Source organism: Argiope bruennichi, chromosome 11 (genome assembly GCF_947563725.1).
Source record: "Argiope bruennichi chromosome 11, qqArgBrue1.1, whole genome shotgun sequence".
NCBI classification, from domain to species: Eukaryota; Metazoa; Arthropoda; class Arachnida; order Araneae; family Araneidae; genus Argiope; species Argiope bruennichi.
The window spans coordinates 82,171,145-82,459,502 of NC_079161.1; the positions used below are offsets into that span (position 1 = coordinate 82,171,145).

Consider the following 288,358-nt stretch of genomic DNA (forward strand, 5'->3'; position numbering starts at 1 on the left):
CAATGATTTAAAAAAAATGAAATGAAGCAGATCAAAATATAAATGGTAACTTGCATTCAGTAGAACTATGTATATTCTACATTTTATACATATAAACATTCAACACCAAACAAAAAAAAATATAAATAAAAAGCAAATAAGTCTCTCTATACATAGTTTTAAATTAGTTACGACACATTCTACTTTAACGATTCCACACTTTGATATTAAGGACTGATCACAATAAGACTGATATTTCTGACTAGTTAATACTTACAAAAGAATAAAAATCATATGACTTAGCTTAAAAATATCCAAACCTATCTTATAAGATCAATATATAATGACTCGAAAGCATTTCAGATAACAACCATTTGAATTTGCTCCACAAATTAAAAATTGAATTCTAATCAATCTAGAAGACATATTTTCTCAATGTTATCAATCTAATAAATAACACTGAGAAAAATAAAGTGAAATAAACGAATAAATTTTAGATGAAAAAAAAAGTCTGATGTTAATTTTTGGAAGAGAAATTTCAGTTACAATTATCCTTAATGCTAAAAATTTTTTATCTGCATTTTTTAAATTCATGATCAATTTAAAAATGCGAGAAAGAAACATAGCTTAAATAAAATAATGATAAATAATCAAGTAAAAATAAAATAGATCAATCTTTCAAATAATATTCATAACCAACTTAATCATGATTTTCAACTGCCAAAAAAATCAATCATAGAATTAAACACGATAATCAAAAGGTTATAGAGCATATCAGTAAGGATTTAGAACTAGCCTTTACAGAACACTTCTAAATCTTTCTGGTTTTTAACAATCTCAATATTATCTAACATTTATTTTAATGTTAGATAATATTATACTTACATTAAAAAAACATATTTTACTAGAAACATATCCATGTTAATATAATTTGTTTTGCTCATAAACAAAGAAGAAAAGTCGTTACTGTTTAATAATTCTTGAATCAAAAGTTCTGTTTGTGACAATAAAAAAAAAGTAATAGAAAAACTTTTATATTGCCCCATATACATTAATATTTTAATGCTTAAAAAAAATCAATTACTATTTATTAAAAAATTGGATTACAAGTGAGAGTTCAGAAAATATATCTCCATATATAATAAACCTTTATTCGTAATACACATTTTCAAGTGATTAATTAAAATACAAAAAGATTCAGTGCCATAATTCTACACAACAATTTTTTAAATTTAAATAGAAAATGTTATTTATTTAGCTAATTTTACACAAAACTAAATAATTTCCACTTATTTTATAGTAGCACTTAAAAACTTATTTCTAAAATAATAGATCAAATAATAAATTAAATATGGAGATATTTGCATTTTAGATAATAAATGTAAAAAACACATACATGAAATATTTGAATTTTTTTTAAAAACCAACTATTGCAGAACTAATATTTTCAAAAATTATTCTACAGTTACAAGAGCATGATTCTTCCTTATAATAAAAATTACTATAAATACAAACTGAATATTGAGCAAGTAATACAAAAATGAAATTAGTGGTTAAAACAGAATATTATAAAAATAGCAGATATGGAAATGAAGGCAACAAAAACTAACCACATGTTTAAGAGCTTCAGTTAAGGTGCTATTAAATGCAATTATGTACAACACATAAGTTTCTATAAAACAATTATAGAAACATGACTACAAAAATGCAAAGACACATTAATATTTAGAAATTGATCACCGATTCAGGCTGTCACATAACAACAGATTTATGAGTATTTGATTGCACACCAACATTCTGCTGCAAGTGGTCCAACTTTGGATCTGCATAATTAGAGTCAGATTTCGAGTGACCATACAATTTAGTTGTTCTCTTCGGCATAGACCGAGTCTCTGTAGCCGTAAATGCTCCATATGGAACAACATCTGGCGGTTGTTCGCTCCCAGTAGTTGAAGACTGCCCATAGACACTGGAAGGTCGAAACACATTACCAGGAAGCCCTAGAGACTGCTGCTGTTGCAACAATAGATGCGGTTTCTTTGTTTCACCTGGACGGTTATGTTTCAGCCGCAGAGATGACACGGCCACGGGAGAGTCTGGATGCACGAAGGAGAACTCAGAGGTTGCAGAGGTAGCCGATGATTTTGTGCGTCTAGAAGAGTCCTGTGGTTGAGATATTTCCGGAGATGATAGAATATGCTGGGCATATAGAGACCGCTGTGTTAGTGCAGGAGATACCTGCAGTGAACGTGGTGATGGCTTGTAGAGATGCCCGTTTTCAGAGCGACGACCCAATGAAACTAAGGAACTATGAGACCCTGATGAACACTGTGGTGCCAATCGAGGGCCAAATGTGTGCCGGGTCACAGGATAGTAATCACAGGATGAAGAAGCATCACAGTCTGTATCGCCATTAGTGTCTCCTTCAGTTAAAACTGAAAGATATTTAATGAAAACCATTTTATTGCAAGAAAAGCAAAAAAAAAAAAAAAAAAAAAAAAAAAGCAAACACACTTTTAGAATGTTTTCAGTAATAATGTTTAAAACAATTTCTTATAAAACTTAGTACTATTCTAATTTAAAGTCAATAAATTCTAAGAAAAATCCCTTGCCTACAAATTTATTTTTTAATTAGAAGATACATTCTATTAGGAACATTTATTATTATTTTAATCCCTATAATAGCATGAGGGATACTGGAGATTTGAATCATTTTAAAATTAACAATTCAGTAACACATTGCATATGTCAGAAGTGTCACTGTATGTAAAGGGATTCATTATTAATACTTCCAATCTTTTAAGTTAGAATAAATCTAAATGATCCTGCACATTTTAATTCATAATATTTATTAGCTGAATTGAGATATTTAATAATAACAAGCATTTCTTATTGAAAAAAGGCTTTATTTGACAAAAGCTGCAAATAAAAAAATCCAGTAAGTAAAAACAATTCATTTTGCTGCAAAATAAAAATAATTTATACACAATCAAACTATGTATCAAACTTGCAGATTTCCAGGAAATTTCAAAATACAGAAATATATATAGTAAATTCTTCATTATTTTATTCAATAAAAACAATCATGCATAGTTAATTCTTTAGGATTAAGAAAGATTTAAAAATATTAAACTATCAAAAAGTTTATTTGAATATATATATAACAAAGAGTTTTTAAAAACTGGTGATATTGCATTTGTTTCACTTTTATACTTCTTTTGCTACATCTTTTTGCCTCCTGATTTCTATATCTTTTATTATGATAAACTAATTTTTAAAATTTAAAGTTTTTCGTTTAGAGTTTCTACATATTTAAAGTGAAACTCTTACTCCTAAAAAAGCAGATTCATAGACTAAAAACTGATAATTAAATATGACTTGATAATGTTAGTTGATTTTATATATACATCTTCTGATCTTCCTAAAATGTTTATTGCAGCAAGAATCAATGGAACATTTTTTTTTCTTAATATATATTTCCCCTTATAATCAATAATAATCCCCTTATAATCAATATTTCCCCTTGAAATCAATAATTGCTTTTTGGTGAAAAAGCTATACAAGTTTACGTAATAATTTAATATATAGAAATTTGATTCAATATAAAGATGTTTTTTTTTAAATAGAAAATCAAAGATTATAGAAAAAGAAGTCCAATACATAGAAATTTTTAATATTTGAAGTTAGATGCATGAAAGTTCCACTGTCTATTCAAGATCAAATATGGGACACACTGAAAAATCACATGTTTTAATAACAAGCATAATTATATGCTGACATTGCATATATTAAAATACATAAATAAGCATTCATTAGTATAACTGGTATGAACAAAATTCTTAAGATTACAATTTATTGATAATAAAAATATTACCATTATTAACACCTCAAAAAAGAATCATTTTATTATTTCCATTATTGCAAGATAAATTTTAGACACTATGATGTTTACATATTAAAATGAGTATAATCCTCTCTAATATTAATGATTATTAACTTTTAAGACTTTTGTTTTCCATCACAATACATGTAATTCTATAATTTGGCCATTCTTAAATTAATTTTTAAAATTAAAAATATATAAATAAATAAAACAAGTTCTTCATTTTAATTTTGCATGTTTTATACATAAATTCATATTGTTTGTTAAACAAAAGTGATATGGAGATGAAATGCAACAAAAAACAACTTACCTGACATTCTCCTAGAATATTCATTTATTGAAGGCATAAAATGCTTATCAACAAGTGATCGCATGAAAGGTCCAGCATTGCTGCACAATTCAAGATTGGAACCAGAATGAACTATTCCAGGAGGACCAGGACTAGCAGATAAAGAATGGTGGGAATTGACTCGATGCCTGAAAAGTTTATTAGTAAAAATATATTGGTTCATAGCTTGCCAAATAAACATGCTTAATTTTTAGGAAAATGTTTCATTATAAAATGATTTTGTGCTAAATGATACAGATTATTACCTTCATTTCTCTAAAGAATCTACAACTTTAACTACAGACATTAGCAAATGAAAAAAAAATTTCATACGCTTTCTAATACCTTTATAGAAAGCTAATAGTCCATTGTCAATAATTCTTTTCCAGTTTATTTCAAAATGCATCATCATTTTAAGATAATATATCTAGGCAAACAAACTAAATCTGTCGACTGAAAAAGAGAAATTCTATGGAAAAAAAAAATGATTCTGTACAATTTTTTACTCTCTAATGCTTTACATTCTCCAAATAAATTAATTTTGTATTGTTTTGAATGATTTTTTCAAAAGCATTTGCTAATAATATTTCTGATTGTGCTCTATAAAAAAAATGAATGTACCATCATAAAGAAGAAACAATTATCATTCCAAAGAAAGTTTTTTGTAAATGTTTAATGTAATTTACAGTATTTTGTGAATTTTTGAAATGTAATCCCTTTTTAACAAACCTTTTAAGAATTAAAAATAAAATGCTCACACCCGATTTTTGTCAAAATTTTTGAGAAAAATAACTTTATAACTTATGCCTTAATTTGAAACAAAAACAGTGAAAATATCTTTCTTTCCCAATGATTTCAATTAAAAAAAAATCAATCTACAAACTGGAATTTTACATTTTTGCAGTCTTAGCATAAGCCAAATGAGAACCAATGTTCCAAGAACTATAAAAAAATATTTTTACAAATTTATATTTTAATAATATTATTAATAGCAAAATTTCTACTTTCCTTGTCTGTCCCTCTCTCCCTTCTTAAAACATATCATTTTAGCTCATATTTCCATTTTTATTGTATGCAGTTCATCATGCAATATCGTTGGAAAACAAAAGAAAAGAAGAAACATAAAATACAAAGTCAATAATACTAAACATGCAAAATCAATATGCTGTGTATTGATATTTTTTATATGTAATTTCATCACAATTTATGCAATTGTGGCTTCTTTTTCTTTTGATTTTGCTGGCATTCATCAAGCCGTAAGCGTACTCTTATTACAATAAATGCAGCTTATAGTTAATCATTTTCAGAGTTAAAATAATAACCATCTAAGCATTTCTTATAGTTAGAATTGTAAATTTAAGTACACAAATAAATTATGCTTTCTCTGCATAAAAAATAAACACTGCTAACCGTCCTATGAGGCCTCCATCTGACAACTGTGGCATTAGAGTTTGAGACCTCCGAAGAGCCTCCCTGCGACCTTTACTGAGATTCACAGCATCCCTGAGAGCAAACATCCAATTATCCAACCCTTTAGATGACCACAATAATAGTTGATCTTCTTGACCAACTTTAACTGCAATTACACCATCCTGCTTTTTGTCTATCCATTGAAGGTCATCAACATCTGCCAAATTTACCTGAAAATAAAAATGTTTATTTAACTTTAACTAAATCTGCATTCATGTACTTTTAAAATAATGTATAAAACTGGTTTCTTTTCACCTTTTTCTTCATTCTCTTTTTATATTTCTTAGATACAAACAAATAATTTAATCTGTTAATGCCCAGGATGGTACCCATTTCATTTCCATTAAACTGAATGCATTTTATAATTTCATTTTTGCTTTGTTCAACAAGTTCAGAAGCTTTTCCACATAATTTTCATTTGGAATATACCATCCATTTACTATATTTGGTGGTCAAAATGTTGTCCTTTTGACCCCCCCCCCTCCTTTATTTTCATGAAAAGGAATTTTTAAGTAAACTTTATTTTTTATTTTTTACTGTTAAAAAAATATTTATTATATATATAAAAAAGTTTCTCATAAAATTATTTTTTAATATATCAATCGTTTAAAAAAAGTTTGATTTTAATTTTACTTGAATGATTTTAATATGAGTTGTAAGGAACACTTAAATTATGCTTTAAATTAAGGGCATAATTGAGTTAAAGCACACTATTGCTTCAAAGCTGGTTTGGTGTCATAAGTGGAGCTTATTAAAAAAAGGGAGCGGAAATGATTAAATAGAAAATTGATAAAAATGTTAAAGCAAATATGCACATTGACTGGAGTAACATGATTTAATCATTGCAACATATATATAAATCTATGTTAATTACAGATATAAATCTATACGTTACTTACAGAGATAATTACAAAAATCTTTTGTTATGTGTCAAAAACAAAGGTAATCAAATAAATAAGGATTTTAAATGTGCTACATATGAAATGCAAGATAAATTAGGGTAGTTAAATTTGCATGATTATCTTAATTAGAGAAACATTATCATCTATTATTAATTTGATCATGCTTATGATTATTATTATTTGTAATTGGAATTTCGAGAATTCTTTGATGCCGAACAATTTTCATACAAAGGTTTAACATATTACTATTACTTTTCCTAAAAATTTCATTCACTTTAATTTTGTCATAGTGAATCAACAAAGTTTTCTTTAGAACTGTTCTTACTATTATTAAGTTTAGGTTGATTTTAATTCTTCTCACTTGCATTTTTCTTTGTTCTATTTTTAAAATCAAAAACTTCTATCTCAGAAAATAATTCAATTCTTTAATATTGCCATAAAAATATTTTTTAAATTCTGATCAAACCAAAAACATGAAAAATTCCTAATATTTCATCTACTATGAGAAACTGCTCAGTTTTAAAATTAAAACATGAATAATTTTTCTTAGCAGATAAAATATTCATTTACATTAATTTAAACAAATATGTGAAGGTTTAAAAATTTCTGGAATGAAGTTAGCATCTGTGCTGTAGCTATAATATAAATATATATATTCATAAATAAGTAATATCTGTCCATAAAAAGCTTGTTTTTACAAACTGTAAGCATTTAATTACCATTTCACAATTTTGTGCTCAACTGCTTTTTAAACCTGGCATGTCTTTTTCTAGGGAAATCAATTTTATAGAAGATTTCTTTTAAAGATTGGAATACATATTCACTATCCCACTCAATCATATACACTCTTCCTTTTTTCTATTTAAAATTTAAATTTCAAATTTTTCTTAATTATGAAAAAATATACTATTTGATTAAAACAAATATGGACACTTGTGTATTAATTACATAATAACTGCATGTTGCTGACAAACATAATGAAGAGAATGATATGACATCTTGGTAATTTTTTTTCATGTTTATTGCTTGTTGCAATAAATATGATATCTTTAAAAATAAAATGTTCGCAAGCAGTTAAAAAACAAACAGTTTTTTTTAACAGAGTTTAAAGTAAAGTTACAAATACAGAAATTACATTTTGAGTATTTTTCAGAAAATTTCACTTTTTGAGACAAAGTTATTTTTTGTAACAAAAGCTTTTTGTCTCAAAAAAGCTCTTTTTAAAACTTTCTTTAGATGTTTTTGTAATAAAAAGTTACATATAAGATGAAAATGCTTGCATTTACATAATGAAATTCCAGCTTAAATTTTTAGATTGCTTTTGTCATTTACACTAGATACATTATAAAATTTCTGTACATTGAACCGTGTTCAATTAAATTGATATTTTTTTTTAGCAATTTTGCTTTCTGTGGTCTTGTTTTGTTTTTTCATCTGCTTTATTATCAGATAATTATTGAGATTGTTTGAAAATGTTTGGGTTTTATTTGAACAATTTGCTTTTCATGTTATGTTCCTTGATTATACATTTATACTTCTTCTTCCATTTGCAAACTAATCTGGATTCTTATGTTTATCACATTAAGTAATACTATTTTTTTTTTTATTCTTTTTAAATGGAGTTAAATTAAATATTAAGATAACAAGAATACCTCATAATAATGCACAAAAATAAACAAATAAGTACTTTTAAAACTTTATAGATTGATGGTTTTTATGAAATTAATTTAACCCTTTTCTTAATGTTTCAGGCACAATAAATTATAATTATGATATAAATATAAAGTTCATTTCCAACAATTCAACGATAAAATAGCATTCAGAAATAAAGGTTAAAATAATTTAATATCACAGAATAATAGATAAAATCAAATGTAAGAGAAGAAAATAAAATCTTGATTACCCATCAACTTTTGAAGTCTGAGTCTTGCTACCAAAAAGAATGGAAATTTTAATAATGTTTTTTTTTTCATTTAAATAAAATATTATTAATCTGAGAGAAATACTTTAAATTGCTGTAGATATTAAAAATACCTATAAAATAATCTCTAGAATATAATTTAATGAAATCAAGAGTAAATTTTTTGTAAGTACAAACATGGGAAAAATATTTTACTTTTTAAAATTTGTGAGAAATTTTTGGAATTCCATTTATGTAAAGGGAATAACTGGTAAAATTTCTGGTCAGCATCTGCATTATTCTTTGAAAAAACTCAATAGGGAAAAAAAACCCTCAATTAGGGGGAAAAAAAAAAAAACAGTCATTGAAATATGCCTATAAGTTCTTTTCTATCAATCAGAATTTGCAAATCAAACTCTCTTGAAAAGTGCTATTCTATAATTTCAAATCGTAACAAAATAGCCAATAAAAAGTGGTGCTCATAAGTGCAAAGACCAACTGAAAAATGAATTCAGGCTTACGAATTGAAACAAAATGTTAACTTAAAATTTAATTTTTTATTTTAACCTAAATCTAGTTACTAAAGGTTAAAATTATTGTTGAAAAATATGTTTACAAATATTTAAAAAAAATTATTAAAATTAGAGATAAAATTAACAAAATAAACTTGGTATCACTGAAAAGCATACCTTTTAAATTTTAAAGTGATACACAAATTATTTTTTTATAATAATATACTTATAAATTATACAGAAAAAAAACTAATTTTTAATTGAAATCTAATAAAAAAATATTGAAACTCATTTTATATTGAATACCTACTACCTAAGTGCAAAATTTCATAGCACAAGGACCACCAGCCTGCCCTGTAAAGTTTTTAAAATTATTTTTACATATCAAGCATATCTTAAATACAGTAGTTTTTGCTCAATATGATTATTTTGAGAGTTAAAAATTTTGATAATAATAACCAACTAACGAATATAACTAAAATGAATACAATTAATTATGTTTTTATCACAACAGAAGGGAGGACACATCAGGATTATTTATAATTTATTCTTGAAAGCTCTACTAATAATAAAGCAGGTGATTTGGAAGAAGAAAAAATGTTTTGCAAATCTCCTTACCAATCAACTGTCCTTTGATATAAAAAAGATATTCATATTCTCTATAGAAAACAGATAAAATTTGTCATAAGATGATAGATTGTTTATACTTTGATTATTCGACAAATCTGATAAAAAAAATTTTTTTACTAGATTTTAGCTATTCATTTATTAAGATTTTATAATTTGAAAAAGTATCAATTGCCCTTTTAATAACAATAAATAAGTAAATAACAGGTTTATTAAATTCTCCTTCAAAATTCTCATGAATTCAAATTGGTGGTTTGCTTTTAAAGGCATGAATTATTCTTAGATTGCAAAGCTGTGTTAAGGATGTATTGGCTGACAATAATACATCATTGATGTGTTTTAATGGCACATTAAAGTTATATCTATCTGCAATAGAATTTTATGATTTAATTGACTGATCAACTTCAGCAGCCAGTTACTGAATACAAATGATGCCATTAAAGCAGAGTTGATTGTGAAGTAATCCACCAGAAGCTTTTTTTTATGTCATTGAAACAAAATGAATTTTTTACTTTTACCAATAATTAAAAATTGCCTTTTTGTACAAGTCATGGTGATGCAACACAAAATAGTTACTGCTTTCTTTAAAACTTTAAGACATTTTGTACTTTAATCCTTGAAAAGTAAATATGATGTGGCAAGACTCTATAAGACAGCCCATTTCTGTCTGCACTGTACACAGCTTTTGGGAATAAGGTCTAGCCACTCTTCTCCAATCTACTGACTTTATTCTTTCGGAGTTTGCTTGAAACTTCTTCTTCTTCTAACGATGAAGTAATTATCCATAATAACCAATTCTCTTCGATCCTTTTTTTGCTGCCAAATCTTCAATTTTGGTACATCAGTAGATTAGAAGAAAATTTTCTTGTACATATGTCAAACAAAGTTTTAAGACTTTTTCTTCTTTCCTGCAATTGTTTTACTTAACAAGTGTTTTCATTTTCTTTTGCTTGTCTCAATAGGTCTTCATGATTTTTCAAAATTTTATAAAGAGACTGTTAAATTCTAAAATACATCATAGCATTGATTGATTCATTTTAGACAAACTTTTATACCTATTAAGAGTTAAAGTTTTGTCTTTAACACTCAAATCAGTTTTTTTTTTTTAATTATTGTTATCCATTTTGCATACATAATTCAAACATAATCAACAATGGTTAAAGCTATTGAACAGATTTCAAACTAGACCTGACAGTGTAGATGTTATTCACAGTCTAGAAAAAAGTATATAAAAATCCATTCTTGTCTGAATGAACAATCTTCAAAGCAAAGGTAGTGAAAAATTCTTACTTTGAAATTTTTAACTTGCAGTGTGGTGAAAAATATTTCAAAACAGATAACATAAAATAATATAATGACAGCACTAAATGAATATTTTGAAGGATAATTGAATATTCCAGTTTGAGATCAGAGATTTTTGATAATATAAAACAAATGCTTATAGCAGATGCTAATTCATAAACATTACATTAAAATGAATTACAATTAAAGAATCATTTTTAATAATCTTGTTAAAAATGTTACACATATGTGTGAATATAGAATGACTGTAAATTTTGCATAATGCTGTCCACAGTACAATGTGCTACTTTCATGGCAATTTTATCAAAATTATCCCAAAACCATTTATTTCATTAATTTTCAATTTGTATGCATTACTATAAAAGAAATGTTTTTCATTTATCTTACCTTGTATAGGAAACCTCCCATCTCTGATATTCCAATCTTGGAAGCTTTTTTGAAGCAGGCAAGATAGTCACTTGTAAGGATGAAAAACCTTTCTTTCCAACGGCTAAAAAATTTATCACGTTGTTGCCATAATGTCCCTTTCTTTAAAGTTACAGATTCAGGGCGAGATTCGGGTTTGGGGTTTTGATCTTGTTCTGAATTCGCTGAATTCATCATGAAGGTCCGTGCCACAGAAAAGCCTAAAAATATTAACAAAATACAGCTCTATTCTTAAAATATTGGCACTATTAAGCATGAAAAAGACAAGCTAATTTTTATAACCCTTGCTACACTGGAATACAGAATCCTCAATTCTTTCATCAAACTTAAATTTCTTAAAAAAAAAAAAAAAAATACTACAAGAAAGTAGATTTAATATTAAGTTAAAAGATAATAAGAAACTAAATTCAGAGAGAAACTGTCAAGAATATTTCAATGAGCCATAAAAATCAGTGATTTACATATCAGGAAATTTGGTTTAAAATTGTTAATTCTAAAAAAATTTAATACTTTCTGGACATTGGAAAAATAATCTGTTATGATAACTAAAATTAAACAAATTTAAAATTCAAACAGTAAATTTTTTTAATGATATACGTCAACCAACAAAATAGAAATTTTTAGTTATATATTACGAGAAATGCCAATAAAAAACACCTAAATACATGAACATTTTGAATTAAAACAATATTAATATAAACTATGATCAAACTTATATTAAATACTAAAATTAACTTTAATACATTCACACTTATTAGAAAATATTTATTTTTATGAATTTTTCTCAGTCCTTTGAAAACGTTTCAAATATAAATTAATATTTTTATAATTTTGCATTCTAACAAGAAGTTAAGCACCATAGCATAGAAGTTAAGTATCTTTGATAAATTAGAAACCATCAGCATCTATTCCATTTCTGTTATTTCTATACCACTTACTCTACTTTTCAAACTTTTTCTCATCTCAGCAACTGCATCAGCAGTCTATAGCTGAAAATCAGTCACCAACTCATCTGAGAAAGGGAGTGAACGAGTTGGAAAAATGAGTTTTAGATGAGATTTAGTATAAAGGTAGCATATCTTTAGGATGTTCATTTTCTAAAATATTAACATGCAATAGCCAGCCCATTTCGAGAAAATGACCCTCAAACTTTCAATAAAACTTATATACTAATTATGTACCCTCATTACCGAGCATCTGAGCAGTGCAGATGGTAAGACAAATTTAGTGTTCACGACATTCGAGTTAGGACCTGGATTAGTGTTTAAAAAGTTTTTATTTATTTATTTATTTTCTTTTAAAATAATTTCAAATTAATTTAACAATTTACAAATAGCTATATTTAAGAATTTCTCCATTGTTTAAAAAATAAATGTTTATTCTGAACTGAATTTATGTTAACTGAATTAAAATTTAATTTTTAGAAGAAAAATAATTATAAATTAACATGCATCAAAAAATATTTAAAATTACACAAATTAAATTAACAATTCAAAGACGATTTTAATTAATATATTACTCACTTTTGTATGCGAAATAAATATTTTGTTTCTTCAGACACGAGTTATAATTTAAAAATAATTATTATGTATATTTATACAGTATTTGTATTATAAATTAATTTTTAAGCATTAAAATAATTATAAATATAATTTTAATAATGAAAAATAATTAACATTATCTTTAAATTACTACATGTTTTACTTTTTGGATATTAAAAATTTGTTATAACTCAATGAAGATTTATTTATATTGTAAATCAGTGGTTCTTAACCTTTTTAAGACACGACCCAAATTTTGAGAAATATATATAAAAAAATCTTCAATCCTAAGATATGATTTTTTTTAACTTACAAATTTTTTATTTATTTTTTTAATAATAAAGATAAACAAAAGTACTTTTTGATCCAAGGAAAATTTAATTAATAATCAAGTGTTTTTAATAATTTTTATTGACCAAATTAAAATATATTTATAACTTTTTGAAAATAATTGACATTTTAACTTATTCCTAAAAAAAAAAAGAAATATCAATACATATGTTAAGTCTTTTAAATTTTAAATGCAAGTCATACAGTTTTAATGAGAACCTTGTGCTTGAATACATTTTGAAAGATCCGCGCTGGGAAAGAGTTCCCCATCCATTTTGACTTTAAAACAACTAAAATGCGCTGAAATTTATCAAATTATATCATAAATTACAGATATCGTTTTTTTATCAGCATGTATTTAAAATTATTCTCAAGTTAGAAGTGCTTAACTGTTAAATATTTGGTAAATAAAGCGAATGAATAAAATAAATTTAGTTCTCACCGTTATTATCATCACACATACATTTTTTTGCTCTCGCTTTTTAATCAGCTGATATTTTTTGATCTTGTTAATCACATTCATTTTCAATTGTTGATATTTATTCAAGTCGTCATTTCTAAAATGTCTGAAATTTGGTGCATTACTAACTTTTTTGGTTCGACTCAGCGCGACCCAAGAAATACGCTTCGCGACCCATAGGTTAAGAACCGATGTTGTAAATTAAAAAGAACAGCTGAAATTAATAAAAATATATCAACTGTTCTCAATATTGATAATCGAAAGAAGGCAGAAAATTTGTGTTAAATTATGAAATGAAGAGGTAGATGGTACAAATTTTTTAATAACTTGATAAAGTATGCTTTGTGTGCTGCTCGTTTTTCGGAAGAACGTCAATATTTTTTAAAGGAAAATATTTTTCAATTTTTTTTCTCTTGTGATAATCATTATTTATTAGTTGTGCCATATGTCAAAATATATCCATCTTGTTTCCAAGGTTTTGATCATAATTATAACTCTGGTTCTTGTATGTATATAACATTAAAGAAATATTTTAAGACATTAGTAATTGTAATTAATATTGATCCTAATTTAATTTAGATTTGTAAGTATTTTTCCTGCTTAAGAATTGAATTATAACTCAAATGTTAGATGAATGAAATTTATTTTTGCATTATAAAGAAGTTCCACATTCCAATTAAAACTTTCAGCAAATTGTAAATTATATTTACATAGTTTTTATAATTCTTTAAAGAAAAATACATTTATATCTTTAGTAATTTTTCTTCTAAATATTAAATTACAATTCAAGAATTAGGAGAATAAACATTTATTTTTGCATAAAAAAATATTAATCAAAACTATTTGTAAATTGTTAAATTAATTTGAAAGAAAACAAATTATACTAGCCCTGGACGAAACTCAGGTCTCGCAAGTGCTAAGCTGACACCTTACTAACTGTGCTATTTGTATGTTCAGTAATGGAGACATTATTAATCTATAAGTTGTACTTAAAGTTTGAGGGTCTCTCTCTCTCTTTCTTTTCTTTTAAGTTGGTACTTTATCAATTAACTTACTTTACTTTATCAATATTCGGTACTTTATCAATTAAAAAAATACACTTTGGGGATTCTCTTTTCTTTAGATTAACCTTCAACAGGTAACATTTTTAAGTAATGCCAGTAAACTAGATATAAATTCCAGCAATGAGTAAAATATTCATTGAAATACATCAGAGAATTAATAAATTTTTGAGATCCTCAAAGCAAAAAACTTAAAATCCAAATTTTTCAATAATATTTCAAATTCATCCATTCATAAATTATGCCAGTATTTATGAAAGAATTTTGAAATTTTTATAGCAAACTTTTTAATTTAAAATTTATGAAAATTTAAATAAATGATTACACATCAACTTTTGGTATTTTCAATGTTTATTTTCTCAAAATACTTATAAACACATAAATATACTTATAAATTTGTTAATACTTTAAATTTTTGTGTGTGTAACAGTTAATAACTTAAGTTGAATAATTGAAGAAAAAATTTATTTTCATAGCTTTAATAAATTATTTTATTTTGATGAATCAACACATTTAGATAACATTCATGTTTTCATTCAGTGCCGAACTATGATCTATAATGAAAAATAAAAATTTAAATCAATCAATCCATTTCAAAATCTTTTAAAAATAAATTCAGTTAATTGTATCAATCTAAAAGCCTTTTGCAAATCTAACAAAGTTATTTATATCAAGCCACAACTATTATGGTGAGTTTTAGAAAAAACTCCATTAATTAATTTCCCCTAATTCATCTTGGGTCTTAATTTTTAAACATTATTTATGAGTAGAATTTTTAAACATTATTTATGAGTAGAACCTGTAAACGGGAAATTATAGACGCCAATAAAAATTATTGTTCTACAAGTTTTTTTTAAAGAATTATTCATTTTATCTCTAAATTTGTAAATTAAAAAAATAATCAAAAATAGTTCCAATAAAGAAATAACCTAATTAACAAATGATACTAATTAATGCCTCACGAATAATTATAATATGAAATTATATTGGATGCATTTAAAAAACATAAGCATTACGATTCTTTTCAATTTAAATGATAATCAAATGAATATACTCATTAAAACAAAAAAGCAAACAAATTCGAAAAACACATACAAAGATCACTCTGCTGGAAAGATTTAATAAAAAGGGTCTACTGAAATGGAAAATTGTATCCAAATGCTAAGAAACAAGAGCTCAACTATAAATTAACAGTGAAAAGGAAAACATAAGTTTCTAATATTAGCTCGTTCTCCAGCAGAGAATTCCTAAATGATTAAGTAATTTCAGAAAATAAACATAAGAAAATAAAATACTTACAATTAGTATCTTATCACAGATTTTATTGAAAGTCATACTCTAAATGTAATCACACGAATCTTAAATCAGTTGAGAATATATTAAGCTCGGTAGCAATCATTTGAACAACAATTATTGACACTACGAAGAATACGGAAATACACCGGACGACCTCCACAGTAAACGATGCCATCGGTCGTGTCAAACATAGGCTAAGTTGACACAAGCAAATGTTTATTTAGTTTTAGTTTTGTTTTTTCATTCCTAAAGATTGGTGATCAGCGAATATTTAAAAAGGAACAATCCAATGTAATTTTATTCTAACTATTTCAGTGTACAACTTTTTTTTAAATGCTACCATCTCATGCTGAGCATGTTATTGATAGAAACAATATTCTTTTGAGTTTAAAATTGTATTTTATATGATTGTGGGCAATGGTAATTTCTGAATTCTTAACAAAGGTTTAAGATAAAAATTATATACCTCTTAATTTTATATCCAACATAACTATGCTAACAATGAGGTAGCATTACTCAATAATAAAAAAAAATTAAACTTTATTTATCAATTTCCTTTCTGGCATACGAATATATACATTTAACATTCAGAAGTAATAGAGAATATATAGACGTTAACTCAAAATGCTATATAATTATCTAATATTTTAATAATTTAATGTTTTGTATCTACGAAAGTTAAAAGCCATTAGGAAAAGCGATGAGAAAGCACTCTTTTTTAAAAACTAAGATAAAACAAAAGTAGAAAGTCTATTGTAGATTTACAATTGGTGTAAAAGATTATAAAAAATCATTTACTCATATTTTTTTTTTTCAAATATGGAAAACTGATTAATATTTTTCACATTATTTTGAAAATTCGTTTTAATGTAAACAATGTCTTCGAGTTAACTGCAACCAATTCATTACCTATAGCATAGAATTATTTGCTCTCTTTGTGACGATCCTAATTATTGTATTTAATATTTTGCATTAATTGGAAATAACTGAAGTTGGGGAAATTTGTAAAGGTAATTATTATTTTCTTATTCTTATATTAGACTTTCTGTTAAAATTTTTATCTTCAGCTTTTTGCTCTGTCTAACCAAGCTGGTTGATCATCATCGTATTCTTTTTTTTTTTTTTTTTACTTTTAACCATTGTTTTGTATTTTTTGTGTGACATTATAAAATGACTATCTTTAAGTGTTTATCAGATTTTTTGATTCGATTGGCACGTATATTATGAATGACCAGTTTTGTAAACAATGCCCCAATATTAGTTAAAAGTAGAAGTCATTTAGACAGCCTCAGGACGCCGAGAACTTCATTTCGTTTCAAAAGTTGAATTAAAATACTATGAAACTCATTATAATTATCTAGAGAACTATCTCTTTCTAGTTAGCTTGATTCATATGATAGTAAAGTTCATAAGCGTCATTTCATACCAATTTTTTAATTTATCTCACATTAATCAGGCCTTTCCTTATGATTCTTTTGATTAATCATTAGATAGGTGTATAAGAGTTCCTTATTAAATATTTATGTTTAAAACCAGGGCCGCCGCGTGGGTATTAGGCGCCCTTGTTCAAATTGAAATTTGGTGCCCCTTTATGAGGTTCTGTTGCACTCTTATAAAGTGCTGCAAATTATATGTAAAATACTCTTTTATAGTATTCAAAATTTGACTTTCGAAATGAAAAGCTTTAAAATTATAATATTAAAACACGTTTGTCTTACTGTTTTTTGTTATTTCATAAATTTTAAAAACAAAACAATGATAAAACATTTTTTAAGTATAAAATATAAAAATTGGAAAATATATTCAAATATTGTTTCTCCTAGCTTTAACAGCTACAAACGCTCGTATCAATGCTTTTATGTTTAATTTATCCAAAATTTCGCTCTCTATGGATATAATTGACAAGTCCGACAATCTCCCCTGCGTCATGGTAGATCGCATGTAGTTTTTTAAAATTTTAAGTTTTGAAAAACTTTGTTCTCCAGTAGCCACCGAAACTGGCAGGGTTAAAGAAATCTGTAAAGCTATTGCAATATTTGGAAATGTATCAGTAAGATTGTTTTCATAAATATAATTTAAAACATCAATAGGTGACATGTCCTCTTTGGTAAAACATCACAAAGATTTTATTTCTTCGAACAAATTTAATCCATCAATGTCCTTTTCATTAACATAACATTAACATTTAAACCTGTTTCGACTTTGTGGAAAATCAGTATCCACCCCCAAATCATCAGCAACGATACTTGCATTGGCAATTGCATGTTCATACACTTCATCTGATCAACAATTATTTAGTTCTGATATAAGATTTTGTAAATTGTCAGTCACGATTTGAAAATCACATTTAGAATTTTGTATTATTTTATTTACCACATTTACTAAATTTAAAATATTGTGCCAGATATTAATGGAACAAATGAATTTAAACAAGGAAACCTTCTGAATCAAACTTTTTGCTTGAGTTCTTGATTCCATGTTTCTTGTTTGATCTTCTTGAATATTTATTAACGCTCTCAAAATTCCCTTCAAATCGTTTTTCAATGGTCTTGAAGCTTGAATTCTACTTTCCCATCTGGTGTTGGAGAGTGGCTTCAAAGTTCGATTTTCAACATACTATTGCAAAATAGACCAACGTTTAACGGATGAAGAAAAGTAGCTGTAAAGCCCCTGCATTACTCCGAAGAAATTAAGTGTTTCAAAGGAAATTTTAGCTGCATCATTTACAACTAAATTTAGAGAATGAGCAGAGCAGGGGATATAGAGTGCCCTCAAAAATTTAGAAACATTTTTTTTTTTAGCAGAAAATTTATTTCTGAGAATTTAGTGTTAAATTTTTTCTTCTTTCTGCTGATTCAAAATATTTAAATAAATTAAACCAATATTGATACAAATTACTAAAAAGCATTTGTTATAAGCAAATCAAATATTGAAAACATCTCAGGTACATAATAATTATAAACTTTTAATGAAAAAGAGCTATAATCATTAGTAATTTTTTTTAGATTTTTTTCCGATTATTTGAAAATTGTAATTGTATATCAGAAATAGATAAATCAAATTCTGCCCAATTAAGGGTAAGATTTATCTGTGTTTTATACAGATAAATAAAAAGTTGCTTTTTGAATTATTTTGTTAATTTGAAAGATAAAAGTTTTTCTTAATGAATTGTTTTCTTTATGAATCTCTACTGCTATGAAAATAATACTAATAATATATTTAGATTGTTCACTTACATTTAAATAATAATCCTACTTTTTGGAGCAATTATAAACAAAAAAAGATGTGAAAACTATTAATCACAGTACTTTCCTTGCAAAGCAATTTACAGAAAGTACGCAATTTATGAGCAGCGACTACGTATATGATTAAAAATAAGGGTATTCCCTGTTAATTCAAGGGCATACACGCATGGTAGTGCTGCTACGATCATTCCAAAAAAAAAAAAAAAAAAAAAAAAAAAACTAAACTACGATGTTGAGCCGCAACAGCTTCATAGCACATAAAGAATAAATATATGCTGATACAAAACATTCCCAATTCCTGTAGTTACATATTACAAATTGTTGGATTTTTAACACGTTCAATATGGTAGCGCAAACTCCAAACGGAATGTGTTTTTATTGTTCGTATCGGCAAGCAAATTTTGTTTTACACAAACGAAAGCAACCCGCAGAATCGAAAATAAAAATTAAATTAAATTAAAATATAAAATTAAATCTCATTTTATTGCTTAGAAAATAAAAAACATGCAAAATTGTAAGCATATAATTAACAACTTTTATTTAAGTAACATCAAATTAAAAAACTATAAGTACTATAAATTTTGACGCCCCCTTGGACGATGCGCCCTTGTGCGGTGAACAATTTTGCCACCCCCACGCGGCGGCCCTGTTTAAAACGATTAATAAAACAGGTGAATCGACTGTCAGATTCTCAAAGGCAAATTTCAGCGATGAAGCACCACTTATGGTTTCCGTAATGTTTCGTTTTCATTGATATTACTATTGAGTTACCGGCCGAAAATCCCTTTGGCGTATTGGAAATATAAGGGGGGAAAAAAAGATGAACTTATTACAAAATTGTAATATTTCATATAAAATTAAAATTTAATATAATGGCTCTAATTTTCTTTTCATCTCCTTCATTTCACTAAGAAAAAAAAAATAGTAAATCCAGAGAATTTTGTGCCGGATTTATCGTGAATATATGAAAATTCCAGCCAAATCTACCTAAACATTAAAAATTTTAAAGATATTAACGCATTTGACAATGTATCATCTTCGAATAATTGCAACTTGGTGCCATTTACTACCATGTATCTGATTGAACTGGAATGAAAAGTAATGCTGATAGTAATAAGTCAGAAGATATCGGGCTGTGTAAACAAAGACAAAAAAAAAAAAAAAAAAAGTAATTTCTTTTTTTCCCCCCCATTAATCAATGAATTGACAGGCTCATTGCAGTATTTTTTTTTAATCTGGCGAATTGAAAAGTGTTAAAGGATTTTTTCAAGAAACTTTTGATATACAAAATATAAGAATTTTTATTCTATAATATTTTTCTGCTTTGTTTGTCTATATTACCAAATAATAACCTTACAATTTAAGCAATTTCCGATTTCATTTGGTTTCTATTTTGAGTTTTCAAGTGGTGTCAACTCTTTTGCCAAAATTGTTAAATACTGATCAGTTTAATACTTTACTTCAGATGTACACAATAACCATTGTCCTCCCTCCTCTTTTTTATATTGGCAAATTTCCTTGGAATAATGTATTGAGTCAAGTATAATTCTTAACAGTTGATTTCAAGCATCTTTAGCCAATAGAATTTTTATATTGTTCAGTTATGTCCTACTATGTCTACTTTCATTGGACTTGTATAACTGCTAAACTCTTGCTGCAATAAAAGGATATTTTTTTAAATTTTTTTTTCTTAGATAAAAAAAAATTTGTGTACCCATGTAGAAAATTCAAATATATATGTAAATATTTGAATTATTTCATAGAAAAATTAGTTAATGCCTATTGAATTTGGATAATTGATGCTCGTTTGTAATGCGGAATAACAAATAAATTTAAAATAAACTGAGCTTTTGATTACAGCTTCCAGTTATAAGTTTAAATTTTATTTTATTCAACATATGAAACTAAAGAACTCTCAAATTATGAATTATCATATATCATACAGTTTCTGTACTTCTGACAATGGATTAGGATAGTGTTTCTATAATTTTTCCATTCTCTATCTGACAGAAATATCTTGCTATAATATTATAGTTCAAAAACTAAGTGGGGAAAAAAATTATGAATTTTTAATCTTGATAATTAATTTTTTGTTCTTTTTTTTTGCTTTCTAATGGTACAAATTTGAAGGAAGACCCTGCACTTGTTGCCATGGGCCCAATATTTTCTGCAAATTCCAAGTTGGGTTTTTTATTGTTTTAGATAGTTGTAAAAAGTATATTGATCTTATATAAAGCTCAGTGTGTGTGTGTGTGTGTGTGTGTGTGTGTGTGTGTTGGCGCTCTACAGCCCAGACCGTTTGACCTACACCTACCAAATTTGGTACATGTATATCTTGGAGGTAGGGAATGTGCACTTGGGGTCCCTTTTTTTTGAATTTTTAATTAGAATTTTAATTATTAATTTAAAACTAACTTTCCCGCCAAAAAATCTTTTCATTTTTCCAACGCCAAATGAGTAAGGCTTCAGCTTTTTTCCCCAACAGTAATGAGGCTAGGGTTAATATTTTTCGGCCGATTATTTCAAACGATTCTGTTTATTTTCTTAATGTTTTATGCATTTAAAATTAAACATTGTTAATGAATCGATCTTTCAGATGCATTCTGAAGTACTTTTGAATTAAAATAACACAGAATAAAGGAAAATAAAAATTTCTAATCTGCATAGCGTTACCCCAACTGGCGTAGAAAAATTCACGCATTTGCGTTGCCGTAACTAGCGTAAAAATTAACGCATGCGCATTGTGTTCTGATTGTTGACAATATTATCAACGGATGATTCTTGATGTAAATTTGTGGCTTCTGGCAGATTTAAAAAAAATTTTGTGATATTCGAGTTTTGATTTTTGTGAACCCGGCACAAGTCTAAGAATCCGTTCAGGAGCATACGCCGGAAAACAAACCTCATTCCTTTCCTTTCCTTGATGTAAATTATTTTTAGGTTAGTTGCATGCTTTTGTAATTGAATTGTATTTATGTTATATATTTTTTTTATATTCTTATAGTTTTAAGTACTTAGTTTTTTAAGTAATTTTTTAAACCTGTTTTCGACCGATTATTTTAAATGATTTATTTTATTTTCTTAGTGTTTGATGCATTTAAAATTAAACATTGTTATTTAATCAATCTGTTCATGATGAATCTGAGAAAATTTTGTTGACAAATTCTTCAGACATTACATAAATTAAGAAAGATATTCTTTAGTGCCCATAAAGTTTAAATGCTCAGTGACTCTTATCAATAGTCATATTATAAAAAAAAATGCTTTGTTTCAGTGAAAAATATTATTATATTAATTGCAGATTATTTCTTTCCACTTTAATTTAAAGCATAAATTCTACGAGAGCTAACAGAAAATTAGAGAGGTACATATTACGTTATGACTGAAGGCCTTTATAATATTATGAGTGAATTATATGACTATCAAAATTTGAAGTTTTAAAATATTTTGATGAAGAATCTATTAAAGTAGGAATTGCGTAAAATATTTAATTATTAAAATTTAAACAAACATTAAGATTGGCAAACCGGCTGGTCGCCAAAGGCGGCTAGTCTATAATAAGGGCTCTCAAATGTTTTTTTGTTTTAATATTTAACAAAATAGTGTTTTTTTAATATTTAAAAAAAAGGTTCCTTTTTGCACTATGTGTATAAGAATTAAAAATTTGTTCACCGTGAAAGATATTTAATTTAAAATAAATGCTTCTAAATAAAGTGGTTATAGTAAAAGAATAAATCATTTTAAATTCATATTATTTGGTTATATTAGAATGAAATTTTTTAATGGTAATGAACGTTGCTATATAATAAAAATATTAGATTTTTTTTAATTAAATAATGGATAATAAAAAAAAATTAATGTGTTTATCTGGTCTGTTTCATTGCAACCGATTTCAGTATACCAAGCTTTAAATTTATTACATTCAAGTATAAGACAAATTCATGTTGCACCTATTTGAATTTTGGAAAAGAAGCAAAATATTATTTCCATAATATTTTAGAAAAATTATTCATTTTCTATTATTTAAGGGATTATACATGATATGAAAATGTCTGTGTAATTATTTGTGTTTTTACAGAATGCCCAAAAAAGGTTTTTCTATGTGGAAAGCTCATTTTCAAAGATGAATCTTGATTTGTGAAAGATGAAGCACAAACGTAACTTACAAAGTATTTTTTTGTATGAAATCCGTAGTAATAAACAAATATCGCTACTAAATCTTACTGAATAATTGGCAATAATGTAAGAGAAAGTCACAGTTACACATGTGTTATGGACTATTCATTTATTATGTGGTATGTAGTGGTAGCACTTCTTGATGTCATTTGATTTTACTTAAGATTGGTAGAAAGTTTCCCTTGGCAAGCAGGGTTGCTTTCTGAATTTGGGATGAATAGTGGGGAGGCATCTTACTCTTCAGTAACTGAAAACTTTCTTTCTAGGCACTGTCAATACAATGCTTGGCTGTCTTAATTTTGATGATATTTATTATACAAATATGATATTTATCCATTACAAAATTACATTTATTATACAAATATAATATTTATCCATTACAAAATTACATTTCTGCTCTTAAGAAACAACTTTTCATGGAAATGAAAATGGAAAGAAATTCCTTTATATTGAAGACTTGCTGTTAAATTTTAAACTAAGCTAAATATTTCTTACTTTACATTTGTTTCTATTAATAAAGAATGCTATCAAATTTAGATAATTAGTGCATATGTTGTGAAAGAGATGACATGTGTTCTCTGGAAGATTCCATGTTTTAAAATGTTGGATTGAGATTTATGAGTTTAGGAAAATGAAAAATGTCCTGTTTTCATACAGAATATGTAATTTATTCTAAAAGATTGTGATACCATGACTGTGGCGGGAAAAACTGAATATTTTTTCAAAATAACATATTCATTTATTTTTAATTTAAAATACAATAAAATTCAATGTTGTAAAGGTATGATTTCTTGAAAGATATTAGAAGTTTTGATACAGGTTCCCATTGTTGATATTTTATATTGTAAACTTATTTTGTTACCTAGCCAACTTCATATTATTTATACCATAAGGGCAAAGTTGCTGAAATGAATTCTAGATTGATTATAAGATGTGCATAATGAAAAAGTTGCCATTACATATTATGTCATATATGAGACCTTTATTAAACCTGTACCAAAAATCTGATTGCTTTTCTTAAAATATATATATTCTCATTTAAAAATTGGATGAATTAACTTTTTTGGACTCAATCTGGAGATTTCTGTCTCATAAAATATCTGAAAATGTTTTTTTTTTTTTTTTTTTTTTTAGCATGGCAACCCCAGTGTATATCATCATAGATAGCAATTTAAGAGGAAAGAGATATCAATGTTGAAATAATCATATTATTAAATAATAAGCACTGAAACAAAATGTTAAAAAAGATACAATATTTTTTTATTCATTTTGAACAATCATTTAAATTTTTTTTCTAAAAATCAGCAGGAGTAGTCTTTCCAAAACTTTCTCTCATATTCTCCAAGAAAGATGTTATTTCAGAAAATGCCTTGCAAGGAATTAGTTACGAAATATTAACCTTTGGAGTTAATTTAGCATTTTTATTGAATATCGTGCGATACTTGGGGATTAATTCCTGGCATGTGGTTAAAGGTATCTGAAAATTGAATTTCGGTTGTGAACCTGTTCTTTCCATCCAATTGAAACCAAGACTTGGCATAAAACTGCACTTGTAGACATAAAAATCCCATGCCAAAATTGATGTATTTATTTGTATTTTTGACATTGCATTTACATGTTTCATAAAGTAAAGATCATTAGATGGTTAAGCCCTTATTGGATGAGATCAAACATTCAAGAGGCATCTACATTAACAATGTTGAATTTGTGTACTAAATTTATGATTCTAGCTTTCTTCATTTTGTTATTATTGCGTTATATTAAAATAGTTGGATAGACAGACTTCTTTGGAACTGATTTTGCTTAAAATTTGATAGAAGTCAACAAATTTGGTATAAAAACCATTTACCAAATTTAATCCTGTAGCTCAAAGCATTTTTGAGTTATCTTTGTCACAGATGGATAGACAGACATTTTCCAGAAACGCTTTTCGAACTTAAGGAGGTCTAAAATATGGAGATTAGTCAAAATCTGAAGTTCAAATTTTATGATGATGACAATACTTTCTCTGTTCTTTGTATACAAGAAAGTAAAAGAATGTTCTTCTATAAATAATGGAATGAACTGTTTATGTCATATGTACCATAAATTGAGAACCCCTGTCATATATAAATATGGTTTGCTTGCTTTCTTTATGGAAGAAATCAGCCTGTCACAATCTATATATATTAAGAGATATGATTAATTATAATTTAAAATAGGTTTTCGAGCCTTCAATTAACAGGAATGCCATTTTTAAAAATGGAAAAATTGCTAAGTAAATCACATAAATTCCATGATAAGTTAAGATTACCATTTATTATTTATTAACATTTGGTTTGGGAGGTAATTTTACTATTTTGTACAAACTGTATTTGTTTAAAGAAAAGGTAGCATTATATAAAAAAAAATGTATAAATTAAAGTGTAATAATGAGTAATTATAATCAGTAATATCTCTAAGTTAGTAACATATGAAAGTAACTCAAGGAAATGTTTGTAAAAAGGGGAGTGTTTTTTTTTGTATTTATATATGAAGAAAAATTATTGTAATTGCCAAAAAAAATTAAATTTCGTGATTTTGATGAATCTCTATTTTTAGGCTTTGCCACAATGCAAAAAAAAAAAAAAAAAAAAAAAAAAAAAAAAAAAATTGGAATTATGTTTGATATGAAAATATGAGCTAAAATGGAATTTTAACAATTTTTTATAAAACTCATCATTAAAAAGTCTGCCAATATGCATATGAATATGATAACTAAAAAATGTAAAGGATTAGTTTAACTAATATTTTCAGGATCATGCAAAGGGGCAAAAAATTCCAATGCTGTTCTTTTATAATAGCTTATCATACCTAGTAATAAGATATTACTTTGTCTTTACCTATTCTATTTCTATTTAATAAGAATATAGAAGAAGAAAAAAAAAATAATCATTATTAGATGTTGTAAAAATTGTTTACTAAATACCTAAATAAGATTATTTATATTAAATTTCTTATTTATATAATTAATAATAAATTAAAAATTAAGATGTTTGAAGTTTGTATAGTTTGATCAATTCTGCAGCTGCTGATTTCCAGTTTCATTAGCATTAGTTGTTCAATGATTTGCAATCTGTTTCTTTTTTCAGTAGTAAATAAATTAATAAACAGAATAACTTTTAGAATAATATAATGAAGGAAAAGTAATTAAAGTACTACCAACCCTATGTAATGTTCCAGTGCATGGTATTGCCCCCCCCCTTTTGAAATTTGTGGGCTAAATAGATAAAATTTGGTATGAATTTTAGCATCACAATTGTTAATGTTTATCAAATTTTGGACCAGATCCATCATAATTTCAACTCATCATCAATCTTATGCGTGGGAATGCAGTAACTGAAAAATACAATAGGTAAATGAAATTTGTTATGTGATCTTATGGTAGACCTGTTCCTAATTTATTCCTAGTGGTTGAAAAAAAAGTTACCGAAAATGCATATTTTTCCCCCTTAATTATATTTAGCACTAGTGCATAATATTATGTCAGTGTAAGCTAAGGTTTAAAACTATCTTTGTTTATGTCCTGAATTTGAGGGCATTCAAAGTCTTGAATACTCATGGGTTGATCTTATCAAAAATCTGTAATTTTCTTGCAGAGTTGTAATTATTCTCAATTATTAGCTTGTGTATTAGTAAGAAACTATCAATTCAAATACAATCATTAAGAAATTCAATTAAAAAGAAATATTTCCTGAACCAAACTAATAAAAGATACATTGTATTTAGAGAGTGCTATTGCTGCTACAACTAAAATACAAATGAACTTGACCAAATTAGAAATAAATATAAAGTTTAATATAAAAAGGAAAAAAAAAAAAAAAAAAAAAAAAAAAGATGTGATGAATCTAGCCTGAAGACTTTCCAAGGGTCTAAAGGGATTTTTTCTGTGAGGAATCTGACTTTCATCCGAAAATATTGACGCCTCATGATCCAAAAATCCCAAGAAATTGAGGTCTTGTAGATAGAAGTTGTATTGTAAAATTAAAAACAATAAATTATGCAATAACAGGCAAAATTGTAAATTTGTTTTTGCCAGTTTGTTTGTTTGTTGCCAATTGTGCTTTTAATTGATTTAATTAGATATTTTAAAGGTGCATCAGCATTAAAAATCTGTAACATATTTTTAGAAATCGACCTTCACTGAATAAGTTCATATACGTTTTTTAACCTGAAAACGCCATTAATTTTGGACAAAAGAAATGTTGATGGTGCTTGATTTCCCCCCCCCCCCCTAGGAAAATGTCTTGTAGAAACTAATTTCATTTGATAAACTGATAAAAAATATCACATTATCACCTAATTTATTCCTAATGGTTGAAAAAAAAGTTACCGAAAATGCATATTTTTTCCCCTTAATTATATTTAGCACTAGTGCATAATATTATGTCAGTGTAAGCTAAGGTTTAAAACTATCTTTGTTTATGTCCTGAATTTGAGGGCATTCAAAGTCTTGAATACTCATGGGTTGATCTTATCAAAAATCTGTAATTTTCTTGCAGAGTTGTAATTATTCTCAATTATTAGCTTGTGTATTAGTAAGAAACTATCAATTCAAATACAATCATTAAGAAATTCAATTAAAAAGAAATATTTCCTGAACCAAACTAATAAAAGATACATTGTATTTAGAGAGTGCTATTGCTGCTACAACTAAAATACAAATGAACTTGACCAAATTAGAAATAAATATAAAGTTTAATATAAAAAGGAAAAAAAAAAAAAGATGTGATGAATCCAGCCTGAAAACTTTCTAAAGGGTCACCCACAGGCAGGGATTTTTTCTGTGAGGAATCTGACTTTCATCCGAAAATATTGACGCCTCATGATCCAAAAATCCCAAGAAATTGAGGTCTTGTAGATAGAAGTCGTATTGTAAAATTAAAAACAATAAATTATGCAATAACAGTCAAAATTGTAAATTTGTTTTTGCCAGTTTGTTTGTTTGTTGCCAATTGTGCTTTTAATTGATTTAATTAGATATTTTAAAGGTGCATCAGCATTAAAAATCTGTAACATATTTTTAGAAATCGACCTTCACTGAATAAGTTCATATACGTTTTTTAACCTGAAAACGCCATTAATTTTGGACAAAAGAAATGTTGATGGTGCTTGATTCCCCCCCCCCCCCCCCTAGGAAAATGTCTTGTAGAAACTAATTTCATTTGATAAACTGATAAAAAATATCACATTATAACCTAATTTATTCCTAGTGGTTGAAAAAAAAGTTACCGAAAATGCATATTTTTTCCCCTTAATTATATTTAGCACTAGTGCATAATATTATGTCAGTGTAAGCTAAGGTTTAAAACTATCTTTGTTTATGTCCTGAATTTGAGGGCATTCAAAGTCTTGAATACTCATGGGTTGATCTTATCAAAAATCTGTAATTTTCTTGCAGAGTTGTAATTATTCTCAATTATTAGCTTGTGTATTAGTATGATCCAAAAATCCCAAGAAATTGAGGTCTTGTAGATAGAAGTCGTATTGTAAAATTAAAAACAATAAATTATGCAATAACAGGCAAAATTGTAAATTTGTTTTTGCCAGTTTGTTTGTTTGTTGCCAATTGTGCTTTTAATTGATTTAATTAGATATTTTAAAGGTGCATCAGCATTAAAAATCTGTAACATATTTTTAGAAATCGACCTTCACTGAATAAGTTCATATACGTTTTTTAACCTGAAAACGCCATTAATTTTGGACAAAAGAAATGTTGATGGTGCTTGATTCCCCCTCGCTAGGAATATGTCTTGTAGAAACTAATTTCATTTGATAAACTGATAAAAAATATCACATTATCACCTAATTTATTCCTAGTGGTTGAAAAAAAAGTTACCGAAAATGCATATTTTTTCCCCTTAATTATATTTAGCACTAGTGCATAATATTATGTCAGTGTAAGCTAAGGTTTAAAACTATCTTTGTTTATGTCCTGAATTTGAGGGCATTCAAAGTCTTGAATACTCATGGGTTGATCTTATCAAAAATCTGTAATTTTCTTGCAGAGTTGTAATTATTCTCAATTATTAGCTTGTGTATTAGTAAGAAACTATCAATTCAAATACAATCATTAAGAAATTCAATTAAAAAGAAATATTTCCTGAACCAAACTAATAAAAGATACATTGTATTTAGAGAGTGCTATTGCTGCTACAACTAAAATACAAATGAACTTGACCAAATTAGAAATAAATATAAAGTTTAATATAAAAAGGGGAAAAAAAAAAAAAAAAAAGATGTGATGAATCTAGCCTGAAGACTTTCCAAGGGTCTAAAGGGATTTTTTCTGTGAGGAATCTGACTTTCATCCGAAAATATTGACGCCTCATGATCCAAAAATCCCAAGAAATTGAGGTCTTGTAGATAGAAGTCGTATTGTAAAATTAAAAACAATAAATTATGCAATAACAGTCAAAATTGTAAATTTGTTTTTGCCAGTTTGTTTGTTTGTTGCCAATTGTGCTTTTAATTGATTTAATTAGATATTTTAAAGGTGCATCAGCATTAAAAATCTGTAACATATTTTTAGAAATCGACCTTCACTGAATAAGTTCATATACGTTTTTTAACCTGAAAACGCCATTAATTTTGGACAAAAGAAATGTTGATGGTGCTTGATTCCCCCCCCTAGGAAAATGTCTTGTAGAAACTAATTTCATTTGATAAACTGATAAAAAATATCACATTATAACCTAATTTATTCCTAGTGGTTGAAAAAAAAGTTACCGAAAATGCATATTTTTTCCCCTTAATTATATTTAGCACTAGTGCAGAATATTATGTCAGTGTAAGCTAAGGTTTAAAACTATCTTTGTTTATGTCCTGAATTTGAGGGCATTCAAAGTCTTGAATACTCATGGGTTGATCTTATCAAAAATCTGTAATTTTCTTGCAGAGTTGTAATTATTCTCAATTATTAGCTTGTGTATTAGTAAGAAACTATCAATTCAAATACAATCATTAAGAAATTCAATTAAAAAGAAATATTTCCTGAACCAAACTAATAAAAGATACATTGTATTTAGAGAGTGCTATTGCTGCTACAACTAAAATACAAATGAACTTGACCAAATTAGAAATAAATATAAAGTTTAATATAAAAAGGGAAAAAAAAAAAGATGTGATGAATCTAGCCTGAAGACTTTCTAAAGGGTCACCCACAGGCAGGGATTTTTTCTGTGAGGAATCTGACTTTCATCCGAAAATATTGACGCCTCATGATCCAAAAATCCCAAGAAATTGAGGTCTTGTAGATAGAAGTCGTATTGTAAAATTAAAAACAATAAATTATGCAATAACAGTCAAAATTGTAAATTTGTTTTTGCCAGTTTGTTTGTTTGTTGCCAATTGTGCTTTTAATTGATTTAATTAGATATTTTAAAGGTGCATCAGCATTAAAAATCTGTAACATATTTTTAGAAATCGACCTTCACTGAATAAGTTCATATACGTTTTTTAACCTGAAAACGCCATTAATTTTGGACAAAAGAAATGTTGATGGTGCTTGATTCCCCCCCCCCCTAGGAAAATGTCTTGTAGAAACTAATTTCATTTGATAAACTGATAAAAAATATCACATTATAACCTAATTTATTCCTAGTGGTTGAAAAAAAAGTTACCGAAAATGCATATTTTTTCCCCTTAATTATATTTAGCACTAGTGCATAATATTATGTCAGTGTAAGCTAAGGTTTAAAACTATCTTTGTTTATGTCCTGAATTTGAGGGCATTCAAAGTCTTGAATACTCATGGGTTGATCTTATCAAAAATCTGTAATTTTCTTGCAGAGTTGTAATTATTCTCAATTATTAGCTTGTGTATTAGTAAGAAACTATCAATTCAAATACAATCATTAAGAAATTCAATTAAAAAGAAATATTTCCTGAACCAAACTAATAAAAGATACATTGTATTTAGAGAGTGCTATTGCTGCTACAACTAAAATACAAATGAACTTGACCAAATTAGAAATAAATATAAAGTTTAATATAAAAAGGAAAAAAAAAAAAAAAAAGATGTGATGAATCTAGCCTGAAGACTTTCCAAGGGTCTAAAGGGATTTTTTCTGTGAGGAATCTGACTTTCATCCGAAAATATTGACACCTCATGATCCAAAAATCCCAAGAAATTGAGGTCTTGTAGATAGAAGTCGTATTGTAAAATTAAAAACAATAAATTATGCAATAACAGTCAAAATTGTAAATTTGTTTTTGCCAGTTTGTTTGTTTGTTGCCAATTGTGCTTTTAATTGATTTAATTAGATATTTTAAAGGTGCATCAGCATTAAAAATCTGTAACATATTTTTAGAAATCGACCTTCACTGAATAAGTTCATATACGTTTTTTAACCTGAAAACGCCATTAATTTTGGACAAAAGAAATGTTGATGGTGCTTGATTCCCCCCCCTAGGAAAATGTCTTGTAGAAACTAATTTCATTTGATAAACTGATAAAAAATATCACATTATAACCTAATTTATTCCTAGTGGTTGAAAAAAAAGTTACCGAAAATGCATATTTTTTCCCCTTAATTATATTTAGCACTAGTGCAGAATATTATGTCAGTGTAAGCTAAGGTTTAAAACTATCTTTGTTTATGTCCTGAATTTGAGGGCATTCAAAGTCTTGAATACTCATGGGTTGATCTTATCAAAAATCTGTAATTTTCTTGCAGAGTTGTAATTATTCTCAATTATTAGCTTGTGTATTAGTAAGAAACTATCAATTCAAATACAATCATTAAGAAATTCAATTAAAAAGAAATATTTCCTGAACCAAACTAATAAAAGATACATTGTATTTAGAGAGTGCTATTGCTGCTACAACTAAAATACAAATGAACTTGACCAAATTAGAAATAAATATAAAGTTTAATATAAAAAGGGAAAAAAAAAAAGATGTGATGAATCTAGCCTGAAGACTTTCTAAAGGGTCACCCACAGGCAGGGATTTTTTCTGTGAGGAATCTGACTTTCATCCGAAAATATTGACGCCTCATGATCCAAAAATCCCAAGAAATTGAGGTCTTGTAGATAGAAGTCGTATTGTAAAATTAAAAACAATAAATTATGCAATAACAGTCAAAATTGTAAATTTGTTTTTGCCAGTTTTTTTGTTTGTTGCCAATTGTGCTTTTAATTGATTTAATTAGATATTTTAAAGGTGCATCAGCATTAAAAATCTGTAACATATTTTTAGAAATCGACCTTCACTGAATAAGTTCATATACGTTTTTTAACCTGAAAACGCCATTAATTTTGGACAAAAGAAATGTTGATGGTGCTTGATTCCCCCCCCCCCCCCCCTAGGAAAATGTCTTGTAGAAACTAATTTCATTTGATAAACTGATAAAAAATATCACATTATAACCTAATTTATTCCTAGTGGTTGAAAAAAAAGTTACCGAAAATGCATATTTTTTCCCCTTAATTATATTTAGCACTAGTGCATAATATTATGTCAGTGTAAGCTAAGGTTTAAAACTATCTTTGTTTATGTCCTGAATTTGAGGGCATTCAAAGTCTTGAATACTCATGGGTTGATCTTATCAAAAATCTGTAATTTTCTTGCAGAGTTGTAATTATTCTCAATTATTAGCTTGTGTATTAGTAAGAAACTATCAATTCAAATACAATCATTAAGAAATTCAATTAAAAAGAAATATTTCCTGAACCAAACTAATAAAAGATACATTGTATTTAGAGAGTGCTATTGCTGCTACAACTAAAATACAAATGAACTTGACCAAATTAGAAATAAATATAAAGTTTAATATAAAAAGGAAAAAAAAAAAAAAAAAAAGATGTGATGAATCTAGCCTGAAGACTTTCCAAGGGTCTAAAGGGATTTTTTCTGTGAGGAATCTGACTTTCATCCGAAAATATTGACGCCTCATGATCCAAAAATCCCAAGAAATTGAGGTCTTGTAGATAGAAGTCGTATTGTAAAATTAAAAACAATAAATTATGCAATAACAGTCAAAATTGTAAATTTGTTTTTGCCAGTTTGTTTGTTTGTTGCCAATTGTGCTTTTAATTGATTTAATTAGATATTTTAAAGGTGCATCAGCATTAAAAATCTGTAACATATTTTTAGAAATCGACCTTCACTGAATAAGTTCATATACGTTTTTTAACCTGAAAACGCCATTAATTTTGGACAAAAGAAATGTTGATGGTGCTTGATTCCCCCCCCCCCCTAGGAAAATGTCTTGTAGAAACTAATTTCATTTGATAAACTGATAAAAAATATCACATTATAACCTAATTTATTCCTAGTGGTTGAAAAAAAAGTTACCGAAAATGCATATTTTTTCCCCTTAATTATATTTAGCACTAGTGCAGAATATTATGTCAGTGTAAGCTAAGGTTTAAAACTATCTTTGTTTATGTCCTGAATTTGAGGGCATTCAAAGTCTTGAATACTCATGGGTTGATCTTATCAAAAATCTGTAATTTTCTTGCAGAGTTGTAATTATTCTCAATTATTAGCTTGTGTATTAGTAAGAAACTATCAATTCAAATACAATCATTAAGAAATTCAATTAAAAAGAAATATTTCCTGAACCAAACTAATAAAAGATACATTGTATTTAGAGAGTGCTATTGCTGCTACAACTAAAATACAAATGAACTTGACCAAATTAGAAATAAATATAAAGTTTAATATAAAAAGGAAAAAAAAAAAAAAAAAAAAAAGATGTGATGAATCTAGCCTGAAGACTTTCCAAGGGTCTAAAGGGATTTTTTCTGTGAGGAATCTGACTTTCATCCGAAAATATTGACGCCTCATGATCCAAAAATCCCAAGAAATTGAGGTCTTGTAGATAGAAGTCGTATTGTAAAATTAAAAACAATAAATTATGCAATAACAGTCAAAATTGTAAATTTATTTTTGCCAGTTTGTTTGTTTGTTGCCAATTGTGCTTTTAATTGATTTAATTAGATATTTTAAAGGTGCATCAGCATTAAAAATCTGTAACATATTTTTAGAAATCGACCTTCACTGAATAAGTTCATATACGTTTTTTAACCTGAAAACGCCATTAATTTTGGACAAAAGAAATGTTGATGGTGCTTGATTCCCCCCCCCCCCCTAGGAAAATGTCTTGTAGAAACTAATTTCATTTGATAAACTGATAAAAAATATCACATTATAACCTAATTTATTCCTAGTGGTTGAAAAAAAAGTTACCGAAAATGCATATTTTTTCCCCTTAATTATATTTAGCACTAGTGCAGAATATTATGTCAGTGTAAGCTAAGGTTTAAAACTATCTTTGTTTATGTCCTGAATTTGAGGGCATTCAAAGTCTTGAATACTCATGGGTTGATCTTATCAAAAATCTGTAATTTTCTTGCAGAGTTGTAATTATTCTCAATTATTAGCTTGTGTATTAGTAAGAAACTATCAATTCAAATACAATCATTAAGAAATTCAATTAAAAAGAAATATTTCCTGAACCAAACTAATAAAAGATACATTGTATTTAGAGAGTGCTATTGCTGCTACAACTAAAATACAAATGAACTTGACCAAATTAGAAATAAATATAAAGTTTAATATAAAAAGGGAAAAAAAAAAAGATGTGATGAATCTAGCCTGAAGACTTTCTAAAGGGTCACCCACAGGCAGGGATTTTTTCTGTGAGGAATCTGACTTTCATCCGAAAATATTGACGCCTCATGATCCAAAAATCCCAAGAAATTGAGGTCTTGTAGATAGAAGTCGTATTGTAAAATTAAAAACAATAAATTATGCAATAACAGTCAAAATTGTAAATTTGTTTTTGCCAGTTTGTTTGTTTGTTGCCAATTGTGCTTTTAATTGATTTAATTAGATATTTTAAAGGTGCATCAGCATTAAAAATCTGTAGCATATTTTTAGAAATCGACCTTCACTGAATAAGTTCATATACGTTTTTTAACCTGAAAACGCCATTAATTTTGGACAAAAGAAATGTTGATGGTGCTTGATTTCCCCCCCCTAGGAATATGTCTTGTAGAAACTAATTTCATTTGATAAACTGATAAAAAATATCACATTATAACACTTTTCAGAAATTGATTATACTAACCTTTTGCTTTCTTGTATGTGAAATAAACAAAGATAAAATATTGTATTTGACTTGGGTTTTTATATTTAGATATTCTGTACCCTCAAATATATATATAATTTTTTTTTTAAATCGTCTTTCTCTGAATACTATAATTCTAAAGTTTTGGTTATAGTTAAAGTTTGGGAATTTGGTACATGAACTTTACACCAAATTTACAGGTTTCCGTGACATTTTGAACAATATCCATCCAGATAATGACATCCATTTTTCTTTGTCTATTCAAATGTATGTGAAGGCTGCTGTTTTAACATGTAAAGGAATAGATAAATAAAATTTGGCTCACAGTTTTATGTTTAGAATAATATATCTGTACCAAAATTTAAGCAAGATCTGTCTACGAGTTGTTCATCTATCGTCTATATATTTTCATAATGTGAATATAGGATCTCAAAAATGTTTTAGAAAAATAAAATTTTTGTCATGATCTCGTGACTAAAATTGTCGAATTTTGGTGTTGATCTGTTGAATAAAATGTGTTATATTATGCATGGGTGAAAGATAAGGAGGAGAACTCTGCACTTATTCTACTTACTTTCCTTTTTCCAGGTCTGTGATTTTGAGATTAAAATTCTGTAATTTACCCACATCTAGATTAAAATTCTGTAAATTACCCACATTTACAGTTTTGTTTAATGTTTTTATTTTGAATTTATTGTAAAGTATGAATACGTTACTATAAGGGATGATTATTTGGAGGTCAAAAGTCTTAAGGAAATAATTTCTGATGATTAATCCAAGTACTAATCTATCAATATTCATATTGGCATGATTACATGAAATTTGACACATTCAATTTATTAGTATGAAAATTCTATCATATATTGTTAATTGAATTAACTACTGTACAAATCATAATTTTTTTATATTTTATAAAACTATTGATTTCTATATTTTTAAAAATAGCTCTTTAATTATTGATACACAAAGATTTTGTGATTTTGTTGCAACCTTCTATGTGCAAATTCTTATACTCGTAAAAAGCACTTCCAAATAACCTATTCTGAAATGTCAGTTAAAATTTTGATAGCTATACATTTTTGCAGCAGTAGCCAAAATTATTGTAGAAATTTAATATAGAATAGTGAACTTTATAAATGATATAAGTACATGACATAAAATTTGCCATGATATAATAATAATTTTTTTTTGTTTTAGCACTATCATGAGGAAAAAGCAAAATGATTTTCAAAAAGTAAAGCTTAAGGTTGGTAAACAGCTTCCCAAAGGTCGAAATGAAACCAAAACTTCCTTTCAAACAAGAAAAGTCAACTTGCATCAACAGATAAAAAAAACTGCTGATGAACCAACATTAAAGGTATGACTTTCCATGCATCCATGACTTATTTCTGGACTTCTCTGTCTCTCTATTTATATATTAACTTCTAATTAATTTACTATCTAAAAATAATTTCCTAATCGAATGGACTGTAGTGTAATTGTAACTTTATAACTTTGAAGCTGCACTGGCGATTCTTTTTCCATCTTAATCAAAGTGTTGCATGTTTAGATTCCTTTCTTTAAATATATGAGTTTCAAATATGTTCACTTGCCCTTTCTCTTTCCTGCTTTTTACCTTTCTACATCTTTTTTGTTCTCTGTGCTGTGTTTGCCAGGACTTGAACAAAAGAAAATTTTATCAAAAGTTAAAATATTTTAACTATTTCTTTAAAATTATGTAGATTAAAAATTGCTTTTTTGTTCATGTTCAAATTGAAAACACTACATGGTTTAAAAAAAATAGTCATGTTTTCAAAAGAAATTACTTTTGTAACTATTTCCCTAATTTACTGTGGGAGCAAATCATGGCTTAGAGTGAAAAATCTTATTTTAAGTTACATTAACAATAAAAGATATAACAAATTAATTTAACCAGAAAGGATTATTTAGAATTAGATTTAGTAACTGAATATAACTTCATATTTAATAGAACTCCTTATGAGATACTCCATTATCATATTCTATTGAACTTCTTGAAAATCTTGCTAGTTCATTCAGTTCGAAAGTCTCAGACTCAAAAACTGAGATAAGTTGCTGATGGTTTAAGTGAGATATCCTGCTACACCATCTGACCAAATTAATTTTTCTACATTGAAATTCAGTTTAAAAAATATATATTAATCCTTTTTAATTAATTAATCAAATAATTAATGGAATATTTGTATAAATTAATAAATTATTAAAATTATTATATATTATTAAATATATATTAAAATTATTATAAATAATTATTATATATATTATTATATTATAAATTATTATATATTATTAAATTATAAATTAATAAATAATTGAATGTTGAATATTTCTACAATAGCAGAAATATGTGTATCTTATAACTTTAAATTGTTAGCAGTTGTTATATGTATATAAATTTATTTATTTCATGTATCTCAGAAATGGCTCTAACGATTTGTAGTGTAATTTTACATTTTAAAAAAGGATTTTTTTTTATTACTATTAGAGTCTTTTTTTTTTTATCTGCTCTCATTTTGGCAATGTCATATAGTGCCATTTCAGGCCCGATTTCACCATGGTAAAACTAAGTGTAAGTTCAAAAACATGAGTAATGTTAGATAAATTGTAAAATGAAGACTAATATAACAGATTGTTTCGAATAGCATTTTAAACCAAGTGCATTCATGATTTTTTTATTTAAATAACCAGTTTATATATAGATAAGATTGAAAAATATTCTTATGTAATCATATGGGGGATTTGTATCTAAATATTTTCTTAAAAAACCTGTCGAGCGAAGTTTTATTTTCCAGATATTTACAAACTTATATGCTGCAAAGGATTGGTCTGAAATAGATTACTATTGTATGTATTGTAAATGATAAGTATTAGTCTATCTTACTGTAGGAACTTTATGACTGGTAGATATAATGATCTTATGGTATGACTACTTTGGTGTTTTATTTAAGAGTTTGTGAGAAATCAATTTACATTAACTACAGACCACTGAACAAACCTTTTTTCTTTTCTTTTCTCCCAAGCAATTGCAGATACATCATCTCAATGGAAAAAAGTTTTTCTACACTCAGTAATATCTTTGGAAAGTCATTTTTCTTCTCAGGTTTAAGAAAAATGACTTTCAGGAATTAAGAGTCATTCTTATGAAATTAACTTCTCCGTTACAACCTGGTTTTTCTTTGGACTAGTAGGCAAAGACTTAATGTTTCTTACTGCTTTTCTTAATGTTTGAGGTGATGAATGGAAGCAGGTGATTGTTGGTTTATAATCTAACCTTTTTTTCCCCCCTTTTGTTTTTCACATTTTCAATTTTTTTCTCTCTTGTCTTTCATATTTTCAATTTTGCTGTGTACTTTCTTCTCTCCCCCTCCATTTCTTATCCCTTTTTCTTTAGTCTTTTCTTTTTTCCCTGCTGTGCTTGGTCCTGCAATTTTGATTTCTGATGGGGAAAAAATGACTTTTAATTTTTAAAAATATATTAGCAATATTATTTAAAATTTTAAAAAGAAGTTATTTTAAAGACTCCGAAATAATGATTAATATAGAAATAATATTTGTTACATTAGTCATACTTGATAAATTATGTTAGCTACATCTCTAAATCAATAATATATAGACTTGGATTAAAAATTTTAAATGATTCATTTAAGTTAGCCAACAAGTTAAGAAGATTTACAAAGTAAAGAGTTTTGGTACATTTTCTATAATTTAAGAGAGAAAATGAAGTATTTAGTGACTAATGCAATAACGAACAATTGTGTAAAAATTTGCTGAGGAAAATATAATTACTTCTTAAGGTATTCAGATATTATCCTTTTGAACAGACTGTTAGTTATACAATCTTGCAAAAAATGTCTTCTTTGAAGAGGGAAAAATGAAAATAACTTTATAAAAAGGAAGAGTTGTGAGTTGAGGAGAAAAAATAATTCTTAAAAATGCACAAATACAAGTTTTTTTTTTTTTTTTTGAACGAAAGTCAATTCAACTGCCATCGGGAAAATTCTATTACCATATCTAGAAACTAGAAATTCTACTAAAGAAAGATGTATTAAAATTACAGTTACTCTGAAATTTTATTTAGAAATAAGAAATAATTATTTTCATAGAGTGACCATGGTATATATCTGAGAGAAATGTAAATTATTGAAAAGTACTTGCATTAATTACCACATAATATTGCAACTTAATCTTAGGGGATCAGTAATTGTAAACAACAGGGGAAAAAAAAAAAAAAACAGACTAGAAGAAATATAAAAGCGAAATAATGTATTTGTTTCTTTGTAAATTTATTTAAAGAAATTTGAATAATTTTATTTTTTATTTTATAGGAATTGCTCAGCTATATGAAGAGTAGAGATGCTAAAATCAAATTTGACAATATGCGGAGACTTTTCAAGCATATTTCAAATAATAAGGAGACTTTACCCATATTTTTTGCTGACATACTGAAGGAACTTGGAAGAACACTTCAAGAAAGTGATCCTAAAATTAGAGCTGAGGCTATTTTAATCATTGGTCTATGTGCTGAAATTTTGACTGACACCCAGTTGAGGCCTTTTGTTACTCCACTGACAACATATCTAAATTGTATGATGACCCACATAACTTTTCAAGTGAGACAAGACTCTCTTAAGTTTCTGGATGTATTGTTAAAAACTCATAAATGTGTCATTTGCCAGTCATGTGAAATTCTTTTCTCCTTATTGAACTTGATTTCATGCAAGGCAAATAAAGATAATGAGGATCGACGAAAACTGCTTGATTTTATAACTCCCAAAATATCTACTGATGAATGGAGAATGAATGTCTTGAAACGGATGCTCCCTTTTCTGCCTGGAGTATTAAAAAATGACCCAATTGCAATGGATACTGATGATACAAAGAAAGTTCATTGGAATGCTAAAGAACCTTTGAATCTTCCTTTATACCTTAACAGTGGTACTAAGCCTGCTAATTTTGATTATTCACTGTACTCTTTAAAGGAAGAAGATGCCTGCGATCCCGAAGAGTTAAAAAAATTTGTGAGCGAGATACTACCCATTCTTCATGCAATTCTAAAGGGTTTTGCTTTGCACAGTTCTTTCTCTGAATGTATGTCCTTTTCTTTTTAATAATATTACACTAATAGAATAAGTTTTACCTGCTAAGTGTCACAAATAGCTTTTTCTAATATTAATTTTATTTTGAAAATTGATTATCCAAATTTATGCATGTTATTAAAATTCCTGTGATTAAAAAAAAAAATCTTAAGATCTCCAAAGACTTAAATGAAAGCAAAATGAATTTTTTTTTCTCTTTTAAAAGTTAATTTATTAGAACTTGTAACTCTTAAATAAATATAATTGAGTGCTTAGAGATTGTATCAAAATGGGCTCTGTTCCACAGAGCATACAGAGAAGAGGTTATACATTGAGAGTAAACTAATTTTTATTTGTAACTCTAGAACTAGGCAATTTTACATTTTTTTGGGGGGTGGGTACTTTCAGATTAATCTGCAAGTGGCTAAAGAAGGCAGTAAATATCTAAAAGTACTCAATTTTATATCATTTAGACTGATGCCCTTCCACCATACTGTCAGAAAATTACTTAAGACCAATCATTACTTTTTAGAAGACCAGCATAATTTAAGGTATAGATTTCGGTACATTTAAAAAAAATTATGTTAAGAACATCCAGATACAGAATGCTTTGAAATAAAGTTTTTAAAGTGTATATATTAGGATGATCCATTAAAAAATAGTTTCATTTCTCAAATTACCTAGATAATCTGCGAATTACCTACTAGACACTTGTTAATTTGCAAATTACCTTATTAAAGTGAAAATAAGATCTTTGCTGGAACACCAGCAACACTTCTGTATACTTAAATTAAATATTGATTACTTATTTTTCAATATCTAAAGAATCATGTTAATGCAATCAAACAAACAATAAATTAGTTGATAGAATCAAACAGTTTAACATATTATTACAATTAAGAAAATGAATTTGCGAAACATATGATAAAAATATGCTTACTTATTAGTGCAATTTATTGATTGGTGATATTTTGAGTTGCATAGCAATTAGTTTTTGTGACAAGCATACCTATTTATGGTACATTTAGATTTGCAATCACACTTTTTTGAAATCCTGCTTGGTACTAAGGGATTGCTTTATTGTAATGTTCTTACACATTAAAAATAATTTTCATTGTCTGGTTGGGGGGGGGGAAGAAAATTTAATTTAATATTTTGGAGAAAAAAATATTTGTTCTGTTAACCAGAAATGATTTGCCGATTTTAATAAACACCTAAATTTGTTCAGTTTGCATTCATTTAAGAAAGGTATTAAATGATTCATCATCATCTCTCTGCACTTTTATCTCATTCCGATTAAATATATTTATGCAAGCTGCTTTGATATTAAAATATTCATTTGCTTGAAGGTAAACTTCAGAGATAGTTTACTATTTAAAGTTTCATTGATTTTCAGCAAAATCGGTGGATCCCCCCCCCCTCCATGATGTTGAAAGTGAACTTGTTAATTCTGAATACCTTATTTAAAGGACTGTAAATTTTACTTCTGTGACTATATATGGCATATTCCATAGTTTATTTTTGCTTTGCTAAAAAAAAAAATCTATATATATATATTGAAATTCCTAATCAATTTTTTGTTGAAATATATCATCCATTAAGCAGACAGTCAAAAATTAAAGTGTTGTCATTTTGACATCTAAAAAATTATATTTATGTATGATGTAAGGCAATTTATATGAATGTAATAGTTATTTTTGATATTTTTAAAAATTCTTAAAATATTTGGCACTTGCTGGTTTTGTTGGTGGCCAAAAAGCACCAAGAAAAATTTTTGCCAAACTATAAAAAGATATTCAAAACTGCATGAATATATATATACATAATGAATATGTGCATAAACATAGATCAATTCACATGCTGCCAATTGAAATTGCCAAATTGTCGATTTTTTTTCTTGCTGTTGTTTGGTCACTGTTATAACTGACAAGTACCAAATATAGATATCTCTAAAGTATTTGAATGACTTTTTGATAATTTTTCCAAAATATAATTTTTTTTTTTTTTTTTACATTTAGTTTTTTTTTCCTGTTATGATAAAATTGATATTTCCAGCTAAAATTTAAAAGAAATTTATTGAAATTTTATGTTGCAAATTTAATTTAACATCAACCCTTGACTACAAAGTTAAATTATCAGTGGACATACATGTTCCATTAATAGTTAAAGGATTAATGAACTATTAGCAATAATTATTTCAAAAACGGCTTTGTGTTTGTATAAATTATCAGACAGAGAATGTATAAATTTGATAATATTTATTTATTTTAATTTCTGATAAAAAGTGAAATCCTACATAGTTGAAAATCATATTTTTAGGGGTTCTAATTTCATTTCAAAGGGAAAAAAAAAAAAAAAAAAAAAAACATTGAGGGATGTAAACTGTATTGTAGAAATGCTTTCAAAAGGATTATGAAGAGGGAAAAAAAATCAGTGTCTCCTTGCTATTTTAGTATAATGTTTATATTAGTATAACAGCAATTAAACTAATAATTAATATTAATAATCATAATTTTTGCTTTTTTTAAATTAATATGTGTGAAGTGATTGTATATATTATTGTAGTAGCACATAATCTGCATTAATTTACATGAAAAAAATAGAATGCTGAATATGATTGAAATAACGAAAATATATTAATATTTACTATCCAAATATTATTTCCCTTGCAGTAAAATTTTACTGCAAGGGAAATATATTAGTTTATTTTGGAAAAATTCTGATTATGTTAAATGGAGATAAAATTAATGAATTTAATCATCAAATAAAATGAAGACAGAAAATTGATGCTTAAAGCATATTTTAAATATGCATACATTAAATGATTAAATTAAGCATATATGAAATTATAAATTTATTGTATAAATGCTGATATGTATTTGATAAACATTTAATTGGCAACCGTTTTTTATTGTTTGTGACAAGTTTTCAATTTTACTGACTATTGTGTTTTTAATATGCAATAGTAAACTTTTTGTTGATGTTTTGTAATGTTTGTTTATATTTTGCAGCCAATATCAAATATTTGAATATATTTACTCAAATTATGTGTTGCTTAGCAGAATGGACCGTGAATTCTGATTTGAAAAATACGGTAACTTTTCCATTTGTTTATTTTTTTATTTTTAAAATTATTTGATAGTACAAATACTAAATTAAATGGCTACAACATGAAGCTATAATAAAAGAATTTATTAAAACTAACAACAGTGCATTTAACAGTAATTATATTTCTTTGCCCATGACATGATGGATATCAGTGAAATCAAAAGCATAATAATATAAATAAAAATAAGGACATAAAAACAAAATTTTGACTATTTCCTCTAAAAAAAATCCTATACAAAATAGCTAATAATAAAAGCATAACAATTGAAAATTAAAGTATGTTTTTTACAAAAAAAGAGGGAGAGAAAGAAAAAATGAAAGTAGAAATTTTGTTGCAAACATTGTAATTGAAGTTGCGATTGCTGGAACTTTAATTCCCACTTTCTTTTCTTGCCAAGTTGAGATTAGGTAGACAGTAGTATTCTAATAAGGCAATAACATTCCAGCAAGAAAGGAAACTTCCTTCTGGGAATGTAAGAGGAAACTTTGAAATTATCATTAAAACACTGAATTAAAAATAATTAAAAAATAGTACTTTAACCATTCTTGTTAAAATTTTGAATAGATAGATTTAAATAGATATCATTACTTCAAAATATTTGAATGTCAGATACAGGAATTTTAATTTTAAAAAAATATGAAACAATTTTTTTTCCCTCAAAATGTAGCAAATTATATTAAATGCTGAAGATAAACTGCATTAGAACAACACTTGTTTATTATGTCCAATAGTAAGTTTTTTTCCCTTTAATCATCAAAAAACCATATTATAGGCAAATATGTGCAGAAAAATCAGCCAGAAAACAGTACAAAGCATTAAATAAAAACAAATTCTACATTAAATTTTAAAAGTTGAGCCTCCAGATGCATCAATTTGTTGTTATGACTACCTATCTTCCAAATTTCATGTGCATAAAAGTAATAGATGTGCTTTTATAATTATAGATATTGTAATACTTTTTTTGTCGCAGAATCTATCATAATGACATTTCATCATTTCCCCCCCTTTTAAAAAAGGCATAGAATAATACATTTGAATGCAGATTTGTACCTGAAATATAAAATGCGTAAATATGTTACTTATCTCTTCATAATAGTTGTAATGTTTTGTTAATTTTTAATTTTTTATAAATGTTATAGAGTTTTGTAAATTAGTTTCTTTTTATTTTTTTATAATATGATAGAACTGTCTCAATGAGTGATTAAATGTTGAAAAAAAATTTTCGTTCAATTATGCATAGATATCTGCATAACAAAACAATAATTGATCATGATATCATTTCTATTAAAAGGGAAAAAAAACTATATAGATTTGAATTAATTTCATTTTTCTTATTGTTTTTAATTATATAGTAATAATTGTAAAATTAGATTTTAAAATTTGCTGCCTAATAGTATTGAATGCAAAATCTTTATTTTTAAGATTTTCCTTTGAGATTGACCATTTCACCTATTTTTTGTAATAAAAATTATAATATTTTTTTACTCACATTTATTTGCTAGATTTTTTTTTTTCAATGATGTTTGTTAAAAAAAAAGTTTTCCTCTTCCAGGATATTTCAGAACAATGCAGAAGTATTAATCTGGAACTAATGGACAATTTTCCATATATTCAGCACACTGGTCATGTTTCAAAGGGAGAGGTAATATTCTTTATAATTTATTTTAGTTTGGAATGTTTAAAAAATTAAATTATTTTCATTATTTTTAATTTAAATAATTTTTTTCAGAAGATTATGACATTGGATTTGATTGCATCTATTAGATAATTAGTCTGATTAATAAATTTTCTTCTTATTATTATTAAAAAATTTCATCTTCCATTGCTTGGGAACAAATTAAAAAAAATTCTTACAAAATTTATAAAATATCTTTCACTTATGTTTTCAATTAGAATTTTGCTCTATTAACAGACATTTTAAAAATATTTCAGAATTGAGTATTATAAATTTCCCAGGAAAGACAATCTATGAATAAATTGTTGCAATATACAGAAGAAGAAAATATCTTATTAGGAATTTAGGCACTTCATCCAAAGAACACCTTTTGTATTTTTACCATGTGATGAATATAATACAATGAATATAAAATGTTTTCCAACTATGAAACATAAGATATTGCGAACATTTTAACCTTGAATGACGAAAACTTTTTTTGGAGAAATAATTGTCAATTTAACATAGATTTTGGGGAATATTCTTTATGCTAATTTATATACTTAAAATATGTGGCACAGAAATCTCTTATTACTTGTCATTAAATGACAACAGTAAAATACAAACAAATCATGACACAGGTATTTCAGATTACTTCATTGAATGTTTTGACTGCTACACTTAATTCAACTCTTCTCTTAGCTAACTTTTAGAACTAACAAAATATTATTAGAAATACTCAAAATGCAGATAATAGAAATAGTCATTAAAACAAAAAATTCAAGTGTTAAAATAAGGTTAACCATTGCCAGATGAGTAATTGCTATGACTTGCCATTGGAATTTGATGTTCTTATCTTAGTAATTGCTATCTCAAAAAGTTACATTTTTAATAATATCAGTTTCATTTTCATTATTTACTTTTTTATTTATGTTTGAAATATGTTTGAACATTTGATATATAATCTGTGGTAGTAACATTCAGGATTAATGTATGTTTTTTTGTGACACAAGTCAAAATTTTACTGATTGTCCAAAAATTTGCCAGGGTCTGCCATCTTGGATGGCTACCAGAAATGTTAACAAACAGTTTTTATAATTGCAATTAAAAATTACTGTGACTACATTTGGCAAGATATCACTCCAAATTAATTCAAATTTGATGGTCATACATTAATCTTAAATCTAACCATCTGTGTTACTATGTCTTTAATGCTTTCAAATTTACAATGTTTTAATGTTAATTTATAATGTTTTGATATTAATGTACAATGTTTTTGATGTTCATGAACTTCAGACTCAGCCATCAAAACATTCAGTTGCATGTTTCTGCAACTAATAAGATTTAAATTAAATGCTATTCTTTGGACTGTAACTCTGAATTAGGATTTTCTCTTTTATTTCACACTATACACTTTTTAACTTGTAAATCTTAATAGTATATGTAAATCTTAATAGCGAAATAAAAATGCAGTGTTTGTAAAACGTGGACACAATTTGAATTTTATTACAATAATGAAATTACAATACAAATTACAAATTTTATTACAATAATGTTAAAAATAATGCATAAAAAAATGTTAAAAAAAAAAGAAAATGTTTGCAATTTATTTGATACAGTTTTTTTCCCGAGATGTAAAATTATATTTGTGCTTTAATATTTCAAATGCTATTGTGGAGCCAAAAGCTTGTTTAATTTTTAATTAAAATTCCTATTAAAAATACTCTCAGATGCACATTTCTTTTTTTCAAAAAAAAAAAAATTGTGCCAAATTTGATTGTTTCTAGATTTAAGAATGTCAACAGATAGATACATACATGATCATTTTCTTCTTTATTATTAATTCATTTCTCAAGCATCCTAAACAGCCAGCATAGACTACATAATTGTTATGTTCAATTCATCCTAGCAAGGGATCTCATTGGTTTCAAAATGCATAAGGAAATAGTATTGAGAAAACATGCCTAGATGATGTGTGTTTGTATTTTGAGGTTTATTATTACAATATTGAAAATTTAACACAATGCCTGAGATGTGGTTTTTTTTTAAACATTTAAATTTTTTATTGCTTTTAAACAAAAACAGAGTGTAATATCAAAAATTGATAAACAATCCTATCCACTATTTTATAGGGTGTCTCAAAAATCGTAAATGCATATATATATATATATATATATATATATATATATATATATATATATATATATATATATATATATATATATATAATGATATCTTTAAATTTAATTAATTTCTTAATTTTTAGCTCAGTTTAGCCCATATTGACTTCATTCTAGAACATTCTCTTATTTCCTGATCCCATTCCACTTTTTCTATCTAATTAATTCAACAGAAGATTTGTAAAATTGCTGAATCCACATTCCGAGCCTAAAGCCTAAACGTTCCTACACTCCGAGTGAAGGGACAAAATACCGCTGACTGGACAAATTTTTCTAAAAGATCCCTGTGTTTCCCTTGCTTTTTGATTGACATGCGATGGAAATTCCTATTAAAATATCACGGTATATAAGACCAGGGATAAAAGGTTTATCTGCTTTTCCCTCATTTCTTTCTGTGCCGTTGTGTATGTGCTTGTCGCCCCTGCTTGTATATAATGTGTGCTAAATGTGTGTAAAAAGACGTCACTGTTTTCGAAACTGCCTTCTGATTAAAAAATTATATGCTTAAATATATATATATATATATATATATATAACAAAAGTATTAGAATCAAGTTAAAAGGAAAATCAAGAAACCAAAACAAATTATAAAAAAATAAAAAAGAATCCGGCCTGAAGACTTTTTCAAGGGTCATCCTCAGACAGGGATTCAAAGAAAGGGATTTTTTCTGTGAGGAAAAACAGACATTTGTCTAATAATGATTCCTCGTGACCCAAAAATCCCCTGAAATTATGCCCAAGAGATATACCATTTTAACAGAAAGGAAAATACAAAACAACAAATTAGAAGAAAATAACCATTACAAAGTAAAAATACAATAACAAAATAACAATATAAACAAGAAATAGCACTAAAGGGAAAAAAATTTTATAATTTTTTTTTAATAATTTTTTTTGGTTAAAATTTTTTTTTTTTTTTTTTGATTTTCTTTTTAACTTGATTCTAATACTTTTGTTTCAATTCATCTGTGTTTTAGAAATAGCTGCAGTTGCGCTCTCTAAATACTATGAAGTTCTTTCTGTTTGTCTACCTCAAGAATAGCTCCCGCCAATATGTCTACGATAGTCTGTTGCCGTGGAAACAAGACCTGCTCTATTTTTAATAGGGGATTTAAAAAGAAAGGCATCCATGTTGGCTTACTGATCGCCTTGATGATGTATTGGCGATTTTTTTAATTGATTTATAAAGAGTGAAAAAAAATTGCTTCATATATTAATTATATAATAATATTTAAACTTTTAGACATAAAAATGAATTATTAATCAATATGCAATAAAGATGAACATTATTACAATAAAAAAGTAACTATTTAATTTTTAAATAATTGTTTAATATTTTCATAACTATTAATAATTATCAAGGACTTCAGATTATTAATACAATGACAGAACTTTGTTGATTATTAAACTTTCAGCATGTATTTTCCAATAATTTCTAAGGCAAAACAGTTTTAAAAGTAAAATAAAATAAAATACCGTCTAAATTTCGAAAATAATGTTCATTCAAGCATTTCAAGATCCTCTAAATCACTCTCACAAGTTTCAGTTTCTTCTGAATCAGAATCATCATTGGTATCAATTTGAAATGACAGTTCGTCCACTAAATCTTCTAACAGTCCATCTTTCTCCCAATAATTATTTTCAAGCTTTTCTACGTGTTTGCAATGCGCTGCCCATTTTGCCGAAGTAACTTCAGTGATAGCTGTTTGAAGAAGAGATTTCATATTGTCCAAACTTAAATCGCCAGTAACATTTCATTCCTATATCATTCTTTTTACAGAGGACCACACAAATTCGATTGCGTTCAAATCGCAATGATAAGAGGGTAGTCGTATAACTTCATGTCCTTCTTTCTCTATTAAATTATCAATTTTATAGACAATTTTCTTTGGACGATTACTGTCTATAAGAGAGAATAGTTCCGCTTTTCGCATTTTTTGATCGCAAGGTATTTTGTTGTTTTTCAACCAGTCTATCATAACTTTTTTTGTAGAATACTTCGTTGGAGTGGGGTTTTCGACAGTCGTATGATACGGTGCATTATCCATGCATACGACACTGTTTGGCAAATTTGGGAGAAGTTTTTCCAACACCCATTTTTTAAAGTTTTCATAGTTCATTTGCCCATGATAGTCGCCGCTTTTTGTTGATGCTTTATATACTAGTAAAGCACCCGTAAGGAAACCCGTTGATGACCCAGCATGAACAACTATAAGTCTATTTTTCGAATTAACATTTGCTGTAGCTCCCAAAACTGTGTCATCTTGCCAACATTTCTTAAATGTCAAATTGCTGTCTACCCAAATTTCATCAATATAGACAATCGGTCGTCCAGCTTTCCTGTGACATCACATTTCTCTCAAATATCTGTGTCTCCAAAAAACAATATCTGGTCTTTTCATGAGTACTTTTCTATTATTCATGCACTTCTTCCATCGGAAATTCATTGAATGTAAGACTTTGCACAATGTGTCTTTTTGCCACGAAAATCCAATTTTTTCTTTCAACACGGGTAGTAATTTTCTGATGGATGGTACATTCCTTTCTTTTATGTAAAAGTCTTGAATTGTTTGCCGTATAACACACTTGTCAAAGTCATCTATTTCACAGTTTCGCTCACTAGGTCTTTTACGGTGTTTACTGTGTGATTTTAAAACTGACGATGAGCCCGATGATGAAACTTCCTTTCTTATTTTTTTTTATTGTAGCTTCAGAAATTCCAGTTGCTTGAGAAGCCCTTTTCAGAGCTTGTGGAAGTGGAATTAACGCAGATTTCGATGAAGCTTCACTGGAACAAAATTCCTGCAACATTATATACAATTTTACGTGCCCGTGATTTCAAAATTTCACCCTTCCTTAACTTAAAGGCCATCTTGTAAGTTTAGCAAATTAGCAAAATCAATTAAACCAGTAAGTAACCAATAATTATAAAAGCAAAAGCAAAATAAACACAAGGATAAGAACGCATGCAACTCTTTTAAATCCGAGAAGACGAATGACGTGATGTAACCTTTAATTCCGCCAATTCTCTACATGCTTAATCCCCATTAGAAATGAACTAGTCTTGTTACTACAGCGACCGCCACTAGACAGACTTCTTGGCGGGAGCTATTCTTGTGATCGACAGACAGTATATAGGTCATAGAGAATGCTGTTTAGATCATAGCTGAGAACAAGTCACAGCCATTAATTATTATTCCTGATATGTATTCAAAGACCATGTATTGCTATATAAATTTAGAGCTTGCAAATAGAAATAAAACAGCTTCTCAAAGAATGTATAATAAGCTAATTATGATGCTTGTTGGCCACATAGAATGGATGAAGTGGATTGGTTCCTTGGCCATTGCAATTACTGATTTGATATGCTGGGATTTCTTCTTCTGGGGGCATCTTGAGCGTGGTCTCTTGAGTATTCCATGAGAATAATTAAGAATCTATTAGCCACATTTTAGTTGTTGCTGATAATAAATCTGTATTATTAAATTTGAATAAATTTTAATTTTTGCCTATTCATTTATACAAAATAAAGTATAACATTTTTTGAGTTGTAATATTATAAATAAATGTTTTTTAACTGCAAAAACAAATAAATAAAAAAAAAAACTTTAAAGTTTTTAAGGATCTTATATAAGTTGCATCTAAAATATAACTTTTATTTTAGGTAATTGATAACATTGATTTAAACTTGGGTATCTGCTATCTGCATTGCATCTGCTCTCTACTTACTCTACCTAATCTGACGTATGGAGGTTATTGGAATAAAATTAGATCATATGCTATAAAGGCATTTAAAGCTGGTGGTGTAAAACTTAGTGAAAAATCAATTTCATTATTAGTAAAGATATTTAAAATAGGAATAAAAACCCATGCCCTTAATCAAGGTAAGTGCAAAGTTTTCCTTTTGAATGAAGTTTATTTTTCTGCATCCACTTTCCTTTTTAAATGAATTATAAATCATTTCATTAAAAGAAGTTATAAGGCACAAAATCTAAACTTTGTTTGTAATATCGAATTATTGTTACTATCAAAAGAATTTATTTTGTTGACTACTGTCTTTTTAATAATAATATATATATATATATATATATATATATATATATATATTGCTTTATTAATAAAACTTAAAAATTTTAAATTTTCATGCAAGTTATTTCTGCGATTGCATGCTGTTTTCCCCTTTCCCTGATTTTGCTTTTTATAATAGTAGACTTAAATTTTTTTAAAGAAATAATTAAATTTTTATAAATTAAATTTTATTAACCATGTAAATTAAATAAATAGTGTCTGAAAAAAGTGGAACAAGCATTTAGTTCCTCAATCAATATAATTAGATATGTACTTCCAACTGCAAACTTTCTTCAAATAAGGTACTCAAATGTATGAAAACACTTTGGTTTCTGTAAAGATTAAGGGTAAAAAGTTACAAAAATTTAATTTTTTACATGGTTCCCTTTTAGAAAAAAGATCAGTGAGTAAAATGACTTTCTTACACTCATAATTTCTTCAATTTCTTTCTCTGTGTGTAAAATTTTTTTAGATATTAGTAGGCAAATTTATTGACATTTTTCCATAACTCAGATGGATGTTGAATAGAGCAGAGCCTTTTGTTTTTTTCAGAGACAATATTTATATCTAACGCAAAAGGTTATTAAAAGGACAGCACTTCCATAATTTTGCATCTATTTTGTTAAATTTTGGAAAATGTTCAAATAAAATAATAATTTTAAGTTATTTTACCCCTGTTCAAAATGAACACCTACAATGCATTCTTCAAACAACATTTGCTTATTCATGATCCAGTTGCTCAATTGTAAATTCCAAGACAGACTTCTTGAATTTATCAGCCAAGATCTGCTATGTTTACTTTAGTTATATTATACCCAGAAAAAATAAATAAACAACCCCATAAATAAAAATCAACATGCATCAAGTGAAATAATATAATAGGAAATTTAATTGTTCTTGCAAAGAAGTCCACTTATCAAGGAATTGATCAGTCAACCTTCATCTTAAAACTGATGTACACAAAGGAGGAACATTATTTCATTATAGTTACATCTTTAGAAGTCCTCTCAAAGGCCAAAAGGTTCAAACATAAAGCTATTTGAAACTAATTGAATATATAAGTTAAAATGATGCACCATATATTTTAGAAAATTGTTATTGATGAATTTGTCTGTTGAAATTACATTTTGTAGAATTAAAGATGTTTCTACCTGAAGTGGGAAGAGTTGCAAAAGTCCGGATCATGTTCTGATTGTAATTGTCCATTGAATCCTTGAATACTATGTAGATGCTAATAATTACATTGTAGTATTATCTGCTTAATTAGTTTGGGAATGATGAGTTCTGAATTGGTTATTCATATATTGGTATTGGGTAACTTGGAAAAATAAATAAGCTAAATTGTCAATTTCTGTATCATTTGTATAAGGCCTCATCCTCCATGTGAAATTAACCTCTTGAAGACCAACGTCTTATATATGAGAAGCACTGTTTCCACTTTCTGTCTTAGCGTCTTTCCTCACAAAGTGCTGAAGTTAACTCTACAGAGCCAATGTTGCGTACTAACTTCAAAACAAAATGTTTTATCTGAATTTTTAAATGCTAATATATGGTGTGAAAGGCTATCTAGTAGCATCTTTAAAATGTTACAATAGCCAACGGTTTTCGTAGCAATGGAATCATATGGCATCTGGCCTTCGTGTAGGGGTATTAGTTTCTGTTTTTGGATGTGATAGATTTATTGGTATAAACAAATGGCTCTTAAAAAGTACATGTGTGATTTAAAAGAGACTCCTGTGTTCCTACTGATTGCTTTGGTTTTTGTTTTAGGAAAGTGTTGTTCAGCTTACTGTGGCAGGGGTGAAAGTAAAATATTTCTATTTTTTAGATGTGTTGGTACGTGCTGGGATTATTTTGAGCGTTTTTTTTAAAGCCATAGATAGGCTGTGTTTCCTTCTTAGATTAGTGAAATGATGATGGATTTTAGTAATAATAGTTTTAAGGTTCATTTTCTTCGGGCACAGTGGAATATAATTATAGAGTACCATTTATTGCTTGTCTGAGTTGGTCTTTAGAAATAAAACACAACCGAAGATAAATGTTTCAGTGAGAACTCGTGAGACTGGCATTATTTAAATTGGAATTTCCTTTGTTACAAAGTATTATTGTGTAATCACCTTTTTTAAAATTTTATATGGATATTATTTGTTACTTAATTTCTGTGCTTATAGTATTTATTTTGGGAGGTATAGTTGCAATTTGAATATTTAGCTTGTTTCATTCATTTTTATTAATGTTATTAATGTTGTTTTCTTTAGATTAATACATATTAAGTAGTAGTATATTTATGTAATGATATTTTAAAATCTTAATTTAAATCCTTATTAATTTCCAAAGTTTTATCTTAATTTAACCCATATTAACTTCATTCTGAGATGGTCTCTTATATCTTGATCTAATTCCACATTTTTTATTTAATTAATGCTACACGAACTCTGTAAAACTGCTTTAGTCCAGACTTTCACATACTCCTAAGTGAAGGGATAAAAATCTATCAAGCTAAGCAAATTCTTTTAAAGGTATCTATATTTCCCTTTCCTAAGTCTTCACATGTCAAAGAATCCCTATAAGAATCTCAGTATAAAATCGCTCGGGAAAATATTTTGGCCTCTTTTTGCTCTTCTGCTCTTGTATCGCTTCTGAACAGATGCCAGTTTCATCATGACTTCTTGTACATAAATTAAGTTTTCCTGGATGAAATAAATCAGAATTTTTAATATTTCAAAGTGCTTTCTCTTCGACCACAAAACAGCTGCATTACATATATTAGTTGTAACATTGGTCATTATATTAAAATGTAGTATATATATATATATATATATATATATATATTTCTTCCAAAATTAGATTTCACTATGCAAAATGCTTGGGCCCATGGCAGTGCTTCATTTTCCACAACATGGTCTTGAAGGCATAACGAGCCCTCTAATTTGTAGTTGCTGAACTATTCTTTAAATGCGTTTTATAGAAGGATTCTGAAAATTTGGAAAAGGACTTTAGTATTGTTCTGCAGCTGAACTAGCATTTGGACTGCATATAGTATGATTAAGCTACTTTTCAAAATATTTCTTGTTATTGAAATATGTTGTTTGATTGGAAAGCTTAATATGCACATAATGGCAAGTAAAAAAAAAAATAAATTCTTTTTTAGTATTTCACTACTTTTTGGAGAAGTCTTAAATGTAGTAAATGTTAATGTGGAAATTTGGATCTGACTAATGTTACCATCTAAGTTTGGTATAAGCTAATTTAAATTTTAAACTATACATAACTCTGCAAATTTTATGAATAGAAGAGTGAAACTTTGTATGTGCATTGATTAATGTAATAGATACATTTTACTAATTGACATATCATGGTGCTATATAAAAATTTAATTTTAAAAATTTTTATTCTTGATTTCTATAGAAACCGAAGTGTTTTCCTACATTTACCTACCTTACTTAATGACATTTTGTAATTTGAAATATATGTCTAAGTGCAGTATTTAGGAAAATAAATTCTCGTGTCACTTTTTTGGGATACCTCATATATTTATTTTGTCTTTATTAAATCTTCTATAGTTTAATTTTTTGTTTTTGAATTATATTAAACTAAATGAAATTATTTTGTATCGTTATTACTTCTCTCTAAATTTTTATTGTGTTTTTGTTCTTGCTTACCTTCAAAAGTCTGATATATGTCACATCAGCTCCAGTATGTTGTTGATTGCCAAAAATATCTATAATATTAAAGGGATTGGATATTAAGTCTTCCTTAGAAAGTCTGTTGCTACCCAGAATGTGATCCAGTAAAGCTGGATGATCACAGTATTTTTTACAAGTGGGATGGATTTTGCTTCACTTTCAAAGGAAAGGTCTAGCCAGAGCAGTCTGGCAGCCACGGTCACATTTGATTTCCAGCAGACTGCCAGGCGATGTTCCCGTGTGTCATTGGTGCATAGTTGGAATATGCCATATTAAATTGAGTTTAGATTTTTCATTTGAGTATAATTCTTGATAAATTTTATTATGATAAGCCTGTATGAAGCAAAAATGAGACGATAGCGTTCTGTTTATTTTCATATTTAAAGTGAAATAAATTTTTTAGTGTATCTTAACTTATATGCAGTAATATTTCAGTTGTTCTGATGTTATATTATATTTAATTAATATACAGATTCAATATATTTGAGTGTGTGTGTGTATATATATATATAATATTTAGAGGTGGCAAAATTATGGACACTTTTGAAAATTTTAATGTTTTCTAACTTTGTATGCGCATAGAAAATGTAACATTTCACAAAATGGAAAGAAATACTTACATATCATTTTAATACAGATTTAAATTCCAAAATCAAAATTCAAATATTTGCAATACAAAAAAAGTTGATAAGCAATAATTATCAAGTTACATTAGATGCTGATGACTGCATTGAGTTACCAGTGCTTAGTAAGTTAGCCTTTATTTTTTATTACAGCTTCACACTGATGTTTCATTGAGCTGACGGCAGTTTTAAGCTTTTCCTGCGTTGTTGCTTGATACCAGGAAACAATTATAGACTCATTTAATCCTCTTTTATTTGATGAACGCTTCATATGTATAAGAGTTTTCAAACGGTGCCATAAGTTCTCAATAATTTTGAATTTAGGACTGTTTTCTGGCTATGATAACAGTTCAATGCTCTTTGTACAAAATCACACTTTTGATATTTTTGCTGTATGGAAAGGAGCTGAATCCTGCTGAAAAATAAATGATGCATTGTTGAGCAAGACACCATTGATGTGAAGTGTAAGATTTGGCTCTAGAATAGTGTCAATGTATTTTCTTACATTTAATGTCCCATCGATAGCATGAAAGAGACTAATACCATTTGCTGACATGCATGACCAAATCATTATACTAACTGAGTTCATCATAGATGCCTTAATGCAGTCAGGATGTAGCTCTTCGCCTATTCTATGTCTTACCTATTTTCGCCATCGATAGCAAATAACAAGATCTGTTTCATCACTCCGTATAACTTGTAATCACTGATCATCTGGCCAATTAATGTGTTCTTTTGCCCTCTGCTATCTTTTTATACACTGCTGTAAATTTTTTCGTTGAATTCTACCTCTTTGTCTAACATCTAATAATCTTCTCCTGATTGTTCTTGAACTGACATAAATGCCAGCATCATTCAATTCACTTCTGGTGGCTGCTGATGACATTCTTCGATCATTGAGACATAGTCTTTTTATTCTACTGTCATGAACAGATGAGGTGTACCTTTTTCAGCCATTTCCTGCTTTGTTTTTGATTAAATTTGTCTCCTGGTATTGTAAACAAAACTTTTAGACGTCATATGTAGTTACTGTACTACCCACCTGTTTTGCAATTTTAGCATTGGAAAGACCACATTCATGTAGCACAATAATCTTGGTTCTCCTTCTAAGCGTCCGATCTATTCTTTTATTTGATGGCATTGCTTCGTGACTAAATATTAGAAATATTTACAATTCCTACTAAATATTAAAAAGCTTAACAAAATTTCTTACTTGTGATTTGATTACATAAAAAACAATTTTCCTTCTATAGAAAAAAGCACAGTATTGACCTGTTCTAACTTTAAACATGATGTCATCTTCTTTTGGCAGTTATTAACATTTTGTTGGTTCCCAGAATAAGAACAGTGATTAGTCAGGAAAGTTAGAAATTACACTCCTCTTCATCAATGTGTTTGTTATTCAGATTAAAGTAAGAATAACTTTTTTGTATTGAAAATATTTGAATTTTGCTTTTTGTATTGAAATCAGCATTAAATTCTCTTTAAAATGATATGTAAGAGTTTGCATTTTGTGAAATGTATAATTTTCTATAAACATACTAAGTTAGAAAACATGATTTTCAAAAGTGTCAACAATTTTGGCCATCACTGTGTATATATATATATACTTGATATTGAATTTCAATATATTTATTAATAGGGGTACTGCATTCCTAATTTAAAAATCTTTTGGTCTTAAGTATTTGTTCAAAAAATATTGTAGACTTGTAGAAATATTGTAGTTATGATACTTTTTTTCTGTACATTTAGTAATATAAAGTTTCATGGTACTTAATACTTTCATAGACACTTTTCTAGGTGCCATAACTGCAGTTTTACTTGGTTTCATGACAGTATTAAAAGCCAGAAAGATATCACCAAGTGCAAATGAAATATATTACTTTTTCATGGATTTAACATTGGATTGTGATATCAAGAATTTTAATAAGTAAGTTTTTTTCCCCTGCATTATTAATCAAACCTGAAAACTGCTATATATTTATTTATTTCATTATGGCTAATAATTTGTTCATTAGAAATAGTAACAGGAAATTAACTTCTTGTTCTCTTCTTTTTTTAAATTATATAAATATATCTAGAACTAGCTGCTTTTGGGGATAAACTGTTCACTGAGATTATTGCTCGCTAAAATTTTCAAGAATATACAGGGTGATTTTTATAGAATGGGACAAAAAGGATGGATTCTGTAATTGATATATTTATCTGAAATTAGTTTATTTTAAAATTACAGTTTTGCAAGTTTATCTGGCAGCAGCAAAAATTCTTTCAGTAACAAAATTCCCCCTGGGAGAAAGCATTCATCTACATCGTTATCAGAAAGGTGTCATCCATGCAAGAGAAAGCATTTTGTATTTTAGAAAATATACGAAAACACTTTCGTTTATTGTTGTTCAAAGAGATTTTTGCACTACATTTGATATAGAACTGCTACATCATCTCAACATCATACTGTGAGTGAAGTAGATTCAGAACATGGGCTGTTTAAGAAAATGCAATGCAATACAAACATCTACTCAAATAGAAGTATTTGATAAAATTAATGAATTATTTACACAAAATCTCAAAAAATAAGCACATCATGTGAGTATAAAACTGAATGTGTCTCAAACAACAGTATGGTAGGTGTTAACTGATATTTTGGTCTCATTAACTGGAGATATTCCATCACAAATGTAACAGGAACTGGAATGCCACATAGATATTACTCGTGTCACCAGAGGAGCTCGCATAGAACAGCTACAGGAACTAACTGTACAAATATTTACAAATATGAATTATTTACAAATGAAACCAATATTTTAAACAAATATAAAATGCAATTATATTACATTGCAATTTATTTTGCAAAGTTATTCTTTACTGGCAAGATATATATTTTTGAAATTAGATGTGTGAAAACTTCCACGGCAGTTTTTAATTTAACTATTCTGATCTTGCCATCATTCCCTCATATTACTTCAAAAATTCTTTTTCTTTCCAATTTCCAGGGAGACAAGCCATTTTTCTTTAATAGGACTAAACATCCTATAGTAGCATTATCTTTTTGAAATTGCCACTTATTTCTTTGTTGTAAATGATTAATAGAATCATTTTTCTTTAATAGGACTAAACATCCTATAGTAGCATTATCTTTTTGAAATTGCCACTTATTTCTTTGTTGTAAATGATTAATAGAATCATTTTTCTTTAATAGGACTAAACATCCTATAGTAGCATTATCTTTTTGAAATTGCCACTTATTTCTTTGTTGTAAATGATTAATAGAATCATTTTTCTTTAATAGGACTAAACATCCTATAGTAGCATTATCTTTTTGAAATTGCCACTTATTTCTTTGTTGTAAATGATTAATAGAATCATTTTTCTTTAATAGGACTAAACATCCTATAGTAGCATTATCTTTTTGAAATTGCCACTTATTTCTTTGTTGTAAATGATTAATAGAATCATTTTTCTTTAATAGGACTAAACATCCTATAGTAGCATTATCTTTTTGAAATTGCCACTTATTTCTTTGTTGTAAATGATTAATAGAATCATTTTTCTTTAATAGGACTAAACATCCTATAGTAGCATTATCTTTTTGAAATTGCCACTTATTTCTTTGTTGTAAATGATTAATAGAATCATTTTTCTTTAATAGGACTAAACATCCTATAGTAGCATTATCTTTTTGAAATTGCCACTTATTTCTTTGTTGTAAATGATTAATAGAATCATTTTTCTTTAATAGGACTAAACATCCTATAGTAGCATTATCTTTTTGAAATTGCCACTTATTTCTTTGTTGTAAATGATTAATAGAATCATTTTTCTTTAATAGGACTAAACATCCTATAGTAGCATTATCTTTTTGAAATTGCCACTTATTTCTTTGTTGTAAATGATTAATAGAATCATTTTTCTTTAATAGGACTAAACATCCTATAGTAGCATTATCTTTTTGAAATTGCCACTTATTTCTTTGTTGTAAATGATTAATAGAATCATTTTTCTTTAATAGGACTAAACATCCTATAGTAGCATTATCTTTTTGAAATTGCCACTTATTTCTTTGTTGTAAATGATTAATAGAATCATTTTTCTTTAATAGGACTAAACATCCTATAGTAGCATTATCTTTTTGAAATTGCCACTTATTTCTTTGTTGTAAATGATTAATAGCATCATTGTTCCAGTGGTTTGTACACAGTAGTTTGTATATTGCTACCAGGTTAGCTTATTATCTGAAATATCTAAAATTCCTTGCTTTGATTCTGTATTGATTAGGTGACCAATTATAAAATGACCAGGAGTTAAAACTTTAGAGTCATTATTATTATTTGATAACAAAACTATTGGATGTGAATTAAGCCCATAAAATTAAATATGTTATCAGGCATTAGTGTATAACTGAGGCTTCTGCAAGCACATAGCGTCTTTCAGAGCTGCAGTAAAGGCTTAAGTCATTAAATCTGTAACTGTTTCTAAAAAATAAGATTTAATAGCCAAACATATAAAAATTGCAACATAAATGCATGACAATATTCCCTTTTTTGGGTTTTTAAATTTTATTCAAAAATTGCTGCAAAAACAAACCCCAGAGTTTAAAATGGTGCACTTGGAGTTATTCTCTCTAATAGCAGTTTTCCCATTATTTGATCTGTCTCAGTAGGTCTTTGTCTAAAGTATTAAATGCAATCATATACTGTTTTTTGGGCAATACCTTTACTATTAATGGGCCAATAATGCATTATCATTTGATGTACTAAACTCTGAGCACCAACATGCAGAAATGTCTTATGCACAAGTTAAAAAATAATTTATTAAATTTCTGTTTACAATGTCGAAATTATTTTATGTTTGGCTTCAGATGGTAAGTCAGCATTCTTTAGCCTACCGCAATTCTGAGTAATGAATTTACATTTAAAGAAAGGATTTACAGCTCTTAGCTTGTTTGTTTTTGAAACACTGTCATGATGCTATGCATCATAAAAAGTGCTTAAATTTGAAAACCATCTTTAAGCACCTTAAAAGTGCTTAATTTTGAGAGAAAGTCCTTAAAAATTGATTAATTTTCTCGTGAAGAGCGAAGAAAGCTTTTCATTTTGTCTTTTCCCCCATAAGTTGAATATGATTATCCAAAATCATGGTTGTAAAGGCTTTTTACCAGATATATCAAAAAAGAAAACCAACAAAAGGGAAGAATTCAGAGAAGGAATCCAGGGGTTTCAGCAAATATTAAGATAACGCTTAATGTTCCTTTCTTTCTTATTTGCTCCCTTTTTCTATAGTAATATATAGTGCCATTTATTAAAATACTAGAATAGTTATCTGGAAAGGGCGATAGGAATTACTTAACTGCATCACACTTGTTGAAATTTGAAAAATGTTCAAAATTTAATTTTTAATATTTTAGTTGTTGAAGAATTTATTTAAGTTATGCTTGATAAGTATGTATTTAGACTTTAATGTGTTGTTAAAGAAGAATATGCAAATTAGTATGATTAGCATAAAATAAGAAAACTAAAAGATGAATTTGGTGAACCTAAAATATATACTGAGTATGAGAGAAGCAGCTCCAAAAATTCTTACATATTTGATCTTTATTCTCGTTAATATGCTATTTTGGAACACTCGCATGTACACAGCTTGTACTGGTTAAACGCATGTACAATGGGGGTGGAACAAAAAAAAAAAAAAAAAAAAAAAAATCAGTTTTTGATGTTTAATATGTAATAGTGCAGAAAAGTTGCCTTTTGTTGTAGGTAAAATAAATTGTAAATATGTAAAATATTAGAGTAGGTCTTGAGATACCACAAAGATGTTATAGTTTCATAAAATTGAAATTTTTTGCTATATTTTAAAAGTTTTTTTTTTACAAAATTATCAACTTTTGATTTTTAATTTATAATAGCGCAGAAAATTTGACTTTTGGTATAGATAAGATAAATAAAAAATATTAGAGTATATCTTGAGGTATCAAAAAGACATTATAGTTTCATAAAAACACACCTTTTGCAACTTTTTAAGGATTTTTACATGACTTGGTTATGAAATAAAAAGTTTTAAAATGAAAGTATAAAAACAGTTTTACTATTGCACTGTCATGTCAATGAATCTTCGCTGCAGCGGTTGTTATTGAGATAAGGTGGAGATTTGTTTGTGTCCTGTGACAAAGACATAGCAGGTTTCAAATCAGTAGCTTTGCTGAGTCTCCGCTCCATCTATTTTGTAACCGATTAACATAACTGATTTGTTAGTTTATGCGTTTGAATGCTTTGCTGTGAGGAAAAATTTCTCAGTTTAAATTAGTGAAGACAAGACAAATATTAGAGTATTCTATTTTTGAGAAATGTAGTGATTTGCTTGAAGTTGAACTTGCTGTATATACGAATCTAGTGCTATTGTTATATTAGACATAACCTTAAAATTGCTACAGTGAAGGATCCTTCTGTAAGCGAAATATGTGACACTTTAGTTCCCATAATGGTAAAGAATTTCTATTCCCATTGTTTTTAGCAAAAGAATTTAACAAATGATAAAAGCTTGTCATGCTAAATACATTCAATTATTAAAGTCTGAAAGCAGAAAATGATCACATGAATTTAATTTCAACCTCACAGAATTTAGAGAAGAAGCTAGGCGTTTATTTGATATTGCTGACTTGTATAAAAGAAAGAATAGTGTCAGTTATTTAATAAAAGGTTCTAAACGATCAACGCTCTAACAGAAAACGGGTTATTGGTAATATTGATATTGCTACCACAAGCACTTTGAAGAAGGAAGAGTAAAGAACTACAAAGAATAGTTAAATTTAATCATGAACGGACAAAAAATACTAGTCCATCAGAAACGATTACTGATGACAATAACAACATTGAAGAACAACACTATTCTTTACAGAGTGAGGCAAACTAATCAGACTCATCAAATAGACAAGAAGAGATAAATTTATCAGGTGCCTTTGTGGTTTAATATTAAGTTACCTTTCATGTACTTATAGTCCCAAACATCTTTTTAACCTTATCTCATATTCAAGCTATCTCTCAGACGTTATAGACCAGATTATTTGAAGAAATGGGAACTTGGCTGCTTAAGAAAATATCGTTTTGTCCATGCTAAGTGATGAACATAAAATTCAAAAAGAACATGGTTTACAGCGTGTTTTAAAAGCAAGAACAGAAAGTAAAGACAGAGTCAGGAATTTTATAGTTCCCAAGTTAAACTTTGATGCAAAGGATTACATCAACATAATCTCATGGCTTGAAAAAGACGTAACTGGAATCCCCCCCCCCCCCCCCCCCGCCTGCTAAAACATGTTTCCAGTGGCTGTCTCAAAGACTTTATATAGAAGTCATCTGAAGCTGAACCAAATGGTATGGGCGGCTCGGTTATCGAGGCTTCTTTGTCACATGCAAGCAGTGGAAAAGAGCTGTGAAACTGGTACCGAATCGGCTTTTTAACATCCAGTAGAAAACATTGTTTCCTAAAAAAAAATCACAAACAAACTCGTACATTATCTTTTATTTTATTTTCAATAATAAAATATAATATTCAATTCAAAATATATAAACATTCAGACGTATTCTAGTTCTTAAATTAAAAGCTTTCCAATAAAAAAAAATCTTCTCAAAAACGAGTAATAAACTTCCAAGTACAATACAATTAATTCTAAAATGAAAATTCAGTTAATTCAGCATCAGAATAACTTTAATAACATATGCTCATGGCTATCAGAATCGAAAATAAATTTAACTATTCTAGATCTGAAAGATTTTCAGATCAGATTTTCTGAAAAGTAAATGCAAAATATAACATTCTCCCACCCTGAATTGTGAACAATTCCGAAACACATACATAATAGCTAAATATATCCACTAAAATTTACAGTTTGTGAAAGAATTGTTACAAGTTTAGTCTTTCAGGAATTTTTACAAGTCGACCATATCTAGCAATGTTAGGTACTCTGGCATCCTTCAATTGAACTAAAGATAGTTTTTCCTTTGGTATATTTTCGACATCATTTTGACTGGGGACATCATTTTCTCGTCGTTGCTCCTCTAGATTTTCACAGGGATTGTTGATATCTTTACTCGAATCGACTTCAAGAGGATAAATCCTTTGAATTGGGCGTAATAAAGTATAGTGCGACATCTTCACTTTTACTTTACCAATCGTACCTGTTTATCTTCTCGAGGTATAAACTCAGTTATTACTCCAAGAGGACAGTCGATTCTCTTGCGATTATCACTTTCAATTAAAACTACCTGACCTATCTTAATCGCATCAGATATTCTCCTTTTAGATTTTTGAACAATAATTCTAATATTTTCCGATCTGAATCTATTTCGTAAATCTTTGTTGCTTTTGTCTGTATCTAAATCTTCTATTTAAATCTCTTTGCTCGACATTATCAATATCTGGAGGGATACCATCATGAATGTCTTGCAAGAACATCGATGGAGAGAGTGGTCTAAGGGAATCGTGTTCTGAAATGTATGTTAATGGCTGTGAATTCGCAACTCTTTCACAGTCCACTATCACGGTAACAAACTCTTCATGAGAAGGGCAAGCTTTTGCAAGCACTCTCTACAAGAGATCTTTCAGAATTCTAATAAGCCTCTCCCACCATCCACTGCACCACGAAGCAGTTGGCAGGTTGAACTTCCACTGTATTGCATTGGAAACACTATAGCTTTGTGTGCGGTTCCAATCTATGCTCTTCAGAGAATTGGCTGCACCAGTAAAATTCGTGCCATTGTCACTATAGATGGTCATTAGCCTACCTCTACACGCTATATACCTTCTTAACGTCATCAAAAATGCATCAGTAGAAGCAGATGTAAAGAGTTCAAAATGTACTGCCCGATATATGGCACACGTAAATAACAGGATCCAACATTTTTTATTGCCTTTGAGAAAAAGAGGTCCTGCCATATCTACACCTTTAATCTGAAACACAACCGCATCATGTACTCTGTCTTCTGGAAGTGATGCCGGCTTTGCTTCCAGGTTTTTAGAGTTATATCTTGGACAAACAATACACTTTGACAAAATGCTTCTAACGGTTTTCCTACTGTTCAAAATCCAATATCTTTCTCGAATTGGATTCAAGAGTATTTGAACTCCAGCATGGCAATTTTTAATATGGATATTCAATATTAGGTGTTTAACAATCTCGTGCTGTGAAGGTAGTACTACAGGGTAGAGAAAGTCTTCATAATCTTTTCTGTTTTTCATTTTTGTTTTCAGTCGTATTATTCCTTCTTTGTCTCTAAACGTTTCGAGAGTTTTCAACCTGGCATCTTTGAGAGGAAAGTTTCTAGAATAGTGTCAATGTATTTTCTTGCATTTACATTTAATGTTCCATCGATAACATGAAGGAGACCAATACCGTCCGCTGATATGCATGACCAAATAATAACATTAACAAAGTTCTTCATAGTTGTCTGAATGCAGCTCTTCACCTGTTCTGTCTTGCATATTTTCGCCATCACTACAGAATAACAATATATTTGTTTCATCATTCCATATAACTTGTGATCATTGACCATCCATCCAATTAATGTGTTCCTTTGCCCACTGTAATTTTTTTTATATGCTGCTGTAAATTGAGATAAGGGGTTTTTCATTGAATTCTTCCTCTTAGTCCAACATCTAATAATCTTCTCCTTATTGTTCTAGAACTGGCAGAGACGGCAGCATCATCCAATTGATTTCTGTTGACTGTTGATGACATTCTTCTATCTAGGAAACACAATCTTTTTATTCTTTATTCATCAATGGATGGGGTGCACCTTTATTGACCTTTTCCTTTTCCTTTTTTTTTTTTTTTTTTGCGTCATTGAATTTGTCTCCTGATATCATAAACAAAACTTTTGCACTCCAGGTGTAGTCACTGATCCACCTACATATCTTGCAATTTCAGCATAGGAAAGATACATTCATGTAACATGTTTTATCTGATGTCCATTGCATCTTGACTAAATGTTAGAAATATTTACAAAAATTCCAACTATATATTAAGTTTAACAGAATTTCTAACTTGTAATTTGATTACATAAAAAACAGTCTTTCTTCTACAGAAAAAAAGCACAATATTGACTTGCTCATGATGTTCAAACGTGATGTCAGCTTCTGCTAGCAGTTATTAACATTTGATTAGCTCCTAGAACAATAACAATGATTTGTCAGGGAAGTTAGAAATTACAATCCACTTCACAACAGTGCTTGTTATTCAGTTTAACTAAGAATAACTTTTTTGTATTGCAAATATTTAAATTTTGCTTATTGTATTAAAATTAACATTAAACTCTCTTTAAAATGATATATAAGAGTTTGCATTTTGCGAAATGTAACATTTTCTATAAAAATACAAATTTAGAAAACAAAGATTTTCAAAAGAGTTCACAATTGTGGCCACAACTGTATTTTTATCATAACATCAAAGCATATTATTGCACAAAAATTATTTGAATGTCATTTTAAAGGTTACAAAAATTGCTTTTTAATAAAAAAAAATTTTGTTTGAATCAATGAATTTTTTTTTTTTCAGTTTTAATATTTTTTTTTAGGTTTTGACACAATTTATACATATACATAGTATAGAGAGACTTTAGTAATTGACAAAAAATTCAAACTCGAGATTTTAATGAATCTCCTTGTTTGAAACCACTCTCAGTCTCAAAAACACATTTTTGGAATATGTATGTCTGTTCATCTGTCTTTGACAAACACTTTGAGGTAGGTCTCTGAAATTTGGTTACAGCCTTTACATCAAATTGGTAGATTTCTTTCAAATTTTTAGTAAAATTTGTCCAGGGGAAGTCTGGCTATTTGAATGTCAGTTAATACGGTAATTACAAAAAGGAAAGAGCTAGATAGATTAAATTCAGTACGCAGATTTAACATCTATAGTGCAGGAACTTATCAAATTTTGAGCCAAATCCAACTGTGAGTTGGCTTTTTACCAGTTTGTTCTATCGGGAAGAGATTAAACATGCAGATGCAGTGGCTTAAATATATCAGATCTGTGACTAGAAGTGCAGCTTTGTGTCAAATCTTTGTCCCAGTCGTTTGAGAAGTACATGTCTAAAACACAGATTCGATTTTCGGATACTATTTATTACTAATCCAAATTTTAAGTTTTTGACAAATCTCCCTGTTTTACATCTTCCTCAGTTTGAAAAATCCCTTTTTTATAAAATGTTCATTCATCTGTCTGTAATAAAAATATCTTAATAATACTTTGAGCTACGTGGTTTTAATATGCTAGACAGTCTCAAAATCAAATTTGCCAATTTCTATCAAATTTTGTGTGAAATCTGATCAGAGGAAGTTAGTCTATCTGGAAGTTCAATTATATGTTATGATAATTGCAAAACAAAGAGAGCTAGATACAGAAAATTCGGTACACAGATTTAGGATCTTTAATGTAGATACTTATCAAATTTTGAGCCGAGTTTTAAAAAGGTTGACCATCTGTCTGTCTTTACTTTCAGAAATTTGTAAATCCAATAACAAAAACGCAATGATTCAAATATATCAAATTTAGTTTTCGAATTGATGACGCAATGTTTTGCGTCAAATTAGGATTTCTATAGAAAGGTTGAGAAAAATGTATCTAAAATACAAATTTGATTTTTGTATACTATAAACCACATGCTAGGAATTAATCACTAAAAAGTTCGCCAAGAATGACACGAAAGATTTAGCCGGATTGCTAAATTCTCTCAAAATGTTATTATTTTGTAATTATTGTACACGAGTGCCATATAAGGCGCTCTCGGGAATGACACCTTTATGAAAAAATATGCAAGAAAGTTTTGGGAAGACCATTCCCGCTAGTTTTCTTTTTCTTTCTTCCTGCCTTCCGTCTTTCCTTCCCCCTTGAATTGCAGAATGATTATACCATGTGTTGCAAATACAAAAGTATGAACTTTGTGTTATTCATATTAACAGTTATGTTAAATTAATGTAAATGATCTAGTATTATAATCCAGAACTTGTTCATTATAAATAAATAAGAATTGTACTAGAATTAATTAATTTTTCTGCTTCTCAGAGATTTTTTTGTTGAATTATGAAATAGTGGATGTTATTACTGATTTTCTTTGAGGATTTTCCCCTTGTTTTTTAATTTTGTGTATATTTTTTTCTTTGAATATTGGGGACAATTTTGGATGTAGATCTTTTGCTAAATAGTCAACTATCAGACAGGCATATTGCAAATATTTTCTTTCAGCGTTTATTTTTATTCTGTGTATCGTTAATATTCCTCTTGTGTTAAATAAGACATATTCTGAATTGTAAACTGATATCTACTATATTAAATTAATTTAAAATATTATTTGATACATTACAAGCACACATTTCTCCTGTAATTTTCTCAAAAAAATCTTGTGGGGGGGAAACCATTTTTGAACTGTATTTTTATTTTCAAAGATTATTTGAAAATTAAGTTCTGATTTAATTATAAAACATAAACTATCTTAGATTTTTCAAAAAATTTATTTAATTACTTACATATTTCTCTTTTTCTACGAAGTTTTCATATTTGTTTAAACATTTGTCATTCTGTTCTACAAGCTTTTGCATGTCTAAGTCACAGAAGACTGCTACCTATCAAGATAACCAATCTTTAACTGACACATATGTGACAAAGCTCTTGCTCCAAAAAACTGTAACATAAGTAGTGAAAAATCATTCGGCAAAAATCCTGGACTGTGCGGTGTTTCCATCCAAACAATTTGTTCAATGATGCTTGGCATTGCCATGCAGCAACAAAACTCCAGACACGAGAAAGCCACATCACTTATTCAATATTGTGTGTCGAAGTTTTGTCAGGGTAGCATAATATGCAGTTGTATTTATTGTTGTTCCTTACTGCATAAGCTAGACTAACATGATTCCATGTCCATTTCAAAACATGGTTGTGTGAGATTGTCTGGTTGACCTTGACTTTGGATGATAATGCCATTCTGTTGACTGCTCTTTAGACTTGGAATTGTGTGGGGAAACTGTATTTTGTCACCTTTGACTTTCATCCATGCCATTGATTAAAACTTCTGTAATTACTGATGGTCAGAATAAAAAGAGAAATGTGTACAAAAAGGAAATCTATCTAAAAGCTAATAAGTGAAAATGTCTCCCCCACCCCTTCATTTTCTGAACATTGCCTTTTTTTTTATTCTTCCTTGATTTTAGTTTTAAAAAATAAAATTAATTCCCATGTATTAGTAAAATTATACCGTGCTTTGAAATAAGGGGAAAAAATGAAGCAAGATTACTGAAAATTTTAGATGCAGCCTCAGAGGGGAGCATCAAAAACTTTGTATAAAACTCGAAAATGTTGGGCAAAATAAAGCAGTGGAATCCTATAATAAGCTGCAAGTTTTAAAAAAATGCCACATTTTTACTGTTATAGAATATTAACAGAACAATTTAAATTAATTTATTAAGTTCTTCACATTTTTTAAAAATTTCATTCATATTTTTGTTTAAATGAATGTACCTTTTTATAAAATTATTTCTTTTTATCTATATATTGCCATTGTATTGCATACAAAAATTATAAAATGTCCAAATCTTTTTTTTTTCCCATTAAAAAAATGCATTCATTTGAAAGTACTATATATACATCTGTATCTTTATATGTAAATAAAAAAATATTTTTATGTTATTACTTTGCAGGCTTCCCCCTATTAGAGAATGGTTTTCCAATATTCCAAATCTGTTATGTTGCATGATGGACACCAATAGATTCGTTCCCAATTATCTAAATTACTTAAAACAACTTTGTGCGAGAAGAAATTATTCGTTTCTGAATGTAATTGGTACACTTCCATCTGAAAGATTTATAGGTAAGTAATGTTGTTGCTGCATGTATATTTAATGATGATTTATGCTTGTTTTCTTTTTGTCTTTGAACTTAAATTTTTTTGTGAATTTTATTAAGAAAAAATATTTTTCTTTTTTTTTATACTGTATTGTTCTAAAGATTTAATCGGAATAAAAATTTATTTGGGTAACTTTTGATTTTTTAAAATGAGTTTTTCTGATACAAAAAAAGAACAATTTCAGCTTGAAATAATAATTAAAAAAATCTTAATTCTGCATTTAAATATAAAGTTTTTGTAGTTGATTTCTTAAGAATAAGTTGATTTTATATGAAATGTGTGGGAAAAAAATGCTACAAATTCTTTCCAATTAAAAAAAAGAATTTGGTGTAACTTGTGAGCACATGAATAGGTTTGTCCAGTATAACAGAACTCAATTTATGTGATGGCAAGTTTATTGAATAACATTAAAAGTCAGTTTAAACTATATTTAGAGTAATTATTGAGCTTTTTAAATTGAAGGAACCTAGTTAAAGCTTTCATTTTTAACATATTTGACTATTCTTTTGTTGACTAAAAGTAACCAATATTTGATAGATTCCTTTGAAAACAATGCCTTTAGTAAGTTTTTCACATTCTTTTCCTTTAATTATAAGAAAATAATATCTATCAATCATTAAGAGAACTTGCGTAACATATGACAAATTAAATTCTTTCATCTGTGATGATTGTTCAAGTATTGGAAGTCTGCTCAGCATCAGAACCAATTCACATCATTCTTATATTAATTCATTTATCAGGGAGACTGAGCTTTGCAGTATGTTTTTCTTTGTTTTGTGAAATCATGTTTTTTGGAGAAAATATTTAGATACAAATCATATACTGATTACATATGAATATTTTTCAATATTACCTACATATGAACTGGTTATTTAAATAAAGAAAAGATCATGAATGCACTTAGTTTAACATGTTATTCAAAAGAATCTGATATACTACAGTATTCATTTTACAGTTTATCCATCGTTACTTATATCTTTGAACTTATACTCAGTTTTACTTGAGTCCGAGATGGTGCTGTGACATTGTCAAGTTATAAAAAAGATTGTGTGTGTGTGTATAGAATTGCATCTTTTTCAGGAAAGGCATCTATATAGATAAACTAAAATATCAACTCGAACCAAGGACTTTCAATACACACACAGGCCATGTTATCCTGACTATTATACTAACAATAAGTTATAATTTTTTTTATTGTGTAAAATTGCATTTTTTCATGAAAGAATTTATATAGATAAATTTTGATCCAAAATAAAATTTGATCCAATCTTTAGAGCTGTTTCTGAGATACACAAAATAAATATTTATAATTGCCCGTTTAAAGATATAAGATACCAATCTTTTTTCATGCTTTGATAATAGAATTCATTTCGTAAAGCTTCAGCCAGTTTTCTCAAATTTACAAAAGAAAATTTTTAAGCAATTTTTGTGAAACCTTTTCTGGTATGCTGACTGCTTAATATTAGAGCTGCTCAATCACTGTGTCAAATGAGTGCACTTTATTTTTAACTTCTAGCACAACACTTTCCACACTTACATATTCAGTATATTTGTTATATTATGTATTATATATAAATTAGTATTCTGTATGAATTTGTTGTGCTATTCTGTAAAATCTAGAAATGACTGAAAAAAGTAACAAGAACAGTTGTATATTACACAAGAAAATAAGAATGACCTTGAAAAAGATACTTTCCATTTTGGTAAAGAGAATGTAATTAGGGAAAGTGAAAGATAAGTAGGAAGGGAATGAACATCCTGCATGCATGCTATCAAATTAAGAACTAACCTGACAATTAATGCTGTATTATATATAAAGAAATCATAAGACAAACAACAGATTCTTAAGAAAGATGCACAATTTTGGGAGCCATATTTTTAAAAGTTTCAGTGTTTCAACAATAAAGTGATAAATACATAAGAACTACTTTAATGTGATGTGAATATTTAATGAAAACTTATATTGATTACTCCATGAATAAAAAAAAAAAAAAATTAAGTAGTAGAGATCTTTAACAATTTTTTAAATAAATTAATTGCTTATCTCTTTTGTTTATAAAAATAGTGCTTTTTTTTTTTGTCCTAATTTACTAGTTTGAGGGATTTTAACACAATTTCCAGTTATTAATGTTCTATTCTTCCTTATAAAAGTTTTTTTGACTTAGAATTTCTTGGAATAAAAAAAATATTTAGTTTCATAGTATATTAATATAGCTTGTTTGATACATTTTTATATTATACTCAATATAATTTTTTATTAGAATTCTTAAAGTTTGAGGATGAAGAATTGCAGATCACTACCATTCAAATGATTACATCTAGGAGCATATTATCTCCAGCTTTTTTGCAAGATATTGCTGAAGCGATTAGAGATGAATGTTTCTCACTGAAAACAGCATCCAGGTTAATACGTTGCCTACATAGCAGGTATATATATATATTTTTTATTCTAATTATATACAAGATTTCGTAGTATATTTTAAAAGAGTTTCTATACATTTTTATTATTTTAAAGCTGATATTTAAAAAGTTTTTTAAACATCTTTTAATATATTTTATTGTAAATTTTTATTTATTATCCATTTTTTTATTTTATTTAAAATATTCAATAAAAGCAAAAGCCAGTAATATGAAATAGTTATATACAAAAAGAAGTATTGATTTTTATTATTTGGAAAATCAGTGTCCATGTTTGTACTTTTCAGTAATACTTGTTAGATCTTTATTCTGATTTAGCATCCTTGATTCATATAACATGATTTTAATTTAAGGAATTCCTATTAACAATTTGTAATCTTCCTCCTCTTAATACAAATAATTATAATGAATAAATTTATAAACAATTTGCAGATAAAGAAGTACAATTTACAAATAATATTCAAATTTGCTTTCAGGAAACATACAACTTTATTTACACTATAAAAAAGATGCAATACATGCATAATACTACATATCTATTAAGAACAAAACATAGCCAATAACTATCCTTCAACAGTTACAGAAAATAGATGAAAACTACGGAATTATGCATCTATAATTAAAAACTATGGAAAGCTGCAGAAATATGAATTTATATATGGGAAAACTAGAAAGAAAAAAAAAGAATATATTTGCAGAAAGCTACAAAATATGCTGAAAATATCCTTTTCCAGAATTCTTGCTCAAAGCAATGTTGATAAGGAAAATATTTTTAGTATGGTTAGGGGAAGAAAAATAGATGCCCCACCGCACCCCACCAGAATCTTATACACTGGACAGTACACTGTACTAGTACAAAAACACTGAAGTCACTCTTCCTAACAAAAATGAATAGGGAAGTTTGTAATGATGTTAAATTGAATAATGATGACTTAAGAGTAGCAAAAGTGCTCGATTTAATGAAATAAAATTATGAATGTTTAGCAAATAGTGCTAATTTATTTGATCAGCAAAATCGTTGTGACAATTTTTTAAAAAATTTATTTCACTTATAAGTTAAATCAATGATAAATGCCTGTTAAGTACTTTTGCATAATATTTGATAAATTTGTTTTGACTAGTTAAAAAATTTTCTATTCTTCAATAATTTGTTGACATTATGTTATATGTAATATATTGGTAAAAAGTGCTACTGATGAATAGGTAACCAATGTTGGAGGGTATGTAAATATATAAAATACAATCGTTAAATAAAAATAAAATGATATAAAAGCCCATATTGAACATATAAAAAACAATAAATGTACTTAACAGAAAATTTTAATGATTGAAATTGATGCTATTGTTTTTTTTATTTTTGTATAAATATTTAATGGTATCTATTTTCAGAGTTGTCATGGTTCCTAATTTCTTCTGTAACTCTATCTAAAATTATATATCATACTTCAGAATCTGATATGAAAGAAAGTGTATAAAATACAGTCATTAATTAAATGCCACAGTCATATAGTTATTAGTTTCATTGTTTTGAAATCATTCAATCAGTAGATTATAACTTGTGAATCGATTGTCAGATATTAATATGAAAGAAAAAAAAAAGCATCATTGTTTAAAGCAGTTATTTGAAAATTAAATTAAAGCAAATAATTTTACTATCAAACAAATATGTTTTTATAAAATGCACAACACTAAAAAATTTTAAAAAATAGTTAGTGATTGTACTTGTCAAAATTACTTAATGTTTTTTTGCTCCATTTTTATTTTTAATTCTGTTTCTGTGTCTTTTATTTAACTGAACTTCTGTTTTACTCTTAAGGTTTTCCATGAAGGGATTATACCCACCATAAAAATCTGACACTAAATTAAGTTTAAAGGGGAAAAACTTCACTTCACTTGATTTTTTGGAAGATATTCATAAAATGAAAGCTAAGAATAATTAAGATGACTGACAAGCGTTTATTACTTTTTTGTAAATGCTATTGCAGTAAGAATTGCTGAAACATTTTTTAATTTATTTTATTTATTCATTTGAATGAAATAAATAATTACTTTTGATTGCAAAAGATTTATAATATTTATGTACAGAAATCTTTTTCTGGTGTATAGGGATTTTAGATATATGGGAGTCCCATTGTATGTGTGTATGTTACAAATTTGCTCCCTATGAAAATTGCAGACAAAAAGCGGAAATGATTTTTATTTAAAATGTGCGCAATGGTTTTATTATGTAGAGTGGTTTTGAACTTCTGAGGTTCAGTATCAGAATATGAATAAGATGAATCAAAGAGAACCAAAACTAATTTATAACTGGCTCAGAAATATAAATTGGGCCATTGGAAAGACATTTGTGTTCGCAAAGTGTCAGTGTATGATTGGACCTGAATTATAAATTCTGCATTTTTGTTTATTACACACAATTTGGTTATTAAAACATGAATTTATGATAGGATGAGGAATACAAATATTGTTATTACTTTAACAGAAAAATTATCACAGGAAGGAAGAATTTTTGTTGTTAACCTCTACAGCATGAGCATATCATATATATTTATCGCCTACGAACATCTTTCATGGCCATGTGTACCCACCACCTGTGCATCGCTGGAAGTTGAGCCCGGGACAGACAATGCATATGTGCATTTTAAGCTGGAACGATTTTTAAAGGCCCCTCGATGGCTCTCTGTGTCCATTACTTTTGAAAATATTTTAGTATCCTGACCTTCAGTTAGCTCATATTTTACCTCTCTTTGGTATTTTATTCATTAGCTGATGCAGGGAAGGGGATAACCATAATGTAAATAAACAGACCTGGGTTTCTTAACTTTCCATGCGATAGAAATATTTTTGCATTTCTAGTCTTCCTCTGAATTTTATTTATTTTATTTTTACCACTATGCAGATCTGCTTGGATTTTATTATCAGTTCTGTTTCCTTTAGCATAACATTCAGATGGTATGTGTACTTTTTAAAATTTTTTATTTCAGAATGCCTTGAATTCAATTTCTTATGGAAAGAAAATGCTATTTATCAGAGGAAGAAAAATCTCGCATAAAGACTAACGCAATTAGTGGCACAGATGAGAGTGTTGTTTCATGGTCTAAAGAATTACAAATTTAGATTTTGAGTGATTCTGATACAGATATTTTATCAGAATATGAGCTTATTGTGTGCCTGCCTTCTACTTATTTTATATTGTAATTGTGAATTTTTTAATATTCATTTTAAATTTTAATTATATATATGGAAATTAAAACTTCAGTATAATTTGAATAGGACATCCAGAAGTTATTTCACAATGTAAATTATAGTCTCTGTATTTTCTGTAGGCGGTCCAAGGTCACATTTTCTACCTCGCTATTGGTTGTCAGTAATAGGGTAGAAAATGTGACCTTGAACCGCCTATAAAAAATACATAACTATAGTTTCTAAATATATTTTTATGTAAATTAAAAGAAAACGATTACTAAATGCTAATTTTAACATATATGGCAGTTGAACAAATAATCTAAATAGGTACCTAAAATTACTATGTTAGGACTTCATTTTTTTTTGTGATTTGAAAAAAAAGGGGGGGGGGGCTTAGTGACACCAAATCCCCATTCTGTGAGATGGTTCCTTTCGCATATGCTCCTTCCCAAGCAAACGTCTAGAATAAAGGCATCTCTTCCCGAAAGGATTAAATGGCATTTTTTGTTTTTATCAAAAATATGTAGAAATTTTCATCTTTTGTGATTTTTAAAGTAAAGTGTATATCTGTGATAATGATTTCAAAAGAAATTAGACTCATATGAGTTATAAGTTAAAGTACAAGGGGGTTATATTTTTTTTTGCAATTAAATGGAATATATTTTAAAATGGCAGATAAATTGTGTATGTAGAATATAATATAAACTTCAAAGGAAAGTGTAGTGCATTTTAAGAAGTCATAAAAATAATATGATAATTTTTTTTGTGTGTTTTAAATTTAGTGAATATGTAATGGGTGCCCATAATCTGTCTAACATTTATTTGTTTTAGATTTTCACAAACAACAGATGTGCCTGGTGAGCAAATGGAATTTGTGAAATTTTTGCTTAATTTGGCTTGTGGTAAGTAGCAATATTTTATTACCCCAAATAAAAAAAAAATTATTTTTCTTATTATATAGAATATTTCAGCTATTCTTTTTTTTTTTTTATCTAATCTTAAAAAAGTATTGTTTTTGAATATTCAGATTCTTTTCTTTTTTTAATTGTTTATATTTTTTTTAAAAAGAAACTAATTGTTTAAATTGAAGTGGTTCCTTTCATATATGATTATTATTTTATCTGAAAATCTTTAATCATTAAATAATTACTGCTTTTGTATCCTTCCAACACAAAATTGATTTCCTGTTGGCATTACTTAATTGCATCTTATTATCTCATTGTTTTAATCAAAGCAAAACATTTCAGACTGTAAATGAATGCACAAGAATATTCAAGTTGTGAATAATGCGTAAATCTAACTAGTAAGAATGGTTTCATCAAAAATTTCTCACATACTCTCCAAAAAAATTGTCATTTTTCTCAACCCTCATAAAATTTCGAACTTTAGGTAAGACCATGAAATCCATTAAGATTTAAATAGCATTAGCTAGGAAATATTGATTTTTGATATGTATTTACCATTTGTATTGAATTTATTGTGATCCTTGTTTTTTTTTTTTTTTTTTTTTTTTTTTTTTTTTTTTTTTTGCAATTAAATTTTGGTTAGGGGGGAGTAACAGCATTTAAAAATCTTAGATTAATTTTTTCCAATTTATAGAAACAATAAAATTTACAGAATTTTGCAATTGTAGACATGAATCACTTACCATAAATCATATGTTTGAGTCATTGCATTTTGAAATTATTGTGTGTACATTCTTGTGAAAAGTAGTATATGTAGTTATATCTATGGAGATTATCCTACCTGTGTTTGAAGTGAATGTTTTAAGAATTATTAGTCAAATTTATAGTAATAGGGGGCACAGAAGGCTTTCAAACAACCAAGCATGTTTTGCCTCCTATTGGTCCTATTACCAAAATTCGTGAAGATTCTAGTCTTGTCCATTTTGTCACTAATCTCGGGGGTCATTGATATGGCATCCAATAGATCTAACCATAAAACTGTCCTTCCTATGATGGAATTTACTAAGCTGGGAAGCATTATTACTTATTCTTATCAATATTATTGTATTTCCTTATATATTTACAATCGATAATTTTTCTTTCAGATACTTTCTTAATTTTGGATCCTTCACTTGATACTGATACAATGCCACTTAGAAACATGTTAGTAGTTTACCAACAATCCTTCTCATGCCGGTGTGAAATATATCCCACTTCTAATCATGCATTTCAACAAGAAATTTTTAAGGTAATGCTTTATTACTAGTTAAAACAAAATAAATTCTTTGGCAGAGTAAGCCATAATCTTCAAGAAAATTCTATAAATTCTGAAGCATTTTTTTTTTTTTTTTTTTCCCCCTTGCTCAGCAAATGAAAAAAAAATAGCCACCGATGATTTAAATGCATATAAAATTGTTATTCATTATTAAATGTATCCATCTAGATAGGCTGTTATCTTGTTAGCAATATTTCAGATTTCATTATCGTAGATTAATCAACAAACATGTTAAAAGGAAATTTCGTGCTATTTACAGGAGTGAAATTTTTTATCATAATATACTTAAGATGTGAATTTATAGAACCATTAAACATATAAACCTGAAATTGTAGGTAACAAAAAATATTGTTGTTGTTCTTTATCTATAGTTTTCATTTACTTAAACACTTTAAAATTTTTACTTAATAAATGCTTAAATAAATTGTTGTTAATAAATATTGTTCCTTCACACTTTAATTAAATTATTTCTAATATCAAGTCAAAATGAATTGTGATTCACTAGCAGAAGAAAATGTAGAGTCAAATATAAAATTAAAAAAAACTGAAATGAAATATAAGCAATAATCTCCAAACGAGGATGTAGAAAAAATTGCAAACCTCAGCTCAGTGATCATTATTACAGTTGAGTACTAAAAGAATATAAAATATAAGTTTTACGATTCCAAAATAAATATTATTTATGCTTAGTTTTCTTCACACACATTTGAAAAAAATTATAGAAACAGAAGTTGGTATTTCTCGTCAATGCTAATTTTTTTTTTAAATTCAGGCATATTACAGACAATGTCCAATTCTATAAATTGATGAATGAGAAAGTTGTAATATTGGTTTCATTTTAAGTATATCGAAATTATATACAATATTTTGTTCACTTTTACATTTTCTCCTTAACATTCATTTACAAAAAAAATTTATCAGCCTTCTCATATTTCCTGTGTTCACAGTGCATTAAAATACATAAGTTTACATTTATTTGAAGCTTTGCTTGAATCGGGAAAAAATCAAAGTAAAACAGCATTGCAGTCAATAAGAAACACTTCAGCCAACTATGATGTCTTCTGTTAGAGGAAATAAGAATTATGATAATCTTCATGAACTTGAAGGACAAATAAATAGAGGAATAAATATTTGAATAGAGATCTACTTTAGATTGAATTCTTTGGTACAAAATAGTAATAGTGTCTTTTTTTTCTAAAATTCCATTACTTATTATTAGAAAGAACATTTATTGCATACTATGAAGTACCATATTCATACTATGAAATCCAACTAAATTATATAACCCTCCTTCTAGCCAAAGTATTAGCAAAATTACTAAGTCAGAGTAGTATCAACAATTAATGTGCAGTGCTTCATTTGGGATCAAGTTACCTCCACTGCACCAATGATGGCTGTTATGATGGGGTTAATAGAAAAGGTGGGCTTTTCCTTATTTTCCACCCCCATTCGGATGCAACAGTGGTTGTTTATTTCAAAGCCGAATGCTTCGGTGGGGTAAATGTATCTCCAGTGTAGACACTTATTACTGGGTTTTCCATAAATTACATTTTTCTACATTTTGCACCTCTATTCCTCTGGTCCTTTTAAAATTGTGAAATAAGAATTGTTCTGTAAATGGTTTTCAAAGTTTTATTAGTTTAACAAATCAAACAGATTTCCATAAATAGAGAAGGTTCTTAAATCTAACTGTAACTCATATGGAAAGAAACTTCGATGGCTCTTGCCATTTGGTCTGGGATTTTTGATTAATTTTGTGAACCAAAGACTTAGTTACAGAAGGATATGGTGCTGATTTTTGACATTCAATAATAGTTTGATTTTCTTGCCTTTCATTTGTTTGTCGTAACAGATGCCAGTGCATTATCTAAAGATAGTTAATATTTGAACACAATATGGTATTCATGTGCCAAGAAATTCCAACTATTAGGGGCATTAAATATCAGTGCCACAACATTCTGTATTTAGAGAATGTTAGATATCATTGAAGATAGAATCTAACATATCTTCTAATGTATGCAACTGGCTGTTGAGTAGAAATTATTGAATAGCTAGTGTTTTTTCTTAAAATTTCCTAATTAATTTGTATTTATTTAATTAAACTTTTATCTTTTAAGATGCTTAGATTTCTTTTACGAATTGCCAAAAATTGTTGGTATGTGAATAATAAAATTTATTTAATTTATTGTAAATTTAGGTGTGTGCAGAATGCTTGTCATCCTATTTTACAAATGAACTTCATGTAAAAGCTGCTATAGTTTTTATCAGAACCATTTTTGTAAGTAGACAATTTGATATCTGTAATTACTTGTTATTCATATTTCTTACTATGGTGTATTAATCTTTTTTTTTAAGGTTACATATTGTTAATTACTTCCAATCAGAAGTTATTCATAAATTTTGGTAGAAGGTGAAAAACAGAATTAAAAAAAAATTGTTGTGCATTAGAATTCTTTGGACTAGTTTTATTTATTACTTATGTTATTATTTATTGTTAATGTCGTTTATTTGAATACTCCCAGTAAGAAATTATTAAAAATGTTTTGCTTAAGTCCGTAAGCAGAATTTTAAAAATTTGACAAACTTTATTGGTTTATTTTATTTATTACAATATTAATATTTGTAAAAACAAATTCTTTTATCTGATCTACAGGCATTCCATTTAATAACAGTGCTGAAACTATTATTTTTTTCTGTTTGTTTGTTTGCTTGCTTGTTTTGATTCTTTCATAAAAATCAATTTATGCTACAGTATTGTAAATACAGGAATTTTCATTGTAAAAGATGTTTAAGTTTATTTTGATATCTTATCATAATTTACATATATTGTTATGGTAAAAATATTTTTCTTTTAAACAATTATTGTAAGTGTTCCATTTCAAAAGCATAATTTTTTAAACATTTATAAATATAATTAAATTTAAAAGAAATTATATCATTGTAAAATTGCAAGAAAAAGAAATTTAAATCTTTCAAAAAAAATCTGAGAACTTTGAATTTGCAAATGAGAAGCTTTCTTGTCTTTTTTTTTAAATTATAAATATGGATAATATTTATAATTTAAAGAAAACTATGTGATTTCTCTTTGCAAGCAATATTTATTGAAGTTCCAATGTTTAAAATTCAGAAGTATTTGTAGGCCCGAAATTGAAAATATTCATAAATGGATTTTTAAAAATTGATTCTATTTTGGAGGTATGCCTAGGCGATAATAGTTAATTACACTTATGGAAAACTGCAAATTTTAGTATTAATTGGAAGAAATTTTTAGTTGTGATCGAAAATTCTATTTCTTGTATTTATTTTAGACCAATTACATATTAGCTACCCAATTCTATTTCTTGTATTTATTATAGACCAATTACATATTAGCTTCCCAATTCTATTTCTTGTATTTATTATAGACCAATTACATATTAGCTTCCCAATTCTATTCTGACATCATTCATCATCCAATCATAAGAAAGGTAGCATTCAAAGCAGTTAATGTACTCTTAAATATTTTTGAATTAAATATTTCAGAAAGGGTTCTCTATATATTAAAATAGGACCAAACTTCAAAATTTTCAATGGCAACACTCATTTTTCTCATCAAATCTTAAAGCTACATCAAAAGATATTCACAGAAACCAAGTTTCATTATAATACTATGTCTATTTGTTTCAAAATTATGACTTAACAAGATTTTGATTTTCTGTTGCTAAAATTAAAATGTAAGCTTTTATTTGTATTTTAAAAAGTGACATTGTTATGGATAAAAACTATTTTTTTTTATTATTATTATGAAAATATAAGGAAGTAGATGAGCAATATTTATTACTAAAAAGTAGTGTATTAATATATAAAAAAAATTAAAAATTGAAATTTAAAATATTTTAAATTACTGCTCACTTACATTTGTATATAAATCGAAAGACAAGTAAGCATTTTTATGTACATGCAAAATTTCAGCTCGTTTTCCTATGAGTAGTTTTGTCGTTATATTAAATTATCTGTGTTGTCCATAAAATGATACATTTAAGAACTTATTCACAAATTTTAAAATGTTGTTAGCTTTTTATTTGGCATTTTTATGCTGCTGTATATACATTTCTTAAAACAAATATGCACCAAAATTTCTTTGCATTACAAAATCTTTGCTTTTGTACTGTAAGAATATATAAAGAAATTTTGTCAGTGGCAGAAAATAGGAAATTAGTGTAAGAAGGGGGAAAAGAAAAAAAAAAATGCTTTCCATTACCATACTATTTTATTTATAGTCACTAATTTTAAATATGGAGGATGTAGCAGGCTTGAATTTTTACTTATTGACTCATATAAGGTCACTTAAAGAATATAATTAATTACTGAAAATGGAAATTTTATTTCTTATTAAGTAATTTGTAGAATTAAATTATTTAATTTTAGAAACATTTTCTGGCGAATTATTTCTTTTAGCAATTAATGCATAAGGAATTCCATATTTTGTAACAAGAAAAGGGTCATTTGTGTTTGTTTGAATGTATTAATGTTTAAGTGCTCAATATTTCTAACAAAAGTCTCAAATTTTATAAGATTAATCTGCCATAATTATAATATTGTGTATAATCATAAATGGAATTTTTAAAAATTCAGACATCACACATTATTAATTAATCTATTTAATATTAATATTTAGGATGCAAAATATATCTTCAATTTATTCTCTACACATGGGAGAACGAAGAATTTCAAATAATTTCTATCATTCATAAAGTATTGATTAATATTATAATTTACTATTATTTTCATCAGTATAAAATTACGCATTTTTTACTTAATATTTAATGAAAGAGCAAAAGTGGATCAAATAAAATTGAATTGTTTAATCATTTAACGAGCCATTCTTTTACCTTTTTGAAAATAATTTGAAACTACTAACATGAATGCAAAAATTAAACTTAGATCTATTCTCAAACTTTTCAGAATAACAATGTTGTTTTAAGTTAATTACATTTAAAAGTAACACTATGCCGCAGAAGAAATAATTTTGGAAATATTGCTTGAAATTTGAAATAGCTATCTTGTTTAATTAGGGATGATAGAAAGAATGATATTTATTTTCTAGTTCAAATTGAATGATACATAAAGAAGTATAAATTATATCTATTTTATTTTTTGACTTTATTATTCAAATGCTTTAGAATAGACAATTCTTGTTTTTCTGTCTTGAGCAAAAGCAAATAAATTTCTTGGCCATCTGACTCATAAGGCATCCAACATACAAATGGCCATGTGAAAAACATGAATTTTTTAGGTTCAATCTGCACTTGAAGAGTTTAGACATTGCGCCTAGTTGATGGTCATCGAGAATGCAAGTAGAATGGGAAACTGCTATCAATTGAAATCAAAAGACCTGTTGGTAGGAATTATTGGAATGCGTGGAATGAGCACATCTTCTCCATTCAATTTTTTGTTAAAATAGTTGCCTCAATTCTAGCCACTTGTTGGTCTTCTGATTCTGATGTGCATGATTGATTAGCATAAAAATGTTGTTTTTCGATTTTTGTTGCATGCTGATCTTGAGACTCTGAAGTGCATGAATTTGCAATTTGTAATTTATTTATGAGCTTTTGACTCCGAATGACATGTTCCATATGCGATTTACTTTGTCAATTTTAAAATAATGTTGAATCATATAAATATGAAATAATTAGTTTATAAATTTTATCGTGTTTAAAATAAATGTTAATAATTGTACTTTGCCTATAATTTTCCCACAAGTACAAGCAATTAGATTGCAATGTTTTATTGCAATCAGATGAGCAGTGTGGCAGTGTATAAAATATGAATAAACAAACCTTCATCTTTATATATTAGATAATTGTTTTGTACCAGAACAAATTGGAAATATATTTAACAAGAAGAGACTATGGTTTTGTTTTGAAAACAAATGAAATGTTGCCGTCTGCAAAACAGTATGACTGCAAAAATCATCTGTTTTTACTGCCATATATTTTATTATTATATGGTCAGTGTAGTTAATTGTTTATTATCATTAATCAATAATCATTAATTAAACATGATTAATTGATTTATCACATTGACAAATTATTATTAATTATAAATCTCATTGATTGCTCTGTCTAACAAATATTATATATTTGTGTTGGCTCATCAAATTCCTAATATGGAACTACATTTTTAAGAAGAATCTTTATTTTTAAATTTATAAAAAGACTTTTCTTTTTTTTTTTTTTTTTGCTGAGTTGCAGAATTTATTTAAAATTTAAAATGGGATATAAATTAATAAGAGAAAGAGACATTTAATTTTACTTTCCTAATATTTTTAATTTTTTTATAAATAATTTCTTGAGCTCCACATTGTTTTATATTGATAAGCATTGTGGGGGAAAAAAAAAAAAAGCTTTTTTTTTTTTTTTTTTTTAGTTAAGTAATTGTCACTTCCATGAACTAAAGATTGCATTTGCAACTCTACTAGAAAGAGCACTGGAACAAGTTAAATTTGTTAAGGTGTGAAAGTTGGGAGTTGAAATACCAACTGTGTTGTCATCTAAGCACAATTCAAAATTGCGTGGTCTGTCTCATCAATTATATAACTACAAAATAGAATATAATCTTTGCTGACTTAATCGTATCTATCTGGGAATTTAAAAAAAATAGGTTATATCTAACTTTAGTTTGTCCTGATATTTGATGCTGCTGCAATAAATTTCAGTCCTTGATGTAATGCCAGAATATATAACAGTAAATGTGTATTCTGTCCATATTAAGAACCACTTTTTAAAGAAATTGATATTTGCATTTTGCAACACTCTGAAAAAGTGAAATTTAATATGTGTGTGTGCATGTTTCAAATTCTTTTAAACAATTAATTTATTGCATTGCGTATTGGAAATTGCATTAATTTTTTTCCCCTGTTTTGGTTATGAAGGTTTTATTTATTTATTTAGGAGGAGTATTCAAGTTATCCTGTGCACTCTGCGGTAGCTTTTGTTCAGCTCTTCAAAAGATTTCCAATTTTGAACAGTGATGGGGAGTCAGCAGAGTTTTTACAAAACATCATATATTCTCTCCTATTGTACAATAGTTTGTTAACAGATGATGTTCCTGAAGAGCACTGGGATGACTATAATGTTTCAGCTGTGAATGATTGCCTTGATATTATTAATACCTTGGATATTATTGATTATATGGAAAGTGCAGTTGATAGTGAGTATTGATTTTTTTTCTCTTGAGTTATTTTATTTAACTCTTCATTTTGTATTTTCTATACTGTCCTCTAGAATGGCTAACTTGAAAATTGTAGATTATGATAGTTTTTCCTTAGTTTCAGTGTGGGTATCATTCTTTCTTCTTACAAATAAAAAAAGAAGAAGAAAATGCTATTATACATATTATTTCCAGTTTAGTTTTAACATAAATAATACCATGAATGCAGTTTATTTTGCAGAATTTGCATACAAACTTGGAATTATTTCAAAATAATTTTCCTGCATACTATTGTGTGTAATGTAATATATATATATATATATATATATATATATATATATATATATATATATATATATATATATATATATATATATATATATAATATTGCATTTGATTGTGCTTTCATTTCTATTTTGTGTGTTGTAAGAGATATATATTTGCTGAGTGTCAGTAATATTGTGAATAAAAAACAAAGAGAGAGAGAGAGAGATGAAAATATCTTGATAATGAAGTTTACTGAATAATGAAAAAATTTGTAACAAATGACAATTTGGTAATGAAGAACAGTGGTACCACTTCCAAATAGGGTATAAATCAGGTAAGTGGTATTGACATTGTAAATTATAAGAAGTTGGTCATTTAATACTGAAATTGAGGGTTGTAATAATGAATTATTCAGAATGCTCATTCATGGATGGAAATTAATACAAATAACATTCTTCTTACTCTATCTAGATTCTGATTTTCTGTATATCCTAATGTATTAGCAGATGTCTGTTAAGATGATGAACCTTTAGCAAATTTTAGTTTATTTGACTATGAAGATGTACTAGTTTTAGTAGTAAATGAAGCTAATACATGATATTTTCAAAAAGTATGTTATTTGGTTGTTTTTTAAGCATTGATGCAAAATTTTCATTTTTGTTGGTAATGGAATTTGATCTATCAACACATTCATGTCTTAAGTTATAGAAAATGCATGATGTAATTGTGCAAATAAGGAAAATGTTTTGATAAATAGTAAATTCCAAAACACAGCTTGGTACAAATGAATCGCTAATGCTGTGTAAGGTCTGTTTATTATTGAAGTAGTATATTTCTTTGAAAGATTCTGGATTTGGAATAAGGTTTTGATGGCATGTGAAAGTCTTATCTGTTTATATATGCAGTTTCTTTTTGTACATGGAAACAACATGCCTTTGTTACCAGAATATTTATTGTGTTTTCAATCAATTGCAGTATTGCTTCAATATTTACTGCAATTTCTCATTTGAGGATGCTATGTAGTTGTAATTAATTTTTATATGTATATCCATACTTAGCTAATACTCAGAAGAAAGCAGACATTTATGATACATTATAGAATAATAAGAAAGATTAGTCTAGAGGTTTTGTTATAGATAAGAATATCAGCATAGAACGATAAAAAGATAGTAAATTTGCTTACTTCTTCCCTTAGTATCCTTTTTCATTTTTACTAGATTGTATCCAAATTTAGTTCATTCTGGGGAAGAAAAGGGCCAGTAGGAGTGGTCTTCCCGAAACTTTCACACATATTCTTTAATAAAGAGGTCTTTAATAATGAATACCTTGCATGACATTGGGGAACGAATTTTAACTGACATGAATTCAGCATTTTTACTGAATCTATTGTGTCATCCTTGGTGACTTACTTGGCATTCTTTAAAAGTATCTTGAAGTCAAATTTATGTTTTACACACATTTTTTTCAACCAACCGAGACAAAAAATTTGACACAAAACTGCACTTGTAGTCACAAAATCCCGTACTAAATTCATTAGATTTAAATTGCTGCGCTTTTGAATTATCGTGTTTGCATGATTCCGAAAGTTCAAACCGACAGAAATTCAACCCATATTTGGATTTGCCACAAAATTTGACAGATGGCTACATTATAGATGTTAAATCCAAACTACATAGATAGACTATGTACATAGATAGATAGATAGAACTAGAACTACATAGATAAATGCACCATATTTTATCTATGTAGTTCTCTTCATTATGTAATTATTGTGTTAACATATTACGACAGCCAAACAAACGGACTTCTGAACAGATTTTTCTCAAAATTGGATAGAAATTCGCGATTTTGGTGTAAAGTCATTATAACAAATTTTAATCATCTGGCTCAAAACGTTTGTGAGTTATCTTTGTCATGAACAGACAGACAGGCGGACATTTTCTAAAAATTTGTTTTTCGAATTGAGTGAGGTCTAAAACATGGAAATTCGATAAAATCTCGAGTTAAAATTTTTAATGATTATTACACTTTTTTTATAGTACATATACAAGAAAGTAAAAATGGTTACTAATATTGTGCAATAATTCTGAAATATCCTTTGGCATAAATTTCACATTTTTACTGAATCTATTGTTTAATCCTTGGCAAGTGTTTCATTGATTAATCCCTGACATCAGATCAAAAGTATCCACAAATCAAATTTGGGCTTCAGGCATGTTCTAACCTACCATTTTAAATAAAAATTTGGTATAAAATAGCAAACAAGATCACAAAATAAAATTTATTACATACCAAATTGCTTAGGAGTTTGATAAAAAACCTAGTTTTTTTACAATATGGAAAAAAGAAATAATTTTTAGAAACATATGAAGGGCCGGGATAGCCTGGTCGGTAGGGCGTTGGATTTGCATCCCTTGGATTGCGAGTCCAAGGGATACAAATCCAACCCCTCCTGCGAAGACTCTCCATATGTGAGGTGGCTGGCACACATATAAATCATCCGTGGTCACAAAGACCTCCATGTCGAGAGTAATACCACTCAGGGTACTGTTGGTTCAGAGGTGAGCGTTCTCTGTTTCAAGTCTAAATTACGATCCGTTGATGGAGGAATGAATGAAAGAAATTCATGAATGAAGTCCGCCCTGTAAAAAGGGTTGTGATATGTGAGTAGCTAAGTCGTACTCTTGGCACTACTGAAAAAACAGGAGACGTTCATTTGGCTTAAATCGCTGACAGATACTCTCAGCGGGCTTGTAAAGTGCCATAAATCACAACACACAGAAATATATGCCTTGTTTTTACTAGTTTTACTTTTACTAGTTTAAATATATGCCTAGTTTTACTGTTGGGACTAGATTTGAGTGTATACCCTCTGTTTTGAATTAACTATGCCTAAATTCTACATATTTTAAATTTTGAGGTAAGTTCTTTCATTTATATTGGTAAAGAATAGCCGTGGGACAAAAAGATTATTATTATTAAATTATTTTACCTATGATTAGTTTTATTCTTTTAAAAAGCAGATATTGATAGTTACAAAGTTTTTCCAATTGTAATAAATAGGGACCAAATCTTAATTATACTGTCTATCTTGAAATTGATTATGAATCAAGAAAGCAATGTTCACACAAACAAATAGAAAAAGCATAAAAGGTAATGTTGCAATTTGGTGAATTCAGCTGATGAAATATTTTGATTTTGAATTTTATTTTCAATACATCCTGGTTATGTGACCAGGTTTTATGGAAAATACTTAGTAGTAGCCAGTATTGTAAGTTTTTATCAGTACAATGTATTGAAAAGTGAAATGCCATGCAAAATGATTTTTAAAATAATGCTTAAATTTTTTTCCCCTCTAGTTTATAAACCTACTCAGGTTTATCATGTATTGAGAAGTCTTATGTTTTTATACAGAAGAGGATATTTGCATTTGGTACAGAAAGATACTGTCTTTTTACTCTTAGACAGACTAAGTGTAAGTATTTAAAAATATATATATATCTGCAAATTTTTTATTATTAAATAAAAAGAAAACAAATTCTCTAAGTATGAGTGTTCTCTTAGATTTCTTGGAGTCTATTTTATTTTCCTCCTTGAAATCATTTGGCAATGGCTTTGCATCCTGTTGCTTATCTTTGAGGAGTGAATATCAGATAAATTTTAATTTCAGTCATTCAATGCCACTGACTAGTGTAACTGTGATTTCTACTTCTAAAAGTACCTTGTATAATTTTTCGATTTTTTTTTTTTTTTTTTTTTTGTGTGTGTGTGTGTGTGTGTGTGTGTGTGTATGTAATGATATTTTAAACTCTAATTTCAGTTATAATTAATTTCCAAAGGTTTATCATAATTCAGCCGTAGTAACTTCATTCTAAAATATTCTCTTATTTCCTGATCCCATTCCACTTTTTTTACTTAATTAGTTCAACTGAAGCTTTATAAAAATGCTTCCATCAGCGGTTCCCACGCTCCCAGTGAAGGGACAAGAAATTGCTGATCTGAACAAATTCTTCTAAAACATCCCTGTGTTCCCCTTGTCTAAATCAGTGCATGTAGAGAAATCCCATCAAAATCTCGTGGTATATAAGACCAGGGATAGTTAATTTCTCCCTCTTTTTACGCTAATCTGCTCTTTTGTCGCTCAGTGAGCGGAGGTAAGCTCGCCCGTGCCTCTGGTACATATAAATCGTGTCTCCTGGGAGAAAATCAGACGACTTTAAAAATTCAAAGCGTCTTTTCTGACTTAGGCCACTACTACTGTTTCAAAAAAATGTTTACAGACACACACACACTCATTTATATATATATATATATATATATATATATATATATATATATATATATATATATATATATATATATATATATATATATATATAATATTATTTTAATCTACAGCTGTGTGCAGTTCTAATCGTTTAATACAATTTAAACTTAGTTATAAATGTTTTTTTTTTTTTTGTAGAAATTGGTTATAATTGTCTAAAATTGGCTCGACTTATGTTAATAATTTCCCCCCAGTTTAACAATCTTAATAGAAATCTGGGAAAATCTTTTGCAGCATCTAAAAATAAAATACTGTGTACAAATATAAATATATCCGGCATTAAAAATATAAAGTTGTAGCATTGTAGATGAAAAAAGAACAATATGATATGTGGGATTGATTATCTTGCCTAATAAAAGCTTAAAAAGAGGAGCAGGAAATGAAACATTAATAAAGGCAGTAATTTAATGTAAATAGTATTCTTTGCTATTATATTTTTAAATTATTATCCTAAATGTACATAAAAGAGTATTGAAATTTTAAGGTTGCTTAGTACCTCTGACTTGGATTTCCAATATTAAATCATATATAAATATAAGGGTAAAATATATAACAATTTGTAAATATATATATATATATATATATATATATATATATATATATATATATAATATTAGTAAATATATAAACTTACAAATTGTTTGCTATCAACATGTTTATGTTTTGCATTATTTTTGAAATCTATAATGTTAATTACTTGCACTTGCAATTTTATTAATTAGAAATGGAGATTTTTGTTGGGTGATAGGATTAAAGCACTTTTTTTTTGGGGGGGGGAGATGGAAGGAAAATAACTATAATTTTATATGTAAGTTCTGTGACTCGTTATATATTTCAAATCTTTGTTTTGAATCTGTTTATTACACATATTTTATTTGCATGAGAAAGACATTGAAAATACTCCAAATTATTACCGTTCTCTGAGGAGTTTTAATTTAACAATATATTATGGGGCATAATATCTCTCCCTATATTACTGGGCATTAGTTACACAGTTTTAGAAAATTATCAAGATTCAGAGATAGCCATATACAATCTAGTTTCTATTAAATACATTTTCAGTACTCTTTTTAAAAACTTCATTATTAAAAAAGCCATTAAATTACATTATATAACTAGACAAGTAAATTGTATATTACATTATGAAAACAAGAAAAAATGACCAAGGCAGAAACTTGCATGTCTTGAATTAATTTCAACTCATATTCTAAACTAAAAAAAGTTTACAACTCTGTTTTATACCAGATTATAAATAATATATTATTCTTATTATATATATATATATATATATATATATATATATATATATATATATATATATATATATATATATATATATATATAATATGTGTGTGTGTGTGTGTATGTATTTTCAGACAATATAGCACAAATTTTCTAAAAACTGGAATTCCCTTCATGATCTGTTGGAATAATATTAGTATTTTTTCTTTTGTTTTTTAACAATCTCTTCATCCTTTATTGAAGTATATTCATTACATTTTATAATATGTTGTGTCCCATAGTATGTTCAGCAACAATAATATCTTCATCGGTGTAAATCAAAGTTAAACAAATCTTATATTTTACAACTCGTCCCATGCTTTTCATATGATAACATTTTTCATTTCAGCCTTTATGATTGATTTTGTTAAAACTTTAACTAACACAAAGGCTTGCAAAATTATCTATTTTATCAGGAAAGCTTTTATTATATTTTAATAAGTTTTAAATATGTTGAGTAAATATTAAATAAATGTTGTTTAAATCTACAGTTTCTGTAGAAAGCTGCATCAAATATAAGTTTGTGGAATGGAGATCCTTGCTATGCATATACTTGCAATTTATTTTTCTGTTAAATGTTATCTTCACTATCAGTAGTTATAAAATTACTGAAATAATTCAATTTGGAATTTTTAAGTATTTTCATTTGTGATGATTGCTGCATTATTACATTTCTATTATCTTTTCTTTTTTAGGAGCATGGCGTGGTGCGTGATAATTCCCTCTATAAAAACATGATTCGTAGCATGTTCGAATTGGTATCTAATATTTAAATATTGTGCCCGTACTTCATTTGATGTGAAAAATCTAACTGTTTTTGTCTTTAAATATTTAATATGGAAATTTGGATGAAGGTGGGATCTACTTATGAAGGAAATGCAAATTACAAGTGTTTTTGTTTTGTGTGTGTGTGCATTTAAATGACATATGCATTTTGTAAATGTTGCTAATCATGTAGTTGTAGTTGCTAATCATTTGTAGTTGAAAATAAAGTTTTGCATCCTTGACATTAAAATTTTGTTCATATATAAATATCATTACAGGAATTATTTTTATACCCCCCCCCCCCACTCATAACCTGCATCTTATGCTGTGGATTATTGGGCTGCTTAACATTAAATTGTTATGTCATAATTTGTCTGTATCATATAAACATGTCCAGATTGGATTAAAACATCCTATTCTTTAATTTTTGAATCTGTAAATGCAATCATTCATTAGATAAAACTTATTGCTCTTTATATTTAATATCTTAACCTTTAATGTAGCATAATCCCAGGGCATTGGCAAATAAAATTTTTTATTGTTATATCATGATAAACTGATGTAATTTCAAAAACATCAAAAATTCATTGATTTGTATTTAATTAAATTTTTTTTTCGCCATTTAATTTATAAAATAAATGGTTGTAAATATACTTAACAGAGATCGTCCAGGAAAAACTGAAAGAATTGAAATTTAAATTAAATAAATGCAATGACAAATAATGATAATTCTATATAAGAATATCTTAGACATAAGGAACACAATACAGTAGTATTTCTTGTTTGAAAATTTGTTCTTAAAATTTAATGACAAATGCTAGAATTTAATGTCGGTACAAAAATACATAATGAACGTGCATAAGCATATGCACCACTTTTGAATTTAAATTATATTTAACTATAGACTTATACATTTTAGAGCTATTATGGTAGCCCAATCGAATTTTAAGCCTTGGATTATCCTATTTATAACTTTAAAATTCTTTTCTGAGTTCTCATAAAATATCTTTTGCATGTGGTAAGAATATATACCAGAGAACTATAAATAATTCAGTGAAATAAAATCAGGAAGTAAAAATCAATTGTCACAGGATTAAAGAATAAAAAAAATAAATATAAACTGCATCTTCATTTCTTGTGTTTTTTTTTAGCAATAAAAAACATGCAGGTAAATTTTTGATGAAACAATAAAAATTTTACAATTTGCAGATAGTATGCCAACCTATAAACTTTATCATATTAAAAAAAAAAATTTAAAAACTGCTTAGGAACAAAAAAAATGTAGTAACTTTCAATGAACTGAAATGAAACAGATAAAAAATGACATAAGTAATTTTTCTTTTCATTTTGCTAAAAATGAAAATACCTATATATATATTATCACTTTTATATCCCGAGTTATTTGGAATTAAAATTTTGAAATACGATCATAAATATACCTGAGCTCTGATGGTTTGCCAAATGGATAGCTACAGCTGAAGAGCAAAATAACTAGTAACAGTATTGTCATGTATATATGTTGAACCAAAATAAAATCGACAAAAATAGGACAGCTGAATTAGTTACAGCTTTATTATCTGGCGAAGAGGTATTTTATAATTACATTCTAAAGTTAACTTAAAAATTCTTAAAATATAGTGATAATATTTTTCAACAGACATTTATGCATCACAAATACGAAGCATAATACTGAATCTTTAAGAAAATATTTTTAATGAATTAATTACGCGTTAATCTGTCTTTGTCTTAAAATTATCAGTCCTAATTAGTAAATTTTATTTGGAGGGGATGCAGTTGTCTTTAAAATGATGAAAGTATCTGAAGATTCATCTTGTTATTTTCCATTTTATTTATTTCATCAAAGCCTTGATAAAAGACAATAAATATAATAAATGACAATTTAAAATACATCCATGTGATGAGATACAGGAAACTGAAAATCAATTTTCTCACTTTTGATTTTTATAATTCTGGAAGTATTATTTTTAAGTAAAGGCTGCAAGTTTGCTTCATATTTATATTGTATATGATACTTGTAATCATGTTTTTCTGAAACTTAAATAAGCCCCCCCCCCTCCCCAAGTAACTGCAAGATAATCTTTTCTTAATTTTATATATCTATTAGTTGATATATCTAGAGATGTTTGGAATAAAAATATTTTCAAATCTTAAATATTTAAATGCAATACTTTAAACTTAATGAGGCAACTGTTGTGTCTTTCATTGATTCTCAGTCACTTCTGGCGGAGTCATCTTGCCTTTCATCACAGTAGCTAAAATGATTTTCATTCTTTAAGAAAATATAGCAACCCTTGGAATTGTATTTTTTAACTTGTGCATCATTGTTACATAATTAAAATTAAAGAAAAATCATACAGCAGTTAATTTTATTAAAAAGATAATTGTTTGCTCTTTAAAATTGTTTTCATGCTGTACTTATTTCAAAAGTTGTCAGTGAAAAACAGTTGAAATGCAGTTTAGCTTATCTTTTGTTATTTGAAAGCCATCATTTAAGAGTGTTTTTTGATAGACAGATAAATAGATATAGATATATTTCCTTCTTTATACTATGGTTAAAAGTTGAGATGCAAACATCAAGATAGTTAGGTATATGGCAAAGAAAAAAAAAAAGATATTAATTGCCTGTTCCGTACCATTAAACATTAAAGCAGCATAATAGTCTAGAAAAATATTCAGATATATATTTATCAAATAAAAATATTAAAAATGCTATATTTAATAAAAGGGAAACTGAAAGCATTAAAAGTAGTGATAACAGAAATATAGTAATTGATTCTTGAGACAGTTCCGCATACTTATCATTTTAAAATTAAACAAATTTTCTTCTCCAAAAGAAATTAGAGAACATTTTTAATATGCACAAGTTTTTTGCCAGCATTTCTTAAGTGATTTTCAAATTTTATTTATATTAAATCTAACCAGGAAGTTTGGAAAATCTGATTCTAATTAACTCTCTTGAATATCATGGGGATTTGCATCCTACTAAATCATTATATTTATAAATACCATGGTAACTTATTTTGTCACCTAATTTAATGTGAAAATTGTAGATTATCTCAGAAATTATAAAATTATAGAGGTTTTAATCGCCAATTTTAGCATTAGCAATACTGCTTAGCTGAATAAGGGAAAATTTAACTAAAAAATTTCTATGAGTTTCTTCCACTATATTTGAGGTTTAACTGTCAGTTATTTATTGAATTATAAATACAGAACACTTATAAATAAAGACAAATCATGAATTGCTAGAAAATACGACTGCCGCTACAATCTATTATCCTGTTAAAATCACAGATCTGATTGCTACAGATTAATTAATGAAATTTGAGTAGAAAATATAATGCTCATTGGCCAAGTGTTTAGGAAACAAAATTTTCAAAAATATTATGGAGTAACTGTAGATATAAATATATAATTCCATTGGAAGTTTTATTTCCTTGCAGAAGGATCTTCTCTATTCATAACTCCAAAATTAATCACTAAAATTAAATTGAAACAAATATTAATTCTCAGCAAAAAAAAAAAAAAAAAAAAAAAAAAAATCTGAATACAAAATTTAAAAAATAATAATAATAAAAGAAAATATTAGCAATTAACTTTAATTTAGTCCATGGATATAATGAATCAGCAGAAATATAAAATAATAAAAGTGCTGAACTCAGTTCATTAAAGCTGTGTTGTTTATTCATGCTTAGGTTTAATTTAAATTGGCTTTAAACAGTCAATTTAAACATTAAAGAAAAACTCATTTTCTAGATGGCCTACTTGTAGCAAAAAGGTGTTAAGATTATGCAGCTGCATAACAGATGCCACATGGTCAAAGATAGCTATTTCCGTAGAATACACACAACAAAACCACTTTCAAGTATTTCTTTGTTATCCAAATACTTGAATAAGTAAAGAATTCAGTTAAGGTGCAAAGAAATAACTTTAAATTTAGTATTTGGAGGGGGAAGTGAGAAAATTTTCTTTGGGTTGATGTACTGTACTAGATGGATCAAAATTCATTGACAAAGCTTTAACTAATCATAGAATATGATACATTAAACATTTTTTGCTTAGGAATGTGTAACTACAAATGATTCTGTAAGTCACATAATAAGAGTTAGACATGAAAATAAAACAGATTTTTACTAAAAGCATTGTTGACTCAAACTTCTGTTCATAAGCAGTTTCATGATAGATATTTCATGCAAATATTCATCATCAATATAAATTAGACAAGTGCGATTATCAATAAAATCTGTTTTAAAATATATAGCAAATCTCATTGAAGCTTTCAAGTTTATGTTTCTCTAGTGGATACAATTTTGATTAATTAAAATATTCAACAACAAAATTGTAAATAGAACTAAAATAGCTAATTCGTATGGATTTGATGTTAAAAATGAAAAGAAAAAAATTATATTAACTCTTATTTGTTTTACAAGTATCAGTTGCAGTGAAAAGTGAAACAACAAATGTACAGGAGCAAAGGCATTTTTCGACTTTTAAGAAGATTTTACCCCCTCTTTTGCATGTCTAATAGAAATAAGGAAAAAATTTAAGTGTATTCAACAAAAAAGTGAAGGTTTTATGTGTTCGATATCAAAATTTTCTTTTTAACACTCCGTTATTCAATTTTTTTTTTTTTTTTCAAACAAGCATAGTTGCTTTTTATCCATCAGATATACTGGTATATATTATTAACATTAATAATTAATATAGATAAAAAACACAGTTTAAAGAAGACAAAACAAACTAGAAAGAGTAAAAAAGAATTTTCTCTCAGGCATAGCACTGCCTAGTTATTGAAAAAAAGAAATAATCTTGTAACTTTCAGATGAAATGCGACTAACAGAATGTTTTGATATCAAACATATAAAACCTTCACTTTTTTGTTGAATACATTTAAAATTTTTCCTTATTTCTATTTAGACATGCAAAAGAGGGAATAAAATCTTCTTAAAAATGAAAAATGTCTTTGCTCCTATACATGCAAATTCGAAGGAGAGCATCTTTGCTGATCTCTAAATGAGAAAGCTTTTTATAAAAGATAAACAATTTGCAGCTGATCAAAAAGCACCATGGAATAATTTAAAACTATTTCTTCAGAAAATAAAAGTGCATAATATGCTACTATAATGTTGAAATTCACATATGTCTTAAGATTCACTTTCTTTAAGCCTGTATCTGATTCTTGCCAGAGAACTATGGATTCATCAATGATCCAAGACATTGATTAATTCTAGTCATCAGAACATTGAAATCATTAAGAAATTGGAGCTAGAAAATATCAGAAATATTTGAAAAAACACCCTTCTCTTATTTCCAGAGATACAATATTAAATGACAAGCTAAGATCACTTGCTTGAAATCCCAATGCATATCCTTTAATATTCCCTTAGACCCAACCCATTTAATGTAGTTCATCATAAAAATTTCCCAATAAATGTGCAGAAAGTTTTTGCAAATATTGTCATCATAATTTGTGTATTTAACTTATTTTATTGCCCATATATCTTATTTTTAATTTCAAAATATGGTAATATCTATTTTTCTTGTCATAGAAATGTGAATCCCATTTGAATGTATTTAAAAAAACTTCATTACATTTTTTTAAATGTACTATGTAGTAAAATTTATCAATGGTACTGTTAGGTCATATTTTATGTCCATTTCTTATTTGTTGCCCCAATGGGGCACTTGTGCCTATACATTCCTACACAAAATTTATATTCCACTTGCTTTAAAAAAATTGTCCTAGTTTGAATTCACATTATATAATGAAGCACTATAAATAATAAATGCAATTGCAAACTTCTCATTTAATGACATCTATTTACATAAGAGAAGTATGCCTTTCACTATAAAGAATGAATGAAAAAAAAAAATTATTTATTAAATCTATAAAAAATTCTTTCATAATTCTAAGATTTTATTCATGTACTATCAATAGGAAAACTGGATTCTGAGCAAATAAATAGTGGTCCCTATCTCACTATAATTCAAAACTGTTAAATCTTTTCCTAATATTAATTTTTTTTAATCTAATAAATGGAATACTTAAATAACTGCAAGTGTAAGATGTGATATTGCAAAAAATGTTTGGATATCAAACAAAAGAATTTCAGAAACATTTTATATATATACATATATATGTATATTTTACAAAAATTAGAAGGTAAGGAGAAAATATTTATATTTGGAGTAACACGGGGACATCAAATTAATAAAAGCTCTGGATTATTATTAGCAATGAAATAAATAAATTGGGATTTTTAGCAGCAAAGGAACAAAAATTCCAGAATAACAAGGCTCATATAAGCATATAAGAATTTAAAAACACACAGCTTCCAGAAATTGTTAAGTTTATCATTTTTATATAATGTTATCACTAAATCGTTGTCTTCCTTTTTCCAATTAGTTTTAATCAAACTTTTTATCTTTTGTTCATTTAAACAGTTTCAAAGTATGAAAATGAAATAAAGAAGAGGTTTTGTTTAATTAAGAAAAAAAAAAAAAAAATAGCAATATAAATTTTTGATTCCTAAAAACAGTTCAAAATGAGGGTTTGAAAAATCACTTTTTAACCCTCTCATTCATACATATATTATATGCGTGTGTATAAATTTTTGAATAATGGTGGCTTTAGTTTCTAAAGAACATGATAGGTAAAGAACTGCAGAATTTTCCTAAGTTCTTGTCATGATAACCATGGCAATAGGTAGTCTTTTTATAAGGAATCTATCTAAAATATGTCTAGGATCAGTTAATATTCACTGAAGTTAACATTCCATGAAAACACAACTAGAAATAAAATATTTTTGAATTTTCTATGAATTTTTTTAAGTCACTGATTTTTACACAGATAAATACTCTATTATAACTTGCTTGTTTTATTATTTAAAAAAAACCCTGTGCAGCTTTTATTTTAAAAAAAATTAATTATGTTTAAAAAATACTTTTTTTTATCATTAACGCTCACTGACATGAAAAAAATAATAATAGGTATTTGCTACTTTTCAGGACAGTTTAGATGGTGCAGCATATTAATTAAAGTTATATCATCCTAAAAATGTTTTGTTACATTGGACTTCTATAACCTAAATAGGAAATACTATAATGAAGTAAATAAAATTATATAAGAAATTTCTACACGGCCCAACAGAATTTTCAGCATTTAAGTTAAAATTTAAAAAATTCCTATTAGCAAGCCAGGAGATACATTTTGTTTCTCAAGAGATATAATTATTCTATTTCATCGTTTCTTCTTTAAAAAAAAAATCGTAAATCTGAGCAATAAGGATAAAAAGAAAACAAAAAAAAAAAAAAAAAAAAGTGGATGAAGAGAATGCAGTTGATGAGATCTTGCTAACAAGTTGTTGCAATGATTTTTTTTTTTTCTTTTGAGGAGACTATTATTATTTTTAGCCTTTAACTTTTATATTATAGCAGCTATCCAAAAACTTTCAGTATGAAAATTGTTAGGATGATGATGATAAAATTCGTATGATTTGAATTACCTCCCAAAGCTATAGAGAAATAAGTTTCCACCCACTAAGCTAGATGGCACATCTATAAAAATTCATCTAAAATATTTATCATCCATACAATATAGGCATTTCTTACCATTCAAAGCTATTTGAGCCATCTTGCTTGTATGTTAACAAGACCAAAGAGTTAAACACACACACACATTTATAAATTTTTGTATGCGAAGTGATTTGGAGTTCTAGGGACTATGACTGATAAAGATCTACATTTTTCTGCTTCATTTTTTTTACATCTATATTGACGAAGAAAATCTTTCCTGAAGTTGTACCATGACAGCTGTAGCAATAAGTAATATTCTCATGAGGAATCCATCTAGGGGCAATTGATTTAAATGTTTTAAGTGAAGATTCTGAACAATTTGAAATAATGAAAAGGACATTTTTCAACAGCAGGAAGGATAATTTTCAGCAACTTGAATTCTTATTTTCACATTCAAATTTCACTTCAATTTCATATGTATAGAGCATTGAAAAAAATCAAACTAGAAATATAGATATTCCTAAGAATATATTTTGTCCACTTGTAAAGAATTAGAAATCTAAAAATATCTAATTATTATAGATACAACATAAATAATATGGCGACTAAAAATTACTCATTGTTTAAAGAAATTCTTGTTAAAACAAACAATTTGTTATGATGAGAATTGAAACTTGACTCTTAATGCATGGTCACAAGAAAAAAAAATTATGTATGCTTTCATGTACTACTAATATGAGGGAGCAAAGTGTCCTGAAAACAAAATGTAATGGAAACTGGAAATTTCTAATTAATCCTTTTGAGAATCATTAAATTGAAGAACTATTAACAAATTTTCAAAATATGTATTAATTCAATTTTAAAAAATGCTTTATAAACTTAACAAATTACTTTTAAAAAGTAAAACCGCAGTAAACTCCAGATTATCCACAAATTATATTTAAAAAATATGAAAGAAAGGAATACAAATTAATTTTTTCAGTATTGCATCCTTTTTTTTTTTTTAATTTGTGATAAGTTTTTTTGACAATACTTTGAGTTTAATAGGATAATTAAGTGGTTACTGTATTTCGAAATCTTGGAGAGTATTACAAGACAACTGAAGAATAATATTCAAGAAAAAAAAAAAAAGTATTCAAAAATCATGAATTAAGCAATGAAGAATATTTAAAACAGAATATCACATCTGAAATTTGGTTTCATAATGAGACTGAAAAATAATTCATGTCATCACACTGAAGGCATATTATTTTTAGTCAATAGAAACTTGAATCTTCTGCCATTTTCTCTTCTTATTCATCAGAATGTGAATAATGAGAAAAAAACAGAAGAAATTGTCGAGAATTTCATTATGAGATATTACATACATAGATTAAAAATTAATCAAAATTAATTGCTGAAAATGACATTTAAACTCCTAATTTCTAAGTAGGTGTTACTATTAAAAATACTTTCATTGTTGAAGTTGTTCATTTTGATGAAAGAATAATTCACCAAAACAGAATTGTCTTTCTAACTTCTATCCTAATTTGAGCTCTTTTTGAATTAGATAGCATATGTATGAGCTTGTTCCTTTTCACCCTCACTACAACATATTTTTCACCAATAGAAATCTGATCAAAACTGCACAAATTATCATGTCGAAAAATTATAAGCAAAACATTATACACACACAGACAGACAGAACTTCTACTCTTATTGTGGCCCAATAGTTAATTTCTAAATCACTAGACTGTATAAAAAGTTAATTTCGTAATTTTTTCAATAAAGCATTTATTGGTTCAAACAACATAGAATATATCCTTTCCCTCATTTATAGCATTTTTTCAAAAGAAAAAAATATTATATTTAAAATTTTCGAAATTGGCTTTTGGGCCATAAGATTGGACATCCTATATATATACATACATACATGCATGCAATAAATTTAATGGTACTCTTAAGATTATTCCTTTTCTATGTCCCTTTTTTTAAAACAATAACGCCACTTCTACATTAAATCACAGATTTACTTAAATAAGCATGAATCCTTACGTTTACCTTTAAAAACTGCCAATTTAGATAAAATGAAAGATGATTATGCTTCCCAAACCTTCTTCAGGCTTTGGACATTCTTCCATGATGCACATCACTTAATATATGACATCTGAATAATCATCATTCTAATGACTTTTAGATTTATTGATTGCTAGATTTAAGTATATATAGGCATAAACTTTTAAATGAAGGGTGGTTTAAGGTTCTAGAAATCATAGCCAATCCTTCACAAGAAATATTGCAATTTCCAAAGTCATGTAATAAGAATCATTGTATTATGTAGCATTTCTATAAAGAATTAACCTACCTAATACTTAATGTATATACAATATTAGGACAACCATGTTCATTGTTATGCTTTTTAATAATTATATTTTAATCTAAAATTACTAAACTGTATACTCAATTTAGCAAAATTCAGGTAACAAAATTTCTATATATTGAAATATTTTTATCTTTACTTTTATTTGCTTCAAAAATATATTACAATCCATACACTAAACAACTACAGAATGAAAATCCAATAACTCACAATTAATTTTGCTATTAAAAGTTAAAATTACTTCAAGCAACCATAATTTTTTTTCAAAAAAAAAAAAAAAAAAAAAATCATTTAGTCAGCTAACATTGCTATTAATTTTTATTTTGAACCATTACTTTTATTATATTAACTTGGTTTGGGTAGATTAAAACCTGCTAATTGTAGCTTTAAGTAAAATTTTCTGAAATCAATAAAATGTCAAAAACTTGTAAAAACTTTTAATTTCATTTCTTAATGAATCTAAAAAGAATAAATAAAAACTAGAAAATATCTAATAATTTTTTTAACTTTCATAAGATAATGGCGCATCAATTTTTATTATTCAATACAGAAAAACATACTCACATGGACTGAAGTAACAAACTTAATCGACAAAAGCACTTTTAAACAATATTATTTACTATTGCATAGTATTTTCATTTAATACTGAGAAAAATAAAATCAAACATTCAGTAGCTTACAGCATTATATAAATGTTGCCAAAAAAAATGTCCTATTAAGAAGTAAAAATATATTATATTTCAAACTAAAAGAAAATTTTCACACAATTTTTATATGGAAAAAATATTTATGCCTTTTTTTTTTTATTATAATTTATTGTAAGAGATACTAGAAATATTTAAGCCACGCTTAGAAATTTTAAGTGATATAAACATAACTGACTAATATTTTAAAGTCTCATTCAAATGAGAAAGTATTCATTAGTTTATTTATTTATTCCCATTACAGTTATATATACTTTTTATCTGAACAAAAATCACTGCTCTTAGATACATAAATTGCTTTACCAGAAAGAAGAAAATCATTTCAAAGATTATAATATACATCTGAAAATTTCTTCATGTTAATTGATACATTAAATTTATAATACTAAGATGGATCATATACATCATGCAATTGATGGAATTTTATTTCTAATAAGAGTGTTGGAAAAAATTTCGGGCTTATATAATATACAGACCAGCACATTTGTATTCATTTAAACAAGTCACAGGACAAGTTTTGGGTATAATAAATCAACCTTCCCATTTTTATATGTCTCAATTGAAAATTATGTTGATAATATTGCAAACATGTTCTAACTATAAAAACATTTATGCAACATAATGATAAGTATTTGTATTATCAAGATCACGTTGAAGATAATCACGGTCAATTAAACTTTCCACACGTTTCTTTAACTCTGAAGGTTTTACTGGGAACTTAAGCTGATCATATAATTCAGTAATAAGAAGGTTATGTGATGATGTCTTGCGAGTTTTCATTATACGGACTATAGCAGCATCAATTTGGTACTGCCTGTCCTGGAAAACTCTTTCCTGAGTTATAGACTGCTCTTCCTGGGTCTCCTTCATTTGTATCTGATTAATTTTAATTCGATAAAGCTTATTTTTAAAGTCTGCATTGAAGACAAATTTATCCGTCTCTTCTACATCTTTACCCCTGGGGACTTTGTGTAGAACTCTTGCTTTGCCACATGCCAAGGACTGTAAGGTCCGTTTCAATTCACCATCTTCTATACCAGTGGTTTGTTTTATTTCTTCATATGAATAAGAATCTTTTTTGTTGAACATTAGCAGAACTAGTCCTTGGAACAAGGATACTTGAAGTTCTTTGTTGCCAGATGGGAAACTAGCTTTCAGTACACAATGGCCCAAACTGGGTTGCCAAAGCAACTTCCGGCCACTGTGTTTCTTTAAATAGAAATCTTTAAAAACATCTTGACATACAAGCATATCAGAAGGCATCTGCACTTCACATGGTGGATAAGTAGGCCAATATCCCATAGTAAGAACACTGACAGTCATATCCATGGTAACAGGAGCTCTAACATGCATTAGATGCTGTTTAAATGCAGCCATCAATTCCTTAGATATCTCCATATCTTTAAACATACCTTCCAGTTTGCTAGTAAATGCTGCTCCACATTCTTGCTTCAATTTAGAGAGCATTGACTTTTCTGCATCAACAGAGGCACTTTTTCCCACAAGAAGTCTCTTTGCCAGATCTTTTTTGTAAAAAGCTTCAAAAACATCCTTTCCATGAATATAGCGAAACAGAACCATTATCTTATCTAGAAGCAACTCTAACTCCTCTTCAGTTGCTTCTTTATTTCCAGCACGCAACTTCACATCAAGGTATTTGGCAATTAATTCTGCTGGCTTATTAGGTCTCTGATTTACAAAGTGTTCAAAAGCTTCTTTCAGGGTATTCACAAATTTTTCATTTTTCTGGAAACATTGATTTACAATGACATCCATTTTATCCTTAAATTCCAAAAGTTCTTGAACCATGGTCTTGTCCTTTTCTGGATTGCTTACAATAACACGGCCAGTTTTTTTAATATAGAGATTGAAATGGGAGCATAACTGAGACAGACCATTTTTAACTCTAGCAAACAACTCATATATGAGCTTGAGGTCATTTAATCGATACTCTTCTAATAGCTGATCAAGTCCTTTTTGTAGAAGAGGAGACAGATGTTCTCCAAGAAGCTGTTTTTCAACACACTGTATGAGTGGTTTTTTTGTAGATTGGTCCAAATAATGCAGCAACCTTTCCCATTCTTCATTCAAGCGTTTGTCTACATGTTTCAAATAGAGCGGTACTTCTAATTCTTGCATTAGACGCTGTCCCTCAGCAGCATATAATTCTTCTGTAGTCTTCAGAAACTGAACTTCAAAAACATCCTGATAAATTTGCAAGTCCAGAAGCATTCGCAACAGGTTTTTCAACAAGCTTCTGTCAACAGTCTGTCCATTTCTTTCATGACCAATAAGTAACAACAACCCTTCAACAGTCCGACTTTGAATAAGAGAATGTGAAAGAATATGCAATCGAAACATATCCAGCCCCATGTCCCATAAAGAGGATATTTCTGGAGTTTGTAAAATGTATGTACGATCAAGGAAAAGAAATATACTTCGAATCATTATCATCTGTCTGCAGTGGTTTTGCCAGAATTCATTCATGAGCTTTAAAAAATAAACACTATCCATTGAATCTGGGAGGAACTGATCTACATTGGATTTTATATGTGTTTCACACAAACCACGTAAACCTTCGTACAAAAATGAAGCCATGCCATTGGAACACAGATTTTCAACAGCCTGGTACAACTCTTCTTGAGATGTACTGATAGATTTAGAAGTCTGAATGGCAATAACAGCACTTTTTAATTTCTCCCAAGTTTGTTGCTTATAATTTTCGGGTAACTTAGGTTTTTCAAAATTTTTTATAACTAGCTTTTTAGTTGAACCAGGTCTATTAATCAGTGGGGTAGCATAAGGATAGTTTGATACGGTGGATAACCCGTATCGTTTGGGACTAACTACATCACTCATGTTTTCACACAATTCTCTTTTTGATTTCTTTACTGGCCAGTTATTCTCCACCTATAAAACAGAAAAAAATTGACTTGAGTATACCAATTTGTATAACAATCAGCTTTCTAAAAAAATCATATATTGAAAAACTTGTTAAATAAAGTAGTTCGTAACTCCTGTAAAGGAGGGGGGGGGGGGGGAATGGTGAAATGAAAATAACTTCAGCTGCTTACATAAACATTAGAAAGTTAAATTCTATCCTATGTATCATAATCTTAGAAACAGGATAAAAAAAATTTTAAAGCAAAAAAGCAAACATATTTTGATACAATAATAGTATTTTTTAAAATCAAGATATGAATACAGAGGCTAAAGTTAAACCCTAAACCCTTAATAAAGAAAATAAAAAAATGCCCCACCATTCATTTAAAAACAGACATACAAATTCAATATCAAACAAAGAACTATGTTCTAGAAGGCCATAAAGATTTTATAAAGGAAATATACAGCCAGATCATTTTAATTATTTTTTTCAAACAATATTCAAAATAATATTACATTATACTTCTATTAATAAAAAAAATTAATTTATGAAAAATGTATCTGTAACTGTAACATTTAAATGAAATCTTTCTCATAATTGAATCTATTTTATATTTTAGAAATTGTCAAAAGTTTTTATTCTATAAATTTTTAATAAATTTATTATTTTTATCAAACAAATTAATGCATTTAAATATTACATATTAATATAAAATATTATTGCTCCAAGAATATTTAAAAATTAAACAAGTTCCAAAGGATAACTTCTATTTCTTTCATATATTCTATAGATTTTAACGGCACAGTAAAATAATTATTAAGTAAGTAAAGCTATTTTAAACTATACATAATTTTTTTTTGTTTATTGAGCAGTAAAATTATATAATTCTTAATTTTTTAAGAGAAAGTATATTCATAATGATTGTCACAAGATATTTTTTTTAAATTAAGCCACATTTAATAGATGAATTGAAAAAAAAATCAAAATCTTATAATATTATACAAATATAGGGGTTTTTTTCTCTCTCGAAGAATCAGTTATAAAAACTGCTTTAGAACCTATTAATAAAATATTCAAATTAAAAATATTTTGATTCTATGAATTGCAAATATTTAATCAGCATGACAAATATCAAAATATAAATGTCTATATAATTTTTTTTTCATAATAAAAATCAAATGTATGATTCATTGTTATAATTGAAAACATAGGATTCATTAACTAATGTAATTAATTGTTCATCTAAGACAATATGAATGACCATGATAATGAAATCAAGTTTTGACAAACAACAATGAAAGGACATAAGGTTTTATAAAAATATTGAAAATTGACACTCAGAAAATGATTTCGATAATTTGCATACAGTTAATTTGCATAATATGATTGTAAAGATACATATTTAATGTACAATGATATATTTAGATATAAATAAGAATCTGCATATGATAATAGCATACATAAAGAATTAACAGAAAAAACTTTAAAATTAATTTTTGTAAAATACAAATAATCTCCCAAATAAGACATAGTTTGAATTTCTTATCAGAACCTTTGAATCTATCTCCGAATGTGCATAGAAAAAATATAACTGTAAAGGAAGAAGCAAAATTTTTAATCATTTTAATTTCAAATTAAAAGTTAAGTATTCTAATTTTTTTTAAAAAAAGAATTTTTGTTACAATTTTCCTTTTTCTTATTGGAAAACCAAATTTATCACTAAAAACATTTTTTTACTAAATTATAATTAGCATAACTACCAATAAAAAAAATGTAATTTTTTTTACAAAATAATTTTTATTACCTTTCTAAGTATAAGGAACAGTTATATATTTTTAAAACTTTATTTCCGGCGTTTGAGTAAAATTTATTTTATTTAAAATTAGAAATGTATTGGATTTCCTTTGTCATTTTTAATAAAATAATTAAAGTCATTGAGGGATTATTTAAAAGTGTAAAAGTTCAATATTATTAAATGGCATTTTTCACAACAAATAAAAATCGAAAATCAACGTCATTTTTTTCCTAATGAAAACACATTTTTTAAAATACTAAGAGTATGTGCGTTTTACTGTTTCTTGCAAACATCAGATGACATAAGTATCTTTTCAGACGATGGAAGTCGAATGGACATGAATAAGAAAGCAATCAATAAATAAGCATCCGAAAGTATAAAACAAAAGAGTTTTAATAAAAAAACATACATTACTTTATCAAAAATCAGAATGAAATGCAATGTCTAAATATAAATTTTTGTTTATATCAATGACCTCACCTTTGATGAACAGATATTAATATTCATCCCTTTTCCTACGATTGCATTTCAATATGTAAAATGGGATTTCATGGGGAATAATGTGTAAAATATATAATTTAAACAAAAGAATAAAGGAAATAAGCAATCAAACGTATTATTCTAAATATTAAATGGTTGCTTTTATTTGGAAACTCATACAACTTAACACATGACTACGGTTACGATTAAATTGTTACAATAACTGCATTGCAACATTTATATTCCAGAAAAAATGTATTGCATAATTAAATATTTTCTTGTTGATATGCGTTTCTTTGCATAAAAGATATTTAAGTTATTTGAATATATCTTTAGAATCATTGAAAAATAGAACAAAGTACAGCTAATGGGATACTTTTAAGACAGAGGACAAAATGACACAGGAACCTTTGTAGGCCTCTTCCGAATTTAACTAGACTCTCTGATTATATTGAAATTTCATGCAAAATTAATTTATTTATCTGCTTTTATTTGATGATATATTGCCCTTTTTTTATATCACCATCTTATAACTCTTTAGGAGTCAAGGACATATATTTTTAGTTTTTTAAAAACAAAAGTGTCATGCTGCATTTCGATATAAAAAATTCTAGGTTAAAAAAAAATATTTCAGTTAGAAATATTAGTCATGAATTGATGAATATGAACTAAAATCGCTTAAATATGTACTGCATGGGTATTTGATCATATTTGGAATTTGCAGACGCAAATCTTTTCATTCAATTTGATTTGCGTATAATCTTCAAAAGCTTAGTGAATAAAGTGATAGATAGCTTAAAGCAAATGTAATTTTATTTGAATTTTTCAGATAAAAAACCTTAAAATTTGAAAATGAAAAATGCATCTGGCTGGAAATATGCGGGACTTTTTTAACATTTGGAAAACTTTTCGTTCGGACAACATTCTGATGCTCTCATTAGATCATTTGAAGAAAATTATATTGAAATGAAGCTCATTTAAATTTTAAATTAATTCAATAATTTTGGAGAGAGAGAGTTCATGTTCATAGATTTAGAATTTTAAGTCATTATATTGAAGTGATTCACTGTATTGACTCGTTAATGTCGCTATAAGATTTGCTCTAAGGGATTGAAGTCGTACAGGAATGGTGCAATAAGAAAATTTTTTAAACATTTGAAATACGTGTGCCACGTCTAATTTGTGAGCGTGCCGGCTTTTGATAAATTTTCCCTTGGTTTTGGATATGGGTTGAAAATCAAAAATATTTCAGACTAATCAACTTCATATAAATATTTTATAGTGTCTTTATATACATATATATGTATTTAAATTTTTGCCGTAAATTTTGAAATAACCAAAAGGAATGAATAAATCATTATTTATCTGTGAATTTTGGGGCAAAGCATTTGCTATTAAGAAACACTTAAGATATCATGATCAAGTCATATTGGAGAAAAAAAATTCAGTAGTTAGATACATTTAAAAAAAGCATACTATGTTTCATAAGCAAGAGAATTCACATGTTTGTAATGTATGTAATAATGTTTTCAAACACGACTTTCTCTTGGAATTCACTGTCGTGCTTACACAAAAGAAAGATTATATATATATGTGTGTGTGTGTGTGTGTGTGTGTGAGAAAACTTTTGGAAATAAATCCTCCATACAAAAACAAAGCATTCTTGATACAAAAAAAAAAGTTTGCTTTTTTTGTTATAAGTCATTTACAGTATAACTATTTCATCACACTTGAGAAAAACAATATGTTTTTGAAGTGCATGATTGATTTACCCTTCAAGTCTCTTTAGATAAATATTATCATTTCATATAAAAGAAAAACCATATACTTTCAATAATTGTAGCAGGACATTTAGAAAAGAATAAACTTAAATATGCTTCGTACTATTCATTCTAAATATAAGGCACATGTTTGAGAAATAAATAGTTTAGATTTAAAAATAAAGTTTGAGTAATTATTTGAAGGTTCATTCACAAGAAAGGCCATATAAGTGTAATTATTATGGAAAAGCATTTGTATGAAAGAGTCATTTAAACAACCATGATCTTATTCATACTCAAGAAAGACCTCATTCATGTGATATTTGTGGCAAAAAATGTAATTGTAAATCAAACTTAAAATCCTGCAGTCATGCACATACAACAGAAAAACCTTATAAATGTGATGTTTATGCAAAATTGTTTCTAATTAAGGATTATTTAAAGGTCTTTATTGCATACATATTCAAGAAAAGCCCTTTTTTTGTGATATTTATAACAAAGCATTTACTCAGAAGGGAACTTTAAATGCTCATTATAAGATGCATGAAATGACTGAGAAAAAAATCTTGTATATAATCTATGCCAGTAAAATTAGTACTTATTAATTAACAGGGAAGGATTGGTGATTTGTTGGCAAAAATGAACAATGATGATTGAATGAAATTTCCTAATAAAATAGGATTTTCAGCCTCTGAACTTTGTGCAAGTAGCATAAACAGATGCTTGTTTTCTTCTCATTGAGTTGCAATGCCAATTTGGTTTTAGTTCTACTTTTGGCTTTTTAACTGTTAATTAATAAGTACCAAAATTTCTTTCTAAGAAGCAGTTTTTAAATATGCATTATCATACCACTCTGCCATAAAGTCTTTCGAATGTAATGTTTGTGAAAAGACATTTTCATATAATAGAAACTTTAAGTGCCATTTTCGAATTCATATCAAAGAAAAACTTTATGCATATGATATTTGTAGCAAAGTTTTTAATCAAGAGGATAATTTAAATCAGCATTTGCATTTGGAAATGTGATTTTCTTATTTGTGATATGGCTATATATTTCCTAATTATTTATTTTCTGAATATTCTTATGAAATATAAATTATATACTATTTTATTAAACATATAAGTATTATACTATTTTATTAAACATTGAAACATGTATTGTTTTGTTAATAAGGTAGCGATTTCAAATTAGATTTAAGTCTAGTCATTTTATATTATTAATATGGAAGAAATTTTTTTCAAAATTTTTCACTTTATTTTCTTGCTATATTTATAATTGGTGGTAATTGTTTTTTTATTCATAGAAAAAGATTTGAATTGGTTAAATATTATTTATGATTGTCTGTAAAATTTCTGTGCATTATAGTCATAAATTGAATTCAATTGTTAAAAAAGAATGTTAGCTATGAATTATTATATCAAAATTAAAGCTATCAAAACAATTTTAGTTTTATTATGTTATGTGTTTTGTATTAAGTAAAAAAAAAAAAAAAAAAAAAAAAACTGATTAGCAAATAATATGCTGTTGTATTCTTGAAAGTCTTTTTCTTTTAAATTAATGGCCTGAATTATACATATAAAAAACAGCAATTTTAAATTTTTTTTCAAAATTTTTTTTTTATATATTACAACAAATCAGGATTAGTTGAGGACAAAATGTATTTCTCTTGGAACTTAAAAATTTTTTTAAGACAAATGACCTGAAGGCATTTGTTATTAAAATTTTTCTGTTATCAATTTTATTCAAAAATAAATAAATAAAAATAATGTTTCAAGTGATATTTTAATTAGTTTTTTAATTAATAAGTATATTGAAACATTGTTGGTTATGGAGGTAAAAATGGTTTAAATTAATCTACTGAAGTCCTGTGATGAGTGAGTAAAGATTTCACTATTCTAAATTCATTAGAAAATAATTTCATTGTCCTCCAAAGTAGCAAAAAAGCCAAGAAAAAGTTTTAATTTGAAAAAAAGGATACAAAAATATTCAGTATGAAATATTATTTAGCTCATTTTTCGTTGAACAATTTCTTTTTTTTTTTTTTTTTTTTTTTTTCATCTCAAATATTGAAGAGTCTGAAAAATATGTAAATGTAAAATCTTTGTAATTTCTATACTGTTTTCTTATTACTGGCTAGTATACAAACCATAATTTAAGAAGAATTGGTTTAAAGAATCTGGATATAAAAAAACATTCACTTGCAGTTTTTTTTCTTTGTAATTTAGTAAGCACCCTCTTGCACATTTTAAAGTTTTTATCTTCAAAAATATTCTGTACCTCAAGAATGAAATCAGATTATTGCCATTCCACAGTGTATAATGCTTTGAAAAATCTTTTTGATGATATGTTCCAAACATTTGAAAGTATACTCTAAATACAGTTTCTTAGAATTTTATAGAATAAAAGTCAAAATTCTAAAATATGCAGATATTTTTTATCTATTATATCTATTTTGGAAAATCTCACTTTTCAATCTTTAAGAAATATTGATGTGAATCAAGTCTTAGGAGCCAATTTTATATTACCAGTGAGTTAAATAATATTCAAAATTAATAAACTAAATATTTTATATCAGGTATTTTAAATATCTAAATTTTATTAATGTATGTAAGAAAGCAAAAGTAATTACGTATTTCAGGTAAGGAAAATATTGCAAGTCTGCAAAAACAGGGGAAAAATTATTTGAATCAAAATTTTTTTTATAGATATACTATATATAAGTAATTTATTCAAGGCTGAAATAAAGGCTGCACAAATTCTTATTTCATCAGAAAATAATTTATGTATTTAAAAGAAAAATATGCTATTAATATTTATAGATATAATATTCATTATATAATCACTTTCAAAATTAGAAGTAACCCAATCTCATTTCTAAAAAGTATTGTTCTGTACATTTCTTTCTCTCAGAAGAACCTCACATTGCTAGTAGTTGTAAGTTAAAAAAATTTAGTAAATTATTAGATATTTGATGATAATTGTTTCAAACTGCAATTTATTCAATATCTCTACTAAGGTCATTAAATAATTATTCACCCTCAAAAAAAAAAAAAAAAAAAAAAAAAAACGTAAGTGTAATTGAAGGAGTTTATGAAATCAAATCTGTTCCTTCCCAGATAATACCTTCAGCTATTCATTAAATTATGATAATTATAGTAACCATATGCCTTGAAAGACATACAAAATATCTTGATAACAGTCTTTAATTGTCCCCAATTTGAAATGTTTTCTGCATTTCACCAACATTCGTAACTAAGAGTTGATCATAAGAATTATTGCTAAAGCTTGATAGGTTTTTCGTCCACTGCTCCGCTTATAGAAAAGTATCTTTTTTTTTTTTTTTTTTTTTTTTTTTTTTCTTTTTTACTTTCTTGTACACGAAGTATAGAGAAAGTATAATGATCTTTAAAAAATTCGAATTAGAGGTTTAGACGAATCTCCACGTTTTTGAGCTAAAAAAACACATTATCTGGAAATGTCCGAAGATAACTCAAAACCACTTTGAGCTAGACGGATGAAATTTGGTTTACAGATCTTGCTCCAAATTCACGTATTTCTATCAAATTTTGAGCAAATCCCGTTCAGAGGAAGTCTGTCTATCCGGCTGTTCGAATATGAGTTAGCACCATAATTACAAATTTTTGATAATATCAAAAATTTGTTGCCAGTTTGAAAAAAATGAATGAAACTTTCTTTCATTTCCATAGCTTAAAATTGTTTAAATGTATATAGAATAATGATTAAAAGCTTCAGTAAAACTAATTAAATAAAAATAAAGAAGAGAAAGATTTAATGGCAACATTATGTAAAAACAATCAACTTCAAAATTTCCAGAAACTGTGTGTTTTTTAGTTCTTATATATATATATATATATATATATATATATATATATATATATATATATATATATATATATATATATATATATATATATATATATATATATATATATATATATATAATGTACCTTGCTATTCCAGAGCTTTCGTTGATTTGATGACTTTTTTGTTTTGTTTGATATCTGCCGCATTACTGAAAATATTAACAAAAATTTCGGTATTTTTACTAACCAACTAATAGGAAATAATAGCCAAAAAAATATCTGCAAAGATATCCTGTTAGTGTTGACCATGCTTGCTAATGACATGCGGTTAAGCTTAAAGTTTGCCAATGGCATGCATTTGATAATAAATACAAAAATATTTTTTAATTGAGAATTATTTTCCTTTTATTCCAATTAATAGTTATAATTGAAATATTTAAGAGAGCAACTACAAGATCTTAATGGCAGAATATTATTTAATAAAAGCAGACGATTTGTTCCTCCAATATAAATGAAAAATGAAACGATAAATTTGTATTTTCTACTATAAAACATTATCACTTGCATTTAATTGAAAGAACAATATTTGCAAACGATAGTTACATTTTTCAAATGTGTTTAAAATATAGAAATAAAGTGTCAGTTATTGCGGATTAATACAACTTTTGATACTGGTTAAAAACATCAAATCTTCTCAATAATACAAACTTTGTAACAAGCCTAGATTTGAATATTATTTTAATAATATTTGTACTTTAATATGGTTTATTTTTCAATAAATACTAAATTGTTCGACAGCAATATAAACATTCAGTATGTAATATTTCATTTTTACTTTATCGTAAACTAAATATGTAATAATAACATTAATAACTATAATGTAATAGTCAAAAAATTCAAACTCGAGATTTTGATTAAACTCTTCACTTTTGATCTCTCCGAGACCGAAAAACATATTTTTGATATTATGGCTGTATGTCTGTCACAAAGATCATTCAAAAACGTTTTGGAATTTCTATACGGACTATCGTTCCAAAGATCTGTACTTTGTAACTATCACCAGATCTGTAATTTGTAACTACTTTGTATGGCATCAGCGAATGCCATGGAAGGTATTCGTGATCTTATCTAAAGTCCACAATTTTATGTGGGAAGAGGGGGGAGGAGGAATTAATTGGAGGTTACTCGAGAATACTTCGATAAGTCTATTCCCGTTGGTTCTTGCCTAAGGATTGAAATAAATTTAGAAACAGTAAATTAGATGAAAAGGAATCTACCTTTACCCCCCAGCAGCTTGAATTTTTTAAAAAATATGCTTTGATATTTGTGTATTAACTGCATGCCATGAACGTACTTTAGGCTTAAGGGCATGGAGTTATCGAACGTAGTCAATAAACTAGCATGATATTTTTTGTGATTAATCGCTATTATGCTTTTAGTACATGTACCCACACTTGGATAAATGCTATAAGGGTTTTTTTTTTGTTTTTTTTAATACAATATACTCTCAGTAATGCGGCAGACATTAAAGCAAAAACTCGCCAAATTAATAAAAGCACCGGAATAATGAATAACAAAACGTACCTTTATTAGCCAAAATATGCAGAATTAATATATATATATATATATATATATATATATATATATATATATTATATTAATATATATATGTATTATTCATTTAATAAATATTATGACCCCCCTCTGCCTCAAAATTTGGGCAACAGCGTATTTTATGTTCTTGCAAGTTAGTTGATATCCAGTAAGTAAATTGGTCAATCACTGTAATGGCCAGTTTCATGATAATAATAAAAATGGGCTTCGAGATTTGCATTATCTCAGGGGCAATGGAAGGTTTAAAACGGCCATGAATTCTTTTGAAATTAGAAATAATTACATTGTTTAAAATATGAAAAAAAAAAAAAAAAAAAAAAAAACAACCGCATAGCTAATCAGTAAACATTTCAATAAAGGTGTAGATGTATATTGTTGAAGATTGTATTACCAGAACTTCATTCAAAACTATTTTTAATGACTTATTGTACATATAAGAACGATCTTTAATAAAATTAAAGTTTCTGAAGAACATATACTACATATTGTTACGAATTCTGTAAATTGGTGTAATTTGTCTTATGATAATGAATGTTATATGTATCCCATTGTATTTCAATAGCAAGTCGCCAAATTGGCGAGATATTGGCTCATTGGCGATGTTTTAGGCAACTAATTTTGTCGCCAAATTTGGCGACATTTCGCCAAGTTTGGCGACGGAAGTTGGAAACCTTGGCGACAGAGAGAATTTTCTAGAGGGATCCTGATTTCTTGAATTCTCTCCAAGGTTCTGGATTTTTCTAATATGACATAACTTCCTGTTAGTGACGTCACTTCCGGCAGAGAGCATATAAAAACAAGCACGAAAGATTAGGAGTTGTATTGGTATTGGTTGTTGTTGAAGTCGTTGTGGTATTCTCGTGTTAGCTTCCGTCATGAACGGTAGCGTTTGCGAAGAAGGTGGAAAGCGCAGATGCGCGGAGACGAATGAAGAAATGATCATTGATGGCAATCATAGTGATCTGCCTCAAACTAAAGAGAAATACACTTGCATCCATTGCAAGGAAAGATTGATGATCCGAGATGCGGTAAAAGTCCTAAGACTTGAAATTGAAGGTATCAACCAAGCCACAAGGCATGCCAAGAGGGAGCAGATTGATTATGCTCACCCGCATCTTGCAGCCATGGAGTCTAGAAGAAAACAAGCGATTCAGGAGATGGAGACCCTTCTGGGTAAGATGAACCTTGTTAGTTCTTGTCAGGACTCGAAATGTGAACACTCTAAGGAACCCTCCCTGAACCTGAATAATGATAATTTCGTCTCTCCAACAAAGAGGAAACTTGCCAGAAATAAACCGGAACCCCCTAAAAATGTAATTAACTTAAGCAATAAATTTCAAGTCCTCAATAATATTCCAGTTGAAAATGAAACTTCCAACACTGCAGAACATAAAATACCACCAATAATGTTGAAATATGCAGATAACTTTAATGAAATTTTATCCCAAATTGCCAAAACCTGCGGCAAAACTGTCAACAAACTGAATAAAGGGTTCATTAAAATATTCCCAGAATCGGCTGATCAACACAAAGCCATTCAAAATTTCTGCAGGCATCAGGGTTATGATTATTATATCATAACCCCCCAAAACAAAAGACCATTAAAAGCAGTCATCAAAGGGCTCCCCCATGAATACGACACAAAAATAATAGCTCAAAACCTAGTTGATAGTGGTTTCCCAGTGACTAGGGTTGTTCAACTTACCCAGCTAAGAACTAAGAGACCTCTTCCATTTTATATGGTTGAACTTAATAAAACTGAAAAAGCCGAGGAAATCTTTAAAATAGAACATCTGGATTACCTTAGTATCACAGTAGAGCCCTACAGAGGTCGCAACCTAGTCTCGCAATGTTATCGTTGCAACTTTTTTCACCATGCAGCGAATAACTGCAACATAAAGCCCAGATGTCTGAAGTGTGGCGAAAGCCACGAAACTAATGCTTGCGTGATAAAAGAAAAAATTGAAACGCCAACTTGCATCAATTGCGGCAAACAAGGGCACATAGCATCTTACCGCGGCTGCGAGGCCTTCCCAAAAATTCAGTCTGCGAGAAAAAATAGGGACAACTATTTTCACAAAAACCAAGCTCTGATCAGGCCAAATGTCAGTTTTGCAGGTCTTTTTAAAAACACAAGCCATCATGAGATGGCGCCTCCATTACACTCTTACCACACAAGCCCACCAGAGCTGGCGCCACAAACCTATGGTCACAAACAAGCCAACAACACCGTTTTAGAAGGCAATGATTTCGCTGACATTATAGAAGCAATGAAAGAACTGAAAAAGCTAACGACCGAGTACCCTTTACTCTTTTCACAGCTTAAAAAACTAAAAACCGCAAACACTGTTATGGAAAAACTGGATATACTCATGAAGGCATTCGATAACCCAAGTCTACCTGTCACTAACTAGTTTTCTCCTGCAATAGCCTTCGCATAGTCTATTGGAACGCAAATGGCATTAACAATAAAATAATTGACCTTCGTAATTTTGTAAATAAGTATAACCCCGATGTAATCCTACTGCAAGAAACCCACCTTAGACCACAAAGAAAAATTTTCCTGGCAAACTATTTCTCATATTACAGTTACAGAGTTAACCAGGCTGGCGGCGGTACTGCAATTTTAATTAAAAATGGTTTACCTCACAGTGAGGTCCCCCCACCTTTACTACAACATGTAGAAGCTAATGTAGTAAAATTAAATTTTAAAAATCAAGATCCAATAACCTTAATCTCTATTTATATCCCCCCTAGTGCAGATAATTCCAATTTTATTTTCGACATCGAAAACCTGATGCAAACAGGACCTAATCAAATAATTTGCGGAGACTTTAACGCTCACCACGTTAGCTGGGATTGTAAGCGTAACTGCCCAAAAGGTAATTCCCTAAAATCATTCGCCCTTCAGGCCGGATTAGACATTATAGCACCGTCCACCCCCACTAGATTTGGGCCTCAGTCAGCCAATACAATAGACCTCACCTTAATTAAAGACTTCCTGTACCCATATGAAATTCACTCCTTACCTGAACTTAGCTCTGACCATAATCCCATCTTATTAAATTTTTTCTTTAAATATTCCCTGCCCAATAATCTTAATAAATTTAAAACAAACTGGAATAATTTTAAATTAACCCTCAGTCAATCAGAAACCCCAAACATTGATGAATTTACAAACCCAGATAAACTTGACCATTTTGTAAACATCTTCGAATCGCAAATTATTAATGCAAAAAATCTAGCCTCCACCCCCATTATAAATAGTCAAAATTTTATTGACCCTAAAATTAGAGACCTAATCAGGGACAGGAACTTTGCCAGGAAAAATTTTCAAAAAACCAGAGACTCAGTCTTCAAGAGACTAATGAACCAAATTAATAAGGAAATTGAAAAACTTAACAATAAAATTCAAAGCAATGAATTTATACACAAATTAATTAGTGTTAACACAGAAGACGGATCAATCTGGAAACTTGTCAAAACTTTTAAAAGTAAAAAACAAAAAATTCCGGTCCTTAAAGGCCCTGCTAGTATTGCAATAACTGATAAAGAAAAAGCAAACTGCCTGGCGGCTAGCCTTGAGAAACAATTTCAACTTAATGAATTGAGCAATTTCACCACAGAACATAATGTAAATAATACAGTCAAAGGCTTTCTCGACTCATTGCCACAAAAATTTATTGATATTCCCCCTCCCTCAACTGATGAATTAAAGGATCATATTAAAAAACTTAATATCAAAAAAGCCCCTGGCCTTGACAGTATTAACAACAAAATGTTAAAAACACTTCCGGACAATTACCTAAAATTTTTAATTAATATAATTCATAGCATTCTCAAATTAGGATATTTTCCCATGTCATGGAAAACAGCTGCAGTTATCCCCATATTAAAACCAGGAAAAGACCCAACTGATCCCTGCAGTTATAGACCCATATCCCTACTCTCTTCTGTCAGCAAAATTGCTGAACAGATAATTCTCAATAGATTAAATAATTACCTAGAAGAACATAATATACTAACACCTGAACAATTTGGATTTCGCCGTAACCTATCTACAACCCACCAATTAATTAGAGCAGTAGAATTCATTGAAGAAGGTTTTGAAAATAAACAAAAAACTGCAGCGGTTTTCCTTGACATTCAGAAAGCTTTTGACAGAGTTTGGCAAGATGGTCTTATATACAAGCTAATTAATTACAACATACCCCCACACCTTATCAAAATTATAATTTCTTACCTCAGTTACAGATCCTTTAAAATCAAGATAAACAATGAATTTTCGGAAGTAAAACCTATTCTTGCAGGTGTACCTCAAGGATCTAAACTAGGGCCAATTTTATTTTCCTTGTTTATTAATGATATCCCCAAGCAATTTAACACTATGTTGTGCATGTACGCTGATGACACTGCAATACTAGCTAGAAACAAAAATCAAAATTTCATTACCGTAGCTTTAAACCGACATATTAAATCTCTTGAGGACTGGTTCGTCGAATGGAAAATTGAAATAAATGCTAGTAAAACTGAAGCTATAGTTTTTAATAAAAATAACTGTAAAAAGAATTTCTCCCCAGTTAAAATTAAAAATCAAACTGTCCCGTGGTCTAAGGAATGCAAATATTTATGTAGGCGTTATTCTAGACAGTAAATTAACTTGGAAACCCCACTTTATTTACACAGCTAAAAAGTTTCGAGACCTAACTCGTAAATTTTATCCCTTAATTTCTCGAAACTCCAAAATGAGTAGACAAAATAAAATGCTTATTTACTCTGCCTACTTGCGTCCAGTATTAACTTATGCCTGCCCTGTGTGGGGATATGCTGCCAAGACTAATCTTAGACTTATTGAACGCCAGCAAAATAACTTAATTAGAAATTTCTGCAATATGAAATACTACATGCCCAATACAAATATGTACTTATGCCTAGACTATCCCCCTCTTAAAAAATTCATTAAAAATCTAGCCACTAACTTCTTTAAAAACATGGATTAGAATGAAAATGAAGCAATAGCTAAAATCCCTAAATATAAACCATCTACAAACTCTAGAAGACCCCGTAATATACTACTTTAATTTATCTCAGCCCCTTAGTTTTTCTTCCTAACTTTTATTTTTTCAAACTCAAATTATACTGTATCTCAATAGCCAATTCTAGCTCACGAGCAGTAAAAACTTACTAAGCCCAACGGCAGCGTATCCCCCCCCCCTTCACCCTAATATCAGACAATCACAATGAGTCCTGACACTCGTCATCTCCAAATTTCGTCGAAGACGGCCACGGCAAAGTATAGACAGCAAAGCACTGTGAAGTCTCTCCTTACCGGGGATAAGCCCCTGCCGGGGCTAGGCGCCCCGTCAACCCAACCATCAAGCTAGGAGTTGTATTGGAGCCTTAGACAGCAAGCAAGCTGTAGGCTGGTGACTGAGCTATTGAATGCGCAGTGTTATTCTTGTAGTCTTCGTTAAATAAATAGCTTTATTTATTTTTTTTAAAGGATTCTGCTTATTGAATTTACTCTAAGCACATCGCAGGAAATTCGTAACAATATATTAATGTAAAAATCATTTTTCTTATTTCTGTTTTGTTTTTTAACAGTAGATTTTGATTATGGTTTAATAAATACTGCAACTAGAAGAAAATTAAATTTGAATTCAGCTAATATCTCGTATAAATTTTCGCAGATGCAAATGATCAGTTTGGAAAATATTAATATACTTCTGATTTAGTAAGTTGCTTATTTTGTGCACCGTATACTTACAATATTCTATATACAAAATGCAACGTCATATAATGAACAAATAATTTATCTTCATCAGAGTACAGATTTTTTAAAAAATGTAACAACATTGAAATTAAATCTACGATAATAAACAGAAAAGTTTAAATTTGGAATGGCGTTCTATTCTTGAAACTGATTTTTTTTTTTCAAAACTGATATAACATGGAAACTTAATATTCGTAGTTGGAAGATTTTCTTACTACTTACGGCATTTAAAGAATTGCTTTTGCAACTTTTCCTTCCTTACAAATCACTCCAATACCACTAACCTCATTTAATTGCACTTTAAATTTAAGAAACAACATTTTTTTAAGTGCCTACATTTAAATAACATATATTTTAATGTTCGAACTTATTGAATTAAATAAACGAATCAAGAAGAAATAAATGATGATAAAAATGTGTAGAAAAAAAATGTGTAGTTATCGTATGATGATGATGAACATTTGAATGAAACGATAATATGATCAATTTCTGTTCCATACATTACCGTTTTATATATAAACGTACATTACAATTTTTAAATCTTTGTTTTTTTTTAATGCACGCTTAACAAATATCTCTGAAAAGTTTGAACTTCCATGTAACATAAGTCAGTAGAAACTTTGAATTTCTACTTATGGCCGTCGTTTGTTGTTAAATTCGCCACATAAACACACTATTAATGAGAATTCATCGCAGGTGAAAATCGTCATTAAATTAAACATCTTCAAACTTTTCTTACACACAATTTTGAAATAAAAATCTTTCGATGATTTGGTTCAAAATTTTATACGGATACTTACTTCAAATATTTAAACTGTGTATCAAAATTTATTCATCTAAATTTTTGCGTCTTGTAATTATTGTGTTCCCTTGCTCTTCAATCGCCTGACTTTTCTCATAAGGGATTTTTTTGTAAATCTGCAAACTTGGTGTAGAGATCGCATGCCATATTTCATCAATCTAGATCAAAGCGGTTTTAGGTTATCGTGTTTACAAACTGCCAGATTCATCAAAAACTTGAGTTCGAATTTTGTAAAGATTATAATATTTTCTTTTTTTTATCAACCAGAAAGTAAAAAAAGAGAATTAAAAACGATGTAAAATAAGAGTTGCCATTACGATCAAAGCTATTGTAATTAAATTCTCAAGTTTCTTTGTATAAGAGAAAGCACACAAGTAAAATCATTTGTTGATTTAGCAACATTAGTGTTAAGACTAATTGTATGCTGAGAGACAAATAAAAATAACGGCATTTTTTCCCTCTTTTTATGCTTTATTTCTGCATTTTTACTTTTTCGTATATTTAGTATAGAGAAAGTATAGCAATCATTTAAAAATTCGAATTCGAGGTTTTGACGAATCGCCACGATTCAGAACTCTCTGAGTTCGAACAACACATTTTTAGAAAATGTAACCCAATCTGTCTGTCAGTGACAATGATAACTCAAAAACACCTTGAGCTACACGGTCGAAATTTGGTATATGGTCTTTACATCGACTTTTCAGATTTCTGTCAAATTTTGAGTGAAATCTGCTCAGATGGAGACCGTCTGTCTGGCTATTCGAATATATTAACACTACAATTATTAAACTGAGAGAGGTAGATAGATAAAATGTGATGCACAGATTTTACATCTATAGTGTAGATACCTGTTAAATTTGGAGCCAAATTCAACAAGGAATTTATTGTCTGTCGGTCTGTACTTTCAGAAATATGTAAATGAGATAATTCAAAAACGCAATGATATAAATATATCAAATTTGGTAGGAGATCTTGTGACTACAAGGGCAGTTTTGTGCCAAAGTTTTGTTTAACTCGACTAAAATAAAAACGTGTCTAAAACACAAATTCAATTTTCGGTTATTATTAATGCATGCAAGGGATTAATCGCCAAATAACTCGCCAAGGATGACACGTTAGATTCTGTAAAAATGCTAAATTCACGCCAAAGATTAACAAATATTTCGTAGCTATTCGACGACAATACTACATAAGGCGTTCTCTGGTGCGACAAATTTATTACAGAGTATGCGAGAAAGTTTTGGGAAGACCATTTCTACTGGTTCTGTCTGAATATTATATTCCGGTTGTTAATTTTAATAAGAACTTTATATAGGCTCTACATGGTGCATTACTTTATCTTAAGAAAATTTAATTTAAGTCATTAAGAAGAATTTTATGATAACTATAATTTCAATAATGAATGTTGCTTTTGAGATTAAGAATTACATATTCACATGAAATATTTATTAATATCATAAAACTTGAAAATATTAAAAATGTAAATACAAAATTTTTTGTAGAATCTGAAGTTAATTTCTTTTTTTCTTATTTCTTTTTCTTCTTTTCTCTTTTCTTGAACCAATCTTGAGTTCTACTTATTGAAAATAATGACTTCTCTCAATGATCTCTCAGTGACTCCTCTACCATCTTTGGCGAACAAAATCTTTGGAAAAGTAGCAATAATCCTTGTTGGAGCTCCACTTGCACTGCCGATTTTCATCGGCATTACATACACAGTTGCTCCGTACAAGGGCATCTGTTCCATATTGGCAACGTTCTCCAGACCATAAATATTTTTGTCCAAAAGAGTCCTGTGAGCTATCAAATCTTGGGACGGTCCGTTGTCTAAAGATAAAGTCTCTGATGCTACTCCATAGACACGTCTTTTATCTGCCAGCCACTCGGCAGCTTCTTTGGAGATGCCAGGAAAATGAAACTTAGTCGTATCGTTATCGGCAGTTCCCACAAAAGCTTCTCTGTCTCTCCACCTACTACCCCAACCCGATCGTATCATGACGATATGTTCATCTAACCTCTCGCCTGACAACATCTCCCAGTTCTCGAAATCGCTCACTTGCACCAAAGCATCTCTGTCCTCTTCGGCGCGTTGTTTGATGTCAATCACAGCTGCTGGGGCAATGAGGTGGTCAAGAGGAATCTGGTCCACGGTCCATCGGCCCTTCGCAAAATGACATGGGGCATCCATATGTGTTCCGACATGAATGGCTGAAGAATATTCCTCCATTTGTAGCCTGTCAGAAGAAGGTTTTTAAAATAAAATCAAGAGAATGAAAAAGCAAGATTTTGGTGTTTTAAAAATGAACAATCAAATCATATTACAAAATTTATTATTTCTAAGAAAATATGTTTTAAAGAAAAAACAATAAAGAATAAAATATTTTCAGAAGTTATTGCTATGTAATCCCCACTTTCTCTAGATAATTTCTAAGAAATTTCCGATTTTACAATCGTATGCAAATCTGGTTTATTTTCTACATTCAACCTCTTTTTACAGTTTGTACAAAAAATTTTGAATCACCCTGCATTAAAATATCCTCTTTCAAAGCATTTTGGGTAAAATGTGTTTATAACATTATATAAGGTGACATTAAATGAGCTTCATTACACTGATAATAACATTTCGGCGTTCCATTAAGTTATTCATAGGATTTCCACTAAAAATTGATCCCTTGAGCTTATTGTTACCCATATAAATCCTACTTATATTATATGAAGAATATATTTATCCTATTAAAAATGGAATGAAATTCTCAATTCAGAATTGCTTTATTTGTAAAATATCAGATATCATTGATAATATACAAAGTTAAACATGGTTCAAGATTATATTTCTGTATCTTTAGAGAAAGTCATTTACTTCTAATGAGAAAACTGTTTTAAATGTCACAGAAATGTACTTTATGTTGTTTTAATCAATAAACATACTTCTGAAAGGGAAAACTGGAGTGAGTAGTCTCCTCAAAACTTTCTCGCTCTCTCTAATTAACTTATCATGCCAGAGAACACTTTACATGGCATTGGCGTACAATAGTTAAGAAATATTTTTTTTTTGGCTTTTATTTAGCATTTTGACTGAATCTTTCGTGTAATCCTTGATGAATTATTTGGCTATTAATCCTCGGCTTACAGTTAAAAGTATCGAAAAATCGAATTTGTACTTTAGACAGATTTTTTTCTCAACTGATTGAAACAAAATTTTGACACGAAATTGCACTTGTAGTCACATAATCCCACACCAAATTTGATACATTTAAGTTGTTGTGTTTTTGAATTATATATTTCTCAAAGTACGGACCGATAGATAGTGAATTCTGTGTTGGATTTGGTTCAAAATTTGAAAGGTATTCTAGACTGTAGATGTTAATATCTGATTATGTCTATCTAGCCCTCTTCGTTTTGTAGTTATCCTGTTAAATTATATTCGAACGACTGGATAGACAGACTTCAACAGAATTGATTTTGCTCACAATTTGACAGAAATCTACAAATTTGGCATAAAGACCATATGAGTTATCTTTGCCACATACAGACATAGAGATGAATATTTTCCAACTCAGGAGGTCTAATACGTGGAGATTCGTCGAAATATAGATTTTGAATTTGTTGACGATTACTATACTTTCTCTATACTACGTATGCGAGAAAGAAAAATAGCGATGCCTAACTTTTTATATAGTTTCCCAGTTCTTTCAGTTGTGTTTTCATTCTTAACACGCCACCATTTTTTGAAAAGAAAAAGTCTAACTCCGCTGCTGTAATTGAGCGATTTTTGATGTTTTGAATATTACTATTTTGGACGGCTTAAAATTGTTTCTAGACCGCCAATCAACAATGCAAGACGGATCCTCCAAACGAGTAAGATGTGATGAAGTAATCAAACCTGACGCTTTCCGGTTTGATTGATGTGATTAAAGTGATGAAATTCAAAGATTCATATCTTAATGAATGATATGAATTCGACATATATTTGAATTGGTCAAAGAGAAGTAGAGGAGGACGAGAATAGAGGTCGAAGGAGTTCTTGTTTTGATCAAGAGAGAATATAATTTTATATCTTTAAAATATTAGTGTGTTAAGAATATTATACTACGCATAACTAATAGGGCTGGTGGTATATATAAAAGTGTAGGCTTTATAACTTTATTCATTCTACTGATTTAAACAATAGAAAATTTACGACATTCGGGTTCTTTGTCTAACTGGAAATATAAGCCTATTTCAAAAGACTTACAAATTATCGATTTTGTCATGATTATGGTATGGACGCTGCAAAGTGTAAGTGTTTTGATATTAACTCATTGGTTTTTTTCTATATTAATTAAAATTAGGTTTCCTCACAATATTGCTTTTACGACTGTCCTTCGACTTCCATATTTTTCCTAAAAATATAGATTACTACTTTTTACTGTAATAATAAGAACATGTTTACACAAACATTTTATAATTTCTCCTAGTTTTTTAATATTTTTCGTCCATCAATATTATTATAAAATCTTGTGATGATTTTTTGTTTTTGAAACTGATGATCAAAATGTGCTTCTATATTATGACGAAAATTTAAAGTTCTACAAAATTTCGGAATTTTATAAAATCTGAAAGTGAATAAAAAAATCTATTAAAAGATTCCATCTTTACACCACAAAACAAATCAAGTTAAATAAAAGTATATATAATGAAAAAATATTATTCATTAATCACAATATCAGTTTTATCGACCCTAGAAATGGCAGGGGTTTACAGATTTGAATTAAATCATTTCTGAATGTTTGTCTTACCAATATCCTTCTTCTTGTGTCTCATTTACTGTCACGATCAACTCAAATTTCTTTTGAGTGGGCCAGTAAGGAGTCATCTCATCGAACGTGTAGCTCAGATCGATTATCTTCAGAGGAAGAGGCGCACATTTGACAATCGTAATTACTGCAGAGAAGCAGTGAATTATCCAAAGAAGAAGCATATTCCTTAACTGTCAGCCAGCTAGAAAAAAAAAAAAAAAAAAAAAAAAAAAGAACAATTTTAAAAAGTAAATATTTGTTGGTACCAGAATGGACCAGAAGAGTTCAATGAAACCTTTTAAGCACCTGAATTTGAATTAAGTCTTGTAGACGATTTTAGACAATGAAAGTTTTGGATTTTATCATTTCCAGCTTCCAAAGCCAAATAATTATCACGTGACAACAAGATGTTGTTTTGGTTTGGGGCTTTTGAAACATCTAAATGCACGGGCAGAAAATTGGCGATTTATTGCTTTCGATGCATGAATTTTTCGCTTTTCAGGTTATTAGAAAATGATAAAGAAAGTTATCATATTTGGTGACTTATCGCCAACAAAAAGTTAAAGCTTGGTGCGAATGTCTACCATGTACTCTCCCGTCTGGATGGTACGTTAAAATTCTGTCAATCTCCAAAAACTCATCTAAAGATTGCTATCTTGGATGGATACAAGAAATGATAACAAAAAGCTCTTAGAGATTGCAATAAAAAAATGCTACAATTATATTTGGTGAGAAAATTCTCCAAATATTTCAGCTTTGGCGACTGTACATTAATATTAAGCCTAGTTGTATTCGTTATGACTGCACAACGAAAACTGATATTAATATCTTCCAAAGCAATTATCTTCCAAACCATAATTTTTGTAGTATCTTAAAACAAAGAAAAAAAAAAAAACTTTTTTTCTAATTTCTTATTTGTACAGTTTTCACTTAATTTTAATAATATTTTTAATTCAATTAAATGCATTATCTGAAATAGTCTTTTTAAATGCTATGGAGTCATTCATCAAAATATTCAATTGTGGGTTCTTACCAATCATTAACTCAGTTGTAGGATTTTCACGCCCGCTTTTATTCCACAATCTATATATACTCTTTTTAATTTGCAGTTACTAACTCAATTAATTCATGCGTTTCAATCGGATTTCTATCAGATTGATACCATGTGACTGAAGAATTTGATGTCCTCACATGATGATCTGAAATTTACGACAGCATATTTCAATTTTTTATTGTTAATTAATATTTTTTATTGATTTTGATTCATTTTCTACCAATAAAAAAAAGTAGAATCAATGTGCGCCGCATTTTTTGACACTATACAGGGAAATCGTTTGCTCTGGGGCTAAAAAATTCGACATAACAATTCTTTGAAAGACGGTAAAAAATGCATTCACTTATTTTTTTTTTTTTTTTTTTTGTAATTTTGATTAATTAACATTCAAATCAGATTGTGACAATTTTCCATGACAACTTCTGATAATATTAATGTACAAAAATAATTTTTGCAGTGTTTCAAAATTCATAAATTTTATCATTTTAATTATTTTAGTTTATTTATTTCACAGTTTTCCATTTCATTTTTTCTGCATAATTAACTATCTCCATTGTTTTACCAAATATTATTTAATCGTGTGATTTATCTCCATTGCTGAATGCTGAGGAAGATTCTATCTATTATTCAAATAATTTGCGCAGGGAATAAGAAAGTGAAATTAAAATCCATCGAAAGACAAAGTCCAATTAGATGAGAGATTATTCAGATATTTATGTTTTTAATTGTGCTATAGCATTCTCGAACTTAATTTCATTAGAAAATTTCATGAATGCAATAACCATTATTATCTTAACTATTATTCATCATCAATCATTAATTTATAAAATTCTATTATAATGTTGAGCTGACCTATACTTCGCTGAGAGAATCATGGGCATTAATTTATATAATTCGATTCTTATTAATCTTATCAATTCTTCGTTGAGAGAATCATGGTTATAAATTTATACATGAGAGATTTCATTGAAATTAAGCCCAGTCGATACTCTCAGTGAACTAGATGACCATCAAATGAGCCTAATTTTCTGTATAAGTATATAGTTTAAATAATTGTACGTAGTATAATGAAATAACAAAAGATTTAATGGTAAGCCACTTTCAAGAAGTTGGAATATAATGTTGGTTAAGGCACCATTGTATTCCATCAAGATAAGACAAGATAAGACCATCAAGATTCCATTATATCTTTTCAAACAAGAGACATGAATTCGATCCTAAAATAGGTTTTTTTTTGTGCTTTTTTTCCTAATTTATTTCAAATTAATATAACAATTTACAAACAGTTTTAATTAATCTATTTTTTATTTTTTATGCAGAAATAAATATTTATTCCCTAATTCTTGGATTATAATTTAATTTTTAGAAGAAAAAAATAATTATAAGTATTATAATTACTGAAATTAAATTAACATTTTAAAGATAATTTCAATTAAATTCATTAATTCTATTTTTCTAATCACTATTTAATTATTCAATGATTAAATAATAATTAGAAAAAACGACCAAATTGATCTGCAATTATTAAACTTTATTGCCATTCAGCAAAACTGTTTTCCAAAATCATAATATTAAAAAAAAAAAAAAAGAATAGATAATTTTTTTTGTTTGAGACAGAAAATATAATTAAAATTAACTAGTGTGAGAAAATTTTGCCATACCTTAAAATATTTTTGATATATATAAATTCTTTTGTATTTCTAATATATATAGAAATCTATTACAATAATTTGAAAATAATACTATAATTAAAAGCGTCAATTGCAAAATCAATTATTCAAATGCATAAATACATATTATACTATTTTGAAGATTCCGATGGATAAATTTTATTAAAATCTTGCTAATCAACTTGCTGAATTCATATTAAAAATTTGGTTTTGAAAAAATGATTTCTCAATCTACCTAAGAGATGGCGCCACGAATCAATATAAGAATAAAGATGAATAACGAATAGAATGAAATGGGAAATTATTTCAGAAGAAAATGGAAGTATAAACGCAAAGAAACTGCAAAACTAATTTATTACATATTGAGTGTAAGAAAAATATTTATGAAATATATCATTACACAAATTTTGAAGTGGAACTGCTTTGCGTCTTTCGGTTTATAAAGCTTCGAAAACGCAACCAACCGCCCGAGACCAGTGGCGTGGTCTTGTAATCCAGCTGCTAGGAGGGCTAGGCTGTTGGACGGCGTGAGGTTGGGAGTTCTGTCCTCCGCTTCCCTATGTCGATCAGGCGTCCGCGCTAAGCACGGTGTCGATATGGTTGGATTGGGGGAGCCCGGTCTCACCAGGTCGTCTAAGGCGGAGCGAACCGGCCCAGGTCGGAAACGGAGCAGGCAAAAGCTCCCGCACGGTGCAGTAGTGGGATAGCGCTTGTGAATAGAAGGCGGTTGGCAGCCCAGTCAACAGAATCGGACACAGTCTTTTTTTTTTTTTCATTATTTAAATAGTAGTTAAAAATAATAAATATTTTTTTAAATAATATAATATTTTTAAATAAATTCACTTGTTTTTAAATAAAAAATGATATATGAAAATTAGATTTATTACAATAGTTACGAGAAGATGCCCACTTTTAAGCTTTTTTTATGATTAGGGATTTCAATTTTTTTTGAAGCAACATTGCATTAGGAATGTTAAGAGATGTCACACAATTAATATTTAACTTTTGCGTTTTAAGAATTCAAGTAATCAATATTCATCAAGTATTCAAGTATCATATCACGAAATATATTTTTAAATTACAATAGATGAACTTAAACTGAGAAAGTTTGATGTTTTTTTATCGTAACATTTACTTGAAATAGGTCTATTTTGCGTTTCCATTATAATCTGAAGCCTACTACCTTTCAAGAGAAATAAATAAATAAATAAACAATGCGCACTCCTATCACAGAGCATGCAGATAAACAACGACAAAACGTCATGTTTTTTAAAGCATCCGAAATATCCCCCATAATGGTAAAACAGTTTTTAAATAATTTTAATACCTTTATTAATTAATTTAAAAATCATACATATAACTGAACAATTTTATCTTCTAGGCAACTGATACTATTATTTAATTTTAAACAAATTTTATATTAATTTATCAAGTTAATTCATTAAAATAGTACTTAAAATATTATTTATTATTGTCATTAATGAAACACTTAGTTAAATTTGAAACTCAGTGTAGATATACTGGAAGTATTCGTACTTTGCCATAATAATCAAAGTTTTATTTGTGCAATTCTTTTTATACATGTTTTATAAGAGTAAATTTCGGAATGCATTTCAAAATACAGATTGTAAAGCAGAAAACTAAATTGTCATAAAATTCGATTTAAACTGTAGACCTAGTCCATTTTTAATATTGACTTAATTTTTTAAATCTGTAAAATCTTAATTCAGTATAATATATTTTACTAACATACAGTCAAAATTTGCATTTTTTTTAATACTTTGTATTGTTGCTTTAAGCAGCCAAGAGACAGAGGTTCCACTCAAATAAATAAATATTCTTATTAAACAAATTTCAAAATAATATAATTAGTTCAAAATACTAATAACTTCCTTTTGCAAACATAATGCCTTACCGCATGACAACAACTAACAACTAAACAAACACTATTAACAACTAAACATAGCAGAGATTTAAAAAGTGCTTATATAACGAGAATCAGAATTGCTACTAGGTGGCGCTGCGTTTGCCATCTGTGTGTAATCTAAAATTTAAAATCAAAAATTCAGTTCTTTAAAAGGAATTATGGCTTTATTTCTTCAAAGACACCCAGCAACCAGTCGATGTATCCCGTAAAGGGGTTTCGTTAATTGTTCTTAGGAATAGTGGTAACCTTTGCTGTAAATCCAATATCTTGGGGGAAAAATTTAAATGTTGCTAAGCGGCGCTGCATGGGATGTCAGTGAGCAAACGTATCAGAGTAGTCAAACGTTTATGTTTTGGAGACTGTCTTATTGAAATAAATGCATATTACTAAGGAAGGCAATATTGCTCTATTACTCTAAAGACAGCCCATATACCATAGAGAAGCTTCGTATTGTTTTTAACATAGCGGTATCCGGTATACTCAGCGGCATTCCAGTGCTTTAAATTTAAATTACCATTGAAACTTTCAAAATTGCATTTAAGTTGGACATGAATGCTTTAAAAGCGTAAACATAGGCGTTGAGAATGACATTTTTTCTCAGTTTAATGAAAATTGAGAGGGAAGTATTAAAAAAAAACTCGTGATTTAAAAAAAAATTGCAATTTTAAGGAATCGAATGAGTGACACGTTTTTGGTTTGACCCCTGCGACCGGCCAATCAGAAAGGAGAGGATTTTGTGAATTCCAAAGCTATTTTTGTACAGAAATTTAATGTGAGTTTATATTATTTATTACTTTTTTTTTAAAGCATAAGAGCTGAAATGATAACTATTGCTGTAAAGTGAAAAAATTTAAACTGACGATAGGCGGCGCTGTTAGCTGCCAGTACGAGGTAATTCTTATGACAAAATGTAAAAAATTTATTGCTCTTGCCAGAAGCCGAATGCTTGTGTAAATGGGCTTGTCTTAAATGACATAAACAGTATATATATGCGCATAACGCTTTCCGCATTTTGTCTCTTTAACAAGATAGGTAATTTTGTTGGAATTTTAATCGGCTTAGAATATGATGTGAGAATTATAAAAGCTTCTGATGAATTCATAGCCATAGATGATTGGGCCATCTAACACAATGGCGAACTTTTCATTTCTTTATATCGTAATACTGAAGATAGAAAAATGAATCAATTTTCTGAATCAGCGACTCATTCGGACGAATAACATTTGTATTCTTCGTTACCTACAATTACTTAGAAGTTAGGATTTAAAAAGAGATTTTCAATTCCTTATTTTGACTGTTTCTAATATCAACAATTTTTGAATTTTTGAAAAAAAAAAAAATTAAATAACACTTCCACCTTTATTTCGTTTCGATACTTTGAAATTGGTTGAATGCGCGTGAACTAAAGATTAAAATCTTGAATAAAACTAATAAAATAAAAATATAGATAGATTAAACAGCAACATTATTAAAAATGATCAGCATAAAAATTTCCAGAAGCTGTGCGTTCTTTTGAAAGCATTTTATGATAATACTTTTTCTTCGCTTTATCTCTCCTGTAAAACAAAAGAACCGTGTGCCAGCTTTCCTCCAAAGTGGAAGAAAAAATTTTGGCCCAATCTATCGAAATTCGCTAATCTAAGTAATGTAATAAGAAATTAAAAGAAAAAATTTACATATTTGGCAATTTGTTATTTTAAAAAAATTATAACTTGGTACCATAAGCCGGTATATATTCTACTATATGACCAATTCTCCATCTATCTATATCTATACTTATAATAAAGCATAATATATGTGTTGATCTATAGTTACCAAATTTGGGATGTGTATACCTTGAAGGTTGGAAATGTGCACCCCGGAGCTGAGCCAACTTTTAAAAAAAATTAATTAATTAAAAATTAAGCGAAATTTCGACGTTTTTCCGCAATGACTTCCGAAAATTTTACAGCACAAAATTAATTTTTACATCATATTGAAGTTCAAAAAATAATCTTTCCAATCATGCTAATGTTTTGACATATAAATTAAATTTCCATTTTTAATGAATTTTTAAAAAAATTTAATTTAAGCATATTTTTCAACAATTTATTTCGCACAAAATAAAAATAAAATGTAATCTGCACGAGCATGATAAAAAATTAGCTTTTATCCACGTGTTGCCATCACATTACAAAAGCTCTGATTAAAAAATAAGTTAATTACTATTGCGAGTTCGCAAATTGTACAGACTAAGTCTATGGCAAAGGATACCGACGTGCTCTGATTGGTTTTTTTATTGCTTATTTTAAAATAAATGCTGAATAGTGCGATAACAATAAAACCATTTCCTATGGTTGCTTCAAAATGTTATATCTCATTGATTTACTTCATGATGACCTCTAAATAGATTCTGTTTCAAAATATATTAAAAGAACATTAATTCAGTTCACCAGGTTCGGTCTCACCAGGTCGGCAAAAGTGGAGCGAACCGGCCCAGGTCGGAAACGAAGCAGGCAAAAGTTCCCGCATGGTGTAGTAGCACAACCCCTGTTAGACAGGGATCGGGGGTTAGATCGGGGGTTGTGGTAGTAGTGGGATAGCGCTTGTGAATAGAAGGCGTTTGGCAATCCAGTCAACAGAGTCGGACGCAGTCTTTTTCATATTAATTTCATTTTTTTCTATTGTTTAATATTATTCTATCATTTTTTGTAATATTTTCTGAATAGCATGTGGTATAAAATACTTAATAACATTAATTTCTCATTATTCTCTTTTATATTTTGGATTCAGAAGCGAAACCGCATTACATAATACACACGTTTAAATATCAATAAAAATGCACTTTTAAAAGCCTTTTTGAAAATTTTAGATGTGAACTCTATAATATATTTTGAAAATTTACAGTACAATCATTGAACTCAAAGTGTTGAATATTTTTTTTAAATAAAGGTTTTACAATAATAAATTAAATAAAATCTTTGTTGACATTTTGATTTAAAAAAACTATTATTTTTTTTTCTCGCCATATTTGTCATAGAAAATATTAAAAATTTGATGTCACTGGTACAGTTGGGTCTCCAGGATTTATGGATATTAAGATTTCAATTGAATATTTCAAGCAAGTCAGTCTTAAAAGTTTTTTCAGTAAAATACTTTTAAACTTCAAATTCTGAAAAACAATATAAGCTAAAACAAATAGCTTACACTGTTTTAGAAGCCTTATACCATTACACAATATATATACAATGCACAATAACAATATGCACAATATATTGCAATAATATACACAATATATTATACAATATGCTATACATTTCTCTAATTTTCTGGCAACATCTTTATATATATAATTATATCATAGGAGAGAGCAGCAGTGTTTAAAAATTGGCGCATTTTAACATTTTCTCTATTGCTTGATTCTGAACTTAAATCTTAATTGTAGGTATAACTCAAATTAAATTTTTTTTTATTGAAAGTATTCGTATATTGAAACTTATTTAAAATATGGAAAAAGCGGCTTATGAAAAATAAGTAGTTTCATCATATCTTAATCATCCACAGTAGACGAAAAAAAAAAAAAAATGGCAAAACGAACTATTAATAGCAACAATGAAAACAAAAAATGAATAAATTTCATTTTAACATATTGTTTAAAATACGCTTAAAATATTTTTTTTAAACATTAAAGAAAGAACGGAAAAAATTTTAAGTAAAAAAAAATTGATATTATTTAAAAGATAATTTTTAGTTTTAAGATGCTATAAAAATTATTTTTGTGTGATTTTTTTCCGAATGTATTGCAAAAAAACCCTACCAGAATTTTGCATAATTTTTAATTAATTAATACTTAAAAAAAATGAACTGCTTAGCACATTTTTGGCCTTCAAATTATATACGCTAAGTTTGATAGCTCTAGGTGAAGCCTAGTGCGTCGGCAATCTACCTAGCTAGTAGATTACTTACACATTCATCTTTAGTATTGCTAGAGATTAAAAAATCCAGTAAAAGACAATTAATAATAATAACAATTTGAAATTTACTTACCAATGTTGATTAATAATATAACTGGAATGGAGAAATCTCTGGTCTAAACTCTAATCTCCCACAGAAGAAAGTGATTATGAGTGACCTTCGCATTGATCATTTAGTTAAGAGTAAAAACGTGTTTAAGAATTTTTATTTTTCGTTATAATATCGAAGGTAAGAAACCCAAGAGAAATTATAATGATTACAATGCGAGAGAAGAGCACGCACTTGTGAACACAAATAATAGAAAGGAAATTAGTTCTTTGTGATTTCACACGAGCGAGTACTTATTTGTATAATAATTGGGCTTCTTTGTCTGTGCGCTTTCTATGGCGTGTTACATGGAGATGCCTCTGATAATGGAGACGATTTGCCAAACGCACACAAAGGTGTCTTTGAGGAAGTGTCTTGTGATGTTTTGATTGATTCTATATGTCCTTGGGGGATTTTTGAATAAAAGTGATTAAAAAAAATTAGCATCATCAAAGAACCCGAAGATATCTGGAGAATTCCATTTTTATTTTCTCGTACACATAATACAGAGAAAGTACTGCAATCGTCAAAAAATTGGAGCTCTTGATTTTGTCGGATCTTCACGTTTTAAACCAATCTGAGTTCAAAAAACACATTTTTGGAAAATCGCTGTCCGTTTGTCTGTGACAAAGATAACTCAAAAATGCGTTGAGTCAGACGGATGAAATTTGGTATACGGTTATTATACCATATTAATAGATTTCTATACAATTTAAAACAAAATACTTTCAGAAGAAGTCCATCTGTCCGGATGTCCAAATATAAATTTAGATGATGACTACAAAACAAAGAGAGCTATATAGATAAAATATGCTGCACAGTGTTAACATCTATATCATAGACATCTTCCAGGTTTTGAGCTAACTCTAATAAGGAATTGACCAACCTTTCGGTCTGTACTTTCAACAAAATGCAAACGCGTAATGTAAAATATATCAAATTTGGAACGTGATTTTGCGACTCGATGTGTAATTATATATCAAATTTTTGTTTCAATCGGCTGGAAAAAACATGTCTGAAACCTAAATTTGATTTTTGGATAATTTTGAATACGTGCCAGAGAATAATAATAATAATAATAAAAAATCACCAATAAAGTTACGATAGATTCAGTAAAAATGATAAATTCACGTGAAAGGATAATACTTCGTAACTATTGTACCCCAGTGCAATGCAAGGCATTCTCTGGGATATTACCTTCAATAAAGAGTTTGCAAGAAAGTTTGAGAGATACCTTCTTATACGGGCTCTTTTATAATCTAAATTACTTCCAATCGAGTTGAAAAACTTTAGTCACCCACTTTTTTACCCTACGTAAACACGGGAAAGTTTGAAAATGTTATAATAAGGCCTATTGATTTTTGAACTATAAAAAAATAAACACGGGCCTACAGAAATTAATTTCCTGTGGGGCATTAATCATATTTGCTACGACAGTTTCAAGAATAATATCCATTTTTCTGTATCACATACAGAATTCTTTTTCTTAATGTTTATAAAGGTTTTATTTAATACATTCTTAAAAAGACTCATATGTTTGACAAAACATTAATCTTTTTAATAAAATTTACTAGCAAACATTACGTAAAAATACAAAATGAATGATAATGTAGTCTGAAATACATAGAAAACGAAATTATATTAGAAAAATTTGTTTTACTTTTTATTAAAGGCATGCTTGAATTTCTTTTTTTTAACCCCCTATAGAAGTGTACAAAACAATTTAAATGCATTTTCCTATTCATATAGGAAACTGGGCATTTTTGCATAGCAACTTTTCTAACATAATAACTTTTGATTCCCCCCCCCCCCCCCCAATTTGCCCTTTGAATTTTCGGCATTCTTAGTTCAATGAAGAGAAAACCAGAGTTTTTTTTATATAAATTTGAAACCTTTTGGCCTCAAGCGAGCAATTAGTTCGTCGGGAATATTGGTTATATTCAATTTCATATAAATATTTTAAATATAAATTCATGCCCTTATTATCACCAAATTGACCCGCCATTATAACTGTTTTGTTTTAACTGTCTTACTTTAAGTTCTGTTTATTATGTATTGTTTGACAACGGATTTTAAAAACTCTCCGAGCTTTTCCGCATGCGTTATCATGGGTTTTATTCTTCTAATTAGGGGTGAGAGGAAAGATGAAGGGAGGGGATGTTTACATCTATATTTATAATAAAGCTCAATGTGTGTGTTCGGGTTCTTCAGGCCAGACCGTTTGAATTACAGCTACCAAATTTGGTACATGTATACTTGGAGGTCAGGAATGTGCACCTGGGGTCCCTTTTTTGAATTTTTAATTAGAATTTTAATTATTAATTAAAAACTAACTTTTCCTCCAAAAAATTTCCAACACCAATTGACCATTTCTCCAACGCCAAATGAGTAAGGCTTCAGTTTTTTCTCCCACGCTAATGAGGTTAGGCGTAACATGTTTTCGACCGATTATTTCAAACGATTCTGTTTATTTTCTTCCTTCGTGTTTGATGCATTTAAAATAAAACATTGTTAATGAATCGATCTTTCAGATTCATTCTGAAGCACTTTTGAATTACAATAAAACAGAACAAAGGAAATTAAAAATTTCTAATCTTCCTAGCGTTACCCTAACTGGCGTAGAAAATTCACGCATTTGCGTTACTATAACTGGCGTTGAAAATACACGCATGCGCATTGTGTTCTGATTGTTGACAACTATTTTCAACGGATTCGGACTTGCTTTGAATTATTTTTAGGTTAATTGTGTGCATTTAAATTGTATTTATGTTAGTTATATATTAGTTAGGTCGGGATTCCTTCTGCAGATTCGTGCGTTTTCACGATGCAGACTGATTTCTTGGTAATTTGAAATATCACCAGGAAATAAAAGAAATACCTAGTCTTTGTTTATCATAAAGAAGAGAGAAAACTGTTGGGATATAATGGAGGTCAACATCTACCTCAGGATGGACACAAGATCCTGATGGAACAAAAGTTGTACCGGCCGAATTACTATTTGCCATAATCCCGCCATCATGTCTCATCTATTAAAATGAGGACAATACCTGAATAGTAAAAAGAAGGTGGACGACCCACTACTACGCTACGGTTCAGGTTGCTTATATTAACTTATATTTTTATTGCTTATAAGAATGTATTTTATTATGTCTTGAGTTCTTGTTTTAAGATAAATTTGTATTGAATTTTTAAGTGAATTTGAAATGGATTTATTTTATGCGTAAAATTGTTTATGAAACTATACATATTTCATTTGCACATTGTAAACTGTATTTAATTTATATTTATAGTATTAATGTATTTTGGATTGATTATTATTTATATTTTCTCCGCATGTTGTACAATTTTATGTTGTCATTCAATACGGTTTTGCTGTAGGAGTTAACGTTGGAATGTCGCAGGCAAGTCAAGGTCTTACGGTTGCTATTGATTTCCAGACAAAATAGGTTTCTCTGCCGAACCCGCAAGGTAAACTTAATATAGGGATTGGTCTGGAGGAATCATCTACAACTAATGATTGAGGCTTCTTCTCTGACTGGGTAATTACTTAGCACCGTCAGTAGTTATTTTCTTGTTTAATTTTTTTTCTTACTCATCCGTTTTCCATTTCTTGATTTCAGTTCTTCACTTTACTCTTAGAGGTAATGTCCTGTATCCTATTCATAAAAAAGGAGCTTTAAAAATTTAATTCTTAATTCTTAAGGTAGGTGATTACATTAAAAAGTCAATTTTTTTGCAAAATTATGATTTTTTTTAATTTAATATTTTTAATCTTTGAACAGGTTTCTTTACAAAATCATTAGAATTTTGTTTCAGAATCATTATATATTATTTTACATATTTAAATTCTTTTTTGTCAAATTCTAATCTTTGTTACATTTTCTTACGAATAGCCTCATAAATTAAAATCTAATTTTGTAATTTTTGTTCAAACTTGAAATAATAATTCCTCAATATGCTTTTTAGTTTCTGATAAGTTTTCAATAGTTTAGTTTTTCAATAAATAATCTATTCACTTAGAAATATTTTATAGTTGTTTTAGTGCTTGACAATATGGAAAAAAAAAAGATGAAAATTTCGTGTTGCTTATGAGTCGAACCGCAATATTTAAAGAATTTTTAGAAAAATAATTTATTCTTTAGTTCAGAAACTAGATAATAAATTTCGTAAGCTCAACCACAATATTTAAAGAATGCTTATAAATATAATATAAGCATTCTTTAAATTTATTTTATAGTTCAGAAGTTAGATAATAAATTTCGAAAGCTATCTGCAACATTTTAAGCAAATAATTTGATAAACCTCTGAAATAGAAGATTTTTGCTTTATATCTCTTTTTAGGAAAGAAAAAAAAAGCCCTTTTTTCATTTTTTAAAAACTTTTGCCACTGAAATGGTATATTTCAGTTTCATAGATTTTTAAAAATCTTTTTTGAATATTACTTTTTTTTAATATTTAGAAATATAACTATTTTCGAACATTTTTTTCAAAATTCATCCCGAATTTAATCACATGCCTTAATTCCACAATTTCGCTTCTTAAGCTTCGAGATAGCTTTTGATTTCGATGAGTATCATGCATTCTAAGATGGAATTTGGTCGCCTCGTTTTTTCCCCATTAAAATTGAACCGTGTTTTTACTTCACGAAATGAAATTACGAATTTCAATTTACAAGACTTCGTTTTTTGCTTCCGTAGAATTGAAGATATTTCTGACGACACAATTCTTTTCCGGTCAGTTGGAATTGTTCCGTCCAGTAGAAACGGACAATTCATCAAGTTTATGAGTGAAGCAAAGTGAATTTCCAAATATAAAATGTCTTTGTAAGAAGAAAATGTTGAGTGTATTTATAATCTAATTTATTACAACAAATAATGAATTTAAATTTTTTACAAAAATATTACATTTTTTTCTATTTTTAAATTTTTTAAAGTATATTCAATAAAATTCAATTAAGACTCTATTTTACAATTTGTAAGAAGCAAACTGAATTGCCATTTATATTAAAATTGTATCCTCTCTTGGTGCAGCCAGTAGGCTCATACTTTATTTCATTTTCCTAAATAAGAAAGACATAAATTTTGTTTCCGACAAATGTTTAAATTTTTTTCAACTATTTTGAATAAAATTTTTTTTTAAAGTATTCTTTCTCCATTTTTTCAAAATATCACTTGGTTTTTTTTTTTTTTAGGCTTGAGCATTTTTTTAAAAAATAGCCTTATCACAAATTCAAAACAAATTCCTTTTATTTACCTGTCGTTTTAGAGCAAAGATAATATTTTTGGTTTCATCCATATTTCAGCTATTTTTTTTATTAGCTCATACATAAATATCTGATTTTATACGAAATTTTAAAAGTCAACAATGCTTTTCTTTACTATGTGGATGGCGCAGTATGGCCAAAGTTGCTCCAAAAAACTCAAATGAACCAACAAACCAACCTTATCACGAACATATTTATCTAAACAGCATTTGCCATCCTATCGAACGCCTGGGTATTATATACAATGTCTATAGGAAAGTATACAATAGTTTTTATATTTTATACTTTACCCAAAGGCAATACCTTTAGGCAAGGTATTTTATAGAATGTCAATGCTTTATATTATGACAGTAACATATATACTGGTTAATTTTGCTGTTTACACATATCTCCTTCTCTGTTTGCACATGAATTGTAATTTTATTCTGTACTTTTATTTAAACATGGGTTTGGCTTGTTAACATAATATGTCAAATATGTCTCTCGATGTTGCCATAGAATAATATTCAAAATTTGTATTCTGGATAACTTTTTCCTGAGAAATCTATTGTTACGAATCTGTAATGCTGCTTCCCAGCATAGTTGGTTCCAACATCGGAAAGAATGTTTTACAGTCATCTGTACTGGGCGGAGTCCGGTGTCGCGTTGGAGGTCCCGGAGCTTGGCGACAAACTTGGCGACTTGGGGACGAATTTGATGACTTTGGCGCCAAAATAGATTATACCCGAAACATCAAGAATTTTCCCGATCCGTCCAGTAGGAACCGAGTTACGCCTCGAACGTTCCTGATTGGTTGAGAGGCGTCTAGCCCCGCCTCCTGAAACATATAAAAGGAAGCGGCCGCAGCTGCTAGAGAGAGTAGTCGAAAGCGACGGTGAAGAACTGGCCTTCCAGGGATAAGCGGAGCAGCGACGGAGTCAAGTTAGTGCTGAACTAAGCTGTGCGCTACTGTCTGTTGTAGATAGTCTTGTTATATGCTTCTGTGTATGCTGTTGTTGCTGCACGTCTCGGCTGAAGATAATCGTCTTCTGTGCTGTATATAGTTGTCGTCTTTGTGCTGTCCTGTGTGTCTTCGTGTAAATAAACGTCGTTGTTTTATTTTCTACTGCCGCCTGGTGATTGAGCGTTCTCCACACCATATAACTCCCACTATCCAAAAAAACCCGGAAATTTCGTAACACTATTAATGACATAAAAAATGCTATTATAAGATATTTTAATGTTGATTTCATTTTTAATATATGGGCTTTCCCTTATAAAAATATTCAGAAAATCTTTTTGTGGAAGCTATTGCAATTAAAATGATGCTTTTGATTTCCATAGAGGATGAGTGATAACATCGTAAATTTAGGAGGATATTTTTTTTTTCACGTTGGGTAACTATATATTTCTTTCCAAATCAATTTTTCCCTTTTACCATATAATTAAGCAGCAAAACATAAATTTAATAAAATTCCAAAAAATATAAACACTGATTGTTTGCAGTTATTGATGGAATCAATATTCTAATTTTCTCGCTGTTTGCACAAAAATGGAAATTGCGATTAATAATGCTAAATAAACAGAGACCCATAAATATTTGCTGGGCGTCCGCGAATTTTAAATTATTTTACGCAGTTATAGTAAAGACCAGACTGTTTATTTTTGATGTTTTAAACATTGTTTTTCAGTCATATCATGATATTTATTATTGTAATGAAGGTGAACTGCTGCTTTACGACATTTGCGAATTCACACTAATACAATATTCACGCATCATATACGCTTTTCTTCTTCTTCTTCTTCTTTTTTTTTTTTCATTATGCTAACTATCTAAAAAATGGTTTAGTACGCAAATGCAAATCGACCATCCCAGAGCTACAATTTATAAAAATATCTAAATGCATGGAAATATTAATGAAGCTTTCAAGATGATTAAATTCTAAATAATTATTATTCAAAAATCTAATCAATCGAAGGAAATTTAAACGTGATTATAAAGTATAATTTTTTTCCACCCAAGTATAAGAAACTGGAACTTCCTTCAAATGATTGAAATAATTTAAAATATAAATCTGTCACTAATATAATATCTAATAATGTCTTTTAAATATAATCTGTCGCTTACTAATTTAAAATTAATAAATGAAATGAAAAATGCATTTCGAATTTCTTCCAAAATCTTCACAAGGGCGTTACGGATGTAGATGCTTTAGACTTGCGTGATAAAAAAAAAAAAAACTTGTTTTATTTTGATTTTATTGGCATTAGACTTTTATATATGGATTTGTCTCGGTCTTTATACATTCATTTTATTATTTTTGATCATTTGCACAGTGATCAGCTTCAATATTATTACAATTAAATATTAAATTTGATAAACATTTGTATGACCATCAGTCTCATTAATATTAAAACTAAATCTCATACTTGATCACCATTTGAACAATGATCAGTTCCATTATTATTAAAATTAAATCTTCAATTTGATAAACATTTGTATGACGATCAGTCCCATTATTATTAAAATTGAATCTCATACTTGATCACCATTTGAACAATGATCAGTTCCATTATTATTAAAATTAAATCTCAAATTTGATAAACATTTGTATGACGATCAGTCTCATTATTATTAAAAATTGAATCTCACACTTGATCACCATTTGAACAGCGATCAGTTCCATTATTATTAAAATTAAATCTCAAATTTGATAAACATTTGTATGACGATCAGTCTCATTATTATTAAAATAGAATCTCATACTTAATCACCATTTGAACAATGATCAGTTCCATTATTATTAAAATTTAATCTCAAATTTGATAAACATTTGTATGACGATCAGTCTCATTATGATTAAAAATTGAACCTCACACTTGATCACCATTTGAACAGCGATCAGTTCCATTATTATTAAAATTAAATCTCAAATTTGATAAACATTTGTATGACGATCAGTCTCATTATTATTAAAATAGAATCTCATACTTGATCACCATTTGAACAATGATCAGTTCCATTATTATTAAAATTAAATCTCAAATTTGATAAACATTTGTATGACGATCAGTCTCATTATTATTAAAAATTGAATCTCACACTTGATCACCATTTGAACAATGATCAGTTCCATTATTATTAAAATTAAATCTCAAATTTGATAAACATTTGTATGACGATCAGTCCCATTATTATTAAAATTGAATCTCATACTTGATCATCATTTGAACAATGATCAGTTCCATTATTATTAAAATTAAATCTTCAATTTGATAAACATTTGTATGACGATCAGTCCCGTTATTATTAAAATTGAATCTCATACTTGATCACCATTTGAACAATGATCAGTTCCATTATTATTAAAATTAAATCTCAAATTTGACAAGCCATTTGCACAATGATCATAATGAATCAAATTTAAACTATAGAAATTGCAGGAAATTATGAAAATGAAACGTAATAAATGTGTTCAAAATATATAGATGAAAGTCAAGTTACTTAAATTTACAAGTATTTTAAGTTAATTTCAGAAAACACTTCTTAAAATTCTTCCAATATGTTTTTCAGTAGTGTTTTTTTTTTCAATTGCAGAGAAGTGATTTCCTAAATATGACAAAAATGTAGTATATTCATTTCTTTAAGTTTAAACAAAGTCTTCCTGATTAACAATATCTTGTTTTTTTTTTTTACATAAAAGACTACAATGACGATGCATAAAATGTTTTATTACCATGCAGATACAATCACACTAAAACACAAAATTGTAATTTACACAGAATCATAGATTTGTTTCCTTGGCGGTTTCTTTATTATCCGGGGTAATTTCTGATTCTTTTTCCTCGCCAAGTAGCCAATAAGTGGTCTGTTTTCCTTTGCCCTGGAAAGAAAAGAAATTGATGTTCCAGCCACAATTCATGAAATAAATGGAAAGAAGATTACAAGAACTGATATCAAATTTTCTGGATATATATTTATTACCTATTCACGGTGATACGTCTATCTATAGCATTTATTCTAAAAGCTAATAAATATAAATATTTTTTTTTGTAATAACAACTAGGAATTAATTTTAATATTAACATATGATCAAATCTTTATGATCTTAGAAAGCGTATGTAGTATGGCAGGTTAAAAAAATATAGTCTTATATCCTATCTTTTATTGCCGATTAAACGATATCATATGATCTTTAATAAATCTTTATCTATGAATTTATTTAGTGTTATTTGCTTACTGCATTTTAATTTAAGAATTCGTATGTGAAAATAATGCGAATATTCAAGTTCATTTGCAACATAAAGAGTATTTCAAACCAGCAGGAGTGGTCTTCAGGAATCGTTCTCGCTTATTCTCTAATAAAGATGCTATCCCAAAGAAAGCCTTGCGCGGCATTGGCATGCAATAGTTAAGAAATATTAACATTTGGCGTAAATTTAGTACTTTTATTGAATCTATCTTGTGATAATTGGCGAGTATTTTTGGTAATTGATCTTTATCAAAAATTTGGTACAAAACTACACTTAAAGTTACAAAATTACATATCATACATTTAAGTCCTTGCGTTTTTTTAGTTTCGCGTTTACAAGGTTTTAAAAGTAATGACCGACAAACGGCTAACCTCTTGTTGGATTTGGTTCAAGGTTTGGTAGGATCTATACTAAAGCTCTGAAATCCATTTACCGAATTTTACCTATCTAGCTCTCTTCATTTTGTAGTTATCACGATAATTTATATTCGATCAGCCGGACAGACACACTTCCTCTAAAACGGATTTTGCTCAAAATTTGATAGAAATCTAAAAATTTAGTTTTAAGCTTGTATATCAAATTTCATCAGTCTAGCTCAAAGCTTTTTGAGTTGTCTTTGTCACAGTCAGACAGAGGGACTTTTTTTAAAAATGTGTTTTTCTAATTCAGAAGCGTGGAAAAACGTGGAAATTTGTCAAAATCTCGCATACGATTTTTTTAGGGATTACAATACTTTCTCTATACTATTTATAGTAGAAAGTAAAAATTACTACAATTTTAAAGAAGGTAGATAACAAAAGAATAATCCATAATTCATCATTTAAAATAGCATGAATTCATACATTTGCAAAACATATTCTCTTGAATATTCGTGTAAACATTGTGTATTTGTAAATTCTAATTGTTGCAGTAATTCTTCTCAAAAATATAAATAAATTTTTAATTCCTACTTAAATGAAATGCTTGAATGCAATGATAAAATACATTAATAAGATTATTAGATAATTACCAGGTGACATGTAGATAAATGTTTTCGATTAGTCGAATTGTTAGTTGATTAGCCAAATTTCGATTAGTCAAAATTGTTTTAGATAATAGAAGTTTAGATAATAAGGTAAATGAATTAGCCACTTGCTTAATTTTCTAGGAGGAAAGCACATTGTATAAGCAAATCAAAATATTTTTTAGGAAAAATAAAAGAAGGATAATTAAAATTTATCAGGTAGCAAATATTTATACAAAATCGATACATGCATTTACCATTCATTTTTAATCTCAACTATAAATTCTGTGAATTTAATTTTAGAACATTTTTCTATGAAATAAGCGCTTCGAATTAAAACCGAAAATATATATTTTCACTGTTAAGAATATTCTTGTTCGGTAAATATCATAATCTAAATCTGTTCATAGACATTTAGCAGACGATTCCTTTTCAGACATTTTATAATTGCTACTATTTTTATTTCTGTTAAAATATTATTAAAAAGTAAAAGCAAACGATTTTTTTCTTTGATAAACATATTTTGTTAGTATTATTTCGCTTATTTTTTGTATAATAGCTGATGATCCATTGTAAACATGGGATCTGGCAATCCTTGTAAGATACGCTGTTATGTTGAATGAATAAATAAGCCGATGGAATTCTAAATTGCTTGGAGCATTATTTTAATTATAAGAATTTAAGATGCTCTGCAAGCTATAGTTTGAAGCTTAATAAAACGGTTAGTTTTCTAGAAAGCATGCAAAAATGCCTATAATTCTTGTCACATTAAAGAGTGGCAGATAGTGAATTTGGAAGTTTGAAAAACAGAGTTCAATAATAATGTAGTTAAATGTTAGAGCATCATAGTTCTTTTTGAAAAAAAAATGAAAAAATTGAAATAACTTTTTTCAGTACATTTCAGCTACACGATTATTAGTAGAATATGCTGTTTGATTAGCCGATTGTATCATTGAGATATTCCTTGAAACATTAACAATATTTCGGGATTTCTCATCCAGTTGTGACCATCGAATCTGTCGATTTCAAATATCTCTGCAATGTATTTGTAGAGGACTCACTCCCTACAGCTGGCTTGTATATCATGTTACTCCTTGTTAAATGAAAACTACAGAACTCTCAAAACACACGCTTATTTCACGAGGTATTTACAGAAATGAGCAACGCACAAAAACGAGTATATACACAAATGGACGTGAATACACACAGCGCCACCTACTCCCTAGACACTGTAATTTGCATCAATTTTTTTTTCATGTAATAACATATTTAGATAAAATCTATTTACTCCCTTGTTCTTTCCTACATAAAGATTACATTTTAACATAAAAGTCCCAAAACTGAAAAACATCTCGAAATTTTTCCAAGATAACATAAAATGTTCGACTAACCTTCATCTCAACTTCTCCTCTTAATTCCAGTTTGAATGTTTTAAATGTATCAAGTACTTCCTTGGTGCTGCTGCTGACGTGTATTTTTAATGCTGAAAATGTTAAAAAAATGTTAATCACAACTGGGAAACATTGCAAAGGCATTTTGTGATACATAAGAAATATTTTAAAATTTAGTAAACATTCTAAATTCTAGGGGAAAAAAACATGAATTTAATTTAATTTTAAATTATTAAAATAAACTATGTATGTTTTAAATTGGTTTTTGTCAAGAAACGCAGAAGAATAAATAGAATCAACGCAACACCTGCCAGTTACTTTTTACAGAAAAACAAATATTTTTTTCTGCAAAAAAATAATTTAATGCTATGATGTACCGTAATGTAATGTAAGTGCTTAATATTTCCTAATAACATATATTGCAGCATTTTTGAAATGTTTGAAACGCTATCTCTGTGTTATGGCAAAGGAAATAAGTCCTATAAATGCAAATATTTTTAAGCACTATTTTACCTATGATTTGTTTAAATGAAGATGTTCAAAAAATCTAATAAATAACCGATTCCACGTAAAACAATTTTCTGAAAAATAAGATCGTATTTAATTTCTTAATTTTATGTAAAATTTTCAAAAAAAAAAGCAATATTAATACGTTTTATTTCCCAAAGGGGAAAGCAAATATTATTTCTATCATTTTAAGTTATTGACAAAGAGAAATAATATTTACCTATAACCTATTTAAATAAAAATGTACGAATTATTTAATTGGTAAATAATTTCATATAAAATAGTAGTTTTTATTACGTTATAGTATGCGACCTTGTGTTGCACATATTAATCACAAACAAATTTTTTCAAAGAAATAAAATGAACATAAAAAGCTTTAATTTAAAATTTTTATTACAGTCAATCAAAGCTTTACAAACATTAAATTATTAGCAAGAAATTTTTACATAGAAAAAATAATCTTCTGGCATTTGGAGTCTCTAGCTATATTTATTTTTATATGTTTGTCAGTTGTATTTTTAATCGATGATATATCCAGCGCTATCGAATTTAAAATCTTTTTCATGTGTAATTTATTCGTAAAAAACTTTTTTTTATTATAAAATATTGTAATTTTATTATTGTTTACAGTTGTTTCTTTTCTTTGCTATACTTGTCTATTTGCATTTATGAGAAAATTATTTTTATTATCTGAAACACTTTTTTTAAATAAAATTATATTATCAAATAAAGCAGACGATTTTAACAACCTCCGATAGTGCATTTTTTTTCTATGAGTTTGAAATATTTGTTATATTAATCTAGTAAATTTTGTTCACAAATGCTAAAACCTAAAAAAAAAAAAAAAAAAAAAAAAAAAAAAAACGGTTTTAAGCTTATTTTGTGAGACACTTAATTAAATAATTAATTTTTCATTAATATAAAACTTGAAAATAAATTAAATTAGTAGTTTTCTTCATAATAATTTTTTCACCTAGAAATACCAAGCAATTAGTATTATTTTTAATTCTGTCGCATATCCTAAAATTGAAATGGTTTTTCAATGTTGTGAGTTCTACGTATTCTCTGCATTTGAACTTGATAGTACCAGTTTGAACTAGTCGGTCACATCAAGCTTTTCATCTCTTCAGTGGACTGAAAATGGCTAATTTATTTAAATTTGAAAAATATTAAAAATGATCTAGAAAATTGAAAGCATAGTAGTGCATACAATAATCATAATATATATAAAAAAAAGAGATACATGTGCTATTATTGATAAAATAAAAAGAAAAAAATTGCTTACGTAATCCATTCGATTCCATTCTTGATGCTGTATTTACGGTATCTCCAAATAAACAAAACCGTGGCATTTTCAGTCCTACAACACCAGCTGCACATGGTCCTAATATAAAAACAAAATATATGAAAGAGTTAAAGTTTCAAATTAAGAATTTTCTAACAAATAAAGACAAATGTCGATCACAAAATAATGTTGATGATTCATGAGCTGCTAAAGACCGCAATGATAAGAAGGGAACAAAGAAAAAGATTCGAAGTGCTACTCGTAAATGAAAAGAAAATGTTCCAACTCTATTTTAAAGTACAAAGCCATTTTGAAATGTTCAGGCATCAGCGCCCTATTTTATTCTTTGCTAATTGATTGGTATTTTGAAATATTTTTTAATAATCCGAAATTGCCAATATATATTTTTGTTAAATCACAGGAGTATGCATCTAACCAAAAGCAATATATGTTAATGAGTTTGACAATATTTATCTTGCATATTTTCATTTTACATGTCAACATTGAATTGTTCAATGAAGCAAGTCTTGAATGGATATCAAATCGACAAAATGTACCTGACTTAAAGGCCTTCATAAGTTGTTAATTCATCATAACACTAAGTTTCGTCATAACACTAAGTTTCGTTATAACACTAAGTTTCATCATAACAATAAGTTCATCATAACATTAAGTTTCACCATAACACTAAGTTTCATTATTCATTATAACATTAAGTTTCACCACAACACTAAGTTTCATAATTATCATAACACTAAGTTCATAATAACACTAAGTTTCATCATAACAATAAGTTCATCATAACATTAAGTTTTACCATAACACTAAGTTTCATAATTCATCATAACACTAAGTTCATAATAACATTAAGTTTTATCATAGCAATAAGTTCATCATAACATTAAGTTTCACCATAACACTAAGTTTCATAATTCATCATAACACTAAATTTCATCATAACAATAAGTTTTATCATAACAATAAGTTCATCATAACATTAAGTTTCACCATAACACTAAGTTTCATAATTCATCAAAACACTAAGTTTCATCATAACACTAAATTTCATAATTCATCATAATACTAAGTTTCATAATTCATCATAACAACTTAGTTAATTCATTACAACATTAAGTAAATTCATCACAATATTAAATTTATTCATCAAAACACTAAGTTTGATTCATTCATAACACTGAGTTTGATTCATTTATTACACTGAGTTTGCCTTCAATGTTAGTCTCAAAAAGTTAGTTTACTTTTGATTATTTCTCTGTCCTTATTATTTTATTCAAATCATTTTGTTCTTTTGTAACATTCGAGATTTTCAAGGAGTGTGATTCAGGTATAGTTCCAAAGCTATCCTTACTGAGATGATCAGCTACGTATAAACTCTTGTGCCGCATTGTGACATATAAAAATTTGAAATTCTGCTACAGTAACAATACCTGTTAGACTGAGCCTTTGGTCTTATTCTCGGGTACATACTTTAAAATATCTACATAACGAATTTCAGTCATATTTATTTATCATTATCTATGCTAAGCGCTCACATATCAACAGATTTATTTTTTGATAATCTTGAGCTTATCAGTTCCCCGTTTTGAAAAAGTTCGGAATGAGATGTTGAATTTTGCTGTAATTCTTTGACATTTTCTATGATCTAATCGATAGTGTGTTTTTTTGTTGAAAATTGATTTCGAATACTGGCTTATAAAATGTTATAAAATGAGACGAAAAATAATTAGGAATGTCTTGCCGTTTTGTTATTTTCGAATTTGATGAAGTAGAACACTTCATATAATTGAACAAATGAGAGTTTATAAAAGAGTAATTAATCCAGAATCTGAATAGATCACTGGCGGATGTAAAATTATTATAAATCTTATAAATAAGTTCAAATAAGGTGCATATGAAAGAATAAACTTATTTCATAAAGGTATTACGAAATTGCTCTGGCATAGCTCCATATTATTAATATCTGTTTAAAAACTGACCTTATCGCATTTTTCCTAATTTTTGATTCGCTACTTGATTTCATATAATTTTCAGGGGTTATGATCTTAATATGTAATGCAAAAATATTTTTAATATAATAAAAAGAATCTTAACAATCTAGACATAAAGCTTCATTCCGTGTTTGTTCAAAATAATTCCAGTGATAAAAGATGGATTGTTGAGAGATTTCAGTTGTTTTTGACTCGTGAACTTGATTTTGCAAAGCTACGCTATAACAGTTTCTGGAAATCATCCTCAGTTTTTTTCTCACTTATTTAATATTTTCAGTAACACTTACTAAAGCTACTTTACTGAGAATTTTTTAAACTAACCCAATGTAAATGAAAATTTGGAATCGGAAAACGCCGCAAATGCTTAATTTGTAAATTTTACAAGAGGACAACTGAATCGGCAAAAAGCCAATTTCAAAACAGTTTTGAAATGTTCTGCATTTTCTAGCATTTCTTTTGCACTTAAGAATCCCTCTTTCGAAACTGGATAGTATTTGTTGCATTTACCATGTCATGTGGTATCAACAACATAAATATATTGCAATATTTATGTCCTTTTCAACATAAACGTACATGTTTTGTAGACTTAGTATGTGTTAAAGAGAGAAGAGTCTTGTTGAGTCATGAAATGCGTCAAACATTTCCATCGTTTTACCGAATGGAAACTTCGAAATTTAATGTTCTTATGACAAAATCGGCAGTAAAAATAGTTAACAACAAAACATACAAAAATAAAATTTCACATATATCTCCTCATTCATGTAGTGTAATATTATTTGGCATTTTGACAAATAAAGTCCTTGATATTCTTTTACCTGAATGTATTCCAATTCTTAGCTTCAGTTGTTCTTTTGGGCGATGTTTGATTGTGAAACAAAGAACAGCATCAAGGAGGCTTAGTGACATCCTTGCGATTTCTCTGGCGTGTAGATTTCCATTTCGCACAGGCAGTCCTGACACGACCATGTATGCATCTCCAATAGTTTCTACCTGCAAATATAAAGCACTCGTAATTATATGCATTAAAAAAAACCGGTATCAATTAATCAACATGGAATGCGCTAATATTCTATTATTCTTGACACAATTATATATATAGAAAAGTAAGCCACCATTCAACCTTGGTATTCGGATTCTATAAAAACTTCATATTTCTAGCGAGGTCACTGGTTGGATATGATGAAGTTACCTCATCAAGAGAAGACTTCCAACCTCAGTCATTCACCATAGTCCACTACAGAACAAAAACTCCTCACATGCGCCAATCTTATGTCCGTTTCATCATTTCTAAAAATGTGTGTCAAGACTCCCAAAGAAAAGTTGATTAAATTGCAGAAAGCTCTAAATATTCTATAGGAAATCAGACAATGCAAGTTGATTCAAGTAGACACCTTCTAACAAGTCTTGAATTAAAAGTTTAAATCACTTCTTGATATTATAAATCACTATTTCCCCTAGGATATCCCATTTGTAAAAGTAGTGTGAAGCATTCTCACAGGATGTAATTAAACATTTTTACTGAAATTGTAAAAAAAAAAAAAAAAAAAAATGTATGCAAAATCTGTAGTAAGTTAAACGCTGTTCAGGAAATTACATCAATACCAAGAACCTTTAAAAGTGTTTGCCATTGTTTACTATTTAATTCAGCAATTTAATAAATTGGACATTATCTAAATATATATAAAACTATTGCTGAATAATGCTGAGTTTGTTAACTGTCATTTGGCAAGAGCTCGCATGTTCAGATTATTTACAATTTTACCACACCAAAAAAGCTGAACTAACGCCATTTTTTATCGTTTAAATAGTATAGTATCTTTTTCATGATATGATATGGTTCATCAAATTTGATTGATATGGCTAAATTAATCTTGTGAATAAACGATACATCTGATTTTGATGATCATTTCAATGTTATTAACATCATATCGACAGATTTTGATGAAATACATCTAACCGAAATAAGGGAAACAAAGTCATTTCAATTTTGATTTTTAAAAATCTTAAAATTATATATTTTTACTATATAACAATTACATATATATCTCACCGCTACTAGAAAATTATAGTTTTAGAAATTGTGGATTTAATTTTCAATAATTGATGAAAAATTAATTTTAGCCTTTTTGACAATTTAAATAATTAAAATTTACTTTTAGTAAATATTTCATTTAGAATTTCTTAATGCTAACATAAATGCGTAATTACAAGGTGAGCGAGCGGAACTTATTGGGATCACGTAGTAATCCAAAAAGAATCATAATGCGATTCTTGGCATTGATGAGCTAAACAGCCGATTTGTATAAATTGCCATAATTATATGCCTTAAAATGATATAAATTGGCTACAAAATAAGCCTTACCTTATAAACGTCAAAGTTTTCTATGATGGAATCAAAGCAAGTATAGAGATCATTTAATAAATCGATCACCTGAAACAAAGAAACATAATCTATTTTTGTAATATACCACATATTACTCAGTATAACCAAATATGTATAGTTTTATTTTATTTCATAAAATATGGGACACTTTTAGAAAAAAGCCAATTCTTTCATTTCTACTCATTTCAGATAATGTTAAGAATAAAAAATCCGTAATAAGACATATCATTCTTTTACCTGCATCGGCGTGCTTTGAGCTGATAGAGAAGTAAATCCAACAATGTCACTGAAGTAGATGGTGACGCCATCAAATGCTTCTGCTGTAACTGACTGTCCTGCGATAAGCTGGCTGGCAACTGATCTACAGAACGAAAAAGAAAGTTTTATTTTCAGCCATATTATAAATAACAAGTCAAATATAAAACCCATACAATTTTTTTTAAAAAGGTCACTATTTGATACCCATCCATAAATGATAACTAAGACTATTAGGTACTAAATGATATACGCAGCTTTGTCTGGGATTAAAATCCGTGTATGTGTAATTTTCTTGAAGTGCAAACTACTTTTCTACAGAATATTATAATACTTTTATCGTCTACGGAATTATTTGTAGTGCAACATCAATTTGAAGTATTAATATAACAAAATCCATTTATTATCTGCTTTTGTTTTAAGCTAAAATTAAAATATAAATTGAAGCAGACGATTTTAATAACCGCAAATAGTTGATTTTCTCCATAAATTTGAAATATTTGATACATTAGTCTAGCAAATTTTGTTCACAAATATTAAAATATAAAAATGGTTTAAAGAACATTTTGTGATTTCAGTTCCATTCTTTATATGAGCCATTAAGTAGTTTATAGCATCTACAAAACAAAACTGAGGAACAGAAGTTTTGAATAATAGAAATTTTTATTTCTTTTTAAGCTATATAAAGAGATGTTGCCAGTTTCTGAAATTATAAGCTTACTGAATGGAAACTGCTTTCAGTTCCATTCTTTATATGAGCCATTCAGTAGTTTATAGCATCTACAAAACAAAACTGAGAAATAGAAATTTGAATAATAGAAATTTTTATTTCTTTTTAAAGCTATATAAAGAAATGTTACCAGTTTCTGAAATTATAAGCTTACTGAATGGAAACTGCTTTCAGTTCCATTCTTTATATGAGCCATTAAGTAGTTTATAGCATCTACAAAACAAAATTGAGGAATAGAAGTTTCGAATAATAGAAATTTTTATTTCTTTTTAAGCTATATAAAGAGATGTTGCCAGTTTCTGAAATTATAAGCTTACTGAATGGAAACTGCTTTCAGTTCCATTCTTTATATGAGCTATTAAGTAGTTTATAGCATCTACAAAACAAAACTGAGGAACAGAAGCTTTGAATAATAGAAATTTTTATTTCTTTTTAAGCTATATAAAGAGATGTTGCCAGTTTCTGAAATTATAAGTTTACTGAATGGAACCTGCTTCCAGTTCCAATCTTCATATGAATCGTTAAGTAGTTTATAGCATCTACAAAACAATTTTGAATATTAGAATTTTTTTTTCTTTTTAAGCGATATAAAGAGATTTTTTTAGTTTTCCTTTACATTCCATATAAGTATCGATAAATTGAAATACCACCACATATTTTTAATTCATCTTAAAAAGTCTTTTGCTTGCTTCCTTATATAAATACTAGAATTACATATTTTTAAGTCGAAATAAAACAATATATGTAATATTCGGAAGTTTGCTCGAATCTAATACTTTATTAGTTAAAAATTATTTAATATTTTTTAAGGCTAATTTTTGCTCAAAATTCATAAGGGGAAAAAATACCGTTGTTATGCCTTGATAAATTTCCTAAACCAGAAAAAAGAGTAATCTCTACAGCATCCTCAATTTTTTGAATTTTCTATTTAAGATTTTCTGGAGTTTTCGGCCAAAATTCTTATATATTTGCATTTTTTAAAAAAGTTATTAAACGCGTAAAATTAAATATCATATTTAATTATTATAAAGTCACATTTCTATATCTCCTACTTTTCAAAAATATACATTTTTATAAAGATTCTGTGTCTTTAGAATTTTATTGTTGAGTTCGTGGAAAAATGGTTTATTTCGAATAAAGATATTCAACACGATTAAATGTATTTCCAAAGTTACCTTTACTAAAATTGTGACAAAGCTTGATTTTGATTTCCCGTAGAGTTTATAACTTCCTAGCGGAAAAAGAAAATTTCTTTTACTTACTTCGGCAACAGCTGGTAAAGAAGATTTTCCGCTTTCCTTTTTTCCTCCAGGTAATCAGCCGTTCTTTCTTCGACTAAGCTCTCCAGGTTGTTCGCGTATTGCTCCATGCGAGACAAAAGATTGTCCAAGATGTTGCCACTTTCATTTTCCCTGCAAAATAATAGAGAGAAAAACAATAATAATGCTGATACGGCAGACGAATTTCCATTTACTGATCTCAGAGAGTAATTGTCTAAATTAGTATGGCATCTTCCATAAATGGTGTAAAAGCTGTAATAATATATGAATGGAACTTCTAAGAATGGATTATGTATACTCGTTTTATGTTTAAATACTTTAACAAAAATAAGAATGTTTTAATATTTGTTTACAACTGCATACAGGCCAGTATGCCAAGTTTTTAAAAATTAAATTAATTTTCTTCTGTCATATATATCATCAAAATAAAAGGAAAAGATAACGATCCCTTCAAATAGTTACGCAATCTTCAAAAGCAGAAGTCTGCAATCTGATTATCTTATGTATTATGTATTGCGTAAAAAAACTATTAAATTTGTATATTAATTTCTGACAATTTTGATGTAGAAAATGATGAACTTTAAAATGAAATCACGCTTCCTATTTATTAAAAAAAAAAAAAACTTATACTTTTTGTATAAATTGCACCCATTAAAGTGCAGTATACTCAAATGTAAACATACGTTTTCCTTGCGGCGAGATCTTCTCTGTCCAAACGTTCACTCAAATTGAAATTCGTAATTAAAATCGATTTAAAAATAGTAGTGACATACGCACGCACACACACACACACACACACACACACACACACACACACAGTTTATGCTAAAAGAGAATATCAGCAATAATCTCCAAATGAAGTGAGAATATTATGAATCAGCAGACTTTAGCTTATTACTCTTTGCTATAACCCAGAATAAAAATAATGTATATACCATCACTAATTTTTTATTCTATTTTTTTTTTTTTGTCTTTCCTTTACTATGCAAGTCACCTTTTCGTTAATCTTTGTTTTCTTGTAGTCAGATTTTTTTATAAACATCTCAACACTCAAATCAAAATTAATCATTAAAATCGGTTTGAAACAAATCGTGATCTACTAACAGAAAAAAAAATGTACTGCCAAATGCAAATTAGAAAAAAAAAAGTTAATAAAAGGAAAATAGTAGAAATAAATTTCATCTGCCCCTCGATGTACGAATGAAACGAAACGATATGAAGTAACAAAAATCGAAAACCTCATCTCATTGATCTTTGCTACAATCCAGCATAAAAATATAACTAAAACGCTAAGTTTACTATCCCAGAACTAAATTTTAATCTTGCTCTGTTTATTCGCATACAATAATAATAATAATAATAATAAAAACTTGTTTAAGTTGCTAGACACCAAAGCAAATGCTGAGATTTCGAAAGCGGTGGAGATATTTTTAAAATCCGCCTTACATTACAAACAGCACTGAACAGTTACATACACATATACTGATATTTCCTTCATGAAATTTTGTTTATATCTATTATAATGTTTAAAAAAATTCGTTTGGATTATAGCAAAAGGATTATTTATAAATCTTCTAAATTTTTTACAGAAATTAGAAGCATTAAATTGTAAATATAAGCATTTTCTATTTAAAAAAAAATTCTTATTAAATAATGTAAATATGATTTTTATGACTTTATGAAAATATTTAAAGTTTCTTATTACCTGAACTTGTTTTAAAATTATTGCAATTCTTACTTGTTTAATTTTCTTATAATCGACTTCAGAGTCTGGAAATCGGGTCGTTCCGTCGGCTCTTCAGACCAGCATTTTCGAATGACTTGGATCACACCTTCGTCGCAGTTTTCTAATTCCAGTAATGGTCGATAGGGTTTCGTCCCATACATTACATTTTCAATGATTTCTTATAATAAAAAAATGTAAATTATCAAAAAAAATAAATAATTTTAATAAGATAATATATTAATGATACCGTATTATTTTATTTTATTCTATGGTTAAGTACTCTAACGTTATTATTTTTAATCATATACAGCCAGTACATGAATTTTTTTTTTCTGAATGTCATTCCCTTGTGAAATTGAAATAAAAGGCTTTAAAATAAAGTTAATTAATTAATTAATTAATTAAATTTAAAAAAAGATGTAGGGACTAAATAAAATCTCTTTGAACATAGTTTTGAAGTCGTTATACAAGTACCACAAAATTATTTCCCGATATATATAAAAAGATTATGTAATGTTAGAATAAGAAATCAGTGACTATGATGCAAATAGTAATTTTGAAGAGAATTAATATTTTCTTGGCCCTTCGATCACTTTTCTTTTTTTCATTAAAAGCATGCAATTAAAAAATTTTGCAAGAAAATGAAATTAAATAAGTATAATAAATTTATAATGCATTTCTGAAGTAGTAAAATCAAAATGATGAAACAATCGAAAAACATACATCTGTTGCATTACTTAGAGATCGGAATTGAAAAATTTATTCTGCTTATTGTTGAAGATCAGCTGCTACATAATTAAAAAAATAAAACAATCAACGGTAAGATTTAAAAGGAAGTCCCTCATTTTTTTTAAAATACTCCCTTGACTTTTCAAAACTAATCTTGTTTTTTCATATTCAAAAAAACGAAAAAAAAAAAAAAAAAAGAATATTACAAGCACAACACTAGTTTTTAATTTTCCTAAGAAAGAAAATACTTTCTGCATAGTACGCATAAGTTAATTTTTCTTTATTTATCTCTAACACTAATAAAATGTTTGAATTTAGTCTTTTATTTTTGATAAAATATAAATATTTAAATAGTATAAATAATAATAAAATATAAATATTTTAGCGAATTAGTGTCTATCAATGCTTCTGCATTAACTGATAACTGACAAGATAAGAAAAAAAAATCAAATTCAACTAATTTAATCATGAGTAGCATAGAATAGAAAAAAATTCTTTGTTCATAAAAATGTTCTTATTCTTTATTCTTTAATAAGTTATTCTTTAATGAATTTTGCAGCACTTCTGTGAAGACCAGCAGAAACTGATTCATTGACAATTAACTCATCTATAAGCATATGTCTCCTAAAATTAAGGAAAAGCAGAGCATTGGTTCTCATTTTTTTATCTCCCAAAATGTAATACAATTCATAATTCAGTGCAAATGATAAAACCATGCGCTATTCCACGCACAGAGTAAAACATTAAAAAATTTAAGGGATATTCATTATTCTTTAATGAATTTTGCAGCACTTCTGTGAAGACCAGCAGAAACTGATTCATTGACAATTAACTCATCTATAAGCATATGTCTCCTAAAATTAAGGAAAAGCAGAGCATTGGTTCTCATTTTTTTATCTCCCAAAATGTAATACAATTCATAATTCAGTGCAAATGATAAAACCATGCGCTATTCCACGCACAGAGTAAAACATTAAAAAATTTAAGGGATATTCATTATTCTTTAATGAATTTTGCAGCACTTCTGTGAAGACCAGCAGAAACTGATTCATTGACAATTAACTCATCTATAAGCATATGTCTCCTAAAATTAAGGAAAAGCAGAGCATTGGTTCTCATTTTTTTATCTCCCAAAATGTAATACAATTCATAATTCAGTGCAAATGATAAAACCATGCGCTATTCCACGCACAGAGTAAAACATTAAAAAATTTAAGGGATATTCATTATTCTTTAATGAATTTTGCAGCACTTCTGTGAAGACCAGCAGAAACTGATTCATTGACAATTAACTCATCTATAAGCATATGTCTCCTAAAATTAAGGAAAAGCAGAGCATTGGTTCTCATTTTTTTATCTCCCAAAATGTAATACAATTCATAATTCAGTGCAAATGATAAAACCATGCGCTATTCCACGCACAGAGTAAAACATTAAAAAATTTAAGGGATATTCATTATTCTTTAATGAATTTTGCAGCACTTCTGTGAAGACCAGCAGAAACTGATTCATTGACAATTAACTCATCTATAAGCATATGTCTCCTAAAATTAAGGAAAAGCAGAGCATTGGTTCTCATTTTTTTATCTCCCAAAATGTAATACAATTCATAATTCAGTGCAAATGATAAAACCATGCGCTATTCCACGCACAGAGTAAAACATTAAAAAATTTAAGGGATATTCATTATTCTTTAATGAATTTTGCAGCACTTCTGTGAAGACCAGCAGAAACTGATTCATTGACAATTAACTCATCTATAAGCATATGTCTCCTAAAATTAAGGAAAAGCAGAGCATTGGTTCTCATTTTTTTATCTCCCAAAATGTAATACAATTCATAATTCAGTGCAAATGATAAAACCATGCGCTATTCCACGCACAGAGTAAAACATTAAAAAATTTAAGGGATATTCATTATTCTTTAATGAATTTTGCAGCACTTCTGTGAAGACCAGCAGAAACTGATTCATTGACAATTAACTCATCTATAAGCATATGTCTCCTAAAATTAAGGAAAAGCAGAGCATTGGTTCTCATTTTTTTATCTCCCAAAATGTAATACAATTCATAATTCAGTGCAAATGATAAAACCATGCGCTATTCCACGCACAGAGTAAAACATTAAAAAATTTAAGGGATATTCATTATTCTTTAATGAATTTTGCAGCACTTCTGTGAAGACCAGCAGAAACTGATTCATTGACAATTAACTCATCTATAAGCATATGTCTCCTAAAATTAAGGAAAAGCAGAGCATTGGTTCTCATTTTTTTATCTCCCAAAATGTAATACAATTCATAATTCAGTGCAAATGATAAAACCATGCGCTATTCCACGCACAGAGTAAAACATTAAAAAATTTAAGGGATATTCATTATTCTTTAATGAATTTTGCAGCACTTCTGTGAAGACCAGCAGAAACTGATTCATTGACAATTAACTCATCTATAAGCATATGTCTCCTAAAATTAAGGAAAAGCAGAGCATTGGTTCTCATTTTTTTATCTCCCAAAATGTAATACAATTCATAATTCAGTGCAAATGATAAAACCATGCGCTATTCCACGCACAGAGTAAAACATTAAAAAATTTAAGGGATATTCATTATTCTTTAATGAATTTTGCAGCACTTCTGTGAAGACCAGCAGAAACTGATTCATTGACAATTAACTCATCTATAAGCATATGTCTCCTAAAATTAAGGAAAAGCAGAGCATTGGTTCTCATTTTTTTATCTCCCAAAATGTAATACAATTCATAATTCAGTGCAAATGATAAAACCATGCGCTATTCCACGCACAGAGTAAAACATTAAAAAATTTAAGGGATATTCATTATTCTTTAATGAATTTTGCAGCACTTCTGTGAAGACCAGCAGAAACTGATTCATTGACAATTAACTCATCTATAAGCATATGTCTCCTAAAATTAAGGAAAAGCAGAGCATTGGTTCTCATTTTTTTATCTCCCAAAATGTAATACAATTCATAATTCAGTGCAAATGATAAAACCATGCGCTATTCCACGCACAGAGTAAAACATTAAAAAATTTAAGGGATATTCATTATTCTTTAATGAATTTTGCAGCACTTCTGTGAAGACCAGCAGAAACTGATTCATTGACAATTAACTCATCTATAAGCATATGTCTCCTAAAATTAAGGAAAAGCAGAGCATTGGTTCTCATTTTTTTATCTCCCAAAATGTAATACAATTCATAATTCAGTGCAAATGATAAAACCATGCGCTATTCCACGCACAGAGTAAAACATTAAAAAATTTAAGGGATATTCATTATTCTTTAATGAATTTTGCAGCACTTCTGTGAAGACCAGCAGAAACTGATTCATTGACAATTAACTCATCTATAAGCATATGTCTCCTAAAATTAAGGAAAAGCAGAGCATTGGTTCTCATTTTTTTATCTCCCAAAATGTAATACAATTCATAATTCAGTGCAAATGATAAAACCATGCGCTATTCCACGCACAGAGTAAAACATTAAAAAATTTAAGGGATATTGATGATAATCTTTTCTCTTTACTATTTAAAATATTTATTACGTTTTATTGGCTTTGCTGCCAGACAGCCAGTTACCTATCTCATGACATTTGAGGGTTTTTTTTTGCCAGTATTATTTGAAATATTTAATGGAAATTATTAATTATTATGACGTAGTAAGTATTTATATTACACTTGACAGTAAAATGGCGACAAAAAAAAGAAGAAAAAGAAATTTTTAATTAACTAATTAACACCAAATTAACAGCATATGAGTTTAAAACAATATTATTGTTAATTCTTTAGACACACTGTTTGTGGCAATATTAATGTATAGCTTTCCGGTTTGTTTGTCTTTTTCGAATAACGGAATTTTTCGTCTCTCGGTTGGTAATCGTTTGAATGTCTAAGAAATACAGTATTAAACCTGTATTGTTTTTTAAATAGTAATGGGGTGTCTAGGTGTCTAGTGATATCAGATGAAGAAAAAATGCGAAGAAAGACATAGAGAGAATCTGGCAATTTGAAAATAAATTCTGATCGCGAAGCTGCTACATTGGCGACAAAACTTGAATAATTGAATCATTATTTAGATTTTTAAGATATGCGCTAAGAATTCTCTAATTGTGAGGTTATGAGTTTTGAATCAAAAGTAGGCCGATTGGCAAACGTATATTGCCGTCATGGAAAGACCAAGTTTCCATTGTTGAACGAGTGGCCAGTGGTTGTTTAAAAACATGCTAAATGGAACAGCGAGGTTGGAGAGTGAAAGTTAACAGGTGGCGAGTCCCCTAGTAGTTTAGAATGAAATAATTTTTCCTACCTTTTGGCGATACATCAGTACCCATATAGAAAACCCCTTGTCGTACCACAATCTCGTGAGCAATGATGGCAAATGAATAGACGTCTCCCTTCTGCGTGCCCTCCAGTGGTGGATTGTTCATCCTGAGAAGTTCAGGAGCAGTCCATAGCTTGCCTAGAAAAATATGAAAAATCATTTGATGATTTCTTTTTCATTTATTTATTAAGTACCGAAAGTCCATAAGAAATTTGAAATATTTTGCTTATGGCTTGAAAACTCCATTTTGACGCTAAAAATCAGGTAACTCGTTTAGTGAAACACCTTATATAAGTAGAGTTGATAGATTTTCATTCTCAATACAATAAATGTTGCTATAATTATCAATCAAAGATACTTCCTAATAATAAAATATAACTGTAAATATTTAATTTGAATTGAGAGTGTTTTATGATATCTTAATTGCATATTTTATAATACCTCTTACTGCTTATCATCCACAGAGTAATAAATTGCTACTTAGTTCATTCCAAATTGTGTTTAATAGTAAATAATTAATTGATTGCTCTTTGCTAACATTCCCTTACAAATTATTTTCGTCCTTTATTGAAGCGCTTAATGCATTCTGAATCGAAATTCAATGAACAACGTTTAATGAAATTGGAAAAACGAAAACATAATAGCTTCAAAAATAAGACATGGCCAGAAGCGTCAATAGAATGAGCTAGAGAGCGCTGTTCGGTGATATTTTAGTTAGAAAGTGAACCCAGGATTTTAAAGTTCCAAGTGAGTATGAAGAACATGCGACAATTTACGAATGCTGGTATAGGGCACATGTATAAATAGGGCTTATTTAGAATCTTAATCATTATTACAAATATCAGTGATATCCCGTGTCTTTTCGGTTCACAAAATCAAGCGCCACTTTTGATGCATACATAGTATTTGCCAATGTGTATCCTACTTTTGAAAGCACATACGAGACTATATGTTTGCTTGTACTAACCAAATATAGATTTGTTTAAAGAGCGTTTATCCTTTATGAACCTTCTATTACTTATATTTTCCTTATAATTCAATCTATCAATCCTGTCTTAATTGGAATTGTCTTGACATTAGGAATTTATCTGAATTTGATTAAATTAACCGTCAATCGTAATCCTGAAAACAGATTTCCAAGTCGGTTGGTGAAATTCAGCTACTGCACGGTAAGTATATGAGGTGCTTATATAAAAGAAAATTTCATGGACTTCCGAAGATTTTTACGTCAAATACTGAAAGGCAGGTCTTTTGCAAGTTCTCCGTCTGCCGGGGATAAACCCCCATCCGCGGCTAGGAGCTCCGTGAACCATGTCATTATCTGCAGTTGATTGTTTATTACGAATGCCGAAGACTTCTGTTGACATATCAAGAACAATATCAGTTACATTATAGATACCTTCAGGTGATTTAACTGGAGAAAAAAGACATGTTTTCATGATTTCAAATGTTAATAAGGTTAATTCAAATACTTTAATTTTTGTGGACGAGTTCTAAAAGAATTAAGAAATACTTTCTAAATTACATCTGTTCCATTTGTTGATGTTATCTTTGAATGAAGGAATGATTGCATTTTGGATAAATTAGGCAGTACATTTACTTTTGTGATTCATTGAGAGTTATTGATTATTCATGAAAAGTATATCTTTTCATATAGTTTGAAAATATGTTTTTATGAATAAATTAGGCAGAAAATTTACTCTTGGGAGTTATTGATTATTCATGAAAAGAGTATCTTCTCATATAGGTCGAAAATGTATGTTTTTATAGATAAATTAGGTAGAAAATTTACTCTTGCGATTCATTACAAGTTACTGATTATTCATGAAAAGTATATCTTCTCATACAGTTTGAAAACATATGTTTATATAAACATATGTTATATTAAGGTAAGGCTTATTTTGAAATCATATGTTTAAACATATTACTGTTGTGATTCATAGTGAGTTATTAACTATTCATGAAAAGAGTGTCTACTCATGCAGTTTGAAAACTATGTTTTGAACTGCTGAATAATCGAAACGTTTATTATTGTGTATACGAGTGACTTGTAACACCTGGCATTGTGGTTGTGGACAATATTCATTATATATAAGGCATTGATTCACGTCACGAGAAACCAGTAATTTGCATTAAGTATATCTTAATAGATATAATTTAATGATTTGCATATAAATTTAACTTATTATATAGGACCTACCTGATCTTGATCTGATTATAAATATTTATTGTGCTCAAACTGTTATAAGTAGACACATGTTTGCTCGGAAACATAGCGAATACTGTTATAAATTTTTTATAAGACTATCCACCTCAGTAAATTTCAAAGAGAACCCCCTTGGTAGCTCCGAGAATGTCTAAGCAATGTTCCATTTCCAGCCAAGTGTATTTTTTAACATGTCTTCTGTTACAATAAGCACAACAGCTTGTATCCTAATCTTTAGTTCTTTGATGTCAGTAGTTGGTATGACAAAGATTCTACCCATGACAAAAAAAAAAAAAAAAAAAAAAAAAGAAACCCACGAGGATCTTGACAGTGCGGAGAGACCAGACCAGAGTGTTGGTTCATTCCTTTGATACGAATGCCGTTCTGTTCGGAAATGTTTCGATTCAGAAATCACGTACTAAGGAACTACAATTTGGGAGTCCTCCATTTTGCTGAAACATTAGCCATGGTAGAAACTGCGATGCAATGAACATCTGCAGTAAGTCTAAATAATCATATACTTAGGAACCCCAATCTGGGGATCCTCCGTTTTGGTGAAATATTATCCTAATTGCATAAATTCTAACTTCGATGCAAATAAACAGCTGCAGTAAGTCTAAATAAATCGTGTACTAAGGAACCCCAATATGGGGGGCCTCCATTTTTCTGAAACGTTATCCACGGTACATATTCTTCTAACTGCGATGCAATAAAAAGTTGCAGTAAGTCTAAATAATCATGTACTATGGAGCCAAAAATTGGGGACCTCCATTTTGGTGAAATATTATCCATGTTAGATATTAATGTTATAATGTTATAAATGATATCATGTTATAAAACTGACACATCCAATGATACAAAAGTTACATTATTGCGTTAAACGATTATTTTGTAATGATTTTTTTATAATCAGGGACTTTTGGTTCACCTTATATATATATATATATATATATATATATAAACCAGCGGAAGTGATTTCTCCAAAACTTTCTAGCATATTTTTTAATAAACTTATGCCAGAGAACCCCTGACATGGCACTGGCGTACAATAAATACGAAATAACTTTTGGTGTGAATCTAGCATTTTTACTGAATCTATCATGTCTTTCTTGGCGGTTATTTGCTAATTAATCCAAAATCGAATTCGTCTTTTAGGCAAGTTTTTCTCAAACGATTGAAACAAAATTTTGACACAAAACCGCACAAAATCCCATACCACATTTAACATATTTAAGTCGCTGCGTTTTTCAGTTATCGTTTTATATGTTTCTAAAAGTATAGACTAACATACAGTCAGCCCGCTGTCGGATTTGGTTTAAATTTTGTCAGGTTTCTACACTACTAATGTTTAATCTGTGTATAGAATTTTATCTATGCAGCTGTTTCCGTTTTGTAATTATGTTAATTTATTTCAAATAGCCGGATATATGGGCTTCCTCTGAACAGATTTTACTCAAAAGTCGATAGAAATCTGGAAAATGTGTTGTAACCAAATACCAAATTTATGTATACTAAATTTCAACCATCAAGTTCAATGTGTTCTTCAGTTGTCTTTGTCACAGACAGACAGATGGACATTTTTTCCAAAATGTGTTTTTCGAGCTCTGAAAGGTTTGAAAAGTGGAGAATCATCAAAATTTCATCTTCGAATTTTTTGACGATTACTATTGTAATGATTCAGATTCTTCCCTGCTTGACCATGGTGACGTTCCTTTTTCCCACGCTCCATAATTAGCATCCAGACAGCAGTATCAGCAATGGCGACGTCCTACCGCAGTGTAAGTGCTTCCAGAAGTGCCAGGTGGTCAACCCCTTTAAAGTAAGGACATCTGGGCAATTAGTGCGAGTCCAGATAAGGGACCCCACCTGCATTGTATTTGAAATAGATGTAAACCTGCATTCCTTAAATTGTGAAGAGTGGCTCTTCAACGGATTCCCACGGTCGACGGTAGACCAGTGAAGTTGTTGCTGAACGACTATTGGATAACCGGGAAAATGGTCCGATGTGAATGAGGGTGGGGACAGAATAAAAGTGCGAGGAGATTGGAAGAGAGAGAAGAATCGTGCAGAAGGAGGCAGAGAGCGGAGTATCCAACGAGAATTCCACCCGAGAAGATTCGGTGGATCCCTGGAGCTACGCCTGTTTGTGAGAACGCTAAGAGTCGGCTAGCTGTTTTCTTGGGAGGTTTCTCCGAAAGTATTCGAGGAACTATCCTTGTTGTGTCGAATAAGAATACTACTCACTCATTTAACCTAGATGATGAACTGTAATTTTATGTAAATAAAGAATTTGATCATAACGCTACCTTTTATTGGATCGAGACTTTACACTATACTTTCTCTATACTACGTATACGAAAAAATAGAAAGGCATTTTCTGTTGATATAATCTTTGAGATTGGTTGAAGTTTAAGAACTGGTTTAGTGCACTCGACATTTGAATACAGTGTAGGGCATTAATAGAGCAGAAACTATGGAAACATCATAATAAACAAATATTGAAACCATGTATTGAACAACCTAAGCTTTAATTTATTCTAGAGGCCATTCAATGATGACGGCATAAATGTCTTGACTTGATTGATATAGCACGACAGCTTTATTATTCCTTTTCTGGTGAATTATCAATAATTCTAGGCACTTAAAATCAATAATAATCACTGTATTCATCTTCAGTAAATGCTCCAATGTATGCCAAAAAATTAGAATCATATAAAAGAAATTTTGCATGATAATTCAATATAAAAATATTAGAAATACCATTCGAAAGGTTTTTCAAACAATTTAAAACAATTCATCAATAATTATCGATACAATACTAAAAAAATTAAGAATAAATGTTTTGAACGTACGCCTCCAGTGAGCATATGAATCTTCATTATCATTTTCATCGTAAATCCTTAAGCAGTGAAGACCGAAATCGGTTACTTTAAGTACGAATCTGCTGTCTACCACGCAGTTAGTTGACTTCAGGTTGCCATGAGAACGAATTTCACTGCTGTGCAGATAAGCCATCCCCTAAGGAATAAAAATAAGACTTAAAATGAACTCGCTTTAATCTAAATATTTTGAAACCAAAACTAAAATTAGTAACTGAAATCGATATATTCAGAATTTGAATAATGGAATTTAAGTGTCAAATAATAATTTTCAAAATATTATTAATTACATGGCATTAATCATTTAATTGAGTATCAATGGAGAGAATAATTTCTTCGCTTAATAGCTCACTCATTGTTGCAAGAACACAGCACTAAGTGGTGATTCGTCTGAACGCCAACAGATGGCGCATTGAAAGAACTGAGCTCCAAACTTTTATTTTTTGTTTTTTAAATATAAAGGTTTTTTTTATTCTTGAGTGTTTTGATGTAAGTAGTCGTATTCTGTAGACGTCCTTGATAATGTGCGTAGCAGGGTTCTTTGTCCAAAATATATTCTTTGCATTTTAAATCGTTAAACAATTCATATACTGTATGTTTAAGCCAATGATTTAATAAAAAATGAACTCAAATGAATATCGAGATTTGAATGAGGTGAGTCAATCTTTGTTTATTATAATACTCATTTAATTAAGTCTGATCGTAATTCTATTCGTGCTTTTGAATCTAATTTGCTACGTACTTAATTAAATTACCACTAAGCATAAAATTGATTGCAAAAATAACAAAAAAAATATCTTACATAACAGCACCACTTTTTAGATTATGGCCATTATGATTTTTAAATATTAATATGTTATGTAAATATTAATAATTACAAAATTAATTTTCCACTTCAGTTCATAATAAACAAAGAAGGGAAAAATGGTTAAAATATAAGTATATTGATATTATTCCGTTATGGATTGATTATTTGATTGATTTGTTAAATCAAAAAATAATAATGACGATGGATTATATATTGAAATTTTCTGGTGATAATTCATTTATTGATAAGTTGCAATATTATTTTTTCATAACTGATTTATAAACTGAAATTTTCATAACAAATGTTAAAGTTATAAAAGTATTAGCTTATAAAATTTAGAGCGAATATAAAATAATATTTCCTGTAGCGAATGAAATTGTTATAATTGGTTGAACAAAAGTAGTTATAATATTTGCATTTTAAGTGGTTTTATTTTTCACATTTCAATTCTAAACTTCGTATTAAAAGCTTAATAACTATTATAAAATTCTTATCTTGATCAAAGTGGTCGTAGATGAGATATCGTTTGCTGAGATTGCAAATACAGTAAGTTACTGAAACAGTTGAAAAAAGTCCTTTGTGCAAACAGAATCTGTCCCCAAATAGTCCTAGTATTGCTTTAAACGGGACATTAATAAAACTAAACCAAAGCGCAAACAGCCACCACCAAATGCAAATAATTTGCCGTTTTAGCAAAATCTAAATTTATTTTAACGATTTATTAGCCTTATTTACATTACTGAGCCATTTTAAAACTTTACGAGGGCTGCCTTGTAAAGGATCCCGTGAAGTCAGATGATGAAGTCGAATGAAAGTTATTGCGAAGATCTGACACCACATTAATTGGAATAAATTTGAGAGATAGATGGCGCTTCGAGTTACATTGAGTAAAAATATTTCTGGAATAGAGTTTTGAATTGAGGATTTATTACCATTTTTTATCTGACACCACATTAATTGAAATAAATTTGAGAGATAGATGGCGCTTCGAGCTGCATTGAGTAAAAAAATTTCTGGAATAGAGTTTCGAATTGAGGATTTATTACCAAAGTATCGTGGCTCTGTACATTGCAATGTTATCTGAGATAGGATAACATTATACAGTGAAATTTTCATAAAGAGAGAAAAAAATATGCTTGGGTCATTAAGCTCACCACTACAGAACTGTGTTTATCGAAATTCTGTTTTATAATCGCAGAATGATTGCATATTAAGTTTGATTGTTAAAGGATTTCAATAATTCAATTTGTAGTCAGTAGAGAGACATGCTTTAATTCAACAATTTATTTTGTTTTTAAAAATTAAATATGTAAGTTAAGAGCTGTAAACCTCGATTTGGATTTTTTATTCATAGTCAGTACAAATTAAATTTTTTATTCTTCATTAAATTTTAATAAAGAATGCTATATGCAATTACCTTAACGACATCATGCATGAGACTGAATCTAAACATCGAATCCAATTTTATTTCTTCATTTTCCAGTATATCCTGAAATGGAAATAAAATCTAAATATAGGATTAGAAGAATATATCGCTCAGTAAAACGTTTTCAAAATGACAAAATTTGAAAAATTAAGCACATAAAATAAACTATTTTATTTAAATTATTTTTCAAATTTTATATTTGTGGTGGTAATATTATAAGCCAGATAACAACTTCCGGAGAAGAGAGTACTCTTTTGTCTAGTGGTTATGTTACTCGGCTATGAACCCTAACGCTGCGAGTTCGAACCTCAAACCGCACATTGGTGACCCTGGTTCTGAACAACCGCGCGTGTTCACATCACGTCCGGGTCACCAGTTTGGTGCGTGGTTTAACACGCATTGCCAAATTTACTTTAAATTAAAGTATTAAACATTTTTACTTAATAAAAACTGCCAGCCATTTAAATAACAAAAATATATTTTAATTAGAAATTAAATTAACAAATATATATCATGATACATTGGCCGTAATTCCATCTACCAGCACGAGGCAGAAGTTCTAAGCCATCTGGCGAAGGCAGGAAGTGAGTCACTCCGTATCCGTTGGAGAGCAAAGTTCATCTCCAAAGGTATGATTGACGCTTATCGCCAACTGGCGAAACAGTCATTTATCGCCTGTTTGGCCGCTGCATATTATTTATGGAATCTGACAGTTAAAATGTGTATGTTTGCTAGTTAAAGAGTAATTAAAGAATTTTAATTGGCATTCATGGGTCATATGAATTTTTCTCAAGACCCATGAATTCTTATTAACATAATGTTTCTTATTGTTTATAATGTTGAAATATCGTCTGCAATTTAGTTTTTTTTGTTTTGATTGATTCAAATTAAATCTAAATACTTAATTTTTTTAAATTTTACATCATGCTTGTTTCATTTTAATTAGGAATACTAAAAATATCAATAAGAAAAGATTAATAATTCACACTTAAAAAATACCAATTACATTAGAAGTGACCTGCACAATTTAATTAAAAGTTTAATCTATAATTCTTATATTGAAATCTTTCTATAGTGTTTAATCCTGCAATTCTTTATTTATTATAGTTATACCTCAATTTCTTAACTATAAAACTATAACTACTACTTTATTTATTAGTTTTTTATTCCATTTTTATTCCTATTAATTATTGATAAAATTTATCGTTATTTTCAAAATAAATCTTGCCCATTTCCCTCGATGTCATCAGTTATAACCTCGATTTTTTTAATTCGTATTTTCGGATGAATATAGTTTTTATTGTGGTCATATTAACTTAGTATTAAACAAATTGCTAAGCATTAACATTAATCTTTATTGAAGACAGAGGAATGCCTTAACCCAATTTCAATAATAATAATAATAAAACTAACAGATTTATTATTTTTTGAGAACTGTAATCTATAATAATTTATTTATCCCTACTTGTATAGAGATTTTATTTCATTTCCTAAATCTGATAAATGAATATTTATTTAAATAAGATAAAAAGACATCTGGGGAGCAAATCGAAAAAAAAAGTTCATTTCAATAAAAACTATTTTTATACCTTTGGAGTGTATGATGATCAAGAATATTGTTGCTGATTTATCGATATGAAACAATTTCTCTATTAGTATTTTTATAGTTAAATGAAATTTCATGTTTGAGTTTTCATCGTTTTCCATTCACACTTAACTAAGAATTCAAATTTTGAATTATTCATAGAAACAAAGTAACAGATTTAAATGAACAAGGGTATTTTACTATTATTTCGAAGTTTAAAAGAAATATTTTATATTATTCTCATTTTTATAACATTGATAGATATTTAGTCAATGAAACTAGAATGTTCCAAAATCAGCTAATAATTTAAAGGAAGCAAAAAATATTGATCGATTAATTTTAAAAATATCTGAATTAAAAGCAGAATCATATTCAAATTTCTACCATTATTTTTATACAATCTTATGGGGGACAAATTGCACTTATATAAGTTATGAATGAAAATAAAATTGTTAATGCAAACGATATTCTATCCATTAATGATTATAGAAATTATGGAGAAATAATAGCGGTTATCATAAAGTTATTTACTCTCCTTTGCATAATTGCCAAATATTCATCTTTAGAAATAAAGGCAAAAGGGATTCATTCAGATTTTAATCCACATTTTTATTCACAGTTCTCATTTTGCACAGCTCACGAGTACAGGCATAAAATAATACTTTCTATTATACTTTCGCTTTCTGCAGGTGGCGAAATTGCTTGCGCATGCTCAAAGGTAAGCATACGCACGGAGGAATAAGCTTCATTACAAAATTTTAACATTTTTTTAAATTTATTAATTTCAATTAATATTTTTCAATCCATAAAAATTCTCGTATAAAAACGAAACTATTTGATTTTTTAAAATATGACTTAATTAAATTGAAACATCAGTAATACTATTGAATAATTCTTTGTTTATGTTTATGTTAAGACACATTTTATGCATAAAGATTTCTCAAACATTGAATTGAACTATCATCCAAGACATATTGTACCTGTAAACTTCCCTTCTGGCAATATTCGGTGACAAGACAACAGTGTGGTGGATCAACGCAGCATCCAACAAAACGTACAATGTGCTCATGTTGCAAATCTTTCATCTAAAAAAAAGTAATATAAGATTAGCATAAATATAAGTTCTGATTTTTAGAAAATTAAAGAATATTAAAATTGTGATTTGCCCAAGGGCCATTAACTGGTACTTGATTTCAAAATAAACTTTATGTTGAGAATTTTAGGTTATGAGCTTTTTATGATGGTTGCTTACCCTTTTGAGTTCAAGCAACAGAGACCTGGTTATGTCGACTCTTGACTTATTGATGGTTTTGATGGCAACAACCATTCCCTGAAAAGGAAATACCATAAACGATGAAAAAAATTGCAAGATCACAAAATCCCTAAATGTTTCACATCAAACTAAAATTCCAACATTACATTTCATTAACATAATAAAAAATGTGTACATAAAATAATACAATCACTTTTATTTATGTAAAGAATATTTCTAAGATCGAAAGGATCATTTGGAGATATATTTGGAGACAGCAGCCCTTCATAAGCATCATGCACCCAAACAATGATGGAATTATTATTGACGATAATGCGCTATGCCATCGAGCCACAACTGCTCGCGATTGATTTGAAGAACATTCCGGAACAATTCCAGAGAATGATTTGGCTATCTAGATCTCCCGACATGAATTCCATCGAGCATTTATGCGATATAACAGAGAGGTAAGTTCGTGCACATAGACAACACTTTCGTAATTTATGAACATCTCTAAAAGCAGCATGGCTCAATACTTCTGCAGAAGACTTCAAGGGACTTGTTGATTACATGTCACGTCGAGTTGCTGCACTACACCGGGCAAAGAGAGGTCCGATATGTTATTAGGAGATATTCAATGATTTTTGTTATCTCAATGTAAGTTACAACATGCTTTATATTGGCATGCACTACGATTATGAAATGGATCCCTATTTTGGGCAATCTTATAACGTTTCGAAAATTTTCTATAATTTGAAATTTTGTATCAATATATTGACTCTCAAAATAATCTCATTGAAATGCATGCCTTTATATGTTACATATCTGCTGTTTAATACCAAAACCTAGTTGGTATATCTTTTGTTGCTTTTGAATTAAAATATTTCAACTTTCAAATTTAAAAAAAAGTGTATGATTAAACTAATTTAACCAAAACATCCTAAAAGGGATAAGATGATACTTTGTTTTAGTGTATTGTTACTTTAAAAAAAAAATTATATTAAATAGGATGTAATTGTAAAAATAAAATGTGAAATCTAAAATTTCCTAAAAAGAAAAAAAGACATGGTTTTATCGTGATTTTTATTTATAACTTAAAGAAATTATCTTATCTAATTTTGTGCTATTAGTCAACAATGGTTGGCATAAAAAATATTTTTTTTTCGCTTATTACCGAAATATTTGATTATTATTTGGACGAGAAGAAATCATTAGTAAAAAGTTGAAATATGCAAAAATATTTATTTCATAATGAATTTCTCCTGTAAGTAGAACTAAAGAAACAAACCTTACCTTATAATATCCATTACGTACGAAAACCTGTCTATTGTCAGCTATTGACATTGCTTCAGATGGGCAGGAGCTCTAAAAACAAAACACAGATTAGAAAAATTTTAATCAAAAATAATAATTTTTGATTAAAATTTTTTAATTATAAAACATTTATTAATAATAAAAATAAGAAGATTAATTATTAGTGTCTTTAAAAGAAAATTAAGATACTTATTGAATAATAAATAATTAAGATTGTATCCAGTCTCAAAATATTCACTATTAATGATAATAGTTGTGGCATCGATCACTGCGCTATGTCGATCACTTCCACTATGGCAGATTTCTGCACATTCGTAATAAAAGTTTTTTGGGTATTTTCCAGCTTCTGTACTGGTTCCAGAGAAATGTGGATTGATAAATGAATTCGAGAATTGAGTTATTCAATATGTTACATCTCATTGCACACTTAATGTGGACGGATAGCCTGGTTGGTAGGGCGTTGGATTATGAGTTCGAACCCCGCCGACCGAAGACTCTCCGTATGTGTGATGGCTGGCGCACGTATAAATCTGTCGTGGTCACAAAGTCCTCCATATCGAGAGTAATACCACTGGGGGTACTGGTTCAGAGATGATCGTTCTCTGATTCAGGTCTAACTTACGATCTGTGAATGAAATGCCTGAATGAATTCCGCCCGGTAGAAAGGGTTGCGACGGGTGAGTTGCAAAGATGTGTTCTTAGCCCTTGATGGCGCTACTGAAAAACAAGAGACATTCTCTCAGCTTAAAAATCGCTGACTTAGTAAGCGGGCTTAACTATGACAAGTGCCATTAGGAACAACAACAGATTTAACGTGACAGCAGCTTCACTATCTATTCTATAAGTATTTTCAATGGCAATTGACATGACAAAACAGTTTTCCTTGAAGAAGATAGCTGGAATAATTTGGTATTTGTTGCTCACACACACAGTTCTCTTTAGGAACCTATTAACACAATATATTTTACATATCCACGATGTTGTTCAGTATTATGAACGTCGGCCAACATTGGGAAGATATCACAACAGTATTGTTAGGCATTTTTCTCTAATAAGGGACATATACTTTCTAATCAACCAAGACAACCATTCATGCCATGATTAAAATAAATGCCAAATATTATTCCGTATTACGACTTGTCCACGAAGCGAAAGATAGTAGATCCGCCCTTTCTCTTTTTCTGGTGCACATTAATTCCGTTGGTTCAAACATTCTTCAGCTATATGATGATGAAGTTTCGGAGACTTCAGAGACAGTAGATTTACCGTTTCTCCTTCCCTGGTACACATTAATTCCTTTAGTTCAAATATTCTTCGGCTATATGATAATGAAGTTTCGAAGAAGGTGATGTTCTGGATATCTACACATGATTCAAATTTGAGGAATCTATCCCTAAATAACATTTACCTTCAAAATGGGGAAGGAAATGCAATTTAATTAAAACCAGTGAGCAGAGTGCACTTTCACCGTATTTACATTGGGCTCCGAATTGAATGATGCTCAGAATACCAGACAAGTATTCAAGATACATGTAGCATTCTGTTTATCCTCCTGATTTATCTGTAAAATATTCATAGCATAAACCAATTAACATTGAAAGAAATGTAAGCATATGAGATTATAACAATGCTATCAGGAAGTTCTTGAGAATGGAAAACAAAATTTCTCATATGGTTTGATTTCAAATACTAGTTGCCTTCAACTAACAACTCCATCGATTGATTTTAAATTATATTCCATGTGCTATAATGTGCTATGTGTTCATAAGTTATACATATGTAATTTTACGAAGTAGAGTTCATTCTAAAATTAGCGGATTTTTTCTTTTGTTTCATAATTTGCGCTTTTTTTTTAAATATCGTAGTAGCAATATATAAATGATTGTTTGAAGAAATTTTTCAAATGTCATTCTTCTTAAAAAAAAATCAACACTCATGATAAAGTTTTAAATTGAGGCGTCAAAATGTATACAGGAGTGCAAATTGTAATTTTGTTATTATGCAGGAAATTTATTTAAGATTATGCAACAAAAAAAAAAAATGAAATCCATAGAAAATATTTTTTAAACAATAAAGAAATTTAAAATATACCCTTTATATTCTATGCAAAGCAATTTTCTCTTCCATTCTATGCAAAGCAACTTGTATTTTTCTATTGTTGCAAGTTTCTACTGTTTTTATGTTAGTTTACAAATTAAATTAAAACAATTCATTATTTTGAATCACACACATACACACCCTCTTTTTTTAGGTCGAAAAATAAAAATAAATTGAATTTGCTGAAAATCTTTAATATTATATGCAGGATAAGTCTTTATTTAATGTGATTATCATACCTTATTTCAAAAGAATTGCCGCTAAGAAATCTATGTTACTGATATTGTAGTTAATAACCATGCAGCTAACATAACATAAAGGTTCTTTGAGAATCAAGTCAATCAATACATATTATTTATTAGAATTTTTGGGATTGAAATTTGTATTTATCAAAATTAGAAGATCAATTTGGCATTTATCAAAATAGTTTTGCTTTTCAAGGAATGCTTTAAAATAGAAAGAATTTTGAGGATAACACACATTCTTTTCTTTCCTTCTTTCTTTCTTTTTTTTTTGGCGTATAAATTGAAAAAAAGAAGGATCAATCAAAACACAAAATCTGTTGTTAAAACCTGCATGAATATGATATTAAGAATTTATTGAACACAAGATGAAAATCTGATATTTACAAATCAATTCATTGTTAAAAATAATCACAACCCACGATCCTGGAAACCATGTCTTGTGAAAGTAATTACTACTTTCGACTAAAACATTATAATGCTGCCATCTACATTCGTAAATACTAACTTCAACTAAAGCTAGTTTCGATCAACTTTTAGCTACACTGCAGACGAGACTGAATTGTGATATGAAAAGATATTTCAAGACTATACAATTTATAAAAACGTTGAATACATAAGTTAAAAAGGACAAAAATTGCCATTGTTTAAAATTTTTGAAATCTTTATGCAAGTTGCATCGCCATAACAAGTTTAACTTTTCTTTCGAGTTATATTCCTTTGATTCGCTTTTTTCCAAAAATGGCCTTAAATACTAATATGTGTTTGTTTGTTTATAGAAAATAATATAGTTTTCGTTCAGTAATAATCTTAAACTGCCAATTAATTTTACTTCCAGATAATGAAAGATTTTCAGAAATAAGTAATATTTTGAAATAAAGATGGCGACAGCAAGCATTGTCATATCGGAACTGCTTAAAATGCGTTATGATTTCAAATGAATGAGAATGTTTTCTCATTTTGAAATTTCAGATACACTTTTAACAGAATTGAGAATATTTACATTTTAATATTTAATACACATACTCAAAAAATAAAGTGTTTTATATAGCAGCGAAATATACAGGGTGTTTCAGTGAACCGTTTCAGAACTTCTCAGAGGGATAGGGTACATCCTGACAGCTCGAAATCATAGAGCAATGTGAGGTCGGAAATGCTTTCCTGAAGCGGCATTGTACACAGAAGCACCATAAAGAAAAGAGACCATAAATGAGAAATCGTTTTAATAATACATGAAAAGAAGCAAAAGGTACATGGATTAAAGTAAGTGTTCGAAGTTTCTTCCACGGGCTACAATGCACGCCTCACATCTCCGACGCATGGACATCCGAACATTCTGGAATACTCCAGGCATATCTCGAATCTCTCCGGCAGCTACTGCAATTCTTGCAACGAGATTCTCAGCAGTGTCAACAGGGGTGTCATAAACTAGCGATTTCATATGACCCCAGAAATAAAAATCAAGACATGAAAGTCGGGTGACAGAGCAACCCAACGCACGGGACCCCCACGTCCGATCCACCGTTGACCAAATGTGACATCCAGGTAGTTACGAACATCTCCGCTATAATGGGCAGGGGTTCTATCGTGTTGGAACCACATTGTCTTGCATCAATGCAGAAATCTGTTCATCTCTCAAACGTTGTGGCAATACTTGCTGCAGAAAGAGCAAGTACGTAGGTCCGGTTAGACGACCCGGTAACAGGTAAGGTCCGATGAGGTGATCTCCCACAATACCGGCCCATACATTGACCGAAAATCGATTCTGTGCTGCACGACGTCGTATTTCATGCGGGTTCTCGACCGCCCAGATATGGTCGTTATGCGTGTTGAAAATTCCTTCCCTTGTGAAGGAGGCCTCATCGGAAAACAACATTTCAGCAAGAAAAAAGGGATTTGTAGCTCATTTTCCCAGTTACCACTGTGCGAAAGAAATACGAGGTACATAATCCTCCGGTTTCTGTGTCTGAACACGCTGCACGTGAAACGGATGCATGTCTTCTGCTCGGAAACCCCGACTGCGTTTTGCTACACTTCGTGTACTCGTTCTTGGATTCCCCTGTACATGCTGCAGCACATTCTGTTCGGCGTCTACAGTGCGTGTTGTTCTTACTCTGTCCTTGTGAGCTCTTTCTAATGAATCTGTCTCAGCTAACCTGTGGTGCAGTCTTGCAAAGAAATTATGACTGGGAATACGCCTCGTCGGATATCGTTCTGCGTACAAACGCTGTGCGGCTGGCCCACTACAATTTGCAGCCCCGTACGCCAAATATCGGCTAACTCTGCGATCGTGTAATCACCCATCCTACTAACTTGGCGTTCTTGTGCGAAATGAAGATTCCCTGCACGAAAGCTTTTCGCACAACGCCATCTACCGCGTCAGGAAAGCATTTCTGACTGGCCATGGGTATATGATTTTGGTTCGTCAGGATGTACCCTACCCCTCTTAGAAGTTCTGAAACGGTTCACTGAAACACCCTGTATATTAATAGATGAAATGAATGTCACACCAACTACCAAGTTCTTTCAAGTGCCGTATATGATTGATTTGTAAGTTCAATGACTTAGTTCAATAGCACAAAATAAAGAATTAGTGCGTGTAAACGAAGATCTTTTCTACAAAATGGCACGTTTTTAGATTTACGTGTCTTCAAAAAGTCCTTTCCTTGTGATTGTTACAGGCAAGGATATAAAATTTATGTTAAAAAGATTGATATTCAAAATTAAAGCATACTTGTATACCTGCTTTGAGTTTCTCTTTAACCCAGATAGTAAAAAATCCATTTTGTTTTAAAAAGTACTAAAATAAAAGCTATATTTTAAGGAAAATTTAAAATAAATATTCAGAAATATTTCTTGAAAATCGACTTTAAAATGAAATATAACAAAAATTCACAGGCTTTCTGAAGTTAATTTTATAGATACATCAAACCTGTTACTGAAATAATTAATAAAATTATAAAGCAAAACATGTGCAGCGGAAGCATTCTAATTTTGGTTTTTAGATTTTAAAAAGAAACGCATTTAATTTTAAATGTTTTTCAAAAATATTAAACTTTTTTTATGTAAAGAAAACATTTTATTAATTGCATCATAGTCCATAAAATATTTTACAGTTATTTTTTTAGATGCAGCAAAAAAAAAAAAAAAAAAAAATCGTCTGCAGTGATATTATCGATTTGAAAAAATAAACAAATAATATAACTACTTTAAACCTGCTTGATTTGAATGTAAACAAATACTTTAAATAACAGGTTTATTTGTAAAATAAATAAATAGAATATATCCTTAAAAGGACGTATTACAATTACATAATTTATAAAAGATTTTTTAATTGTTTTTAAAAATTTATTCACAGAAACATATACTGATATTATTTCACAAATATTTTTGCTTATTAAAAAGAGGCTTATTGTAAATGTTAAGGAGAAATCGTTTGCAATGACGTCATAGGTTACTACAAGATAATTAAATAATAAAGATATAAGATAATTAAAAAACTGAAGATATATTTAACATAAAATATTCAGTATAAGTAAATAAATTGTATGTTTTCAAAGACGTATTTAAGTTATACAACGTAAAAAAGACAACAATTCCTTTGAATCAAGTTATTAATTGCAAAAAACGAATGGAAATAGTTCTAATGTAGAGTAACATCTTATTGATTGCAGCATAGTCCGCAAAATGTTTTGCTGGTAAGAAAAATGAATTTTATAATTGAAGATCTAATTACATCATTGAGTAAAAATCTTGCTCTTGACTATTACATCGAATGCTTTCCAAGTTGTATGTTTTTCTAGACCAAATTAATTAAGTTTATCTTACTTCAAAATGTTGATGTGAACGGAGACTACGAATAAGGAATTTTAATCAGTCAAATTAATTACCTTTGGCGTAATCTGATCATAACTATTTGGCAAAACTCCCCTCTTCCTAATTTGTATAAAAATGAAATTTATTTATTCATTAGTATATTAAATAAATATAGAAGTGCCTTTACTTTCTTTGAATGCTGATATATTTAATTTTTATCAAATTATACAGGGTGTCTCAAAAACCTTGATCGTGGTTTTTATTCCTTAAATATTGATCATAGACATACACAGTAACTTACAAAGTTGCAAAAGAAAAGGTGCAAAATGTTATGAAATTGATTAAAATTTTCAGGGCATTAAACTTCAAAAAATATAAAATTTAAGTTTTTATACGGACCCCGTACAATAAAATTCCCAATAAGTAAAATGTGCCGCATCCTCTAATAAGGTCATGTACAAAATTTCAGCAATTTATCACAAAAAGTCTCAAAGATATGAAACTACATAAATGTTGATTTAAACCACTTTTCGATATCTGAATATGAGTTCGCAAAAAGGAAAAATCAATTCGGATGTTCGTGTTTTAGGGGTCGTACACAAATTAACAAAGACAGTAAGGATTCAATAAGTAAAATTTGAAATTAAAAATTTGTAGAAATAATAACTTAAAGAAAAGATTACATAACTTAAAGGAAAGATTACATAAAGAAAGATTACTTAAAGGAAAGATTACATAAGTTTTTTTACAAGTTCATTGATTGTGCTATTTTTAAGTTATATTCTGTAATTCATGATATAAAATTTCAAAGTCTTTTTCAGGACTTTGAAAGATTTATTAGAAACATAGATTTTAATATTTGTATTTAAAACTAAAGATATCAAGCATATTTTATTTCCTTAGGATGCATTTCTGCATCGCGTCATCTGCACTGAAGCTGTAAACATTTGCATTTTAATTTGTGATTGACCCCTCACCATTTTTGTTTTAACATATTTTTGGAGAGTTTTCATGATAAAATTCTGAATTTTTGTACATGACCTTATTAAAGGATGGGGCACATTTAACTCACTAGGAATTTTTTTTGTACGGGGTCCGTATAAAAATTTAAATTTTGTATTTTTTGAAGTTTAAATTTTGTATTTTTTGTGGCATCCTGTATAGAATGTCCACTAAAGTCCTTATATTCCACATTAATCTGAGAGCGCAATTACCACAAACTTAGTGGATAGGTGTAGTTATTGTAAAATCGGTTATAGCATCACCTGGGTGGAAATGCCAGAATTAATGTTCCTGCCTCGAAAAGAGTGCACAATTCGGGAGAACAAAGCTGTAGACTATCTTCGGTTTAGTTCTTGTAAATGAAAGGTTTCATTTGCACCCATTACTAATATACGGTTTTATTTGATAACTACAGCATTTATTAACATATGTTTTTGCTATTTCGAAGGAAAAACATATAATCAATGTTATAGTAGCTTCTTCTTTGACTATTATAATTACGATATGGATTTTATTTTTTAGCGTTTTTTTAAGTGTTACTATTGCAAATAATTTTAGTTCTTTAATAAATAGTTTTTTTGATCGGACAGAAATATTTAAATCTTTTATGACTTCTTATTTACAAATTTTTAATAAATCTAGCTTGCTTTTTTATTTGTGTTTTTTCTCAACAATCGTATGAAATTAAATATTAAGCATTGAATGTTTAAAGTTTAGATTTATTCTGAAGTGTCAGATATATATGCATATTTTATTCCACTGGTGAAGACATATAATTCGGTCAGCTAACATGCAACCTAGTGACGTTCTTTAGTCAAATGTTTTTTTCTTTAAAAATTTCTGATATACTCCGTAGTGGGCAGGATGAAGAAATCAAAAGGCATTGGAAAGCTAAATTTTTTATTGTTCCTAAAAGCTTAAAAAATTCTAAACAGTTTTTTTGATTATTTCTTTAAAAAAAAAGTCGAATTGCGTGTTATTTCTCCAGTGATTCAATTAAGAGTAATTATAATACAGTGTAGATACCAAAAAGTGTATTCAAAGTTTAAAATTCTTATTAAAGAAAATATTCATATTCTAGTGAATATTTTCTATCCATATAAGGTATTTATCGTATAAACCTTTTTAAAGACTTTACTTACAATGTAATTATCTAATTGGTTCAAAAACAATTCAGTTCGTAACATTAAAAATAAACTTACATTCTCTTTTTCTTTTTTAATTTCGAATGAAAAAATGCATCTCCAAAAAAGAAGATTAAAGATATTTCTTCATCTCTAATTATCCCTTTCTTGCATTAAAAAAATACAGGATTTTTCACAATGTTAGACAAAAACTGAGTCATTAACTTTCTATTAACCTAGAGACCACACTTTTTAAGAGTATCCTATACTTCACAAATTGCAAATTTGCTTCTTTTGAACCATTAATTTTCCATTAATTTTCAATCAGTCTATGGAATTTTATACGATATTCTTAAAAATTTTTTTAAGCTTGAGACATTGAAAAAAATTCCTCTAACTGATTGTAAAACAGTAAGTGTTCTGGAATATTTTGGTTCAGAAAAATTTCAAGAAATTGTCATTAATGGAGAATATTTGCTTCATTCAATAGAATGATCTTGTTCTTGATTGCTGCCACGAAAGCAAATTTGAGATCACATTTTTCCTAGATTAGAAAAATTTCTTTTTTCTAATATATTCTACAAACTAGCGGAAGTGGACTTCTCAAATCTTGCACATTCTCCAATAAACTCATCATGCCGTAGAACGTCTTACATGGTAGTTATATTGGAGTTATAAAATATTAACTTTTGGCCTAAAATTAGCATTTTTATTAAGTCTGTCATGTTATGCTTGGCGAGTAATTTGGCAATAAATGCTTGGAATACGTTAAGATCATCCAAATATCGAATTTATATTTTAAACACGTTTTTCTCAATCGTCTGAAACCAAAATTTGACACAAAACTGCACTTGTAGTCACAAAATCTCGTACCAAAACTGGTATATTTAAGTCATTGATTGCGCTTTTGAATCATTGCGTTTGCATGTTTCTGAAAGTACAGATCGACAGACGGTCAACTCCTAGTTGGATTTGGCTCAAAACTTGACAAATGTTAAATCTGTATACTGAATTTAATCTGTCAGCTCTCTTCGTTTTGTAATTATCCTATGAATTTATATTTGAATGACGGACGGACGGATTTCCTCTGAACAGATTTTATTCAAAATCTGACAGAAATCTGTAAATTTGTTATGAAGACAGTATATCAAATTTCAACCGCCTATCTCAAAGCGTTTTTGAATTACCTTTGTCACAGACAGATTTTCCAAAAATGTGAATTTTCCGAACTGAGGAAGATTTAAAACATGGTGATCAGTCAAAATATATAGTTCGAATTTTTTGACGACAACTACTTTTTCGATATTATGTGGGCTAGAAAGTAAAAAAATGACCATTTTGTTTCATCCAAGTAAACTTATTTATATACCTTTCTGATTAACCCTTAACTGCGGAGGGGAAATTTTAAGACTTAACTGGGGAGGTGCGGTCTACGAGACCGCATTTCATTTATACTCAAATTAAATTTTCTAATGAATGCATTAGTATAAAAAACTGCCAATATATTTTGCAGGCATTTTTCTTGATATATAAATATGTTTTAGAAATTTTTCAAAACATATTATCGTTGAAAAAAGTAAATGCGTTGGAACATACATTTTCTTCTCAAATGACATGTTACAATAAATAATATTCTTGAAAAAACGTATTACTTTTTACTTTTTAAATCATATTTAATTTTGCAGTATATGAAGGTAGATAGAAGACAATATATTTATATGAAAAAAAAAGTGTCAATGGGTAAAATTGGCCCTTTTTTTTATTGGCTTGTGTGACTTTCATTGCACGGTTTTCTAGGGCATTTTCAACATACAGGTTAAGAACTAGTATAAAAATCAACCTATAAATTCTGCATATAAATCTCATGGTATATTAATATATTTTATAAATTTTTCAAAATACATAATTCTTAGAAAAATTAATTATGTTGGAACATACATATCAGAATCAGTTGAATCCGAACTTTTATCGAAAAATTCTTCTGTACAATTATCCTTATCACTAGAATCACTTTCTGCCTCATTTAAAAATATCTGGAGCACTGCTTCATAATAGGATCAGTAAACAGGATGATATTTCGGGGCCCAAGTTTTAGCACCATCTGCTAAGCCTTGTTTATCACGGGGACACTAACAGGGAGGTGCGGTCTTAGAGACCGCTCGTAGAGAAATAACTGAATTATTTAAAAAAGCCTCCTCTGAAATCGGTTGAAAAAGTGCACGTGTATTGTAGGTCACAAAACAGGAAACTACGAAGCTACAGGGTCAATCCATTCAGTTGAGCTAAAAATAGAATAGGAGTGACTGAAAATCCATCGCTAGCGGTCTTACAGACCACACGTCCCCAGTTAAGGGTTAAATAAAACAAGCTGCATTTGGTTATTTATTTATATTTCGACTCATGTAAAAAACTAAAAAGACATTTGAATGTTTTGAAATGACGACACAATTTTTTTCCTAATGAGTTATTTTCTAGTCTTCATTTCATATCTCAATACTAATAATATGATGCAAAGCTTCGAATTCGCGCTATAAGCTGTACTATTAAAATTCCTCTTTCGGAGTCGAACGAAAAGACACCCAGACAACGAGAATGGGAAATCGCCAGCGAAAATCAAACAGCTCCTCGTATTTCTTGATGCTGTAATAAGGATATTGAGACTAGTTAATAGCTACTGCATATGTGGTACCGTGCATCATGAATTTTAAATTGCCTTTTGCAATTATTTACTCTTAATAGAATTATATACATTATGTATAGTAAATTTGCTTTGGGAGTAAATTATTAGGTTACTCCGGCATCTTCCAACCAAACGTACATTTGCATGCTACACAAAGCATGTTGGGTTACATTCAGTCAGCTACAATCCATTCAGTAAGACCCCGCATATCCAGAAATTATACAGTAGCAAGCACTTGTCCCGTCCAGATAAGAATTTGATATTATCCTCTCTTTTAGCGCATGTGTGACTTACTGGAATTTTACACTTGCTGAGTGTAAACCATAGAGCTGAGATATAAATTCACTATTTTAACTCTGTGGTGTAAACCCACCTTTTAAGAAGTCATTCTACAGCGCCATCTGGAGGAACAGAAATCTGTAACAATGAAGCTTTCAGCGTAAATGACGGCTTTTCCATCTGGCGACTTTATATTTCAGACGATTGTAATAGGGTCTAGTGCTCAGGGTTTTCTTTGCGAGTGTTGCTATTTGCGGTTGTCCGGCTAAATTTTATGTATATTTTGAAATGTTTAAGATCTTATCTTTTTCCCTCCCCGATTTTAAAGATGTTCTTTGGATTAGAGAATGGAAAATAGTCATTGATGAGAGTTTCCTTTCATCTTTAAACATAGATGACCTATGTGAGAAAGTTGTGAGAAATTCTAGTTGTGAGAAATTCTAACAATTTTTTTAGTTACAATGTAAGACATGATTGAATTATAAAACTGGAGCAGTCAAAGAAAATGTAGCTAACCCAATTCATTTCCTTTAATAAATAAAAGAAATCAATTTCATATGAAAGCTTAAGAAGGCTCAAAAAATTTGTTTATATTAAATAAGGTCATCAACTTACCCCTAAGCTTCTATTCAAACTTTGTCTTGATCCAGATCTTTTCTTGACTCCCTGTTTGGTGTTCACAATATCTTCCCATCGGATCTTCCAAGTCATAGAAGCTAATTCAGCCTCCAACTGGAAATGCCTGTGGTATGATTATATAGAAAAAAAATGATAAACTTGGGCAATAAACCTTTTTGATAAATTACACACAGCAATTTATTTCGTACTCTTTAAAGAAATCTTTAAATAATTACAAACAATTACTTGGGTTTGTTTTAGAGGTTTGCCATTAAAATTATATTGACCTTTAATCTTTGTGATTATATTTAGTGGTTTTAGAATTTCATTTTGGGGAAAGAGCAATTAATCTATCATCAAAATGTGAAGATTTTGGCTGGCGAATTTCAAAATGTATTTCCTTCTTTTTTTAATCATTAAAAGAAAATATCTGTAGCAATTTTTTATTGCTTGTTTAGTTCCAAGTAAGAATGTACCGCTATAATTGGTAGCGCTAACTAGAGGGGAGAGTTTCTACTCTGGAAATAAATGTTCAGGACCTTTTGAAGCACTAGAATTTCAGCAGAAATCTCCACCCCTGCAGGGTGGTCCCCCCAAAACTTTCCCACTTTAATAAAGGTGTTATGCTAGAGAACGCTTTGAATAGGCTTATAATAGTTATTAATATTTGAATAGGCTTATAATACGCAATATTAATCTTTGCCGTGAATTTACTTTGAATGAATCTATCGTGTGATCCTCGGCTGGAATTTTGGCGACAAATCACTGGCTAGCTGTCGAAGATATCCCGAAATCGAATTTGGGTTCCAAACATTCTTTCCAACTGTTTGAAAAAAAAATATGACATAAAACTACACTTAAAGTCGCAAAATCCCATACCAAATTTCATATATTTAACTCATCTCGTTTTTGAGTTATCGCATTTATATGTTTCTGAGAGAGAAACCGACCGACATACGGTCAATTTTTGGCTCAAAATCTGATGACTGTCTACACTGTAGATCTTAATTGTGTGCGCCTAATCTTATCTATCTAGCTCTCTTCGTTTTGTAGTTATTATCAAATTAACTTGCATTCGAATAAACGGACAGACAGATTTCCCGTGAACGGAGTTTGCTCAAAATTTGATAGAAACCCACAAATTTGGTGTAATGATCGTAAACCAAATGTCATTCATCTAACTTTAAGCGTTTTTTTTATTAATATTTTTGTCGCAGACAGACGAACATTTTCCAAAAATGGGTTTTTTGAACTCGGAGAAATCTGAAATGTGGAGAATCGTCAAAATATCCAGTTCGAATTTTTCGAAGATTACTATACTTTTCTCTATTCTACATATACGAAAAAGTAATAAATCGTATCTGTTTGGCTTAGAGTTCTTGAAATTTTAGCTAGTGGACTTTGATTCCCCTTTCAATTTTTTTCCTTTTACCTCTTGTATATATTTGCTACTTGCACAGATTCTTAAATCTATGAAATTAATTAATCATGGATCAAAGAGAGCATTAAAAAGAACCGCTAAATTAGTTATTAAATGCATTTTTTTAGTCTAATCCGCCACCAGTATCAGGAATTAATAAATCGTTTTCATTTGACTGCGATAACACATCAATTATCAGTTAAACGTTGAATAATCTGTGACATTTATTCAGGATTTATTTTAAATAATTACTAGAATTATTTTATTTTTATTTATTTTTAGTAATTAGCAGAATTATATACGGTTCTCTTGAATTCTTCTGGCAGTTCCTGACATCATTTTAGTTTAGAGAATGGGAAAAAGATTGTAAATTCCCAATATTGGAGATTATTTATTTGAAATGCTGTATTGTCTAATGCACAACGGTCAGTTGCTAAATACCAATAAAGAAAAATGTAAAAGAGTGTCGATTAACTTTTTTTCCATGAAGAGTATATCCTTTTAGATTTTGATTTTTCATTACGTAATTCTGAAATTTTTCTACAATAACTTCTTAACTTCTAAAAATTTCCTGCCCTTAAATTTCCTTCCTAAATTAATCCTTCTAAAAATTAAATCTTTATGGCTTTAAAAAAAAAGATATTTATTGTCTTTCATTCTTTTAATCAATATTTAAAGGTTAATATTTTAATTTTCTTCAAATAAAGGCAGTCGAAGTGGTATATTGGCAGCATATTCTTACAAAATAAAATGTCTTTTCTGTTGTCCAACGTCGTTATCTATTCACTCTACCTCCACTGTACAAATCTCATAATAATATTCATAATATTAGTAGACGCAGGTGGGAGGGGGATATGATCGTGTCGTAAAATTTTCTTTTAAATTAAAATCACGTAAAACAATCTGAAAATATTTTTGGTAATTCTTATTTGTTCGTGTGTATATATTTTTGATTTACGGATATTTTGATAATTTAAGTAAATTTCTTTATTTGATCAGAACAGTCTTTATTAGCAACAAGCGAAGAAATTTCTTTGCACAAGTTTAATATTATTTATTATTAAATACAAGAAAAATATTTATTAAATATTTGTGCTTATAAGAAATTATAAATTTTATTGGAGTTTTTATTACAAAAAAAAAAGTAAAATATTTCTCTTTCTTATATTAAATTTTTATTTGTAAGCGAAATATTAAAAAATCATTTTACATTTCGATCTGAAATAAATCATGTATGCATTCCATAAGCATTTATATCAAACGAATTTGACTGAATAGTATTTCAAAAAAATTTCTGCAACCTATTTGAGATTAGACGATTTATTATAGATTCAAATTTTAAATTCTTTACAAAATAAATATAACTTTTTTCAAAGATAAAGAGCAGAAAATGACAAATCACTTTTGAGCGATTAAAAACTTCAGATGATGAATATTTTGTATTTTCTAATATATTTGCATATCTCCTTATATTGGATAGAAATTTGTAAATTTACTATCCAATACAAGGAGTTTTATTTATCTAAGATGCTTGATTTTGCATGCATAAACGAAGTCATTTGAAGAATTCTAAATCATTCTAATAGCGATTAATTTCTTTCTATCATTTTTCATTTGTTTAGAACAAAAATTTAAAATTTTCTTTAGAAGTATATCTTTTTTTATATATATATAAATTGTTCTTTTGAAGATAGAAGAAATTATAGCATAACGATTTGCTTATTTGTATTTCATGAGACACGTCTAAAAACATAGTTTCCCTCTTCATTTGATGCCAGAATTTGTATGAAACTTTTAGACTATTATCATGAATAATGACTTTATTAACTGAATTGATCATAATGAGAATAGAAACTGTTACATTGGTGTTATTGTTTCATCCAATATAAATAAATAAAAAACGATTTTTTAAAGCTATATTTTATTAATACAAAATAAGCAAATTATTAATTAGTTTTCAAGGATGTATTCAAGTTTCATAATATGAAAAAATAATTTATTGATATTTCAGTAGTAAAAATAATGCAATCAAAAATATATATATATATATTTTTAGCCGTTGCAAAAAGTCGTCTGTAATGATATTATCGATTTGTATAAATTAAACAAAAAATAAAAATACTTTAAATAGCAGATTTACATATAAAGTAAATAAATAAATTATATCTTTAAAAGTAAGTGTAACAGTTACATAATAAATTAAAAACGATTATTTAATCGTTTTAGAAAATTTATGCACGGAAACAAATATTGCTATTATTTTACAAATTACTTGCTCATTAAAAAGTGATTTACTGTAAATGTTAAGGGGAAATCGTTTGTAATGATGTCATCGATTAGTACAAGATAATTAAATAATAAAGATAAAAGATAATTAAGAAAATAAAGATAACATAAAATATTTTAAAATGTAAGTAAATAAGCCATGTTTTCAAAGACGTATTTGAGTTACATAACGTAAATGAAAGGCAATAATTCATTTGAATCAAGTCATTAATTGTAAACAACTTATGGAAATGTTTACAGATCAAATATAATAATAAAAAAAAATCTGTGAATTTTGGAAGCTGCTGATGGCAATAAATAATATTTGGAATTCAAATCGAATAACTGTGCGGGAGAGAAATTTATTTTAAACTCACTTATTTATTTAAAATATAATTCTCAAAATTGTTTTTTTTTTCAGATAGTTTTATACATTCATTGCCAATCTCAATGAAGTACTTCAATGTGAAGGAATTCTTTATGAGAATAACTTTGGGCATATTTAATCTTTCGCAGTTTTAAAGCAATTAGCAAATTAAATTTAAAACTCATTATTTAACAAAATGAGATTGTTTTTTATTCTATTTTTATTTGCTATGCTATGCTTATATAACTTACTATATTTTTATATATAGTAAAATTCCTAATTAATGTGGGACATTTTATAATGAGAAAAAAATCTTTTGCAGATTGTTTTTTTGTTATGAAACATGTGGTAGTTAATCATTAATTATTTTTCAAAACATTTTTATTTTTTGAGAATAATCTTGAGGCATTTTTTTTCATAATAAAAACAAAATCCCAATATCTGCTTATTTTAATTCGAAAAATCAAATTTCCACCAGGAAATTCTTTTAATTTAATTAAGAAAAGCAAACATTCCTAAGCCACTAATTCAATTGTCAATTGGATTCTTAATCGAATTTATTATGTTGTCGTATTTCAGAATTTTAGCATTTGCCTATTGACGGTAATGATCCACATTCTCCTATGAATTTCTCTTCAGAATCAGTAATGAAATTAGGTTTTATTCCTTAAAGAAATAAAATTCCAAAAACTCATTACATTTTCAATTTGTATTATAAGCCCCTTAAGAATGAAATTGAATTGATTTTTCTTATAAAATATGCATGATGTTAACTTTTCTGGGTTTTCAATTTGTTGATTTTCTATTCGATTGTTGTAAATAAGATTTGCTGAAGATAAATCAGAAAATTTCTATACTCAAATATATATTAGTTTGAGAGAAAATTACCAAAGGAAATTACCTCCCCCCCCATCATTAGATTTTCAATTGAAAGTGAATTCTGAATAAATATTTTTAGATTTCCCTGTGGAGTGCATCGAATATGCATTGCACAAATATTTAATCTGAACTGCTTCGTCAGATCTTTATCCTTCAGGAATTCGTCATATCCTTTGGGATAAGAGTATTTATGGGCTTTTAAAAATTTCACTTGATGCAAATTATGCAAAAATTGCTTTTATTAATTATCAGATTTAATAAAATACTGAATAATTTCAGAAGCTTAATAGCTTATGATAAATAATTGGGATTTACAACTAGATAAATAGCATTATATTGCTAAATTAAATTCAAATTGCCGATTACGTCAATTTAGTAGATTCTAATGCAGGTATAAACACCATGTCAAGAACATTTCCAATGTTGTGCTTTGTTTTTCTGTGAAGGATTAAATTCGTCCAAAATGTTCCAAAAATGCTCTTTCAGTACTTGATTGCAAATATTCTTTTAATTCTTGTACGATAGATATAATTTATCATAGATTTCACCAACGAAAATTTGTATCCCAAAATTTTCTTCTATTCGAACATCTATTTAATATTTCTTTTCCGCTTCTCTAACTTCGGGAAAAATAGAAGTAAAAACATGTTCTCTAAATTCTGCAGAATGTTTTATAGCACTCCATTATGGATTCTAAACAATATTTCATAGAATAAATCTTTTATCATGACGAATTAGCCTTACAGGATGATGAATTTTTTTGCTTCCGATTTGGTTTTCCTTTTGAAAGACAGAGTGATAAATAAAATAAGAAAAATATATTAATTGACTAATTCTTCGAAATGATTAACACATCTAACCTAAAAATTAATCAGATTTTTAATTCCATTCTTTTTTTTTCTGATTTTTACAAGCTATTTTTAAACAAACCGAATACTTTTTATGAATTATATACACAAAGATAAAAGCCAAACGATATTTAATATGTCACCGTTATTTAAAAATAAAAAAATAATGTGAGTGTAATTTTTTTTATTAATTTATACGAAAATTGATTGACGTTCCATTATTTTAATAATTTTTCCCGCATGTATGTTTGTATTTTCCTTTTTGGAAAAAAAAAAGGATTCCATATTTTTATAAAAATACGCATAAAGTTTTATTCAGAATCAAATAAAGATTATATGAAATAAATTGCGAATATTTTTTTTAACTCTGTACTTGTCATAAGGCTCTTACTACAAATTTCTAATATGTCAGATAAGTTTTGGAAGCCCCTCTATTAAAATGCTAAGACATTAATCTGTAATTGTCACGTTGCTGAACTCCATTAAAGCTACTGAATGAGAAAATCATGCCATGATGTTAAACTCAGATTTGAAGGTAATTTAATATGAATAATTTAGTTCAAATAAATTTTGGTAATTACTCAGATCTCGTAAATGATTATCTCACGCGGAGCATAACACATCTCACGATAAGGTAATAAAGGATGAAGATTAAAGTAAATGGTCTGAAATCGGGACTTTAGATAATTCACATGTCTTCTCTTTAGACGAGGAAAGTTTTGAAGACTCATCAATTTATAGTTCATTTATTTCAAAAGTGTACTCGAATTAAATCAAGATCATGCAATATGTGAAATCACATTTTCTGATTTGAAATTAGATCTTCTATACAATAACGCACGATTTGCATTATTAGGATATGAAAATGGAATTACTTTTACAAATTAAAAAAGAATTTGGATAAATTATATTTAAAAAGAGAGGAATACTGTAAATTTAGTTCGTGAAGTACTGGATCAATAAGACTGTGAATTATTGTATGAAGAACGTAACATTTTATTTAAAGAAATTACTTTTATGTCTTTAAGCTATATAAATTAATTTAATATCCTAATTTAGAAATATATTTTGTTAAATTTAAGCCAATTAACTGGCATGATTCCTAATTGGGGATTCTGGAATTTTATTTACACCACTCGGCCCCGAAAATGTATTTGGTGCTCCTGACAGTTTAATTTACTTTTATATATATTATGAATGAAATTATTGAATGAATAAAATATTATGAATGAAATTATTGAATGAATAAAATATTATGAATGAAATTATTGAATGAATAAAATATTATGAATGAAATTATTGAATAAATGAAATATTATGAATGAAATTATTGAATGAATGAAATATTATGAATGAAATTATTGAATGAATGAAATATTATGAATGAATTATTGTGCGTAGAGAAAATTTGTATTCTATGCTTCGTTTCTTTATAACAAACGAACAAATTTGAAATTCGTCTGTATATTGAACGAACAGAAACATTATATTTGAAGCATATCTTTTGGTTGGTTTTGATATTATAATGAAATACCGTACATAAATATTTAACCTAGATGTTACAACAACAATCACTTACTTATTATGTTTTTTTGTTGTTTTTTATTGAAATAATTTTATTGGTCATTTCATAATACCCTTTTTCAAAAATAGTAAATGTTTTCAAAATAAAACATAACTTGAATATATTTATACTATTGCACAATTTTCTATGCATATATATATAACTTATTCGGCCAAAAAATGGCAGTTAATGGATTAAAGACAAAAGGACAAAAGAGGTGAATCCTCTTGGTTAATTTCTTGTAAAGTCTGAAAACAATCGCCCATTTCTTTAAAAAATAAAAAAACTTGCAAATACGGACTAAAAGTGTAAATCAATAGTTCTTTGAACTGTTTTTATTTGTAATTATTTTATTATTGAATATAATTGTATGAAAATGTTCAATGATTGTGTACTTAGCTAAATGAAGCCCAAATATTGATAGGCGAAGATATAGTAATTCAGGTGTATTGATATATTTCATAAATCGAAATTTACAAAGCAAATAAACGTTTTATAACAGGAATATAATTTCTATTAATTATAAATCTAATAAAATAAAAGTAAGCAATATTCATAAAGTATTTTTTACTGCACGTTTATTTATATTTCTTATTTGTCATTTTTGACAAGCTGGTATTATTTAATCTTTTGAAAAAATACAAAAAGAAAGAAAAAAATCTTTGCAATTAATATTTTGTTATCGATGAAATGTTAACAAAATATTCCACACTCTTTTCATATTTAAATGGTTGGTTATTTTGCTTTTATCGGTAAATTTGTTCAAAAACGATATAAAAAAAACATTTTCGATTAAAATTATTGAAAACGATAATTGGGAAAGAATTTCGCTTTGATATCCATCAGATAAGGTAAAAATTATACATTCTCCTAAAAATAACTTGGCAATATTTCCTGATCCATTTTTTCTAATTTTTTTTTATCGTCACAGGCATTACAAGGATAAGGTTTTTAAAAAAATTCAGATTCAGTCATACATCAACAATGGCCAGAATTCCCAAATCTTATCTTTCACATCGTTATGTGCAGTCTCAAAAATATTTCTTTTGTCTGTATTTTATACTTATACATTTTAAAGTTATATGCTCGATTGGAGTATTCAATACAAAATAAATTTAAATTTGAACACTGATTTCCTTTAGAAACTTTGAATGGTTAATGTGAAATAGCGATGCTTAACGCAAATTTTAAATTTCTTGTTGACACAAATTATGAGATTTTATTGCTACATCGTGATGATAAGTTTATTTGTAAAATCACGGATTTGTTTATTAATTTGTAAAGGCAAAAAATAACCTTACCCTGTGAAATGTAAAACTGTCTTTTGATATTGCGTTTAGTCTTATTATACGAAATTTGGAGCGATATTGAGAAATTTTTAATAAATAAATAAAAATGGAAATAAAAAATGCCGCTCTGAAATCACCAACATTAAAATATTACTTGACCAATCAAAAAGAAAATAAATAACAAAAAGAAAACAAACCAGGAGGTATATAAAAGAAATTATTTGTTCTCATACAAAAAAAATCAGAAATGATACATAAAAAAATAATATTTTTGATGAATTATCAAAAAAAAAAAATACAAAAAGAAAATAAATTGAGAGGTATATAAAAGAAATAATTTGTTATTTTACAAAAATAATCAGAAATGATACATAAAAGAATAATTTTTCAATGAATTATCATATAATTCATCAAAATTTACATATTAATAAATTTCGAAGTGTGGTTAGATTTCACGTCACACATGTGGAAATCTGTAGAATTCGATTCACTAGTAAATGAGATGTGATGCTTCGAATCCTACAAATTAGATCAAGCTATCTTATTTTCACAAATGTTCATATAATATCATATGAGAAAAATTCAAAACCCTGAAATATGGCGATCGCTTGGCCAGACAATTGGTTTAAATTTTCTCTTATTGTCTTCATCAAAACATATCTAACGCCAATCGCCGCATTCTGGAAAATAACAAAATCATAGAAAAAATCTTTAGGATAAATGTCAGCTATTTGTAATATTGTTATGTTTTAAAAATATTTCTATTATGGAACTAAAACGTCTCTGGCACTCTGGAGATAAGTATTTTAATTAATGATACATGAGAATGTGTAAACTGTTTAATTAAAAAAAGAATATAAATGTAAGATTAACAAAGATATCAAGATAAACGTACCTGTATATAAAGAATGACATGATGATAAATACGACAACAACTGTGCTCAGGACAGAGGTCACAATTACGTACTGAGGAAATAATTCTATAAAAGAAAAAAAAATAAAATTAAAATCGAAGAAATAGTTTTAATAGTACTCAATTTTCACATACAGACACTAATAGAAATAACTGCATACATCATTTGCACGAAATCTTTTGAACATCTCCCTTTGATAATAAATATCTTTATATATAAAACGCTAAAGTAAGTGGAACAAAATCGAGCTTATTACTAATTATCGAATGGCAACATTCAAATATAGACAAAACATCATACGAATTGAAGACTTCTTCATTCATTGAATATTTTTATAGCTGTACTGAATCAGACGCTTCACTTAGCTGCAAAATAAATGTTCTGGGGAAAGTTCAACAAGTCACCAAACAGGACATTCAGCGAGAGGAAAAAAGATATAAAAGAAATAAAAAAAAATAGGCTTCAAACGAAAGTTTCACTCAAGTGCAAAAATAGGCTTAACCATTGCTAGAAAAGTAATCATGGTAAATCTTAATCCGCACATAAATCTTATGTGCGGTTTTTCGCCAAGCATATCAAAATCGTGCCAATCGTTAAAAAAAACTCTCTGAAAGTCTGTAAGTGTATACTAGAAATGCCAACAAGCGGCTTTTAAAGTTGCTATAAAAAACTATCTTGATTCTATTTGGCGAGAAATCGCTCGAAAACTTTTCAGTTTTGGCGATCGTATATTAATCTTTATCTAGCCGTAATCGTTATAACTTGGCTACGGAAATTGATACTTGTATCTTTTAAAATAATTATATCATAAAAATACTTTTTGTATTTTCTGAAGATTAAAAATATGACATCTTAAATGATATAAATATCCTTTCAGCACAATTTTTCTTTTAACTTTAATAATATTTTTAATTTAATTTGATATACTATCTGAAACAATGTTTTCAATTGGGATTCAAACTCTCCGCCAAAACATTCAAGCACGTACTTTTGCCAATCATTCAATCTGTTGTAGGATTTTCACTCCCGTTTTTATTTAATACTACACTTTCTTATTTGTTGTAAACAGTTTTAGTCGTTTCTAATTACAATAAAATGCTTTTTTTAAAGAAAAAAATGCATCCATATTAATAATTTAACTACCCAAAGAGTCAATAATCTAGGCGAACAAGCAGGTCGCCAAAGGCGGTTAGTATTAATAAAATTATGCGAAGAGTTAATTTTTATGAAATTGCAATCGACATGATAAAAAATTTATTTTTCAAAATTTAATCTTATTGAAGATATTTTCATACGCGAGGCAAGTGAACAATATGTTTTTTTTTCTAAGATATTTTCCAGTTGGAGAGAAAATACTAATGAAAGCAAACTTATCAAATTATTACTGGTTTTTCAAACAAGTACTCTTTCGAAACGACCGCTATCTGTTTTAAATTAATACCAAAATTACTTTGATTGTTTCTTGCAGCTATTAAAATCATCTAATAACTCTAAAATGAAAAAAGAATAATATTAAAAAAAACTAAAATCTGCTATCGCAAATTTCAAGTTATCATAAGAGAACATCGTTTTTAAAGTCAATCCTACAGAAAAACATCATGTTCTCATATTTCGAAATCACAAATATTTAGAAAAGCATCCATCCATTTACCATTTCAAAATCAATCGAATTCTATAATTTTTTCCTTGAGGCCAGATTTTTTTTCTTGAAAAACCAGTTTAAACTGGTTTGGAACAATCACGTGACTATCAGATTTCGCATGCGTCAGTATTTAGAAAACGCTGCCCCCCCCCCCCATCTCAAAATCGTTCGAGATGCAAAACTTTGTCGCGAAGACAGAATTTATTATTTTTTTATTTTTTTGCGAAAATCCGGTTTCAACTTGTTTGGAATAATCACGTGATTACTGTATTGCGCAATCGCCAACTTTTAGAAAAGCGATGTTTTTTTTTTTTTTTTTTTCCTCCATCTCAAATCATTCGAGTTCCATAGCATTTTTTTGCCAGCTATATATATATATATATATATATATATATATATATATATATGAGCCAAACAGAAGAATCGATATATGGCGGACATTTGCAAAAAGTTGTACCTTTTTGTTGGCGATAAGCTAAACATAACAACCTTCTTTATTATTTCTTAATAATTAAAGGAAGCAATAAATTGCCAATTTTCTGTCTGTGCTTTTTGAGGCTTCAAAAACCCCAAACTAGAATAACATTATGTTCTCACATGATTAAAAATAAAACTGAAATTATTACTTTGCCTTGAAATAGTGAAATGAAAAATATTAGTATTCCTAAATAAATCGATTGCTTTCCGATGAAATTTTGATGAATTTAAAAGTCATTAACATAAGCTATTCGATGCTTTCAGGAATTAAATAAAATCATGTGATTCTATTTCAAATGAATTCTTGAGAAAATGTGAGCTCGTCTAAACATTCGGTTCATTTATTTTGTCCTGATTTACTTTCTGCTCCAAAGTGACATTTCATTATATGTTTTCGCTTTAAATTCTGGAAATATATTTCAGGATTACAAAAATGGACCCTTTTAAAGGATTCTTTAGAATCATAACTGATTTAAATTCAATCTTATAATCTCGAAAAAAGTAAGCGAATTTTCCATTTGACATCTGAAATCGAATATCTTTCAAATGATGTCTCCGGAATGATTAATCTATGAGATAAAGATGGAAGCTTTCGGAATTTCCAGATAAAAGAACATTTTATATTTCGAATTATCGGCGCAAAAAGCGATTTGTTTGGATGAGAAACAATGGAATAAAGTAGAGCATTTTTAGTCAGAATGAGATTTATGTAAGAATCATTTATTTTTGTACCATACCTTTCTGTCACTATCAATTGATATATGGAAGTTATATGGAAAAGAATTGTATCATTAACAGTAGTAAATAAAACAGTAGTGATGGGCTCATGGATTCAGGATTTTTCATACATACAGTCAAAAAAGAAAAAGTAAAATTTTCATTTTGAGATGAAATGTGGTTGATGTAAGATTTAGTATTGTTTGCAACTTATAAAATTGGTTGTATATAAACTTATAAAATGTATAACTGTTTGCAACTTATAAAATATATTAAAAAAACTATGTTCTGAAAACATGCGTTATTTATTAAACAAAAAAGTTGAAAATATTTTAATCAAAAATCTAAAATCAAAGAGCAATTAGAGGTGTGAGGAGTTGAAAATCATGCATTTAACAAAACAACCCACGGCAAATGATAGGAAAGATTATTCCTAAGCGTTCATTAAAAATTAGATTAAAAAATGCTTTCCTCAAACTTCTGTTTCTTACTTTGAAATTGGGAAATCTGGTATATATATGAATCAAAGTTTTTATCTCCTTTATATAATTATTTTTCTTTAAATTATTACAACCTTATTTTCAATAATCAGTTTTAGAAAGTTCCAGATATTTCCGAGTGATTTATAAATTTACTAGCCGCCTTTGGCGACCAGCCGGTTCGCCAATCTTAATGTTCGTTAAAATTTTAATAATTAAATATTTTATGCAATTCCAACTTTAATAGATTCTTCAGCAAAATATTTTAAAACTTCAAATTTTGATAGTCATATAATTCACTCATAATATTACAAAGGCCTTCAGTCATAACGTGATATGTATTTCTCTAATTTTCTGTTACCCCTCATAGAATTTATGCTTTAAATTAAAGTGTAAATGATTAATCTGCAATTAATATAATATTTTTTACAGAAACAAAGCATTTTTTTTAATAATATGATTACCGATAATAGAGTCACTGAGCGTTTAAACTTTATGGGCACTAAAGAATATCTTTCTTAATTTATGTAATATCTCAAGAATTTGTCAACAAAATTTCTCAGATTCATCATGAACAGATCGATTCATTAACAATGTTTCATTTTAAATGCATCAAACACTAAGAAAATAAAATGAAGCGTTTAAAATAATCGGTCTAAAACAGGTTTAAAAAAACTACTTAAAAAACGATGTACTTAAAACTATAAGCATATACAAAAAATATATAACTAACATAAATACAATTTACTTACAAAAGCATGCAACTACCCTAAAAATAATTTAAATCATCCGTTGATAGTGGTTGTCATGACAACAATCAGAACAATGCGCATGCGTGAATTTTCTTCGCCAGTTAGGTAACGCAAATGCGTGAATTTTTCTACGCCAGTTGGGATAACGCTATGCAGATTATACATTTTTAATTTCCTTTATTCTGTGTTATTTTAATTCAAAAGTACTTCAGAATGAATCTGAAACATGGATTAATTAACAATGTTTAATTTTAAATGCATCAAACATTAAGAAAATAAACAGAATCGTTTGAAATAATCCGCCGAAAAACGTTAACCCTAGCCTCATTACTGTTGGGAGAAAAAAAAAACTGAAGCCTTACTCATTTGGCGGTGGGGGAAATGGAAGATTATTTTGGCGGAAAATTTGGCGGTGGGGAAAATGGAAGATTTTTTGGCGGGAAAGTTAGTTTTTAATTAATAATTAAAATTCTAATTAAAATTTCAAAAAAGGGACCCCAGGTGCACATTCCCGACCTCTAAGGTATACATGTACCAAATTTGATAGCTGTATGTCAAATGACCTGGCCTGTAGAGCGCCAACACACACACACACTCATTGAGCTTCATTATAAGTATAGATAACGCGTGCATTAATTTTTCTGAATTTAATTTATTATGACATCTATCTTTCAAACCAGAGTTTGAGCTTTTAATTTTCTATTTACTTTTCATTTTGAAACAAATAAAATAGTTTTCTTAATTTGCGTAATTTCGTGACAATACTATGAGAATATCTATGCACCTTACTGATATAACAATAACAACGCATTTAATTGCATCATTATTTTTAAATCGCAGTTCGCGCTTTAAAAACTTTAAGTAATCTTAAAAGAAAAAAAAAAAAAGAAAAAAAAATAAAAGTGGTAGAAATTTCAATAAACAAACATTATTCCATTTCTTTTCTGAAATGCCATCATGTAAATGAAATGTAGACAGATAGTAGTTGCAAAACAATAATTATTCTGAAAATAACTTTTAACGTCATACGAAAATGCAAATTTTTTTTCCGTACCATCTGAACATAGAGATCCATCAAATCCGCAGGTAGGGACATCAGAAGGTGGTTCTCCCCGGTTTCCAGCCCAATGTATATGCTTTCCAGGGATGTCTACAAACTGTTGGCTCACTCCATAATAGTTGGCAACGACCTGGAAAAATACGACAGCTTTATATTTTAGAGATATATTCTAAAGGGCTGCTTCATACTGTCGGAGGAAAATTGAAAGAACGGAAGATTTTGAGTCCTCAATTTGGAAATAATCCTTTCCTATGGAGATTGGTTTCCGTTTCTCTCTATAATGGCGGGAGACTTATGTAGATAGAGGTTTGAATTTCAAGTAGATGTGTTTAGTAGAGAATTCACCTGAATTTAAAGTAGATAGAGAATTCACCGAGTGTGAAAATATACAAAAAAGTGCTTTGAAGCATAAACATTTTATTCTGGAGTTCGAACATATGGAAATATAATTTATCTATTCCTTTTTCTAACAATTCTATCAATCTTCATTGATTTATAATAGAAGCGATGACTTGAAGAGTTTTAATTTTAATTATAACCTTTTACTTGATATCAGCAATTGAGGTAAAGATTTCTATTTAATTTTTTTCCGAACATTTTATAAAAATAAGAAATTTATTGCAATCTGTTTCATTTTCTATATAAATGTTTAATGATCCTAGAGAATTTACCGAATGTGAAAATACACAAAAAGTGTTTTGAAGCTTAAACATTTCATTCCGGAGTTAGAGTATATAAAATGATAATTTATGAATCATTTTTTATAGCAATTCTAGTAATCTTCAGCGATTTATAAATTATAATTTAAAGAGTCTTAGTTGGAATTATAATCTTCTGCTTGATATCAGCAATTAAGGTAAATTGTTTCGAAATTTTGTAAAGATCAGAAATTTCTTGTAATATGTTTCATTCTCTATATAAATGTTTCATTAAAAATATTTCGTAGAAATAAATGGATGTTATATATGCACTGTAGTTATAATTTGAAGGACACAATTTTGCGTCTTTTTAAAAATTTTAATATCAATTGAAATCAGTATAACAATTACGCAAAAGTTTAATACTTTAACCACTTAATAACTTACATAATAAGTTTCAATGGCAAAAAATGATTGTCTTTAAAAGTGAAGATAAAGAGATCATTTTCCGTGGTGAATTCTATTTTCTATTTTCTAGCCAATATTAAAAATATAATCAAATATAGAGTTTTTTAACATAAAGAATTATGAAATATAAAGTTAATATTCCATAATAGGATGAATATATATTTCTGAAATATAAAGTTAATAAATCCATAATAGGATGATGGAATTTTTAATGGATTATGATTTTAGTTCGATTTAAAAGAGTTTTACACTATTTTAAGAGATGCGTTGCATAAAAATGTTTAGTAGGAGCTTTAACTAATTCTGTTTTACATGTGGAATATCTACATCAAAATATAGAAAAAAGCATAATTTTGATCATATACTTGATATTAGCAATTAAGGTAAAAATTTCTATTTATTTTTTTCCGAAAATTTTATAAAAATGAGAATTTTTTTTTAATACGTTACATTCTCTATATAAATGTTTAAATAAAAATATTTCGTATAAATAGATGTTCTCGGTGCATTTCAATTATGTTTTGAAGGATCTGAATTTATGTCTTTTTCAAATTTTTAATGTCAACTGAAAGGTATCAATTATACTAAAGTTTGTTAATTTAATTACTCAATCACTTACATAACAAGTTTCAATTGTGAAAATTGTTGTCTTTAAAATTAAGATTAAGAGACCTTTTTCTGTGGTTTTATTTTATTTTTTTTGTTTCTATAACCAATATTAAAAATATAATAATGCAGAGAGTTTTTTTTAACTTTGAGAATTATCAAATGTAGAATTTATTATCAAAAAACAGTATCATGGAATTTATGGTCGATGACAATTGAACTAGTTAGATTTAAAAGGTTTTTTTTTCACTATTTTAAGTAAATGGCTCATTATGTTTTAAAAATAATGTATTGCTGTATTTTTGAAAACTTACCTCAAACGTTCCAGTTTCCGGATCCATATCCAGGAGAGAGTAGTCGACAAATCGATCACCTTTTTCATTTATGCTTACATTCCCGGTTATGCCTGTTAAAAAAAATTGGAAAACAAATCTATATAGGTACACTATAGTAATAATTAACTAAGAAATGAGCTTTCCGCATGCTATAAATTTCAAAGAAAGAAATGACAGAATACAGCACCTGGGTGTTTTATTTCAATTTCTTAAACTACATTATATTGTTGGCTTTTTTTATCAATATAAATAAAATATTTATATGAACCCAGCAAGATTGTTTCCCCAAAACTTTCTTGTAGTAAGACCGGAGTTTAAGCCCCTGTTTGGAGCAATTTTCAAATATCGCCAACTCGCCAACAATGGTCTTGCGCAGTGTTTTGCAAAATGTTCAAAAACGAGGGAGCAGATGTCCAATCATAGCTCATAATAAAGGCGAAAGATAATAGGTTTGCAGATCTAGAGAAAACGGTGGTTGCCAGTTTTGGCGCGTTATCGCAACTTGGCGAAGAAGGGGGTTAAATTCCGGTTCACCCCTTTCTCGCAAGCTTTCTGATGAACTTGTCATGCCTGAAAACGCATTGCATGGAATTGGAATATAATAGTTACAAAATATAAACTTTTGGCATGAATTTGGCCTTTTTACTTGCGAGTTATTTGGCGACAAATCCTTGTTATACGTGAATAATGTCTAAAAATCGAATTTTTTTGTTTTAGTCACGTTTTCCTTAACCGATTAAAACAAAATTTTTACTCATTACTGCCCTTGTAATCACAAAATCCCTTATAGGATGCAGACCGACAGACGATCAATCCCTTATAGGATGCAGACCGACAGACGATCAATCCCTTATAGGATGCAGACCGACAGACGATCAATCCCTTATAGGATGCAGACCGACAGACGATCAATCCCTTATAGGATGCAGACCGACAGACGATCAATCCCTTATAGGATTTGATAAATGCCCACACTATAGATGTTAATTTGGTATACAGTATCTTATCTATCTAGTTCTGTTCGTTTTGTAATTATCGTTTCAACTTATATTCGAACAGCCAGCAGACGGTCTTACGCTGTTCAGGTTTTACTGAAAATTTGATCGAAATCTGTAAATTTGGTGAAAAGGCCGTATTCCAAATTTCATCCGTCAAGCTCAAAGCGTTTTAGAGTTATCTTTGTCACAAGCGGACGAACACTTTCCAGAAATCAGTTTTTCGAACTGAAAAGTGATCTGAGAGGGAGATATGAAACGTTGAGATTCGTTAAAATCTCGAATTCTAACTTTTTGATGGTTACTGTACTTTCTCTAAATCACTTACACAAAAAAAAAAAAAAAAAAAAAAAAAATTATCCATAGCTTTTACTAGTTCAGGTGTGTAATAACAAAAATTAGAAACATTATTCAATTTTTCATGAGCGTTCATGGGTGTTCTCATGAGCAATTGTGCATACAAAGTCATAATACAGTTCATGAACATTTATACCTTAATTAATTCCCTTTTTTTGCCTAAATGAAAATCCCTGCATCAGCATAGAAAGCAGAATAAATTTGGCTACATATGGCCAAACAGTTATTTCAAAATGAAGGAAAATAATGCAAAGACTCTGCCAACTAATATCTTGAAACAAAAACAAAGTGTTTTTTTCCCGCTTTCTTCATTAAATAAAAAACTATTGAAAAAGGATATTTGAATCTTCCATCGTCGTGCAGGTTGTTTAAAGGGATTCATTAGAGTGCCCTCCCCAAAAGTGCCTCGCATACTATGAAAGGTATTACCCCCCCCCCTACCTTCTCCATCATAAAATTGTGTATCTTGGTAAGATCGAAATTCTTTGTGTTGGCAAAGTAAGGAAATATTGAAAATAGTAAGGAATAGTAAGGAAATATTGATTTATAGTGCAAAACTTGCATTTTTACAGAATTGATCGGGTGTTCTTTGGCGATTTTTTTGAGCTATAAACTCTGACATGTGACTAATCTACAAGCATCTAAAAATTGAATTTGTATTTTAGATGCCTTTTTCCCAACTGGTTGAAACCAAAATTAACAACTTCTTAAAGCTATACTTTAGGTGACATGTTAGTACTACATGGTATGAAAAAATCATTACTGTTCCTAGTTATCGCTTTTCATAATTTTGATAAAGTGCCCAGAGCTTGCTTCTCGGAATTCTTGTTTGTTGTTAATAATATCAATTATAGCTCAATTATTCATAATTAAATTTCTATCTTCTGAAATACGACCTTCGAATGTGCGGTTCCACATCTTTTGAGTAACGAGAGTTCCATTCTTCACACTCAGTCCTTCCCTCAGGGTTTCATTTACGGCTAATGAATATAAAATCACAGCATCATGAAAGGCTGTAACGTAAGTGTTCACCTGAAAATGTAAAAAAAATCATGTTTTCTAAATAAGTGTGAAAAATTGGCGATTAAACAAGAATATTTTACATGTAAAAAATAAATAATTAAGATTTAAGTTCACAACGTTTGTTACTTCTTATTCAAGAAATATTTTTGAACCAGTAATTGCTTGGATCAAAACTGAATATAAGTAACGATGTTAATAAAAAGAATAAATACATATGCGAGCATTTTATCGGAAGACATGTCAAAATTTAAAAACTATTTTATCAAAATTTTTTCAACAACTTCAAACTATTGTACTAATAAAATCAACAAATTCAAAGACATGATATTATAAAATTTCAATTAATGGGTGGAAACTGTTTTTAATAAATAAAATAAACAATAATAAAATATCGAAAGAAATTTCAAAATTTCAAAATTCTTTCAAATGATAACAAAAACAAATTCAGATAGCCATAGCTATAAAATGTCAAATTATGTTTCTTTCTTTTTGATATTAAAAATTGCAAGATTTAATATATTTTGAAAACCGTAATTCATAATAAATTGTTTATGATGGATTAATAATTATTGTTATAAATGTTAATTATTGTTATAAATAAAATATTTTAAAGTTGTTCCATTCCAATAACTCTCTGGAATTCTAACTAAATCATTCAGTTGGTGTTCCCTTTTTATCTTTTCTACCGATGTTACATGCTCCTAGTAATGGAACTCTTTGTGACGATGTTCAGCATGCCCAGCATTTTAGTATTACTAAACAGTTTCCTGTTCACCACACCACGACACCATATGCATTCGGAAATTTAAATGATTTAACTATGAATTCCAATCACACAGATGGCGTTGCAGCTCTCCTGTTCAATCGCAGCGTCCTCACTGTGGTTGGCATTTCCTGTTTCGTTTCCTTATCTTGTAGCTATTTTATGTTTTCTCTTTTAGTAGTTTTAAAATAGTTTTGAATAATCTTGTGTATTTTGCTAACGTTTACCTGCCGAACAACAAAATACAATTATCAAAAATCCTTCTATTATAGTTCTTCTGTAGAAGGCAGATATCGCAGAAAAATACTGGCGTTTCAAAAGTCTTCACAAGCTATCTTCTTTTTTGTTCTTTAATATTAATTCAAGTAAAGTGTTTTTTTTTTTGTGTGTATGTGTGTGTAAAATATCATTAAAATTCGAGAAATTATTATTTTTAAATATATTTCTTGTACTGCACTTAACAGTTTTTCATATTCTAATTTTTTTTTGTTCTTTTCATTGCTTGGTATAGCGTTTCAATTTCTCCCCAAGAAAGGAATTCCACGAAGCTAAATATTACTCCTAAATAAAGTCATTTTTATCTAAGGTTTAATAATCATTGATCTACTAGTTGGAATTTTATGATCAAGAACTAGAGAAAACTCTTGTCTTGAGAAAATCAAAATAAAATATCTTAAACGATAATTTCTGTTATTCTGCTTGTTACCTACAAGAAACACTGCCGATGGCGTTAACACAATTCGATCTTTTGTCGAATAGCCTGAAGAATTAACGAACCCTACACAAAAGTATGCGATCAGCACATTTAAAAACAACTATCGGAAACCGATAGATGGATTTCAGTTACAAACTCACTTCCTCCTTCCCATAGGGTTTTCCAAAGTACTGCTGAGAAAGATTCTTAACTCCCCTAGAAAATTCTGCGTATTCAGCTGTGACGGGTATCCTGGCCGTGACGGTCAGCAATGCTTCGTAAGCCTTTTTCGCCTTTTGATTTGTCTCCATTGTATCTTTCTCACGGAACCATGGTCTGCGGCTTTCATTTGTGCTGCAAAATTAAGATGGAAAGAGTTACAGGGAATGAAATAACTGTGACATCGTTGAGAAAAAAAAATTTATCTAGGAATATTAAACATTACATACACAATTGATTTGTTAATCAACTACAACAGTATTAACTAATTTTTTTTTAAATTTTAACGTTTGGAATAATATAATTGTATAGAATCTTACGCTACTATTTCTCCCAAAACATTTTGAATGATTTCAAAATTTTTTGCGAAATTTAAATTATTTGTTTTAACTCTCTAAGATTTTCCTAACAATGTATATTTCTCTACAAATTTTTCAAGGTAGCTACTAATATGAAAATGAACTATCTATGAATATTAAACCTTAAATATAGACAGTTAATTTGGGTTAATTAAACATTACACAATTAAGGCACCACAATACCATCTAAATATATTTTTTTTTGAAATTTAATGTTTGAAATAATATTTTAACTGCATAGAATTTTACGCTATGACATGGATTTTATTCTGCTAGTTTTTGGACTGTATTTAAATTAATTATTCATTCATTAATACTATTTGAATCATACGATTAGAGAGTCTGTTTTCTGACATACACCCGCACACCCATACACATACAAGCAAACACACGCGCGCACACGCACACGCACACGGACACACAGGCATACATATATGTGCTATAAAATTTTAAGTTTTATGATGTTTAAATAATTTTTTTTTATTGTGAAACACTTAAAAACTTTTGAAAAAGTCATTAATTTTGATTTTGATTTGACCGTTTTAAAAACTTACTATATATTTTAGAGTTAATACCATAGCAAGTTTAATAAAGAATATATTTTAAAACATTCAAAAAAAATCACACCACTACTTTAATTTTTTAAAAAGACATTAGATTTCGAAAAATAGTATCTAAGCAATGACGCAACATGGAGAAAAATGAATGTAAAGTTCTCTTTTATCAATATCATAAAAAAACATCCAATTTGTCTGTAAGTTTTGCAAAATGTTAATTAATTTATTCTAATCTGTTTAAGATAAAAAGAAATTATTGATATAAAATATTATGCTTGTTTAATGAATATTTAAAAAAAAACTTGCGAATGACAAACATTTCAAAAATCATAATCGTAACGTAAAAGAAATAAATTTACATCACAGAGTTGATTAAATACAAGTTTCTGTTATAAATATAACAATAAATATATAAAAAAATATGAACACCTTTATTTTTATTATTTTAGAAGCCATAGTTGTCCAAAATTACAAACGAAAAAAATTCTAATTTTAAAATTTTCTTTCTTAAAAGGCTTACTTACTTCATATAAATTTAACTATACGAGTTTTCGAGTGATAAAAAAAAATAATATGTCATTTTTTTAAAGTTTAGCAGATGATTTGTTGCAGATGATTTTAGCACTCTGTGTTAGCAGATGATGACGTGGCCGCATTGGTTTCTCTACCGGTATTCATCAAAAAATTTCCATTAATTTAATAACTATTACCTTATTTCTGAATTTATCATTTTATCTAATTCTGTTCAGTGAAATATGTTTGTAATTCTTGGTTTAATTTATTTTTTTGGCGGGAAAAATAATTTAATTTTAGATTTAAAAAAAAATTGGATCATTTTTGAATTGAAAATAATTTTTTCAATAATTCAGCAATAAGAATAAAATTTTTTAAATCTGTTTCAACGAATTATTGTAAACCAAAACAAGAAGTTTTCAATTCATTTAAACTAAAAAAAAAGAAGAATCTCAACGGAATATAAGTAATATAATTATGCGGGTAGAATATTAAAGAATCTCCTTTGTTTTGGCATGAGTTATAACATTAAATGTCAATAACTAAACCATTTGATAAGTGAACATAATAGAGAAGGCAGTTATTTTAATTTGGATTAATTGATTTTTTTGATTGATTGATTAATTTTGATTTTGATTTAATTTATGATTAAAGTAACAATTTAATTGTAAGTTAATTATTATTTATGATAAAATAAAGTAGTTGGAACTATTTTTAGTATAATAATGAATTTAAATGATAGTATCTTAATTATAAATTAAGCACCAATTCGCACGATATTGTTACCACTCAAGTTAAATTAAATTTTTAAAAAAAATTAAGAAAACAACTACTTTAATTCTAAAATAAAAATTTTAGAATAAAATCTATAAATTACCTTTGTAAATTTTATCATCTTCGCGTACTCAAAATTTGTTTGTAATTAGAGATTGCAATACCGGACCAAAATTTCAATACCGGTAATCGGTATTTTTTAGATCTTAATACCGGGATACCGGTTTTAATACCGGTATTGGAAATTTTAGAAAAAGTAAGAAAACACAGATGTTTCTTTGTTTTATTTGCCAGTTTTATAAGAGAGTGTAAATATCAAAAATAATATGTAACTTATAAATTATAACAGTATATAAAGAATCACAAGAAAGTAAAGGAACATCTTATTTATTTAAATCACAAAAAATGTGTAAATATCACTATTCAGTGTATGGTACTACAGTACACTCCCGATTATCCGCAGAATTGGGTGGCGCGGCCGCCGCGGAAAACAAAAATCGCGGATAATCCGAAAAAAGCTAAAACCGAGTATAGCAAAAGAGAAAACAGTCATTCCAACTTTGAAAAATCGTTTTATTTACAATAAAACGTAAAATAAACAGCAGGAAATGTTTAACTAACGCTTAATATTTTAGTATATCACTCAAAACTAACCTAAAATGCATTTTGTTAATGAAAACAGAAAAGTGCTTTGTATTTACGAGAGGCGTCAAGGATACACAGAAAAATGAATACATATGTACTGTTTTAATACTGTAATGTATTATGTAATTACAAAAGCATAACTGTAAAACTGCATCTTTTTGAAAAAATCAGTCAAAAAAAAAAAAAAAAACTTTGTGCGGCAGGCGCGGATAATCCGCACCGCGGATAACCCGCCCGCGGATAATCGGGAGTCTTCTGTATTACAAATTTTTGAAATGTGATCTTAAAAAACATAATGTATTAATTGTACTGTCATTAAGCCTGAAAAAGTAATTTTGTGTAAAAAATTACCAGCAGTCGAAAACGCTCTTTCGGCATCTACGCTAGTTGGTGATACTGTTAGCAATGCACGACATACTTTTTCCAAGTGTTTACCTCTAAATCCCTCATCTTCAAATACATCGATTTCTCGTCGGATGGTTTTGGATATAGCTGATTTCTGAATTGTATTTTGGTTCGTTGAATTTTTTTTATTTATCACTAATTCTAATTTTTATTCAAGAGACAATTCCTTTTCACTATCGACATTCAGTTATCGAAGATTATCATAATCTTCGATAACTGAACCGAATTTTTCTTAGTGTGATAGTGTGTGTAAAAAGTTTTAAGAAAATTTACTATAAACTTAATCATATTTGAATTATTTTCTTTTCTTCTTTTTAATCTTCATTTTTAAAATCATTATAATTATGTAAATACCATAAGACATTTTCTATTTTAGTATGCTTTTCTTCTGTGCGATTTTTCAATGTAATATATAATTCTTTAGATAGTGATGTGTGTTCTTTCATAACTGCAACATGAAATTTATTGTTGCATTAGCTGTTAATAAATTAAAACCTCTCCAATATAATCAGTTTTATTGGAAGTAGAGCTGATATAGTTTTGGATATTAAGTCGAATTCATTATCTGAAAAATTAATTTACAGGTTTAAGTCGATTATTGCTTTTTGGACTGGATTTCTAAATTTCAAAAATCGTTCCCTTATTAGGAGTAAACTGTTCCAACATGTCTTAGAATCTATTATTAACATATACTCTGTTTTATTTTCAATAATTATATATTTTAGTAATATGTCATTTTTTATAGGGGAACGTTTAAATATCTTAACAATTTTTCGAACTTTATAAATGATAGGAAGCAATTCTTGATGGGTTAATATTTCATCCTCATTAGCAATATCTTCTTCAACAATTACATTGTTCATTATCTTCATTGTCAATATCGCTCTCACTCTTACTCTCTTCAATGTCGGAATCCGAAGTTTCTATATCCACAGTATTTGTATTCTTCTGTTCTTTATTTTTTTAGTATAATACATCTATTACTCCTCATTGAATTCCATGAGCATAGCACAATTGCTGATTTGCACCAATCAACTTTCCAACTTTTTTCATAATTGTTGCTCCATTAGTCGTTATGGATACTATATCTTCTTTCAGGGATAATCCATGTTTCGCTAATTTAGATTTAAGCAACTAATTAAGCCATTAATTAGCTAATTAATTTCGCCCGTTAGAGAGACATAAAAGCAAAAAAGTATACTATTTTGCTATGTTGGCGATCCCTAAACATATAGTGAGACAATTTAAAAAATTTCTAGCAAATACCGAAAAACTGGTATTTAAACTTGTGAATACCGGTATTACAAAATTGTACAAATGGCTCAAAATACCGGTATTCGGAATCCCGGTATACCGGTATTGCAATCCCTATTTGTAATGCATGAAATCATGAAAGAAAAAAAACAATTCATTAATTAAAACTGTAAAGTTGTAGTTACTACTTTAATTTCTTTTAATTTTGCTATTTTTTTGAAAAGTTAGTAAACAATAAAATTGCTGCTATCAATTAAACTTGTATTACCAATTTCTTTCTTTTACGCTTTAGCTGATCCATAAAAAAATTACATGCACTGGCAAAGCTTTAGATAGAAAAATGCTATCTCCTATTAGTAGGGAAGTATCAACATTAGCTTTAAAAAGTTAAATTGGTAGACTCACGTTTCAATAAATTACAAGATCAGTAAAAACTCTTGCTACGAGGGCGATGTTGCCTGTCGCTATTTTAAAAAGTTTTGTTTTTCCTGAGAAGTTCTTTTGTCTTTATTTCCTGAAAGCGTGCGGCGATATTTGGCGATGGTTGGAGGTCTTTGATTTTTAGCAAATGTAGGAGGTTATTTGCATGGATCTGTGTTAAAAATGCGGTTGAAATAAAATAAAAAATGTGTTCTTGAGGGTTTTTTTTGTATTTTTTTTTTTGCATTTAAAAAAGAAAAAAAGCTATAAAAAAAATAAATATCAACAGTAGAAAAAAACCTATAACCAGTTTTATGTAGTATATAATAAGGTATCTGGAAAATGAATCTGTAAAAAAATATGCATATTTAAAAAAATCCACTGGAGTTAAAAATGATGTTAAAATTTTTTAAAAACTTTTTTCAAAAACTTTATAATGTAATCCAAATTTTTTATGTGGGATAGTTATAAAAGCCTTGTTTACATGTTATACAATTAAAAGCTGATTTCATGTTTTAAAAATTAAAAATATATATATATATATATGTTCAAGTAGTACACTGTCGTTTTAAGCACAAGCTTCAAATGAAGTTAGAAAATTATCAAATATAATATCTTTCTCTGCAAATTTTTAATAGTGAGTGAAAAATTTCACCCACTATTCAGTGAAATCATTTCACATTCCATAATATCCTGAGAGTGACAAAAAATGTTTCTGTATCTCTAATGAAGTGCTTGATGACGATCTGGTAATCACAAACTTCTCTGAGCGCACGCGCAAAAAGAAGATTGCGCATGCGTTGAAAGAGCGGACAACAGCAAGTACCTATTTTGACGAGATAAAAATTTGTTTACATTCAGCCAGTTACTGTTCGTCAACGGATTCGGAGACGACCACATTTCGACGCCTCCATCTCATTAAAGGGTGAGACGCGGAAAGTACATTTCCGGTATTCCCTTTGACCTTGGATTTCCCCTATTAGATACTAGTAAATGTAAACATCTCCTCCTTTCATCTTTTCTTTCACCCCTATTTTGCCGAATTAAACCCATCCTAACGCATGTGCAAAAACGCGGAGGGTTTTGCTATTCTTTGCTGAACGGTATAAGATTCCAATAAGTCAAGCATGCGCAGAAGAAAGATTATACATGCATATGCATGGTCTTGGTTGAATGGTGCTGATGGAATGTAAATCCTACTTAAAGTGTTATCAGTGAGGGCCCATTGGGATTCATTTTCGTCATTATGGCCTCACTGATCCCATTACAATATTTCTTGTAGGAAGAAAGTTGAAAGCGTACAAATTATTCTCTGGAATCGAGTTATTTCATAAAAATGAAGGTAACTCTGCCACAGAGCCTTTATGTCAATAAAATCGTAGTTAAACAAATAAATAAAGAAAATTTCTTTTTCTCATTAGATGCAGAGAAATATCAAATGTTTTGAATTTTTATGCAAATTATTAACATCGAAGCTCCATTTTTCTTGAATTGACCGGAATATGAAATAAATTCTGTTTTTTCTAAAATAGGAACAGTATACTAAGGAAAGTATATGTACAAAATTTGGGCGTACAAATTCAGCGTGAAAATGTAGAGCGAATGCTGTAAAGCGAATCATGTTTGTTGCATTAATGATGGTACCAATTTCAACCAAGGAATATGATAGTTGTAACTATACATTTCATTCACCGTAGAATTTTAAATGTCTTGTATGGTATTGTGAATTCATGACATATTTTTTCCACGCATTCAAAAGTTCTGAGTGAAGATATTTTTCTTCCTATAAGCCAGAATGATTTGTATCATAGAACTGTACATGTCACTTGAACATTTTAATCTAATCTCAAAATTTTTGATTATCTGGAATTTTGGAAAAACAAAGAAATATTTACAAAGGTTGTAAAATATCTTTATATGTCTTCATTAAGGAGGCTTTTAAGAGCAACTATTTTGAGAAGTATCACATTCAAAGAGACCTTTTTCATATTTTTTAGAATCAATGAATGCGTGAAAAAATTTTACATTCGTAATTTGACAATGCTTTATTACATAAATACAAATAAAAATTTAAATGGATAACTTTCAAATAAATAAGTGAAATAAGCTACACAAGTTTACATAGAGATAAGCAGTTAGGACTAACACAATATGTTAACATTGCTATAGAATTATAATTTCATCTTTTAAATTATTCTTATATTTTGAAAGTTTAACTTAATTGCTTAATTTCTGTATTTCGAAAGTTCTGACTTTTTTTTTAAACGAATCTAATATCAAATGGAGTTTCAAAATCGGTGCACCTCATTTAATTAAAATACAAATTAAATGAAAAATGTTTTTATAATAAGATTTTTTTTTAATTTAGTCAATTCTTTTTAAAATAAATACAGTGGCTCCCAAAAGTGTTCGTACACTAAAGAAATTTGCAGAAATTTTGTTCTAAACTTCTTAATAAAGCATTTTATTAGTTGGTTTTTTTTAATTAGCATCTTTAAATAGTTCTTAATAAAACTGAACAAATATTTTTATAAAAAAATCAAGTAGTATTGTTCAAAAAAATAAATAAATAAAAAATGTCACAAAATTAGAACACAAAAGTTTTCGTACATCCAAACATTATTTATTTAAATTCATCATAAAAATATCTTTTGCGGCTTATTTTTCTTCTAATTGAAAAATACATTAAAATCGTTTGATTTCAGTATTTAATATCACAATTATTTATTCTATTTACTTTATTCTTAGATATGACGCGCATTCGTAAAAAAACGAGTTTAGACGTACGAAAATTAATTATATTTCATTTTAAAGCTGGAAAATCAATTAGAGGCATTGCAACTATAACTAATCTACCTCATTCAACGGTGCAAAGTATAATAAAACGTTACAGACAGGGAAAAAGGATTGGAAACAAGCCTCGTAATGGTCGCCCTCAAATTCTGTCAGCTAGAAGTCAAAGAAATATTGTGAGTAAATTTCTAAAAAATCCACATCTGAGTGCAATAGAGTTTACTTCACAATATAATGAATCAAATGGAACTTCTATTTCCTGTGAAACTATTCGTAGAATTCTTCGGAATGCTGGTATACATGGCCGCTCTGCACGAAGAAAATTTTTTGTAAGTCAGAACAGAATTGCTAGGCTTAAATTTGCCAAATCTATGATAAACCAGCCAGAGAGCTATTGGAATCGTGTCTTATTTGCAGATGAAAGTAAGTTTAACATATTTGGATTGGACGGGAGAATCATTGTATGGAAAAAAAAAAAAAAAAAAAACGAAGAACTTAATCCCAAGAATTTAGTTGGAACAGTAAAACATGGCGGTGGAGGTGCCATGGTTTGGGGGTGTATATCAGCGGCTGGAGTAGGCAATTTAATATTCATTGATGGTATAATGGATCATAGAGTTTATATAAATATTCTCAATAATAATTTAAAAGTGTCAGCACAAAAATTGGGCATTTTAAACAAGTTTGTGTATTACCGATCCTAAGCACATGGCCATGAATGTTAGTCTTTTTTGCCTCTATCATTGCCCTCAAACCCTTAAAACACCAGCTCAATCACCGGATTTAAATCCTATAGAACATATTTGGAAAGAATTAGAGTTGCGAATAAGAAGTCACGACAATAAATTGAAAATTCAACTGAAAGCAGTAATGATCGAAGAATGGAACAAGATCGGTGCAGAAGTAACCGGCCGTTTAGTTAAATCTATGCCCAAATGTTTAAAAGCTGTTATAAAGAATAAAGGATATCCTACTAAATACTAAACATTTATAAAAATTTAGAAAATTTCATATTTAATGATGTTTATTTAAAGTGTATGATCACTTTTGTGTACTATTTTTGTGCAATTTATTTATTGTCATTTTTTAAAAAATAATTTGCATCGTAATTAAAATCTATTCTTCACTGCTTAAGAACTGTAAAAATATGCTATGAAAAAATGTTCATGTAAAAATCAGAGTATATAATGGTAAATAACGAGGTTTTTAATTGATTCTTGTTGGTGTACGAACACTTTTGGGAGCCACTGTATATATAAAAAAAAACTTTATACTCCAAAATGATAGATTTTTATACATGCAGTTAAATCCTTGATGATTTAAATGCTTACTTAGTGAATTTTCTTTTTAAAACAAATATTATGAAAATGATTTTAAAAATAAATATCTTATTTTCTAATATATATAGCGAAAAATAAAGCATTTAATTATTTCGAAAATATAAATGCAAACGATTATATCAAAAATTTAAAATGATGTAAGTCGTCAATAACATATAAAATATGAATGCATTTAATAACTTATAAAATTATAAATTTTATCTAAGATTCTGAATGAATATACAGAAGTCGATATCCAATTAAATTATTTTAAGAATCTATCGGTATAAAAGAAAAATTATTTTATTGCAAAATTGAATGTGAAATTTTCTTTTTAACATTTATAATATAACAGAAATGCAAACATTTTTGTTAGTTACCCATTTCAAAATTCGTAAAACTCATCATCTTGAGCTAAAAAATGTAATGTATACCGATCACTTTGTTACACAAAAGACTAACAATACCCCTGATATGCATTTGAAATTCAAAGCAGAGAAAATTCTCTTCGTTTTATCCTTCAGAGTAAAGATTAGCACTTGCTTTGGATTTATAGGTATTTCTAATCCAGCACGTTCGGTTAACGCAGTTTAGCCACTCTCGTTAGAGCACTAATCTGAGTTTCTGGAGGGTTCACTACCCCAAGTGGAATTCGATAATCTTGCATACCAGACATGTCTAAAGCGGGGATATCTACTCAGAGTGCTATTAATATTGGACGTGCAAATACTTGATACTATATTATCAGCTTCAAACCTCATCTTAGCAAATTATTAGTAACAATTAGCAAAATATATAAAATCCAGAAATCAGTCTAGTATTTCTTTTTTTTTTCATAGCAGTTTTAGCATTTCTAATAAAATTTCTGATTATAATACAATTATAGAAGTCATCTTGAAAGTTATTTTCAGATAAAATCTAAACTCGGATGTCCCAAGAAATGGTCAGAAACAGAAACTGTTTCACATTTTCAAAGTTTGAGAGATCGAATTTATTGTTATAATTTCATTGCATCGTGCAGTACAATGATTTCGAAATATAAGTTCTATATTTGTTATCAAATGTCATATTCAGTATGTCGAAGATAGGTAAATAAGCATCTAAATATTATTTTTGTTTATACTGAACTTAGATACACTGGCGGAAAAAAAAAATCCCAACACCAAGAAAGATTTGTGTTAGACAAACAAAATTTGGTAGGCGTGTTTATACATCTGAAAGATGACATCGATTTAAATTTCGCGCTTTGCGCATGAGTGTGGCGATAGTAGCGCCACTCAGAATTTGCATATCAGGTTTGCCTTAAATGCGTGCTGTAAAGTTCGTGAGCTTTGTTTCTTTAAAATCTGACGCATTGAGAAGATGTTAGCCAAAAATGCCTTTAAGAAGACAAAAAACCATTATCAACAGCTCACCGAATTTAAACGAGGTCGTGTAATAGAGCAACGAGAAGATGGATTTTCTTTCTGTGATATTTGCAGAAAGATTTGGCCGGCATGTATCCATTGTGCTTGATTGCTGGGAGTAGTGGTCAAGGGATGATGCAGCCTCAAGACGACTGGGTTTCGGGAGGCCACTTGGCACTACTGAGAGGAAAGACCGATGTATTCGACGTACGGCTGTGGCTTATCCTATTGCGACTGAGCAGAAATTTGAGCTACAGTTGGTACCATAATGACACAACGAAGTGTTGGAAATCCGTTACTTCAAGGACAGCTCTGAGCCAGGCGTCCTGTAGCGTGCATTCATCTGACCTCAAGCCATTGCCGTTTGCGACGCCAGTGGTGCCAAGCCAGAGCTGACTACAGGACAGAGTGGAGATGTGTTTTGTTTTCTGATGAAAGCGGGTTCTGCCGTGGTGTCAGTGATGGCCTGTGTTGGTCAGAAGGAGGTTAGGGGAACGCCTGCAATTAAACTGTTTGCGACCTAGACACACTGGACCTACACCTGGATTCATGGTCTGGGGATCCTATTTTTCCTATGACAGAAGGAGCTCTCTCGTAGTTATTCCAAATACACTGACTATAAATTTGTACGTCAGTATAGTAATTCAACCTGTAATGCTACCATTCACGAACAGCATTCAAGCGGAAGTTTTCCAATAGGATAATACTCTTCGACATACCGCTGTTGTATAATGCAACTTGCTCTACAGAATGTCGATATTTTACCTTGGCCTGTGAGATTACCAGATCTGTCTCCAATTGAGCAAGTATGGTTTATCATTGGGCGACAACACCAGTATCATCCACAGCCAGCACTGACTGTCCCACTATTGACAACACAAGTACAACCAGCATGGAACTCCATATCAAAAAGTGACATTCAGCACCTGTATGTCACAATGCCTGCACGTTTGCAGACTTGCCTTCACAATTCTGGAGGTTACATCGGCTATTAATGTAACAGCACTTCACACTTGAAATGCATTTTCTGGAGTATAAATTAACTTGTGATCTTGAAAATTTAATCCATTAAACATGCTAACTAGACAAATGTATTATCCAAATTTCATCACTCTACAATAACTGTTTTTAGTTTTGGGATTTTTCCCCCGTCAGTGTATTTTAAAAGTATATTTCATAAGTATAAGTCAATATACTTATATTTCAAGTATATTTCATAAGTATAAGTCAATATACTTATATTTCAAGTATATTTCAAAAGTATAAGTCATATATTTTAAAAGTAATTTAGATTGAATTCAGAATTTTACTGTAACACATTAAAGTAAAATGATGAAACTTGAGCTTTTTACTTAAAATATGATCAAATTTGATCTAAACTGACAATACTATTCCAAATACAATGATAGAAGTTCACAAAATCTATTCATTACATGGGATAAGTTATCTCATCTTAATTTTTATTACAGTATTTATATATATTTATTTAATATAAAGGTTATTTTTCAAAAACAACAGCATTTTGTAAGTATACAAAATTTAAAGATGACAGAGAATCAATCGTGAGTAATATAAACGATTCACTATTTATAGATTCACTCCGATTAATGATTAATTTGATATTATTTAGTGATTATCGTTTGATAATCTATATTTATATAAAGCTCAATGTGTGTGTGTGTGTGTGTTTATGTATGTGTGTGTGTTGGCGCTCTACAGGCCAGATCGTTCGACCTACAGCTACCAAATTTGGCGCATGCATACCTTCGAGGTCGGAAATGTGCACCTGGGGCCCCTTTTTTGAATTTTTAATTAGAATTTTATTAATTAAAAACTAGCTTTCCCGCCAAAAAATATCTTCATTTCCCCACCGCCAAATGAGTAAGGCCTCAGTTCCCCCCCCCATGCTAATGAGGATAGGCTTAACATATTTTCAGCCGATTATTTCAAACGATTCTGTTCATTTTCTTAGTGTTTTATGCCTTTAAAATTAAACATTGTTAATGAATCTATCTTTCAGATTCATTCTGAAGTACTTTTGAATTAAAATAAAATAGAATAAAGGAAATTAAAAATTTTTAATCTGCGTAGCGTTACTCCAACTGGTGTAGAAAATTCACGCATTTGTGTTACCATAATTGGCGTTGAAAATTCACGCATGTGCATTGTGCTCTGATTGTTGACAATTGTATTTTCAACGGACACGGACTTGGCTTTGAAAGCGTAACGTGTTTCCGACCGATTATTTCAAACGATTCTGTTTATTTTCTTAGAGTTTCCTGCATTTAAAACTAAACATTGTTAATTAATTGATCTGTTCATGATGAATCTGAGAAAATTTTGTAGAAAACGTCTTGAGATATTACATAAATTAAGAAAGATATTCTTTAGTGCCCATAAGGTTTAAATACTCAGCGACTCTGTTTTAATACTCATATTTAAAAAAAAATGCTTCGTTTCAGTAAAATATTTTCTTATATTAATTGCAATTTAACCATTTCCACTTTAATTTAAAAGCATAAATTCTACGGGAGCTAACAGAAAATTAGAGAAATACATATTACGTTATGGCTGAAGGCCTTTATAATATTATGAATAAATTATATGACTATCAAAATTTGAAGCTTTAAAATATTTTGATGAAGACGCTATTAAAATAGGAGTTACATAAAATATTTAATTATTAAAATTTTAACGAGCATTAAGATTGGCGAACCGGCTGGTCGCTGAAGGCGGCTAGTAAGTGATATAATAAAACACGCTCTTGTAACATTTCGTTCCTGTCAAGCAATTTAGAAAGATAATTAACGAATGATTGTGCCATATCTCTTTTCGAGTTTTTCCAATAATTCTTAAGAACTTTTATCTTGCTCAGAAAACCAACAACGTGTTCGAACGTTCCGAAGATCTTTACTTTTTATTTTCATCTTTCATAATTTATTTGATACATATCATTTAAGAGTTAATAATGAGTTAAACAATGAGTTTATTCAATGATTAAACATATGAATTAAACATTGCATGTCAGAACTATCCAGTGAGTATAACTTGAGATAATTCAATTGTTTGCTATAAGATGGGAATCCCTACTGACATAATGCTTGGTGATTATAGTTGTACTATGTATAATACAGTCTTCCTTATAAAGTTAATAAATATAAAAGACCTTCAGCTAAAGAAAAGATGTATAGAAAATTTCATCTTATTTTTAATATAAAACAAATTTGAAGTAAATTGTATTACTTTATCACTGAGAATTTTAAAAAGACCCCTTCCTTTCAGAAATGAATTGAATCTTAAATAATTCATTCATGCTTTAATTTAATTCAAAAATTCTTATTATTTAATCAATATTTTCCCACGTTATTATGATTGCGTTATTAGAGTGCTATATGAATACAGATTAAAAGCAGTACGAAATTGATGTGTTATCTTCAGGAGTGTTGAAACCTCCAAAATTCCTTTGTACTTGAAATATTTTAATTTAGGTCCACTAGGAAGATTAATATTGTGTTTGCGAATTATTTCTAAGAAAATGTTATTTGAAAGCCAGCCCTAATTTTCTCTGCATGAGTTTAATTAAGTAAAAGTTCAAAGAGTCAGGTACGCACAAGTAATTAAATATGATATTCTAAAGTTGGCAGATGCGTTCCCTGGAAATTCTTGAAACAAAATATCAAATACAGTTCTGAAAGCATCGTCATATTAAGAAAAATTATGAACAGTCGCTTATTAACCTTATCCCAGCACTAAATAAATTACCAGAAATTCATTAAAATTACGTGCACAGTATATATATATATATATATATATATATATATATATATATATATATATATATATATATATATATATATATATATATATATATATATATATATATATATATATATATATATATATGTATATATATATATATATATGTATATATATATATAAACAAAAAATTGGATTCTCGTTTGTAAGATTCGTTTCTGCTAAGAATCTACTAAGAATTTCGAAAAGCCGATTGATATGAAAAATATTCGCAGAAACGTAACTTATGAACATTCTTTGCTTGCTTTCACTCTAATTTCTTCATAATTTCAAGCTACAATTTTGTTCTATTAATAGGATTCTTCTTCAAAGCAATGACTAACGAAGAATCTTGATAATAGCAGAAGAAAACGATATTGCGATGCAATCTTGAAGATAATGCAATCCTTATGAAACGCCACTAACTGGTTCATTTTAAAAATGATGCATAGTTTCTAATAGTATAAGGACAGTATGGTTTTAATGGATCATTACCTGGGTCATTTATGGGAAGCAAATAGAGTCGAATTTACTGATGAAAATCATAAAGCAAAAAGAGAGAGGGAAAGAGGGTAGAAAAGGTTGGAAACCTTTAAAAGTTCAGACGGAGGAAATGAAGCTAGAACAAACGGAACTAAATAATTTTGAAGATAAAAATGGAACTGAAACCAAATAATTGATTGCACCGAAGATATCATAATTACAGGCATAAAACACGGTGTTATGTGTTTAAATCAAGATATTGTACCTTTATGATGTATTACATGTAAGCATATGATTCTAAAAAGCAGAAGGCAGGTTCGAAGATATAGAAGAGACATTTTGCATTTTTAAATTCATTTTTATCCATCCAGGGAAGGCAATTTATTTACAAGCAAGCTCGGACAGAACACACAGACACCACAACAGCGCGGAACAAAAGCAGAAGTAAGGAAGGAAGGAAACAAATGATTATTAATCTTATATAACATGGGATTTCCGGCCTCGTATCAATTGAATACTCGTTTTGATCTTGGATAAGGGCACCGAAGGGATCATTTTCACTTGATACGTGGAACTGATGGCGCATCATTTTTACAAAGCTTCAACAGTGGAATGGAATCAGGAAACAGAACATTTTAGAATGACCTCGACATGGGCCGAATTAGGCAAAAATTTAGGAAATTAATTTGGATTAAGTTAGATATTAAAATATCATTACATACATATATGTATATGTATGTATATAAGATATTTAGCTTAACTAGGAGTTTTTTTGCATGAACAAGTTTTTTTCTTGTGGGAAATGTGTACAATTATATACCATTTTTGATGGATATAAGAAGTAAGGAAAATGTAGGATGCATAATGAACCTATCGTTTCCCACATGGTTGTAAAGACAAATAAATGAGCATAGTTGAATCTTCAGATGATTTTAATTTCATGTATTTTAGACCCTACTTCCACCTATTTACAGATTCATACAAAGTATACTTGAGATTGGACTATTAGATTTATACTATGATAGTGAACAATCATTTCAATAATAGTTTTTTAGCGAAACACATTTAAAAACGGTTTCCATGATACAAATACGAAATTTCAAACTTCGTTTTCTTTACCTTCTATTCTAACTGCTATGCAGTTACTCATAACTTTTATCCGAAGCAAAACTTCGATCACTAATAGTATTATGTTTATTCCTTCGTATTTGAATTATAGAAGCCGTTTTTAAATGTGTTTCGCTATAAAATTATTATTGAAATGATTGTCCACTATTAGTGTGGTTGCTAGAGACGTTTTCTTTTGATCGATTATATCTGTTTCCTGTGCTGATTTGGAACTCTCTTCCAATACATGGTTTTTTTTACTGATTTCTTTGGAAAGACTGTGTGGCGAATTGAATTGAGCGAGGATAGAATCTGGAACCTTGTGGTTCGCAGCCCAGTAACATGACCACGATACAAAAGCAATTGTTCGGGTAGCGTAGCTGTTAACTGGCTTATAAGCTTTCACCACAACTGCTTTTAATTTATCTGCATTGTTGTGATATTTGCAATTGTGGATTTTAACATCACCTAAAAGTTCTTATAGTTCATTGGTGATTGTCTTTCTTCTTCATTAACTGACTCATTCGTTTACGTATTGGCTTAAGAATTTGTTGATGATTATTCTGATAAAAGGGGGTTTGTCCTTTATTGTTATTAAGAATAGCTGCATTTCAATTCCGAGTTTATCTTTCTTATCTGTAGATAATTGTTTCATGGTTTTGGGGAAGTTGACTTGATTCTCATCTATCTGAATTTGGGTGAGGTCCTCTTATGAATAAAAACTGTGTTTAAATGCTGTGGAAAATATTCCGGATAAGCAACAAATACTTTCTAACTGTTTGTCAAAGCAGACTTCATTAGAAAATGCTTTTATATCATAATCTATAGCGGGAGGAAAAAATCTAAGCAACCTCTTTTTCAACAAAATATCTGAAGGAAATAACATTTCCCGCAGTCTACCAGTTCCTCCATTTTATGTACAGATTCTTTTATACGTACACAGAGGTATGCATGTTATTAAATGTTTAACTATATAAAAATTATTTATCGTCTCATTTTAAAACTTTGTCTTATATATCTTATTTTAATATTCTCAGTTACTTACTATATTTAAACAACACGTCTCATTTTAATACCATTTTAATACAGCTGTTTGTATACTCATGAGCAAATATATTTTGCGGGCAATAATTCTAAGATTTGAAATACAGGGTGGTTATTATTAAAGTTCCACTTTGAAATGTTCATAAAAGGAAAACTACTGGGCCAAATGTTATCAAACTTGGTAATGGTTTAAAGAAGGTCATGGGAATTTCTTTTCCATCAAAAAAGTTTAAAAACTCACCACCAGGGGATAAATGGCGCTGTATGCAATATTGTTAAGCAAAATAGGACATGAAGACGTCGGTTTCAAATGTGTTTCATCGTTTCTGAAACGTGTTACAAAGCATGTTCAATGTGTGTTATCTCAAAAAGCACCATTTTCAGTGATAATCTAAACAATTTGGTGGAACTGAAAGATGCGATACACCGATATGTGCGTAAATTCCTCCTGATATGCTAAGAGATACTGTTGAAAATGCATTAATACGATTTAACTTGCTTTCAGAAAATGGTGGACACTACATTGGACATGCTTTGTAACACGCTTCAGAAACGTTGAAACACATTTTAAACCGACGTCTTCATGTCCTATTTTGCTTAACAATATTACATACAGCGCCATTTCTCCCTTGGTGGTGAATTTTTAAACTTTTTTTGACGGACAAGAAATTCCCATTACCTTCTTTAAAATAGTACCTAGTTTGATAACATTTGGTTCAGTAGTTTTTCTTTTATGAACATTTCAAAGTGGAACTTTAATTATAACCACCCAGTATATTGGATATTTTTCAAAAAAATAACGTACGCTGAAAAAATTTTCAGATCTGCCCTTCTGTAAATTAATGAATATTATTTCACCACAACAATCAGACGAAGAATTAATGATAAAATTCCAGAATGAAGAAAAATTGCTAATTAATGATGCCTAATTGAATAATTGAATGATAAATTAAGATTCAGAGGTTTTACTCTGGAGATTCATAAACGATCGAAACTCCATTATTCAATACCAGAACTCACCACTTTCATTCGCGCGAATGAAGATAAATCTAATCGTCGCTCCATCAGTTGATCTTCTTGGGAATAAATGGAATCTTACTACTGATTGTTACATAGTCCCACTTCTTGATTTATTTTATTTTATATAATGTAATTTTAAAGAAGGAATAAATGCGTTAGAAAATAAATCACTGATATCTGCAGAACCAGATTGATTATCTGTATTTTAAGCATTTTGGTGCCCTAGGTGAGGCCACTTTCTTCTTTTAAAAAGCTGTCCAATCTAGTTTCTGAAAAACGCACTCGAAAAGAAAAGGGAGAGAACCGAGGATACATTTTTCAAATTTAAGATGAATCCTTTTGTATAGAACAGAAAATTCATAATTTTAATCTCAAATATCTCAGCCAATTTCACAAATAATTCCATGGAACTTTTCCCTATGTTTTTATTTTAGGATAACGCATATGTTTTTAGCTAGTCTTCTTTCTTTGTTGTTTTTTGTAACTTCTTTATTTCGCCACAAGGGGTGCAGTGATCTGTCTTACTGCACCCCTTATGCTTGCTGTTACTGCAATTCAGTAATATCATTTTACTATAGATACATATTTTTCCCTGGCTGTAGGGAACGAAGTTTTGAATTTAAAAGTTTTAGAAGGACTTTTACTCAACTTAAAAGAATATATATATAAGAATGTAAGAATATCTTTTAATCTAATTTAAATCTTAATTATTTTTCTAAATTTTATCTTAATTTAGCCCAAATAAATTTCATTCAAAAAGAGTTTATTATTTCCTGATTCAATCCCACTTTTTATTTAAATACTTTTAACACACGTTCTAGAAAACTGATGAATTCAGCAGGTTCTCACTCTCCGAGTGAAGTGATAAAAATCCTTAATACTTGCAACATTCTTGTAAAGATACCTAAATTTCCCTTTCCTAGGTATACACATGTGAAAGAAATCTGTATGTCATAGTAAAATCAGTGAAGGGAAAAATGTTGGTCTTTTTTTGCTCTTCTGCTCTTGTATCGCGATGTAGACTGACATATCTTATCGCCTCTTCATTGCCTCCCGTGATGAAATAAATCTGAAGGATTTAAATTTTCAAAAGTTTTTTCTTTTTCGCCACACAACAGTTAAAACACACACACACCTTCTTATTATTTGGTACTAGTCGCTTCAGGCGATTAGCTAGGTCGGCAATATTATTATATTTGATTACAGATAAATCATTTAGATATGTAATCATGTGCATCATTCAGCAATTGCAATAGCGGAAATAAACGTTTCCATTAGAGATTATTTCCGTAACATCATAGCTCTAATAAAAAAATAAATGCCCGATACCATCTTTCTAAATTTCGCAGTACAGAAACTTAAAAAATGAAATAACGTGAAGTTAAAATCATGCAATTAAATATTTGATGAAAAATCAAAATGGGTTGAATTTCAAGACACCAATGTAATCTCTTGTTGGAAATTAGGCGAAAAATATTTTTAAAAATTAGACAAAATATAGGAAAAATTTCCTCGATTATTAAATGAGTATTTTCAAGAAGAAATTCCGAAATAATACTATCTATTAACTGTTAAACTGGCATACAAACACATACACATTTATTTTTATCATAGGTATAGATGAAATCTTTATTAAAGATAACATTGGACTAGATGAGCTATTAAAGCACGAAATGAAATAATTATTAAAAGCCTCAGCGTACTAAATTAATCATCTGGGCCTCATCGGAAATGTGATCGTTATTAAGAGACAGCAGCCGAGTAGATGAGACAACAGGACCTTATCAATTAGTCGTAATTTATCGGGTATGTGATCGTTATTAAGAGACACAGCCTACTAGATGGCACAACGGGACCTCATCAATTAGTAGTAATTTATCGGGCATGTGATCGTTGTTAAGAGATGCAGCCGACTGGATGACTCAACGGGACCTCATAAATTAGTATTAATTTATCGAGTATGTGATCGTTGTTAAGAGACACAGCCGACTGGATGACTCAACGGGACCTCATAAATTAGTATTAATTTATCGGGCATGTGATCGTTATTAAGAGATGCAGCCGACTGGATGACTCAACGGGACCTCATAAATTAGTATTAATTTATCGAGTATGTGATCGTTGTTAAGAGACACAGCCGACTGGATGACTCAACGGGACCTCATGAATTAGTATTAATTTATCGAGTATGTGATCGTTGTTAAGAGACACAGAGTACTAGATGGCACAACGGGAGCTCATCAATTAGTAGTAATTTATTGGGGATGTGATCGTTATTAAGAGATGCAGCCGACTGGATGACTCAACGGGACCTCATAAATTAGTATTAATTTATCGGGCATGTGATCGTTATTAAGAGATGCAGCCGACTGGATGACTCAACGGGACCTCATCAATTAGTAGTAATTTATCGGGCATGTGATCGTTATTAAGAGATGCAGCCGACTGGATGACTCAACGGGACCTCATAAATTAGTATTAATTTATCGAGTATGTGATCGTTGTTAAGAGACACAGCCTACTAGATGGCACAACGGGACCTCATCAATTAGTAGTAATTTATCGGGCATGTGATCGTTGTTAAGAGATGCAGCCGACTGGATGACTCAACGGGACCTCATAAATTAGTATTAATTTATCGAGTATGTGATCGTTGTTAAGAGACACAGCCGACTGGATGACTCAACGGGACCTCATGAATTAGTATTAATTTATCGAGTATGTGATCGTTGTTAAGAGACACAGAGTACTAGATGGCACAACGGGAGCTCATCAATTAGTAGTAATTTATTGGGGATGTGATCGTTATTAAGAGATGCAGCCGACTGGATGACTCAACGGGACCTCATAAATTAGTATTAATTTATCGAGTATGTGATCGTTGTTAAGAGACACAGCCGACTGGATGACTCAACGGGACCTCATGAATTAGTATTAATTTATCGAGTATGTGATCGTTGTTAAGAGACACAGCCTACTAGATGGCACAACGGGACCTCATCAATTAGTAGTAATTTATCGGGCATGTGATCGTTATTAAGAGATGCAGCCGACTGGATGACTCAACGGGACCTCATAAATTAGTATTAATTTATCGAGTATGTGATCGTTGTTAAGAGACACAGCCGACTGGATGACTCAACGGGACCTCATGAATTAGTATTAATTTATCGAGTATGTGATCGTTGTTAAGAGACACAGCCTACTAGATGGCACAACGGGACCTCATCAATTAGTAGTAATTTATCGGGCATGTGATCGTTATTAAGAGATGCAGCCTACTGGATGACTCAACGGGACCTCATAAATTAGTATTAATTTATCGAGTATGTGATCGTTGTTAAGAGACACAGCCTACTAGATGGCACAACGGGACCTCATCAATTAGTAGTAATTTATCGGGCATGTGATCGTTGTTAAGAGATGCAGCCGACTGGATGACTCAACGGGACCTCATAAATTAGTATTAATTTATCGAGTATGTGATCGTTGTTAAGAGACACAGCCGACTGGATGACTCAACGGGACCTCATGAATTAGTATTAATTTATCGAGTATGTGATCGTTGTTAAGAGACACAGCCTACTAGATGGCACAACGGGACCTCATCAATTAGTAGTAATTTATCGGGCATGTGATCGGTATTAAGAGATGCAGCCGACTGGATGACTCAACGGGACCTCATAAATTAGTATTAATTTATCGAGTATGTGATCGTTGTTAAGAGACACAGCCTACTAGATGGCACAACGGGACCTCATCAATTAGTAGTAATTTATCGGGCATGTGATCGTTGTTAAGAGATGCAGCCGACTGGATGACTCAACGGGACCTCATAAATTAGTATTAATTTATCGAGTATGTGATCGTTGTTAAGAGACACAGCCGACTGGATGACTCAACGGGACCTCATGAATTAGTATTAATTTATCGAGTATGTGATCGTTGTTAAGAGACACAGCCTACTAGATGGCACAACGGGACCTCATCAATTAGTAGTAATTTATCGGGCATGTGATCGTTATTAAGAGAAGCAGCCGACTGGATGACTCAACGGGACCTCATAAATTAGTATTAATTTATCGAGTATGTGATCGTTGTTAAGAGACACAGCCTTCTAGATGGCACAACGGGACCTCATCAATTAGTAGTAATTTATCGGGTATGTGATCGTTATTAAGAGATGCAGCCGACTGGATGACTCAACGGGACCTCATCAATTAGTAGTAATTTATCGGGTATGTGATCGTTATTAAGAGATGCAGCCTACTAGATGGCACAACGGGACCTCATGAATTAGTATTAATTTATCGAGTATGTGATCGTTATTAAGAGACACAGCCTACTAGATGGCACAACGGGACCTCATCAATTAGTATTAATTTATCGGGTATGTGATCGTTATTAAGAGACACAGCCGACTAGATGAGACAACAGGACCTTATCAATTAGTATTAATTTATCGGGTATGTGATCGTTATTAAGAGACACAGCCTACTAGATGGCACAACGGGACCTTATCAATTAGTAGTAATTTATCGGGTATGTGATCGTTATTAAGAGACACAGCCTACTAGATGGCACAACGGGACCTCATAAATTAGTATTAATTTATCGAGTATGTGATCGTTGTTAAGAGACACAGCCGACTGGATGACTCAACGGGACCTCATGAATTAGTATTAATTTATCGAGTATGTGATCGTTGTTAAGAGACACAGACTACTAGATGGCACAACGGGAGCTCATCAATTAGTAGTAATTTATCGGGCATGTGATCGTTATTAAGAGATGCAGCCGACTGGATGACTCAACGGGACCTCATAAATTAGTATTAATTTATCGAGTATGTGATCGTTGTTAAGAGACACAGCCGACTGGATGACTCAACGGGACCTCATGAATTAGTATTAATTTATCGAGTATGTGATCGTTGTTAAGAGACACAGCCTACTAGATGGCACAACGTGACCTCATCAATTAGTAGTAATTTATCGGGCATGTGATCGTTATTAAGAGATGCAGCCGACTGGATGACTCAACGGGACCTCATAAATTAGTATTAATTTATCGAGTATGTGATCGTTGTTAAGAGATGCAGCCGACTGGATGACTCAACGGGACCTCATCAATTAGTAGTAGTTTATCGGGTATGTGATCGTTATTAAGAGACACAGCCTACTAGATGGCACAACGGGACCTCATCAATTAGTAGTAATTTATCGGGTATGTGATCGGTATTAAGAGACACAGCCTACTAGATGGCACAACGGGACCTTATCAATTAGTAGTAATTTATCGGGTATGTGATCGTTATTAAGAGACACAGCCTACTAGATGGCACAACGGGACCTCATCAATTAGTAGTAATTTATCGGGCATGTGATCGTTATTAAGAGATGCAGCCGACTGGATGACTCAACGGGACCTCATGAATTAGTATTAATTTATCGAGTATGTGATCGTTGTTAAGAGACACAGCCTACTAGATGGCACAACGGGACCTAATCAATTAGTAGTAATTTATCGAGTATGTGATCGTTGTTAAGAGATGCAGCCGACTGGATGACTCAACGGGACCTCATAAATTAGTATTAATTTATCGAGTATGTGATCGTTGTTAAGAGACACAGCCTACTAGATGGCACAACGGGACCTCATCAATTAGTAGTAATTTATCGGGTATGTGATCGTTATTAAGAGACACAGCCTACTAGATGGCACAACGGGACCTCATCAATTAGTAGTAATTTATCGGGTATGTGATCGTTATTAAGAGACACAGCCTACTAGATGGCACAACGGGACCTCATCAATTAGTAGTAATTTATCGGGTATGTGATCGTTATTAAGAGACACAGCCTACTAGATGTCACAACGGGACCTCATCAATTAGTAGTAATTTATCGGGCATGTGATCGTTATTAAGAGATGCAGCCTACTAGATGGCACAACGGGACCTCATGAATTAGTATTAATTTATCGAGTATGTGATCGTTATTAAGAGACACAGCCTACTAGATGGCACAACGGGACCTCATCAATTAGTAGTAATTTATCGGGTATGTGATCGTTATTAAGAGATGCAGCCGACTGGATGACTCAACGGGACCTCATCAATTAGTAGTAATTTATCGGGTATGTGATCGTTATTAAGAGATGCAGATGACTGGATGACTCAACGGGACCTCATCAATTAGTAGTAATTTATCGGGTATGTGATCGTTATTAAGAGATGCAGCCGACTGGATGACTCAACGGGACCTCATCAATTAGTAGTAATTTATCGGGTATGTGATCGTTATTAAGAGATGCAGCCGACTGGATGACTCAACGGGACCTCATAAATTAGTATTAATTTATCGAGTATGTGATCGTTGTTAAGAGACACAGCCGACTGGATGACTCAACGGGACCTCATGAATTAGTTTTAATTTATCGAGTATGTGATCGTTGTTAAGAGACACAGCCTACTAGATGGCACAACGGGACCTCATCAATTAGTAGTAATTTATCGGGCATGTGATCGTTATTAAGAGATGCAGCCGACTGGATGACTCAACGGGACCTCATAAATTAGTATTAATTTATCGAGTATGTGATCGTTGTTAAGAGATGCAGCCGACTGGATGACTCAACGGGACCTCATCAATTAGTAGTAGTTTATCGGGTATGTGATCGTTATTAAGAGACACAACCTACTAGATGGCACAACGGGACCTCATCAATTAGTAGTAATTTATCGGGTATGTGATCGTTATTAAGAGACACAGCCTACTAGATGGCACAACGGGACCTTATCAATTAGTAGTAATTTATCGGGTATGTGATCGTTATTAAGAGACACAGCCTACTAGATGGCACAACGGGACCTCATCAATTAGTAGTAATTTATCGGGCATGTGATCGTTATTAAGAGATGCAGCCGACTGGATGACTCAACGGGACCTCATGAATTAGTATTAATTTATCGAGTATGTGATCGTTGTTAAGAGACACAGCCTACTAGATGGCACAACGGGACCTAATCAATTATTAGTAATTTATCGAGTATGTGATCGTTGTTAAGAGATGCAGCCGACTGGATGACTCAACGGGACCTCATAAATTAGTATTAATTTATCGAGTATGTGATCGTTGTTAAGAGACACAGCCTACTAGATGGCACAACGGGACCTCATCAATTAGTATTAATTTATCGGGTATGTGATCGTTATTAAGAGACACAGCCTACTAGATGGCACAACGGGACCTCATCAATTAGTAGTAATTTATCGGGTATGTGATCGTTATTAAGAGACACAGCCTACTAGATGGCACAACGGGACCTCATCAATTAGTAGTAATTTATCGGGTATGTGATCGTTATTAAGAGACACAGCCTACTAGATGGCACAACGGGACCTCATGAATTAGTATTAATTTATCGGGTATGTGATCGTTATTAAGAGACACAGCCTACTAGATGGCACAACGGGACCTCATCAATTAGTAGTAATTTATCGGGCATGTGATCGTTATTAAGAGATGCAGCCTACTAGATGGCACAACGGGACCTCATGAATTAGTATTAATTTATCGAGTATGTGATCGTTATTAAGAGACACAGCCTACTAGATGGCACAACGGGACCTCATCAATTAGTAGTAATTTATCGGGTATGTGATCGTTATTAAGAGATGCAGCCGACTGGATGACTCAACGGGACCTCATCAATTAGTAGTAATTTATCGGGTATGTGATCGTTATTAAGAGATGCAGATGACTGGATGACTCAACGGGACCTCATCAATTAGTAGTAATTTATCGGGTATGTGATCGTTATTAAGAGATGCAGCCGACTGGATGACTCAACGGGACCTCATCAATTAGTAGTAATTTATCGGGTATGTGATCGTTATTAAGAGATGCAGCCGACTGGATGACTCAACGGGACCTCATAAATTAGTATTAATTTATCGGGCATGTGATCGTTGTTAAGAGACACAGCCGTCTGGATGACTCAACGGGACCTCATAAATTAGTATTAATTTATCGAGTATGTGATCGTTGTTAAGAGACACAGCCTACTAGATGGCACAACGGGACATCATCAATTAGTAGTAATTTATCGGGCATGTGATCGTTGTTAAGAGATGCAGCCGACTGGATGACTCAACGGGACCTCATAAATTAGTATTAATTTATCGAGTATGTGATCGTTGTTAAGAGACACAGCCGACTGGATGACTCAACGGGACCTCATAAATTAGTATTAATTTATCGAGTATGTGATCGTTGTTAAGAGACACAGCCTACTAGATGGCACAACGGGACCTCATCAATTAGTAGTAATTTATCGGGCATGTGATCGTTGTTAAGAGATGCAGCCGACTGGATGACTCAACGGGACCTCATAAATTAGTATTAATTTATCGAGTATGTGATCGTTGTTAAGAGACACAGCCGACTGGATGGCACAACGGGACCTCATAAATTAGTATTAATTTATCGAGTATGTGATCGTTGTTAAGAGACACAGCCGACTGGATGACTCAACGGGACCTCATGAATTAGTATTAATTTATCGAGTATGTGATCGTTGTTAAGAGACACAGCCGACTGGATGACTCAACGGGACCTCATGAATTAGTATTAATTTATCGAGTATGTGATCGTTGTTAAGAGACACAGCCGACTGAATGACTCAACGGGACCTCATGAATTAGTATTAATTTATCGAGTATGTGATCGTTGTTAAGAGACGCAGCCGACTGGATGACTCAACGGGACCTCATAAATTAGTATTAATTTATCGAGTATGTGATCGTTGTTAAGAGACACAGCCGACTGGATGACTCAACGGGACCTCATGAATTAGTATTAATTTATCGAGTATGTGATCGTTTTTAAGAGACACAGACTACTAGATGGCACAACGGGACCTCATGAATTAGTAGTAATACACACAAACACACACCCTATATATATATCTTTCCTGCGTGTCAACTCTGATGTTGTCATGGAATCATGCATGTCCTCAGATTAATGGGGTTTGTTGAGGAATTGATTTCCTTCCTCCAGGCAACAAAAATTAAGAAACTGTTTTAAAAATATCATGAACAAAAATCTCATTTCCAGATAAAAAAAAATAATTTAGCGTTAGTTTAAATTCAGAAGAAAATTCATTATAATTTTCCCTATATATGAAGAATTAAAACATGAAATAAAAAAAAGTTTAAACCAATTAAAGAAATTCTTTCTTAAAACGCTTTAAAGGCGCTTAATATTATATTATTATATATTGACTAATTTTTACTAACTAAGAGCATCTTTAAAAAGAATATTTTTAATACTGACTATCAGAGTGAACACAACTTAAAATTTGAATAGTTAACGATTTAATTATAACGCTTGAATAGTTTGGAATATAAGTAAAGTCAATTAGCAAATGCCTAAAAACTTTTTTTGAATTTAATTTTTCTAAAAATACATATAAACTACACACTTAATGTTTACAATTTTAAAACAAGATTTCATTAAAAGAGACAATTTCTATAGTAGATATTTTTGATTGATTACTTTAAAAAAGAAAACTTCGAACAACTCTATTTTAATCACAGCATTCATATTTATGCAATGCTGTGATAATTAAAGAAGTGTGAATGTTAAAGCAAAACAAATAATCCTTGTGAATAAAGAAACTGCTGCATATGATTCACAACACCGTCCATTCAAACAGTGTTTTTCGATTTAAAAAAAAAGAGCATGCTTGAAATTACCAATAATAATACGTTAACTACTAAACAATTTGATAAAAGAATTTTCGGCAAATACTTACTGGTATAATACTTTTTAACATTTAGAACATTTTTGAGAAAAATGTTAAACTACTATTATACATAGTGATCAAAATTAAAACACCCCTATTCTCAGCTCTCAATACAACGAACTACTCAGTGGAAAGGCGCCAAAATTGTCGAACATGCTATTCAAGCATGGGAAGACGGATTACGTGAAACGGTTAATTCCAGAAACACCTATAGATGGCACTGTACAACAAAATAAATAGGCTGAAAAGACTCCAAATACACATTTGTAACACATTTTATTCGAACGTATCAAACATTCAATCATAAGAACCTTATCGATGCAAGGGAAACTGTTCAATATGGTTCCTCAATATTCCTCCCAGAAGTAAAATCTGCATTCTGTAGATAGTTTGTTCAAATGCTGATCAGAATTGGTCGATTGAGATGTTTCTCATCTGCAGAATGGTACTGCCTTTCAAATCTGCAAGGTTACCAGACGTCCTCGATCAACAAGATTTCTTAAGTATTCCCAAAGCCAAAAATCGCAGGGATTAAGATGCGTAGAACGAGATGGTTAGGTTGCTGACAACGCACGGCTAATTACTCTATCATTAATAAAATGTTGAAAAAGAAATTGCTGTACACAGAGTCCAATGGGTGGAGATGCTTCATCAGGTAAAAAGGTAGTTGAATCAAGACATTGGCGCTATTGCATTTGGGGTACAGCAAAAGTTTCGAGCACGTTTTGGTACCTGCTGGTTCTTTGCGAAAATTCTCAAGTCGACAAACCTCTCGAAGTGCAGCTGCAGCATTTCCGCTGTTTTCATAAAACAACTTCCCAAGCAATACGCAAAGCCATCGATGATAAGAATGACACTTTCCCAGCTTCATGCCTTTTATGTCCAGAACACTAGCAGCAAACCAAGGGTTTATGCAGTTGTTTGTGCTCAGAGTGCGAAATTGTAGTTGCAATGACAATCTCAGTTTCTTCATTTTTTATCTTTTTTTTTCCATATCAGCAATAAAAAAATTAGAAAGGAAAAATTCCATACCGCATGTGGGTTTTTTTGTGATTATTTATGCCTTTTCAGCATATTTTTTGTTGTACAGCGCCATCTATCGGTTTTTCTGGAACTAATTTTTTTCGCGTTATTTATCTCCCCATGTCTTGAATAGTATGTTCAACAATTCTGGGGCCATTACATCTTGGTATAGAGAGCTCAGAGTAGGGTTTTAATTTTGATCATCCTGTATATATCATAAAAAAAGGAACTAGCCAATAGAGTCATTTTTCTTCCATCTTTGAGCTTGCCAAGATTTTCAGTGTTCATACAATATATTATTTGCCTGTTAAAATAGAATCAAAATTATTACAGATGTAAAGATCAAAGATTATAGGTAACTGATTATTCAGAAGTGACATTTAGTTCTTCGCTGAAGGTGTTCCAAGCGCATGTTTTGTACTTATCTGGTTGTCATCTATCATCTATTAACCCAATTACAAGAAGTTTTAAAACACACTGTATATAGCCTTATTGTATAATAGATCCCACCTTCGATTAGTATTTTTCTCATTTACCAATTTATTGCAAGTTTGATACAAATGGTTTTTTTTATTAAGATGACAAAAGAAGATTTATAAATTCTGTTTAATATGTTTTAGGTTATAGTGTTCAAAAACAATAGGTTCTTCAACTGATGGAGTTAGTCAACATTTAGGCATATGTTTATATTTCTATTGAACATATATAAATATCACATTCTAAAACCCATCCATCTAGCTGATTACGATTCTGAATTTCATTATTTCCATGCCTTGAAGAATACATTGATTAAAAGACAATCTATGGTATATATGATTCAAATATGGCTCAGATTTACAATTTTTGTCAAACCATTTGCAGTTTTAAATTCATCAATTTCGAAATGTGTTTAAATAGTTGTGTTTATATGCAGTTGGAAGTAAAAATTGAAAACGCTCCCACTAATAGATGTCTCCCAAAATTTACATCTTCGTCTTGAGCTTTTAACTGATAACGAGGGCCACATCTGAGCAATAACAAGAATATCCGAATTTTTATATCAAATTGGAAATTTTTTAAAAAATATGGCTGAAAATAGGAATACACCGATTGCTACATTTTTATTAGAAAAAAACAACAATAAGTTTCGATAAGTAAATAATGTATAAATTAATTGAAAGTTTCGCCACAAAATAACGCTGCAGATTGAAAATCAGATAGTATTTTCTTTTTAATATAACCATCCTTTATAGCAATAAGATGGCTAGTTTAACTTAGTTACATTATTATTCCGTTTGGGTATAACACGGGGGCTATATAAAAAGTATATATCATCTTGCGTACAGTAATGATGCTAGAGTGGTGCCACTGTGCACAGTAGAAGAAGGCAATTTAAAGCGCCTTTTAAACTTTTTTCCCACATTCGAGTCTATCAGTTGCTGCTTGCTGGCTGCTGGGTAAGGTGCTGTTATAAATTTTCTTCGGATTTTTTATTGCTCTCAAAATGGTTGAACGAGGTGATAAAAGAGACTGCATCAAATTTTGTCAAAAGCTTGGGGATTCTCAAAGCGAAACAATTCGTCAGATTCAAAGAGTGTTTGGAGACGATGCTATGGGGGTTGCACAAATTAAAAAAAATGGTTTCATCGATTCAAAAATGGCCTCTGCAATGGAGATGAACACCATTCTAAAAGACGCTTTCCAGGAGTGTTTTTGGCAATGGAAGAATCGGTGGGCTAAGTGTGTGAAGGCGCAAGGAGCCTACTTTGAGGGGATTAGGGTCCCAATTTCGTCACTTCTTCTCCAACCCTCGTAAGAGGGTTGTTTTGGGAAGTAATACCCCAGCGTGGCCTCAAAAGAATGCTAATACTAATTTGTTAATATATTTCAGTCGAAATGAAATGACGTGAGTAAAGAGAGGTAATGCTCAACTATTTTAAGAGAGTGCGGATTTTGCCAATACACATGTTCTTGCAAGTGTTCTCAAAGAAAGGTCACAAAGATTTAAACCCAATGAATAAGAGGGTTCAATCCATGCTTGTTTTTGTATGATGACACGACTTTCTTGTTTAGAAACACAAATACTGCAGACATAAGATGTAGCCTGCCACCTTCTTGCATAAAGTACGATGTATGATTACAGTCTTCCAAGGCATCTTGCATCGTCACAAATTCATGCGTAATGATGATACTGTGCTGCAATTTTTATTTAGTATAGGGGAAATAGGTTATTAATTCCTTTATACATGGCGGCTCATACTGTGTCGATTATCTTGATGATTGGATGGAGATATATGTAATTTTTGTTCGTCAATTTGTGTATTTATGAAGGAATTGATCTAGAGTATGTTTTCTTTGATGACATATTGCATCCCAAATCGTTCTCATTGCCATCAGTATTTAGAAAAATGTCGTTCAAATATATTTCTTTCATGGCAGTACAAATATCAAGAGATTGATGACACAGTTAATTTATATGGAAACAATAATAAATTTTTTCCGTAATATTTCTCGAAGGGGATTTTCATAATCTGTAATACTTTGGTAACGATGCAAAGCTCTCATTTAGATACGCGTTTTTTGGACAATTCGGACATACAGTCTTAAGTAATAGTCGAATGAGGTCTTTCTATGTTTCTAATGCGATTATCCTCACCCTTCTAAACAGGTTCAAATTTTGAAAACAATTTTTATTATTTTCTTCAGCAGTTCTATGGTCATGCGGAACGTCCAATATAATCCTTGTTTTGCTTGCACAATACTATTACGTGTTGAAATTCCAACACCAGTAATATCAGCTATTCTAATGGTTTGGCAAATGATATATATCCAAAAAAGGAAGAGTAAATTATGACCATTCTTAACCCAGAAATAAAGGTAAGAAGATATCATCTACTGATAAATTAAATTGTATCAGGACATAGGAGATTTCCTGCATACTTCGAAAGATTTGGAAGATTCATGCATCTGGGGAGAACTGTTTATCATTATTTAGTGGAATTCAATGAAATCTCGGAATTAAAAGAGAATTTAAAGCGTGAAAATAATGAGTTATGTACAGTATTGATAGTACCAGAAAATCTTAAAACTCTGAAACACATGAAGCAAGGTTTTTGAAAGTTTTAAAGAGTTTAGATTTTTTTTGTGGTGTGAAAATTTGGAGGAATATTAAGAATTTTCAAGGAGATTTTCTTAAAGTGGTTACATTCTTTTCGTTTAAGAGGATGACAGGCATACGGGAAGAGGAAAAAGAAAGTTAGAGATTGATCATTTTGTGGCTGGAGGCCAACCGTCTCGAAGAGGTTGTTAGTTTAGTGAATAGGCTTGTGTTATGCACGGGTTACGTTAAAGACAGCAGTCGGCCACAACAAATCGTATCGATATTTTTTTATTCAGTGGTGGCGGAGAAGGCAAGCGTTATACACAAGAAGATTATCCACTATTCTTAGAAATAGAACATCTTTGGTTTGCAAACTTGCAATATCAGAACACCAAATGAAAATATTCTTTTCTAACCGAAAATGAAATGCCCCCAAAATGACAGTCAAGTCACTGTTCTATAGAAAACATTCTCTTTTTTTTACAGTACACAGTGGCGCAAGAAGGACCAAATGAAAAACGGAAATTCTTTCCCCAATTCTCTAGAAGATCGCTTGCAGCAGCATCTAGTGGTGAAAGATGTAACTAATTTGAGCATTATGTAATTAAAAAAAATAGTCATTTTCTAATAAAATTGCAGCAAACTGTACAATTCTATTTTAACCCACACTTCAATTATTCATGTAAAAAAATGGGGTGATCATTTCTCGAACACCTTGTTTTATAAGTTTATTTAGATGACACTGCATTATAACTGTAATTCAGATAAATGAGAAAAGCTAATAAATGACTTTACCAGTAAAATTTTTAAATAGATTTGAAAAGCTTCTGTGCGCGTACGAAGACATCCTTGTCAAATCATAACCTTGGGTTGAACCGTATCTTAGACAACGCAGTATATGAATATTGCGTTGGTAAATGAAAATGTTATGTGGTATCTATTAGACACATAGACTCAATTTGGGAGATGTGTTTCATATCTTATTAGTCATTTACTACTTCCGTCGCTAAACAATGTTATGTACGAAATCGAACCAAATTCCCATTACTATACTGGGTGGCTATAATTAAAGTTTGACTTTGAAATGGTCATAAAAGGAAAACTTCTGGACCAAATGTTATCAAACTTGACAATAGTTTAAAGGATGTCATGAGAATTTTTTTTATTGCTAAAAAAGTTCAAAAACTCACCACCAGGAGTGGAAATGGCGCTGTATGCAATATTGTTAAGCAAAATAGGACATGAAGACACCGGTTTCAAATGTGTTTAATCGTTTTTGAAACGTGTTCCAGAACATGTTCAATGTGTGTTATCTCAAAAGCACTGTTTATGGTGATAATCTAAACAATTTGGCGGAACTGGAAGATTCGGTATACCGATGTGAGCGTAACATTCCCCCTGATATGCTAAGAGCTACTGTTGATAATGCACTAATGCGATTTAACTTTAAAAAATGGTATCCGCAACATTAAAATATTTTGTAACATGTTTCAGAAACGGTTAAACACATTTTGTACTATTTTGCTTAACAATAGTGCATACAGCATTTTCCCCTGGTGGTAATTTTTTTTTTTTGGCAGAAAAGAAATTTGCATGACCTTCTTTAAACCATTACCAAGTTTTAACATTTGGCCCAGTAGTTTTTCTTTTATGACTATTTCAAAGTGGAACTTTAATTACAACCATCCTATAGTTTAGAAATGGAAGGTGTTTCATAAAGGACACTTCAACTTTGAAACAACAGAAATGTTGAATGGCAATAATAGAATTTTTGGGGTTATCTGAAAACCTCTTATCACTAGAAGGCATCATTTTTTTTTACAAAAAAAAAAAAACATATCTGTTTTAAAAAAATGCATATATATTAAGAAAATTTTTAAAATTATTTTTTCGTGACATTTTAATGAAATTAAAATGGGGCAATATTATGATTTAAACTACATTTGCTACATTATGATTTAACTGTTCGCTACATTATGTTTAAACAATATTCCAATTCTTCAATAAAAATCCGGTTTTTTTTTTACTAATAAATTTTTTTATATTGCAAAAAGAATTTTTTTGTAGTATTTTTAATGTTAGAGCCATTCATACAATAGCCATTTTGTTATTTTTTCAAGTTTCCAGTTTAAATCTAATTTTAGTGTCGCTGTTGGTTTCGAAAAATGTTTATTAAAAAAAACATTTCAAAAAGGATTTTTAAGCGCTCATTGTTGCTCGTTGGAACAATCATGAGAAGTTTATAAATGGAAATAAAAACTTGTAGCTACATCGCTACACGATGCATTATATAGTTAAATGACTGCATTTCACACCATTACTACAAAACTGATTCGGTCGATTAAATTTTAATTGATCTTCGCACTTGATAACATCAAGTTAATATCGTTTATTTTTGAAAAATCGTACTTAAATTTATTGACTTCTTTTAACTAGTGTATCTGATACAAAAATACTCGCGAGACGATAAGGGTGATCTAGTTAATGAGATATGAGACAAATTCCTTCTAGAAATGCTTCTTGCGGAATCCTCTATTTGTTAAATGAATTCTATTAAATATGCAGATGTAAGAAGCATTAAAGTTCATAATTTTCTGGGAGATAAAATTTTATTTAAATCCTTTTACTATTGATCTGACCCAGTCTACCATACAAATTCTATACTAGAGAGTCGGTTTCTGTTTCAGATGGGGGGGGGGGGAGGGCATGATATAAAACAAGTTATTACCAAGGATGTCTTCGCTTTTAATCCTGCAACTGAAACTATTAAGTCAGAATAGAATTTAGGCCGCTGGATGAATCGGGTCAGTCGTGAAAGGGTTAATAATAAATCACGAATTCTTACCTAGTGAAAAGTTCAACACTAAAGAATGCATATTCTCCGCTATCCACCATGCCAAGATCATGAGCAGTCATCATTATTTCTCTAATTGAATCTGGAGAGGCGCACATCACAATCACTGGAAAAGAGAGAAAAGTAATGCTTTTAATAACTGATCATAAAACTTACACTTATTTTCGTCAGTCACATGTGACAGTATGATTTTTACAGAGACGTAAATACAAGAATTAAACGATTTAAGTAATGAAAATCTGATATTCGAATTTTCTTATGCTATATATTTTTAAAGTAAGGATTGTATGAAAATTTATCTTCGCAAGGTCATAATAATTAAAGTTACATGAAATTTTATCTGATATTGATTCTGACATGACATCTCATCCTATCATGCTTTCTCAAGATTTCGGGATAAATTAATTATAGCCAATTTGATAAACATGCTGTATGGCATGAATATTAATCAGTGCCATTTCATTCAATGATAATTGAGACCTTTCCCTTTAATACAGATAAACTGTATTTTTAATGTGATTGTGCTTAAATGCCGAAAAAATGTTTGTAAATTGCGACATGTATGGCGAAAAATATAATTATTCAAGACACTTTATGGGTCAGACTGTTTGGTCCAGAGATTCCACGTTATTATTTATTGGGTAGAAAGTGATTGCTAAGAAAGAATTTTTATAATTTGATTACTGGGCCCTTTTCTTTCTTTCGCTTGTGGTGAAAGCTTATAAGCCAGTCAACAGCTACGATACCCGAGCAATTGCTTTTGTATTGCGGTCATGTTACTGGACTGCGAACCACAAGGTCCCAGGTTCTATTCTCGCTCATCACAATCTTTCACACGCTCACTAGCCCTGATTCCGTCCGATATTGTACCTGATGTTCGTCACTTTTAGTTAGCAAGCTTTTAAACTCTATTGGGCATTTATTCAAAGTTGGAAGTTTTATCTTCCTATGATGTGAGCATACATTTGCCGATCGGTATACTCAATCATAACCAAAAGTCCCACAATGAGAGCATTGTTTGCTCATATTTCCTTTATCTAAATATTGAATCTATTTTTTACCTTTTATTGCCAATTTAACAGCTTCATGATGAGCTTTTTTTATTCAAACTACCAGATTTCTGCTAGAGCTTTCTTCGCCTTTTGGTTTCTCCTTCTGATATCGCTGGACGCCATTACTATTGAAAAAAAAAAACACCGAATAATGACGTTAACCCGTGTATTGCTTAGATATTCAAACGTTTGCTAGCCAAAGGGTGAAAAATTTCACAGGCTGCTATATCCTTCAACTCCAGGTTGGGCATCTTTAACATGATTAGCTGTTCTTATCATGTGACTCACTGACGTATAGTTCCCATGTTTCCTTATGACGTAATTTCCCTTGTCATGCATAATCACGCAACGTGTTGTTCGATATTGAAATACCTCTTGTGCCAGCACAATGCAAATGCATATTCAAAATTGATATTGGAATATATATTTTACTATGGATTACAAATTTGAAATTTGTGGAGCAGAATTTAACATTATTAAGGCTATATGAATTATATACAGGGTGTTCATTAATTATTGTCGTTGTTTCCGTACCTCATAACTTTCGAATAAAAAATATTACCCAAAAACCGATTTTCGAATGTATTCGTAAATTACAACTCAAAGAATTTTATTAATGATATTAAAGTGTAAAGATTGCACAATTTGCACTTTGTAGGCATTCAGCTGAAGGCGATTATGCATTCGTAAATTACACCTCAAAGAATTTTAAGTGGCAACGATGAGATCTTAGCACATTTGCAGTCTGGGTAATTATGACGTTATAAATAAAAATGGTGATCGTGCAAGAAAAAGTAATGTGTGTATTGTGGTTTTTCGAAACTAAATCTGTCATAACTACTCAACGTCGCTTCAGAACCACGTACAAGAAAGATCCTCCTTCGGATAATTCGGACACTTGGAGGGAAATCGAATTTCGTCTCGATGTGTTACGAGCCACGAAGGACAGCCATGTGCAAATTCATTAATCTTTTTAATATCATTAATAAAATTCTTTGAGTTGTAATTTACGAATATGTAATCGCCTTCAGCTGAATGCTTATAAAGTGCAAATTGTGCAAGCTTTACACTTTAATATCATTAATACAATTCTTTGAGGTGTAATTTACGAATATGTAATCGGTTTTTGCGTAATATTTTTTATTCGAAAGTTATGAGGTACGGAAACCCCGACAATAATTACTGAACACACTGTATATTAAATATTACATTTATATATATATTAAGATATTACATTATTAAGGCTTTTGTTACTGGATTTTATGCATTAATGAAATATGAATATGAGCACACAATAATAACACATTTTGAATTAATCATACACATTCACATTTCTGTTATGCTTAAAAATAATCGAAAGTCGATAAAAAATATTTCAAGAAAGAAACTATAATCATATTTAAGATTAATCGCAAATAAAGATGCTAACAGATAGGTTTTGATTTAAAATTAATCATAAACATTTCCGTCATGTTTATAAATAATCGAAAGTACATTCAAAATATTTTCAATTCAAACAACAATCATACTTAAAATTAATCGAAAATAGGTTTTAAACAATCTTTCCGTTGCAATGAGTAAACGTCAGTGAGTCACATGACCAGAACAGCCAATCATGTTCAAAATGCCCAACCTGGAGTAGAAGAATATGACTGCCTGTAAAATTTCCGTTACTCGAAAAATTTAAACAAACCGGAAAGCTATTCATTACTGTTGCCATAAACGGTGCGTCTAAAAGAAGAATTAACAAATAATATTGTTTTAAACTCATTTGCTGTTAATTTGGTGTTATTAAAACTTTATTTTTCTTTTTTTGTAAATTGGCAAAACAAACTTCAAATGCCAAAGGCCAAGCGACTCGCTATCTACCAATCACAACGCGAATAAAACACAATGTTTGCATAACACTTTTTACATAATAGAGAATCTTTTAATAAAAAAATAAATCTACATAAAAAATTTTTTCCTCAATGATTTCGGAGTATATTATTGTACAAAATCATTTTAATTCGACATTAAGATAAAAAGAAACACGTTGGATTAATATAATTTTTTTCGTATAAAATTTTTCCATGATTTTCATAGATTTTTCAAATGTGTTTTGCATCAGTAATTTTTCTTATTGTAGTTCATATTCATGAGTATTCCCATTGCAGTAATGTTATATATAGTTTTTAAGTCCATGTTATTATTGATACATAAATAAGGGTAAACTTTAAAAATAAAATAAAGCTAGGCGAATTATGCAGTAATCGTTATCATATTTTGTTTCTTAATTCAGGTTTGAATATCCTTTATTTTTTATGGTAGAAAGAAATATTATCTAATTTTTAGCTGCTGGAACAAAATAGCTCATAGTATTTTATAGAGGAAATTTTCGCATACAAAATTTACTGCATGTTTTCTAAAATAATTAGAAGATACTTCTAACTGAGCTCTAATAACTGTAAACTATATTTATAATCTATAAAATCAACCAGCATTTGAAATTAAAATTATATCTCATTAAAATCATCTCAATAAACTTTGAGACCAAACGATTGTTAAATAATTAAAAAAAGTTTTTTGTTGATTTTAGCGACAGGAAATCTATAAGCATAAACAGTGAACCTCTCATTTTTGTTAATCTTGTATAATAAATACCTTAGATAAGCTGAAAAATTAAATATTTCTGTCATATTTTTAACATTAATTTATTATGGTTTTGATAACGATTGCTTATGCATTTTAAAATTAAATTTACAGGTGGAAATATTTGAAGGATGCTGAAATAACTGCATTCAATCAAAATTCCTGTTCTATTATTATTATTATTATATTGGGTTGGCAACTAACAATTGCGGATTTTGACAATAGATAGTTTTAACACATTCTTTTGTTTTGCCAACGCATTCAAAGCACCTACTTTATATTGTTTTCTTATTGTTTGAACTTTCACCTTTAATTTAGAAAAAAAAATTGTATCAATTAGTTATTTAGTTTCGCTTTTATTCCAATTTAAAGATAAAAAAGCAAGACGCGCATTTAATATATATTTTATTGTATTATTTGTGAAAATGCAATAACTCATCGCAAGCAAACAAGAAGTTATGTGCCGTATATGGGAGTGAAGACTTGAAAGAAAGGCAGTGTCAAAACTGGTTTGCCAAATTTCGTTCTGGTGATTTTTCACTGAAAAATGAGCAACGATCCGGCCACTCATTTGAAGTTTATAAGACCTATATCAAGCCTATTATCGATTCATATCGTCATAGCACAACAGTGAGATTGCAGAAAAACTTTATGTATTGCACACAAGCTTTAAAAAAATATTAAAAGAGCTTGACTGCGTCAAGAAGCTCGATTTATGGATCCCTCATAAGCGTAAGAAAATTCATTTGATGCAACGCAATAGCATCTGCGATTTGCTTTTTAAACGCTACGAATTTTATCTATTTCTGAAACGACTAATTACTGGTGAGGAAAAATGGATATTTTATAATAATGTGAATCAGAAAAGATCATGGACCGAAGATGAACCAGAACATCTTACCAAATACAGATACCAAAAGATGAAATTTATATATATATAAAAAATTATACTGTCAGTTTGGTGGGATTATAAAGGAATTTTGAACTTTGAACTTTTCCCAAGAAACCAAACGGTTAATTCAAACGTTACATTCAACCGCTCACCAAACTGAGAGATGCAATTCAAAAAAAGCGCGTAGAATTGGCAAATCTTAAAGATATTGTTTTCCAGTATGATAATGCAAAGTTCCCCACATCTTTGGTCACTCGCCAAAAATTATTGGAAGTATGTTGGGATGTGTTGTCACATCTACCATATAGCCCTGACATTGGGCCTTCAGATTACCATTTATTTCGATCCATGCAGAACTTCTTAAATGGTAAAAATTTTAATGACGCTCATGATGCAAAATCACATGTAATTCGGTTTTTTGTTTGTAAAAATCGGAAGTTTTATGAACATAGAATTATGACATTGCCTGAAAGATGACAAACGGTCGACAAATCATCGACAAAGACGGACAATGCCTAACTGAATGAAGTTATATTTTCCTCTCATTTAAAATCCGCAGTCACTTAGTTGCCAACCCAATATTATGGTTTTAAGAGCGATTGTCGTATACACTTCAAAATGAAATGTATAGGCAGAAATATTAGAAGGATGCTGAATTAACTGCATTCAGTCACCTATATTGCTATTTAGTTGATGAGTTTAAGTAGTTTTAGTTTAAATGATGATAGTTTAGTTTAAATGATGCTGAAGTAATTGGTGTCAGTCCACAAATTTTGCTATTAAAAAGAAAATTCAGAAACAATTACTATTTAAATTTATGGATATGTGGTGAAAGCTTATAAGCCAGTTAACAACTACGCTACCCGAACAATTGCTTTTGTATTATGGTCATGTTACTGGACTGCGAATCTTAAGGTCCCAGGTTCTATCCTCGCTCATCCCAATCCTCCACATTGGTGACCCGGACGAGCAATTGTTTTTGTATCATGGTCATGTTACTGGACTGCGAATCTTAAGGTCCCAGGTTCTATCCTCGCTCCTCCCAATCCTCCATATTGGTGACCCGGACGAGCAATTGTTTTTGTATCATGGTCATGTTACTGGACAGCGAACCATAAGGTCCCAGGTTCTATCCTCGCTCATCCCAATCCTCCACAGATACAAGAATCGAGAAAGATGTTAAAGTAACTATATCCGTTTACAATATTTCGCACTTTTCAAATGAGAGTTCTGATGAAATCTAGAATGTCAACTAAAAATAAATGCTTTACATGATATTTGCAAATAGTAGTTACGACATATTAATCTTTGGCATGAATCTAGCATCCTTATTGAATCGACCACGCTGCGTTTGGCGATTAATTCTTTTCATATGATTCTCACCCAAATACCTGAAAATTGAACCTGTTCGGATGAGTTTTGTTTGATCAATTGAAATGATAAATTTGATACAGAAGTACAATTATAGTCACAAGAACACATACCTAATTTCATTTCTTTGTCATTGCGTTTACACGCATGCGGAAATACAGAGCGATAGAGGGTGAACCATTTAACAAATCTGTTTGAAAATCTTATAAGAATTTATATTTTTAGAAGCTAAACCTTTGTACCAAACTTCATTCATCCAGCTCTTTACGTTTTTAATTATTCTTTCCCCTTTACAGGATCAAACTTTCTCTCAATATACTTTTTTCAAAATAGAAATCTACAAATATGGTATAATGACAATATACGAAATTTCATCTGTCCAGCTCAAAGTGTTTCTGGACCACTGTGCGCACAGACAGATAGCTGGGATAGCTTTTTTGGACTCAATTAGGTCTGAAGCGTCAAATCTCGACTTCAAATCGTTTTTTCGATTTTCACAATTGTTTATTTTTATATATTTCGTAATTGAGAAAGTAAGAGAGTGCATCCTCTAATTAGATATTAAAATAAATAGTCGAAGTTTTAATGGCATGCATAAAACGCGAAATGCGTAAGTGAAACTTATTTGATAAATGATAGCTTTATATCCACAATAGAGAATGTATAATCTAATTAGGTAATATAGTATTCGCACTATGAAGGGGTTAACAATATGCATAAAATAAATTAAAACTGTAATTTTTATATTACATTGCGGATAAATATACTGCACAGCTTCATATGAGATTTACTGTACCTTGTATTTACACAAATAACATTCTAATAGTAAAATGTTGTTTAAATACAATGTTTTTGAATTTGATCTCTGAAGAAATTTATCTTGCGAAACTCTTAAGATCAATAAAACAGAAATTCGTTAAATGGTCGGATACAAGACAAACGCATTAACCTATCTATTCTATTTAGACGAAATTCTCTTTCATGTAGAAGCGACTAAGAGATAAGACACTAGAATTCAAACTAAATTTGATAACTGATTATTTCTTAGACAGGATCATCTGTTATTGGAAATTGCGTTTTTAGAGATTTGAATTACTGTTTATTTTACAGAATATAACGTCGTAATTTACATGATGAGCGTTTTGAATAGTAAGTATTTCAGTATGTTAGTAAGTAAGTAATAGTAAAGATGAATGTATATGTATCTGCGCATGTTTCTCTCTCTATAAGTATGTGTTAATATGTTTGCACTATACAGACCACTACAATCTTTATGCGTCCAATTTGACCGATAATGATTGTAGTAATCTGTGTCTAATGTGAAATTTTTAAAAGTTTTAAATAAATTTAAAAATAAAATTTAAAAAATGTAAAACAAATTTAATTTTTAATTACATTTTTAATTTTAAAATAAATAAAATGTATATTTAATTTAAAAAATACATTTAATTTTTAAATATTAAATTAAATATACATTTAATTTACATGATGAGCGTTTTGAATAGTAAGTATTTCAGTATGTTAGTAAGTAAGTAATATTAAAGATGAATGTATATGTATCTGCGCATGTTTCTCTCTCTATAAGTATGTGTTAATATGTTTGCACTATACAGGCCACTACAATCTTTATGCGTCCAATTTGACCGATAATGATTGTAGTAATCTGTGCCTAATGTGAAATTTTTAAAAGTTTTAAATAAATTTGAAAATAAAATTTAAAAAAATTTAAAACAAATTTAATTTTTAATTACATTTTTAATTTTAAAATAAATAAAATGTATATTTAATTTAAAAAATACATTTAATTTTTAAATATTAAATTAAATATACATTTAATTTACATGATGAGCGTTTTGAATAGTAAGTATTTCAGTATGTTAGTAAGTAAGTAATATTAAAGATGAATGTATATGTATCTGCGCATGTTTCTCTCTCTATAAGTATGTGTTAATATGTTTGCACTATACAGGCCACTACAATCTTTATGCGTCCAATTTGACCGATAATGATTGTAGTAATCTGTGCCTAATGTGAAATTTTTAAAAGTTTTAAATAAATTTAAAAATAAAATTTAAAAAAATTTAAAACAAATTTAATTTTTAATTACATTTTTAATTTTAAAATAAATAAAATGTATATTTAATTTAAAAAATACATTTAATTTTTAAATATTAAATTAAATATACATTTAATTTACATGATGAGCGTTTTGAATAGTAAGTATTTCAGTATGTTAGTAAGTAAGTAATAGTAAAGATGAATGTATATGTATCTGCGCATGTTTCTCTCTCTATAAGTATGTGTTAATATGTTTGCACTATACAGACCACTACAATCTTTATGCGTCCAATTTGACCGATAATGATTGTAGTAATCTGTGTCTAATGTGAAATTTTTAAAAGTTTTAAATAAATTTGAAAATAAAATTTAAAAAAATTTAAAACAAATTTAATTTTTAATTACATTTTTAATTTTAAAATAAATAAAATGTATATTTAATTTAAAAAATACATTTAATTTTTAAATATTAAATTAAATATACATTTAATTTACATGATGAGCGTTTTGAATAGTAAGTATTTCAGTATGTTAGTAAGTAAGTAATAGTAAAGATGAATGTATATGTATCTGCGCATGTTTCTCTCTCTATAAGTATGTGTTAATATGTTTGCACTATACAGACCACTACAATCTTTATGCGTCCAATTTGACCGATAATGATTGTAGTAATCTGTGTCTAATGTGAAATTTTTAAAAGTTTTAAATAAATTTAAAAATAAAATTTAAAAAAATTTAAAACAAATTTAATTTTTAATTTTAAAATAAATAAAATGTATATTTAATTTAAAAAATACATTTAATTTTTAAATATTAAATTAAATATACATTTAATTTACATGATGAGCGTTTTGAATAGTAAGTATTTCAGTATGTTAGTAAGTAAGTAATATTAGAGATGAATGTATATGTATCTGCGCATGTTTCTCTCTCTATAAGTATGTGTTAATATGTTTGCACTATACAGGCCACTACAATCTTTATGCGTCCAATTTGACCGATAATGATTGTAGTAATCTGTGCCTAATGTGAAATTTTTAAAAGTTTTAAATAAATTTAAAAATAAAATTTAAAAAAATTTAAAACAAATTTAATTTTTAATTACATTTTTAATTTTAAAATAAATAAAATGTATATTTAATTTAAAAAATACATTTAATTTTTAAATATTAAATTAAATATACATTTAATTTACATGATGAGCGTTTTGAATAGTAAGTATTTCAGTATGTTAGTAAGTAAGTAATAGTAAAGATGAATGTATATGTATCTGCGCATGTTTCTCTCTCTATAAGTATGTGTTAATATGTTTGCACTATACAGACCACTACAATCTTTATGCGTCCAATTTGACCGATAATGATTGTAGTAATCTGTGTCTAATGTGAAATTTTTAAAAGTTTTAAATAAATTTAAAAATAAAATTTAAAAAAATTTAAAACAAATTTAATTTTTAATTTTAAAATAAATAAAATGTATATTTAATTTAAAAAATACATTTAATTTTTAAATATTAAATTAAATATACATTTAATTTACATGATGAGCGTTTTGAATAGTAAGTATTTCAGTATGTTAGTAAGTAAGTAATAGTAAAGATGAATGTATATGTATCTGTGCATGTTTCTCTCTCTATAAGTATGTGTTAATATGTTTGCACTATACAGGCCACTACAATCTTTATGCGTCCAATTTGACCGATAATGATTGTAGTAATCTGTGTCTAATGTGAAATTTTTAAAAGTTTTAAATAAATTTAAAAATAAAATTTAAAAAAATTTAAAACAAATTTAATTTTTAATTACATTTTTAATTTTAAAATAAATAAAATGTATATTTAATTTAAAAAATACATTTAATTTTTAAATATTAAATTAAATATACATTTAATTTACATGATGAGCGTTTTGAATAGTAAGTATTTCAGTATGTTAGTAAGTAAGTAATAGTAAAGATGAATGTATATGTATCTGCGCATGTTTCTCTCTCTATAAGTATGTGTTAATATGTTTGCACTATACAGACCACTACAATCTTTATGCGTCCAATTTGACCGATAATGATTGTAGTAATCTGTGTCTAATGTGAAATTTTTAAAAGTTTTAAATAAATTTAAAAATAAAATTTAAAAAAATTTAAAACAAATTTAATTTTTAATTTTAAAATAAATAAAATGTATATTTAATTTAAAAAATACATTTAATTTTTAAATATTAAATTAAATATACATTTAATTTACATGATGAGCGTTTTGAATAGTAAGTATTTCATTATGTTAGTAAGTAAGTAATATTAAAGATGAATGTATATGTATCTGCGCATGTTTCTCTCTCTATAAGTATGTGTTAATATGTTTGCACTATACAGGCCACTACAATCTTTATGCGTCCAATTTGACCGATAATGATTGTAGTAATCTGTGCCTAATGTGAAATTTTTAAAAGTTTTAAATAAATTTGAAAATAAAATTTAAAAAAATTTAAAACAAATTTAATTTTTAATTACATTTTTAATTTTAAAATAAATAAAATGTATATTTAATTTAAAAAATACATTTAATTTTTAAATATTAAATTAAATATACATTTAATTTACATGATGAGCGTTTTGAATAGTAAGTATTTCAGTATGTTAGTAAGTAAGTAATATTAAAGATGAATGTATATGTATCTGCGCATGTTTCTCTCTCTATAAGTATGTGTTAATATGTTTGCACTATACAGGCCACTACAATCTTTATGCGTCCAATTTGACCGATAATGATTGTAGTAATCTGTGCCTAATGTGAAATTTTTAAAAGTTTTAAATAAATTTAAAAATAAAATTTAAAAAAATTTAAAACAAATTTAATTTTTAATTTTAAAATAAATAAAATGTATATTTAATTTAAAAAATACATTTAATTTTTAAATATTAAATTAAATATACATTTAATTTACATGATGAGCGTTTTGAATAGTAAGTATTTCAGTATGTTAGTAAGTAAGTAATAGTAAAGATGAATGTATATGTATCTGCGCATGTTTCTCTCTCTATAAGTATGTGTTAATATGTTTGCACTATACAGGCCACTACAATCTTTATGCGTCCAATTTGACCGATAATGATTGTAGTAATCTGTGTCTAATGTGAAATTTTTAAAAGTTTTAAATAAATTTAAAAATAAAATTTAAAAAAATTTAAAACAAATTTAATTTTTAATTACATTTTTAATTTTAAAATAAATAAAATGTATATTTAATTTAAAAAATACATTTAATTTTTAAATATTAAATTAAATATACATTTAATTTACATGATGAGCGTTTTGAATAGTAAGTATTTCAGTATGTTAGTAAGTAAGTAATAGTAAAGATGAATGTATATGTATCTGCGCATGTTTCTCTCTCTATAAGTATGTGTTAATATGTTTGCACTATACAGACCACTACAATCTTTATGCGTCCAATTTGACCGATAATGATTGTAGTAATCTGTGTCTAATGTAAAATTTTTAAAAGTTTTAAATAAATTTAAAAATAAAATTTAAAAAAATTTAAAACAAATTTAATTTTTAATTTTAAAATAAATAAAATGTATATTTAATTTAAAAAATACATTTAATTTTTAAATATTAAATTAAATATACATTTAATTTACATGATGAGCGTTTTGAATAGTAAGTATTTCAGTATGTTAGTAAGTAAGTAATAGTAAAGATGAATGTATATGTATCTGCGCATGTTTCTCTCTCTATAAGTATGTGTTAATATGTTTGCACTATACAGGCCACTACAATCTTTATGCGTCTAATTTGACCGATAATGATTGTAGTAATCTGTGCCTAATGTGAAATTTTTAAAAGTTTTAAATAAATTTGAAAATAAAATTTAAAAAAATTTAAAACAAATTTAATTTTTAATTACATTTTTAATTTTAAAATAAATAAAATGTATATTTAATTTAAAAAATACATTTAATTTTTAAATATTAAATTAAATATACATTTAATTTACATGATGAGCGTTTTGAATAGTAAGTATTTCAGTATGTTAGTAAGTAAGTAATATTAAAGATGAATGTATATGTATCTGCGCATGTTTCTCTCTCTATAAGTATGTGTTAATATGTTTGCACTATACAGGCCACTACAATCTTTATGCGTCCAATTTGACCGATAATGATTGTAGTAATCTGTGCCTAATGTGAAATTTTTAAAAGTTTTAAATAAATTTAAAAATAAAATTTAAAAAAATTTAAAACAAATTTAATTTTTAATTTTAAAATAAATAAAATGTATATTTAATTTAAAAAATACATTTAATTTTTAAATATTAAATTAAATATACATTTAATTTACATGATGAGCGTTTTGAATAGTAAGTATTTCAGTATGTTAGTAAGTAAGTAATAGTAAAGATGAATGTATATGTATCTGCGCATGTTTCTCTCTCTATAAGTATGTGTTAATATGTTTGCACTATACAGACCACTACAATCTTTATGCGTCCAATTTGACCGATAATGATTGTAGTAATCTGTGTCTAATGTGAAATTTTTAAAAGTTTTAAATAAATTTGAAAATAAAATTTAAAAAAATTTAAAACAAATTTAATTTTTAATTACATTTTTAATTTTAAAATAAATAAAATGTATATTTAATTTAAAAAATACATTTAATTTTTAAATATTAAATTAAATATACATTTAATTTACATGATGAGCGTTTTGAATAGTAAGTATTTCAGTATGTTAGTAAGTAAGTAATAGTAAAGATGAATGTATATGTATCTGCGCATGTTTCTCTCTCTATAAGTATGTGTTAATATGTTTGCACTATACAGACCACTACAATCTTTATGCGTCCAATTTGACCGATAATGATTGTAGTAATCTGTGTCTAATGTGAAATTTTTAAAAGTTTTAAATAAATTTAAAAATAAAATTTAAAAAAATTTAAAACAAATTTAATTTTTAATTTTAAAATAAATAAAATGTATATTTAATTTAAAAAATACATTTAATTTTTAAATATTAAATTAAATATACATTTAATTTACATGATGAGCGTTTTGAATAGTAAGTATTTCAGTATGTTAGTAAGTAAGTAATATTAGAGATGAATGTATATGTATCTGCGCATGTTTCTCTCTCTATAAGTATGTGTTAATATGTTTGCACTATACAGGCCACTACAATCTTTATGCGTCCAATTTGACCGATAATGATTGTAGTAATCTGTGCCTAATGTGAAATTTTTAAAAGTTTTAAATAAATTTAAAAATAAAATTTAAAAAAATTTAAAACAAATTTAATTTTTAATTACATTTTTAATTTTAAAATAAATAAAATGTATATTTAATTTAAAAAATACATTTAATTTTTAAATATTAAATTAAATATACATTTAATTTACATGATGAGCGTTTTGAATAGTAAGTATTTCAGTATGTTAGTAAGTAAGTAATAGTAAAGATGAATGTATATGTATCTGCGCATGTTTCTCTCTCTATAAGTATGTGTTAATATGTTTGCACTATACAGACCACTACAATCTTTATGCGTCCAATTTGACCGATAATGATTGTAGTAATCTGTGTCTAATGTGAAATTTTTAAAAGTTTTAAATAAATTTAAAAATAAAATTTAAAAAAATTTAAAACAAATTTAATTTTTAATTTTAAAATAAATAAAATGTATATTTAATTTAAAAAATACATTTAATTTTTAAATATTAAATTAAATATACATTTAATTTACATGATGAGCGTTTTGAATAGTAAGTATTTCAGTATGTTAGTAAGTAAGTAATAGTAAAGATGAATGTATATGTATCTGCGCATGTTTCTCTCTCTATAAGTATGTGTTAATATGTTTGCACTATACAGGCCACTACAATCTTTATGCGTCCAATTTGACCGATAATGATTGTAGTAATCTGTGTCTAATGTGAAATTTTTAAAAGTTTTAAATAAATTTAAAAATAAAATTTAAAAAAATTTAAAACAAATTTAATTTTTAATTACATTTTTAATTTTAAAATAAATAAAATGTATATTTAATTTAAAAAATACATTTAATTTTTAAATATTAAATTAAATATACATTTAATTTACATGATGAGCGTTTTGAATAGTAAGTATTTCAGTATGTTAGTAAGTAAGTAATAGTAAAGATGAATGTATATGTATCTGCGCATGTTTCTCTCTCTATAAGTATGTGTTAATATGTTTGCACTATACAGACCACTACAATCTTTATGCGTCCAATTTGACCGATAATGATTGTAGTAATCTGTGTCTAATGTGAAATTTTTAAAAGTTTTAAATAAATTTAAAAATAAAATTTAAAAAAAATTTAAAACAAATTTAATTTTTAATTTTAAAATAAATAAAATGTATATTTAATTTAAAAAATACATTTAATTTTTAAATATTAAATTAAATATACATTTAATTTACATGATGAGCGTTTTGAATAGTAAGTATTTCATTATGTTAGTAAGTAAGTAATAGTAAAGATGAATGTATATGTATCTGCGCATGTTTCTCTCTCTATAAGTATGTGTTAATATGTTTGCACTATACAGGCCACTACAATCTTTATGCGTCCAATTTGACCGATAATGATTGTAGTAATCTGTGTCTAATGTGAAATTTTTAAAAGTTTTAAATAAATTTAAAAATAAAATTTAAAAAAATTTAAAACAAATTTAATTTTTAATTACATTTTTAATTTTAAAATAAATAAAATGTATATTTAATTTAAAAAATACATTTAATTTTTAAATATTAAATTAAATATACATTTAATTTACATGATGAGCGTTTTGAATAGTAAGTATTTCAGTATGTTAGTAAGTAAGTAATAGTAAAGATGAATGTATATGTATCTGCGCATGTTTCTCTCTCTATAAGTATGTGTTAATATGTTTGCACTATACAGACCACTACAATCTTTATGCGTCCAATTTGACCGATAATGATTGTAGTAATCTGTGTCTAATGTGAAATTTTTAAAAGTTTTAAATAAATTTAAAAATAAAATTTAAAAAAATTTAAAACAAATTTAATTTTTAATTTTAAAATAAATAAAATGTATATTTAATTTAAAAAATACATTTAATTTTTAAATATTAAATTAAATATACATTTAATTTACATGATGAGCGTTTTGAATAGTAAGTATTTCAGTATGTTAGTAAGTAAGTAATAGTAAAGATGAATGTATATGTATCTGCGCATGTTTCTCTCTCTATAAGTATGTGTTAATATGTTTGCACTATACAGGCCACTACAATCTTTATGCGTCCAATTTGACCGATAATGATTGTAGTAATCTGTGTCTAATGTGAAATTTTTAAAAGTTTTAAATAAATTTAAAAATAAAATTTAAAAAAATTTAAAACAAATTTAATTTTTAATTACATTTTTAATTTTAAAATAAATAAAATGTATATTTAATTTAAAAGATACATTTAATTTTTAAATAAAATAATAAATTTTTGGACAATTTTTAAATAAATAAATATTAAGTTTAATTAATTAATAATTTAGTTGAAAATGGTTGGTTTTTTCCATAACTTCCGAAAATATTATTGCAAATATATATATATATATATATATATATATATATATATATATAGTTTTATTTTGTTTCAAAATCTAAATATTATCCTTTCAATAATGTCGACTTAATAATTGCTCACATTTTTCTGATTTTATAATTTTTTAAAAAAAATCATACTTTTTATTTCATTTCTGACATCAGATTACAATGTTGAAATTCATGCCGTTTTTATTGTTTGAGTAAATATTTAATCTTCGTATTCTCTTCTACTGTTGAATGCTAAGAAGAAAAGGAAGAAGGATTCTTTTTAAAACCCGTGTATTTATTATTTTATCCGATGAATAAAAGTAAATATGCAATACTGCGAAAGTTAGAAGAGAAACGAACCGGGCAATTGTGTTTTAATAGCGATATGACGTCAAGGGACTCGTCTCCGTTAGGAATGTTCACGCACAAAATGAATAGAAATATGCAAGATTATTTAAACATCATGGATTTAACATTTGACGACTTTTTAAGATCAAGGTAATGAAATTATGCCCAAACGATTTAAATGAAATTAAATATAATCAATATTTCCGACAAACCAGCTAGTCTACCAAAAGCGGCTTGTTTTATAGTAAATTTAGAACTGTGAAGTAAGACATTCTTAGTTTATCATGATTAAAACTGATAACAATTTTGACAAGTATGGAAATGTTCGCCAACCTTTGAAAGAGTGATCAAATGGTCTTTTAAATAAATCTGACTCTTTAAAGATTAGTAAGAAAATTTGAATGTTTTAGAAATGTTCAAGATTATTTTAAGGGAAAGATTATTTGGCTAGATAATTATTGTGTTACATCTAAAAAATTTCACTTTGAAATCATTATCAATATAAATATTTTCTATATATCTTTCAATAAAAACATTTTAACTTTGTGTTTGAATTAACTTAAGAATTATTTCAGATCAAATTCGGAGTTTTTAATTGTTAATTAACAAACTTTATAAAGTCAAGATGGCTTTATATTTACAGTTTATATTTTGAATTTCAATTATGAAATCTAATAAACATTTATTCAAAAAATAAAATTTAAAAAATATTTTACTTTTTTTTTAAAGGAATATAAATCTTAGCATAATTTTGAAAAACTTACATATCAGAAAGTAGGTGAATTTTCACTTACAAAAACCTGTCTTTAGAACTTAAAAGTATTCAAATTGAGTAAAGTGTTATGAAAGGAATGTTGCAATTAAATTCTGGCATTTCAAATGTGATATTTGGAATCAATGAACGATGCGCTCTCCAATCCTTTGATTTAAAAATAAACAGAGGAAAAAGGTTCCAAGAAAAAGGTTTAACGAATTTCCAAGACAATGAAATGAAAAGTCCTTTTTATCTTATCACACATTTTATCTTTGATGAAAAAACTGAATTGTTCCATTATCCGAAGAAAATAATTCTAAATTATATTTCTCCATTATAGTAAATAGATTACGTATAACAGAGGACAAAAACGCGTCCATTTCTTAAGTGTAAAATGCAATGACAAATTTATTGCATTGGTACTACTGTTTACCTGTGATTCTAATTCGTCCTTAAACAACTATACAACAAAACTATGTGAATTACTCAGTCGTTTCTACGGTGAATGATCAAGGGTGGATTAGAAAAAGAAATTTTTTAAATCCTAAGAAGAATGGGAAATATTTTCTTCCTAGATGAAGTTTTGTGATTTTATATTTGGTTTGTTTGTTTAAATCATATTTCAGTGAAGAAAAAGTTGATCAGAAGAAAATGAAGAGAAGTATTTTCCTGATTCTTGGCTTTTATATGATAAATATAATGTTTCAGATTTCACACTCGTAAAATTTTAAAAATATATTTTTGTTACAAAATATAACAATTTTAATGTATGTATATTAATTTGATCTATATTTGATTTAGTTGCTCAGGTAATCTTTTAGAGAAGAAAACGTTGATCATACGTTGACCTCTAGAAGTATATTCTTGATTCATGATTTTTATATGATAAATATGATGTTTAAGATTACAAGTTCATAAAATTTTCAAATATATTTATGCTTCCAATTAAAATAATTTCAATATATATATATATTAATAAATCAAATATATGTATTAATGTTATATTATAGTTGTATATTGTATTATGGCATTGAAAAAAAGCGGTTAGTACTTGAAAATGAATATTGATGTTAACAATAATATAAATCATGAATTGAATTATTTTAAGTTACCATTCATTTTGGCTTTAAACTTACCATTTCATTTTAATGGTCGCTAAAAATTGTTAAACTGTAAACCAATGTAACGTAAAAAACATATTTGCAATGCAATATTTTTCTCACATATGAGTGAAATGTTCACTGAATACTGTTTCGTGTGCAGGTATATTTAATAAATACACCTGAAAATATTTTTCTTAGGTAATTGAAGAACGTTATATTAATTAGATTGCAAGTTTGACTATGATTATTTTTTTGTCTAAATTGAAAATTATACTTGCGTGATGGATTTTCAGTCAGAAATTGATAATCTGTTTCAAAGCTTTATTTTTGTCGGAGTGCCAATATCAATGTATATTACAGAAAATGATAATTCTTTTCGATTTAGGGGCACACGTCAGAAGCTTATGGCTGTTTTAGTTGAGTTCTTTTTCCTTTTATTCGATATAGCCCAAATTTTATTTTGCATAATTGTGATTCCCAGTAATGATTCACTATTTCTTCTATGGAATGTAATATCTGTTCTCATAAGCGCAGGTTTCAGATTATCTTTTTCTCTGAGAAAGCATGAAATTATTAATTTAATTTCACTTATAAGAGAGTTTCAAAAGCCTTATAATTATAAAATATATACTCGGAGTAAAAGGACAGTTCTAATGATAGTTTTTCGCATGGGAATACCGTTCATTTCCACAGCTATTAGTATTACTTTTTTCCTTCAAAATGCTGACACACTGAAATATGACTTTTCGATGTATTATCTGCCTTTTCTGACAGAGTTTTTCATGCGCCAGGAAAAGGTTCTCACTATGTTCAGTGCTTTTTATACTGTTTATTATTTTTTAATGACGATGCTTCTCATGGATTTTCTGTCTTTTATATACTTGAGGTTTGAGTGGAGTTTAGAACAAGCATTATTGGAAATTCATAAAAAATCCCTTTCACGAAATATTAAGAAAACATTTAAATTGATTTCAGATGCAAACTGTATTTACAAAGAAATTGAAAATGCATTATCTGTAAGTGCGTTTTTGGCATATGTTCTGGTTTTTGCCGACTTTATGAGTATTGTGTTATTGAATACGTCTACAGTTTTTCGACAGCATTTATATTTCAGGTCTGTTATGTGCAGCATGGTCTTTACCTGGACAATAATGAATTTTATTGGAATGACATTAGCAGCTTCCAAGATGATTGATATCTGCAAAATGTGGCGATTTTTACGAATGGATATTGTGAAGCATTACATGCAAGTCAAATGCAAGCATTCAAAAACACTAAGACTATTACTTTTATTAGTAAAAGATAATAATATTGATGTTATGTTTACAGGTTGCGGTGTGTTTAATCTAAACAGAAATCTTCTGCTCATGATGTTCTCAACCACTGTATCTTACAGTGTAATAGCTATCACTTTTTAATCATTATTATATGGACGTTTAAAAATCTAATGTACACAATTTGTTTAAACGAGAAATGTTGTTATGTTGTTTAATAATAAAACTTCTATTTATACAAGAAATTGCTTTTTATTTATCATTGTGATAAATTTATGATGCTTTTTAAAGTTATTTTTCATTCTTTGAAATCATGATTTCCTAAATTCATTGTTTATATTCTTAATGCATACATTGCTATTTCAAAATGAAGCCTAATTCTTATTTTGTGTCCATTTAAAAGTAAAAATAAAAAATATTTTCCAATGATTTGGTAAAAGATAAATATCGTTTTCTACCTAAATGCACAATTTGTTCCAAAAGAGAAATTTTATTATGTTTTCTGAAAATAAAAATACACTGACGGAAAAAAATCCCAACACCAAGAAAAAATTATTGTAGAGTAATGAAGTTTGGTCAATGCGTTTGTCTAGTTAACATCTTTAATGGATTAAATTTTCAAGATCACAGGTTAATTTAAGCTCAAGAAAATGCATTTCAAATGTGAAATGCTGTTACATTAATAACTGGTGTAACCTAAAGGATTTTGAATGCAAGACTGCAAATGCACATGCATTGTGTCATACAGGTACCGAATGTATGGTGTTCCATGCTTGTTGTACTTGTTCTGTCAGTACTGGGATGGTCACTGCTGGCTGTGAATGATGCTGGAGATGTCGTCCAATGATATCCCATACGCTCTCAATTGGAGACTGATTTGGTGATCTCGAAGGCCAAGGTAAAATATCGACATTCTTTAGAGCAAGTTGCATTACAACAGCTGTATGTGGAAGAGTGTTATCGTATTGGAAAACTCCGCCTTGAATGCTGTTCGGGAATGGCAGGATTACAGGTTGAGTTACTATACTGACGTACAAATTTATAGTCAGTGTATTTAGAATAACTACGAGAGAGCTCCTTCTGTCATAGGAAATTGCTCCCCAGACAGTGACTCCAGGTGTATGTCCAGTGTCTAGCCCACAGACAGTTTGGTTGCAGGTGTTTCCCTTGCCTACTTCTGACCAAAACACGGCCATCACTAGCACCAAGACCGAACATGTTTTGGTTGGAAAATACAACAGATCTTCACTCCGTCCACCAATGAGCTCTAGCTTGACACCACTGGCGTCGCAAAAGGCAATGGCTTGGAGTTAGTGGAATGCACGCTACAGGGCGCCTGGTTCGGAGCTGCCCTTGAAGTAACAGATTTCTAACAGTACGTTGTGTCATTGTGGTACCAACTGCAGCTCGAATTTCAGCCACAGACGCAGTACGATGCAGCACAGCCGTAAGCCGAATAGGGCGGTCTTCCCTTTCAGTAGTGCCAAGTAGCCTCCCGGAATCTAGTCTTCTTGAGGTAGTAACATCGCTTGCTCCCAACAATCATGCACAGTGGATACATTCTGACCAAGTCTTTCTGCAATATCGCCGAAAGAAAATCCACCTTCTCGTAGCTCTTTGCAAGACCTCGTTCAAACTCGCAGTTGATAATGGCTTCTTCACCTTCATAAAGGCATTCTTGGCTAACATTAAGTCAATACGTCAAATTTCAAAGATAAATAACGTTCACGAACTTTAGAGCACGCATTTAAAGCAAACCTGATATGCAAATTCTGAGTAGCGCTCGCTACTAGTGCCACACTTGTGCAAAATTTGAATCGATGCCATCTTTCAGATGTATAAACACGCCTACCAAATTTGTTTATCTAACACACGCCTTTCTTGGTGTTGGGTTTCTTTCCCGCCAATGTATATTTATACAAGAAATTGTTCATTACTTATAATTGTAATAAATGTATTGTTTTTAAAAATCATTATTCCCTCTTTAAAGTCCTTATATTGATTTCATAAACTCATTGCCTCTATCCCAAACATATACATTGTTTATTGAAAATGAAGGATAATTATCGTTTTCTATCCATTGAAAAGTGAAAACAAAAAAATCGTCAAATGATTTATTAAAAGATAAATATCGTTTTCTAACTAAATATGTAATTCGATCCTAACGAGAAATGCTATTATGCTTTCTAATAAAAAACTATAATTATACGACAAATTGCTCTTTATTTAAAATTACAATAAATTAATAGCTTTTTTTATTAAAGTAATTTTTCCTTCTTTGAAATTCTTATATGCTATATTGATTTCACAAAATCATTGCCTCTGTTCCAAACACATACATTGTTTATTGAAAATTAAGGAAAATTGTTTTATATCCATTTAAAATTCAAAACAAGAGAAATCATTCAAATGATTTGGTAAAAAAAAAAGATATCATTTTCTATTTAAATGAAAATCAAATTTCAGAAATAAAAAGAGATTTTCCAAAAGATTATGTATTTTGTGTGTAAATTAATAAAAAGCCGAAAAAAAGTGTTAGCAATCCGAAAAATATTTAATCCTTTATTTTTTTTAAAAAAATTGTGACATCTTTGTAGAAATGAAAGCATCCAAAACATAAAATCTACGTCACACAAGAAAGGTATGGGTTCCAAATAATACAAGCTACATATAAAAAAAACTATTTAAAAGTAATCTGTTGTTCTAAAGAATTTTTTACTTTGTTGACTTTTGCTTGTCTTTATAATACAAAACAGCTTAAAATCATATATCTCTTCTTTTTTAAAAGCACAGCATTGTCAAAAAAATATTTACATTGATTCTTCATATGAAACATTTTGTGACATTTTTAGTTTATAAATATTTAAAAAAAAATTTTAAATGCTGCTTTATTTTTTCATCTTTTTGGCCTTAATATTTCTTTAATTATTCCTTAGTATTTCTCCCGGATGCTTTAATGCTTTCAAAAGAAATAATCCAATTATACAAAACTAAGTTCTCCTTTGGTAATATTTTATATAAAAATGAATAGTAATTTGTTTAATTACAGCAGCAAATTTGGGAGAAAAAGTAATAATAATATCATTTCACTCTAATTTTAAACTACTTTTAGAGTCGTTAAAGAAAAGAATCTGAATTTTACTACGATTTGGCCCAATTTTTACTGATCTTTAAATCACTTTTCAGAATTATCATTATTAAAAAACGTAGGCTGATTTTGTAAACTGTTGTTTACGCGGTTATATCTTCTTTATCATGTGGATGTCTTATTCGATAACTAAAGATTCGGACTTCAGAAAACTTCCTTTTTCAGCAGATAATTATCGTATAGAATATTGAAATGATCTGAAGGTTTTTGCTTCCAAAGTTTCGTTTAGACGGTTTTTAAACTGTCCTCAGTAGCACATCGAAAACCAAATAGGCGTCGAAACTATGAAAATGCATATTTCTGTCGCTATCAAATGTGTTTAAATTGTTTAAGATTTTTTCTGATTTATAATTTTATTAGCATGCCACAATTATACATTTAATAGATTGGCTGATTCTAGCAGTGAAACGCTTATCATTTGAGGTTCTTTTGCTTCTTACGAGTTAATTTATTGAGTTACAAATAACCAAATAACAACAATCAAATAACACAACATACTTATCGTGCGAAGCTCAAAAAGTTAAAAAAAAAACAATTTTACAATATTACATAAGAAATAAGAGCTAGTAGCGAATAAAATAATGTAATGGAAACCTTGAATAAAAAAATGAAATAACTGTAAATGCTAATTGCTTTTTTTTCCAGTCAAGCTTTTAAATCTTCACTGTAATCGTCAGTGGAATAAGTAAAAACTATGATAAAAAAAGGGAAATAAAAAGGTTTTATTGTTCTTGAATACAAAAGCAATGCAATTAACTCGGAACAATTAAATCCATTCTTTTAAGGTAAATGGTGAAGATATTTCTCACTTTAGAAGTTGGCAACGTGGAAAACATTTCTGGCAATTAACATTATAAATAACCATTCAGAGTTATTCGTAATTAGCCTGTCTTTCAATTAACCTAACAAGGGTATTCACGAACTCCACTTCAAACACACGCTAAAGGCTCTTATGTCAGAGACACCTCTTACATAGTGGAATTAATTTTCTTGGAAATTTTATGTTAAGTAAAAGACTCTTAAATAAATTATGATTTGAGCCAAATTGAATTGAAAATATGGGGCAGTAAATTGTCTTTCTTTGAACTGATTTTCCAACTATTTGATTAAAATTTCAATTTTCACAAAGATTCATAATAATCAAATGATTATAATTTTCAAAAGTTGAAATATTTGGAAATGTTAAATCTCAAATAGAATTTGAATTTCTCACATTTAAAAGGGTAATAATATAATTCAGAATAAAATTGGTGTTAAAATAAACTCAATACATCATATTTTTTATAAAAATATTACCATATTACACACGAATTTTCTCTTTTCTTGGGAATATATTATTTTCTCGTTTATTATTTTTGAGTTTTTCTTGAAGTATATAAAAAGAGAAGAAAATGATATAAAATTGTAAAAAAGAATAAATTTCTAAAAAACTTGAATTTCTTAATTGCGAATTTAGAAACTTTTCGTTACTTTGCGTATCACTTTCCAATATGATCACATAATTTCTTTTATAGTATCATTATTTTTTTCATTATTTAATATTTATGGTATCACTAATTTTTTTTTCATTTTTTTCATTTATGTTATCACTAAATTTTTTTCATTATTTAATATTTATGGTATCACTAATTTTTTTTTCATTTTTTCATTTATGTTATCACTAAATTTTTTTCATTATTTTTTTAAAATTATTAACAGAAAATTAAGTAACTTATTCATTTACAATTGCAATATTGTTTCGAAACTATTGTCAATCTCGGATACAACTGCAGATGATTTTATAAATAATACTGTATTTATTATTTATTTGGATTTCAAATTTATACCAAACAATTTAATAAAATCTCACAAGAAAGGAAACTATCAAGAAATTTAATCATTCCCAGTTATTAAAAAATGAAACCCTCCCCCCCCAAAAAAAAAGAAAAAAAAATCATATTTAAACTCAAGAGCGTTTTTTATTATTATTATTATTTTTTCTTTTTCAAGAAATTCATCTTAGTACGAAAGACATTTGAGAAACAAAAAAAAAAAAAAAAAAAAAAAAAAAAAAAAATCGAAAAGGATTAAAGTAGTGAAATACGTCTCTATTCTGTCTAAAATTATCTTTCTTCCCTAGGGTCATTAAAAAACTCAAAATGAAATTCTTGCAAGCTTCGCATAAATCTATCATGGGACTTTATTGGTCAAAAAATGGAAATGCAGGAAAGAAAAAAAAGATGTCACAGATAATATTCTGGAAGTATCATTTTACTTGCGGATCTGAATATAAAATTTTTATAAATCGAATTATGGTATTGAATAAATATTCATGTTCTAATTATGTTCACCAAATTCTTTGGAAGTTAATTTAGAAATTTTTTTTTCTGAAAAGGAAATTTTTAAAGAGAGCCGACAGTAAGCTTCAATTTTTAAAGCAATAGCATCTTCTTTCAAAGCTGCCATTACTCTATGTATTTTTTTTCAATAAATTCATTTTTTCTCATGAACGGTTGCTTTTTTTGTAGAATTTATTCAGTTTTTTCCATCCCAACTTTAAAAAATAATTGATTTTACTCTCTTCATAATCCCTGGTGTATAGTAAAAAGTGATTTTGTGTGCCATTTTTTATGCATTTTTATACCAAGAAATTTCGTTCAAAAACTGTACTTGCGGGAATAAATGTAATTGTAAAGATCGTTCAAAAATATCCAAGCGATAATCTTCATGATAAGTATTTATCGTACTTTAAAATCAAGACCTTTTTTTTGTCTTGGAAAGATGATGATATGAGAACATGATGTTGTTTTGTTTAGGAGTTTCTGAAGCCTTAAAATGAATAAGCAGAAATATAAAGCATAGGATAAATTAAAAATAAATTTTAGGAACGTTTCATATCAGTTTCTGATTCAGAACTATCTAACAGTTTTATTAAAAATATCTTTGCAGAATAATCATGGTGGACGTTCAATTCCCCTTTTCAAAGTAATTTTCATGCTTCATTTTATCAATGCATTTCATGGAAGGAGAGATGATTTAAACATTCAACTTTTTCTCTCAAAACTTGTATTATCAAATAAAATCGCTCGCACATGATAATTTGAAATTTCCAACAGCAGATTTCAATTTTTAAATTTGAGCTTTTGTCTATTCAATGGCAACACGTTGATAAGAGTTAATTTTTTTCCCATGAATGCCTAACATGCACATTCAGAATAATCTTTTTTGTTTTATTTTGTTTTATGCTACAAATGAACGTCATACCGAAATTTACAATAATTCAATTATATTTAACCCTTAATTGGGGAGGTGAAATTTTAGGACTTAACTGGCAGGAGACCGCATTTCACTTACATCAAATAAAATTTTCTAATGAATGTATTAGTATGAAAAACTGCCAGTATATTTTGCAGATATTTTTCTTGGTATATAGACATGAATTTAGAAATTTTTAAAAATGTATTATAATTGAAAAAAAAGAAATTCGTTGGAACATACATTTTCTCCTCAAATTACATGTTACAATAAATAATATTCTTGAAAAACATATTACTTTTTACTTTTAAAATCATATTTATTTTTACAGTATACGAAGGTATATAGAAGACAATATAATGTAAAATTCAGAAATTATATATATAAAAAAAAATTGACAATGGGTAAAATTGGCCCTTTTTTTATCGCTTTGTGTGACTTTCATAGCACAGTTTTCTAGAGCATTTTAAACATACAGATTAAGAAATAGTATAAAAATCAACCTATAAATTCTGTACATATATATCTCTTGGTATACTAATATATTTTATAAATTTTTCGAAATATATTATCTCTATATAAATTAATTATACTTGAACATACATATCAGAATCAGTTGAATGCGAACTTTGAACGAATAACTCTTCTGTACAATTATTATTATCACTAAAATCATTTTCTTCTTCATTTAAAAGTGTCTGGAGCATTGCTTCATAATAGGATCAGTAAATTTGATGATATTTCCGGACCCAAGTTTTAGCACCATGCTAAACCTTGTTTATCACTGGACACTAACAGGGAGGTGCGGTCTTAGAGACCACGCTTAAAGAAATAACTGAATTATTTTAAAAAGCATCTGCTGAAATCGATTGAAAAAGTGCACTTGTATTGAAGGTCACAAAACAGGAAGCTAATCAATCAATTCAATTGAGCTAAAAATAGAATAGGGATGACCGAAAATCCATCGGGGGCGATCTCACAGACCGCACGTCCCCAGTTAAGGGTTAATTTGATTATATTTAATTATTATTATACAAGTAATCATATTTAATTTGAATGTAAATTCCATTTATACATATCAAATAACACGAGAAAATTACAAAAACCATTTGAGAGAGAAAAACAAACAAAACAAAAGCAGCAACAACAACAACAAAAAAACTATTTATGAATTGTTACGGGGTCAAGTGTCATTCTTAAAATTTGATCAATGATCAGAATATGTCTATCGCCAAAAAGTCATCGAGTAGATATAAAACGGGACGTTGATGTAACCAATCACACTGGTCAGGGATGAAAAAAAAAAAATTGCAGATAACGCAAGTGGCGATTTTTATAATTTTTTTTTGTATTCTGATTGCCGGTAAAAAAGTGAAAAAAATTCTATCACGAACAGTTTTATTTACAAAATATATCTTTTTTAAATGTAGTATATTTCGAATAAAAAATACAGAAAGATATGCGAGTTCTGTTGTGGCTTGAACTTATACAGAACTTCAAAATATCAGTTAGTTTAGTTTGATTTATTTATTGTTTTTGTTATTTATGAAATGGCAACGAAAATATATTCATTTTTGTTGTTCGAAAAAACAAAATTGCGTCTGGTTGTTAAGATCGGAAAAAAAGATTATTTTTGAAGTAAAATTTGGATTAAAGTTATTTAAAGTAACGAGTTCTAATTATGTTGGCATCCTAGCATAGGGGGCGCGTATTCCCCCTGATCTAAGCGCCTGAGTTCGAGCCCCGGCCCGGCGTGGTTGTTCTACCTCTGTGAGATGTGTGAAGGTGCCCCCCTGTAAAAAGGGGTTGTGCAAGCGAATGAGTGATGTATGAGTAGCGAAATCGTACTCTTGGCCCTAGTTGACGCTACTAAAACAAGAGACGCTGACTTCGAAACAGCGGACTCGTCCACGGCAAGTGCCATCAGAAACAACAAGAACAGTTTTAATTATTGAGATTCATTTGGAGTCAGGACCAATACATTTCATAAACATATTTATATAAATTGTAAATTGGTGGATTAAAATAATAAACAAGAGAAGAAACTTTTTCATTACGGAGTATTTGTTATAAAAATCTTGATTAACCCCCCTCCTGCATAAACTATAGTATTTAGATACCAAATGGGCAATTTGCAACAATTTAAAAGTGATTAAACACGAAATTTTCCTGTTTTCTTTGTGAATGAGACAGAGAAACATTAAAAACATGATGACATTAAATACTGGAGTCAAAAATATTCAAAAAAGGAAATCTAGTTAGTCCAACAGTAAAATATTACTTCCATCCCTTTACATTAATTTAGGTATATGAAAAATGGAATAATATAGGAATGGAATAATATGGAATAATATATTATATGGAACTAATATAGAACTAGTTCCATAGTTCCAGTTCCCGATTTTACACAAAACAAAACTGAGGGAAGACGTATTTTAAGATCAGAAATCAGGAAAACGATAAAAGATGAAAATTTGGAGAGTGAAATGGAAACAAATAGAAGAAAATCCTGGGAAAGTTTAAAACTAGTTATTATTCACTTTCTTGGATACAAAAAGAGCCCAAAGTAAAAATCTCTTGCAGAAGAGATGATAAAAATTTCAAAATTTTAGGCTGTGGTATGATCTTAGAAGTTTATTTTTTGGACTCATACCTGCGCTATTTTCCTAAACAATTAGCGACGAACGAAGTGAAAGATTTCATCAAGACAATACGGAATGAAGAGGAATGAAAAAGAAAGTGAAATGTCAGCACGATGGCCCACTACTGATTGATGCTGTAAAAGAGACAATCCTTGCAAAGTTCACCGGAGGAAAGTGGTAAAAGAACTATTCAGGTAAAGAAAAGATGTTACTATAAGGGTTTATAACTTTCTACATATACTAAACTACTACCTGTACTAGGATATAAATGTACTTTATATGAAGTTTTGAAGTAATAAAGTTTAAATGTAATGTCGAAATTTCGCGATTTTAACTGCTTCCATCCAAATATGCAATCACTTAGTAAAAAAACAAAATCTCTTAATTTAGAATTTAGACCATAGTAAAATATTCTCTTATTTCGGGATTCAATTCCACTTTCGGTTTAATTAATTCCTCCGCAAAAAATAATTTGTTTTCCCAAAATGGATATTAAAGAGAAGAATAAAACGAAATTAAAGATACAAAGTCTCTTCACTGCTTGTGTAACCTGCATTCTGCATCAACCAAAAATATGTTACATATTATTTAGGCGACAGGATTCAAATATGTTACATATATATATATACTAGCCGCCTTTGGCGACCAGCCGGTTCGCCAATCTTAATGTTCGTTAAAATTTTAATGATTAAATATTTTATGCAATTTCTACTTTAATAGCTTCTTCATCAAAATATTTTAAAACTTCAAATTTTGATTATCATATAATTCATTCATAATATTATAAAGGCCTTCAGTCATAACGTAATATGTATCTCTCTCATTTTCTGTTAGCACCCGTAGAATTTATGCTTTAAATTAAAGTGGAAAGAATTTATCTTCAATTAATATAATAATATTTTTTACTGAAACAAAGCATTTTTTTATAATCTGATTACTGAAAATAGAGTCACTCAGCGTTTAAACTTTATGGGCACTAAAGAATATTTTTTTTTAAATTTATGTAATATCTCAAGAGTTGGTCAACAAAATTTTCTTAGATTCATTATGAGCAGATCGATTCATTAACAATGTTTAAATTTAAATGCATCAAACACTAAGAAAATAAAACGAATCGTTTAAAATAAACGGTTGAAAACAGGTTTTAAAAAAACTACTTAAAAAACGTTGTACTTAAAACTATAAGCATATACATGTTGTCATGGCAACAATCAGAACAGAATGCGCATGCGTGAATTTTCTTCGCCGGTTACGTAACGCAAATACGTGATTTTTTCTACGCCAGTTGGGGTAACGCTATGCGGATTAGAAATTTTTAATTTCCTTTATTCTGTTTTATTTTAATTCAAAAGTACTTCAGAATGAATCTGAAAGATTGATTCATTAACAATGTTTAATTTTAAATGCATCAAACATTAAGAAAATAAGCAGAACCGATTGAAATAATCCGCCGAAAAATTTTAACCCTAGCCTCATTACTGTTGGGAGAAAAAAACAACGGAAGCCTTTCTCGTTTGGCGCTGGGGATAATGGAAGATTTTTTTTGGCGGAAAAGTTGGCGGTGGGGAAAATGGAAGATTCTTTTGGCGGGAAAGTTAGTTTTTAATTAATAATTAAAATTCTAATTAAAATTTCAAAAAAAGGGACCCCAGGTGCACATTCCCGACCTCTAAGGTATACATGTACAAAATTTGATAGCTGTATGTCAAATGACCTGGCCTGTAGAGCGCCAACACACACACACACACACACACACACATTGAGCTTTATTATAAGTATAGATATAGATATAGATATAGATATATATATAGTGCAAAATTCTCATAAAGCACTTTTTTTACAGATTATGCTATTAATAAAATAAGGTTTGGTTTGAAATATTTAAATTATTATCTCACTAAACAGTTAAAATTCTCCTTGTTCATATGTTGGTACTTATTTTTTAGATTTTTTTTAAATCTCAGAGAGCAACTTTTCTTTTCTTCTAGCCCTCTTTTATGAACGTGTTTCCCCGCCCCCTTCTTTCGCAATGCTTAATTCACCTCAAGATCCATTTTTTACATTAAATAGCTGATTCATTTTTCCATATAAATTTCATTTTCACAAAATTTTTTTAACGCGGATTATTTTTAAATTATTCAAAAAAAAAAAAAAAAATCCCGAAAAAAAGCTGGAAAAAAATATTTCTAAAAAATTGAAAATTTTTAATATATGAGGTGACTACATTAATTAGTTGATTTTTTTTTTTTTTGCAAATTTATGAATTTTTTTTTTGTTTAATATTCTTAATTTTTGAACACGTTTCTTTACAATACCATTAGAATTTTGTTTCCAAGTTTATTTTTGGGCAGTTATACTGATTTTTATATTCACATTTACATACTTTTTAATGTTATTTTACACCTTTAGATATCATTCTTTAAAATTCTAATCTTTGATAGTATTTTTGAACAAAAAAACCTCATATATTAAAAACTTTTGCATATATTTTTTTTTGTTCAAATTTGATATAGTAATTTTTTAATATGTTCTGCAATTCCTGGGTTAGGGATTAAGATAACTTGTGGCGAAAAGCTTATAAGCCTGCTGACAGCTGCGAAATACAGGCAATTGCTTTTGTCTTGTGGTCTTGTTACTCGACTGCGAACCCCAAGATCCCAGGTTCTTTCCTCGCTCATAACAAACTGCCACAATCTATTCATGTAGTAATATTTTATAGTTGCTCCACTTGAAAAAAGTTGAAATTTTAGTGTTAGTTATCAGTTGAATCTCAGTAGTTAAAGAATGAATAAAAATACAGATTATTGTTTGGTACAGAAATTAAATAATATATTTCTTAAGCGATTTAATTAAATTTGCGCAATTTTAAACAATTATTTAATAAATCTCTAAACTAGAAGATTTTTGCTTTATATCTTTATTTAGTCAAAAAGCCATTTTTTTAAAAAAAATTTTTAAAGTTTGTAGCTTGATTGGCACGTTTTGGGTTCATAGATGTTTTTTCAATTTTGTTTTGCAAAAATTAAAAAAAATATAACCATTTTCGAGTGTTTTCCAAAAAATTCACCCCGAATGTTGTTACATACCTAAATCGCTCATATGTCTCCTTAATTCAATTCATCTAGTCTCTAATAGTACAATAACTGTAAAACTGTGACTCTAAATTTCCATGGCTCTCTTGTAACAAACAAATGAGTTGAGTTTAATCCTCCTCTTAATCCTGAACGTAAAAGAGAGCAAAATGGTTTCTTTGCCTACATTGCGTCCTTACTGCAGTAGCTAATCTAGTATTTTGTTTGATAAGAATAAAGGAAACTCTTAAGTATTTAGGTTGCAAATCCCTAATGAACCCAAAGGGAAAGCTTTATTTTTATTATCTCAGACGGCGTCATTTTGTCTTGAAGGGTCAGCATTTATGTCTGGTTGGGGATTCGGAGTGTCACAGTGGAGTTACTTTCATTAATTGTTCTGAGTAATCTTAATATTTCTTGATTAAAGCTTTGTTTATATTTCTTTTATTTTCTTTTGCGTTCCATTTACAGTGCAAATTCATAATATTTACGAACTGGAAATGTGTAATGAAAATATTCCTTGCGATAATTAACTTGAGATTTTCAATGATGAAATTATTTTGTCTTGTAATATATAATATTGGAGTTACTTTAGTTACATAGGTGTTGAAGTTTCTGTATAAATGCCCCTTGTTATTTCAAATTAATTATGATAAAAATTAAAGAATCAATAAACAATTCACAATCTTCTGTTAAACGGAATTCTTCTCTAAGAATTTATTCATGCTGGAAAAATCCAGGATTAAATATAGATAGAAATGGTCTAAAGCAGTTTCAAACTATATCTTCGAGAGACATAAAAATGGAATGATGACTTTCTTGTTTTCAGGTTAAAATATCTACTTTAAAACAATTGTGGGAATCCTGTTTTCATCAAAATGACGTCTCGATTAAGCTGAGCGAGCACTCGTGCTAGCTAGCCGATTAATCATGCGATGCACGAGCCATCTGTATTTTGTTCTGTGTTCACGAGATTTATATTTTGCTACATGATCTATTAAGTAGTAAATAAAACCTTTTTCTTATGCTGGGTTTGCACTCGGCCAATTATAAGACGACAAGTAGGCAGCGTATGCTTAGAAAGCCTGAAAAATGCTGTTCGGTCCATGGCAAGTAATTGCTCAGACGGGACAACTACACGCCGCTGTATTGTATTTTTTCTTACTGCGCATGCCTTTGAAAAATTTGACAGTTTTTTTTTTTGTGTGTGTGTGTGTGTAAAAAAATTGATCCCTTATCGAAGATTAATTCCGACTTTTTTTGCTCTTTGCTCTTTCTGATGCGAGATAGTATTCTTTTTCATTTTATTTGCCATTTATTTTCTATAGTTTTTCAAATTTAAGCATGTTGACTTTTTTTCATTTTACCATGTTTCTTAGTGTGAATATACATCATTTTAATAAAACACGCAGTGAAATAGAAAAATTCAGGGACCCCAAAAAGGCAATTTATAGCCAAGCATGGAATGCTTGTATCTATCTTATGAAGTTGTGGTAAACATAAATCAGTCTTTTTCTTCGCATTCGCTGCCTACTTGCCGTCTTATAACTGGCCGAGTGTAAACCCAGCATTAATGTTTATTTTTAAATTAAGTTGGCTTGTGCATCACCGCTGGCCCGAGTACGCAACTTAAACAGCGACGTCATCTTGATGAAAGCAGGATCGTGGCACAATTATACCTTTCTTAAAAAATAATTTGAAAACTTATCTGATTAGGTTTTGTTAAATATGCATCCTATGCTAGGGCTGTTTCGAGATGCATTTCTCGAATTCGAAATATGTTCAGCTGAATAACATTAAACCCATTCTCCAAATATGCTGGCAAATCTTATGTGAATATATTCCATCACCAATTTTTTGTATTTACCACCTCACAGTTTTGTAATACAGTTTTGAAGAAATCGAATTTAAAACCTACGAAGCCCAGATTTCGGCAACAAGACAGAGCTATCCCATATGTTCGGTTAAATTACACGAATATATTATAATTGCATCAAGTAAATGTTCTGATAAAAAAGAAAATTGCATTCCTCACTAGTAGAGTTGTTTAGAGATGCACTTCTCAAATCTGAAATATGTTCATTTGAATAGAATCAACCCAATTCTCTAAATATGCTCCAAAACCTAATATGAATATATTCCATGATCCATTATTTTGTGTGTATCACCTCACAGTTGTATAACGTTTTGGGAGAATCGAACTTAAAACCTTCGAAGCCGAGATCTTGACAACCGTTAGATATTGACAGCGTTATCTGATATATTCAGTCAAATTACGTGAATATAATGTAATTTGTACCTTAAAACAAGTAAATGTCCCTGATTCGAAGGTAAACTGCATTCCAATGTATCTAAATCAAATTCAAGATTAAAATAAATGTTTATTAATAACACCAAATGTTTATAGTTTGACTTTTTTTTATTTCTTTCTGTCTTGATTCTTTCATTGTCACTTCTCATTTACACATCAATTAAGTAGATTGCGTGTATTAGTAGATACAATGTTATTTGAAATCTCTATTGCAATAGAGTAATCTAACTTAATTAGGTCCTATATCAACATAATCTATGTGCAATGCATGTCAGGGTCCGAGTTCTAGTACGTATCAGTGTTATAAAGCGTATCAACAGCTTATTAATTGAGTTGTGGAATTAGTCTGCAAATATACCACACAATATAGATAATGAGAAGCATTGATGTTTGACCAAATATAAATATTCAAATGCCGAAATAATTTTTTATCTTAATTAATTAATGAAGATAAAATAATATCCTCAATTGGATCGGTTTGCCTTTTGCTAATAATAAAGATGCTCCACATCAAGAGATTCTGCTGAGAAGACTTCTCTGCGAGATTAGAAACGAAATATCTATGACCAATATTTATATAAACCATTAAGAGAATATCGTGGCATATTCTTCTAATGGTTTTTAATCCTTACGATTATTCAATCATAGAAGAAAGTCACTTTTAGAAGAAACATTTATGAAACTTGCCGAATTGTTGATGGATCATGTAAAGAATAAGATAATGTTAGAAGGTCGGCAACAATGGATTTTATGAAAGGCATACACTCAATAAGATTCTTTAAATGAAATTTTAATTGGTTGTCCATCTAAAAAGAGGGAAGAATGTATAGGTACTCTGCGAAACAGTTATCAATAGTTTTTATTAATCGTAAATGCTTAAACCATTAGCCACCACGATCCTCATTTGGGAATTTTGGATTTTTAAGTACACCACTCGGCGCCAAAAAATATTGGAACTTGACATTTAGTTTCTTTCTAGATAGAGCAGCAAATATTGTGTGTTGCAGAAAATGTGTATTTTTTGCTTTATTTCTTTACAATAAGCGAGCAAATTTGAAATTCTTCTGCAAATTGAATCGAGTAGAATTGTCATATTTGAAGCCTTATATTTTTGGTTTGGTTTTTATATTATAACGAAATACCGTACATAAATATGTAATTTACATGTTACAGTAACGATCTGTTATATACTCAGTCTTTTGTTTTTTATTGAAATGATTTTATTGATAAAACGATACCCTTTTTCAAAAGTATCAAATACTTTCAAATCGAAACATAATTTGAACATCATTATATTGCTATCTGTTTTGTGCATATATATATATATATATATATATATAATTTAACCGGCCAAAAGTCTAAAAAAAGGGTTGCAGAATAGTTTCCTTTATTATTATTGTTTATCATTTCATTTTCACAATTTAATTTATGAGGAATTTCTCTTAAAATTTTTATTATTAACAACTATTAACCCCTTTAATTGCTTTACATGTATGATTTCTGACCTGTCTGAATAATATTTTACTACATTTGCTGTGTCACGAAATAACAAAAATGAGCCCTGGAGTCTTATGAAAAAGATTTCTATGAAAATAAATTTTAACATAGGTAGTTTTAAATGAGAATTTAAACGATACTTTTAAAAGTAAGTACATATTTTAATAAGTTACGAATTATTTGATATTTATTATTTAAAACTACAAAATTAACAGAAAACGAGTCTATTAAGGATTTAAAAAGTTCTATCTCAAACAAAACATTGTTTAGAAAAATTTTAAGAACATTTTTTTATGGAATAAACTCTTATAAAAATTATCTATACGCATTCAAATTGATGGGTTGATAGGCGGCATTTGGAGACATTTAAAGAAGTCAATGAAGTATTTAGTGCCAATTACTTCCGTTTCTTTTAAAGTTAATACGAAAAGAAAAGAAGTGAAACAAAATAAGTAAATTTCTTTTTTCTATCGTGGATGTGTTTATCCTGAATTAGAAACCTTCTGAGAAAATCTACTAAAGCAGATATTCAAGTTGTCTGTGTATTAAAGAGAGTTTTTATTGTCAAAAAGATGTTCACAAAATGTAAGTAATAGATCTTTTTTTTCCCTTTGAAGACCGTTAAACATTTTATCAATGCTCATAAAGAAAATGAAGTAAAATTGTTTCTCGATATTTAATGGACGGAAATATCTTACTCTATTAGATATAAAGATCTTGCAAAATTTTAAGTGAAATTTATTTAATATTTTTGTAGCAAAATTATTTCTTACATGACATATCGAATTTTCATTCTTTATGTGATTATTATGTCTGATTGAATTTCTTTTCAAAATTTAATCCAACAGCAGATAAGATTTGAAAAACATTATAGGTATTTATGATTTATTTTCAAAACAATCAGACAAATTTATGAAATTTTCGTTAAAAAAAGTGCATTTTTATAACCGCTCTCCAAACCTTGAATAAATCGCCAAATTTAATTCCAATATCTAACTATTTTCTATAAAAAAACTGCCAAACTTCGACAACGGACGCGTGTTGGTAGATATGCACCATTGCATCCATATTTCTATAATAATTATGAAATAGTTAAAAAATAGTGATACTTTTATATAGTATTGTATATTATTGCATTTTTCAAATTTTCAAAAAATTTTAGCACAGAAAAATGCATTAAAATTCTAAGAAATAGTTTTCTTTCGTAGGATAACAATTTTTTAAACACGCATTTAGTAAGATACATTTTTTAAAAATCGTTTTCTTTCAATAAGAAAATATTTTTTGAATAACAGCTGAGATAATTTTTTTAAAATTACTTTTTACCTTATTGTTTTTTAAACAAATTTATTATATTTAATATTCATTAATGATATAAATAATTCAATGTTTATTAAAATAATGACAGAAGACTTCAAGAATAGGTGTTCAAGAAATATAATAAAAGAAGCATAACCTCTATTTCGTTGAAATTCGCTTGTAAAATTACACTTGGCCGTCTTGTTTGTTATAGAAAATCTTAAAACTTATCAATAATTAAAAAATCATTTTTTTCATTGCAAAATTGTTTTTTTTTTCTGAAAAGATATTAAAGAATTGTTGATTCAATATTCCTATCTTAATCTTACTCCTAATTTATCTTTTAAAATTAAAAAAATATTTACAACAGACAATTTGATGAAATTAATTTTTTTTAATAAAATTTCTGGTTCTTTTCAAATGTAATACGTTTTATTTGTCTCGGGAATATCTAGCTTCTTCTATCTAGGAATTTCTAGCAAAATATTTATTCGTGAATAATTAATTACTAAAGTAAATAATTAAGCCAACTAAATAATGGCAGTTGGAAATCTCCAGTGAATTAAATTCTTTTTTCGAGTATTTCATAGGTTATTGTTGCCATTGTTTAACAGAAAGAGGAATCAATATTTAATTATGTACTAAAAGTTTTAAGATTAAACTGATATAAGCAATGAATAGATGAATTTCAATACAAATTCATTAGGGTCTCAAAAATAATATAATAAAGAATTTCAAACACGAATCTGGAACTGAAGCCCTCAATTAATTCATAATTAAGGTTCTCTAGTAAAAAAAAAGAGCCAACATAATAATAATAGTGATTAACCCAAATAAGTTTTTTAAAATGTATTTTCTCGTAAGTCTTCCTATAATACTGCAATCTATACAATGATTAATTGCCTTTTCTAAATAGAAAAATAAAGACTTCTTTCATTACAATCAGTTTTGGTTTCATTTGTAAAAGTCCAACTTTTCTGAATATCGAATATTTTTTTTTTGCATTTTAATCAAAGAAAATCTATCGATTGAAGATGAATTTTATCTGCTTGATTCACTTATGTGAAAGTGGGGAAAAGACAGCTATTTCAGACGCAAACATTTTATCATTCGTTTTTAATAAAAACTGTAAATAAGGATTTCATCAAAATTCCAAAAATTTGGGAGTAAATATTATTAAAATAAATTAAAAAAATAAAATATATTAGAAATAAAAATAGAAGTTCAATATTTTTGTTATTTTATTAGATAGAATTTGGTGATTGTTTTTTTTAAAGAATATATCAATTTTAAATATATAAATTCAAATATATAAATATGTAAATAATAAATATTCAAATATATAAATTCAAAATGAGCCTTCCCAACTTCAGAACATTTGTTAAACTAATCTAAAAACCATTTGAATTCTGCCCAATTTCACTTTTTAGAGTGGACCTCAAGAAAGATTGCATCAGATCTGTTTATATGGTTGTAATAGAAACTAAATAACACTTTTTATATGCAACCAACTAGATGACTCAACTGGACCATATCAGTTAGTAGCAATTTATCGGATATGTGATCGTTATCAAGAGACGCAGCCGACTAGATGACTCAAATGGACCACATCAGTTAGTAGTTATTTATCGGATATGTGATCGTTATTAAGAGACGCAGCCGACTAGATGACTCAAATGGACCACATCAGTTAGTAGTTATTTATCGGATATGTGATCGTTATTAAGAGACGCAGCCGACTAGATGACTCAAATGGACCACATCAGTTAGTAGTTATTTATCGGATATGTTATCGTTATTAAGAGACGCAGCCACGACCTCCGTAATACAAGGCCTCACAACTCCCAACGCGTTCAGCCCGTGACGTCACGAGTTAGGATGAATTTTCAAAAGGCAGCTGGTGTAAAAGAGTGCGGTTAGTCACGGTAGATGTTGGCGTAGCGAAGTGCGGGTATTGTGTTACTGGTTTTATTTAAAAGTTTTCTGATCTTTTTTCATATTAATTTTAATTTATTGTAATAAAGATGCCTAGTGCGTGCTGTGTTCCTAATTGTAAAAGTATTTACACGAAAAATAGCCCCAATATTTCAGTACTTTCGTTTCCAAGAAATGAAAACACTAGAAGAGCATGGATCTCTGCAATAAAGCGGGACAATTTCGTGCCAACTAAATATAGTAAGGTAAGTTTCATTCTTTTTTGTACAATATTTAGTTAATTAATTCTCTTGAACTGTGAAACATTTAAAATTATGTATAACTTCCATTTCTGTCATTTTGTTTTCTCTACATTTAGTTGCTTATGCTTCCAATTACTTTGGTATTGTTTGCTTGAGCTAAATAAAAAATTTCTTTGTTTTATTGTTACTTCTCATAGTCTTTTTTTTAAATTTGTTCTTAATATTTAAAATGTTTTGTTTCTGTATCTTTTTAATTATACTTCATATATATTTTTTTTAAATTTGACTTAAGCCTAATATTTGTTTCATATATGTAGGTCTGTGCTAAACATTTTCCAGAAAATCAGTTTTTAACTGTTAGAGAAGCGTTTAATACCAGTACAGGAGAACTTATTCAAGTACCAATGGAGTATAAAAGATAAGTTTTTTTTAGAAATATGTAATAATTATCACCAAAATCTTACAAAGTACTTAAGTGATTTACTGTTATTATACTCTTATAAAAAAAGTTTAAAATCATCTAATGAATAATAAAACTTAATTTTTTATTATATATATCATGACTATAGATTGTAGCAAATTAAATTTATATTTTGTTCTAAAATATTATGTAAAAAAGTTAGATATAGTTGTAAAACAATATGAATTGCATGCTCATATAGGTTTAGAAAATGGGGGTAAACTTTCTTTCCCGCAAGAACATATTTTAAATGCAGTGCTCTATAATTTTACAGTATTTAAAAAAATATGTGACGAATATGAGTCTGAATTCCTAAAACTTCACGATCAAAGAAAAATAGTTTCTTGCCTTACATATTCTATTCTAGAAGAAAATGAATTCTGTGATAGTGGAGCATGTGATGAAGGTCATCAGTTTAATTCCATTATCTGGAAAGTTTGGTGCTCCACAAATATATTTTTAAATAATTATGATAAGAAAAAAAATGATAATTTAGCTAAAGCTTTAGTTCAGAAAAAAAACCTAGCTGTAAAGAAAGCAGAAAAAAGAAAGGAAAAAAAAAAATTAAAAATTACTAACTTGAAAAAGAGGAGGGATGATAAAAATATTTAATATTAAATTTTCAAGCATAACAAGTAATATCAGTATAAATTGTTAATTGACTTTTATCACAATTGTTTCTTTTAATATTGTTATTAACTTTTATTTATAAATTTGTATTTTAACTTTATTTAATATTATAATTATTTTCATTTGTCTGTATGAAATTTATAATAAAGTTAAGAAACAAAATGTATTTTGTTATTGTCTCTGAAAATAAAATGTTATGAATCAAATAGTGTGTGATTTTTTATTTGTGTTATCCTTTACTGTTACTTCAGATTAAGTATAAGTGCATTGAAATGTGAAATCAGATGTAATAAAAGCTAGTTTATTAAATTGTATGAATTACTAATATATTAAATGAAAACAATTCTTAATGTGAAAAAACAAGGTGTGAAAGTAATTCTTTTTTATCAACAGAATTAGTTGGTGTAAAATTTAAATCTGATATTAAATACATTAATGTTTTATTTGAAAGCTTTAAAATCATTAAGCTTTAAAAAGTCTTAATGATTAATTTAATTTCAAGCTTTAAAAATATTTTCAAGGAAAAAATAAAACGATTTTTAACAGCTTTTAATAAAATAAAAAAAACTATTAAAACAAGAAAACTAACAATACCTCAATGTATATATCTAATAAATTCACATCTTCGAAAGTTTGAATGTTATTAAATGGTCAATACGCTATAGAGGACTTTTAAGATTTTCTATCATGCCGTTTCTTTTATTCACACGGGAAAAAATAAATCTTGAATTTTATGCAAGATTCATGTCTTAATATTAGGAATAGTAAGTTATTTTTAAGTGAATTTAAAATATACCTACACATCAAGGAAGAAAGCAGGATTCTGCTCACGGCTGGCAATCATCCTAATTGTGTGACGTCACAAACTAGTTGTGAGGCCTTGTATTACGGAGGTCGTGACGCAGCCGACTAGATGACTCAAATGGACCACATCAGTTAGTAGTTATTTATCGGATATGTGATCGTTATTAAGAGACGCAGCCGACTAGATGACTCAAATGGACCACATCAGTTAGTAGTTATTTATCGGATATGTGATCGTTATTAAGAGACGCAGCCGACTAGATGACTCAAATGGACCACATCAGTTAGTAGTTATTTATCGGATATGTGATCGTTATTAAGAGACGCAGCCGACTAGATGACTCAAATGGACCACATCAGTTAGTAATTATTTTTCGGAAATGTGATCGTTATCAAGAGACGCAGCCGACTAGATGACTCAAATGGACCACATCAGTTAGTAATTATTTTTCGGAAATGTGATCGTTATCAAGAGACGCAGCCGACTAGATGACTCAAATGGACCACATCAGTTAGTAGTTATTTATCGGATACGTGATCGTTATTAAGAGACGCAGCCGACTAGATGACTCAAATGGACCACATCAGTTAGTAATTATTTTTCGGAAATGTGATCGTTATCAAGAGACGCAGCCGACTAGATGACTCAAATGGACCACATCAGTTAGTAGTTATTTATCGGATATGTGATCGTTATTAAGAGACGCAGCCGACTAGATGACTCAAATGGACCACATCAGTTAGTAATTATTTTTCGGAAATGTGATCGTTATCAAGAGACGCAGCCGACTAGATGACTCAAATGGACCACATCAGTTAGTAGTTATTTATCGGATATGTGATCGCTATTAAGAGACGCAGCCGACTAGATGACTCAAATGGACCACATCAGTTAGTAGTTATTTATCGGATATGTGATCGTTATCAAGAGACGCAGCCGACTAGATGACTCAATTGGACCACATCAGTTAGTAGTTATTTATCGGATATGTGATCGTTATCAAGAGACGCAGCCGACTAAATGACTCAAATGGACCACATCAGTTAGTAGTTGTTTATCGGATACGTGATCGTTATTAAGAGACGCAATCGACTAGATGACTCAATTGGACCACACCAGTTAGTAGTTATTTATCGGATATGTGATCGTATTAAGAGACGCAGCCGACTAGATGACTCAATTGGACCACAACAGTTAGTAGTTATTTAACGGATATGTGATCGCTATTAAGAGACGCAGCCGACTAGATGACTCAAATGGACCACATCAGTTAGTAGTTATTTATCGGATATGTGATCGCTATTAAGAGACGCAGCCGAATAGATGATTCAACTGGACCACATCAGTTAATAGCAATATAGCGTATATATGATCGTTATTAGGAGACACAGCGGACTAGATAACTAAACTGGACCACATCAGTTATTAGTAATTTATAGAAAATGTGTTCGATATTAAAACACACACACGTGCGAGCGTGAGCGCGCACTCACCAACTCACTCACGAGAAGTTCCTTTTTTTATGTTATCGCCTTTAGGTTTCTACTTTTTGAGTATACTTCATTTGTATACGCTACCTGCGTTTTCTTGTTTTCTTTGGGAATAAAGCATATTATTTGCAATTTTGGCAGTGCACTTACTGGGCAGATTTTTCATAACAAAATATTCAAAAATATTTCTTCAAAAACGCTATTGTATTAAAGAAAACCAAATTTGCGCATGCTTCTACAATATAGCCCTTCCCTTGATTTAACGCTAATTTTTTGTGAGATCTCTTTTCGTTGAGTTAGATCTGCATTTATTATAAACAAATATTTTGCAAATAAAAACTTATCGCCATTGATAATTCTACATAATATTATTTATCATCATTTCGTAACTAATTAATTGGAATTTTGTTTTATATAATTAATTAATTTCTATGTAAATTATTAGATTATGTTAATTTAATTACTTTATATTTAAATAAAGTAACAAACTCGATTTACTGAAATATAGAGCACATTGCGTTTGGGTCGTGGAAGAAGAAATGGGCAAGAAATAAGGCAGTTTGAAGCTTAAAAACGAAATTAAATATCGATTTCCCAAATTACATTAGTAATGTATTGCATACTGTTAATTAAAGAAAATCTAATTATAAATAAGTAGTTGTGGTTAATTTAAATCTGGGTATATGCGTGCCAGCAATATAAATTTTACAATTGACAAAATTAATTGCATTAGATTAGTTTGAATTCCTTAACACTAAGCTTTGGAATTAAACGGATGACTACTTTCAGGGGTTCGTTATTTTTAAATTTTAAATTGTGTCAAATGACGAGAATGACAGCTGAGAATGCTCCGTTTTTAAATTTCCATACCACGCCATAACAACACTATTTCACTGCCAAATAATGTAATTAAAAAATCCATACACATGCAGGATCTTTCATGGTATCAGGCTAAAAATACATACTAGATAAAGTTTCCGCATTTTAAGACGCGAGTAAAAACTGATAAAACTGATTAATAAAGTTATCAATCCTTTAATTCAATATCATCGCCAAAAGATAAAAAGAATGCCTCCCTCCCCCCCAAAAAAAACACACGTACTTTTTAAAATCTTTACTTGAGTAAATTAAATAATATTCCAAAGGGTGCTTATTAATAATGTTGTCATTCATTTGTAATTTAAAATATATGCAGCATTAAAAAGTTTATTTATAATAAAATTCATAGAAACAGTCCCAATTTTGCAAATACTACAACTACATGCCACAATTTATGCATTTTAGACGAGATTTGCCCTTGTGTCTCGAAATACAACATTCTGATTACACATTTTCTTATGCTCCGAGAAATGCACTGATCCAATAATAATGCTATCTCTGAGAAAATAATTTAAATTGTTTTTACGAGATAAGCCTGGATGTTAATCAATCATATCTTTTAATTTGAAATGGTTTTTTACAAAGTACCAAATTGGGTATCAAGGATCGAGAGAAAATTTCTAAATGCAAATTGCATTTTGAAGTTTGAATAATAGATTTTGAAATTGGTTTTTCTTGAATAGAACTGCATCAAAGATATTTTACTGTCTATTAAATAAATTAAAATGATGTCTTTTTTATTGTGTATGAAATAAATTACAATTATTCCATAGAATTTTAACTAATTATTAAGTGAATTGGAATAATGCCATAGAACTTTTGCTATCTATTAAGTGCATTAAAGTAATGCCTTTGAATTTCTTTAATTCTCTATTTTTGAAACAAACTCAATGATTCTTCATTGAAGATTTTACGATGTGAAAGAAAAAGAGTGAAAAAATTAATTGAATTAAAAATGAGCATGTGGCTGAATTCGGCAAAAATATTACTCTATGAATAAAATGATTTAAGAACAGTCAAAGAATATATAAACTGAATTAAAATAATAATAAAATTATCTGCTGTATCTTATCTGGATAAATTGCATTTATCCACCTAAACGGCAGTGTTAAATTACATTTAACACATGCCATTTTGGACCATGAGCATAAATGGGCGCTGTGTTTCAATGCAATTAAAGGCTTTCTATTAAAACAGATTCAAGAGAAAATCATTAAAACAAGAAAAAAAATTGTTTCTGTCTGAATACTGAAAAAAAAGAAGTTTTTTCATGCTTAAAAATGATTTAAGAACGATCAAAGAAGATCTAAACTGAATTAAAATAATGATGACGTAATTATCTATTGTATCTTAGCTGGAGCATGCCGTTTAGCTCCATTTATCCAGCTAAACAGAATGTGTTGAATTCCACTTAACATATGCCATTTTGGACTATGAGCATAAATGGGCGCTGTATTTCGATCCAATTAAAGACTTTTTCTTAGAATAGATTCAAGTAGAAAATCATTAAAAAGTTTTTTGAGACAGAGGTTCGAGTTGTTTACGAATTAAAGCGAATGGAGTTCAAGTGTCAAAGATAATGAGTTCAGAAATAGTGTAAGAGAAATTGTATTAAAAAATTACTGCACTTTTGAAAAATTGCAGTCCGAATAGCAAAATTATTTAGAAAGTACTAAACAAGATTTAAACTAAATAATGAAAAAACTATCTACGGTATCTTAAATAGAACTTAACATGTACTGCTTCGGACCGTGAGCAGAAATTTCTGCTGTGTTTCCAATCAATGACTTTCTTTTTCAACCGATTAAAAGAGCGAAACAGTAAAAGAGAAACTGAAATGTTCTTGTTTTTGCTGGTATACTGAAAAAAGAAAAAAACCTACTGAAGCAGAAGTTTGAGTTGTCCATGGATTAAAGAGAATGGGGCTCTGGTGTCAAAGAGAACAAGTTCGGGAACTGTTCGCAACTATTCTTTTTCTTGAAGAGCCATTAGTCACTTTGTCAATGTACAGAAAACTTACATGTAAAGAAAAACTGTTCGCAATCTTTCATTGGAAGTGGATTTCTTACAGTACTATTTTTATTTTTAGTAAAATGCTACAGTAAAATTTTTGTAAAGATTTATAAACATTTGCATTAGATTAGATAGAAATTAAAATAATAGTTTTAAAATTTACCCATTATTAACTGAATAAAAGGGAATACATATATGACTTTTGATTGCATCTTTAAAATCAGTTATGCTTTTTCGTCAGAAGCAAAAACCTTTTTTTCTAAATTTTTGAAGAAAAAAAAAAGTAGAAGAAGAAGAAATCGATTGGAATTTCATTGAAGTTGCTCCAAATTGCATTTGAAACATTTAAATGTTTAAGAAGCCTTGAAGACTTTGTTAGAGATGAACGAACATTAAAAATTTATATGCTATCAATGTTGACAATAAAATATACAGCGTGGTTATAATTAAATTTCCATTTTGAAATGGCCATAAAAGGAAAATTACTGGACCAAATGTTATAAAACTTGGTATTATTTTTAAAAAACGTAATGAGAATTTTTTTTTCCATCAAAAAAAAGTTCAAAAATTCACCACCAGGGGGGAAATGTCTCTATATGCAATATTGTTAATACAAAATAAGAAATGAAGACATCGGGTTTAAAATATGTTTAATCTTTTCTGAAACGAAACTATTTGTGCGGTTATGCAAAACCACAATGTCTTGTAATTGGCTTATGCCAGAAAGAAGCAAATGATTTATGCAGATGCGCTTTACATGTCATTTGATTTTCCAGAAAAAGTAAGCCTGTTTGTCAGAATTCTCATTGGCACGAATCGGCAATGCCCTTAACCCCTATGACTTCCGGCTATGGGGTTATTTGAAAAGCACTTTTTATGATGATAATCTAAACAATTTTGCAGAATTGAAAGATGAGATACACCGACATATGCTTAACTTTCCTCCTGAAATGCAAAGAGCTACTGTTGAGAATGCAGTAATGCTAATTAACTTGCTTTCAGAAAATGGTGGACGCCACATTGAATATACTTTTAACACGTTTCAGACACGATTAAACACATTTTAAACCGACGTCTTCATGTCCTAATCTGTTTACCAATATTGCATACAGCGCCAATTTTTCTCCCTGGTGGTGAGTGTTTGAACTTTTCTTTCTTTCTTTTTTTTTTTTTTTTTTTTTTTTTTTGGCGGAAAAGAAATTTCTATAACTTTTTTTAATCTATTACCAAGTTTGATGGCATTCAGTCCAATAGATTTCCTTTTATAACCATTTCAAAGTGGAACTTTAATTATAACCACGCTGTATATTATTTTAAATATCTAAACAAATTTGGATTAATCAGCAAGTTTTCATCTTAAGTTAATTAAATGAGGAAAGATGCAAGAAAACCAGCGTTTATCTTCCTGCTTTCTGCTTTTGTAGATATATTAAAGAAAAGGCTGTTGAGATAGTAATTAGAGCTCATGAAATCATATTAAAGCCATGCCAACAAACACTGATATCTAAAAGATAATTCATTTTAATAACAGCTATCTCCAAAAGTTACCTTAAAGAAAATATAAGTAAATATTTCTGAATTACATCATACAATAAATACCTCAACCACTCTGATTAGTAAGCTTTATGGATGTATTCCTCTTTACTTAGTACAACGAATCAGTTTTGTATAAAATTAAATCATCGGCAATTTCATATAAGCCAAAATTAAATTTGACTCACCGATTTAAAGATGCGTCGTGTGCTTTACCTTAATATCGAATAAACTATTTTTGTAGAAAATTTCAAACGCATATTGAGAAGTTCGTCATTTTTTTATCAGTTTTTAAAGTTAATTCAGATAAGCAGGGATCAGCGTAGTTTCCGAAAAGGATCATTTTATGAAATGTATTTTTTCCTTGTTACTGCGATTAATATATTTGCATAACAAAATGCAATTTCTTGTTGTTGGGACAATAACATTTGTCCGTTGATTTTCTGGAATCAGCACTGATATGAATATTATTAAAAATGTTTAAAAAGATCTATTTGCCTCCTTTTAGCATGTGAGCTGACAAAAAAGTGCAGTTTGTGTGGTCTAAATGTAATGTAATGAGAAAATACAGTATCTATATAATACTTTATTTTAAAGTAGTTTTTAGATATAAAGTCATACAATGACAGCGAAATATTATAATGTAACAAATAATTTACAATGGCGTCTTTATTTTTATTTTATCCTCATTAATGGCCATCATTTTAATTACTGTTGTACCTTAAGAACATATAATATATTCTATATGTATTCAAGTATTCTTGAAAAATTTCCTTTCTAAACAATAATAATTATTTATAACTAGCCGCCTTTGGCGACCAGCCAGTTCGCCAATCTTAATGTTCGTTAAAATTTTAATAATTAAATATTTTATGCAATTTCTACTTTAATAGCTTCTTCATCAAAATATTTTAAAACTTCACATTTTAATTATCATATAATTCATTCATAATATTATAAAGGCCTTCAGTCATAACGTAATATGTATCTCTCTCATTTTCTGTTAGCACCCGTAGAATTTATGCTTTAAATTAAAGTGGAAAGAATTTATCTTCAATTAATATAATAATATTTTTTACTGAAACAAAGCATTTTTTTTATAATCTCATTACTGAAAATAGAGTCACTCAGCGTTTAAACTTTATGAGCACTAAAGAATATCTTTTTTAATTTATGTAATATCTCAAGAGTTGGTCAACAAAATTTTCTTAGATTCATTATGAGCAGATCGATTAATTAACAATGTTTAAATTTCAATGCATCAAACACTAAGAAAATAAAACGAATCGTTTAAAATAAACGGTTGAAAACAAGTTTTAAAAAAACTACTTAAAAACGATGTACTTAAAACTATAAGCATATACAAAAAATATATAACTAACATAAATACAATTTACTTACAAAAGCATGCAACTAACCCAAAAATAATTTAAATCATCCATTGATAACGGTTGTCATGGCAACAATCAGAACAGAATGCGCATGCGTGAATTTTCTTCGCCGGTTACGTAACGCAAATACGTGATTTTTTCTACGCCAGTTGGGGTAACGCTATGCGGATTAGAAATTTTTAATTTCCTTTATTCTGTTTTATTTTAATTCAAAAGTACTTCAGAATGAATCTGAAAGATCGATTCATTAGCAATGTATAATTTTAAATGCATCAAACATTAAGAAAATAAACATAATCGATTGAAATAATCCGCCAAAAATTTTTAACCCTAGCC

The 288,358-nt window shown here is 28.7% G+C and overlaps 5 protein-coding genes across 7 annotated transcripts; 1 reads left to right on the forward strand and 4 right to left on the reverse strand.

Annotated features, from left to right (window-relative positions):
* Positions 1-1,466: 1,466 nt before the first annotated feature.
* Positions 1,467-16,267, reverse strand: LOC129957219 (uncharacterized). The gene is made up of 5 exons (XM_056069443.1): positions 16,021-16,267; positions 11,291-11,529; positions 5,601-5,830; positions 4,173-4,339; positions 1,467-2,414 (listed from the first exon to the last, which is right to left on the reverse strand). The coding sequence occupies exons 2-5, from the start codon at positions 11,504-11,506 to the stop codon at positions 1,732-1,734; spliced, it is 1,296 nt and encodes a 431-aa protein (XP_055925418.1). The 5' UTR covers positions 11,507-11,529; positions 16,021-16,267; the 3' UTR covers positions 1,467-1,731.
* A 653-nt stretch (positions 16,268-16,920) lies between these two features.
* Positions 16,921-91,729, forward strand: LOC129956868 (testis-expressed protein 10 homolog). 3 transcript variants are annotated; one of them, XM_056068831.1, is made up of 15 exons: positions 16,921-17,027; positions 36,734-36,893; positions 39,880-40,642; positions 43,641-43,723; positions 45,291-45,380; positions 51,237-51,456; positions 57,738-57,879; positions 69,627-69,796; positions 72,094-72,259; positions 76,268-76,338; positions 77,487-77,629; positions 79,854-79,934; positions 84,589-84,847; positions 88,474-88,589; positions 91,418-91,729. In XM_056068831.1, the coding sequence occupies exons 2-15, from the start codon at positions 36,741-36,743 to the stop codon at positions 91,493-91,495; spliced, it is 2,535 nt and encodes an 844-aa protein (XP_055924806.1). In that variant the 5' UTR covers positions 16,921-17,027; positions 36,734-36,740; the 3' UTR covers positions 91,496-91,729. The 3 variants fall into 3 exon arrangements, with proteins under 3 accessions (XP_055924806.1, XP_055924808.1, XP_055924807.1); XM_056068833.1 differs by having other exon boundaries at positions 57,750-57,879; XM_056068832.1 differs by lacking the exon at positions 16,921-17,027 and adding an exon at positions 22,032-22,202.
* Positions 91,730-102,169: 10,440 nt separating this feature from the next.
* On the reverse strand, positions 102,170-107,434 carry LOC129957364 (cullin-4A-like). The gene is made up of 2 exons (XM_056069653.1): positions 107,246-107,434; positions 102,170-104,996 (listed from the first exon to the last, which is right to left on the reverse strand). Exons 1-2 carry the CDS (start codon positions 107,270-107,272, stop codon positions 102,696-102,698), a joined length of 2,328 nt encoding a protein of 775 aa, XP_055925628.1. The 5' UTR covers positions 107,273-107,434; the 3' UTR covers positions 102,170-102,695.
* Positions 107,435-122,450: 15,016 nt separating this feature from the next.
* On the reverse strand, positions 122,451-134,615 carry LOC129957257 (isatin hydrolase-like). The gene is made up of 3 exons (XM_056069510.1): positions 134,475-134,615; positions 125,798-125,999; positions 122,451-123,253 (listed from the first exon to the last, which is right to left on the reverse strand). Exons 2-3 carry the CDS (start codon positions 125,977-125,979, stop codon positions 122,593-122,595), a joined length of 843 nt encoding a protein of 280 aa, XP_055925485.1. The 5' UTR covers positions 125,980-125,999; positions 134,475-134,615; the 3' UTR covers positions 122,451-122,592.
* Positions 134,616-143,459: 8,844 nt separating this feature from the next.
* On the reverse strand, positions 143,460-240,486 carry LOC129957393 (atrial natriuretic peptide receptor 1-like). Its single transcript, XM_056069694.1, has 21 exons — positions 240,376-240,486; positions 205,666-205,858; positions 203,921-204,056; positions 201,652-201,743; positions 199,620-199,755; positions 194,480-194,564; positions 184,950-185,076; positions 173,074-173,145; positions 171,781-171,858; positions 171,509-171,613; positions 168,935-169,006; positions 166,683-166,848; positions 161,610-161,762; positions 156,567-156,732; positions 154,811-154,960; positions 152,801-152,924; positions 152,543-152,611; positions 150,996-151,170; positions 148,172-148,270; positions 146,380-146,471; positions 143,460-143,615 (listed from the first exon to the last, which is right to left on the reverse strand). Exons 1-21 carry the CDS (start codon positions 240,480-240,482, stop codon positions 143,517-143,519), a joined length of 2,496 nt encoding a protein of 831 aa, XP_055925669.1. The 5' UTR covers positions 240,483-240,486; the 3' UTR covers positions 143,460-143,516.
* Positions 240,487-288,358: the final 47,872 nt, after the last annotated feature.

Bases quoted from the DNA above. Each gene is read 5' to 3' on its own strand.
- LOC129956868 (XM_056068831.1), top strand. From the start codon at position 36,741: ATGAGGAAAAAGCAAAATGATTTTCAAAAAGTAAAGCTTAAGGTTGGT. The intron at 77,630-79,853 runs GTAATGCTTTAT...TTGTAAATTTAG, and splicing joins TTCAACAAGAAATTTTTAAG to GTGTGTGCAGAATGCTTGTC. The intron at 88,590-91,417 runs GTAAGTATTTAA...TTTCTTTTTTAG, and splicing joins TACTCTTAGACAGACTAAGT to GAGCATGGCGTGGTGCGTGA.
- LOC129957364 (XM_056069653.1), bottom strand. From the start codon at position 107,272: ATGAATATTAATATCTGTTCATCAAAG. The intron at 104,997-107,245 runs GTGAGGTCATTG...TCTGTTTTATAG, and splicing joins TTAATATCTGTTCATCAAAG to GTGGAGAATAACTGGCCAGT.
- LOC129957219 (XM_056069443.1), bottom strand. From the start codon at position 11,506: ATGATGAATTCAGCGAATTCAGAACAAGATCAAAACCCCAAACCCGAA. The intron at 5,831-11,290 runs GTAAGATAAATG...TTTTATTTTCAG, and splicing joins TGGGAGGTTTCCTATACAAG to GTAAATTTGGCAGATGTTGA. The intron at 4,340-5,600 runs GTTAGCAGTGTT...TAAACTTTTCAG, and splicing joins GATGGAGGCCTCATAGGACG to GCATCGAGTCAATTCCCACC.
- LOC129957257 (XM_056069510.1), bottom strand. From the start codon at position 125,979: ATGCTTCTTCTTTGGATAATTCACTGCTTCTCTGCAGTAATTACGATT. The intron at 123,254-125,797 runs GTAAGACAAACA...TTCTTCTGACAG, and splicing joins ACACAAGAAGAAGGATATTG to GCTACAAATGGAGGAATATT.
- LOC129957393 (XM_056069694.1), bottom strand. From the start codon at position 240,482: ATGTGCGCCTCTCCAGATTCAATTAGAGAAATAATGATGACTGCTCAT. The intron at 185,077-194,479 runs GTACGTTTATCT...ATCATACCACAG, and splicing joins ATGTCATTCTTTATATACAG to GCATTTCCAGTTGGAGGCTG. The intron at 166,849-168,934 runs GTAATTGCATAT...TTTATTCCTTAG, and splicing joins TCATGCATGATGTCGTTAAG to GGGATGGCTTATCTGCACAG.